General features: G+C 50.3%; 1 protein-coding gene across 11 annotated transcripts; it reads left to right on the plus strand.

Annotated features, from left to right (window-relative positions):
- The first annotated feature begins 104,819 nt into the window (after nt 1-104,819).
- ZNF618 (zinc finger protein 618) lies at nt 104,820-237,248 on the plus strand. 11 transcript variants are annotated; one of them, XM_082295143.1, is made up of 16 exons: nt 104,820-105,186; nt 156,802-156,845; nt 169,732-169,988; nt 174,092-174,187; nt 177,212-177,289; nt 184,034-184,072; nt 193,189-193,272; nt 198,343-198,432; nt 200,555-200,632; nt 201,631-201,720; nt 207,487-207,675; nt 210,331-210,414; nt 211,510-211,566; nt 222,293-222,370; nt 227,621-227,722; nt 228,494-237,248. In XM_082295143.1, the coding sequence occupies exons 1-16, from the start codon at nt 105,136-105,138 to the stop codon at nt 230,005-230,007; spliced, it is 2,931 nt and encodes a 976-aa protein (XP_082151269.1). In that variant the 5' UTR covers nt 104,820-105,135; the 3' UTR covers nt 230,008-237,248. The 11 variants fall into 11 exon arrangements, with proteins under 11 accessions (XP_082151269.1, XP_082151272.1, XP_082151273.1 ...); XM_082295146.1 differs by having other exon boundaries at nt 210,334-210,414; XM_082295147.1 differs by having other exon boundaries at nt 207,517-207,675.
- Nucleotides 237,249-243,793: the final 6,545 nt, after the last annotated feature.

A 243,793-nucleotide genomic window follows, 5' to 3' on the forward strand; every position in this document is an offset into this window, starting at 1 on the left:
TCAGCCCAGGAACCTAAATCCTGGAGGGATTGCTGGGGCCAGATGACAGCCAGGGGCTACTGAAAGTGTGCAATCCCTTAATGGGCAGTAATTAAACGCGGGATCATTAAAGGAGGAGAGGGATGAAGGCTCCCCAAAAATTCCCTCCCAGCGGGAATAGGCAGAGCTGCCTCTCCCAGACCCCAGGGCTCTGCTGGGTCGTGCTGCTCCCCACGGATGTGTCTCATCCTGGAGGAGCCATCCAGCCCCAAAGCCCCTCTCTGCCCCCAGGGATGGTGTTGGGGGGCTCTCATTTCCCCCCCAGTTCGTTTACTGAGCGCTTGGCCCTCCTTTGCTCACGACAGGAGGGGAAACCAAGGTGCAGAGCACTTGAATCCCTGACATTTTCTCCCTCTTCTTGCAGGGAATGACCTAATCCATGCTATTGTTTCCTGCTCCACTTGAATTTCCACTTAGCCACATTTCCATTCTTTCCACTGTTCTTAAAATATTTTTTGACCTTTTTCCCAGGAAAGAGCAGGGACCTGACCATGCCTTTCTTGTTCAGTTTGGGGAAAGGTCATTTCTCCAGGACATATTTTTGTTCTGTTTAGACAGAACTTAGCAAAGAGAAGAAAAATGTGGAGTTTATTCTTACTGAGGAAGGAGCAGATTTGCATTTTCCAGCCCTGGCTTGAGCAGGTTTTAGCCCTCGCTGCTGCCCTTAATCTGCGGGATTAGAACAATATGGGTCTGCCCACCCTGCTGGTAAATTTATTCCTAAAATAGTAAACAGACACAGCCTTGGAAAGAGGAGCAAATCACGGCTGTTTTGTCACATCGATACCTCTGCTGAGTTTGCTGCTGTTTTCAGCTGCAAAAATCAAAAGATTCTCTCTTCTTTTGGGACTTGTTTAAATCCTTTTATACACCCCACTGCTGGAAGCTCTTCCTTCAGTACAGCTCATCCTTTGAGCCAATCCATCCCAATTTATGGAGGTGTTTTTTTTGAGGAGCTCAGAAGCCTTGAAGAACACATCCAAGATCAACATTTCCTGGTGGCCTGGAGTTCTCTGCGTGTCCCTCTCCTTCCAGCCACCAAACAGGATGTGAGGGACCCCCTTCAAGGACTTCATGGAGCTTCTTAGGGCTGAGGGAGACAACTGGGTCTGTAGGACTGACATGAGGAATTGGGTTCACTGAAAATGGTGTAAAGAGCCATGGTGAGGACAGAAACCCTGGAGAGCTGAGCTGAACTCTCCTCTCCTCTCCTCTCCTCTCCTCTCCTCTCCTCTCCTCTCCTCTCCTCTCCTCTCCTCTCCTCTCCTCTCCTCTCCTCTCCTCTCCTCTCCTCTCCTCTCCTCTCCTCTCCTCTCCTCTCCTCTCCTCTCCTCTCCTCTCCTCTCCTCTCCTCTCCTCTCCTCTCCTCTCCTCTCCTCTCCTCTCCTCTCCTCTCCTCTCCTCTGTCCACGGGATCCTTCATTTTCTGATCTTCCTTTGATCCTCCACAGCTGATGGTGCAGAGTGACTGGAAAGCCCACGGAGAAAGCCAGACCAGGGATAATCCTTGTGGAATTGTGCATCTCATTTTTCCTGCTCTAAGTTCCTGTAGCGGCTTCCAAACCTCCTCATCCTTCGGTGTGATGGAGTTAAAGCATTTGGCTGGAAAGGAATCACAGCGTGGATACAGTATAAACCCAGACAGAGGTTATAAAAAGCCTGCTTCTAAATTTAAACCTCTGTTAAAAGCTAATTTAAGCAGCTAATTATACTAAAAATGCGTGAGCCCCAAATTTGCCAATTAAAAGTTAATTAAACGAAAACTCAGTGAGCTTCAATTTGTCAGTTAAATCCATCTGCTTCCTGCAGCTTCCTGCGATCCCACAGCTTCAAAGCTGTGCCTGCAGTGGGAACCATTCTCTGAGCCATCACAATCAGACAGCTGTCCAAAATCCCAGAAAAAGCCCCGAGCTTTACAAAACCCAGGAGCAATTAGCGGCCTCAGCCCTTGGGAGCGTGCCCAGACATCTCACACCCGGTGTGGCCCATCAGGGGAGGAAGGCTCTGGATGGTGCTGGGTCTTTCCCTGGCTGCCGGCAGGTGTGGACAGGGGACAGGGAGCTGTGCAGGGGACAGCGGGGCAGGGCTGCGAGCGGGCAGCGCAATTGTCAAAAATAGATTAGAAACTGTCATACTGTTAATAGTAATATTGTTAAATAGTTAATAATTGTTACGTTAAGAATGCGTGTACTGTTAAAAGGCTTGGTTATTATGTTATAAAAGGGGTACTGTGTTACTGCACCCCCACCAAGCAACGAGCCAGCCTGGCCGAAACCTTTAAGAACCAATCAGCGCCTTAATCTTCATGCAAATGAAGGATCCAAACAGAGACCGACCCAAAGGGACAAAAAACAGTATAAAAAGGGGGCATCCAGGTCGGTGAGGCGTGCCGCTCGACCTTGAACATCGGGAGCATCCCTACTCTGAAGAAGATCCGTCGCCTGCTCTGCAGCATCCACGCCGGTCGCTGGCCGGGAGCCCTCCCGCTCTGCTTCCCCGGACCATCGGCGTGCGCTCACCCGCGGACCCCAGTGCTTTAGGGCACATAATAAAAGCGGGAATCACTTCAGAACAGGGAGTGCGTTCCCGTTTTTAACACAATTAGCGCCACCACTCATTAAAAACGCTGATTTCCAGCAAGGATCTGCTCCACGCTCTGCCTGCAGACAGCGGAATATCCCCCGGATCCGCTTCAGTGCCTGATCGCTGCTCCCTCCATCCCGCGGGATGCCCGCGGCTGCGCTGCACCGGGATCAAAGCCCGGAGGGCCGGGGAGGAGGATGGAGGTGCTGCGATCAGGCTCAGCCCGGTGGCCTCGGCACGGGACAATGTTCTGGGGCTTTCGGGCTGTCCCTGGCAGCTGATAATGCTTCTCATCGGCCACATCTGCCGTCGGCTTTCTCATTGTGTGCGCTGAATAGAGCAGCGCTGGAAACGGAGAAGCGAATCCCGGTATCAGCACTTCCCTCGGAGCAGGGAAATCGGGAAGGGGGAGCTGCTCGGCTCCTGTCCTGCCTGATGGGCGCTAAAACAATGGGAACACAGCAGGACACGCGGGTTCTTTGCTGGTGGTAACCTTGATTCACAGGCCTGGCACGCTCAGCTGGACATCAAAGGAATTCGCTTCCAAAATAAATAAAAAGCCCCATCAACATTTCCATCCCTCCCTCTCCAACTCATGCTGCCCACACGCTTCAGAGCAGAAGAAGGATTTTCACTGATGTTGCCTGAGCTGGAACTTCAATTTCAAACGGATGCAGCTTCCCATTCCACAGCCCAGATTCTGCTTTGGTGCTTGGGGGTTCCCCCAGTTGTGAAGCCACCACCTCCAGCACACGAGCATCCAACCCAGCACTGAGGCCAAACTCATGAGAGGCAGCAGCTCTGCAGTTCTGGGCAGCTCAGGAGCTCCAGGGGCATGCCTGGAGCCAGGCAGGGCTCCCCTCACTGCAGCCACCCCGGTGACTGGGCTGGGACGTGGCTCCCTGATTTTCAGCGCCTGCATTTCTGCCACCCCCAGCAGCAGCAGCAGCAGCAAACCCAGGGCCTTGCTTTGATATCTCTTTGCCTCAGTTCTCTCATGTGTTTCCCAGCTGGGAATCTTCAGCTTTCTTTGTGATTTTCCCCGCTCACTTTCCCCCCTTTCTGGCTGTGTGAGGATTTTATCCCGGCCCCAGCTGCGTTTATCTTTAATGGGGCCGATTTGTCCTTTGTTTTCAAACAACACAGGCATGGCCTGTTGGCTCTGGGGGTCTGGGATGTGCTGTGGTGCTGACGGCAGGGAAGCAGCTCCTGGGGATGCCTGGATGCTGCAGGAATGAGCAAGTGCTGGCAGTGGTTCCTCCAAGTGTCAGAGCAAGCCTGCCCTGCCAGGCAGAGCCAGGGCTCTGCTCCCTGTGGCTTTTGTAGGGTTTCAGACACTGGACACCCAGAAACCTCCTGTGCAGCACTGCAGGAGCCCCCATGGAGCCCAGGAGGGTCCCAGTGCCTCTGTGATCATCGTGGCTGTGGAGAAGCCCAGAGCCAGTTATGAACTGGGAGCACAAAGGGGGGATTTGTGCCCCCCCTTGCTCCAGCCAGTGGAGAGCTGGGGCTGGGAATAGCACCTGGGGAACACCAGAAATCTCTCATGACTCCTCCAGGGCTCTTCTGTGCCTGCAGGAGAGGGATCATGCATGTCCATCCATCATCACCTCCAGTTCCCTGGTGGGGTTGGCTCCTGTAGCGGGTCCATGTGGCAGCCAGTGGCCCTCACATGGCACAAGGGAGGGGACAATGCACGGCTGGATCAGGTCCTCAGGATGGGGCAGGGCACACCCATGGCTGACCTTTCCTGGAGCCCGAGCCTGATGTGGGGCTGGCAACAGCCAGGAGCTCCTCCTGGACAGCTTTCCTGGGGCAGCAGCTCCTGCATATCAAAGAGAGATGAAAAACAGAGATGAAACCATCAGATGACACCACGGGCAGCCCAAGGCACAGGAGACACCGTCCCCTGATGTGGGGGTCCTGGGGAGGGGGATTCCCTCACAAGGGGACAAAGGACACCTTTACCTTCTGAGCTGCAGCCTGGCAAAGGCTGGGGAGGTCCAGAGGAACATTCCCTGTGGCACAGTTCCAGCAGCACAAAAGTGCTGGAGCTTTGCTCACCTGTGTTCAAAGCTCTGTGTGTTTTTTGGAGTCTCCTCTGCTTTGCCAGCCCAGATGTTGAGGGCAGCCCAGATGTTGCTCTTCTGCCTCCTGCTCATGTGGAGCATGAGGAGGTGTTTGGGAGGAGAATCCTTGTTGTTCCAACAAGTGCAGGCTTCTGCTCCAACGAGCATCAGGCTTTACTGACAGAATAAGTAAATATTGACCAGTGGAAAGCTAAAGCCAATATTTACTCTGAGTTTCCCTAAATCGGAGTGTTTACACAAAGTGAAATTCGGAGTGCTGACCCACAGGTTCCCATTTGTGACACCGCCTGGCCCCATCCAGGCCACGGATTCTCCAGACTGTTTGTCCCCTGATTCCCAGACATTTCCAAAGAAGTCACTGTCTATGACTCAGGCTCTGAGCATGGTGCTGACCCACACATTAAACAAACTCCTTCCCAGAGGAAATTACAGGTGCAGAAAACGGGAGATTTGGTAATCTCCAGTGTCAGAGTCAGGAATTTGATCAATACATGAGATAATTTCTCGGCAAAGAAACTTATGAGGGAGAGCAAATAGAGATTCATCTCCCCTGCATGGCTGGAAAGGAAATGTTGAAATCTCAGTGAACCACAGAAAGGTTTGGGTTGGAAGGGACATTTAAAAGCCATTGAGTCCAACCCCCCTGCAGTGAGCAGGGACATCTTCAGATGGATCAGGCTGCTCAGAGCCTCCATCCAACCTGGCCTTAAATATTTCCAGGGTTGGAGCATCCACCACCTCCCTGGGCAACCTGTGCCTGTGTTTCACCATCCTCAAAAAACCTTTCTCTTTTATATCTGGTCTGAATCCACCCTCTCTTAGTTTAAAAGCTTGTCCTGTCACTCCAGGCAGCCCCAGGATTCATCCCACCAAGTGTCAGGAATGGCAACGAGGTCACAGCTTCCGTCCAACTCCAATTAAAATATTTTATCTGCTCTAATTCCACCTGACCCTTTAGAGGTGGCATTCCCACCCTTTGAAAGTGCCCAGCCTTAACCCATCTCTATCCTTCACATTTCCATTAAATTCCTTAATTCCTTTTGGCTCCCAGTATTTCCCCCACAATCCCATCAGTCTCCCAAGCTTCCCCTCCCGCTGCTGTTTGGATTTCCACATGGCAGATGTTCTTTTTAACAGATATTTACAGCCCAGAGGAGTGGGAGTCCAGCTGTGCTGATGGGCACAAACAGAGCCACATTATCCCTGCTGCAGCCAGGCGTGAAATGCAGCCAAGCTTGCAGAGGAATAAATGTTTTGAAGGCAAGGCAAGGCATCCTGTTCAGTGCTGCGTTCAGGGTTTATTGTGAGGACAAACACTCACGTTTAGGGCTCCTCTTGAGGGCCCCCATTCAGTTTTTGGGAGTGTGAAAATGGCAAATCATCAGCAAAATATTCTGGGGTAAGAATATTGCCCTGAGGAGAAAAAAATACTCCCTCGGTAGTTTAATTACCCACTTTTCTATGGGTAATTACAATTTAACTAAACTACAAGTTCTAGAGCAGGGAGTAAGAAAATACTTGGAGCTCTAGATCCAGCTAGAGGACCTAGAGGATCTATCCTGAAGTAAGAGCACCCCTCTTTGGGATCAGAGCCAGGCTCCAGCCCTGTTTATCAGAGGTGCTGGAAGGCTGGGTCTCAGAGGGAATTTTGATTCATGTTCTATTTTCCTCCTTGGCCAATTTTTTTTTGCCATTTTAGGGCTCAGCCACAAAGCAAAGTTCAGTGACTTTGGGTAGATGGTGCGAAGCTCTTTGGGTGCCCAGGGTGTTCTTGCCAGGTTCCTGCACCCCTGTGGAGAACACCAGGAGCACTGGACACCCCAGAGGGAGCTGCCAGAGCTGCTCCCAGCACTGGGAAGTGATCTCAGATCCCTGGGGGGACCTTCCAGCAGGGTGGAAAAGTGACTCCTCCCAGCTGGGCTGGCAGCAGCTCCTGGTGCTCAGTGCTTGGGAGAGCTTCCCCCGGGCCTGGCAGAGGCACAGCAGCTCCGACCTTGTCCAGGGCTCGAGGTCACCAGGGACCCTCGGTGGTGCTGACAGGAGGCACCCAGGCCCTGCCAGTGCAGGGGATGAGGGACACCAGAGCCCAAAGTCCCCAGGCTGAGGCTTTTCTGAGCCTCTGTGTCCACACCCTCACTGCCAGCAGAGCTGGCACCGAGGAGCTCCTGGGGTTTGCTGCGGGGCCAGGCAGCCTCAGCTGCTTTATTCAGTCTGGGACTTTGCAACACGCACAGGGAGTTTCCACCTGCGAGTACCGAGATGTTTTCAGTGCTCCTTCCCAGGCCCTGCTCCCAAAGCAGGGCTGAGTCTTCCACTGCAGGGTGGAAAATCCCCTGACAGGCTCGAGTCAAAGCAAAACCAGACAGTTCCTTCTTCAGAGCTGCCGCTGCCCAGAACGGCCACTGACCTTAGGGAAGGCTTAGAAAACAAGAAAAAGAAAAAACAAAAATAAAATCAAGGTCAGAGTGGTTCTTTCCTGGTTCCCCCTGTTTCTGGCCAAAGTAAATCAGGGATGTCCTGACTTGGAAGCTGAAATTAAAAAATCTTCACTTTATTCAACTTTTCCTGACCCTGGCGGCCTCACACTGTTCCCCTTCCTTCCTCCCACTTCACCACCAGGCTTCTCCTACCCTGGCAGAATCCCTGCCTGCATCCATGCTGCCCTTGGTCCTCCAGAAGTGACAAGAAACATCTCCATGCTGCTCAGAACAGGTGCAGAAAGTAGGATTTGATGGGATATTGGGAAGGAATCCTCCCCTGTGAGGGTGGGCAGGCCCTGGCACAGGGTGCCCAGAGCAGCTGGGGCTGCCCCTGGATCCCTGGCAGTGCCCAAGGCCAGGCTGGACATTGGGGCTTGGAGCAGCCTGGGACAGTGGGAGGTGTCCCTGCCCATGGCAGGGGTGGCACTGGGTGATCTTTTAAGGTCCCTTCCAACCCAATCCAGTCTGGGATTCTGATTCTGGGATTCTCTATTCTAGGGAGGTGATACCCTTGGGTTTTCTGCTTTCTCTTGCCTTCCTGGGCCAGATGCCCACAGGAGGAATGAGCAACAAGACCCGTGGCAGGTCCACACGGACACTACGAGGTTGTTGCAGTAAGGGGTCCCTCTGGATTTTCCTGCTCTTGGCATTTTTATCCATGACTCCTCACAACTGGTCAGTGCAGGTCTGATCCTGGCAGAGCTACCTGGGGACCAGTTCTGGACAAATGCCAGCCCTTGTCTCCTGCTCTGGGAACACCAGAGCCCCACCCTCATTTCCCACCCAGGTCACCTCAATTTCAGGAGTGGCCTGCTTCGCCTTCGGAGAAGCCTGGGGAGAAGTGTCCTCTAAAAATTTCCAGGAGCCCTCTGAGACTGGTGACAAGAAAATCTGTTAGAGGAGAGGGGGGGAGAATAGAGGCCACACAGTTTGGGCACAGCTCTCCTGGGATGGGAAGCCCTGGCCAGTGGAAACAGAGCCAAAGAGCCCATTTCCCCAACTCCAGGTTATTATTTTCACCCTCACTGAGCTCTGCACAAGTCCTCGTTGGGCCAGGAGGGCAGAGAAGCCCTCAAATTGGTTTAAAAATCTTCAGCTGACTGTATAAAAAGTAGGATTCCTCCCCAAAGAGCTGCTGGGTAGTGATGTGTAAGTTCTCAAAAAACAGAGGGGCTTGGGGAAAGAAAACAGGGCTGGGGATTCGCTCGTGCTCCTGGGGAGGTGGCCCATCCCTGAAAAATGATGGCTTTTCACTCTGGATCTGAACTCCGTGGCAGGAATTGGCACCAGGATCAGGGCCACGGGGTAAAATCCACCTCACTGTGTCCCTCTCCCTCGCTCCTGTCTGTGTCTGCCCAGTGGAGGCACTGGATCAAATGGGAAACACTACCAAGAAGAAATGACAGAAATGACCCCATCCTGTTCCAGAGGGCTGTTTGGGAACAGCAAGAAAGGATGGCTTTTTGCATAAAATAAACATGATCTTGCCTTTCCCCCGTTCGGGAACGGATTCCACTTGGAGTAAAGAACATAAATAGAACCAGGAGAAACTGTGTGGCAACAAACCAGCCCGATGTTAACGATGCTCCCCCTGGGGCTGCTCTGGAAATTCTCCCCCGGCTTCATCACCAAGTTAAGGAAAAGTTGCATTAAGTCAGTATTTTTCTTTTGGAAAACTATTTCTGGAATGTCTCTTGTTCCAACAGATTACATCAAGTGACTCCAGAGGTTCTGTGGAGTCTCAAAGGCTCAGCTGGAAAAGACTCTTTAGATCATTCAGGCCAGAGTGAAGCTCCTCCTGAAGGGGTTTAGGGCAGGCTCAGGTCTGCCCACCTTTGTGTTCTACTTGGCTCAGCTCTACCCAACCCATTCCTGCCTTTCCCACTGATTCTGGGATTTTTCTGCTTTTCATCCATTTCTTACCAGGAGTTTCTGGCCCATCCCATCCCATCCCATCCCACTCCCTGGCCATCCATGTCACTGCTCAGCTGTTGCCCTATCTTCTTTTAAACATAAATAAATACATAAATACATAAACATATAAACATTAAAATATATATGTAAAATTTATTAAAAATATAAGTATACCTAAATATAAAAATATATTAAATATATAAATATAAACATATAAAAATAAAAATAAAAATAAATAGATAAATGAAAAAATAAATAAATGTATTTGCAGTTCAGGATCTGTAAAAACAGGAGCTGAGAAGGAAACAAAGAGCAGCCCAGCCGTGGTGCCAGCAGCAGTGGCCCGGGGATGATGGAATCTGTGACCACAATGGTTTTTTTGGTCACCCCAGCAGCTGTTTGGAGTAAATCCTCGATGCCACTGGTCAAAGCTGATAAAGAAAAGTGCAGCTGTTTGTGAATTTTACTGATATTGGACATTTTCTAATGTCAAAATGGCTTTGGTGCAATTCACTGGAGATCTGCTAATCCAGCCAGACAAAGAATAAACCCTGGGGGTGATTTCTGAGCATCTCCCCACGCTGCTGCCTCCTCCATCCCATTCCTGGGAGCCATCAGGAGATGCTAAGGCAGATGTCAGAAGCTGGGTTCCTACTGGGGTTTTCAACCTGGGAGTCCTGAAAATCCCAGTATGAGGACAGTCCCATAGGGGGACCCAAGTTCTACACTTGAGTACCTGAAGCAAGGGAAATTTGGATGCTTTTGGACTAAAGAGCTGATCCTGAAAAAAAAAGTGGAGAATTTGATGAAGTGCAATTATTCTGTGCAAGATGGAAACCCACGAACGAAGAGGAGCCAGGGCAGCAGCTCCAGCTGGGGAAAATTGGTCTGAATTAGAAAGAAAAAATGCAGCCATTGTTTTGGTACAATCATCTGCCAAAATTTCCTGAAGACCATGTAAATACATCCTTAGACCACAAATATTTTTAATCTATAAAAAGCATCTGTCAGACCAGCTCCAGCTTTATTGCAGCCCAAATATAGGCTGTGACGTCAATCCCAATCTACTTCTTTCTGAAAAATGTAAAATGCAGCAGTTGTTGAGGCTCTTCTAGAAAATATCAGAAGGAGAATTCATGGAGATCTTGAAAACCTTAATGAAGAGGGTTCCTTTATATGCTAAAGACAGGAAACCCTCGCAGAAGCAGGAACATAACAAATATTCCCAACATTCAATACAATGCAGAGGTGCCTTCAGCACTCAGCAAAGCTTTGGAAATCCTCCCCCAGAATCAGAATGTTGGATGGGATTTGCCCACATTCCTATGGAAAAAATCAAAATGCATAAAATATTAAAAATTTAATGGCAAAACCAGCTGAGTGGGCAACACTGGAATCTTGGTCCTGGGAATAAGGGTTGCAAAACTTTCGTCGTGAGATTGCAGCTCCCAGGGCTCATCCTGAGCTCAGAGGTGCCCACGTCGTGCCTGGTGTGCCCAGAAGAGGAGAGGAGGATCCAGCTTTCCCAATGGAATCCCCCAAGGGCTGTGTCCCTCGGCCCCACTGCCCCAGCTGTGCCCTGGGGTCACCTTTGCCAGGCGAGCCCTGGCTCTGGTTCCGGGTGGAAGCCACCCCAACATGGGCAACCTTCCCCTGGACACCTCCTGGGAGGAGTGGGATGGGAGGAGATGGGAACAGAGCCAAATTCCTGCTTCCCTGGTGCTTCAGGAGTCCCAGTCTGTGGGACAAACCAGGCAGGGTATGGAATGTGGGGTTGGAACAGCCCCCACTGAAGTGCAGCTCTTCCCTCCCCTGCATGTGCTCTGTCACTCTAATGGCAGCACCGTGTATTTTGATTTCTACTGGCTAATTGCTTCTTAACATTGTTATTCACTGAGAGTTTCTCTGCTTTGTTCTCGTTTCAATGAAACCGAGACAATAAAATGTCAAGAAATACCAAAACAAAAGCAAACCTCCTGTAAATGAAGCATTTAGGTGGCATAGCTGACAGAAGAAAGATGGGGAATGTGCCATTATGGATTTAGTGTTGCTGTGAAATCACCTTCATTTCAAGTTGTAGTTTCTGTGCTGTTTTCTGTTTGTTTGATTAATATTTTACAAATTCTGACAGAAAATGCATCCTGTAAAGTACAAAAAATAACATCCCTGGTAATAAACAGCTGACTGAGGCTCCTCTTCCCTGCTTTTACTGCAACTGAATAAAACAGCACTGACTAAACATCAAGAGGGTTTGTTGGTTTTTTTTTTTTCCCCAGATAAGTTGGATTTATATATGGAAGAGAGTTATTTCTAAATAAAAATCTTTGGTTTTATTCATAAAGGCTTAGGCAGAGAATGGAAAATAGATTTGAATGATCAGATCTTTCCCCTGCCTGGCTTTGAATGGCTGGAAGCCTGGGGAAGTGTCAACGTGCTATAAACAAAACCATGCTCTGTTTCTCCTTCCTGTGCCTCATAAAACAGAAATAGGGATTGCAAACAAAGCAATCTTACAGCCAGCACAGCTCCAGGCTGCTCCTGGTGGCATCAGGGATTTGGGATTTCCTGGGTCACGGAAATTCCTGCTGCCTCCTCTCATGGGGAGTCCCAAATCAGGGGCATCCACTGGAAATGCAGCTGCAGAGAGACCCTGATGTAAATTCTCCTCTGTCCCCTGATCAGGAATCACAGTGTCTATGCCAAATAACAGCCCTAATTATAATTAGATTCAAACTGAACTCCTAAATCAGTCTGAGATTCTATTTAACAGTAATCTACTATAATGCAATGGTTAATCATATCTAACCTTAATACCAGCCTAATCCTTCAAATTATTTCAAATTTAATTCCAGCCCAAAGGCAATTATCTCTTGAAATTTAAAATCTAAGTCCTTGAGTTTAATCATCCCCATAGATATAACCCTAAAACTTATCTAAACCTACAGACACAAAGAGAAATCTAATTGTATATTTTAACCTCCAAAGTAACCAATTTCTAATTAAAGCTCAGTCCTAAACTCATAGTTATCCTAACCAAGATTAACTCCAACTGTAATCCCTCATCCTGATCTGCAATTCTCTAAATAAAAGGAAAATAGCAAAGGAGAAATTCTTTTTTTTTTTTCCAGCTGGATGTTGCACACAGACAAGGGCAAGATGTGGAGAGCTCCACGTTGGCTTTGAGGCCCGAAATGCTCATGCCCACCTCGTGCCAGGGAGGGGAGGTGGAGGGGGACTCTCCACAGGCTGTGGGACCCAGGCCAGGGCTGGAGCTGCAGAAATATCTTGAGCTGGCAAAAGGGATCTGCTTTTGGAGCTTTTTATAGCTCCTGCAGCTGCAGCTCTTGGAGGGCTCGTCAGCCCCAGTGATGGTTAATTAGCGGTGGGCCTTGGCCAACCTCTGCTCAGCGAGGCTGAAGCCACCAGCAGAACCTCTGCCTGTCCCCAAGGGTCCCCTCATGTGCCTCACCCCCTCCAAGGGGGCTCCCAGCGGGATGGGAGCCCACCCCAGCAGGGAATGCATGGCCGGGGTTCCAGCCCAGGCCGGAGCTCTGGAAAGCAGAGAAATTCTGGTTTGGGTGCTGATTTTCTGTTGGTTTTGAAGGAGGTAAATTCCAGCCTGCCTGGCTCTCACTTTCCTGAACCCACAAGGTACAAATGTTGGGATCATCACCCTCAGCAGCTCCTTTGGGTCATACGTGGGGCCCTTCCAGTGCATGAATGTGCCACCTTTTGATAAAACTCCCTTCTCCCTCTCTCCTGCCTCTCCAGCACATGGACGCTGGCAGGGAGGCCCCAGGAGCTGGGCTGGGTCAGGTGGGTCCTGCTGCTCTTCATCCCCCCTGAGCTGCTGGGGATGTGACTACAAAGAGAAAAATTGGAGCTGTCATTTGCTGGTGACCTGATTTTTTTGAGAGGGGAAAAAAAAAGATGACATTCTACAATTAGTTGAAATCCCTTTTTTAGCTGCAGGTATAATTTATTTGGCTCGCTCTCATTTCTCATAAGAAGGGAGGATATAGAAAATTCCCCTCCCAGGCATTTTGGGGTTTTATTTAATGCAGTGATTATAAAATCATAGAGTTGCAGACTGGTTTGGGTTGGAAGGGAACTTAAAGCTCATCCACTGCCATGGGCAAGGACACCTCCCCCTAGACCAGGCTGCTCTAAGCTCTGGCCTTGGACACTTTTGAAGATACAAAAAATGAGAAAAAACTGAGCAAAAATCTGTTTGTTCCACAGGCTGAACTTGCAGATTAAAGTGTGGAGCTCCCAGGGGTGCTGGTGTGCACTGTGCCACCCATGATGTGGTTGAAACCCATGACACATTCACCCAGATCACAAATTTGGCTTTAACAGGGAAAGACCCTTCAGGGAACAGACCCTGGGGTTTTCTTTGCCTTCCCATTTCTGTGTTTTCGGGTCCTTGCTTATGTTTTATTTTTCTCTGAAAGGTTCTTTCTCCATTATGACAATATTTTTATTTAGCAGAAATGAGGGGTCTTATGTAATTCTTTGACTTCTGGAGCTAAAGGTCAAACATTGCAGGAAAACATCAGCCTTGGCAGCAGCTTTTGCTTGTTGAAGCTTTCCAGCTTCCAGCATTTCGGACACTTCCGTAACAAATGAGTCTAAATAGGGAAAGCTGGTCCAAGTCCATTTGCTCTTTTTGTGCCTCTGTCCCTCCTCTGGAATTGCTCAAAGCTCTTCCTCTCCCTCGCAGGTCCTGGAGTGCTGTGTCCAGCTCTGGGGTCCCCAGCACAGGAAGGACACGGAGCTGTTGGGACAAATCCAGGGGAGATCACGGACATGATCAAAGCCAAATGCAATGAATCACTGGAGAAATTCCCTCCCAGTGACATCCAGAGGGATCACACCTACCCGAGGCTTTCCAGGGAGATGGAAGCAGTGTCCCAGAGCAGCCAGGGGTGCCCAGGCACGGCTGGCACACGTGGCCCTACAAGGGAGGCTGAGCTGCAGGTGGATGGACACATGTTGTTCCATCTCCCCTGCTCCTTGGGGTTATTCCATCAAAGAGAAGCTGTTACCTGTGCTGGGATTGATGGGATCTGGAGCCCAGTGCCACAGGGAGGGCCAGGGCTGGCCCCCAGTGCAGGGAACAAAGCTGTTTTTATGGGTCCCCAAAAGCAGCAGCTGAAATGTCACCTGACACTGATCCTGCTTGTCACTGCTCGGGTGCTTGGGCTGTCCCTGAGCCCCGAGGTGTCCTCCCAGTGACCCGTCTGCAGCTGCTGGGTGCATTCCCTGGTGCCTGGCTGGGGATCCCTCAGGCTGTGCCATGGGGAAGGATCTGCTGGTGGAGCTGGAGCAGGGCCCTGCTGCTGCTGTCGGTCAGAGCTGGTGAAAAGCTGCTGCACTCTGCCTCTTCCACGGCAGCTGCTCCCTCGGCTGCAGGGAGGGAGACAGGAGAAAAAACCACCAAAAAAATAGAGGTGGAGGGGACAGGAGTGGTTACAGCCAAACCCTAGGAGCAGGAGCTGCTGAAGATGCTGTGGGATCCCAGGAGTGGAGTTTTGGAGTTCAGGGGAGGATGGGTGTGGAAGTGACCTGGTTCCAACATGAAAGAGAAAATGAAATGGGACGTGTGGGTGGTCTGTAGGGTGATTTAGTAACAACCCAGTGCTGTTTGAACACTGAAATCCTGGAGCAAATCCACCACATGTGGACAGTAGGTCACTGTCACAGCTCTGCAAACACAGCCCTGGGCAGAGGCTCTGCTCCAGGGACTCACAGCTCCTCTGAATGACCAGCTTTGGGAAGGGCCTCTGCAGGGCTCCAGTCCAACCTCAGGAATTCCAGCACTGCAGCCTTGCACAGACCTTTCCTTGGCCAAGCCTCAAGAGCAGCCACCTCTCAGCTGACATCCGAGTCCTGCTGCTGCTGAGCTCTCTCCAGAGGTGCTGCACATTCCATGGGACCAGGCCTGGCCGCCCCTGCCCGGCTCTGGCACTTCCTTGGCCTGCAGGATACACCTGGGAAATTCTTCCCCACGCATTATTCTGCCTTTGCCACTGCCCAGCAGCCTGGAAAAGGCCTGGAAGCCTCGTGGCATTTTCTTGCTAAGGAATTCTTGGCCAGTGACATCCTCCCTCCACTGCCCAGCACAATGTGGGGAAGGGAGGCAGGTGCTGCTTCAGCCTGAAGAGCTGAGCAACAGGAAACTCCCACGGGGCTTTCCAGGGTGCAATGCCAGGAAATGGGGCTGCCAGGCACCTGCCTCCTGCCTCCCAGCAGTGGGATCACCCAAAGCTGCCTCCCTCACTGCCCCCGAGCTCCTGCATCCCTCTCCTGGCTCCTTGAGGCCCTTTTCATTCACCTCCCACTTCCCTAACGAGGTTCCTGTGAGCTGCTCTGTGTGGCCACAAACTTCTAGGATTTCTCATTGTTTCATTCCTCCGTGCTCAGGGGAAGGGGCCAGCAATACCCACGAATAATTGGGAAAGATATGGGGCTGCTTTTCCCTGCTCCCACTGCACCCTGCACAGCCTCAGGCAGGATCCTCACTTGGATGCCTCTCACAGCCACCTACAGATTAGGTGGATCTTTCTCTGAAGACAGCTGAGCTTTTTGGGCAGGAATTCAGGATTTCTGAAAGGCTGAATGAATAATTATTTGAATTTTGACTTCAGTGTGGTCACTTGTGCCGCACATTCTGTGTTTTGTGGCAGCTGCAGCTCCCCCACCCCTCCTGCCACACACGGGTGCTCATCACTGGCAAAGCTTTGGGTTTGTTCAGTGAAACCCTTTTGCTTTTGGTTTTATTGCTCCACATCCTGAGTTATGCTCAGCCCACCCTGTGTTGTGAAGCCCCTGCTCCTGCTGTGTTTGTTTTCCCTGTGTTGCTCCTCACCCCCAGCATCCCAACGCTGCCCAGGGAGCTGTGGGGAAGTGCAGGTGCACAGCCCACTCCTCCCAGCCTGGAAACCCTGGGTGTTTTTAGCTCAGCCTGAGCTGTGATCCAGGAATATGGGGCGAGAGGTGAACTGCAGGGGAGGGAATGAAATCCCAAATCACTGAACTCCCTGTGGTCTGCAGAGGAAGGTGAGACCTTTCCAGCTGAACTGGTTCTGTGAGGACACTGCTCAGGAGCCACAGACCAAGAAAATGAAGAGGAAAAACCCTGCAGGTGCTGCAGGGCTCTTTGGCAGCAGTTTTCTTATGGAGTGCTCATAAATCTTTTCCAGTTGATGCTTGAGCTGAGTCAGCCCCAAAGCTGTACTTGCTGTTTGGTGCAGATTCACCTCCAAGACCCACACATGCTGTGGGGGCTGAAGGACATAACCCAGAGACCCCGGCAGGATTTTACAGCCTCAGGCATTTTACAAGCCTCTGAATCAGAACCTCAATTCCTAAATGCTTCTGGGAACCCAAATCTCAGTGTTGCCTCAGTTCCCCCTCAAAGCACCACTCTCAGGGGGTCAGAGATGTGGCCACAGTGCTCCTGGCTGGCAGTGCTCTGTCACGGCTGCTGGTGTCTGTCCTTGGTCCTCACTTGGACCATTCCCTGCCTTGCCTTCCCTGGTCCTGCCCTGGATCACTCCCTGTCTCCCCCGAGCTCAGGGTCTTCACTGCCAAGCTGCCCATCCGGCTCTGTCCAGGTGAGAAACACCCGGTGTTCTCCTGACCTAAATCTCCAGTCCGTGGGGCAGTGGTGGGTGCCAGCTGAGTGCCATTCGCCCCTCCAACACCTTGTGCACCCAAATCTGGCCCTTGCCTTTGATTTCCAGACACTTGGATGAGTATTTCTGCCTGAAGTCTCATGTAGTAAACGCTCCTGATCTTTGGGTTCGACACCAACACCTTCCCCTGTGAAATCTCAAGGAGATCCTGTTTGTACTCCAGGTGGGGAATGTGTAAAAGAGGCATTTCTAGTGTGAGTCACTACCTCAGTGTTTGATTAATTCTCTGTTTCTGAAGCCCTGATGACACTGATGGCTGGAAGCCCCAGAGGAGAGCTGTGGTACAGGAGAAAATAGAAGCTGCAGAACAGAATGCAGCTTAAATTAGAGGGATCAGAAGGAAAGGACTAAAAGCAGGGGTTGTCCTCAGAATAGATCAATGCTCTCTCACCTTGCAGGAAGGACATGGCCCAGTCCCAAAGGGAAAAGGCAAAAGAGAGTGTCCAGCAGGACAGGAGAAATTGTGCCTGAACCCCACCAGCAATGCTTCCATGGGAACATCTTCCCACAAGTTCAGAGGCCCAACAACACCAAACCCAACAGTGCATGGCACAGCTGGGCCTAAGGACCATGACAGTGTCCAGCAGGAAACATGTCCCTGCAATCAGGAATGGCTCCAGTGCAGAAGAGATTCTGGACAACATCCAGGGGCTGGACAAGGTCCAGGACTGGACTCAGGGCTATAATGAGGATAAAATTCACCTTGGGGCACAGGCTGAGGATACACAATGAGTGCACTCAGCCCAGGGAAGGGGCTGCAGCCTCTCAGGCTGTGCTGGCGGGTGCCAGCTGAGCCCCTGCCCCGGGGCTGCAAAAGGGGCTGAAAGGGAGCCAAGGCTGCATTTTGGCATCTGCTGCCTGGGGCCAGGGGGCTGAATTTGCCATTAGTGTTCCATGAAATATAAAACAAGAGTCGAGGTCGTCTCTGGACTTCATTAACACTTCTAAAAGCCAAGGGGAATATCACATTTGGCTGTGGGGCCAGCACAAGTCAGCAGAGACTCTAACATTTCAGTTCCCACTCCAAAAAGCCCAACAGCTTTGTTTCAGTTCTGACTGCCCATTCCAAAATCAACGGAGACAACCAGTTACTGTGAAAAAAAGGGCATTGCCAATGAAACCAGCTGAAAAGGTTCATTCTGTTCTCTTTGGGGATATTCACCCTCTTTTGTTTATGCTCGGTCTATGAATTTCATGGCAAAAAAGGAGCTCCTTGAAACTGATCCTTTCACTTCTCAATGCCCCACATTCACATGGTGTAGGCTGAAGTTCTGCTCTGAGCCTTGGGAAGGACATGGGATGGATCCTGAGCTGATGTGGCCAGATGAGTGTTAATAACAAAATAATTCCACTGCTTTCCCCCAGCAGCTGCACAGCCACAGCCAATTGTGTCTGAACCAGGAAGTTCCTGAATGGTTCCCAGGAAAATTCCCCTTGCAAACACAACCAGACTCATGCCTAGAAAGTGCTTTTCTTCCAGAGGGGATGTGCCACCCCCTGGCAGCGCTGGGAGCACTGTGATGGACACGATCATGTGTGGGGTCTCCTGCAGACCCCCAGGCACAGAGAGCAGCTGGTTTGTGCTCAGGGCTGGGGAAACCTTCCCTGCATACAGCTGAGCTGTGTCCTGCAAATTGGCTCCTGCTGCTTCCACTGCTGGGGAGGGGAAGGAGAGAAGCAAGGGGGAATAAAAGCAAACACACACCTTGAGCAGCTCGGCCTTCCTGAGAGAGGAAACACAAGGCTCACTTGAGAGGGGAAGCCAATTCCAGGCTCCTTAATCATCCTCTGGGTTCATTGTTCAGGCGTCATACTGGTGCTGAACTGGGGAATTACAGCTGTGGGTGTGCTGGAAACCCAACTGGAGACTGGGACTCAAAATTCCCCTCCAGTCCCCACAAACTCTTGAAAAGCTTTGGTTACAGCAGCTGACAAAACAAAAACAAAACAGAACAAAATGCGCTTCACCTCCGTCCTGTGCGGAAGCAGCAGAGTTCCCTGGCAATGGGAGATCCTTTTGTGAAACGGGCTCTGCAAGGAAGCAAACGGCCCCACTGTGAAGAGAGCTGTGGGAAGGTTTAGTTTGGACCCGTCCTCAGCCTGACTCTTGGATTCGAAGAAAAAGGATCCTCTGTAGGTTTGCTGAACGTTTTCCAGGGAGCCCGATGCATCTTTGCTGGGAGCTCCACTCTTCAGCAGCTCCAGGTGCTGCCCTCTCACGGCAACGGGAGCCCCGAGGTTGCTCCAGCGCGGGAGAGGCCGCTCCAGGCTCTCAACAACCAGCTTGGATGCTGGTGCTGATGCTCTGCCTCTCCGGGACTCTGGATAACCTGGAAGGCTTTGCCCAGAGGGGACAAGACTCGTGGAGCTGGGCAGCGGGGTGAGGCTTTCCCACCACCTGCTGCCTGGGAGGAGGAGTATTAGAGGACTAATAGAGGACTGATGCCTCCTGGTGGTCCCAGGCAATCCCACCCGCAGTGTGGGGATGGTCCGTGCGCCTTCCACAGCCAGCAAGGGCTCCTAGTGCTGGGATGCCTGGGGAGATCCCAGTGGGAACCTGGAAGATGCATGGGCACCACCTGGGAATGCTCAGCAAGGGGGAGTCCAAGCAAAGGGGCAGGAGGCAAAGGCTGGGAAATGGGGAAAGGCAGAGGTGGTGCCCAGGTAGGAACAACAGGAGTGCTGGGGGCAGCTTTGGGCACCACAGGGTAAGAACTAAAGCTGTTAGAAAGTGTTCAGAGAGGGGACACAGGGATGGGGAAGGATCTTGAGGGGAGCAGCTGAGGGCACTGGGATTGTTCAGCTGGAGCAGACTGAGGTCAGAGCTCCCCGGGGGCTGCAGCTCCTCCCGAGGGGCAGCTCCGATCTCTGCTCCTGGGCCAGGGACAGCAGCCAGGGAGCGGCTGGAGCTGGGCCAGGGCAGGCTCAGGCTGAGAGCAGGGAAAGGTTCTTCCCCCAGAGGGTGCTGGGCACTGCCCAGGCTCCCCAGGGAATGGGCACGGCCCCGAGGCTGCCAGAGCTCCAGGAGCGTTTGGACAGCGCTGCCAGGGATGCCCAGGGTGGGGCTGTTGGGGGGGTCTGTGCAAGGCCAGGGGTTGGGCTGGAGGATCCTGGTGGGTCCCTCCCAGCTCCAGGTATTCCATGATTCTCTTGGTTAACAAAACTGGAGCCCACTGGAGAATTGCTGAAAGCTTCAGCTCTGAAAAACCTCCAGACACAGCTGGGACCAGGTGAGAAGGGAAGAACCAAACCAGTGTGAACCTGACAGGGGACTAATGAAATCCCACAGCCCAGGGCTTGATAAGGGTTGGCAGAATGCAGGGGTGGGGCTGTGCCCTCAGGGCTCTGCTCTCCCCATCCTGTTTGCCCCCAGAAAGGTGTGGAGGGACTGAGAACTGGGAGCCCTGACACAGAGACAGTCAAGACAAGGACTTGTCCCTCTGCTCTGACATCCCCCAGCAGCACTGCAGGTGGGACAGGCCACCAGCACTGTCACCTGGAGATGCATGGGGACAAAAACTGTTCTTTGGGTTAGAAATGCTGTAGGAAATGGGGGAAACCTGGAGATGGTTCTTGTGGAGTGCCAATGATGCTGTTGTGCACTGCAGTTCATGATGGTGATCGAAGTGTGGCTGTGATGGTGCAGAGATTTCATCAGGGTAGTTGTGCCAATGCCAAAATATTATACAGCTGGCCCCAGAAATAATGAAATTGTCATTTCTGGTGAGAGATAGTTGTGGAATGAGCAAATCAAGCACATCCAGGGCCACCTCTAGGCTTTGCCCTTCTGCTTTTTGCAAAGTGTCACCCCCAGAGGCTCTGGGCTGAGCTCCTGTGCTGGCAATGGGCAGCAGCACTGAGAGCACTGTGCTCTGTGCCCCCTCTGCTCCTACAAGGCTTGGGCTAAGCCAGGCCCATCTGACACAGGAGACTGAAAAGAATTGAAGGCAAACAAAGAGGAATTCTAAGCTTTCCTCAGAAACCTATTAAAGTCTCTGTCATTTACTCGGAACACATGAAATAGCCTTTATTACCAGCATTTTGCTGAGCACAAAAGCCACTTTCAATAACACAGGAAAGGAAAAATCATTACAAAGTTGCAAAAATCAAGGACCATCTTGCAGAATCTCTTTGTCATGAAACAAATTATGAAAGGCTATAAATAGATGACCATTATTAGGACAAGGAGCTCTCTAACTGGGCTCTCTGCACAGGGAATGAGCTGCTTCCCTCCCAGCCGGGGGCAGCTGAGGCAATCAGCAGGTACGTCACAGGCTCTCCAGGGAGCAGGAGAAAGCAGAATTAAAGTCCTTGCCTCCTGCTCCTGAAAAGGGGAGAAGCATTTGGAGAAACAAGTTACTTCAAAGGCTGTTAAAAATACACAAAATACACACAGGTACTCACCCACCACAGCATGAGGCTGAACTTAGTCAAGGTCACACCCTGGAGGTGTCCAAGGCCAGGTTGGATGGGGTTGGAGCAACCTGGGATCATGGAAGGTGTCCCTGCCCATGGCAGGGGGTGGAATGAGAAGAGTTTAAGGTCCCTTCAACCCAACCCATCCCAGGATTCTGTGATTCCCTGGTGTCACTGCTGAACAGAACACAGGACAGGAGCTCTGGGCTCGTGGAGTCTGGCTGTGCTATCCAGCTCCTCCATAACCTCTTGGTTCCCTTTCTCACCTCTCGTGGGGTTTCCTCCTCCTCGCCTGCTTGAAAAAATGATTCCTCTGATTTTTAGATTTTTTTTTTTAAATTCCAGCCTATCATATTCATTCCTGCTCATCACGTAATTGAGTTTAAACAGTTCTTTCTCCTGGCTGTTTACTCCTGTGGTATTTCTGTGAGTTACTCATGTCTACTTTAAGCCTTCCTGTGGGCAGACTAAACACAATAAACTCCTTCCATCCACCCCTCTAAGGCAGACCTGCCATCCCTGTGCCATTCCTCCTGGCACATTCCTACCCTATCCTGGATCTGCCCTTCAGCTCCATTTCCATGGCAGCATGCCTGGGTGAAAGTGGGCATGGCTGGCTTTTTAAAGCTAGTTCAACTGGCAGTAATTTTTTATACTCTTTGTAGTTTGGTTAAATTTACAGTAACTACAACAATCCCACATTCTTTCCCAGGTTTCTCATGGAGTTATGGCCCACAGGAATGAGGATGTTTACTTATATTCCAACTGCCCTGAGCAGGTCAGTGGGATCTCCCTGGCTGAGTCCAGGAGAATCAGAATGCCACCATTACACCCTGAGGGCCCTGCCAAGGAAATTTTCCGAGGTATGGAAATTTCAAGGGTGAGCAGCACAGTCAGGGAGGGACTGGGACCTGCAGGATTCCCAGGACCAGGAGCTGTGCAAACCACGCTGGATGCTAAGGAAAAGCTGTCCCATTGCTCCGTGGCTTTGAGACATTTTTGCAGTGCTCTGTGACCTGTCCACGGGGTCTTTTATCCTTGCAGGAATTGCTGGTTTGGGGTTTTCCCCTCGAACAGGGCATAATCCTTTCCAAACACTCACGGAGCAATGTTTGGGATGTGGTGATAATGGAAAATCCTTCCATTCTGAGCTGCCGTGCCCAGCAGGGAGATGAGCTTTGCCGGCTGCCAGGGCTGCTGTGTTTGCAAGAGGCTCACACATTCCAAAGGAATGGGCAGTCAAACGGGCCACCAAGATCCCTCCCCACCTCCCTCCCTGCCACATTTACCTGGCTTCAGGATTTGGATATAAACCACTTTGCCCTCTTTGTTCCTCTTGTCAAGCTGTGTCTTCAGAAAGCAGAGAAGGAGAGGATGGGTGATGGATACAAAGGGATTTCAGGGCCAGGTCTCCTGGTAAAACTCATCTGTGCCCCAGGCCTGTGTTCAGCAAGCAGCACCAGAGAGTTTGGGCTCTGCATTGCAGCAGGGTCACGGGGAGAGGAGCCCTGGCATTAATATCAGTACTGCAGAGATTAGGAATTCAGCAAAACACATCCTGAACATTTGTCGCCTTTGCACAGAAAGGAAAGACATTAATTTTTCAGAGGATCATTTCCATCCCCACCAGGCTCAGCTCAGCTGAACCCACGAGCCTGATTGCAGAAGTGAACATTGAACCACAAGGATCTTTTTGGGTCTTGCTCTGTGGTCTCCTCTGAAAGCCAAATGCAGAGATAAAGCTGGAATGGGGGACAGGGGGAGGCCACGTGGAGCCACAGCAGCCTGGAAATAAATTCACTTTTAGTAAAACCCATCTGTCCATTTTCCTTGGGTTACAATAACAGTAACTTGTGCTTGTTTATTAATTGCAGATTAATGGGAACCCTGCTGGCTTCTGTTTCTTTATCCTTACTGGGATATATGCAGGGCAAAACAGGGAAATTCCTGCAGGTCACTCTTCCTGTGGAGAAAACACCAACTCTCCAAAGCTCACTTTTTTGGGACAACAGGGCTGGAAGGAACCAGCCTGAGGAGAGGCAAACAAAGCACCATGTCCCTCCTGCCACCCTGTGTCCCCCTCCACAAGACAAAAATCGTTCAGGCTTTTGAGCCGTCCTTCCCTCAGATGGAAAAGGCCCTTTTGAAATTCAGAAATGACCTTTTCCATCACTGGTTTGGCTCATTTGGACTCAATATAGGGAGTCTACTTGAAAATGAGCAGGGAAAAGAGATGGGCAAAGGCAGAGTAGGAAATCTCATAAATCTGGACAGCAATTCATGGAATTCAAGATGCAAAATAGGTTAATTCCTACCTATTTCCTTATTTTTAGAAATTATAACTGTCCAGCCCCCCCCAGCAGGGCTCTGGAGATGACGGATGCTGCTGCTCCTCCACAAACCACATTTATAATGTTTTCAGCCAGCTCTGCAATTACCGAGCTCTGGAGCTGTAATTTGATCGTCCTGCTGATGTCTGAAGAAATGAAGCAGCTCTGGCTGTAAATACCTGGCAGCCATTTCAGCTTTGTCCATCCATGACCCTCACAAAGTCTGCCGGGCCCAGAAGGCTCCAAATCCCATTACTGGGTGTTCCCCATCTCCCATTGCTGTCCATTAAAAATATCCCAAGGGTACAACTCTGACCATGGCTGGTTTCACTGCTTCTCATTGCCTGTTATTGGTGTAGGTGCTGTGGGATGTTTGTATTCCACATAGACTGGGGTGGATGCTCCAAAAAACATCAGGAGCACTTTGGGAATAAACAGGAAGATAAAGCAGCAAGGTCTTTGCAGGAGGTGCAGACCCTCCCCAGGCTCCAGTGAGATTTGAACTCACGACCCCTGGTTTACTAGACCAGTGCTCTAACCCCTGAGCTATGGAGCCTCTGAAATTTGGGTGGTTTTGCCTCTGCAAACATTTCATATCATAATTTTCTCTTCATTCCAGAGTGAAATGGCCCCAGCACTGCTGGAATGTGCTGCTCCAAGGACTTTTGATTCTCTTCCCAAACTGCACCAAAACCCATCAGAGTCACAAAACCACCACCACACCAGGTGAACCCAAACCTGGAATTTACTCTCCTTCAGCTCATCCCCTGTAAGATGGACGATTCCCTTTTCCCCTGCAAAGTGGGAAGTTTACAAAGAAATGATGATGTTTGAGCTGTTGCATTAATTTATCAGAGAAGGGAATAAACAGGGACCACAAAGATGCTCCAAAAGCTGGAGCCTCTCTCATATGAGGAAATGCTGAGAGAATTGGGATTATTCAGCCTGGAGAAGAGCAGGCTCCAAGGTGACCTTACTGTAGCCTTTCAGTACCTAAAGGGGCTCCCAGAGAACTGGAAAGGGATTTTCATAAGGACATGGAAGGACAGGACACAGGGAATGGCTTCCCACTGCCAGAGGGCAGGGCTGGATAGGATCTTGGGAAGGAATTGTTCCCTGGGAGGGTGGGCAGGCCCTGGCACAGGGTGCCCAGAGCAGCTGGGGCTGCCCCTGGATCCCTGGCAGTGCCCAAGGCCAGGCTGGACACTGGGGCTTGGAGCAGCCTGGCACAGTGGGAGGTGTCCCTGCCCATGGCAGGGGTGGCACTGGGTGAGCTTTAAGGTCCCTTCCAACCCAGACTGATCTGGGATTCTCTTATATCCCACTGCTCCCCACTGGAAACCAGCTGTGCATTTGTTTTTCCCTCTCAGCTCTTCACAGATGTCACTGCTTCCTTAGGAGCCCATGTTTTTTCCCTTCCCTGCTGTTTTATCCTCCCTTGGAGAGCCCTTCAGATGCCACCTCAAGGCTGAATCTGAGGGACTGTGGGACTGAGCACTCCCCAGGCTGAGCTTCCAGCTGGGGATGAAACTGTCACAAAAGTGGGGTGAATGTGGAGAAAGCAAGAACCACAGGGAACAGAACTTTGGATTTAGCATTTGGCCAACGAGAACCCCTGTGATGCCCAGGAATATTTGTGTAGGATTGTTCAATATGGGCAGTGCCAGATTGATTGGGAGACTCCTACAGATCCCCCACCGTGGTGCCCTGGGCTGGCCCTTGGGTGATCTCAGGGCACAGAAGGAGGAGCTCTGGCCCTGCACAGTCCTGTGGGCACCAGCTTCCTCACATCCCACAGGCAACTCCTGCAGGGCTGGAATAGAAAAGCCCCACCTGGAAGACCTCGAATTTGAGGGAAGTATTTGTGGAGGCTGTCAGCAAGTCCAGGAGAGGATGCTGGCTATGCATGAAACCCTCAGGCACAGAAATGCCTCATGGCAAGGGAAAATGTACAGCAGCTGCTGAAGGGCACTCTGAGTTTCAGGGAAGATGCACAAAGAGAAAATATAAGTACAAATGGTTAAAGGGTGACTCAGAATAAGCCACATTGTGTCTATTATTCCTGGTCTTTTTTGTGGAAGAAAATTGCTCTCTTTGAAAGAAACCAGAAATTAAGACCATCCATCCTCCCGAGCGTAGAAAAACACAAACCCTCATTAGGTGGGCTGAAAGGCAATTCTCAGGCCTTTATCTGACAGGCTAAGAGCAGGATTCTGTCTATAGCTTTTAAGGAGAAATGATGAATTACCTGGCATGGGTTCAGTGCCTGAGCCTGGCATTGGATAAACTCACAAGGAAGCCTGGAGCCAATCAAACAACTTTGTCCAAACCCTGCTGAAAGCAGCCCTTTGGGGGCACACAGGGAGGACGTGCACCAATAAAATGAAGCTGAAAATAATAACGAACATCCCATGCAGGAACATGTGCTTGGAGCGTGGTTTCCAAGAGCAGCTGGGCTTGGAGCCTGGGAACACATGGCTGAGCCATGAGAGGCTGCCTGGCAGAAGGAAATAATGGAGCAGTTTGATACAGGCTGTGTTCAGACCTTGACTTGAAAAATAATATGGTTTAAATGTGTGCTGATGCTGGGAGTACTTTGGTGAGAAATGAATGCTTCTGGTAATGGGAAGTGATGGAGTGGTGAATGTGAAAGGCTGGCTGGTGCTGGAAAGGCTGTGTCCTTGCTTTCCTGAGTGAAACCCTGCTGCCATTTCCCAATGTCAGGGCGTTAGAGAATACCTGGAGGTTTTAACCTCGGTGCCAGACCCTTGCAGTGCTGAGAGCTGGCCTGGAATGGAGCTGGTACTGCTGCAAGGCCTCTGGCACCAGTGAGCACCAGGAGAGCTTGTGCTGGGCCCTGGCAGCCCTGTGCCCTCTTGGCACTGTCCCCACAGCCTGGGCACGTCCCCAGGTTTCAGTCTCTGTTTGATCTCTGCCCCATCCCTGCCCGTTCCTGGAGTCTCTCCTGTTTTTCCCTCTTTCCTCAGGGGTGACTTTGTCCTGTGCCTGTCCCCCAGGCAGGACTGTACCTGCACCCTCAGATGAAGGACCTGGTGCCTGCAAGGCTGGCACTTGTTCTATTTTTACCCCTAAAATGCCTGCAAATGACTTTCTTCCCACTGCCTAGAAGGAAATCTGCCTCCTGCCCGTTTGCACTGAGATCTGGCCCAGCTGGACAAGGGCTGGGAGTCCATCCCAGGATTTCTGTGCTAATCCTCTGCCAGCTGCAGGTGGGACTTTGCCAGCTGCACTGGGGCCCTGCAGGATCAGCAGTGAAGCCTCCACAAACTCCTGTCTCACCCTGCAGACCATGAACCAAAGCACAGCTGTCTCCTGCAGTGCTGGGGGGCTCTTCTGAGCACCTCTGGTGGGAGAGCTACTGCGGAAAATGAGGAGAACAGGAAGGAATAACAATTGCTAGATGAGATGGGAATGGTGATCTGTTTGCTAGGTCCTGGCAGGGCAGCCTCAGCCACCAACAGGCTGGATAATGAAGGAACTTTCTCCTGGTGAAGTCTGAAGGAACTGGAACATTTTGCCCTCCCATACAGTGCCTTGGCCAGGGTCATTATGAAATGACTGCTAATGAAGGCATCATGAACTTTCTTGTTCAGTAGGAGCTGGGCTGATGAGAAACCAGGTTTTGATTTGTTTTTCATGTTTTGATTTGTTTTTCATTTTTGGATCTGTGTTTATAGCCAGGTGCTATGATTTGGCTTCTGCTCTAAGAACCACTTGGTTATCAGGAAGGTGGAAAGCTCTGCCCCTGAATCTCTACATGGGTTACTTCACCAGTTTAGTTAAAATTTACCTGTTTAGCTGCAATGAACTTCAATATTGTCTGCCCACTCGGGCAACACCTGTCTAGGGATAGATCCCAATGCTCTCTGCAGAGTCCAATCACCAGGAAAAAACTCTTTTAGATTTTATCTCCTACCAGATACTTCCTGGTTGCTTTTTGGATCCAGACTCCTTGAAAACACTGTGGAGTTGTCCCAGTTTTAGCTGTGAGATGAGGAGTCTGAAAAGCAGAACTCAACAGTTCCAATGCCTCTGGTTTTCATGGAAAAGAAGAGTTTCCGCTGTGTTCCTTGCTTTCACCCAGGGATCAGGAAAATTACTCCAAAGTGGAAATGTTTGTGTACAGCAAATTAAGCATTATGGGCATTCATGGGTAATCTTTGCAATCCTCAAGAATATTTTCTGAACAAAAGTCACATAAAGGGAGTCCCTGGACAGTGACCTCCCACTGCTCTGTGAAGGCAAAAGGCAGCAATGGGCAGCAATAAAGCAACAAACCAAAGCCCAGATGTTTGTTTTCCATGGATGGAAACATCCCTCCTGAAGGAACAGCGAGCTTTGCTGGTATTATTTACGGGGTATTTATCTCCAGCAAATGAAATTGTTACGTCATGTTGGATTTCTGACAAGCCCAGAGTCCCTGGAGCCCAGCTCTGATCCAAACTGGGGATGAGAGGCCACCTCAGCTCACACACAAAGGCTGGACAAGGTGATGGACTCTGTAAAATGCATGAGTAAACCCTGGTGATGATTCTACCAAGAGCTCAGAAGCTGCATCCTCTTCATTATAAGAAACCCCTGAAATCTCAGCAGCATTTTTGATCTGAAGCAAGGAGAAGGAAAAACTCATTTCACTCTTGTAGTGAAATGTATGTAGCCATACCTGAAGGATACTGTTTTATATCCTTCTAGAAGTGAAAAGATGAAATTAGAAGAGAAAATTGATGCAGTTACTACAGTGTTACAAGGTACAGGCTTCCTTCTGGCCTTAAAATGAACCTGGAAATTTGGATTGGCTTCCCCAGGCTCTCCTGGCCTGCTGGTGCCTGTGACAGCCCAGTGGCACCACTGCCTTAAAGTCCCTGCCTTCCTTTAAAGTACCCTTGTAACATTTTCTTGGAAGCCAGGAGGAGTTTCCTCAAGTCCTGGGAAACAAAATAAGGCTGGAGTGCTGTTTGGAATAAACACGTTGCTCCGAGGGTGCCCGTTTTGTTCCCCGTGCTGAGGGAACAGGAGTTATTTCTGGAATGCAGCTGCCTCTCTTTAAGCTGCTGTAACTTCTCCCTGGAGCCCTCCTCAGATACAAAATTGGTCAAAATTTTACCCTTGACCCGTTTCAGATTAGCAAAGAGCAAAATCCAGCTTGTTCTGAAAACCACGTGGAGCTGCCCGTGCTTTGTAGGCCTGAGGAGTTCTGCAGGCACCACTCAAGCTGCCTTTCTAGGAATTTTCAGGAACACTTGTGAAACATAAAGAAATTGGTATTTCTGAGTATCCCAGTGCCCAGAAGCAGAGGGATTGTGCACAGCTGGAAACCTGCATTTCACCGGCCCAGGTCCCCAGCCTGCCCTGCCACGGGCACCATGACCCTGCCACCAACCCAGGGCCACCACTCTGGGGAGGGTCTGAGGTCCTCTGGTGTCCAGGAGGGATTGGCAGAGCCTTTGGAACTCTTTGGGAGTAAAACCCAGCTAAAGGCAGCCCTCAGCACCTGCCAGCACAGCGGCCCTGAGAGAGGAGGATGTTTTATTGACAGATGCCCTTAATTACAGACGAGACCAGCAGCCAAAGCAGCATTTTCTGCTGTGCCCTGGGGAGGACGCACTCAGTGCTGCTTGGTGCCAAAGCTGATCACAAGGGTGGGAGATGGCACCTTCTCTGCAGCAGGAAAGTTAAATGAGCTGAGCAGGTTGAGCTCGACTCGATTTTGGGTCTGCCAGAGCTGAACAGTAAAGACAGGGTCGATGAATCACATGCCATGACTGAAGGGATAATTCACTGGCCCCATCATGGACCCCGTGGTAGTTATTGGACACCAAGCAGACATAAAGCCTCTGATTCCTGAACAAATGTTTCCACTCTGGCTTACATCAGCTGCTGGAGATACCATCTTTCCTAACTCCTCTCAGGCCAGCTGCAGGAACCTCTGTAGGAGTAAACAAGCTGTTGTTCATCCCAAATACCCAGGGCTGGAAGGAGGACTCTTTTCTGGGAGCCCTCAGGAAGCTCTTCCTGAAATCTGTTTCCCATCAGACCCTCTAATATCACACAGCCTCATTCAGGGTCTCATAATGAGCAAAACTCCCTTGGGGTCTCTTGCAAAAGCTGTTGTTCATTTTCTTTCAGGGCACTGCAGAGAACCACCAGGATTTTCCTCCTTTTCTTGGCTTGTGCTGTTTGAAAGGTTCTTCCCCCAGAGGGTGCTGGGCACTGCCCAGGCTCCCCAGGGAATGGGCACGGCCCCGAGGCTGCCAGAGCTCCAGGAGCGTTTGGACAGCGCTGCCAGGGATGCCCAGGGTGGGGTTGTTGAGGTGTCTGTGCAGGGCCAGGAGCTGTGCTGGATGGTCCCTGTGGATCCCTCCAGCTCAGGATATTATATGATTCCAGGTTTCTATTAAAACTAACCTGCAAAAGAAACTCCAGCACACCTGGTAGGAATGAAGAACCTAAAGTGGGGTTTGGTTTATCTCCATTAGTTCAGTTGGATGCTCAGAGTTCCATGGTTTCCAACTGAATCCATTGTTTATCCCATAATTCAGGAGGTTTCACACTGCCAGAATCCCCCCAGAGTTTCCATGGCCTTGCTCTGCGCTGTTCACACCACTCAGTCTTGCTTCAGGGGCTCTGGTTTGTTCTCATTTGGACAAGCAACATCTGGGGACAATAAAATTACATTGAAATCTACCCCCAGGTTTGAGGAAATGTCCTTCTGAGGGACACACCCACTGCTTTGCCCAGAGCTTATGAAACGTGCTGGCAGCACCCAAAATCCAGGGATTTCACTGCCACTCAGCCTGTGGTTTGGGGGACTGTCAGCGAGGAGCCACTGCAGCTGTTTTTCTTTTCTGCTATCCACTGTAAATAAATAAATTTAGTTAAGTAATCAAGTAATTTAGAAGAAGTATGTTAGTAAATAAAGTAATTCAGTGGAATTAATGAGCAAACAAGGACGGCAAATTAAACAGGCCTTGCTCATCGTCAGCAGGCTTAAATTGTGGGGGAAAACCAGTGCAGCTTCCATGTGAGAAGGCAAAGAGAAAATATTGCCCAGCAGTGCTCCTGGTGGGAGTTGGGTTATCCAGTGTGGGCTAAGAGTGAGGGTTTTCCTCTAAAGCAGGGATCCTGGGCTCTCTGTGGGTGCAGCTCTCAGCTTTAGAGTGAGTGACAGAGCTCACAAAGCAGCTACAAAATAAACACTGCTGGGTCTGCCCTGAAACCGATGGCTCTTCATGTAAGCATAGGAACAGATGGTGTCAGAATCAACAACCATGTGCTGGAGGTGTTTGCCCAATGTGTGAAGGGTGAAGTGATGGGATTGCAGAGGTCTCACTGTAACTGTTCAGGCAGACCTCTGGGCTTGGAGCAGCTGAGGGTCAGTGTGGAGTCACAGAAACTCCTCAGCTGGAAAAGGCCCACCAGGACCATCCAGTCCAACCCCTGGCCCTGCACAGACCCCCCAACAGCCCCACCCTGGGCATCCCTGGCAGCGCTGTCCAAACGCTCCTGGAGCTCTGGCAGCCTCGGGGCCGGGACCATTCCCTGGGGAGCCTGGGCAGTGCCCAGCACCCTCTGGGGAAAGAACCTTTCCCTGCTCTCAGCCTGAGCCTGCCCTGGCCCAGCTCCAGCCGCTCCCTGGGTGCTGTCCCTGTCCCAGGGAGCAGAGATCTGAGCTGCTCATCAGGAGGAGTTGTAGCCCCTGGAGAGGTCTCCCCTCAGTCTCCTCTTCTCCAGCTGACCAAACCCAGTGCCCTCAGCTGCTCCCCTCATGCAGCTTCCCCTCACAGCCCTTCACCATCTCCACAGGTCTCCTTTGGACACTCTCTAACAGCTTTAGATCTTTCTTATATCGTGGTGCCCAGCCTGTGCATCCCATTAGAGACCAGAACCAGCAACTCCCTGTCTGGGGAAAGGTCCCTGGAGCTCTTCTCCAGGGGTGTGAAAGGATGAGAAAGCCCAGAAACCAATGGGTTGGAGAAGCAGCTACTGGGAAGAAGGTAACAGGACTTGGGGGGCTGGGGCAGAAGAACCTGTCCTAGGGGGGCTGAGCTTTCAGCAAGGAAAAGTCCTGGTCAGAAGGGCAGAACTGTCACATCAGACAGAGGGTTCCACAGCCATGGGTTCCAGCTCTTGGGAATATCAACTGACACAATCTCTCCTCTCTCAGCAGCCTTTCCTATTAAATTCCTTATCAGTTGGTTTTGCCAGCACAGCACAAGCTGTGTCTGCACAGCCTGAGCTCCTCAGGAGGCAAGAGTTTCCAAACATCCAAGGGCAGAAATCAGCCATGGGAAGTGAGGTTTGGAGGTGGGGTTATTGAAAGCAACTTTTGCAGAAGCCCTGAAATCAGGTTTGCAGTCCCATCAGAGGTGGGCAATGCCTGAACTCCTTCAGGCTCGGGCTTAGAGGTGGGGGAACAACAGCAAGCACGGCCTTAAAATTCCCTGCAGTGAGAAACTTGGAAAAGCAAAATGTGATCCTCTTTACTTCTTTACTAAGGCAGCACAAGGGTTTATTATTCCATCCCTAAAGAAGGGGCAGGGCAGAGGTGATTAGAGCTGCATTTTCAGGCAGCAGCAGCAGATTCCAGCAGCTGCCCAGACGGATCGGCCGCCTCCATAAATAACCCGGCTGCAGACAGGGAAGTTGTTGTCTGAGGCCCAGCAGCCTCACACGGGAGATGTGATGTGGGGAGTGGATTTGCCACACACATTTCACATCATCTGAGCTCAGCCCCGAGAGCAAAATAAAAATAACACTGAGGAAGCTGATCCCTGTGGGATCAGGCCCCGCGTGTGTGGCAAGAGCTGCGGCTGTGGGGGCAGCCTGGGGGATTCCTGCTCCAGAGGGTTGATGTGGTGTCAGCTCCTGCTGGAGACGGCGTGGGAACTGCTGCTCCAGTGGCAGAGGCACTCGCATACTTCCATGGAATTGCCTCATTCCCAAGGGTGCTGCGGAGCCTGGGGCCCCCCGGGTTTGTCAGCAGCTGTCCCACTGTAAACTTCTCAACACCAGATTTGCTCTCCCATTTCATGGCCTGTTCACACGGATTTGTGACATCCTCCTGCAGCCAGGCACTGTTTGCTCTTCTCCCTCGTGCTTTGAGCAACTTTTCATCACCAGAGAATGCTGGGGTTTGCTGCTGGGGGCCTCTCCCAGCCCATGAGTGTGTGGAGCTGCCCAGGTCCCAGCACAGAGCCCACGGGGGCTGCTGGAGGTCTCGCCCCATCAGAGCTGACTGCTGCCTCTTCTCCTCCACCTGCTGTCAACCACAAGTCCATGCCAGGCCCTTTGTCCTCCATTCTCTCAATTTCCTTAAAACTTTTGATCAGGATTCTGTGAAAGGCCTTTAGAAATCCAGGTGGCTCCATCAGCTGGCTCATCCTTCAGCCACGTGGTGCCGCTTGGTTTTTGCCAAGCTCTCCAGAAGGCTGAGGAAACATCCTTTTCACTTGGGTCAGCCACGTTAACTCTCCTGGAGCAGCTCATGTCACCTGGTGCCCACTCACTTCCACCTGAGCAGTGCTTTGGCCCCTCCACAGTCCCCTGGCAGACCTGGGAGCTTCATCAGCCCAAGAAGTCTCGAGCCCTTACCCCTGTTTGAAGCCGCACCCCAAGCCAGGGCTGGCCCTTCACGGACAAACCCTTCAAGGATGGTGGGCCCTGCGTTCCAGAAGCTCCCACAGACTCCAGAAGGAGATTTTGGCAGGGAGTGGAGGGTGCTGGGGGGTTTGTCTCTTGCAGCCGCTCTCCCTCCGCACGGAACAGGGATGTCCCCCGTGTGCGCTGCTCCAGCTGCAGCCTTGGAAGGATCCTGCATCCTTCTGGAGCGCAGGTTCTGCATGGCAGGAGTGCCCTCTAGTGCGGACCCAGAGCTCTCCCTCACCCCGGCCTCTGCAAAAGGGACCCCAAATCCGACCCCCAGGCCTCGGACAAAGTCCCCTCTCCATGGACCATCTGCACTGACCGAGCTGGGGACACCTTTGGGAATAGCAAGAAGGAAGAGGGACAGGGAGCTGTTGTTTTAAAAGTTGTCCTTTGCTTGGAAAAAATTCCTGTTATTTGAATAGTTTTCCAATAGTTGTGAGATTCCAGCATTGCTGTGGAGAATTCCTTCCTTTGAGTGGTTTCCGATTTTGCACACTCGGTGTCCAGGAGGAAAACCGAGTGGGAAATGTCTCCCACCCAGTGGCCCTGAAAAGTCACAAGATGCCCAAACGTGTCACCTCCCTGGGATGTCACAGCAGACACCCAGATCATCTCCCGAAGGAGAAATTCCTGCTGAGAAGAGCCCAGCTCATGTGGGAAAGCTCCCTGAAAGGGAATGGATGGCTGTGCCCCCCTGGCAGGGCTGCAGGGAGGATTTTCCTCTCAGGACCTGTCTGGAGCTGTTTCCCTGTGTGCCCCAGAGCCCGGCCTCGGAGCTGTGCCAGCACAGGAGTTCAGGCAGGAGGAGGCAAAAGCAGCCTTTTCCCACAGAATATGGATGATTTGTCTACACTGATGTTTGACAATTCCTTCAAGCTCAGTCGGTTTTCAGGGCAAATGCTAATTTTCTTTCTATTTTTTTGTCTTTTTGGGGTTTTTTTTCCTCTCAAATCAGGGCAAATCCTACTCTGCTTTCTGTGTTCTGAGCTGTTTCTCTGTGGTTATTTCTAATTCCTGTCCTTATCCAGCTGGGACAGAGCAGAGGTTTGGTCCTGTAGCAGCAGAGGTTGTGTTTGTACCTGGCAGGTGCTGCTGTGGTCCCAGCCTGGGATGAGGGATGCTGCTGCAGCCCTGGGTGAGCCAATTTCTCTCTGCCTCATTTGCAAAGTGGGAGAGTGGCTCAGTCCAAAAATGGCCCAAAAGGGATTCTCTGCAGCACGAATCCATGGGCTTTAGCTAAATTCCCTTCAAAAATCCCAAAATGAAGCTGTCCTAAATTATACCACTTAGACTAATACGACGGCGTCCATGAAAATTGCATTTTCCCAGTTGTTGACTCCTCCCGAATTTGGAAGCACGTTAATTTTCTAGAGCAGCTAAATAGTTTCCTCCGATGATTAAAAAATGAATAATAATAGCAGTGCCCGCCTTCCCGAGGCTCATGTAGGACTTAGCAGCAAGAAATTAAACACAGTAGGAAATTCCTTGAAAGAGTTGGAAAACAAATGATTGATACAATCTCGCCCTCCCTCCCCTCTCTGTGATCTGCTTTTAGAATGATTATTAAACACAGGGAAATTCATTTGGTGCTGTAACATGAACAAGACAAATTACAGTCTCTGGAGCTCAGTTAATTGCTAAAGAACACTCTGACCCTCTGTGGGTTCATCAGTTATGGGAGGTAATGAAGGCAGCACTCGCCAGTCTGGGGGGCTGCAGGACCAGACAGGGCCCCCTCCCTGGGAGCTCCGGGGGAAATGATGGAAAACTCAGCACCTGCAGCCCCCTCACCGGGCAAAATCCAAGGATGGGGATGCCCAGGAGCCATGGAAGGGGTGAGAGGTTGGTGGTCAGATCCCACCCTTGGTTTGCTGTGGCTGCTCTGAAGGGTCTTGGTGAGTCAGTGAGTCCTCCAGGGTGGGATTCATCTCCCTGAATTTAGAGCTCTGGGGATAATCCAACCTGCCCAATCCAACACCCAGCAAACCCTGAGAGCATTTTCCATTTCCCTGCAGCCCATACCTTCCCCAGGGCTTGCCAGTGGGATCCCAAATCTCCTGGCAAGTTGGCTTGGAAAGGTCCTCAGACTGCTCTAAAACCCCCTGGGTATTATGGGTGGTGGTTGGGCCAAACTCAGGTGACAGTTTGGATTTTTTGGGTGCCATCACAGAGGTGGAAGTCGGAGATTTGCCTGTGGCCTCGGAATGCTCAGCACAGGCCCTTTGCAGCACTGGAGTCATGATAAATTCATGAGCTCTGGCAATGCTGTGTGTCACAAACAGAGCCATTGCTCTCTTCTCATCCAAACATGCCAAATTATTTTTTCCTCTTCTTCTTGTTCCCCATTCTATTGTATTAGACTGAGATGTAAAATTATTAATAGAATAGTCCATTAATTTTATGATATTTCATTATTCAATTATTTCCTCCATTATTCTTCCACATTAAATCTGAATAATTTATTCAGTGAATTTTGCAAGCAAAATGTTCAATGCATAATTTTCTCCTTTGTTAATATTCTCCCAGTTCTAATTGTCCATGAGAATTTGATCTAATGCTCTCCAGAAGAGCAACCCTAAGACAAAAGACCCAACAGAGAGTTGTGCTCAGCACAACGATGGTGTTGTTCCCCATTGAGGCTCTCAGTGCTCCCAGTGGGATGGGAAGCAGGAGGGAACAGGCTGTACCTGGCACGGGAGCCAGCAGCAGCTCCCACTCCGTGTGAGCACTGTCATTCCATTGGGGAAGGGAGGGCAAAGCCTTGGGAACAGCAGAGTAGGGAAGTGTCCATGTGCTCGACTCCCTTGTCCCAGCAAAGAGCTCTCAGCCCCTTGGGGGGGCACCAAAAAGGGACATAAGCAGCTTCTGTCCCACACTGTGTGTCAGAGCTGTGCTGGCTTCCACTGGGAACCCCAGGAGAAGGAGGCCCTGGGCTTGCCAGGCTCCCCTGGGACACGTTCCACACACGGACTGCAGCCCCAGCCACGCTGGGGTCCATCCCCTCCTCCCGTCACCGAGCCCACACGGTGCCTTTGGGACATGCTGGGTTTCCCCTTGCAGCAGGTTGGGCTTGCTGTGCCCAGCCTGGCCAGCCCCACCTGTCCCGTGGTCATGGAGCTGCTGGAATCTGCAGCTTGGGCTGTCCTATGGAACAGGAGATCATCACAGAATATCCTGGGCTGGAAGGGACCACCAGGACCATCCAGTGCAACCCCTGGCCCTGCCCAGACCCCCCAACAGCCCCACCCTGGGCATCCCTGGCAGCGCTGTCCAAACGCTCCTGGAGCTCTGGCAGCCTCGGGGCCGTGCCCATTCCCTGGGGAGCCTGGGCAGTGCCCAGCACCCTCTGGGGGAAGAACCTTTCCCTGCTCTCAGCCTGAGCCTGCCCTGAACGGGCACAGAGCCCTCGGAAGGGGATGAGATGTGCAGGAGCAGCTCAGGGCGTGCTGGGCTCCTCTCAGCTCCTGCAGTGCTCCCTTGGGCCGGGGAGCCCAGCCTGTGCCCACATCCTACCCCAGCCCTTTCCTGGGGGAAGAGGAAGTCCCAGCACTGGGCAGTGCTGAGGGAAGGGCAGGATTAACACCCTCTGGGTTTGGTTCCTGACAGCCTGGGGCTGCTCAGGGACACTTTGAGCCTGGGGCTGCTCAGGGACACTTTGAGCCAGGAGAGAGCAGCTCCTCGTGCTGGACATCCAGACCCTTTGGCTTGGACAACACTCCCAGGCACAGGGTGGGATTGTTGGGGTGTCTGTGCAGGGCTGGGGCTTGGGCTGGATGATCCTGGCAGATCCCTTCCAGTCAGGACATTCTGTGATTCCACAGCTCTGGTCAGGATGGACTCACAGCTCTCTACTGCCTTTCCTACACAAGGAGCCTGTGCAGGTGACAGAGACCTCACCAGGAAGGCAGAGCTGAGGTGATCAATCCCCTGCTCCATCATGAATAACATCAACAGCCCCTTTGCTAACAAGCAGCTGAAGTTTTACCTTCAGTCAAGGTTTGTTTCCAGATTTCTGCTGTGCATTTTCCAAAAATCCCCTCATTTTGCCTGGCATCTGGCACTCACCAGTGTGCTGGGAGAACTTCCAGTCTGGGAAGCTGGGCTGGGGAGCGTGGGAGACTGGCAGCACTCGAGCTCTCCCTGACACCAGTGAATGAAATGGAGGAAATAGTAAATAAGGAGCTTCTAAGTCAGAATTAACTCTCAAGCCAAAATTTTGGGGAACTTCAGGAATTCACCGTCCTTTCCATGGAAGCCACAGGCATTGCTGGGATGTTTTTAGCAAATTGGGCAACTCTCACAGTTTCCCAAATGAAAATTCAGGCAAACTGAGCCCTTTTGTTTTCATTGACCAGCCAGTCACCTTCCCTGTTCCCTCACCTCAGCTGCCTGTGCTGTTTCAGAGCTGAAATCCAGCTAAAATGGGACACAGCAATTCCATATTAAGAGCTGGAGCCACCATGAACTCTGTGTTGGCATCACAGCAGCTCCAATTCAGGGAACAACATTTTCCCTACCCATGTCAATAAATCAGGGGTAGGAACAGTGATAAGAGGGGTAAAAATAGAGTCCCCCAAATGTAAGTTTTCCGTGGTTAAAGCTAATAACAGCTGTTTTCTGAAATAACATCTTGGTGCCACCAGCTCAGCAGTAACATATGGGCTGTATCAGCCGTTGCAGCATTCCCAGCAACCCACACGGACAGAGATTTTCTGATTCACTTGAACAAAAATCTACAGAAATGGAGCTGCTTTGAGTCCCCTCGAGGTAGAGGCACTGGAGATACAAAAATAATGGGGCTGCAGCAAGACCCCAGTGCTCTGGCAGCCCAAGGAGCCCAGTCCCCAGCTCAAATCTCCCTGCAGGAGAGTGGAGGCTGCAGACCCTGCTCTGCAGGGAGGGGAATGGCACCTGGAGGCTCCACTGAGCCACAGCCACCCTGTCCTTGGGTGCAGTGGCCTTTTGGAGGGGACAAAGCCAGCCCTGTGTCCCTCCAGGGAGCTCTGCTTTCTGCCCAGGCTGTCTGAGCCCTGGCTGCTGCCTCTGGCTTGCTCCCCATGGGGGCTTCTCTCAGCAGATCTGAGCTCTGCAGGGCAGAGAAGCTCATTCACAAAGTGCTCAGGGAGGGGAGAATCCTCCCTGCTGGCAGCCGGCGCTGCCCCACCGCTGTTTGCAGCACCGGAGATCCTGGGCTGGGGGAAGGAGAGGGGCAGGAGGAGCAAGGGGAAGAGCTTCACACGCCCCGAGGGACTGCAGCACCTTCGCTTTACACTCCTGGGCAGGACCTGCCAGGGCAGCATTAAAGGTGTTGTCAGGTGCTTGGGCTTCCCCTTCCTCTGCCTTGCCCAAACAGATGCAAAAAATCAGCCAAGGAGAGAATGTTCATTTGAAGGCTTCACACGTTGTCCCTGCCAAAAACGAAGTGTGAGGATTGCAACCAAATTTAGCCCATATGCTCCAGGCAGCAGAGATTTGGAGCTGAATTCCCTCAGTAGGAAGCCCCCTGGTTTTAGGAACCATGAGGAAAATATGATGTGTAGATTGAAAATTGTATTTTCCACACAACACAGGAACCACCTGAATTCTGCCCTGGCTGCAGGGTCTGAGCAGGAACTGAGAGTAAGGGGTTTGCAGAGGGCTTTGGGTGGGGATGCCACCTGCATCGATCCAAAACATCACTCTAAAACTATCTAAAAATAGTTTTCCTACTCAGGTTTAGGTATGGAGCTCATAACAGGGAAAAAAACAAAAAAAAAAAAAAAAAAAAGGATACATTAATTTACTTTTTTAGTATAATTTCATGTGAGGAACAAATGAGATACTGCTGGAATGGTCGTGTCTGCTGAGCACTGACTGCAGACACAAGGACACTGAAAGGGAACATGAGCTTTTTTAATTGAAATTGAAAAGCAGAAAACAGACCTGCTACTTATTGTGCAGCGCAGAGAACTTGGGAATCCACCTCATACTTTGGAGCCATTAATTATTGCTTAATTAGAGCAAGGAGCATTTGCAGGATATGTGATAGCAGATAATGGCTGGTTCTCCAGAGAGACTCGGATCTGGGTACAGAAATAGCAATTCCTTGCACAAAGGGCAGCTGATTTTATTGGGAAAGGAGGAGAAGTGGCTGATCAAGTTCATGGACAGGGAACATCTTTGTGTGGCAGCACCAACAGCAATCCCAGGGGATTTAGAGAAATGAAGGGGGAGAGGAGGTGACCTGCAGAAGGTCTGGGGACAGGAGGTGACCCGCAGGTCTGGCCCATCCCTGTGGGGGATGCGGAACCCTCCCTTCTCATTAAGGCCATCCTTTAAGGAAGCTGCCACCAAGCACCCAGATTTCTGTGAGGTCACCTCGGTTTGGGGCTGGCCCTGGGCTGTGCAGGGCTGGGATGGGGTGAACCAAACATGAGCAGCTTGTTTGGTTTCAGACTCAGCAACAGAGCAAGGGCAAACCCTTCCCATAGGGTCATTTTGGGACAGTGGTGGATCTACGGTGGATCTACGGGTATGGGTCAGGCACAGAGGGCTGGAGTGGCCCCAATGCACAGAGACCATTTGATTGTGGCCCCCTCAAGGAGACAAAACAAAAATTCTTGATATTCATCAGAAAACATCCATCTAGAAGTGGCTATTGAGTCAGAGCTTTGAGTTGCAAAAGAGCCCTGATTTTCTTCCTTGCCCACACTTTTCGCAGTGTGTTTTAAAACAAAAAGGTGCAGCTCACTTTGTTGCCTCTCTCCTGTCTCCAGCCAGCCCTTTAACAGGCACCAAGTGTTTCCAGGTGTTTGGAAACCATCCTGTCCCCACAGCTCCTCTGACAGATTTGGGGGTTTCCCTCCTGCTGTTCAGGGCCCCATCCCAACCACCCCCTCCACCCCAGAGCTGCCTGTGGAGCTGTGTCTGTGCCACCACTGCTCTTTGGACATCCCTTCCTCCGCTAAAGTTTAATTTATAAAGATCAGCCACACCTGTCCCAGCCTGGCTCCACAGCCCAGGTCTCCATTCCCTGCTGCAGCACAGGCTCCCTGTGCACCTTCACTGCCCTCCCTGCAGTTTCTGTTCCCCGTTTCAGACCGCAGCTGATCCCCTCGAGGTTCCAGCAGCAGTGTGTGTGAACATGTGAAACCTCTGTGGAAACACTCCATCAGTCATTGCCTCCAACCTTTCACAGCTCTCGGTTCCGTCACAAAGGTGGCAGCACGATGGCTGCATTTCAGGATTTCTCCACCTCCCCTCCTTCCAGCTGGGAGCCCCATAACCCAGCAAAATCCTGGCCCACAAAAGCATGACCCAAAGCCTTACTTGGGAATTTCATTACATTTTTACATTTCATTACATTTTTCCATTTTGTTACAAATTTTGGGCACTTGCTTCAGTCCTCAAAGTCCCCCAGATGTTCAGATTCCCCACTGAACCACCCTCACCTGCCAGTTCTGTGGCAGCAGCAATTCTGTGAGCTCATTCCTGCCTCCTCAGCCAAGGTCACGGAGTAGAAGATCAGTGTGATCTACTCCAAGGTTGGGTCCTGAACCCCCCTGTGCCCTGCCCAAGCCCCACAGACCCCTCAGCACAGAGTGTGCCTGTTTTTCCTGGCTCAGGCTTATCTCCTTGCAATTCTTGCACTAATCCCCATCTTTCCCAGCTGAAATAATAATTTCCCAGGAGGAACTGTATCAGATCCTCTGCTGAAGTCCATGCAGAGGGACCTGCATTCCCTTTGCCCACAGGATCTGGTATTTAACTGAGAGAGGGGATGGGGTGAGTCTGTCCTGGATAAAGACATGTCCCTTTCCCTCTTACTCTCTACCTTCACTTCTTTCATCTTTCTCTGGAAATTTTGAACCCCCACCGGTTCAAACCCCGTTGTTCCTGCTGTTTGCACATCTCCCTTTGCAGATCACATGGAATTTCACTGTATTGAGTGCCCTGATTCAGGCTTTTGCCTTGAGCATGGGACTGTCCAGTTCCAAACCCTCCTTTGTCAGCCTTTTCTAAAGCTGATCTCTTATTGTGGAGCTGTTGCACCTCATTATTTTAAGCCTTGATCCCAAATGACTCTCTGGTAGCCCCACATCCATCCTCATCCCTCTTATCCATAAACCCAACTCCACCTTTTCCTTTAGGATCCCACAGCACGACAGGATCCTCCTCTGCTCTCCTCCCCTCTCCCACAGAGCCCCCTTTGTGGCTCAGCCCTTTGCTCCCACCCTCAGACCTCACCCTCACTGCTCTGATCCTTCCTGAGGTTGTTATTTGTGGAGCCACCTGGGAATTTTCCCCACCTGCTCTTCCCTTCACCCTCCACTGAGTTACAAATTCCATGGTTTGCCCCTTTGTCTTAAAAGCATCCCATCAGCTCCCCGGGCTTCTGTGGCCAGCTTACTTCACGAAATAATTTTATTAAATTTCTCCTAACTTGCCCTTTATGAAACCAACCCCCCACTCACAGGCTTAGTTGTCTGGGATTTTTTTCCCCCTTCCCTTTAATTCAAGCTGAACCAACCCCTGGCCACACAGTCCAAAGTTATTTTCTATAACCAGCTCCTCTATAGACTCTTCACCCCTTGCCAAAACCATGTCTAAAATAGCATCCACCTCTGATTGCTTCCATGACTAATTGATGCAGAAAGTGGTCATTTCCACCCAGAATTACCTGTCTTGTCCTATTAATAGGACCATTGATCCTCCAGCCTGCGCCCTGTAGGATGATGTTTCACTGCTGTGTTCTGGCCACCAGAGCTTCCAGGCCGAGCCCTGGAATTGTCTCTACGGAGAGTCCTGAATGGATTTTGTGCTGACTCTGACTGTGGGAACACAGATTTAGGGAGAGCTTCAAGGAGATCAATGTTCATAAAATCCCAGGCGGGTTTGGGGTTGGAAGGGACCTTAAAACTCATCCAGTGCCACCCCTGCCATGGAAAGGGACACCTCCTGCTGTCCCAGACTGCTCCAAGCCCCAATGTCCAGCCTGGCCTTGGGCACTGCCAGGGATCCAGGGGCAGCCACAGCTGCTCTGGGCACCCTGTGCCAGGGCCTGCCCACCCTCCCAGGGAACAATTCCTTCCCAATCTCCCATCCAGCCCTGCCCTCTGGCAGTGGGAAGCCATTCCCTGTGTCCTGCCACTCCAGTCCTTGTAGCAAGTCCCTCTCCAGTCTTCTTGCAATCCCTCTTTAGGCACTGAAAGGTTTCACACTAGAAAAGTACCAAAAGCCTTTCCAAATCCCCAGATCTCCCTAATGCAGCTTTGCCATGGGACGGGTGGTTACAGACGAGATTATCTGTGATCAAAACTCTCTCATGGATATCTTTGACAAGCCCATCACTTTACACTCAGAATGAGCAGTGATTTTCCAGTCCAGAGTTCAAACCAACCATTCCCGTGTTTAAATCCCTCACCCACATTTTCCCATGCTGGACACGACCTCCAGGAGCACACAGAGCACATGGGCAGAGGCAGGGCAGGAATCAGCCACTGGTTTTCTCTCCTGTTGTCCCTAAATATGACATTTATTAGCAGCAATTCTGGAGGAAGATAAAGTTCAGTTACAGTGACCGCAGCTGTGTAATTTTAACAAACTCTTAATTTTCCCACCTTAACAGCATTTAAATCACACTTTAACTTCCCAGTCAAGTGATTTCTACAACCAGAGTGCAAAGCAGAATGAGATTTTCCCACGTGTACTGAGCCTTGTGGTCCCAGAACTGCAGAAGGGACACAATTCAGCTCCAACACGGGACATCTCCTGCCTCATTCCATGTTTTCCAAGTGATATTTGAGGCAGCCAAAGGTGTGGCAGTGTCCCTGCGAAGGCCTCAGCAGCGCTGGGGCGGTACCTGAAGGATGGAGCTTTGTCACCCTCCCGTCACCTCTGCCTGTGGCACTCAGAGGGACCCTCGACACCTGCAAAACGCTCCCATTTTCGCAGCCCTCCGCTCGCCTTTGGGCCACTAGAGGGGGGTGCCTGTGCTGCTGTGAGCTCCGGAGCCCGGCGAGCGCTGCGACTTTAAAGCGTTTGTAGAGAACATGGAAACATCAAACGGGAGCTCGAAGCCGTGCTCCCCAGCTGACAAATGGCAAATGAAATATAAAATAAAATCTGCCAACTAACAAATGTGCTGCTGCCGAGGGTGTGGGGAGCTGGGGAAGGAGTGACACCGAGGGGAAGGCTCTGGGTGACGCTGAGGAAGGAGCTGGGGGTGACGCGGCACAGAAGGGAGGTGGGTTTTGAGCAGAAAAGGTGCCAAATCCCCAGAAACTGCCCGGAAAAATTCCACTCTTTGTCAAGTGTCTGGTTCCGAGCATCATGACTCCCTCAAAATCCCCCAATTTCCCTACCTGCATCCCCTAGGCCAGCTGAGCAAAGCTGTCCCCAGGGTTGCAGGGTGGGGGACAAGGGGCGCTACAAGGTGGCCACGGGGCACTGTCTGCTTGTGGGACCAAAGGGGCTCATCCACAGTGATCTTATCAATGTCCCTTGGGCTTATCAGTGTCTGTGTGCAGGGAGGGGTCAGGCACGGATCGAGCTCCGCGGGCCTGGCAGTAGCACCAGAGCCACGGGCAGGGACTGATCCCAGCAATTCCCCCTGCACAGGAGGCAGAACTGCTGCCCTGGGCAGTGCCCGGCCCTGGACAGACACGAGAGAGGGGCTGGAGTCTCCTCCCTGGGGATACTCCAAACCCCTCTGGACACACTCCTGAGTGACTGCTCAGGGGACCCGGCGGAGCTCTGGAGGTCCCTGTCAGCTGGAGCCGCTCTGAGGTTCTGTCTGTGGTGCCCAGCCCTGGGTTATTCTCGTTTGGGACAGAGGAGGAACCCCCCAGCAGCAGGTGAGGCTGGGAAAGAGGAGGGAGAGAGAGAACAAGGATGGAGACAGGGTCAGGGAGGACCTGTTTGTGTGGAGAACAAGTGCCAAATTCCAAAACAGAATGAATTTTCCTGTTTGTGGCACCTTCTGCCCAGTTTTATCAAACTGTGAGTCCACCTGTGGATGTCCCACTGTGGCACGGGACAGTGTCGCTGCCACCCTTCCCACGGGCAGGGAGCAGGCAGGGAGCAGGGAGCTGCTCTCAGGTGTTCCCTGCCACATCCATCCAGCCCTTCCCTGTCTGTCGCCGTGTCGTGGGGGATGTAGAGCACTTAACGCCTCACACTTGTGACTGTTTCCTGGTTTTTGCTTTTTCTTTCATATATTATTCATTTTTCCTACTTGTAGTCGATGTTTGCAAGTCTCCCGTCTTTGAGCTGTGAAGAGAGCACTGGGCTTGAAATGCTTGATGGAGGTGACGTCTGGGCTCCTTTGTGCTGCTGTTTGCCTGAGCAGGTTTGTGAGGGAAAGGAGAATTGATGAGCCAGGAGAGGGGTGGGATCTGGGATCCAAAGTGCATCCCTGCCCCTGGATCCCTCCCGAACCCAGCCCTGGGAGTGCCCCCCTCCCACTCCTGCCCAGCCCAGGTCTTCGTCAGAGATGCTGAGGGAGGCTGAGGCCTGGATGTTTTTAGATAGTGGATTATTTTATTCTTTCTGCAATTATCTGTCCTAAAAAGCCCCTTGTAATGCAAAATACCCAGGGTTTTTTCAGCCAAAATACAAAAATCTGAGCTCTGTGGCAGAGAATCACAGAATATCATGAGCTGGAAGGGACCCACCAGGATCACGGAGTCCAACTCCTGGCCCTGCTCAGGACACCCCAACAAGCCCACCCTGCATCCTGTGGCATTGATTTAATTTCTTAATTCAATTTGTCTCTCACCCCTGCAAATTCTTTTTACCTATTCTCGTAGGATCTATTAACAAAAATGGATAAATGATTTTAAAAATTTATCTCCCAAAAGCTTCATGTGAATGCACACTTCCATCAGCACCCAGAACAAGCCTTGAGGTGCTTGATTTCCTGGAGAAGATTGACCAGACCCCATTTCCAGCCCAAAGTGAAGGTGATATCAGAAGGAATATTAATGGCACAGACTCCAATATAAATTTTATTTGGAATCTGCCAGCAGAGATTTAAAAATGCAACATCTGAGAAGAAATTTTCCTTTCAGCATTTAACCAATGGTTTGAAATTCAGTTCACACATCACCAACGTCACTTGAACACAGGACCTGACATTTATTTCACCTGGAGCTGCTGAGCTCTGGTGAAAACAGGGGCTGGAGAGCAGAGCTGGCCACAATTGCATTAAAAAAATCCTGCTCCCAAATTTCAGAAACACATGACGTGAGATTTGAAGGGTCTGCCTTCAGTGTTAGACACACTCAATACTCCCTAAAATCTGATTATGGCTCCAGCATCGACATCCTGTTCATTCAAACAGAGATTGCCAGAGAACAGAAGGTTTGTCGGAAGATTTTAAGGACAGGAACATGGGCAGGGGTAATTCTTGCTTTTGTCAGAAAAATGAAACCCTGGATTTCAGCAGATTTTGGACAGGGGGAAGTCAGAGCTGGAAAATTTCTCTGATTTTTCAGGAGAACCAAACCAAAATGCTGCAAACCACCCTTGTTAATTTGATAGAAAAGGAAGAACACCCTCGCCAATTATTGTCCTTCAATAATGGTCTCGCTGTGCTCTTTCCTCTCCCACCCACCCCTGAACAGACGGGAAGTGCTGATTTTCCTCCTCTTTACGATTGCAGTGGCATTATCACATCAGAGGAGAGGAGGGGGATTGCCCATTCTTCCTGAATTTTGGTCAGTGTGTTCAGGGCTGGGGGATTCTGTTTTGATGTCCCCAAAGCCTCCCCCAGGAAGAGCTGATTCCCAAATCCAGGGATGGGGAAATGCCACAGGTCAGTCCCCACCCACTGGTCAGAGAACCCCCCGGGGGCATTGCTCTGGTCAGGCCTGTCCTGAAGGAATAGTTATGTCCAAGTGGATCAAATCCTGCCGTAGGGGATGGACTGGGATTTGTTTTGCCATTCCACAGGGATTCAGACCTGTGGGGACTGGACTGCAGCAGTCAGCTGGTGCCAGCAGGCAGGTCTGGCAGCAGCAAAATCAGGTTTTTTTGAAGGATATCAGTTTTATATCTGCATTTGATTCCAGGGGCTTTGCAGCTGTGGAGGAATTTTAAGCAGGATGGAGACTGGAAGGAGCTGGCAATGATAATTAATGTGGGAGCTGGGACTTGTCTGTGTGAGAAAACAATAACAAAGGTAAAGCACTCGGGCTCTGTCTGGAGCAGTCTGCAGGCTTGGGATAATTCTGTTAAAAGGCCTAAAAAGTCTTGAGCAGGAGATGCTCAGTGTCATTGTATCCACACAAGAACCAAGAAGGAAAAGCTGTCCTGAACAAAACACAAAAATCCCCAATAAAAATGAAAAACTTTGGCTTTTCTGATGGACAATTGTAACGAGACCGAGAAATGTGGGGAAGTTTAAAAGGATCCTGGGGTGAAAGGCAGAGGGGTGGAGCAGCCAGGATTTCTCTGGGTGTTTTACAACTCTGTGGTGTCACAGGTCTGGGCTTTGCTTGGCCAAACTGGAGATGGCTCCTGCCTTGTTTTACACAGGACCCGATCCTTGGTTTCACACAGGAGCCCTTGCACCTAATTCCCATCACCTGCGGGGCAAAATCCAGTGGGATGGGGAAGGCACTTGATGACTCTGACCTTAAAAGTCCTCAGAATGGAGCAGCAGCTCAGCACTGGAACCATTCAAAGGCCACTGTGCCATTGCTGGGAGAAGCCTGAAGGGGAAAGATCAGCCTTGACTTGGTTTGAGGCATGGCCCAGATCCTCAGGCTCCATCAAGGAAGGTGTGATGGCAGAAATGGATTCTCCTCTACTGGGGGAGCCAAATCATCTCCTATTAGTGATCACCAGGGTTTTATGCTCAGTGCAGACGTGCCTGGAACTACAGAAACAGCTCCGGGGAGTTGCAAGGTGTACAAAAAAATTACATTAGAAAGTGTCCAAATTGGAATAATTTAAAGAGAGTTAAAAAAGGGCATTCAAGAATAGACTTGTTCTAAATGTCTCCATGCTGATTTCTCTTCCTCCAAATGTGAGGTGCAGGTATTTGTGGAGTTAGAAGTAGGTCAGTTATTTTTGTCACTCATTATTACTTGTGAAAAATGTGTGTAGCAAACGTACCAATATTCTGTAGCAGCTGAATTTGGGACACTGGCATTTCTCTTACACGTTTGTAGGGTATAAATGACACCATTTCCTCCTCGCAGTGAAAAAGGCAGCGGTTTCCAGAGTCCAGCCCTGTGAAACCCCACTCTGCTGTCATGGAAGTGAATCCCTGGGTCAGTTTGCAACCTCAGGGGAGCTGGGGGCACCTTCCTGGAGCTCGGTGAGGTTTGGGTCTCACCTGGGCCACAGGATCGGGTTTTTGCTGGTCCTTACAGAAATGTGTTTGACCGCACGAAGCACACGGGGCTCCTGGCAGGGCAGGGGCTGTGTCCTGGCTGGAGTTGTCCTTGTGCTTCAAAGGAACTCTGGCTGCCACTGGAGTCAGCAGAGATTCTCCACAGGATCAGGAAATATCCTGAAGAAATATCCTTGGAAGGGACCCACCAGGACCATCCAGTCTCACCCCTGTCCCTGCACAGACCCCCCAACAGCCCCACCCTGGGCATCCCTGGCAGCGCTGTCCAAACGCTCCTGGAGCTCTGGCAGCCTCGGGGCCGTGCCCATTCCCTGGGGAGCCTGGGCAGTGCCCAGCAGCCTCTGGGGGAAGAACCTTTCCCTGCTCTCAGCCTGAGCCTGCCCTGAACGGGCACAGAGCCCTCGGAAGGGGATGAGATGTGCAGGAGCAGCTCAGGGCGTGCTGGGCTCCTCTCAGCTCCTGCAGTGCTCCCTTGGGCCGGGGAGCACAGCCTGTGCCCACATCCCTCAGGCTCTTTGGGGTGTGCAGGGGTGGGGAGGGAGGGTCTGTTCCTGCATCCAAATCTCATTTTTCAGTAGCAAGGTGGATGTTTTGTCACTCGCTGTCTCTGTGCTGGCAACTTTCACCACTGCTCAAGAGAAAATTTTAGCTATTTTTCACGTAAAACGAAGAATTTTTCCTCACTCCTCATTTCAAATAATTTCTTGGGACTTTGCTTCTTCCTTGGAGAAAAAGACAAAAAGGAAAAAAAACCCCAAATAAACGCGTTTTCTGCATCTTGCACTGCAGCCTGTGAAAATCCTGGCCCCGAGGCTAAATTGTGACGTTGAGTCCCTCTGAGTGATCATTTACTGCATTTTCTTTCGGCAGTTTTAAATTTCATGCCATTCAACTTCAGAGAATATTCTTTTGCTGTTCCAAATATGAAAATAATGAATCAGAAAATTATTTCTTTCCTCCAGACCATTCATTATTTCCCATTCCCTTCCCTGGTCCCCAGTTCTTTTTCTCTCCTTCCCAACTCAAAACCCCCCATCTTTGAAGTCTCTTCACAAGAGCCCCTTCTCTCTCTGCAATACCTGTTTTCGGAGGGAGTTCTGCTATTCAGAGGTGCCTAAGGCTGATCCTCAAAGAGGTTTAAACATCCAAATTCCACCGAAATTGAGGCGAATGAGCTTTCTAAATGCTTTTGAAAAGCCGGGGCTTGTACTGCTCCATTAGGTGCATTTGAAAGCCCAGAACTGAATGCAGCCGCGGGGATGTCACGCAGACAATCTGGGCAATGGTTTTAGGATGTCCTTTGGATTTTTTTTTCTTTCCCCCACTTTTTCCAAAAAAATATCAGTCAAAAGGCATTTAGAGAAAATTATGGAGTCCATTCGGACACGCTCTCAAAGTGAATCTGTGATTTCCCTCCAACGACTGCGTGTGAAAAATTCTTTGAAATATTCCCTCCCTTAACAAGCAGAAAAGTTGTCCAAAACCCGAGGAATTGCACACAAAATGAGAGATTTTTCTCACCAGGCAAACGCAGCATTTGCTCTTGAGCAAGTGAGAGCTTGTGAGCTCTTGCGAGCGCTGGTGCTCAGTGCCTTTATCACCCATGGGCTCGATTATCCCTCTGAAATCTCCCATTCCTGAACATTTTCCATCTCCCAACTTCCCCTTTCCTGCTTAGACCATTCCACTCATCTGATCTGGTATTAATGCACCTGAGAAGGAGAAGTTTAATTTATTTTTAAGACTTGGGCTCTGTCAAGGTCGGTGGTTGTACAACGCCAGCAAGAACTAAATTTGGCTGAGTATAAAATATATATTTTTATTTATTTCCAAGCTCAAGGTGAACCCTCGGTGTTCCAGTCAATGGTAACCAAACCTCAATTAAACCAACAGAGAATGAGAGCAAAAACAAAAGGACATTTACAGTGCTTCGGGTAAGGAAGTATTCCGAGAAAGCAGAAGGTGCAGGATTGAGGAGGGAACATCACCTGCATGAGAAAGGAAACCCGGAGTTCCTTTATCTGAGCAGGAAAGCAGCACTCCTCCTAATTATGTAGGAATTGGAGGAATCCTGCTTCCCTTGTGGCTTGCTCCCAGGAGACCCACACAAAAGGTGCAACCTTCCAAAAGCTTGGGCAAATCCCTGCTTCCACAGGCTTAAAGCTGGAAATCGCAGCTTGGAAAAAAAAAGAACAAAAAGGGAGGAATTGAGGAGGTGCAGGGGAATAGAGGAAAACTTTCTGGAATAAACCCCTCTTTTAGCATTTTTTCCCTGTTGTTTTCACTTTGCTGGCAAGCGACAAAATCTGTTCCCAGCAAGGCCAGGAGCTGTGGGCATGTGAGATGAGCTGGGGGCTGAGGAGGGCTCCAGGGAAAAGAACTCATCCCTTTCCCTGCCCCGGCAGGGCTGAGGCTCATCCCCTCCCCAGGAGAGGGGCTTGGGCACCTTCTGCGTGTCACACACGGCCACCACATCCCGGGGAAAGCGATGGGAGCAGCGGCATCAGGCAAGGGAAGGTTATTTGTGGATATTGGCAGCCGGAAAATGAACTCAGCAGCCGTTCCAGAGGGGAGCTGGGCACACTCGGGATTTTGGGTGGATCATTACCCCGATTTCCAGCCCTGCGTGGGTTGGAACACGTCACGTCCTTCTGTTGGGCTTGCAGGGAGGCAAAACCTGACTGGAATCTGTATTTCTGCCGTGGCTTTTAAAAATAAAAGCAGAGCAGGCTCATTCCAGCCATCAGCCCTCGTTTTCAGGCCGGGCTTTCCTCTGCTGCAGCTCCACAAACCATTTTTAATAACCGAGATGAAACATCAGACTGTGACCTATCACATCATATTGCATCAGTCAAATTGTGTTACATCCAATAATAAACTCCTGCCACTGATGTTACCCAACATGACAAGCCAAATATAAACCTAGAGCTGGAGAATTCAAAGAAAAGTGCAGTTTTGATAAGCCAAGATCTCAAAAATATCTGAGCTGCTTTTGAGGGGGATTCATAGATGTATTCTGAAGTCTAAAACCCTTGGAGAAATCGGACTGGCTGTGAGCAGGAATATTTTTCTAGACAGTTTGGAGGATATGTGTCCTATAATTGCTTTTAAAATAAACTTCAGCTACTGTTTCTACAAAAACAGCAATTCCTGCCATGGAGTGGGTTGTGAAAAAAACAAGAAGAAAAGCAGGACCTAAAACTCCCTCCTGAAATTTAGGCTGACATTATCTGGATTAAAAATCAACTAATAATTAATCCAAATATCTGGTTTCAGGGTGCTCCAGAGCGAATTCTGTCAAAAGAAGAATGGGTGAAAATGGATGGAAAAATCAGAGCAATTCTGATTTTTTTTTAGTAAAGGGAAGAAAAATCTCACCAATCAAACCAAACCAGCTCATTTTGGGTGAAACATTTTGGTTGTTTTGCATTTGGAGAACTTCCTTGGGTTAGGACACAGAAAATGTATTTCAGGCAGAGTCAGCTTTCGAGGGAGTGCAATGAAAATATCAAATCCTTCAACTTGGAACTGAAATAAAAACTCACTTATTGGCAATGTCATAATTCCTTCACAAGGACTGGCAGCATTTTATTTAGAATCATGGAATGGTTTGGGTGGGAAGGGACTTAAAGCCCATCCAGTGCCACCCCTGCCATGGGCAGGGACACCTCCCACTGTCCCAGGCTGCTCCAAGCCCCAATGTCCAGCCTGGCCTTGGGCACTGCCAGGGATCCAAGGGCAGCCACAGCTGCTCTGGGCATCCTGTGCCAGGGCCTGCCCACCCTCACAGGGAAGAATTTTTTCCACATATTTACCCTAAATTTCCCCTCTTTCAGTTTGAACCCACCACTCTTTTCCCACCACTGTTTTCCTACATTCCCTGTGTTTTAAGGAGGATGAATTTCGGGGTCGGAGCTGTGTGTGCTGGGCAGAGTCATCCTCAAAATGTGAATGTCTGGGCTTAAATGGTTCCAAAAGGAATCCTATGGCTTCAAATAATTCCATATCTCGTAGGTATCAAGGAGAACATTTCCAAAATCCCCACATTTATGTATAAACTCCTTTGCCGCTGCATTTGAGAGATGTTTGTGTATTCAGGTTGCAGATATTTCCTCAGAAATCCCTGCTGAAAGCTCCTGTCCAAGAGAATAAATCTCTCTGGCCACACTTTCTGGCCATTCTGACCAGGAGGTCCATCTAGATCACAAAATCATCAATATTTCAAACTGGGAAAAATTCCTGTTACCAGTTATTTTGGGAAGTGCTGTTTGGGGTCAAAACCACACGGCAGCAGCTGCTTCCCTGGAAATTCATTGAGAGCCCTGTTCCTGCTGTTCTGGGGTCCACATTCCCCACACCAGTGTTAAGCAGAACTGGTTTCTCACAGTTTTAAGGGATGAGGCCATAAGGATTTTATATCACAAGTCCTGAGTCATTCAAAGGAAAAAAATCACATTAAAGCTCCAAGTATTTTACTGCAAAAATGAAGCAAAAAATTGAAAATATCCAGAGTTTGGAGTTTTTGTTTACCGGATGCTTTGGCATCTACTCGGAGTTTTTCTGTGCTAATGAGGGGAAAAATCACACATAGTGCATCTATTGTTTCATACTCCTTTTCCTTTATTTCACATGAAAAAGAGAGAAGAGATTGATTGAGCTGAAATTTGAAGCCAATCTCAGGGGATTAGTTTCATATTCACTTAGTTTCCTGTAAAGCTTCTGCATTTATAGTTATTTTTAAAGAAAAACTAAACTGAAGGTTGAAAGCCATTAGCAATAACTCACTTGGATTTTAACTCATTCTGATGTTTACTTATTTTGATTTTAATGCACTCTGATATTCTTATGCCATTTGCTGGCACATTTCCATGTACTCAAGGAGCTGAATTGTTCTGATTTGCCAGTCTGGGAGCAGGAAGGAATTCAGAGCACCAGACCCACTGAGCATCCAAGTTCCTGAAGATTTAATTGCATTTAATACCTATTGATAAAGGTTTGGCTTAACCCCTTCAGGAGCATTGCTGGACAAAAATGCCTCCAAATTCATCCAAGAGTTTCTTGATGGCCATAAAATCTGAGGCATAATGAGCAGGGATATTTTTTAGTCTGGTGCAAGCCTGGAGGTGCAGAGCAGGTTCCAGCCCACAGGTGCTGATGCCCTGGGCTGTGTGTGACCATCTCTGCTTTTCCCGTGCCCAGGAGCTGCTTTCTAGAACCTGCACATCCATTTGGAGAGCAAATTTGGGAGGTGCTGCCTCGAGCAGGGATGCTCAGCACAAGGGAATAAATAAGAGTGTGGATAATTCAGGCTGTGGGAGCTCAGCAACTCCAGCAGGAGCAGGGAGGGGTGGGTTTTGTCCAGCACCACCACTTCAGAGCACACAGAGCCAGAGGGGACTCCTGAAAATGCAAACCCTGAGCACTGGGAAGCCATGGGGCTGAGTGAACAGCGAGGGGCTCTTCCCTGCCCTGCACAAAATGCACCAGGAAGCTCCTGGAGGATCCCACTCCAAAATCCCCTGATCGCCCTGACAGGGAGGGAGCAAACTCCAGCCTAAAGGCAGCCAGGCTTCCCCAGACAGATCCTCATTTTCTCCTTGCAATATCCTCACGCTCTCATCGAAAGGTGTGAGTGCTCTTCTGCTGGGAAGACCTTACTCAAAACTGCCTGGGCTTCCTCTCACAGGAATGGCATTGCCAGCAGATTTCCCAGGAGAAGAGCCAGGTTTGACCCTCAGCACCATTTTTCTCATAATTCACAGGGTGGCATTGGGGGTGTTCTTGTGACAGCCCCTCTGTGCATGAGGCTGGGACAGGTCGTGAGCACCTCATGAGTCACAGATCGTGAGATGCCAGAGTAGGAGTGTCACCATCTGCGAGAATCCAGAAAGGAACAGCAGAAACGATGAGAGGTTGGAAATCATGACATCTGAAGAGATGGTAAAAGAATTGGGTTCCTCTAGTCTAAAAAAGCAGCATAAACTTAACAAAACCCATAAAAACGCTGCCTTTTGTGGCAGGGTCAAGTCAGGATAAGACAAACCCCACTGAGAACAGAGGCTAAGCTGTGCTGGGGCACACACAGGGTGCTTTACCTCGGAGGTGGGAGCTTCATTCACCTGGAACAACACCAGGTGTGCTCTGCTGCAGCTTCCTGCTGGGACAGAGGGCTCTGCCTCAGAACCATCCTGCTCCTGCCCTAAACACAAAATAGCTGACACTGCCACTTCACAGGGGAAACCTGAGCAATCTGGAATAGCTCCAGTTTGGAACACAAACATCCAACCTCAAACCAGCTGGGAATTCTGGCCAGCTGGGAGGGAGAGCTCCTGGGGGTTCTGTCCGGCCTGAGAGCAGAACCATGGAGTGGTGCCAGGGAAGACAAAATCAGTGAGAATATTTCATCTTTTGGGGACACTGAGGGTGTCCCCTGCTGCATGTGGGGAGGATGCCTGCCACCAAACAGCACAGCTGTGGGCCAGTGTCTGGCTACAAGGCTGAGCAGGTCAGAAAAGGGAAATTCCTGCCCTGCCCCATGACCAGCCCCATGTGTCACCTTTTAATTCAAGGCAGTTTTGTCCTTCAGACCCTGAAACTGCAAACCAAACAAATCCAAAGAGATGAATCCAACCTAGTTTCAACCTTGCCTTCCCTGACTGCCCTCTGATCCAGAGCAGTGGGAAGGGGCAGTAAGGGATTTGCTGCTCCTGGGAGCACACTCGCCTGGGGTTCCTATAAAATCCATGGAAAATGTGCAGTGATTAATGATCAGAAACTTTCTCCAACGGGTTTGTGTCAATTGCTTAAAGAACTGCACCTGATGAGCTGGCAACTTCATGGATGGGTATTTTGGATGGACCTTGGTCTAACCCATTTGTGTTTGGAATTATCCATCCTCACCTTTTCCTTGCTGCCATCCAATGTTGTGCCTGTGATGGGCCCTCAGTCCCTAAGATCCCTCTCAGGGCTGCTGCAATGAGGAATCATCAGCATGTGTTTTGCTATTTCTATCTAGAAATTCCCTTTTAGAGATGATCACCTTCATCATAATTGCAGCAGGGCCTAATGCCAAGCGAAATGTAATGGAGTTGGAAGCACCTCTGTTGCCTCTGAGCAGCAGGAGCTGTGGAAAGCGAGGTCACAGTGGCCTTCAGGTGGAGCAGAGGCACCAGAAGGGCCTTTTGGAGCATCTCCAGTCCATATGAACAATTCCTGTGTTTGAGCCCAGCTCTGCCCTGGCTGACCCTGCTTTAGGAGCAGCCGGACAACCTGGAGAAGGTAAATCCTCTACCTTTCCACCAAAATGTTCAGCAGCAGCCCCTGCAGAGCTCTGAGCTGGCCCAGGACACGGGGATGGCTCAGACTGCTCTGAGCTTTGCTGGGGAGCTTTGGCCCAGCAGGATCCCTGCTGGCAGGGGCAGCGTTAATGCCCTGTCACAGGGTGTGGATAATCCAGCGGGAATGTGCTCAGCGGCACGCCTGATCCCGGCCCCGGGAGCTGGCACTGCACACACAGCCCAGGGAGCGCTGCTCACCTTGAAACTCACTGAGAGCAAAGCTCTCCTTTTACTGCATTGGCAGCGTTAGGGAAAACCCCCAAATATTTCATTAACCCTCACGGGCAAGGACTGAGAATAAACCATAAATATCCTGCAGCTGCACCCCATCACCTTCAACCCTCCCTCACCCTGGGCCGTGGTCCTGAGCCAGCGCTGCCAGGGCAAGGTTTGATCACATCATGGGCACTGTGGCTCATCATTATCAGCATCACAAACCCCATCTTACCACTGATCCCGTGTGAGCAGATCCTGCCCTGCTCCCTGCATGCCCCAAAGTGCAACACAGCCAAATTTGTTCCCAACCCAGCGGAACTGAAGTGTGCAGAATAAACTGCAAGCTGCGGAGCCAGGCAGAGTCTGTGGCTGCAAGGACGGCTGAGTGCTTTGCTTCTCCTGTGAAGTGCTGTCAGTTCAAATCCGGGCTGGAATCTCAAATGAAATGAACGTGTTTTTCCTGGCTGGAAACTTCCCAGGACTTCCAAGTAATCTGGTGTCCCATTGCCAGCAGAATTGGGCAAATGAGTTATCCCATGATTTTTGTCTCTTTTTTTTTTTTTTTTTTCCCTCTTGCCACATCTGTGGGTAGTTCAGGATATTGCTTGATCAGATTTCTTTGATGAGACGATGGCAGGGCTTTTTTCCACTTCATGGTGGCTATGCCAGGAAAATTAGACTTTTCCTTGCTGGGAGCTGTGGTGCAGTTTCTATTCCTGTGCAGTTTCTTGTCACCCTTCCAGGCTGCACGAGGAGCCTCCAGAAGTTACCCCAGGTACATCTGGGCAGTGAAAGATGTGCAGAACTCCAGGTGCTCAAAGCAAAAGGAGCAGTTGTGTGGCTGAGCCAGTTCCATCCCATTTTTCCTGTGGGATGCATGGATGGTGTGTCCCTAACCCGAAGGAGAGGGCTGGTGGATGTGTGTAATGGTGTGATGTCCAGTCCTGGAGGGATGTCCAGAGAAGTGGTGTTTGCACAGTCTGGAGGGTCAGAACCCCCAGCTCAAGGTGCCCCAAGAGCCAACCCCAGTGTGAAAAATCAGGGCTGAAATGTTCTCATGCTCCAGATTTGTACATTCCTCCTGAAATATCTCTCAGAATCCCAGAAAGATTCATGCCTTGGGTTGGGAGGAACCTTAAAGATCATCCAGTTCCTTAAAATTCATCCAGGACACCTTCCAAAAGAAGGTTTGAGGAACTGAGATTGGCTTGACAGCCTTGGCCAGCCACCCGTTCCAGAGACCTGGGAGTGACCACAACTCCAGAAAAGCTGATGTATGAAATCAAAAGGCCCCTGAGGACTTTTAGTGCACATGAACATCAAATTCACCTGCAAGGAGGGGGGAAACAGTGGAGCAGCTGGAGATTGAGTCCTGCTCAGAAAGGGTTAGGCCTTAGAACAGACCAGACAGAAAGAAATATTAAAGGTGTGGTGGAAAACAGGATTCTGTGCAATAAGGAAATCGCCTTACAAGTAATTCAATCTGCTCTTTAAATGCTCAGTGTATCAGGCAGCAAGATGCAGTAGAATGTTTTAGAAATAGATTTCATTGAGGAAAAAATCCTATAGTGCTGATAAGTGGCAGACAGCTCAAGAAAATTCACTAAACAAAGCCAGGCGAGTGGGCCAGCAATAAATGTAACCCAGGTGAGCAGGCTGGAGGGAGAAAGCAACAATAACTGCAGGCAGTGATGCCTAAATGTGCTGACAGTTCCCATTATGGGACTCAGCTCTCACTTTTTGATAACTTTGCTACTTTAATTCACTTGGGCTGCAGCTCTCCCAGATGAGGTCTGCTCCAGACTGGGTTTGAAAAATTGCTGCTGTGGACCAGTGCTGGGAGTAAGGTCTCTGGGAATTTATTAGACGAGAACGACTCCACATCCTTTTCCTCCAAAATGCTCTAAAAATCAGGAAATTCATCCAAATGCTACGTTAAAAGGGAAGTGAGGCTCTGAAGGGAAGCACCAGAGCACATGGAAGTGGCAGCAGGGAGGTTGCCCTGCTCTGTTGGGGCTTTGGCTGGAGAACCCCGGCGCTCCTGCCAGGCAGAGCCCTCCTGTGATGTCACTGCCAGGAGCAGAGGCTCCAGAATGCCACACAGCACCAGATTTTCCATTTTAGCCTGGGAGACAGAAGATCTGTAAAAATGTTCCTCTCCCGTTACAGCTCCATTTGCTATTTGTATTTGCTGCTGTTTGTGCAGAGCCTCAGCACCAGGGATGATCTCCTGTGCCAGGTTTGATACGGCCCTTTCAGTTGCATCCACAGATGGGTTTTGGTGCCTAAATCTCTCTTGAGTTGTTTAAATCAAACCCACAGACTCCCCTGACATTTCCTAATGCTCCATTTAGAGTCATCTTCTCCTGGAGGGACCTGGACCTCCTGTGCTTTATGGGCTGACCCTTCCCAAGCCTTGGCACTACAGGGCTCTTCCCACCTCTGCTCCCAGCCCTGACTGGGATCTGCTTCTGCCCCAAACCAGAGTTAAACTCTCTGGGTCTGATCCTGAGGTTAAGAGCTTTCCCAGCTCTGCCAAGAGATGACCAGGAGGCCCTGGACCCAACAGCAGAGATAAACAGAGTTTTCTGTGCCTGGAAGGTGCCCTCATGAGAACAGGACCATGTGGACTGGACAAGACACTCATTGAGCAGCAAGAAAAGAGCCTGAGATGCTTTTGCTCCAGCTCCATGGCTTTGGCCTCTGCCAGGGATCAGGGATAGCCCAGGCAGGATGGGGAGGCTCCCTTCCTGCTCTAGCAGGACTGGGTGATCTGCAGAGCTCCTTTCAGCCTCAGGGATTGAGGCACCTCACAGTTCTCTCATGCTCTTGTTCCCTGGGGACCCCTTGTTCTCTGCTCCCACCCAGGAGTGAATGATGAGATCCTGCATTTTACACAGACTCCATGAATCCTCAAAATCTGACTTTCTATGAAAAGCATGTGCTGGTGTTATATGATACGATTCTGGCATAATATCAGCCAAATTTGGTCTTGGGTGAGTCCTTGGAGCAGAGCTCTGTGATGCTCAGAAAGCTTTAAACCCCAGGCTGCTCTCGCTGGGATTTCCAGCTTCTCCTTTTCACACATGGTCCCAAAGTGCAAGGCTGGGTGGGGGTAATGGGGCACACTTTAATTTCCCTCAGTTTGTGCAGTATTTGGGCATCATTTGTGGCAGGATGTGACCCTTTCTAATCCCGTTGAGCTGCCTGCCAGTGCTCTCAGCTCAGCAAAGCTCCAGCCCTGCTGTTCCACGGACATCCCCTTTAACTGGTGTGTATTCTTAGCTGAAGTTTCCGTGCACATCCCACTTTTCTCAAACATGTTCCACCTGTTTTTCTGAAGGCTCCTGACCTCCAAAGGCTGCTGAGGCACTTCTCAAGTTGTCATATCCAGAGGAAAAGCACAAACTGGTCCCTGGCGTTGGAGGTGGGCTCCAAAGCAGCCCCCAGTAACACCAGCAGTGGCTGAGAGCTGCTTCTCCCTCCCAGGGACGCCTGCTCTCAGCACCACGAAGTCAGAAGGAACCTCAGCACTGCTGCTGAAAATTCCCAAGGAATTCAGGGATGCATGTGGATGCAGGCACATGGCTTTAGTCTGCTTGCAGAGGGAAATCAGCATCTTAATTCTAGCAGGGCAATTATCCTCCTCCAGGCAACACCCCTCACATGAGCACTTGTTTGCAGCACAGTTTCTGTTTTATCTCCCATTGCATTCCTGGAAAAGCAGGGACACTAAAAAGCATCCGTAGGCAGAGATGTGAGTGGGAGATGTACTGGTAAAATTATAACGGTGGTATAATTATCCTGATCAATTTTCCATATAAAAGAGACTTCAGAAGAACTCATTTGTTTAACTATGTAAGCCTCGGCCTTTACTCCAGTGGCATCTCTGTTCGCCAATCAACATAATGAACATAGGCAATTAAGGTGCACCAGAAACCTGGTTACATTTCCTAAAGGCATTTCCCAATGTCCAAATGCTTGATTTGCAAAATTAATGAGCTGCTGAAGTCCCTCGGTATAAATCAGCACATCTCAACTGACTTCAGATGAGATCCCCTCATCCAGCTGCAGGTTGGGTCCTTTGTTAGCCATGGGCTGCTCTGGGAAGCAGAATGATGGTTATTTCCAATATTTACAGTTCGATCCTGGACGTTCGTTTGGACAGTGTACCCAGTGATGGAATTAGACAGCAGCCTGGGCACAAGCACCCATGCAAAGGGGGAAAAAAGGCTTTTACCTGTAGGCTGAGCTGTGCCTCGTGAGGTGCCCCACTGTGATGGGCAGACTTGCAGCCCCTCATTTCATGCAGACAAATTTCTTCCCAGAAAGGTGGGTACAAAGTGCAGGCTGCGGCCCCCCAGGCGCCGGGGAGCAGCAGTGCCCCTCGTTAGCAGCGGGGTATAACGGTGGCTGGGGTCCATTTGCCACTTGCTGGGTGAATCCATGGAAATGGAGCAAAGGTTCTGGTCCTCGGTCGCTCAGCAGCAGAAAGCAAAGGGATGTCAGGTCCTCTGCTCACAACTGTGTTGGCTGATGCTGCCCTCAGGGGGTGAGACTCCTCCTAAAACCTCTGAAGTGTTTGTGGCTGATTTGAGTGAAAGTGATTTGCTCTAAACCCTCCCTGTGTTTAGTGGGTTCGGACCTAAAGGACCGTCCCCGCTCCTGCAAAGGACCTGATTTCCATTCTCCTACCAGCCTTTGGGGCCAGAAAAGTGTCAGGAGGAGAAACAGTGCAAGAGGCAGTGTCAGGGACATCCTGAGCCCCCACAGCTCCATCACCCGCCCTCGGGGACCCGTCCTTACCCCACACTCAGATCTGGGAGCAGCAGGAATTTGTAGGGAAAGGGAGGAGTTTGGAATCTGAATCTGTCCACAGCTGCTGGCTGCATCCTCCCCAGGGCTGTGGCATCCCTCAGACTCGTGCCGAGGCCAGGGAAGGTTTATGTTGGATATTAGGAAATATTTATCATGGAAAGGATGGTCAGGCTGCCAAGGGAAGGGTGGAGTCACCATCCCTGGAGGGATTTAAAAGAGGTGGATGTGGCACTTGGGGACATGTGGCAGCCTTGGCAGTGCTGGGGGAATGGTTGGATCTTTGAGGCCTTTTCCAGCCTAAATGATTCCACGATTCCATGATTCCATGATTCTGTGATTATTGGGCTGCCTTCTCTGCTCTTTCCTTGCTTGCTTATCCTCATGGACAAGGCTCCAGGTTACCCTGCCCTGATCAAACATGAAAAGCAGGGCCTGTGCATCCTGAGACAAAACCCCCTGAATTTTTGGGGCAGGAGTTTTGGCCAGTTAAAGCAGCTGTACAGAAATCCTAAAGGAGATGTGTAATTTTAAATGGATGAGGAATTCTGGCCTTGCCATGGCCCTGACCCTGGGTTGCTGCTGAGGGGTTGGGCTTGGGGATATCAGAAAGGGGATTCCAGCTCTGCACCCGAGCTTCTGCCATGGAATAGAACAGAATGGAATAGAATTAAACAGAATGGAATGGAGTGGAACAGAACAGAACAGAACAGAACAGAATAGAATAGAATAGAATAGAATAGAATAGAATAGAATAGAATAGAATGGATCAAACAGATCACCTGCTGGATGTGGACCAACAACCCTGAAGTTCTTCCTAGAGCTGGATCCACGCAGGCTTGGGGTCTGCACTTCAGGAAAAACATGGCACAGTTGGCAGTGAGCACTGGAGGTGAGTGCAGGCTGAGAGAGCTGTGGGTTGTTTAAGCTACAGTAGAGAAGGAGGTGCTGAGAGCATCTTCAGAGAGGTCTTGTGCAGTCTTAGGGCAGGCAGGATGAGAAATGGGGCTGGATTTGCCTCAGGGGTGTTTGGAGTGGGTGCTGGGAAAGCATCCCTAAGGATCACCAAGCACACCAGCTGCTTGTGTTGGAAGCTGATCAGCACCTTTGTCTTACAGGAATTAAAAACATCTCTGAGTTTCACACAGACCTGGCCAGAGGAGAGAGATGGACCAGGTGGGTCCATGAGGACACCTGAGTACCTCCATGAGGACCTTCTGGCTGGAACTGGGAAGCTCTTGGTTGTTTGCCACAGCACCCCGACAGGAATTCTGTGCTGCCTTCTCTGTGCATAATCAGAATCACAGACACATTTTCATGTCTCGACATGATGAGAGTAAATGGCCGCAAGTTGTGCCGGGGGAGGTTTAGATTGGATTTTAGGAAAAATTTCTTCATGGAAAGAGTTGCAAAGTGTTGGCATAGGCTGCTAGGGCAGTGGAGGAGTCACCATCCCAGCAAGTGATAAAGAATGTGGGGATGTGGCACTTGAGGACGTGGTTAGTGGTGAACATGGTGGCACTGATGGTTGGACTCGATAACCCTGAAGGTCTTTTCCAACCTTAAGGATTCTGTGTGGCTCAAGTTCAGCTCCATGTGGTCTCCACCGTAGAAAAGTCTGGGAGATCAGCTCAGAGCTCTGTCCAGCAGCAGAAAGTGAAATGAGAGCCCAGAAAGCTGTCAGCCCTTTCACAGCAGGGACTGTGAAGGAGGGCAGGGATGGTGTGAGGAGCAAGAGCAGAGCTGTTGGCCCACAGTGAAAATGCATCTGAGTGACTCCAGGAGACACCGAGCCACAGCTTGGCAGAAACACAGAGATTTTTGTAGATTTCCACACATTTCCAAAGAAAGTTGTGTTTTTTGCAGTGCACAGTCAGGTCAAGCTGAGCATCCTTCACAGCACAAGGACACGGGAGTATTTCAGATGCAGAATCTGAAGCATTTTTGATGACCCATTCTTTACTCACATTCATTATTTAGGTCTGACTGCCTCAGAAACCTGACAGTTTCTCCTTATTCTTAAAGACAGATGCTGATGCTGAGTTGGAAGTTTTTCATCTGCTCTTTACATTGAGTTGACCTCTGTCTCTCCTCCTAACGGGAGCTCTGAAATACAGGGAGACAAATCCAGAGCCCCCGTTCTGTTCCGAGGGCTGCAGAGGCAAAGGGATCTCCTGTCACTGATAAACTGGTGCGACAATGCCATGTCTTTCTCTCAGTGGGCATCTGAACCAGGCTTATCTTTGTATCACCAGTGTTCTGAGCACAGCCAGTGGAACAGGGAGCTGCTGCAATGACCCATCTCAGGCACTGGATAACCCAAAAACTGAGCTGGTGCTGTCCTGCTGGGAGGGGGTCACTGCCCATCTCGGGGGGGTTCCAGCTGCTGCTGTCCCTGTGCCCATCCTGTGCCCATCCTGTGCAGGGCAGGCTGGAAACAGCTCGGAGAGGTGCCTCCCTCTGCCCCCACCCTGCTCCCTCTCTGCAGAGCCAGCACCATCCTCTCTCCTCAAACTGCACCATCAGATGTCCTGAGTATGAAATGCCATCTGTCTGACATCACACATTCCTCACATTCCTGGCTTCTCCTTGCTTGAATTTCCCTTTGTAGCTTTGGTGCCCATATAAAACACACTGGAATTGATGCTGGTTCTAATTAACTTTTAAATATTTCCAGCCCATCCCATCTATCTGTGTCCCTGAATCCCTGAATCCTTCAATCCTACTTGCAGTGCTTGCCCTGGGCTGCCAAAATGCCCTTTTGTAGCTCAAAGGCAGAGGGAAGAGAGGGACATTGGGTTTTGGGGCCACTTCCCTGCCAGTTCCAGCAAGTCAGAGTAAAACAGAGGAAGAGAGCAGCCACTGAAGAAAAAAGCCTTTGATCTGATTTTATCAGAAATATTTGTGCCAATGAGGAGAGGAACGGGCCAGAAGCTTCAAGGTGAGAGTCAGGATCAGCAGGGTCTGAATTTCCTTTGAGGCCTTTCCATTTGCCACATGAAAGCTTCTCCCTCTCCTTGTCTTCCTTCCTGGGCTCCCTGGAGCATTTCAGTCAGGCTGCAGGTGATGGTTTTAGAGCAAAGTTTCACTTTCTGGAGAGGCTGTTGTTGAAATCTCCTTAACTCACTCCTCTGCCCACTCCGTGCCCTTCAATTCCGCTTCAAAAGTCATTTCCCTCCCCGGCTTTTTTCCTTATATATAGAAATGTTTACCCAAAGGTTAAAAATCCATTTATTGTGACTCAGGAGATGTGCCTGGCACTGAGGGCTCTCTGGACAAAGACACTGTAATGAGGACCTAATTAAGTGAAAGCTGCCACAGGAAATCAGGGTGGACAGGAATTTTCTGCTGGATGTCAGACTCCAGTAGCTCCGAGGGAATTGGGCAGGAGGGCAGAGCTGGAGGAAAAGGTGGCACTCCAGAAAAAAAGGAATTTGTGATCACCCATAACTAGAAATTCTGAGAACCCTGCAGAGCAGGGGGTGTTGAAGAGGAATCTTCTCCTGGTGTGAGGCAAACACAACCAAGAAGGCCTAAAGCTGGAGCCACAACAACCCTCACCAAACCTGGCCCAGGGCTGTGGAGCTTTGCCCAGATTCGTTGTTTCCTTCTGTGACACGTTGTGCTTGGACTCCACATCTGCTCCTTCCCTGGGAGTGGGGATCTCTGGTCTTTGGGGAGCAGGAGATCATTGGACTCCACCAAATGAGGTCACAGCCCCAGTCCCAGAGAGGCCCCATCTGGCCCATCCCAGGTTCCTGGGGTGTTGATCCACATGTGGAGGTGGCTCCACTGGAGCTCTCACACAGCTCAGACACATTGTCCCACCCATTCCCACACCTTTCAATTTCCAAAGAGACAGAGAGACGAGTTGTGGAGAAAGAAGAGCTGATTTTTTCCTTTTTGCTAAAATAATGTTTCCTCTTGTTCCATCTGAAGGTTTAGTGCCCAGTTTAGTTTATTTGTACACACAGAACAACATTTGCAGCATTGCTTTCTCTTCGTGAGCACTCCATTTCCATTCCCCAGGCTGTCTCACTTATTGAGCTGTTTCCAAATGCCCCAGAGGATATTTGTGCTTACACAGGACTTGACTTTTTAATATAAAATTGAAATAGAGGCGGCAGACCAAGCAAAACCAAAGCACCACCAAAAAAATTCGACAAATTTATTTCAGCAGATTTATTTCCCTTTGCTCCTTCGAATGGCCAAGGAGCTGTGGTGTGAATGGCACCCTACAGGGTAAGTCCCTATTTTCCATTGGGGTTTTCACGAATACAACCACAGGAATACCCCTGGAGCTAGACTGTGCCTCAGAAACAGGAATATATATATTTTTCTTAATATTTTCTCCTGACTGGGTAACAGCAATTCTGAACATTTTGAATTGAAGTGAGGCAGAGCCTGTCAGCTTCCCAGAAGAAACACGAGTATTTCTAAAGAGCTTCTAAAGGAGGTTGCAGGATGTTAATTGCCTATGGATACTGTAAAACGAGAACTCAAATACCAAAGGTTGCCAGGTCCCCTTCAGTCATTTTTCCCCCAGAATTCAGGCTGCAGCTCAGACTTGTTCTAAAGGTAAAAGGCTTTTTCTTCCGTACCTGCAGATGCAGGATGAGACTTGTCCCTGTCTTTTGCTCGCAGACAGGTCAGCAAACACCATCTCCTTCTCCAGAATCTGGGCTAGATTGACATTCTTCTGCTCTCATTTCTGACGTGCAACCTTTACAGGCTTTAGCAAGGCAAGAAATTAGAATGAACACATTAAAACCTGTAAAATAAGAAGCATGAGCTAAACCTGTGGAAATCTCAGTGTTCCCCTCATCTACCTACTCCAGCCAGCATCTGAGAGACCAAATTCTGCCCCACTAAAATCACTCCATCCCCCGGGAAGCAGAGGAATAATTCATCCCTGCCTGTTGAGCTTTTGCTGCAGGAAATTTGGAGATCAATGGTGATTATTTGCTTTCAGCACTGGGATGGTCACAGTAACCACGGCACAACGATGTCCCCGGCTGGGCTGGGTCCCTCCATTCATCCCTCACCCTGAACCATCTTGGAGAATCCAAATCATCAGCCTTTGATGGTCCTGAGCTGTGCAGCCCTGTAGGAGCTGCTCCCAGCACCTCTGCCCCTTCTGGATTTGGCTCCTCCAGAGCTTTGGTCTGCCCTGAGTTTCTCCAAGAGCTGGGGCCACGTGTGACTCTTGGGGTGCTCACTGAGGGACAGCACATGATAATTTAGGGCTGATCTTGCTTTACCAGAAGTAGCTGGGTGTGAGATGGGCTCTAAGGGTGCCACAGGGCAGGAGCAGAGTGAGCTCTGAGGGGTGGAATGAGATTGAAGGTCCATCCCATCCCAACCCAAACCAGTCTGGAATTCTGTGAACCCCCAAAGCAGGGGCTGTCACCCCATGGCCACCTTCCCTCTGCTGCTGGCACAGCTGAAGTTGCCTGAAGCAGCCCAGATTTTGTCATTAATTGTGGCCCCACAGTAACCAGCCGTGGTTGGCCTGTCCTGCAAACCCCAAATGCTGTTTGCACTCCTGTTTGCCTCTTTCCCATCTGAGTCCTCAGCAGCTGCGCTGTCTAATTCCTACCACTTTTAGAAAATAGATTAATACACAAAATAACACCACGAGCAGCAGGGATCTGATAAACTCAATTGGCTCAATGACTGCTGGCAGCGTTTTCCCTAAATCAGAAACCATTCTGTGAGGGACAGGATGAAAGGAAGAGCGAGGCTCAGTGTGTGAGGTCTGTGTGTGCAAATGTGTGTGTGTGTGTATAAGCACTTGCGGGTGTTTTTTTAAATCAGCTCAGCATGCAAATATATATTTCTGCTGAAATGATGTTCAAACAGTCAAAGCAGAAACAGATGTATTGAAAATATAAATACAGGGCTTAATAAATATTTTATCATCAAATATTTCAAAAATGTCATCTTTAAAAACATGAAAATTCAGCCTCAGGAGGACCAAAATATTTAATCACTCTCAAGAAATTCTTAAAAGGGAATCTCTTTCCATCAGACTCCTTCTAAAGAGAAGAATGAATTTCCAGGTGCTGTGAGCTATATTTATTTTAATCAAAATCACTCACTGAGTTAAAGGAGATAAAATAATCAGTGAGGTCATTATTAAGTGAGATAACAACTTCTGAATGAACGCTCTCATTAATCTAATTATAAAATGGAATGGTATCTTGCTAATCAGGCTGTTAACTGAACCCCTGGAAGTGTTAGGCTGTAATCACAGTTGTGTGAGCCAGGACAGGGCTGTGGGAAATGAGGGGGAATCTCATCCCAGACCCTGCTGGCACAGGTGAGGCAGGGACCTGACGGGGAATGTGACCTGCAGCTCATCCCCACGGAGATGAGGGACATTAAAAATGGATGGGTCACTCTGCTTCCCCTCTGCTGTTCCCCTGGCCTTTGACATGGAGCAACACCCCATGAGTGTTCCCAAACAGCTCCAGGGAGGCCTGTTCGGCTCTGCACAGCAGGGTTTAGGGCTGGGGCGTTGGGAAAGGCGCCGTGTTTGGGAGGAAGGGTGTTCAGCTGGGCACAGGGCTGAGGAGGGTTTGCATGGCCTCTTTCAAAACCCACTGTGGGATTCACAGCCAGGGCTCCTGTGAGCCCAGCTGAACCTGGACGCACCTCTACAGTCAGAAATACCTGGGCTGACATAAGGAATTCAAGCACACTGAGCCCAGGGGAGGGCATGGAGCTGCTCCAAGGGCTGGAGCCCTTTGCTCTGTAGCCAGGCTGGGAGAGCTGGGGGTGCTCACCTGGAGAAGAGACAATGCCAGACGGATCTTAGAGCCCCTTGCAGGGCCTAAAGGGGCTCCAGGAGAGCTGGAGACGGACTGGGGACAAGGACTGGAGGGACAGGACACAGGGAATGGCTTCCCACTGCCAGAGGGCAGGGCTGGATGGGAGATTGGGAAGGAATCTGGGAGGGTGGGCAGGCCCTGGCACAGGGTGCCCAGAGCAGCTGGGGCTGCCCCTGGATCCCTGGCAGTGCCCAAGGCCAGGCTGGACAATGGGGCTTGGAGCAGCCTGGGACAGTGGAAGGTGTCCCTGCCATGGCTGGGGTGGCACTGGATGGGCTTTAAGTCCCTTCCAACCCGAACCTGTCTGGGATTCTGTGAACACCCTGGGCCTGGTCAGATCCTCCAACTCTACCCCAGCACCCCCTGATTTCATTTTATGGCATCTTCCCGCTCTCTGTGCATGTTCTGCATTTGATTTCTCTTTGGGGGGGTTTCCATTATCCAGGTGATCTCTCCCCTTGATCTGCCCTCACCAAACCCATCCTCATCTGTATGATCAAGATCCTCCCTGTCTGTCACTGAGAGCAAACAGCCCGAGGGGCCTGGGCACGTCCTGGCAGCAGCAGCTTCCTCAGCTGCTCTGAGCTGTGTCCTGCAGGTCGCACCCCTTTTCCTGCACCATTTCTTCCCCTCAGTTGGTGGTTGCTGGTGATTTACCAGTGTCAGTGTTCCTGGTCCGTGGAACACCAGGAGAGGATGGGTCATGAACCACAGTGCCTCTCTGAGATTGCTCTGAGGGAAAGAATTCTCCTTCTCTCAGTGATGCCAGGTGAACAAGGAATGCTTGCCTGGTTTAAAATGTGTACTAACAAATCCATGCATGGCAGCTTGATGAAAAGCTAAAATGACACATCCCTGAGTGAGCTTTCCGAACAGTGTCACGGGATTTTAAATATTTGAGAAGAAAGATAACGTTGTACAAATTGTATAAAATGTGGCTGTACCACTGCACCAGCTCTTCAAGGGGGAGCAAAGGTTTATTTCATGCCCAGGTGTTTTCATAAATCCCACCCAAACCTCTGTGCATTTTTAGTTCCTAAATTCCTCTACATTCTGACATAATAATTTATTTCCTTGGAGGGGGAGAAATAAAAGAGAAAAGATTTTTCTCCTACTTATTAACGCCTCGTAAGAATTTTCACAGTTATTAATAAACCCAGAGTACTTTATTTCACTTCAGCAGATCCACGAGCCAAGTGATGTCCTACCAGACATGTTTTGAAATTTCCAGTAAACGCACTAAAAATATTTTGCCACAAATAATATGGAAAGTGCCGTTCATTGCAACACTCAGTTTCCTGTTGTCTGTATAAATGTTCTACAGCCAGGAGCATTCAGATTTTGAAATATGGAATAAATTTAGGTTTAAATGAAGTAAGAAAGGTTACTGCTGCAGAAAAAGCCTTCCTTCCCCAAAATTTCAGGCCAGCTCACCTGAATTATGGAAAGAAGGTGCTCAGAAAAGTGAAGTGTCCTTTGGTGTTTATTTTAAGGTAAACTTCTCTAAAGGGTGGTACAATGAAGGATGGATTTGCTGAGTTACTCGGAGAATTTTCCTGAGCATTTGCAAGTCCCATGGTTGACAGAACAAGCAGTCACTGTCACCCTTGGTGGCACTGCCCTGGTGCACACCTCTCTCTGATATTGGAGTCACTGTCCCCCAGGCAGTTTCAGAGACATCAAAGCTACAGTTCAGGAACACTGGGTGCCGTTTGGGAACATTGAAATTTAAGATACAACACTCTGGAATGGGAGCACTGGCCAAGGTATAAACCTGATTGCCCAAATCAGTGCTGATACAGAGAGAATGCTAAGTGCAGGTTCATCTCGCCAAAATGCGGCCCAGACCTTGCTGAAAGCTTGCATGGAGAGCCTCCAGAGCTCCAAAATCCAGTCTGATTTCATCTGGCCCCAGTGCAGAGCCTCATCTTCCACCCTGGTTTGTCCCCCTTCACCACGTCCCTGTCCTGCCCCAAATCATCTCCTCTGATGGATCCCAACCTGCTCAGTGCTCCTGGACTTCCCTATCCCCTCATCTCCAGCGCAGCCCCCTTGCCCCAGGCTCCCAGGGAGATGTCCCCTGCCTGCCCTGCCCACCCAGAGCACTTGCAGCAGTCCCTGGGATCTGGATCATCCTCATCCCGTCCCAGCTTTGGCCCCTGCTCTGTGGAGAGAATTGGGCTGCACTGCAGGGACTGGGGGACACCGGGATGGGGCTGGGGGGCACGGATGCTCCATCTGCAATGGGCAAGCACTGGAATAGCCCACATGGAAGGAATTCCGCACTGGAAAGGCACTGAGGGCAAGTCCTGGGGGTGTGTGCTGCCCTCAGCTCGGCTGCAGTGGGGGTGTGGCTGCTACATGAAGGGGGAAGCACTTAAGATAAAGAAGCAAATCCACCATTATTAAACATTCCTTTCCACCCTTTACCAAATCACATAACACTGATACTTCCCCTATTTCGCCTCGGGAAACGCACGGTGGGTTAAAATTAACAGCAATCCTAAATTCATTGCAAGCTCTTAATTAACCAGGCTGGGCTGTGCTGCTCCAGCCAGATAATTCCCCAATATTTAGCCATTAGTTCTCTCCAATTTGGCCTGCTGCTGCTGCTGCTGGCGAGCTGTGTCTCATAAACAATTACGCTGAATGCCAGCTGTCCCCACAGAGCCGCCGCCTCATCCCGAGCTGGGAGACAGTTTGACATTTGACATCGAGTGTGGATAAAGGGGAGGGTCAGCTACAATCCCAGAGAGGACTTTTAATTGCAGCAGCCTCGTGGGCTGAGCACACATGCAGCCCCAGCACAGCTTTTCCCTGACAAGCCGGTGTTTCCTGCTCCGAGGAGGCCCATCCAGGCCCTGCCAGGCTCTGCTTCAGCCGGAGTTGGATTTGGACAGGAGGAGCCTGTGGAGGCTGTGCTCTGGATAGGGGACAGGGCGGTATATCAGTGTAAAGTTGATATTTTACTCTGTGGAGAAAAAGATAAAATGAAAATGCCGAAAGCAGAGGCCTGGGTGGCCTTTCCAGCAAGAGCTCTGGAGGAGCTGCAGGTGTTTTTTCTGCAGGACCATCAGAGGGGCATTTCATGGGTGGGATTTACACCCCCGTGTGGGATTTACACCCCCGTGTGGGATGTCCCCAGTCCAGCTCCACGGGCAGTAGGGCTGAAAGCAGAGTCTGGAGCCCCCTGTGTGGGCCCTGCAGTGAGGCAGGATAGGGATGGACGATCCCTTCCCAATCCCATGACAGCACCGCAGACAGGTGGATTTTGCTGAGAACGTGGGACTCGTCCCATGGCCAGCTCAGCCCAGAGCAGGGTGCAAAGAGGTGCTGGGCTGGGTGTGATCCTCCCCTGGGCCCTCCCTCCCTTGGGCTGCTCCTGGGATTGGGAATCTCCATCAGCTCAGCATGCTGTGCTCAGGCACATTCCCTGGACCTGCCTGGGTGTGCAGTTGCAGATGCTGGAGCTGGTGGGCCCAGGAACTGCTTTACTGTTTATTTTAAGGCAAACTTCACTCAAGGGTTGTGTATTACAAGAAGAAACTTTTCTAGTTGAAAAGGTTTGATTCACATTAATGCGGAAGAAAGCAGTTGCAAGCTGAAATTCCCTGGAAGAGAGTCTCATGGGATTCAGAAAAGAAGCAAAGAAATGTGCATGTTAATATAATATTCTTTCAGATTCCCACATAAAGTGTTGCATGTTTTTATGCTTAGCATGGCAGCTTACTTTTATTTTAAAATAAACAAGTGCAGGTTTAATGGAAGGGCACTTGTTGACAGACACATTAATTTCTCACTGGAGAAACAGAGGAAAAGCACAGGTACATTCCTGAGACAAGTGGATTTCCAGATAAAAGTCTAATGATGCTCTGTGTTCCTCAGTTGCTGGTGTAAGGAGCTGAGAGGCATCAGCTGAGGTGGAATAGTTCAAGCTGGCTCCAGGGTGAGCAGTGAGGTGGCACCGATGGGCTCCAGCTGTGGGGACACAGGGGGGCACATGGGAAAAACCAACTCTGCCAGGTGGGGTTTGGCTGGGACACTTTGCTGGGATTTTTGAGCATGTTGAGAAGCAGAGGAGCTTTCCTCTCTGTTATCACTGCTGAAATACTCACCTGCTGTCTACCCAGGCCATCCTCCCAGCAAACACAAGTCAGGAACACTTGCCCCTAATCATGAGCATCTCACAATTTAGAGTCATTGTCACCAGGAAAAGTTGATAAAATTATTTATTGCAGGTCTCCATGTGAAAAGTCCCATTGCTGCAGAAGTTGGAGCTGAGGAATCACCTGGGATGGAAAATAAAACCCCCCAGACAATTCTATTTCCGAATCTGTCAGGTTCAGCCTCTGGGTATCAGTGTTGCAAATATTTTGACTTCTAAATATCTCCCTGGGTAGCTGAGCTGGCTGCAGGGCTGCTCCACAACCCCCTCCCTTGATAAAATCTGGGGTTTTGGGGTTTTTGAGCTGGGCAGATTCTCCCCAGTGTTCATTGACCATCACTTGGTGCCATGGCCCTGAGGTCCTGCTGGTGGAATTCCTGAGGAACACCTCACCCAAAATGCTGCTCTGGAGCATTAATTTCTGCAAAGGGGTGAGTTAATAGAACCCCCAGACAACCTTGTGCCCAATACTTCAATGTTTTTACCAGGAGCCCTGAGTGCTTGCAGGACTTTGAAAAACAATCAGAAAGAAACAATCCAAATGTTATATTTTTTACCCTGGGATTGTTTTCTCCCAAACTTTCAGACAGTGCTGGCCCTCTGACACCTCTCACCCAGTTCAGGAGCACTCTCATAGCTCAAAAGCAGTTCCTTCAGGCAGCAGGAGGATCAAGGAGAAGGACCCTGGAGAAAAGCCTCAGATTCCAAGGGCAGCTCCTGGCAATGAGGAGCAGCACCGCAGTGGTGAACCAGCCACAGATCTATCTGTGCCCCTGTTTGTCTCTGTGAATATTATCTTCTTATTAAAAGAAGGAAAAATAATTAATTAACCAATTAATTAAACTTTCCTTGCTTTTTATTCCAGTTCAGCTTGCAATTTAAAACTGGCCTAGTAGTTAAGATAACAGTAATTAGGAAGGCAGCCAGGTATACACTGGGATTTCCAGATGAACTTTGTGACTTAGAGAGGGAAAACATTAAACCAGAGACGCTGGTCTGCTTTATCTGAGCCATTCCATTCTCCTCAGGGCTCAAGCAACTTTAAAGTACCTGGATCACTGCGGGAGGAGAATAGAGAGGGGCCCACATCTGCTGCCTGCAGGGATTCAGCAGAGCAGGAAACTGAGCCCAACAATCCCCAGGTTCCAGGCGTGTCCCTCAATCCCTGTGAGGGAATTCCTGGGAGATTCGTGCATCACCTGCACCCTCTTAGCCACGACTGAGGTTCCCCTTCATCTCAGCTACACGAGGGTGAATTTGACCCTGGAAACTTTTTTCCTACACCTTGTCCTTGGTCTGTAGCTGGAAAAATGAAGGATTCCTCTCCCCTCTCCCTCCCTGCCCCCTGACAGTTCCACGGTAGGTGAGAGCTCCGGCCGTGTCTGGTGATAATGATCCTGTGTCTGTCACATCTCCCTGTCCTCAGAGCCTCCTCACTGATTAATGTCAAAATAACAATTTCTGGGCTTTTTGCATGCTTGGAAACTTTTCAGCATCTCACTACCATCAGGAGTTATTTTTTTACCCTTATATTTATGCACCATATTACGGTGAGTTTAAAATTTAAATGAAGATGGAGTTTAGGACATCGGACATTGCATAATATATTCACTCATCTGCATATTGGAATTCAGAAAGCAACAAATGATCATTTATTTTTATTACAGGAGGAGTTGACAGAACTGCTTTACGCTTCAGGTTCCTGACAGCTCCGTTTTAAAACATTGCTCTGAATCACTTAAAACCTTGCCAGGTCTTGAGCATTTTGTCAGAAACTTTCTGAGTTTAGTTCCTGCTTCAGATGGATGCTTTTATATCAAATTCTTGGGAAACTGACTCTCAAATAGGCCTATCATTTCTTTGGATGCAATTAAGGGAGATATATTGCTAAGCTAATGCTGAAAAGCTCTTAAAGTTGTTTTTGTTGAGTAGCTCTGATACCTTCCCGGTTGGGAGCAGCATCAGAAGGTTGGGAGGGCTGGAAGTGATGTGGGATATTGTCCCTGTGGACAACAGCCAGGTTTAAACGTCCTGTGGACCACAGGAACGCCCAATTCTGATTTTGTTTGGAAGTTCATGAAGATGCAGCTGAACTGTGTCACAGGGTTGGGGTGGGGTCCTGTCCCCAAGATAAACCCTGTCCCCAAGGGCAGGGAATGGTGTGGGGGTGAGGATGGGCACCATTCCCCACATCCCATCAGAGGCTGGGACCAGCAGGAGCAGGGGAGCAGGGACACAGCTGGGCTGGGATTTTTCAGGGAGGATGAGTGTGGGGCTCTGCCGTGCAGGCTCGGCGTTCCCGGGCCACCTAGAGCAGGAAAGCCAGAAGTTTTCACTTGTGCTGCTTCCAAACACCCTTTCCCAGGGATGTTGGAATAGGGACACCATTCACAGTCCCTGGTATCACCAGGGCTCTGATCCTGGCAGAAAGCAGAGGTTGAAGATGTCCCTGCTCACTGCAGGGCTTAGGCCAGATGCCCTTTAAGGGTCCCTTCCAACCCAAACTCTCCTATGATTCCGTGATTTCTGTGGGAAGCTGCTGGTTCTGCTCCTGCAGCTCCATTTTGTTCTTCTCCTGCTCTCATCAGGCGATACCTGAGTCTTCCCTGGTGGGGCTGGAATTGGGCTGGGCCATCCCAGCTCTCCCTCCAGCTTTGGCAATGAGGAAGGAGAAGCAAACCCAAGCTGGAGGGTGCAGCTGGTGGCTTGTCACCATTGCTGTGCTGTCACCTTCCTGTGCAATGCCAAGGTGATGGAAGCAGCAAAGGGCTCCCTCAGAGTGAGGACACCCAAGAGGGGATGGCCTCGCCGGATGCTTGGGTGCTGTGGAAGGTGTGGGAATCAGTGGGACCACTGCTAAAAGATGTAGTTTCCTCCTCCCAGGATCTCTGGGAGTCAGGGAGCCGCTGGCAGGGCGGGGATGGGGACAGTGCTGGGATGGTGGCTGGACACCCAGACTGTGCCTGCTCAGCTCTGCTGGGGGTGCAATGCCAGTGTTTCCTGCAGCCACGTACCTTTTTATTTAAAAATGACAAAACCACTAATTAGAATTTTCTCTCTGCATTTGGCTGTGGAAGAAAAAATTAAAAATGTATAAGGCCCTGTGTAGTGCGTATGTATATTTTATTGCTGCATAATTGGGATCTTCATTAGTTCCCTGGGTGGTGGAGTGACAGGCTTTTCATGTGCTGCAGACACTAATGCAGGGTGATACAGCTCTCTTTTCCTTTCCATTCCGAGATGCTCCATCCTAAACGCACTCCAGGCTCCCTCAGAAGGACTCATGTACCTTTTTGGGGAACACTCTCGGCTGCAGCGTCACCGAAAGCAGAGGCTCTGATTGCAGCAGGAGCGAGGGCAGGGGGGGCCGTTTGGAGATTGAGAAAGTATTAATTATGTTAATCCCGAACCCCAGGGTATAATTGCTGCTGCTCTCAAACAAAATGTTACTTTTATCTAAATGACTAAAGTGGGAGACGCACAATCCAGTTTAATTTAGCACCGGAGCAACCGAGTGGGGCCGGGCGGGGCCAGAGGTGGCACCAGCATACATTTTAAAACGTGCATTTTTAATTCTAAAAAATTGTTGACAAATACGTGTCCCACTTTTTCAAAAGGCTGATCATATTTTTAGTTCTCTGAACAGAATAAAGATCAACTTTTCCCTTTGCTGTCAGAAATCTTAATCCACCACTGTCCACTGCTGCAACTGGTGCTTCTGTGAAACACCCAGCTGAGAATCCATGCACTGGGAGAGTCACCAAACTCTCATCAGGATGTGATAAGAATGGAAGAAGGGACCTCCTGAGCCAGATCCATCCCTCTCATCACCTGTCCCTGCCCATGGTCACTGTGGGATGCCCAGAAGAAACAGAATGACCCTGGAGTGGCTTTTCCTTGGGTTGTCCCCCTGGCTCAAGCATTTTGTTCTGCAAACATCTTTTCTACATCGCTGTGTTTCACACAACATCCTTCTCTTACAGAAAGTGGTTTCCCAGCTTCTGGAACCTGTTTGTCCCTCTGGGCTCCATCCCCTGTGTTACTAAGGGTAATTGTGCATTCTCAGGGATCTTCCCTTCGCTGGCTTTAAAATTCTTGCTCGATGATTTGAGATGTTCATTGCAGCAGTTTGTGTTTGGGACAATAGGGAATGACTGCTCTCTACTCACTCCTCTGTCACTCATGATTTTGTAGCTCTTTGTCCACCACAATCTTTCTCTTCCCTGTGCAACCATCCAAGCTGAGGTGTTGAAGTTATTCCAAAGTTGTTCTAAATCTTCAGTTAACCTTCTTGCCCATCTCTGAAGCTCTTCTAGTTTGCTGAAGGTTTTTTTTTTTTGTGGCAGTCTCAATAGGAGTACATGTCAGGAATGTGCATAATATCCAAAATATTTATGCACCATACAAGGTTCTTTCTTGTTATCTCATTACTGGAAAAACTTTATTTGAAAGCTTTTTAGGAAATTTAAATACTCAAGGCTACATCTGTTCTTCCCTCCAGGATGTGGAATTGCTCTGTTGGTCAATTTTGGATGAGATAACAGCTTGTTCTGCCTTCTCCCTACTGAGTTTGTTCTTTATTATGGTGTCTCTCAGATTTCCTTGTAAAAAATCAGGGTTCCCATTTCACAGCTTTCTGTATTTCTCCTTCAATTCTTTTTAATAAATTGGCAAGAAATTCTCAACCTTCTAATTCCTCATGCATAGGTGAAGTGACAGATTTCCCAGTACAGTTAATAGACTGGAATTTCATTTTTTCATTCCTTTGCCGCTCTTTGGAAAATACCATCTGGTCTTGATGAATTTTTATTATTCAATTTTTAATTTCAAGCCTAAAATATAAAACAGTTCCTCATACTTATCCCTGGTAATGAAAATTCCCCATGTGGGAACATGACTAAATTCCTCTGTTTATTTAAATTTCCTGCCGTGCCCTTTCACAGTTCTCCCACTGAATCCTGATCTTCCATGAGCTGTACCATGGCAAAGGGTTACCTTCTAGTGCTTGAAAGAAAAAAGGTTATCATTACTTTTAATAGTCTTTAGCAAGTTCTTTCTCAAGCACAATTTTGGCCCTTGTTAATATGGGTTTACATTAACTTGCCAGAGTTATCCTTTGAGTTTGAGTTGCTTCTTTTATGTTGCTTTATAACCATGGCCAGAATGACTTCTGCCCATTTTAAGTTTTCTAATAATGTTCCAGAAGTTCTAATACAGTTTATTTCAAAAGTATCCCAACCACTTTCAATCATTTTACCCTTCTAGCCATTCCCTTTCAATTCCCTTTTAACTAGTCTCCTCTTTTTTTTTTTTTTGTAGTTTCCCTTTAAACTTTATCAGACTGGTTTCTGCTTTTCTCCCCCCTCTCCTGTCGAGTATTGAACTTCAGTCTATTACGGTCACTCTTCTGTGGGGATGGGTTTTGATGGCTCCCCTTGAACCAGGGCTCCTGGACTGCTCCACACTAAATCAAAGGTTGCTTCTCCTCTTCCCTGCACTCGGAAGCAGCAGCACTTTTGCTGCCTGAAAATGGAGTCTCAGCCCCTCAGCCCTTTGTAGCAGTCACCAATCACCACGGGGGGAATTGGAGTCTACTTTTATTTTTGTGTTTTCAGTCCTGAGGGACCAACTAACACTGCTGAGGCCTTGCTGCTTCTGTCACTGTCGTGGGGTTGTCTCTACCCATGGAGTACAACACGGTCACCAGGCCTTTTCTTCCCACACATCCATGAAATTTCCATCCAGGGGAATTGGAGCCTGGAGAGGAGCCCCAGCTGAGAGGGGCCCTCAGCCCTGGGTGTCCCGGGGTGTCCCTGGCTGCAGGGAGGGCTCCGAGCAGGGCCCAGGCTCTGCTCCGGGGCCCAGCAATGGCACCAGAGCAATGGGCAGGGACTGATCCCAGCAATTCCCCTGCACAGGAGGCAGAACTGCTGCCCTGGGCTGTGGGGTATGCCCAGCCCCTGCCCTGGAGGGATCTCTGCTGAGATAAGAGATTTCCTAATCGCCCAGCAGGGCTCCCTGGAAAGGCAACCACTTTGGTCACGGCGAGAAAAGACAGACCCACAATCCTTTAAGAGACCCTATGCAGATCCTTTGTAACCCATTGGCCTTCACCCATCCCCTGTATCCCTATAAAAGCTAAGGCCTCTGCCCCTGTGGGGAGAGCTCTCATCCCTGGCTTTCCCCTTCGCCGGAGGGGACCAACAATAAAGCTCCTCGTGCGGAACCAGCCACACGAGCCTCTCGTCTCTCTCTCTGGTCTGGTCTGGCCTGGAGGCTGCCCTGCAGAGCTGAGCTGGAATCACGAGCTGATAATCACTAAAGAGCTGACAGTCTCTGCAAGGGCCCTCCTGGCCAGCAGCTGAGGGAAGACACCGGGCCTCGGGAAGGCGATTCCTTTCGGGACCATCTCTCCAGACCGGTCACCTCTTCCTCGGTCAGAGCTACTGACCCCATCACCAGCTGTAATACTGAGCAGTGCCTGGCCCTGAGCAGAGCCCAGAGAGGCTCTGGGGTCTCCTCGCTGGGGATATTGCAGAGCTGTGTGCACACAATGCTGTGCCTGTGCTCTGGGATGGCCCTGCTGGAGCAGGGAGGTGGCACCAGTGTCTCTGTGGGCCTTTCCAACACAAACCCTCCTGTGACTCTGTGATTCTGTGATTCTATGAAGTGATTCTGTGACTGATTCTGTGATTCTGTGACTGTAATTCTCTGCTTTTGTGACTGTGATTCTGTGACTGGTTTTGTGACTCTGCAACTCTGTGGTTCCTCACTCTGAGAAAGGGCTTTACCCCTGCAAAAGGCAAATCTCGGATGTTTGGTGTCCTCCAAAAGACAAGCCTGGCCTGAACAGAAGCTCTCAGGAGACAGAGGACACTCACTTCCCTCAGGACTTTGTGCCAGGGTTTCATCACCTCCATTGTTAAAATCTTGGGGGTCATTTACTCTGAATTTCTCCAGCTTCAGCTCCCAGCCATTAGTTCTTATTATGTCTTTCTCCATTACATCAAAGAGCCCTTTAGCACCTGGTATTTTCTCCCTGTGCAGGTACTTACAGGCTACTCAAGCCGCCTCTCACTCTTCCCTTCCACAATCTAAACAGATTGTGCTTTTCAAAATCATTCACTTCAGGGCAATTTCTCCTCACCTCAAATTATTTTTGCGGCTCTTTTCTGAACCTTCTCCTGTTCCTGTTCCATTTTACAAACATAAACCAGGCTTGATGTGAGCATTTCTATGTGGAGGGAAGAAATCTTCCCCTGCCCATCCCTGTGTTAACAGAGCATTATTAACTCTTGGTGCGCTGGCAGCTCACATTGATTCGCTTGTCCACAGTGGTCTTTAATCCATTTTAGGCCCCACTGTTTTCCAGGAGGTCCTTTTTGCCTTTGGATGGATCAGCTTCACTTGGCTTCACATCCATACCTGTGATCCCAGTCATTCAATTTGCTGCCTGGTCAGGGGCATTGCAAACATCTGCTGCTTCCTAAACCCACTGCCAGTTCCAGCACAAAGGGAAATCAGAATTGTTTGACAGCATCTGATTGCTATGAAACCACATGGACCAACATTTGTTGATTTTCTAGGTGTTCAGTCTGTGGTGGAACCCTTGCTTTGCACAGGACTATGCCAGGCTCACTCAGAAATAACTGATGTTAGCCCAGAATCCCAGCTTGAATATCAACAGGGATTAAAAGTTCACATCAGAATATAAGAAACCTCCTCAGCCTTGTTTTGGGATGCTGAAATATGATGTTAAAATGTTTGGATCTAATAGATGTTGCTAATCGTTATAAATAAAGTATGTAATTCGTGCTATTATATATAAAACTGGAATGTAATCAGACCCTACAAAGTTTCAAAATCCCTGCACCAGCCTGGCTGAGAGAAAAATTTCACAACACTAAAAGTATTTCTTTCACAATAAGTGAGGATTCCACCTAGGTGGGATTGGATCTTATCACTGGGACATTTGCACCATGACGACTTGATCACCACACTCTGATATCTACATCACATCTGATAAGGAATTGACATCTTGGGAACTAAAAATAACTGTTCCAGGAACCAGAGATGGCCCATCCATCAGCAGAAATGCCCCACTCATCACCCAGGATGGACAATTCATCAGACCCAGGAAAGGCTTTGCGCAGCCCAACTCCGGGACAAGAAAACATCATGAATACGAGAAGAATAGAATTAATTCAGACTCTGCCCAAAAACTGTATAAGAAGGGACCAGCCAAAGCAGCATCCGTGAACTTGGGAGGTCTGGTGTGATAGAGATCAGATCTGTGTGTGTTCACCCAGCTCCGAGCCCGGGCTCCGAGCTGCTTTCCTCGATCGTGGCTTTTGAAACCGATATTTCGGTCGCATAATAAATGTCATTTCTTTATACAATTTGATTGGGCAATTTTGTTTATAATACTTAATATTATCCTGCCATACTTAAGGACAGGAGAAAGTAAATCTGCATGCCTTGCCAAGCACTGGCGCTGAGGGGCTCAGTGCCCACTCGTGCTCTCCAAGTGCCATTTTGCCATTCAAATGCACATTTGGTTTGGGTGTCTGCAAAGGAGAGCAGCCAACTGGAGACTTTCTGTGTGTATTTTGTTAATTCCTTATTTACAAACCATGGCTGACAGAGCTGAGTGTGTGACAGAGTGATGGTCAGACAGGCTCATGTGCAGGTGGTGGGGCTGAAACTATGAAATGTTTTGCTGGTTTTATTCAATATTATAACAAATAGACCAGGCTGGACGGGGCTGGGAGCAACCTGGGACAGTGGAAGGTGTCCCTGACCATGGCAAGGGGTGGGATGGGATGAGCCTTAAGGTCCCTTCCCTCCCAAACCAGTCTGGGATTCCTGATTCTCAGCCCCTGGAGCAGAAGGTTTTCGTGCAGTGCTGCCAGCTCAGAATCTTTTCAGGCTTCTCTCTCTCTCTCTTAAAAAAAGAAGTGTCTGTATGAAAAGCATTTGTAATTATCATAGAGTGCAGAGCATTAGCACAGCTACAGCTACGGTTGTGTCACTTTGTAGTGCTAATGGCGCATTGTTGGGCTTGTGTTTCCCTACAGTGACAGCACTCAGGAGCTCTGATACCTGGCAGCCCAGGTGCCAAGACCCAGGATTATTTTACTACAAATATGGGGGAAATGGAACAGATTTATGGCGTGTAAATGTACCCTGGTGGATGGGAGCACAACACAGGCCTTCCTCCTCATGTCAGGAGTTGGGCTGTGGGAGGAAACGGTGATTCCACAGAGGATGGATCCAAATCACTGCAGAATAACACAGCAGAGTGAGAGGTGGATTGACCACACACAGGAAGGTGTCAATCGAAGATTCAAGTGAAAAGAGGTGGCCTGGCACCCTCTCCATCCTGCTGGAAAGGTGGTATTTTTCAGTAGCAAATTAGGGAGACTGATTGATCTAATTCTTGTGGCATTTTCCAGCTGCTTTGTCACACAAGGTCACTTCTTTGGCACTCTCATGCTAAGCCTTTCTGAGATACTGCTGCCAGGAAATTCATTATTTAACGAGGGAGTTTCAAAGCAAGGGCCATGGTTCCCTGTGCCATGGCCTCTGGAGGGTTTTCCAGCCAGCTGGTGACATTTTCCTCCTGCAGCTCCTGGGAAGAGCTGCAAAGGGAAGAACACCAGGCAGCTCTGCTGGGGTGGGCTGCCTGAACTGCCACAACCTGCTCTGGGTTCCCAGATCTGGGGAGGACTGAAGAACTGGAGGTGCCCCATGGCAGCCTGGCAGATACCATCCTCACACTGGCACAGCCCAGCAGCTCCTTGGAGCTCTCAGCTGGAGCCTGGTGGCCTCTGAATATGTTAAAGACAAACATTAAGCACAGAAGGCTCAAATGTATCTTCTGAGAGGTCTAGAGAGGCTTGACCTTGCTCCAGGTACCAGGGCAGGAGGAGGGGATGTAGCACCATGAACACAATTTCCTGGGGGTGGGCACGTTGTCACATCTGAGGGCTGTGCCAGGCCCACCAATGTCCCCCCTTGCTGATGCAATGTTTCAGGGTGCAATAGTTCAGGGGGCACCCCCGACTCGTTTGGCCTGCCTGTGGTCACACAGGTGACACCAGCACATCGTGTGGGAGCTGTGAAGTTGGCCAAGCTCCCCAGGCCACCCTGACCCACAGCCTGGTAGTGTCCCTGCAGCTTTTCCAAGCTTGCTGACCCCCGTGTTCCATGACTCCCACATCTTTTCCAGGGCACAGTGCAGCTGTGGCCAACACACCCCTCTCCTTTCTCCCTGATCAGCCACGGTATCATGGTTCTGGGGGGCTGAGGAGACCTTGTCCCAGTTTAACACCTGGATCACAATGGCAGCTGTAATTTTTCCAGAGGGATGAGGCTGTTGGAGCTGAGCTGTTCCAGGCAGCTTTCCTTGGCCCTGCACTGCTGTCTGGGTGTCACTGGACCCACACAATGTCTGGGTGTTGTGTCTCTGTGGGGTTGGTCAATGGGGGAGCACAGCCTCCTGAGGTCAGGCCCTCACCCCCAGATCCCCTGTGGAATTGGGGGAGGCAGAACACTGAAATCTGTGGAATGCACTTCCTCCCACCACAGACCTGGGCTTCAGCACAGGAGATGCCCTTGGCTGCTCTGTTCTGCTCTCCATGGAGTGGGAGGAGAATGTCCCCTTTGGGGTTTCCGTGTGCTTGGGCTCGTGCCCATTTAAGGTGCCACACTGATGTGACTCGGTTCCACCTGAGAAAGGAGCAATTCTCCCTTTTGCCTCTCAGTCAGGCCTCTGCCAGGTTGCCCGAGATAAGCAGGAAGAAGCTTAAGCCCGTCACTGCAACCATACTAAAAACGCCTTTGCCTTGGTTGCATTGATTCCACGGGACCAGTTCAGCTCCCCATGGTGGCACCCAGCTGAATCCTCCTAAGTGGGAATTTCTGTTCCTACAAATCCCAGAATGCCAGGCTGGTTCGGGTTGGAAGGGTCCTTAAAGCCCATCTCATCCCACCCACTGCCATGGGACCTTAAAGCCCATCTCATCCCAGCCACTATCCCAGGTTGCTCCAAGCCCCGTCCAGCCTGGCCTTGGACACTTCATGGGAAGTCCAGTGCTCCAGAGCAGAGGGAAATAAGGAAGGGGACAGCCTCAGTGACCTTGAGGCAGCTGAGTATCCTGTAAGTGCTCTGTAATCGAAGACACTTACACTGAGCACAGAATGCTGGTGTCACATGTTGTGCTCTATAATGACAGGGTTTCCATTGCAGACTCAATTTTTAGGGGTTTATAACTTTTCTTAAGAGAATGAGCAGCAATGACCTGTTTCTGCATTCGAAGCAGGTTTTGAGGTCGTTATGTGAGTGTTAACTTTCTGCTACATTGTGTTGTAATGGAACGAGTCTTGCAGAGGAAAAGCATTCCACAGGATTGGCAAAAATGAGCATATTCGTCTTAATTTTTGCATCTACTTAATTTCAGAAGCTTTTATAATTAAATGTCTGGTTGCACTGGCAAATAGAAGAAGTAAATCCTCGCCATCATGAAAACAATCCCATTCCATCTGTGTGCTGTGGAGGAATGAAAATAGCTTTATGTGGAACTTCTCCTTAAAAAGCCAAAGGATGATTTTTCCATGCTGGAAGAGCAGATGGGTGTTATTTTCTCCATGTTCTTTCTCACAGGCGTTGGCTCCTGCTCTCCAGCTGGTATCCAGGGATCACCTGCTTGGGAACGTGCCCTTCCCAAGGGAATTGCACATTTTCCTGCACTGCTGAATTGAGTCCTGCCAGAATTCCTTTTCCTTTAGGGAACCACCACTCTGGAGGAGGAAAAGTGGATTCTTCCCAGAGTGGGAAAAGTGGATCGTTCCCAGAGCTATGGGTCTTGCAAAAATGGTCATCAGCCTGCAACTGGTGACCCCCCACCTGGAAATCATTTCCTATTGGGAACGTTTGCTATTCCTCTATCAAAAATTTGCTGACATGTTGGACAGGTGGGACAGAATGAGAATCATTCAAAGGCTGGGAAACAGCATTAAAATCCAAAGTAGCCACTCAGCCTCTTCTATCAGCTCAAAAGACGTAACTCATAGATTTCAAGTTCTTCCATGGGCAGGGGAGCTGGAATGGTGCATGAGTCTTGGACAGGTGCTTGTTTGTGTGCACAGTGCACTGAGGTCACAGCGAGGATTTGCAGGATGTGGGTTAGAGAGTGGCTGGTGAGAATTAGGATTTTTTCCATGGAAAGTGAGAGCAAAGATATTTGTGAGCCCTCCGACCCACTGCCTCCCAGGCTTCATCCCTTGAGCACCTCTGCCTGTAGCAGTGGGACCTTGAGTGTTACTGAACCGGGTGAGAAATGATCTCCCCCTGGGGAAGGGATCTCCTCACTCCTTGGGCAAAGGGAAAGAAGGAAAGAACAGACTCACAGCTGTGTCAGGCTGTGCTTTTGTAGAAGCTCCCTGGCAGCAGGGCAGAGCATAGCCCCTCTTCAGACCTTTATCAGAGTTCACAGAGTTAACTGAAATACTCCTGCTCCTACAGCTTTAATTCATTCAGTCTCTTTCAGAAGCTTCTGATAATAAGACCTAATTTATAATTAGGCTTTATCAGTAATCAGTTAATTTATAGAACCTTAATTCTCATGAAGGTATTTCAGAGGCTTTGCTTATTACATTGTGGAGTATGCCCACAGACAACCAAATCACAGTGAGTGGATGGAAACAAATTTCAGGGTAATCCTGCTCCGTTGACTTATTTACTTGGGATTTCATGCAGTGGGTAGAGCAGGGTGTAGCATTTCAGCCAGCAGCCAGGGACAAGGGGACTTCCTCCCCTCAGCCATGTCAGGGGTGGGGTATCAGATGCCGGTAGCCTTCTCTGTGCACTGAGCCAGCTGTAATCTGCCAGGGATTCCCAGAGCTCAGAGATGTGCTGGGAAATGAGTCCCACACGAGGGAAGGGGAGATGCTGATAGAGAGGGAGGGAGCCAGGGCTGCATGGTGAGGCATCACCTCCAACGCTGAATCCACAGCCCACAGAGAGCCACAGAATGCTCCTCATCAGCCTCAGGTCTGATGGCTCCAATGCTGCCAGTCTGGACCAGTTAGAGTTGCCAAAAATTCCCAAATAGTGGGATATTTCTGGTGGAATGGAGTCCCTAAATGAATGATCACTGCGCTCTTGTGTCTCTTTGGGATGCAAGCTAAATTTGTTCCCCCTTTCCTGCAACCATGTAATCCTGAAAACCCATCTCCACCTTCCCATCCCCTCTCTCCCTGCTTTCAGACTATTCCACAGCTCTGACTCCTGGTTTCTCACCTAGGCAGCACTTTGCTCTCCCATCATTCCCTCCAAAGCACAGAGGAAAAATCCAGACAACTCCTCTCTCCCCTTCTCTTCAAATCCCATCGCTGCCCATTGCTTGTTTCTCTTCCAAAAGAAGCACAATCCACAAACATCCTTGCTGTGCCTGCTTTCAGAGAACTGGTAACTATTTTAAACCCAAGCCCAGGCCCTGGTGAGCCTGGATTGCTGCCTTGCAGTGCAGAGCTCTCCTCAGTGGACTGTCATTCCCCCAGTCCTTAAGCCCTCGGAGAGCTCCCAGTCAAGCAGTTTCAATTAAATTTCAATTAACAGATCTGAGCAAAGTGCTCTCTGCCACGGCATCACCAGGAGGGCTGGATCAAAGCATGCAGACGAGCAGCTCACCCTGAGGCCGCTCACTCTGGGACTGTGTGGCCACGTGCAAACCTCCCAAAATGGGGCTGCTCTGGTGGCGGCTGGGTCCGTGTCTGGCTCGAGGGCAGGGCTGTGGGGACGGGAAGGAGCCCCCATCGCAGCAGGGCCCCCTGGCCCGCAGGAGCCCTGGGCCAGCAGCCGGGTCACACTGTCCATAGGGCATCGCTGCACCACGGCACAGCCCTGCCGAGCCCTGGGGGATGCAGAGCCTTGGGGCACATGCTCCAATCCATCCCTTCAGCTCCTGACTTCCCTTTGGTGTTGGATTGGGAGTGTCTCATTCACCATTTCTATTTGCTTTACTGAAACTTTGTGAAGGGAGATTTGTTAAGTCCTTCCAGGTCTCAGCTGCAGCAGCTGAGAGTCACCACCCATTTCACATCCCTTCCACAAGCACCACTTTCCCCAATGTTCTCCCACCCCATCATCCCAAGGGATATTTCTGTTCTCTACACGTGCAGCAGCAGCTCAGCTCATGCCTTTCCCTTGGAATTCCACCATTCCTCGCTCCGATCCCTCCCACTCCCCCGTCCACTCCTAGGACAGGTTTTCTTTGTCCCCAAATCTCTGAGCCACCTTCTCCTGATGCCACATCAGCCAGTTCTCCTTCCCTGTGCTTGCAGAGGAGCTGCAGCCTGTTGTGCTTTAATTAAGGTGTATTAACAGTGGCGTGTTATTGATTTACTGTACATTTGCATTAGCTGAGTACCTCATGCCCTTATCTGATGGGCAGAGCATGGATACAGTGCATGGAGCCTCCCTGATGAAACTCGAGCAGGAGAAGGAGCAGGCCCACCTGGGTGGATCTGCAGAGCTCTGGCTGCTTGGCAGTGGCTCCTGGAATTGCCAGATGAAAATCCAGGTGATAAGGCATGAAACCTGAAATCCAGTTTTATTCAGACTGGCAGAACTTCCCAGTCCAAGTCTTTCACCTTTCGTGCTCTGTCTGTAATTCCTGGCTCGCAGCACAGAAGGGGTTGTGGCTTGTGCCCCTTCTTGCAGGGTGGGAACCGCCCAGCTCAGTAAAACACACAGAAAATGGTGAGTTCATCCTGACAGAGCAGGCCCACGGTGAGGGAAGTCACACCTGATGGTTCTGTGACCAGGGGAACCCCCTCGAGGTGTGCAGGGAAGACAAAAAGGCAGTTCCAGTGCTCCAGCAGGTCCCTCCAGCAGCCCAAACCCAAAACTCAGCCCACATCTGCAGGAGCCCACAGCCCAGGGGCAGGGCTGAAGCCCATGGCAGCTGAATGATATCCCGTGCTCTGGTCCCAGCTGACCATGCCAGTGAGGACAATGACCCTCCATGAAGCTCCTTACCCACGGCCATGATCCACACGTGCCTCAGCACAGGGAACTGGAGCTCAAAACTGGCCTGGGAACAGCCTCAGCTTGTCCAGGTTGAAGGCGTGGAGGGTTTATGGCAGACAGAGCCTGGGTAGATCCCTCTGTGCACAGGTACTGCCCAAGATTTGGGCCAGCTTGGGCTGAGCACATCATCCCCCCAAGGGAGAACTCGAACGTCTGACAGCCTGAAATCTCCAGGGTTTCACATGCACCCTCTGCCTTGGGGGAACAATTTATCAGCAGAAGTGAACCCCACCCTGCTGGAAAACCCCAGCACACATTGGGAAGTCCCAAAAACCAGGTTACCTGCAGCAAACCTGGTGGATCTGCCCGTTCACTGGCACCATGGAGAGTCTGCTCTGCTCCCTCAGCCTGCAGCTCCTGCCCACACACAGCCAGGGCTACACACAAGAGTGGCCTCAAGCAGCATCCTGAGCTGCTGAGTGGTCCTGGAGACATGACTGAGGTCCTGGCCAGCTCTGCGTTCCCAGCAGGAAGGAGATGGAATGTGGTGTCCAGCCAATACTGCTCCACAGAGTGCCCAGAGAAGCTGTGGCTGCCCCATCCCTGGAAGTGTCCAAGGCCAGGTTGGACAGGGCTTGGAGCAGCCTGGGATAGGGGAAGGTGTCCCTGCCCATGGCAGGGGGTGGAAAAAGATGAGATTTAAGGTCCCTTCCAGCCCAAACCACAGCCCCTCCTGCCACACAAACTTTGGGGCTAAACAAGCAGCAATCAGGCACCTTCCTGCCACCTCCAAAGATGCTCTGCTGCCCTTGGGCAGACCTTTGGGAACTGGAGTATCTCCTGCTTGCCAGCCACGGCTTTCTCACAGCTTGGGCATCCCATGCCTGGGGTCCCCTCTCAGTTCTCCTGCTCTCAGTTTTCGGTCTGTCAGTGCCGTGTCCAACCCTGTGGTGTTTGCAAAGACACCAAATGACTGCATTCAAACGCTCAGGCAGCCGTAAATAAACAGATCTTCAGGGTAATTCAAAAGAAAACTGAAATGAGACAGAGCTGGCCTATATTAATCTCAACGAGTTCTCAGCACAAACGAATGCAAAGAGCACATTTCCATACGGGGGCAGTTCCACCAACTGACACAGATGAGCTGAGTAACTCAGTCTGTTCTTCACTATGTGGCAGCTACTTTAAATACTTGGGAGTTCAGAGTTACCTGCTCCTGCACCATTCTTTAAATTGATTTGCAATGGTTCTCTATTGACCTTGCTGCAGAAAGCTCAAAGAAAATAAAAATGTCAGACCCTCATTAGGAGATCTGGAACAACATCAGCCAGTCATGAGCATCACCCACCCCAGCACCTGGAGCAAACCTGGGGCTGCATCTACCCTAAATCATCACTTCTCCTGTGTTCATTATTGGGGGCTTGGGGACATCACCATTCCCACACTGGAGTCAAGACTGCAGCACTTGGCCTTGCAGTGGACACAAACCCAGGACAAACAGCCAGTGTGGAGCCCTGCTGGGACCCTGGCTCTCCCCCTGCAGCCCTCACTCATCATTCTCTTTGTCACCATGCTGTGAGGTCTCCCCGCTGTGCTGCACTATGCAGAGCTGATCTGCCCATGAATCCCCTGCCTCCATTGCCGTCCTCCTTCCTCTGGGATTCCATCCAGAGATGTTCCCTACCCCAATTTCAAACCCTGCCTTTGTGGCCATGTGCCATGAATGTTCCAGCTAAAGTGACTATTTCAGCCTCCACGAGAACACTCTGTCTTCACAAACTTGTACTTTTTCCCAAAATTCTCCTCTTGGAATGAATCTGCTCTATGGAAAGCTGGAGGGAAATCAATCTGGCCACATCTGCATTAGGAGAGAGGAGGAAAATCATACTATTTTCCTACCTTGGAAAAGCCCCCAAGCCCCTACATTAGAGGTCCTTTCCAAGCTCTGGTTCTGTGACTCTTCCCCCAATGCAAAGAGCTCCTCAATCCTGACACTCTGCATCCCACCCAAACCACTGCACAGGAGCAGGAAAGGGGCAGGGATGGAGAGGAGGGAGAGCAAACATGGGCTGAGTGCAGTGTTTGGTGGCCACCAAGGTGATCCATCAGGAGAAGAAAGGAAACTGTTGAGCAGACAAACAAACCTTTACAAGCCCAGGTGGAGCAGGTTCCTTCCAGTTCCATATTCCTACAGCTGGGCCATCAGTGAACTCACTTATCCTGGAATAGTCCATAGGATTTAAAGGATTGGAGGTTCTGCCTGGACGCACGTTAAGCATTCTCCCAGCAAACCAGATATAAACACAACAACCCCAAAGGTCAGAGGGCAGAAGGCAGAGAGGGATACAGAGCAGCTTCCAGTGATGGGCTGTGGTGTGTGGAGGTGGAGAGGGATTCACAGGAACCCCCAAGGGAACAAAGCTCCAGCTGTCCCCCCTCATGGGATATAAACTAACGAGTGTGCCCACACAGCAAAGCTCATCTCTGAGCCTGTCACAAAAAGACACAACTTTGCTTCAGCTAAAACCAGTTTCTAATTGGCTAAACCAAGGAAACTTGGTCCCCTGTTTAATGAAAGGATCTGTCCACAGACTTTCATCACTCAGAGTGTTTTTGAGCCATGCTATGGTTTATGTGACTGGGTTTCATCAGCTCAACACAGTTCAAAACCTTCTGGGTTGGAAAAAAATGGTTCACAAAATGTGATGCTCCAGCAGAAGTAAACACAGACCTGCCAAATTACTGCAGCTTAATGAGCTCCCTCTCGTCAGCTGAGCTGGCCTTGTGTGTACCCTCTTTGAAGTCAAATGTACTCATGTAAGCACCCTAAGAGGCTTTAGGAAGGGATTCCTGTTTGGGCAAAGCTTCACAATGGCTGGTGCTGGCATTGTCAAGAATTAGGTGGTTGCTTTGCTAATATTCTCCTCCTGTCCTTGCCTCCAGTTGAGTCTCTGCTTCATAGCCTGGCTCTAAACAACATCCCTGAGCTTTTATCTGCAGGTGACAAACAGAGGCATACAAACTGGATTGGCAGGAACACAAAGAAAGCTTTCATCTCATCACTGCACGAGGCACTTACAGGAACTTCTCAAGGAAAAAAGAGATTATGCATCAACATTGTGAGCATAAAGACAATTTAAAAGGGATGTTAAGAAACTTCATGTCAGGAAAATATAGAACATCTGCAAACAGACGAGTATTCAGTAATAAGCTACGTCAACGATCTGGGAGGAAAGAGGCTGTTTTCCTGCAGTGACAAGCCCAGAGAACATCCCAAAGGGGGTTTGAACAGGCTGAAGTGCTGCTTGTGGTCAGAAAACTCGGCTGGCTGCGTGCTGTACTTGGGCTTGTTGGGCTCAGCTCGTTTCACCTGTTCCAAGCTCTTTGCTCCTGTCTCTGCCACATCTCACACCTGAGGCAGGTGTGGAGGTCCAGCACAAGGCTGGGACAAGGAACTGTCCTGGAAGATTCCTGGACTTCACACACACACACCCCAACACCCAGTTTTGTGGCAGGTGACAGTATTTTGCCACCAGATTTGGCAGGACTGGGGTGACAGAAGCAGCAGGACAGTTGCAGGCCGTCCTATGGTCCCTTCTGGGTGAGTGACTCTGCAGGAACACACAGAGTGACTGTGATTATTATAATAATCCAGGATGACAGGAAAGACTCACCTACTAAAGAACAAGCTGGCTTAGCTGGTTATTAGTCCACTAATTACTGGATAACTAATGGTAATGCATGTTTATTCCCAGCTGCCAGCAAACACTGCCTACACTTGTGCACTGATGTCTTGGAGGTGCTGCATCCACCCAGGAATCATCGAGCTGAATCCATGTGCCAGCACAAACACTGCCAGAGCTGCCAGGGTGACAGGGGGCCTGGGTTTCCCTGGCTGGCTTCACCTTTCCAGGGCTCTGTGCTCCTGCCTCTGCCAGCTGGATGCAGCCTGGGAGCCAGCTGGAAGCAGCACGGTGCCAGCTGGTGGGGCTGCCGACTTCTCTGGGATGTGTCTCCATCTGAGCTCGCTGCCTTCTGCTGCATGAACAGTTGGCAAGGAGATGGCTCGGAGGGTCACTGTGGTCAGGGTGTCATCTCCTGGGACATCCTGACACGAGCCATCCCCATTGCCCAAAGCATTTTGCTGGTATCTTCACTGAGCAAGTCCAAAGTGGCCTCCCTGGGGGACTCAGCCAACTTGGCTGCTGCTTTTGCCATGTCATTTGTGATACACTTGTTCAAACACCTCCCTGCTCCTGCCTTGTGCCTGGACGTCAGCCTGGACAGGCTGTCCTGACCTTCTCCAGCTGCCCTTTTAACTCAGGGCAGCATCGGTGTCCTGAGAAATGAGAACCTGGGCAAGCTGGATTTGGGCCTGTGCTGTGTGCAGTGTTCTACCTCTCGAGCTCGGTGCCAGAGGTTGGTACTGTCACTGCTCCTCTGGGTTTAAGATGAAACCATGCAAGATTTAGTCCTCATCACAGTCTGGAGCCTGTCCCACCAAATGTCCCTCTGCACTCCCAAGGAAGGCAGTGAAGTCCAAGAAATATCCTGCTCTTTGAGAGTCTCATTGGAAGAGGCAGCCCGGGGCTGCACCATCCTGTCAGGGAGTTGTGCAGAGCCAGAAGTTCCCCCTGAGCCTCCTTTTCTCCAGGCTGAGCCCCCCCGGCTCCCTCAGCTGCTCCTCATCACACTTAAGTACATGGTCCTTCCTGCCATCAACTGCCTTTGCCAAGTTTTGACTGAATTTCTCCTTAATGACTCCAGCTTTGTCATTTCGGGGATGTTCCGGCAATAAGATATGACAAGGTGTGAATTATAGGACAGTAATTCATGCCTGGAGCAGTGTCAGGCACAAGGCTGGGAGCTGAGGGCCGTCCATGCAGCTCAGTGTGAATTATTGCACCATAATTCACACCATGAGGACACACTGAGGGACTAACCAGAGACTACCCACACAAAAAAAATGGGTTAAAACTCTTCATTTTATTTAGCTTGCTGGATTAGAGGGGACATTATACTCTCGCAACATTCCTTTTGGTCCATCCCTGTGTTGTCTTTGCTGGAGCCAAATGAAAAAGAAAAGGCCCAGCTGGATGTGGAAGGCATGAGAAGCGTGGGGGCTCCTCGAAGTCAGAGCCACCAGTGCAGGCAGAGCTGTCGGCACCCACCTGCTCCTCTTCCCCCTTGCCTGCTCTAAACATCCAACACCTGATCCTAAAGCACTCCAGGAACTCACCACAAGCAGGAGTAGGGCTGGTGGCACCTGGAGCTGTCCCAGCTGGGAGCTGTGGGGAGCTGTGTCTGCTCTGAGCCTGCTCTGAGCCTGAGCACAGCCTCCCCTTCCCACAGGCAGGAGCTCCCGAGAGACCGAGCAAAGTGGAAAAGGAGTTTCAGCAGCACAAGGGACGTCCCAACACCGCCCCTGCCCGAGGTTGCTGGGCTGCTTCTGCCTTTTCACTGCTTTTAGTGGTCAGTCAGGCACAGGGGAGAGTTTTGGAAAAGACTTTGCTGAGCATTTTAAAGGCTGGGGTTGCAGTTTTCACGCAGGCAGTACACAGTCGCACTTGTGAAATCTTTAATTTTGTTTTTTTAATCTGAGAAAACAGCCTGCAGTGATATTCATCCCTTCCTAGAAAGCTGCTACAGTTCAAAAATAAACCAGCTGCTTCTCCAGGGCTCTGTGGGAAGTGATCTGCCTCCAGGAGCCCCCCAAACAGCTCTGTTTTGCAGTAAACATGATCCAGCCTGCCCCTGTTTTGGGGCTTCAAACACAAATGCCCTAAAATCTCTTTCCAGGGTTTGTTTTGTTGAACAAGGAGGCAAAACCTCACCTTGCAGTATGGGCTTCTCTCCATGTAGGGGTGTCTCCAATCCCTTGTGTACAGTGGCAGACCTGGGACAGCCCTGAGGAAGAGGAAGCTCCCTTCATCCCAGAGCTGGCCACCTCAGGGCCCAGGGCTGTGGGTGATTCAGGGGTGGCTGCTGACTGCAGTGGACCTAAGGCAAAAAATAATTTAAGATTATCCAGGGCAAATTCCAAGTCATTATTCGGGCTTCAGTTGCCCAGTCAGTACAGATCTCATTTTGAAATGTCTCCAGGTTAATTGATTGCTGTTTCAGACAGTTATTGATTTTCAAATAATTATTCTAATTATTTGCCATCCAGCTAGCTTTCTCTCCCTCTCCTCAGGCAGTCTTAAAACATTTCCTTGCAGAGCCCCACACAAGAGGCTGGTTTTTAGTGTTTCCAGTGGAAGGTGGGGCACTGGGGCAGCACAAGGCTCGAGGAGACCCTCTGCCCCTGGGAGGGACATGGGACCCACCACAATGTCCAGCCAGAGAGGACCCCTGCCCCAGGGCTGCCAGGGCACTCTGCAGATAGTCAGGGGTGCAAGGGGGTGACAGTTCATGACAGCTCTGCAGGTTGGTCTCCACCAGCTTTGGGAGGAACCTTCTGGAATCTGGAGAGCCCAAATGAGCTCAGCTGCTCCTCAGGGTTCCTGTGTCCTTGTCCACACAGGACACAGGGAATGGCTTCCCACTGCCAGAGGGCAGGGTTAGATGGGATATTGGGAAGGAATTGCTCCCGGTGAGGGTGGGCAGGCCCTGGCACAGGGTGCCCAGAGAAGCTGTGGCTGCCCCTGGATCCCTGGCAGTGTCCAAGGCCAGGCTGGACATTGGGGCTTGGAGCAGCCTGGGACAGTGGGAGGTGTCCCTGCCCATGGGATGAGTTTTCAGGTCCCTTCCATCCCCAGCCATCCCATGAACAGAGATGAAATGACAATTCTCTCTATTTCCTGCATTTCTTTACTGCAGGGTGGCAGCTGATGGGTGGGGAGAGGCTCTTTGTGCCACCACACCCCGAGCTGGGGGCACTGCCCCTGGGGTGCCCAAAGAAACTCCTTTTCTGCAGGACATTGCCGTGGGAGGTGAACGCTGGAGACCTCCTGCAGGCAGCAATAAAACATCAGTGGCATCTCTACAAATTATCTATGATAATTTTCTAACACAAAAGAGATGGCACCTAACGTGAGGTAATTCTATTTTAGATCTTATTATGATGGATAAAGATGAATTGATCACTGAACTAGAAATCGGTGGTTGCCTGGAGACCGGTGATCATGACCTGATTACATTAATTATGGGATAATAAAAGACAGTCCCAACCAGTAATACATACCTGGTGCTTCTCCCTGGCTCTGTGAGGCTAAATAAAGAGGTGAGGGAAACTTGCTGGGAAGAAAAATAAACATGTACGTAAATGAGTGAAAAATTAAAAGTTCCCACTAAGAGTTCCCAGCCTGGCTAAAAAGTTCTATTTGTGCCATAATTTTTAAAGAATGGTGTTTGATTTTGAGATCTCTCTAGGTGAAAATGAAAGCAGCAATTAGAAAAAGAAGCAGTGTATAAAGAATAGGGGGGAAAAAGGGAAAAACTAGTAATCAAGATAATTAAACATTTCTGAGTGGAGGGAAATTGATAAGGGAAGCCAAATGCATTAAAGAAAAATCTGGCTGATGAGTTATAGGTACTAAGAGCTGTTATTATCAACAAGAAAAAGAACCCTAATTGTGGTCCCTACTGCTACTTGAAAAAGATTATAAAAATGATAAAATTAGATGGCAAAATTAATAACAGTGTCACCGAGAGGATCCAAAAATGTCAGAGTGTCATTATCTTGGTCAAGCAGCTCATAAACTCCTCGGGGCATTGGAGGAAGCTTAAATTTAGAGAGTGTACAAGAGACTTTTTGCTCTGAGGGCTTCAGGGCACTGCAGCAAATGATCCATTGCATATTGCGAGGGCTTCCTGAAATCCAGCATTTCCCCCCCTTTGGGAAGGGGGCTGACCCAGGCCACAGAGCTCTTGTTCCTGAGCCTCTCCTCTGTCACTGTGCTCACAGTGTTTAAAAATACTGTCTTTAAAAATGATGGCCAATTGCCCTCCCTTACTCTGTGTAGATCTTATCTGGGGACAGCTGCTGGCTCACAGCCCTGCTGCTGCAGAACACTGGGGGAAAAGCAGTCAAAACCATGATTATTTTTAATTTAAACCTGAGATTATTTGTATAACCACCACTATGAGAAGAGCTGGACCCCTGGCAGCCTCTGACACATTTATCCTTGCAAGCAGCAATGAAGGAGAGAATGGGATCAGCTCTCAAGGGTGGAATGCAGGGTTTGTCTCCAAGTAGGAGGGTCCCACTCCCAGTGATGCCACAGCTGTGTTCCACCATCTCTGTGGCCATGTCCCAGTGTCACCTGAGCTTGGGAGAAGGTTTTCCACCCTGCATTCACCCCCAGGATGCTGCAGCCATGGACAGCAGCCTCATCCCTGAATTCCAAGCCCCAAGAGAGGACAGGTCAGCACCCAGGTGGGACAGTGACAGGGCACAGAGCCCTTCCAGGGGATGGGATGGTGTTCCTACACAGACCTGGAATGGCACAGCAGCCGCTGGAGCTTGCAAAGTTCTTGGAACTGTATTGTAAGCCCACAACTGTGTCACCGTCCCACCACGGTGCTGCAAAATGAGTGAAGGTGGATCCTGCACCCACAGCCAGCCACAAAACTCCTTTTGAGTTAAAACTTTACTCCTGTCTTACTTATTTATTTGCATTTCCGCAGTATCAGGAGGTCCCCTTGGGAGCAAGGTTTCCTTGCCAGCCTTGGCACAAACAGCAAACAAGATGCTCAGGGTCTCAAAGGGCTTCCAGTCTTTCTAATAAGTGGAAAAGGAGGAAGAGCCCCTGTGGCGCAGCCTGGAGCCTTGCACTGGGGTTGTTGTGATCCAGGTGCAGAACCCAGCACGTTGCTTTGTTGAACCCCCTACCCCCTATGGTCTCATCCCATCGATCCAGCCTGTCCAGATCCTTCACCATGCTGCAGAGGTGGGAAAGGCCCCATCGCTCAGGTGCCCCAGCCCAGAGCCAAGGGGTGCCAAACTCAGCATCCAGAAGATCAGAGAATCATAGAGTCAGAGAATCATGGAATGGTTTCGGTGGGAAGGGACCTGAAAGACATCTCATCCCACCCCCTGCCATGGGCAGGGACACCTTCCACTGTCCCAGGCTGCTCCAAGCCCCAATGTCCAGCCTGGCCTTGGGCACTGCCAGGGATCCAGGGGCAGCCCCAGCTGCTCTGGGCACCCTGTGCCAGGGCCTGCCCACCCTCCCAGGGAACAATTCCTTCCCAATCTCCCATCCAGCCCTGCCCTCTGGCAGTGGGAAGCCATTCCCTGTGTCCTGTCCCTGTGTGTCCTTGTCCCCAGTCCCTCTGCAGCTCTCCTGGAGCCCCTTTAGGCCTGCAAGGGGCTCTGAGCTCTCCCTGGAGCCTTCTCCTCTCCGAGCTGAGCAGCCCCAGAAGGGTGAGCGGCTGGAGCCGAGCCGCAGCCCTCGATTCGTGCTGCAGCCCCTAGAGGGGGCCGGGAGCCGCTCGGCGCTCGGGGGCTGCGGGCCCGACCCCGGCCCGGCCCGGCCCGGCTGGAGCGCCGCGGGAGCGGGGAAGCGGGGCCGGGGCAGCGGGAGCGGGAGCGGGGAGTGGGGCCGGGGAGCGGGGCCGGGGAAGTGGGGCCAGGGCAGCGGGAGCGGGGAGCGGGGAGCGGGGCCCGGGGAGCGGGGAGCGGGTCCGGGGCAGCGGGAGCGGGGAGCGGGTCCGGGGGAGCGGGGCCGGGCAAGCGGGGCCGGGGAAGCGGGAGCGGGAGCGGGGAGCAGGGCCGGGCAGCGGGGCCGGGGAGCGGGGCCGGGGAGCGGGAGCGGGGAGCGGGGCCGGGCAGCGGGGAGCGGGGCCGGGGAGCGGGGAGCGGGGAGCGGGGCCGGGGAGCGGGGAGCGGGAGCGGGGCCGGGGAGCGGGGCCGGGGAGCGGGGAGCGGGAGCGGGGCCGGGGAGCGGGGCCGGGGAGCGGGGAGCGGGGCCGGGGAGCGGGGAGCGGGGAGCGGGGAGCGGGGCCGGGGAGCGGGGCCGGGGAGCGGGGAGCGGGGAGCGGGGAGCGGGGCCGGGGAGCGGGGAGCGGGAGCGGGGCCGGGGAGCGGGGCCGGGGAGCGGGGAGCGGGGAGCGGGAGCGGGGCCGGGGAGCGGGGCCGGGGAGCGGGGAGCGGGGCCGGGGAGCGGGGAGCGGGGAGCGGGGAGCGGGAGCGGGCAGCGGGGCCGGGGCTCCGCGCTCCGCCCCGGGGAGGGATCGCCTGGCTCTACAGTGTAAAATACAGCTTTCCAGAATGCCAGAAAGGTAATTTAAATGTTAAAACATTTGTGATTGCATAAATTGCATGTATTATTCCAATTGAATTGTAGTGGGATTAATCTGACCTTAATAGAATACTACTAATAATTTATATTATTATCTTTAATAATATTAATTCTACTTAATTTTTTTCCCATTTACTTTGTTCATTTAAGGGCAGCTCCACTGAGCTCTGGAGCATTTAGCTCGTGGTGTGCGGCAGTCACTTATCATTTACACAAGTGGGGATTCCACCAGGCAATTTTCAGAGAAATAAAGATCATCTTTCAGTGAAAGGAACTTAAAAAAAATTACAGTATTAAATGAGTAGATATTAATGTGTCATATTTAGAATATAAAACAACCCATAATCTGTTCTGAAGTCTCTTCCACCTAAACATATACTTTTTTTTTTTCCTTCTAGAGGGATCTTTTATTCTGCTGTTTAACTTATTAGGCACAACCATTCCAACTGTTAAAATAAAATTGTTAAGATCATAATGTCAGGGAAATAAAACCCTTGGCAGTATGATAGTGCTTTGTGAGCAGAGCATCACAGTTTGTTGGGAATGAATTGGAATTGCGCATTTCATTAGAATTTATATCACAAGCCAAGGGATGAAGCATTATTTCATTAAGTATCTTGAAATTTCACCAACCTAATGAAGCTGTCAAAATTCTATTAATAAAGCACTGGAAATATTTATTTGTTTGTTTGTAAGGATGCATTTGCTATTATTTAATGTTGTATTTGCAATTTGTTAATTTATGAGCAGAGGCTCAGCGGCGCAGCGGGAGGAGAGCGCCGGGGGCTGCGAGAGGGGCTGGCAGCGAGGGGCTCCCGGGTGCCAAGGAGCTGCTCTGTCCTGTGCCAGGATGGGCCACCAGATCTGCTCCATGGAGAGTGAATGGGACACTCTCTACAGGAGCTGGTGTTGGGGAAGCCAGCACAGAACAGCTCCTCCCCACCACTTCAGCTTTAAAATGCATTTTTAAATGTGCCCCTTCCTGACTTACTCAGTTTTACCTTTTTTTATTCTCAGTTCCTCTCTGAGGGGGAGCAAAGCTTAGTGAGAGCTGTGCTCTGCTGATATTGAGTGAGAGCTGTGGTAGCTACTGTTTGTAATTACCACTGCCAAAGAAATCCCCAGTCTTACTGAGTGCCATTCCGTGAGGATCCGTGATTTCCTGCCAGTTGCACAACTGGATTGGGCACAGCTCAGACTTACCCGAGGTGGGTCAGCAGCTGTGGCAGGATTACAAATGAGAGCGTGTTACATTTTGGTCAGGCTCTTTGTCTTGCCTGAGCCCAGGGAAGTTTCTGGGGTGTTTTTCGGGTGATGCTGTCTGCGGTGGGGTGGCTGAAAGGGCTTTACTGGCGTGTGTCTGGCAGGGACACATTACTCACACGCAGGGAAGCTGGGAGTGCATGGTTTGGAGCACCTCACATGAGTGCAAGTAAAATGAATCACACCACTCAGTCATGTATTATTTAGTATATTCTGTTGTGACGGTAACAAACAGCCAGGAAATCTTTCTCTTCTTCAACCTCCCGCCCCACGGCCCACATGGGATGAACTAAACGGGTTATAATGAATTTAAAGGATAGTTTATGCTCATTAGTCAACCCATGGCTTGTGGTCTGACTCTCCCATGTGCTTGGCTGCTTCCTGTTGCTCCAGAGCAGCCACAACCCTCCCGAGCTCCCTGCTCCGTGAAGCTTCACCCCAGCAGAGCAGCAACGAGTGCCCCCGTGACACGGGACCGTGAGGGCTGGAAGGGAGGCAAATCCTTATGGGAAACTGAAGGAAAACCCTGCAAACGAGCCTTGCTTAATAAACTTTCAGTTATGAAGTGTAATCTCGTAAGAGACCATTGTCAAATAAATTCTGCCAGTGAAATTTATCCACAAGATTTCCGTGAGTATTAATTACACAGGAAGGTTGCAGGGTCTGTGTTACTCCGCTAATAGGATCTTCAGGAAAAAAAGAGACAGGTCTGCCACAATGTATTAGATTTGTTAAAGAACCAATTTTTAATTAGTTTTAACTGATAAGTTAATTAATGAATTTGCAAATACATACTCAGGACATGTATTCCGTACTCCACACTGGATGCTGGGATTTTGCAGGGAATACTCTTTAACGAAGGGATTGTGTGCCTGCCTCGAGTGCAGAATTCAGCAGAGCTGTAGCTATGGATCCCTAAATAGTGATTTCCATAATTACACAATTAAGGCAGAAAGACTCAATTTAAGGCATGCAAATATTCTTAATTCTGCTCTGCCATGCCACTGTAAAGAAGAGACAGATGAATCTGATTATGGGTCCAGAAAGCTACAATTCCTCCCTGGTACTGAGCCGACAGTTGCCTGTTAAGGCAGAGCCGAGTCAGGACTTCCTCAGCAAACTGCCTGCACTTCTCCTAAGTACAACTTCAACTTCCCATTTCTCCCGTTTATACTGCTTAGCATGGGGATAACTGCAAATCACTTTAATCTAATTTACCCCAAAATAGTGATGATACATCTTGCAGTATAAACTACTTCTTAACACAACATCTCTCTAGGAATATCAAAACCACATATGATTTTTCAATTAAAGCAGAAACTCAACCTTTTCTGTCTGAGGAATGCTTTGTTATCTTTTTCTAAGCTTACAGCACCTGATGTGTGGATAAAAAATCCGTCTTCTGGGGATTTTCAGCTAAATCTATTATTTAAATCCCATTTATTAAGGTTCTTTGCTTCTGTGTCTGAATTTTCTTGGACACCTTTTTCCTGGCAAACACAATCCTGGGCATGATGCACAGCCTGAGCTGTCCCAGGCACACATCCCTGCCTCATGTGCAGCTGCTGCCCACGTGCCAGCCCCAAACATCCCTGTGGGTTCTCTGCCAGTCTGGGACAGCACCCAGAGACTTCTTCCCAGCAATGTTCTCCCTCAGTCCAGCACATATTTCTCAGATAAATGAAAGAAGATGCCCAAGCTCTGATGGCAGCTCCAGCATTCCAATACTGCCTCCAGTGCGGCCCCTGGAAGGGCAGGGGAGCTCCAAGCACCCTGCTCCCATAAAAGCAGATGGCCAAACAATTGCAGCTGCAGTCCCACCTGGTGGATGCACAAGTGGGGATCTGCTGCCTTGCACCTCCAGGTAGAATCCCAGAATGGTTTGGCTTGGAAAGGACCTGAAAGCCCATCCAGTGCCACCCCTGCCATGGGCAGGGACACCTCCCACTGTCCCAGGCTGCTCCAAGCCCCAGTGTCCAGCCTGGCCTTGGGCACTGCCAGGGATCCAGGGGCAGTCCCAGCTGCTCTGGGCACCCTGTGCCAGGGCCTGCCCACCCTCCCAGGGAACAATTCCTTCCCCATATCCCATCCAGCCCTGCCCTCTGGCAGTGGGAAGCCATTCCCTGTGTCCTGTCCCTGTGCCCTTGTCCCCAGTCCGTCTCCAGCTCTCCTGGAGCCGCTTCAGGCCCTGCAAGGGGTTCTAAGGCAAAGGAAGGGTAGATTCCAACACTGGGAGGTGGCCATTTCATTATTGTTGGAGGTAAAAGGAAGCTCTTTGTTGTAGCAATAAACCTCTCCCCGTCAGCAGAAATGTGTTGTGTGGTCATTAAGGAGTGGGTAAGAGGTGTCCCATGGTTTGGGATTTTATTGCTTTGCAGTTTGCTCTGGAGAGTGTCATGTTTATTCAATCCTAATGCTTTTAAAACCTAAGGTTTCTTGTTTTATATAGGTAAAATACACGCTCCCATGCTTGTTAATGCTCCCACCCCCTGGCGTTTGCTCCTGAAATTCGGCTGCATCCTGAGCCGTGCTCGGCCCCAGCCTCCTCACCAGCCACCCAGAGCAGGAGGAGCAGAGCACCGCCTGCATCCCAGCTCACACCATCAGCTCCACAGCCAGAGGCACTGGCTCTCACTGGAATTTCCCCAGGACATGGCGTTATTGGCATCGCCCAAACAGAGCCCATCCCAACGACTCAGCCGCTGAGATTTCTGCCAAGGCTTTGATGCAAATGAAGGACTCGTCAATTGTTGTGCAGGGAAAAGCTTTGTACCTGAATCCAGACCTTTTTGGAGCTCCAGTTGTCCACAGCTGGTGTCGAGTGCATTCAGTGCATTGTGGAGGTCCCCAGTCTGTGCTGCAACTCACAGCAGTGCAGATCCTTCCGAGTGCTCAGGGCACACACGGTCCTGCCACAGGAGGGGACGAAAGGGACCACAGGTGGAAAAGGAAGGAGTGGCTCAGGGCTGACAAGAACAAATACAATCCAACACTTCCTTTCTGTACAACCGTTGGCAAACATTTCTGGTGAGCTTTAATGCCTCACAGCGAAGCAAACAGACGGCGCCAGGGTCAGGAAGAGTGAAGTGGGGATTTATTTTTTTCTGCCGGTCTCACAAATATCTTTGCAGATAGCAGTGATTATAAATAGTCCTTTGGCCATTTCCTGACTGTGGTTTGCCGACTCTTCCTTGTTTATGGCAGTGATGAGAAGTGTTCGGCATCTTGCCCCAGCACGGGGCTCAACCTCAGTGTTTGGGCACAGATTCCAAACTTCAGAGTGGGCACTGGAACAGAGGGAACCCCGCATCCCACAGGGATAACCTTTGGCCCAGATGAGTGAATGCTGTGATGGGATTAAGGGGATCATGAGCTCTAGATTTACTTAGGCAGACTGCTATCAATAATTTCCTTCTCCGGACTATTGAGCACATGTCCCACAGAGAGGCTCCTCGCTGGAAACAGCACAAGTGCCTTATGCAGAATCCTCATCACCTTGCTGGGCCTCACCTCCACTGTGTTGTATCTTCACCCTCAGGTGAGGTGAGCTTTCATAGCATCACAGGATCTCCTGAGCTGGAAGGGACCAAGGATGATTGAGTCCACCTCCCATCCCTGCACAGACCCCCCAAGAGCCCCACCCTGGGCATCCCTGGCAGCGCTGTCCAAACGCTCCTGGAGCTCTGGCAGCCTCGGGGCCGTGCCCATTCCCTGGGGAGCCTGGGCAGTGCCCAGCAGCCTCTGGGGGAAGAACCTTTCCCTGATCTCAACCTAAACCTCCCCACTTTTCCAAAATGGAGTTAGCTGTGCACTGTAACCCCTTCCAGGGCTAAGTGACATCTCCCCCTGAGTCGTTCGCCCAACAGCCTGTCCCTGTTACCAACATCCCTGACCCCACAGCTCAAGCAGAAGTCCTTGCTGCAGCAAGCAAACTCCCAGGGCACTCCATCCCCTGCTGATGGATGCTGTGCAGGCTTTGACACTCACACAGAATAGCAGCTGTTAGTGCAGCCTGCCTTGGAAACAACCTATGGGGAATACACGAGAATACAGCACAGCAAAAGACTATCAAGCCTGCAGAAGCAGCCCTCGCATGTATGTGCATTGTCACGATCTTTAATCATATTATCACTTCAGATTATTGCAGCCAGGACACCCTTAGCAGCTCATGGGAGGTGGGTTTCCTACCAGGAACCTGCTCCTGGTTCCTACTAGGATGGAATTCCCCATCTGAGATGATTACAGAGCTTCCCTGGGAAAATGAAAGCACTGCTGCTGCTTCATCTTAAGGGTAGGAAAGGAGGGAGCAGCCACTGAGTTACCTTTGGCAAGCCCAGTGCAATGCAGATGCTGATGTCCCAGGAGGAATTCAAACCCTTCAGGCTGGGAATCCCACAGAGGTGTGAGAACCACTGTCCTCTCTGCCCACAGACACCAGAAAATGGAATAAGTAGAGAAAAGTGATTGACCTTTATTGGAAAGTCAGTTTTGAAATGTGGTGTGGAGAGCTCCTGGCTGGAACGGGCCTGTCAGTAGTTGTTACCCAGGGAAGGTCTGAGGGCACTTCAAAATGAGGATGTGGGTTTTCAGGCTTTGGTCATGAGGAATGATCATGAGGAAGTTTTGAGAGACAAAGCCGAAATTTGGTACCAATCAGGACAGAAAAGTCCATTGGATGCTATCGGAGTGGCAAGGCTGGCATGGCTAAAACATCCGCCCCGAAAAGGTCACCTCATCAAAAGGGACTTCAGCCTGAGTGACCTGATGGGTATCTCACTCTAAAACATGCTTGGAATTTCCTAGACCTAATCCATAGAAATTTCCTAATCGAGGATGTCTTGACTTGTAGAATTTCTGCATTAGACCTCACCCCATCAGAGGAGAAGGGGCTGTCCCTCAGGCAGGAGGGGTCACCAGTGATGGTGTTTGTTGTGTGTAAACAGCACGAAATTGGCAGCAGAAACACAGGCAGGTTTTGAGGGATGGTTTCACAAAGCCAAGACCAACCAGCAGCCAAATCCCTTGGGAGGGAGTCTTCAGGCTCCAAGATCTGAGTCAGAACTAGGAACTCTCCCCTGTGGGGCCCCAACCCCTGCAGCCAGAGCAACGTCTGTGCTCGCTGGGCAGCCAAAGCAGGCTGCAAAGCCATTGCAAAAACACACATGACAGAGAAGATCTGGTTTGGTGTCTGGGAGTTTCCTGGTTGCCATTCCTTTTCTGCATCTGTTCTGTGTCCATGACCTGAAGAAATGGGAGGTTTGGGCTGAGGAGGCTTGGAGAGCTTAAAGATTGTCCTTCCAGAGGGAAGAGAGTCCCCAAAAGAAGGTGAAGGTATGATTTATCCACATGGTTCATGGACACAGGAGGCAGGGGGCCCTTTCACATTACAAATGGATAAAATGGAAGTAAAACAGGATCAGGCTCGAAGTGAGGAGGTGATGAATTGTTGGCCACGTCACCATGAGCTGTGGTGGGTTCTCCAGTGCTGAAGATGCTTCAAAGCACACAGGGATGGCTTGAAATGTGCCCTCAGAGATCACAGGACACAAGGGTGGGCATCTTTTATCTCCAGGCTTTGGTTTTTGGAGGGCAATGAGCAGGTTTCCAAAGACAAAGGGATGTTGAGGGTATCTCCATGCTCCTCCTCATCCTGCAAACTGTGCCAAAATGGCATTTTCCCCCAAAATCCTCCTCAAACATTATTTGTTAAACACCAAATTTTGCTTTAGTCTGGTCCATGGGGGATTCCTTCTGGCTACACTTCATGCCAGGGCTGGGGCTGAAAGCCTCGTGAGTGGTTTCTGCTTCTTGACTTCCCACATCCCTTCTCAGCTCATTCGGAAAACATCTTCCCTTGCCCAATGTCCCCACCAATTCCCCTGCCCCTTTGTTTTTATTTAGCTCTGTAATTACATTATCTGACCGTACAGCAATTTGGAATGAAATCTGCATAAAAGATATTAAGGAAAATAAATCTGTGTTTTGCAATATCTTTGAAGTTATCTTTAGGCTGGGCAACAAAAGCAAAATCAGCGTTTGGCTCTCCAGAAATCCTTGGTTTTGCAGAGCTCTTGGGTAAGAGGGTTTCATGGGCTGGGGCAGGAAAATTCACAAGTTCAGATTATTTTATTAATACTATTAATAACTATCTTTGGCACTGCTTCACAAGGGAGAAAACACCAGGTATGCATGAGATGTAATTATGTTTATAGTTAATGCTCTGTGCTTTGCAGGGGAAGAAAAGCACTGATTTTCTTCCCTTTCTTTTTGGAGGAAATTAACAAAGTTTGCTGACAAAAATAACAAAGTTTCCTGAGCAGCAATGCGTGTTGTGAGCACGTGGTGAGGAAAAGCTCTCTGTGGAGGGACAGGGTATTGGGATGAGTTTTGTGCAAGGGTGTAGAGAAAGGCTTTTCCCCGTTTTGTGTTGTGGCAAAACAGCTCTCAGACATGGGGGGACCGAGAGCTGGGACCTGCACAGCTCAAAGGGCAGGGGGTGATTTCAGCCATGGGTGTGCTGTGGGGGGAAGAAAGAGTCGGGGGAGAGTAGGCAAGGGGTGATGCTGCCCAAGCAATCCGGAGAATCATGGAATCACAGAATATCCTGAGATGGAAGGAACCCACAAGGACCATCCAGTCCCACCCCTGGCCCTGCACAGACCCCCCAACAGCCCCACCCTGGGCATCCCTGGCAGCTCTGTCCAAACGCTCCTGGAGCTCTGGCAGCCTCGGGGCCGTGCCCATTCCCTGGGGAGCCTGGGCAGTGCCCAGCACCCTCTGGGGGAAAAACCTTTCCCTGCTCTCAGCCTGAGCCTGCCCTGACACAGCTCCAGCCGTTCCCTCGTGTCCGTTCTGGCGGGCCATCTGTCCCCTCTCACCCTGGGTCCCCTCGTGTCCCGCTTCGTCTCTAGACACTTCCCTCGTGCTCAATGAGGTTTATGCGGTGTACGAGGCCTGGGGAAGCCGTGCTGGACCCGGGCTCTCCCCGCAGCTCCCACCCGCCGGGCTCGCCCCCTGCCCGGGCCGGGGATCACCGCGCCGCCCTCGGGGGCCCTCCCCGCGCCGTCCCGGGGCTGCGGGGTCCGGGGCGGGCCGGGGTCCGCACCCCCGCACCCCGACACACACCCACCCACCGCGGGACACCCCACCGGGGGCGCCGCGGCGCGGAGCGGCCCCACGGCGCCGAGCGGCCCCGCGCCCGCCGGGCGGCGGCCGGGCCGGGCCGGGCCGGGCTGCGCGGTGCCCGGCGCGGGGGCGGAGGGCAGCGCGGGGCCGGCCGGGCGGGCGGCGGGGCTCCCGCGCCGGGCCAGACTCAGCCCCTTTCTCCCGGCGCCGCCGGCTGCGAGCGCGCTGCGGCTGGAGCTGCCCCCAGAGCGGCTCGTGATGGCGGCGGCGCGGGCTCGGCAGCGGGAGGCGCCCGCCCAGCCCTGCGCGCCGCGCCGCTAGCGGCAGCGCCCGTGCCCGCGGCGGCCGCCCCGGCCCATGCCCCGGGGGGAAGGGGGGCTGCAGCAGCCCGGCGAGCCGCCCACCCGCGCAGCGGGGGCATCGCCCCCACTCGCCGCTCCTGGGAGGGCGGAAAGGAGGCAGCGGCGGCGGCGCCGGCTTTGTGCGCGGCGGGCGGATCGCAGGCCGCGGCGGCGCGGGGCTCGCCTGCTCCCGCCCCAGCCCCATGAACCAGCCGGACGGCTCCGCTCCGGCGGCGGCGGCGGCGGCAGCGCAGGTACGCGGCGGCCGGGCGGCGTGTCCCCGGGGGGAGGCGGAGGGAGCGGGGAGGAAGGGAACGGAAGGGAAGGGAAGGAGGGAGGGCGGCAGCCGCAGCCGCCCCGTCGCGGAGCCCCGGCGGCGCTTTGGCGCAGTGCGCGGGGGGCAGCGCCGGCAGCGGCTCCCCGGAGCCCGCGGCTGCCGGAGCCCGCGGCCGCTCGGACCGGGCGGAAAACAAAGCGGAGCTCAGCAGCCATGTCGGGGACGAGCCGCCCCTCGGCCCGGGCCGGCCCCGCAGCCCGGCCCCGGCCCGGGCCGCGCCGGCCCCGCCGCGCCCCGCGCCCCTTCCCGCGGCTTTTGCTTTCTTTTCCTTCTTCTTTTTTTTTTTTTTTTTTTTTTTTTTTTTTTCCCTCTCCCTCCTTCTCTTAATTTTTCCTCCGGAACGTTTTTTTTTTTTTCCCCCCCATTTTTTTTTCCATTAAAACGACGCCACCTAGAGGAGACTATTTCGTAAATAAAAAAAATAAAAAAAAAAAAAAAGAAATTAAAATTGAAAAAAAAAAAAAAGGAAGGAAATATTCTGCTATTTCTAATTTTTTCCCAGAAAGTTGGGGCCGGATCCCCCAAGTTGGGGTTCCTCCGGCAGCTCCCGCAGCGCCCCGCAAATTTCGTGTGTGTCCCTTTGGAGCCAAAGCTCAGCTTATGGAAATGAAAATTAAACAGGAATTTGAATGAATTCAGGTTTTTCTCCCCTCCACCCCCATTTCTGGAGAAAAACGGAGCCTGCTAGCAGCAAAGTGCTGGGAAAGGAAAGTGATTCAAGTTTTTGGTGGGCCCCCCCGGGTGAGCTGCAGGGAGGGATTAGTTTGGGAAAGTGGGAGAATTGCTGTTCCGGAGCAATTAGGAATTGGGCTTCATTGTAATTTTGAACTTGTGCAGCAAGCTCTGCCAAAACTCAGGGTTTATTTTTTTTCCCTTTTTGCTGCAGTGCTTAAAGTTATTTTGTTTGAAATTAGGAGTTTTGCAGGAAAATTAAGAACCCAGAAATTTTGCTGTGGACACACCCAAATTTTTTTTTTTTTTTTTTTTTTTTTTTTGGTGATTTTGGATTTCATGCAAAACTGCTCTTAAACAATGAGGTTCTAAACACAGTCCAGGAAAACACGAGGACAAGCAAAATTAAGAGCCAAATGTCAGTTTTATTTTAGAATTTCTTGGCTTTTTGGATGGTTTCTCCTGGCATAATTAAAACATAGTTTCCAGCATTTAATTTCCTACTTCTTTTGTAAAGAAAAAAATTTCCATACTATGGTTTTTAGGTTTTTTTTCCCCTTCTTTTTTTAAACACACTGTAATAACTCCAGGTTCTGTGGCTCACATAAATCTAATATTTACACAGGTTTATTATAAGGTCCGCCATGATATTATGAATATGCATAATTAACAATATTGTGAAAAAATAATTGCAGATTTAGTGATTTTCATTTTTTTTCAAACTGAAGTGTCTTTAAAGGGCTCAGCCATGATATTTTTCACAAATTCAAAATCCTTTTTCTCCTTGACTGTTAAAGCCTTGCTGGAGTTTGAATTGAAAATATTTTTTTTTCATAATTATTTTTGGTGGTGTTTTTTTTCTAATTGTTTTTTTTTCTGTTTGTTTGTTTTAAATGCTGTTCTGTCCCTATTATTTTGCTGTTACAGAGTGCCTGTGAGTTCTGGACTGTGCACACACTGGTTTATTATTGTAGGGTTGCCCTTGAATACTGGGGTCTTGGTATTGATCTTTTTAAAAATAAATAACAAAAGAGCACTGAAACATGCATTGTTTCAAGAAAAAAGCAATCTAGGAGAGCTACATGGCCTTTCCACCCAAAAGTGGGGGAGGGAGAGGAAGGGAAAGATTAGGTCAACATTGAGTTTTACCAACCTTGACACAGTATCCTCTCTAAAATGGGGACAAAATAGCAAGATGGCTGGCTCCACAGCTGCAGCAGTTTGGTTCTTGTTGGTTTTTTGGGCTTTTTTTGGTTTTCTTTTTTTTTCCTTTTTGGAAAAAAGCATTTTTAAATTTGAAACTCCAAAGTGAGTTTCTGGAGCTGCCGGGCACCCACCAGCAAATGCTGAAATCCGGGCGCTGCACAAAATAAAATTAAATTTCAAGCCGGAATGAATTTTTAATTTGGAATCTCAAACCCCTGAAAAGTTTTTTTTGGATTTTTTTTGGTGGTTTTTGTTTTTGGTGGTTTTGGTTTTTTTTTTTTTGGTTTTGATTTTCCGTTCCCTGTAACTTGATATTTGCTGAAAATCAGAAAGGAGTGGCTGGTGAATTCAGGGTTTGGGGGGCTGTTTTCACTTTTCTTCCCTTTATTTGTTTCATCTTTTGAGTTTTTCAAAGGTGGGGGGAGGGGGGGAAATGGAAAAAATTTGCAAAGCAGGATAACTCTTGGGTGGAGGAACAAATACTCCAAAATGTCAACTCCATATTTTTATTTTTGCATTTATTTGCCCCCGGCCCCCCCGAAAGGGACCCACCCTCTTCCTGAATCCCTTTTTTAGCAAATAATGGAGCGAGAGGCCGGTGCCAGCCCGGCAGTGGTGCAGTTAGAGCCGGGTGGCACATCTGGGGAAAAATTACACACAATGCTCGAAATTGGATTAAACAATCCTGGAGAATATTTTATTCATGGTTCCATCCAGGAAGCTGTAGTGTGGTGGCTTTTCCATATTCTTACCCTCCAAGAATTCCCTTCCTCGAGCTGCACCCCAGAACTTTCACTGCCTTATGATTATACCCGAAGAAACTGTTTAGCTGTAATTTTAATTTTATTTTAAGGTTTCATCCATTTTTTTTTTTCTCTCGTGTGAATCAAATCTTTTGGTGCTGCTTTTCCTTTGCCCAACCACACACCCGGAGATGTGGATTTGGGATTTGGGGGGCACACACCGATGGTGCTGCATTTTAATTAGGAATAATGGCCAAGCCTCGGTTCTGGGGCCACAGTGCCAACATTTGGCAATGACACCTTTGAAGTTTCTGCTGAAGTGCGGCGGGGGAGGCCCTGCTTTGGAGCAGTTCTGGCTGCTGTGGGGGTTCGGAGCGGCTGCTGGAGGAGCTGTGCGCGTCCTCTGCGGCGCTGGGGGCGATGCCGTGTCCTCCCTGCGCTGGGGGATGCTGTGGTGCCGGAGGTGCGGGAGCTGCAACCTTTCCCATCCTTAACTCCCTGTGATCAGCAGCTTTCCAGCACCAGCTCCCGCTGCTGGGGGTTGCGATGGGTCTGAATCTCACCTTTCTGCCCGTCCTTCCAGCACAAACCTGCTCCTGCCTGGAAAAGATTTCATAATTTTTCATTGCAGTCTGCCTTCAGGGGGATTTTTTTCTTTTCTTTCCCTTTTTTTTTTTTTTTTCTCTCTTCTGGAAAGTTGATCAATATTTTATCCTTTTCAAAATTCCTGTTGGCAGCCTGGAAGGGGAAGGGGAGGGAGGGGGCTCAGCTGAGTGATACCAACAGATTTCTTGTGACATAACTGAAATGTATTTTTTAAAAAAGAAAAATTTCCAGGACCTCATTTTCAGTGACATATTTTCATCCCAGAATGAAAACAGACATAATATTATTAAAGGAGTAGATAATATTTATACAAATGCCATATAAAACCTTGGGAGGTTATTGCACGACTCCAGGATAATTTAAATATATATCACTGCCATAATGCAACGCTGGGAATAGTTCAGTTCACGGGTGCAGTCACGTGGCCCCGGTGATGCACAGTCAAGTTTGCAATTATGCAAGTGCAGGAGTGAAATTAGAGCGGAATTAGTGTTCTAAAAATTAGATTAATTTAATTTTTTTTGGGGGGGGAGGGGTAGGGTGGAGAGGGTTGAAAACTGCTCCAAGGGTCATGCTGATACAGAGTCAGGATTTGTGCCCACGGTGCCAGGGAGGCTCAGGCTGAGAGCAGGGAAAGGTTCTTCCCCCAGAGGGTGCTGGGCACTGCCCAGGCTCCCCAGGGAATGGTCCCGGCCCTGAGGCTGCCAGAGCTCCAGGAGCGTTTGGACAGCGCTGCCAGGGATGCCCAGGGTGGGGCTGTTGGGGGGTCTGTGCAGGGCCAGGGGTTGGGCTGGATGGTCCTGGTGGGTCCTTCCAGCTCAGGATGTTCTGTGGGTCAATAATTCTTTGGATGCTGTGCCTGTTAAAGGATTTTGACCTTCCCACCATGGCATGGCAGGACTTGGTACGAGGTCCTGGATGCTGCTCCTGTGCTGCCTATGGCACAGGTCCCCGTGAGGCCACGCTGGCTCTGGGCAGGTGGCACTGCCGGGTCCCTGGCACTGCCCATGGAGCCACTGCTGGCCTCTGCTTGGGCATCCTCAGCTTGAGCACCTTGGGCATGGCTCAAATTTGGGGAATGGCCCAGGGGAGTGTGCCAGCCAGCCCAGGGGCTGCTGTGGGATAAGGGTGTGCAGGAATAGTGTGGCACATCCCATGGGCTTGCTCATCCCCCATAACCTGGGGGTGCTACACTGGGCGCTGTGGTTGCTCCAGTTCATGCTTGGCTCCATGCAGGGGATTATTGGTGAGCTGGGAGCTGTAAAACAGACAAGGGTGGTGCTGCAGTCATGGGGAGCCACCCCAAAACGTGAATTTTGTCAGAGGTTTGCCAGATCAGGCACTACTTGTACAAAATGTACCAAGTGGGGTGAGGGGAAGAGGCGCCTGGGCAGGAGCTGCCAGTGCTGCTGGAGGCTGTGGGTGTATTTGGTAAGGGACATGGGGAAGTGGCCCCAGGAGATATTTATTTCTTGCAATTTCTACATTTCTGTGCATCCAGCATTGTGCATATTTGGATTTTCACATTCCACATTTTTGGCCACACCGTGTTTTCTGGGGAAGAAGTTTCTAATTTTTAAAGGTCTTTTATGGATTAATTGCTAGTCATCTGCCTCCTTTTTGCTTTTGTTTGGTTCCTTGAATGTCTCTTGATTATTTTGTACTGTGTGATGCCAATTTAGTGGTTAACTAGTATGCAAACTACATCTGGACGTGTTGACTTTGCATTAACAATCATTGATTTGTCTGGAGCAAGGGAATAGAAATGAATGCTGCTGTTTACCATGGATAGTATATGAAAAATAACCATTTGCAATGTGTCTTTCATCAGGGGCACGGGGCTCTGGTGCAACTTGTCACAGTGGCTCTGCCTCGTCACATGAGAGCTGAATTTTTAAACCATGGCACCAGGAGTGGGAAAAGGGACCGGGGAAGGCAGTGGCACATGATGTGTGGGGAAGGGGCTCTGTGTAGGAGTAGCTCCTGATGACCTTGGTTAGCTCTGGTGACAGTGGGAGTGGGGTAAAGTCGTAACAGAAAGAAAGTGGAGAAACATTAATCTGTGTAATACATAATATATAACATATACTATGCAACACATGTATAGGGAGAGCTTTTCGCTTGGGAGCGTAACCAGGAGGATGCAAAACTTAATAATCAGAAGTGATAAGCAGCAGGTTGAGTAGATGGTGGCTTCAGCACCAGCTGTTTGTCCCCAAAGCCCGTGGCTGCAGCTGCACGGGGGGCTCTGGATGGAGCAGGGTTTGGTGCCTGCTGTCCCTGCGTGGCCATGGGGAAGCTGGGCTGTGACCGTGGCTGCTGCGTGTTCAGGTGACCCGTGGGATGTGGGAGGCATCGCTGCCCACCTGTGTCTCCTCTGCAAGAGGGGAAAGGCTGAGGAGATGCCCTTTCTGCAGAGGAGATCTCTTCCCATGGCATGAGCGTGCTGGAGACACCAAAGCTGCCATGCAGCTGCTGCTTGGTGTTTGTAGTCACAGTCAGAGTGGTCCCTTGGTTGACATTTGATATTCAGACCTTGAGTCCACTGGATCCACTCATCCCTGGACCTTTTCTGCCGTGTCCTGCTGAGGGCTCTCATTGCTGGTGGTGGGGTGTGATGCTCAGTGTCAGTGTTGGTCATCCTTTGGGCTGGGCTCAGCAGTGAAGGCTCTTCCCACACTGAAATTGCTGTGCTGACGCTGCATGGTGGCTCTCTGAGTTTCTTGGGTTTCACTTGTTGGAGTCTCCCAAAGCGAGCAGTGGCAGAAAAAAGAGATTAAATAAAGAAAACTCTCCCCGGTGCTCATTGAAAGTGCAACTGCAGAGAAGCTTCGTATTCCGAGCGGTGCATTTGGGGAAGGACCCAGCACGGAGGGCACGGGCAGTGTGGCAGTGACACAGGTGGATTAGAATCCATCCCCTTCATTAACCCTCCTCTGTACCCATGGAGAAGAGTTCTTGTGGTGTGTGTTTTCCAGTTTTTTGGCAGCTAAATGGCAGTTAGCTCTGGTTCACCGACCGGGCTGCGGGGGCTTGTGCCAGCACGCCGGGAGCTCTTGCTCCAGCTGGGACACTGCCTGGGGCAGCCCGGGGGGCAGGGCCGGGGGAGGGCCACAGGGCACCTTCTGCCTCCCCTTGATGGGGTCAAAGCAGCTGGACCCCCTGCTTGTGCCTCCGTGGGTGTGCCCGAGGGACTCTTGGCCGAGGTCAGGGCAGAGTTTCAGGCTCCTGCCAGGTGATGGGACTCGTGGTTGATGGAGTTGTGCTGCCTCTGGAGAAGCTGGAGGCCATGTGGCTCTTTTGGGGTGAAATTGCAGAGTTCTGGGTCAGTCTGGCCCATGGGGAGGGCTGAGGGTGGCCATGCCTTGTGCTTTTTTGTGGTGGGACCAGTGTCACCGCACCAATTCCTCTGCTGGAACAGCTTTCCTTGGGAATCTCTCCTCTCCCTTTATTTCCCTCACCTGTACTACCAAGCCACTCTAGTGTGTGCTGAGAAGGGTTCAGTGCTGTACTGTACCTGCAGAGATTTAATTATATAGGCAAGGCTTTCCTTGCTTGTGACTTCCAGCACTCCTGCTTGTTTCGCATCTATATTTGGCCCGTTTAATGTGGAAAATAAGGCTGGAAGGGGAGAAGTGGAGACTGGAGAATTTGCCTGCGCTGATAAGGGGCTGACAAAGGGAAACATGAATGTCAGAGTGGAGCAGAGACGAGCTGTCGAGGAGTTGCCGCCTGTATTTGAGGGATCAGTCCCTGTGCCTACGTGTTTGTGCATATGGACGTGCCTGAGACACTCGTGGGTGCAGAGTGAGGGCGGGGATGCTGGGCGGGCTGTTGGGTCCGTGCTGTGCTAGGGCCAGGAACACAGGAGCTCCGTGGTGTTATCTGCCCTGGTTTAGAAATCAGGGATGTTATCACACAAGGTTTGGTATCTCAGCAGTTGATAGAAGTGAGACTGGCCCTGTTTGTCAGACCTTTCCACTGGCAGTGAGTTGAGCCAGGCTGGATGGGCCAAATGTGGTCACATCCCGATGGCACCACTGTGTCTCCAGGCTCTCCAGGACTTAATATTTGTTGTGATTTCATTTTACTAGATACACACAGGCAGCAGTAATTTTATGGAAGTTAATTTTTTACTCTGCGTGGGTGTAGGTATCCTTTCCTGCCTGAAAATAGCAGCAGAAGTCACTTTTCAGAAGTTGGGTGTGCTTGCATTGAAGGGCCGTCATTTACTGCTTCCAGTATGTTGAGAACAATTTTAGTGCAAGTATTTAATTGCTTTAGACCTATTTTTAGAAGTATTAAACCTCAGTTTTCAAAACTGCAACCAAAGCCAGCAGCTCTGCTGGTGTGGGAGAGCCGGGAGGGGAACCTGGAGGAAAACCTGGGGCGACGTGGGTTGGCCCCGCTGGGAGCAGAGCGTGCTCAGGGGCCTTGGCAGGGCTCGGGGTGCTGCAGAGCCTTTGGGGTGCACGCCTGAAACCGAGCTGTCTGTATTCTGGTGAGAGTTTTTTGGTTTTACTACTATTCTATTTACTTGGCTGCACGAGGAGAGGGCGGATGAATGAAAGCCGATTTGAGCAGGTGTGTACAATTTCTGATGTTAAGTCTGCAGGCTGGTGGATGTAGTTTGGAGGCTGAGCTGGGAGCATCCCAGAGAACAGTGTGCAGGCAGCCCCAGCAGGGCTCTGGCTCCAAACCCAAGAATAGCTCTTGCTTTTCTGGGTGTAAATCTGTCACTTGAGGTCTGATGTGCCTTAGTCTGTGGGCTGCAAATCCTGAGCTTTCACTGGCGTTTGTGAGATATTTGTGATTTTGAGGGTGGGAAGAGAGAGTTGTAAGAATGCAGGATAATTATTGGCTGGGAATAAAATATCTTTTTGAATTTGTGTATGCATTTTGGAAGCCTCTGTAGGGAGGGATGGCTGGATTTGGATAAGGCTGGTGGCAGAGGGGATCTGAAAATCCCCCTGGGAATTAGCAGGATTTCTCTTTGCAGTCAGGAGATGCTGTTGAAGATGTCGAGGGGCAATGGCAGTGACACCACGGGACAGGCTGGGACCCGGCAGTCGGTGGCCCTGGGGTTACTGGTGGGGCGGGCAGGGCTGGAGATGGACTTCACCAGGGAAGGAATTAATAATTGACCACCAGGAAGGTTGCCCTGGGGTGTGTTTTGACTTGGCTTCAGGGCATCCATCTGTTTATGGTTAATACCTCTGGGGTTACTGCATATTAACTCCAAGGGAGGGATATTTTTACCATCTTATGTGTCTTTATTTTAGAGGCCTTTAAATTTGGCTGGTCGGTGATAACTGCAGCTGGAATTGGCAATTCTGCTCCATGGGGTTTGTTGGGACATGCCAGAGAGACAGCCTGGCAGGGGACCTGCTGTGCCACTGGGCGAGGAACAAAAACCGTAAATGTATCCAGAGAGGGCATTCAGGTGGAGATACATCCCGAGCCAGATCCACACTGTATCCCACGTGCTCCTGGTGCCTGCTCTCGGGAGTGCTGGCAGATGCCAGAGGGATGAAGGCAGAGTCCGTGGAGCATTTATTGGAGAGCAGGGAAAGGTTCTTCCCCCAGAGGCTGCTGGGCACTGCCCAGGCTCCCCAGGGAATGGGCACGGCCCTGAGGCTGCCAGAGCTCCAGGAGCGTTTGGACAGCGCTGCCAGGGATGCCCAGGGTGGGGCTGTTGGGGGTCTGTGCAGCTGGGGCTGCACTGGATGGTCCCTGTGGATCCCTTCCATCTCAGGATATGCTCCATGATCCTCAGTGGGAACAGTGGTGCCCTTCCTAAATGAGAAAAAAACCTCAAAATCAAGGTCCTTTTTCTGAAATCTTGCACGTATTTAAATTTTTAGGGTTTTTTTTTGCTATGTAATCTGATTTGGTTTAGTTGCCAAAAAGTGGATTTGCTGAGAATGCTGCGTTTGCTTTCGGTTCCTGATAAGGTGGAGGAGATAAGTCCCACGTGGTGGCTGTTTGTTTGTGTGAGTGGGAAATGTTTGTGCTTCCCTCCTTTGACAGGGAGCTCCTTGGCCGTCCTCCTGCAGCATAAACACTGCTTGTGATTGGAGTTCATTATGTGAGATTTAAAATGTATAAAATGAAATGTTCCTGTCTGCTTTAAGCAGACATATGTCTACGGTTTGCAAATTAACCTAATTAAATATATATGTAGAAATTTATGATATTCAGCTCCTAGCACAAGGTATGCAATTAGCATCCTTGCCAGCAAGGAATTTTCCATTTCTGTCTTGACTTTTCCTCATAGGAGATGTGGTTGGGGTTTTTTTTAATTTTTTTTTTTTCATTTTTAATCTTCAATCTTTAATTTTTGTTCTGCTTTGGAATTCACTTAGGGACGAGTCCTGTGGGGATTTAGGCTTGTGGTTAAATTTCCCTATAAGTAGCTTTGACTGAAGTCAGTGAAACATTCCCTAATTCCTGGGCTCCAGCCTGTCCCTTCACCTCTGCAGGACAGGACGAGTTCGTTTTGTTAGGAGAATATCAGGAGCAAAATAGCATTCTGGAGGAGAAATTGCATTTGAATATTTACATTTTTCGAGGCTCTTCCTTCCTCCCACCCAAAAATAGCAAAAAATATTATCTGTCTCCTCTGGATTGATGTAATTTTCAAGTGTTTGGCCAATGTTGTTTCCAAAACACCTCAGCTCTACCTGAGCTGTCTCTATGGCAGGAGGGCCCTCACACAAGAAGCACAAAACCATTAATACAACCTCTCATTTAGCAGTGTTCTGGCACCAGGAATACTACTTTTAGTTCCTTTTCTGCCAAAGTGTTGGGTTGGGGTTTTTTTAATATTTAAAGTTTGATCACGTTAGAATAGTTCGTTATGTAAATAATCACTGGTCATTTTGCATATCAATAGTTGACTCCATTTTCTTCACAAAAAGCCTTTTTTCCCCCATAAACATCCCCACTGTTCCAGCCCAGAAGGTACTCTTTATTAGCCAAACCAACCAAGTCATGACGTTCCCAGCTCAGCTATTTTAATGATCCCACAAACCCAGAAAAGCAGTAGGAAATTTTTCAGAAGCAAACTGCAGAAACTTTTTTTTTTTTTTTGGGACATCATAAGTTTTCAACTTTTTGTCCAATTATTTTTGTTATGTTTTTCCAAGCTTCAGGCTGTAAACTCGAAGAATTTGGGACTGTTGTTTCTTCCTGGAGATTATTTAGGGGCGTCAAAGGTGACCCAATGCTGGATGGAAGAGCTGAGGGCTCGGCAAGCACGCGGGCTCCATTCCTAATTTCTGTGCAGGAACTATTAATAATTCTTCATGGGCAAGGTGAGATGTTGGATCAGAACCCCTCGGACACCCCTACAAGTCTGCCCTCCTGTATTTTCCTGTGACTTTGCTGCGCTGCTGTGTTTCCCCGTCTCTGCATTTCAGTTTTGCTCTCATCTCAGTCCCTTTGCAGGAGCTCTCTGCTCTCCCAGGTTGAGGTCCTTGGTGTCTCCTGCCCTCCCTGGGTGTTTCTGTGCCCTCTCCATTACAGGGGCTGCCTTTTCAGAGACCATCAGCAGCTCTGATTCCCAGTTCTCCATCACCACGTGTTGTGGGGTGACCAACTCCATAGATCAGAAGAAGAAAATGATGGTGCAGGCTGGTTTCGGGGTCTCCTTGTGAGCCTGCAGCCTTGCCAGCTGTCCCATACCTGGCTCCTGTGTAGCTCAGCTATGGGACACATGATTTACTGTAATAGCTCCATCTTCCACTGGTTCAGGTGTTTCTTTCTCACCCCAGTGCTGTGCCCACCCTTCGGAGGCTCCTCGGATCCTGTCCCAGGATGTGCTGCAGCCCCTTGGGATGTGGATTTTCCGTAGGCTGGCATTACCCACCGCCAGGGCAATCATTTGGATAATTGCACTGTCTGCAATTTATTTAGGCGAATAGGGGACTGAAAAATATTTGCTTTTGCTTGCTTGTGGGGTTTATTTTTAGGGTTTAGCTTTGTGCTTAGGGAAGCAAATCCTGTGTGTCCCTTCTGCTGAGGTGCTGCTCTTTGGGGCTGTTCTGGACACCCTGTCCATGCCATAGGAGTTTGCCTGGCTGGATCACCCTTCTTGCCCTTCTCTGCTTCCTTGTTTAGTTCTGCAGTCTCTCTCCAGGGGGATCACCGGGGGCTGTGGGTGCGGCTTTTATGCACGGGCACATTTCTGTCCCCGCACCCGTAATGAGTCTCTGGTTGCAGCAGAGGCACTCAGCTGCTGGGGAGGTGTTCCTGTGCCTCCTGGCTTGCCTCGGTGAATGCTAATGGCCCGTTTAGGCACCTCGGTGTGGTGCACGGGGCTGCTTTCCCTGCGCTGTGCTCCCGTCCCCGGACCCCGCCCGGCGCTCGGAGCAGATGGCTGCGGGACCCCACTGTGATAACGAACTATTCCTGCCCTTTATTTTCCGTCTCTTAATCAGTGGTTAATCAATGAGGTGACTTCTCACTTCATCCTGTGCATATGAAAGTGCTGTGAGTGCTCTTGCCACAAGAGCCTTGGCAGAGCAAACTCTTCGGGAAGCTTTGGGAAGTCCAGGTGCACCACGCCCTGTTCTACCTGCAGCTGGCTCTTGCCAGCAGTGCTCAGAGCCCGGTGACTGATGGCTGCCGAGACCTGAGGGACTCCTGGTGTTCCTTTTTAATCCGTGGGAACACTGACTTTTAATTGTTCTGGGCTGTTTTGTTTGGTTTTTTTTTTTCAATTACTGTTTATAGTAATTTTTCTGCCACCAAAATGAAGTTCTGCAGTTCCTTGGAGCTCTTTTGAAACAGTGGGGTCCCATTCAGCGCTGGCTGGCTCACAGGTGGATAGCAGTGATTTTGGGGGTGCTGGGTGGTTTGAATAGCTTGATGCCTTTCAGGCTTTTGGGTGGATGCTCTTTGGCCCTGGAGATTTTCAGGTTTTTGCTGTCAATTTTGCTAGGCAGGTCTGCAGCTTTTCCTGGCGACCCCACAGTTTGAGGTGGATGCTCAGCTCATTCCTCATGAAGGAAGAGTCCAGGAAAGGAATTGCTGAGCCCTATCACAAATGAGCACTGGTGCAAAGAAGTTGAATTTTTGTCCTGTGGTTTTATCTTTCTTCAGCGCTTGATTTATGCCAGAATCTGGAAGATTCCTGGTGCTTGTATTGTATTGTATGCCTGGTTTGATTATTTTTTTTTTTTCCTTCAGTGACCTGTTTCTCAAAATCTTTTTCTGGATTGGCTTTTTTATGGCTTAAAGAGTAGCTTCCTTGAGTTTATATTCTCCTAATTTGGATTTGTTTCTGAGGATGTCTTTTTATTCCTAATGGCCTCCTTCACTCTGCTGTTAGTCTGTGATTATTTGTTTAACAAACCCCCTTTGGTAGGTGATAATCATCTCCAAGTTTTCCACCTCACCTGCAAGGCCTTTTAGCTGCTCCATTAACACTCTTCACAAATTTATAGAATCATAGAATGGTTCCTTCTGTGAGGAGAAGCTGAGAGAGTTGGGATTGTTCAGCCTGGAAAGGAGAAGGCTTTGGGGTGACCTCATTGTGGCCTTCCAGGGAGCCTGCAAGAAACATGGAGAGAGACTGCTTACAAGGGCTGGAGGGACAGGACACAGGGAATGGCTTCCCACTGCCAGAGGCAGGGCTGGATGGGAGATTGGGAAGGAATTGTTCCCTGGGAGGGTGGGCAGGCCCTGGCACAGGGTGCCCAGAGCAGCTGTGGCTGCCCCTGGATCCCTGGCAGTGCCCAAGGCCAGGCTGGACATTGGGGCTTGGAGCAGCCTGGGACAGTGGGAGGTGTCCCTGCCCATGGCAGGGGTGGCACTGGGTGGGATTTAAGGTCCCTCCCGACACAAAGCAGTCTGGGATTCTCTGATGTGCCGTGTCTGGGGACACAGTGTGGGGACAGAAGTCCTGTGTGGGACGTTGAGTGTCATTTCTGCATCGAGCTGGCTTTCACATTTGCAAGTCTCTGTGGGATTATCTGAATTCTCCTGTGCCTGAAATTGTGTTCCTGCCTTGGCAGAGACCTGTAGCCTCTCTGGTGTTCACTGGCATTGTGAGCATCTATCTGTGCTCTGCCTCTCTGGGATGGGCTTCCAGCCCATTGGGGTTCTCTGCTACCTCCTGGCATGATAATCTTGTTTCATTTGTTGGACTGCACTTTGCTTCTCTGTCAGCACAGCTCCATCCTTCCTATGTAATTTGGATATGGATTGCAGTGCTCTGAGTCCTTTGTTTCCTACCTGAAATTTTATGCAGCTTTTCAGGGATACAGTACATTTATGACCTCATCAATGGAAAATGCTTCACTTACACTGGATGTTCCTGTAACTTTGATTTTCTCAGGCTTTAGTTTAAATAGGTTTTTATATGCTGGCATCTGTTTTCACTTTGGGTTTGATGGTGTCTGGCTTTCTCAGAGGGGCTCCCTTTGGCTCAAGCCCTCCTCAGCTCCCACCTTGCAGCCTGGTTACGGGTGGGGCCTGGTGGGATTTCACAAAAATGTCCTGAGTTTCACTTTCTCAGGCTCTGTTGTCCTCTGTGTCATTTGCAGGCACTTTTTAGCAAAGTGTGGTCTCTGCCATGAAGGGAGAACCATAGTCTGGGCTTAAAATTGGTCTCCATGTAGGGTGCAGCTGGTGCAGGGCAGGACCCTGAGCTCCCTGTCCTGCCTCCCCTCCCTCCCAAGCAGGCTGAGCTCCTGTGAGCAGGGCAGTGCCATGCTGGTGAGAATTAAAACAGAATAAAAGGAAAAAAGGAATATTAAGAGGAAGAGATGACAGTTATCCTTGAGTTAGAAGTTATCAAGTGCAGAAAATGGATAAAGGAAGTTAAAAACACATGGGGAAAAAAAAAATCTGTGACTGTCAGTGCAAGGAACAGTAAGAAAGTATTTGTATTAGGAACAAAAGAAATTCTAATAATGGTTTGTGTAGACTTATCACGGCTGAGGAGAGGTAAAATGCATAATAAAGCAGAAAACCTAGACATGTTTAATAAATATTGCTGTTCCCTATTTGTAAGGAGGAGGAATGATCCACACTGAGCCCATGTGCACAGGAGCTGCCAGGGCCAGCCTTAGGCAGAGGCTGAGCAGGGCAGGGGTTTCCAGCTGGTCCTCGGGATGGTGTTCCCTGGGCACTCCTGCCGGCTCTGCCCCTTGGGCTTCTGTCTGTCTTTCCTTCCTCCTGTGAGATTTGGATAAAGTGGGAACATTCCAGAGGGTTTGGTGGGTGCTGCTGTGGCACTGTCTGAGCCTGACCAGTGTGGGAGGGGTGGATGGGAATGTCAGACTGGAGTTGTTCTCCAGCAGAAGGGATGGAGGGAGTGTCGTGTCCTGAGCTGGCAAAATGTCTGATTTGGTGCCATGCCCCAGAAGGCCCTGTGGCAGCACAAGCTGCTGTGAACCAGGCTGCAGACAGCGTCTGGCATGACCACAGGCGTTGGCAGTGGTGGTGGGGAGGGAAGGAGGGGCTGCAGCTGCCCACAGGGATTTGGGTTATGGAGTGGTCCCCATTGGGTGAGTTTTGGGATTGTGCATCTGGAGGGATGGGGCTGCATCTGCTTTTGGGATGGGGAGACCAGAGGGGAGCAGAAATGCCAAACCAGACTTTGGGGTGGGAAGGGGACAAATGCTGCAGGGTGAGCAGTGACACTGGGTCTGTGGGAGTGGGGGCATGCAAACCATGGCTGTGTGAGAACAGCTCTGCTGTTGCTCATGCATTAATACATTGTCCCCATTTTCAGTTCCCTCAGTTCCTTAAGAGATGTTGAAAAGTTGGAGAAGACACAGAACATGTGAATGGAGTGAAGCAATTTGAGGAGTCGAAGGAAATACTCATTAGTGTTTGTTCTTAAACATTTGGGGACGTGAACCATATTTTGGGAAACTCTCTGCCAAAAAAAAGTCTCACTTGTTGATTTTTATCTTCACGGAGCCAGTTCTCCATGGGCTTAAAAAGCAGAAAATTAAAAAAGCAGGTAGCAGAGCCCTTGGTTTTAGCAAAGTGCGTAGCAAGAAACAATACCTGGAAGCCGGATCCAAACACTGACATGACAAAATGAAGACGCAAAAATATTTTTAAGAGTAGGAGGTGGAAATTTTGAGCAGCAGAGCAGATTGGCTGTTAGAACAAACTACCAAGGGGAGCTGTGGGTGCAGCATGCTGGGTGCTGTTGCTTGTTCTCTGTGTCTGTGCAATAAATGTTTCAGGGTTTTTGAGCAGTTAGCCGGAGCAGAGCTGTGTTCTGGTGTAAAGAATGGCCATTCTGTGGCTCCACAAAAGATCCCACTTTCTGTCTCTGTTTTGGTGTCCTGGTTCCCAGTGTCTGAGAGCAGATGGTTGGGGAAGGATTATAGGAACAGAGGAAATATTGAGTCAGCTTCCCTTTAATTTACTCTCTAGCTCCCACCAAATGGACCCTAAATTATTCTCACTTCCAAACTCTATGGGATGTTCCAAACCCTCCAGGCCATCACCCTCACCCCGGTGTAAGCCCTTGCATGAAGCCAAAGTACTTCCAGCTGGCTTTTTCCTCCCCTAGCAGAGATATAACTAAAGAAATTCATAGATAATCTCCTGTAACATTGAGCACAAAAGGATATTTGTTTACTTTTTGGGGCAGGAAATGATAATGAATAAGGTAGTTAGGGAGCACATGGGATTCAGTCATTAAATAATCTGCTTTATATTCCTAATGCAAAAGCAATAGGCAGAGCAGCAGAGAGAAGAGTGCTTAGAGCAATATAGAAGAATATGGATTTTTATGGAAGCACTTGTGGTCTAGAGGAGAATCCGTTCCCTCTCCCAAGAGGAACCTGTTGTGGAAAAGGGAACCTATTGTAGAAAACCTTTTGCAGACAAAATGGGGGGTATTTACAAACTGCTGCAGAGATCAGAGAGGAAATTTCCCCTGGTTGACTCTGAAATCGGGCACAAAAAGCAGCAACTGAGCTGAGGTGGCTGAGTGAAGATGTAAACAGTATTAGGAGCAGTAAGCAGTAGGCTTTTAAAAAGTATAAACAGTCTGGTAAGCAGGAGGATAGGAAGATCTATTAAAATAAGCAGAAGGCAGTAAAAAGGATAATTAGAAGGCAAAAAGAAATAGAGAAGATCTAATTGCTAAGACTATTTTGACTTCAAAGAGTTCTTTAGATATATTCAGAGCAGACAGAAGCTAGCAGAGGAAACTTGTCCACTGAAGACAATGCCAGGGGTTGGAGCAGGAGATCTGGGAACAACGTGTTTGTAAATCAGTTGTTGGATGCCTCTGGCTGTGGCTGTGCCTCCAGTGGGTGCTTGGCACCCCTGTGTCCAGGACCCAGCTTGTGTCCCCTGCTGGGAGCTCTGTGATCAGCGAAGGGAGCTGCAGGACACTCGGGCACCTTCATGTTGGGGTGCTGTTTTTAAACCAAGGTTTGTGCAGCTCGCCAGGAACCTTGAAGTCTTCGTGTTGCATGACAAAAATGCCCTGTTGTTGCACTCACCTGTGAAGTGTGGGGGTGACCCTGAGCCACAGCCAGGCCTGAAGCTTTTTCTGATGACCTTCATGACTGTCATGTTGCAGAAGACCTCTCAGATGAAGTCCAACCTTTGACCAGTCACCACTTTGCCAACCAGAGCAGAGCACTGAGTGCCACGTCCAGTCATTTCTTGAACACCTTGAGGGATAGGGACCCTACCATCTCCCTGGGCTGCCCATTCCTATGCTTGACACCCCTTTCCCTGGAAAAATTCCTCCTGATGTCCAGCCTGACTCTCCCATGGCACAGCCTGAGGCCGTTTCCTCTCATCCCACCCCTCTTCTCTGGCAGCAGAGCCCGACCCCCCCGGCTGCCCCCTCCTGTCAGGGACTTGTGCAGAGCCACAAGGTCCCCCCTGAGCCTCCTTTGCTCCAGGCTCAGCCCCTTTCCCAGCTCCCTCAGCCACTCCTGGGGCTCCAGCCCCTTCCCCAGCTCCATTCCCCTCCCTGGACATGCTCCAGCCCCTCAGTGTCCTTGAGGAGCCCAGAACTGGACACAGGACTTGAAGTGTGGCTTCATGAGTGCTGAACACAGAGGGACAAATCACTCCCTCTCGAAGTTCAGCAGGCACTGAATCAGAAGGAAAGATAATGCCACAACTGAACCACATTCTGGCTGGAAGTTCATGAGTCTTGTGCATAAAAACCTGGGGACAATTTATGCAGTTTCTTGCTAAGCTCACCCGATTTAGATTTTCCTGCTTTGATCAGAGTTGCTTTTCTCAGCAAGCTGCCTTTGCAGAGAGCTGGAGTGTTACGGGCTCCTTTGTATATGTAATTAAAAGCAGTCTTGTATCTTGATACCCCACTGTGGTTAACGTTTCCTTTAGAAAAAGGGGTTGACTTTAACAGGCCAGGAAAATTGGGGATTCTTCTGGTGGCTGATGCAGGGGCAGATGGGCTCCTCCCCGCCTGCTTACCCTGGTTTGGAGAGCAGGATCAGCAATGCCAGGAGATCTTGTTTTGCTCTGGTTTTTGTGTTTGTAAGGATGGATTCCGTGTATTCCCACGCTCGATCAGTTGTCACAGCCTGGGGCAGGGAGGTTTTCCCAGCAGTGGACACTTCCTCTCGGTTCCACCAGCGTGCCTCATCGCTGTCTGGTCGCGGTCATTTCTGGAGTTTGAATCTCTACTCTTCACCCAGCCACCACCGTAGTGTGGATTTCAAGAAGTTCGGGAGGAAATGAGCGGCGATGGGGCGGCTGCAGCGGGCGGCTGCAGGGCTGCTCCCGGGGAGCTGTGGTTGCACGGGCAGTGCCTCGCCAATGGACCGGGTTTCCGTGTCAGCGAGCGCCGCGTGCCTGGTGTCACATCCTCACTGGAGGCTGGAATGCGCCTGGTCGGGAATGTGACCAGATCCATTGTTCCTAGATTAGGACTTGTTCCTTGAAGCATCGCACCAGTTGCACAGAGTGTTTCAGACCCGCAGCCCTGCCTGTGTGTTTAGCTGGGGGCTGCCAACTCCATCGGCTCCAATGAGGTGTCCAGCTGTGCCCAGCGCTGGTGCCGCTCTCTGCACAGCCCACGCTCCATGTCCTCATCCCAGAGAGAGCCTCCTGGTCCTTGCACAACCCTTCCTTTTTTTGCAGGAAGTGAAGTAGCAAGACCCTTCCTTGGCCTAAATGAGCTCGTAGGGTGGGAGAGCAGCAGCCCCTGGATTCACAGCTTGGGGCTCAGCAGACCTGGTTAGCTTGTTCCTCCATGAATTGTTCTGTCACTCCTCTGTTTTGTTGGAGAGAGATTTTTCAACATTTGCTGTTCCACGGTGGCAGCAGGATGGTCTTCTTTAAGCTGTTTGTTTCTGATGGAGTGGAGAAATGTCCTAATTATTGAATACTTAAGTTTTCAAATGGGATTTGAGAGGCTTCACATTGAATGTTATTAGCCCAGATAAGGAGTTACAGTCTTAGGAGTGAAAAAGCTCCTTGTATAGAGAAAGAGCTTGGGAGTGATATTGGGCAAGTTCCAACAGGTCCAGGTGGATGTTTTCCATGTGCCCATGCTGTTTTAATATGAAACCCCTTTATTTTCACCTGCATTAAGTGCTAATGAGAGCAGGGTGTCTGTGGGGCTGAATGGGAAATAAAGCAGGACGAGCACACCACGTCTGTTGCGTGCTCTGCTTTCCTCTCCCCTCTAATCTGATATCCTCCAACTTTATATTTCATCCGACCAAATTATGATCAGAGGAAAATGGTAATTTGATTCAAGGGGAGAAAAGTTAAATTAAAGTCCAAAACCAATATGTGGGAGATATTTGTGCAAAAGTAATGTAGATCTTGAGGAGACGCTTTTGTCCACCAGCGGATGTAATTGGCAGCAAAGGAAGTTGCATCTTGTACTGGAAAAGAAAAGGAGGGCTCTGGCGTCCTGGAGCCACCAGCCCAGACAAAGAGGAGATGAAAGCAAGAAATCCTGGTGGAGGGAAGGGTTTGCTGATGAGATGTTACTGCACTGAGCCACGCTTGTGCTGGAGCTGCTCTCAAATCCCAGCTTCTCTCTCCCCGCACACTGTGGTCAGGTGGCATCAGCCCAAATGTCAGTGAAGGAGGAAGGAAAGGGGTGGCTGAAAGGAGTCTCTTAATGAGCCTTTGGGATCCTGGCAGGTGGGAATGGGATGCAGGACACTGTTGGGACTCACTGCACTCAGGAGCTGTTGCTCTGGGAAGATGTGTCCCTGGAGCTCAGGTCCTGGCAGAGAGGTAGTTGTGTAGACCTGCTGCCTGTAGGAGTAGTGGTGGATGAGACCAAGATGTTCCCTAAGCTGCCCTCCATGAATTGTTCTGTCACTCCTCTTTGTTGTTGGAGAGAGATTTTCCAACAGTCCTGTCCTTCAGATTTAGTTTGTGGTGTTGCTGGTTTTGATCTTTCTCGGTTGCAGGATTTGTAGTGAAACGTTATTTCCAAAAATAAATTCTGTCCTTTGAACTTCGAGAAATTAATCCTTTTTCTTCACTGGTTCTTCCTTGAAAAGATCGTTTGGAGCCTTTAAAGGCTAAGTAATGCAATTTTCAGTAAAATTCTCACTCCAGTGAGCTTTCACTGGTTGACCTGGTTGCATCAACTCTGACGAAAGCAAGTGCAAGACCAACACCCCTACCCAGAAGCGCTGCTGGACGTGACGCGCGCGGGGCTGTAACAGCCGCCAGCGCCATGCTGTGCCTGGCAGGGAGTGCTGACCGCCACCAGCAGCTGCTGCATCCCCTGAGATCCTCCTGCCATGCTCCTGGCCACGCTCGTGTGTCTTTTGGCACCCAGTGGCAGCACCGTGGCTTTGGCCGGCGCTGCTGCCTCGTTCCCCGCTTGGCTGTGGCCGCCGGAGCGCTGCAGATGTGGTGTCAGACTACCAGAGCCAGCCCAGGGACTCCTTGGCTTGGCGTACCTTTGTGGCTGCCTGCTGCCTTCGCCTTCAGAGGCATCCAGGATTTCCTTTAAAAATAGCTGTGAGCTTTTTATGAGGAGGATTTTCCGAGCGCAGTCTGGAGGCAGAGCAGCACGTTACAGTCTCGAGTTTGCCGGCAGCATTACTGAATAACTGGAGGTGTGAACTCCCTCAGCCCTCGTTTGTTGGATGTTAACGACACTGCGAGTCATCCTGGGGAAGGGAGGAGTGGGTGGCAAGCAGAGCCTGAAAGATGGGAAAGGGAGCTTGGCCAAGAACATGCTGTTGCCAAAAGACCGAAGTGCTGGTCCTCTGCCTTCTGTCTGTGGTCATCTGCTGCTGATCTCACAGGCTAGTGTTTGCTGGAGCCTTCTGGGGGTTGATTTATGTCCATAACCTTGGAAAAGTGCATAAAAAAAAAAAAAAGCAGGGCTTGGTGCCAGGTTGGTGAGTAACTTGAGTTGTGGAGGGGAGCAGGAAACAGAGGAGCAGGATGGGTGTGAGGAGAACGCAGCACACGGTGCCACCAGACCACTCAGGGGCTCACCTCTGTTTTGGTGTAAGGGGATGAGGATTGTGGCATTAAAACCAGAGGATTGGAAGTTCAGCAATGGTGTGGATGTGAAGGGAGAATCCTTCAGCAGCTCACGGATGTGGTGGAACCTGCAGTAGAGTGGCCTGTGGGGCTGCTGTGACCTGGCTGGGGGTGTTGCTGCAGAGTCAGCTCCGTTCGGGGCTCAGCTCTGTTCCTCCTGTGCTTTAAGGCATGGCCTGATTCAAGCTCAGCACCAAATCTGGAGCTGCCATCCCTTTGTGGTCACATGGGGGTCTGACCTCGCTTTCTGGCATGACTCGATAGCGGTGGCTCTGTGGCTCGTGTAGCATCAGCTCCTCAGCACTGCTGGCTGAGGTCAGCTCTGGTGGAGCTGAGCTCTGTCAAGTCACAGTGTCCAGCCTGGTTACAAGTAGTTGAAGAATAAGCCATTCCCAGGGTTGCCAGAGCCGTGGACAGGGGCAGGAGCTGGGTTTTGAGCCCTGGAGCAGTGCCATGGCCCCCCTGCCGTGCCCTACCTCCATTGGGCTGCGACCAGACCCCACGGCAGCTCCTGTCATGGCTCTGAGCCCTGGGACAAAAACACCCCCGAGCAGTGCACTCACCCTTCCAGCTGCTGCCAGGCCTCCCCTGAATTTTTATCTCAATAATTGTATTTTATGCCTGGGAGCTTCTGCCTTGCAGCTGGAACCATGCAGTGGCCACTGGAGTCCTTGCTTTCCAAGAAGCAGGTGGACCTTCCTCTTAGGATGAAGCCAAATGGAGAATTCTGGTTTAGGACCAGAATGGTGCTATATAAAAATATTTGTGTTCAACCCCTTCCTGTTGCATGGATCTGTTGGATCTTTTTTATAATTCTACTCTGATTTGAGTGGTTTGCTTGATTTTAGTGAATCTGGTGGACTGATAGTCCTTGGTGCTGCACATCTGCCCCTGCAGAGCTGTGAGAAGGTCCCTGGAAGGGGTTGCACCTCCCAGCCCCTCCTCAGAGTGTGGGCAGCTCAGGGGATCCTCACCCGTTCCATCTTTGCTTTCTCTGGGAGGTTTTCTTCAGTCCCAGCTGGTCTTGGCAGTTCTTTACTGCTCCGTTTCTCCAGTTCTCTCTGAAACTCGGCTGTGTTGTGAAGATCTTTGCTGATGTTTTCATGGGCAGATGTGGTTGATGTGTGTGGGTGTGAGGGGGCAGAGGAGGGATGAGCATAAGCCCCCAAGAGCCTCAGACCATCACTTCCCGGGGTGGTTTGGAGCTGCTGTAGTTCTGCCAAGGAGAGGCTTGGCTCACAGCCGCTGAAGATGGCCAAGTGTGTGTGGGAAGGAGGCGTTTCACACCTTTTAATGCAGTAATGAGAAATGTCTTTGGGGGGCTGAGGTCTCCGTGCACGGTGTCACGGCACGGGAGCTGCTCGGTACCCACTGGGTGCCCCAAGTCACTGCCAGCTGGGACAGCACCAACTCTGTGCGTGTCTGGGGTGGTGCTGGAGGTCCTGCAGCTGTGTCTGGGCTCAGGGAAGGTCGGGTGAGGAGTTGGAGCCCGTCCCACCACTGAGCTCTTGGTGGTTTCTGAGCTGGCCATGTCCAGTTCTCGATCAGGCAGCACGTGTGGCTGCACATGCTGCAGGTACTTCATCAGCTGAAGTGTTTTTGGGGGGACAGTGAAAGTCCTCCTGCAGTGCCAGGAGTCTGGAGAAGCCCCCTGCCCGTATCTTTGCTCCTGCTCAACCCTGCATACACCAACGAGCTCCAGTTGGCCTTCAGATCTGGTCACTCTGCTTGAAGATGGGGATCCTGTGTGATCACATCAGGCCTGGGGGGACCTGGTGAGATTTTCTGTGGACAAAAAGACCATCAGCTTGTTGAAAACAGTGTGGGTCCTGGAGTTCTTATTTGGATTTTTTAATAATAATAATAAGTGTTTCTCTCTGGGCAAGCAGGAGGTGGTGTTGGTGTCCTGCTGCCTGAGCACCTGTTCCATGGGTGCAGCTCCACAGGTGTTCCCTGCTTGGCTTTTCCCATCTTTGGCACCACTTGAGGGGGTTTTGGGGCAGTGTCTCCCACAGGGCAGGGAATGCAACCTGGCTCCCGTCCTCAGTGCATGCACTTTGTAGTGCATCCTTTATCATGCAGACGGATTTTCCCCATCTCCTCCTTGTGCCCAGGGGTGATAAATGAGAAGCTGGAAAAGGAAGTTGGTCTGGTTGACAAGGTGGAGATCAATCAAAGGTTGGACTTGATCTTGGGGATCTACTCCAACCTAAATTGTTCTGTGATTCTGTGCAGGGTGTGGTGGCTGTCCATGGGAACTGGCCTGGATAGCAGCTGAACAGGGCCCAGTGGGGCAGGGGATGCAGGCAGGGGATGCAGGCAGGACAGGAGGCATCCAGCTCCGTTTATCCAGCTGCTGTTTATTTGGGAAGGGAAATCCTCCAGCTCGGGTCGTGCTCTTTAGGAGCGTGTCCCTGTATGGCTGAAGGAAAATGATGGAGAGGTTGGGCTTTTGTGGACTGTGCCGTGAGTGGTTTGAAGCTGCACTTGAAGTTTTATTTGACTGGAAAGCATTTAGGAAGTGATTTTGAATCCATTTGGTTGATTCACTGCTATTCCTGCAGTAGGATGCAGAGCAGTGATTCTGTAATTAATTTAATTACATGCTTATTCAATCTTTCCTAAACTAGTAAAATTTCAGAATGCTTTTGAATTCAATGAAATGTGATTTTTCAGGGGCAGGAGGAAGGGGAGGCGGGGAAATTTCAAGTTCTGTTTTCTCTCTTGGTTGGTGTTCCAGCACTCCCTCCCCGGCACTGCGGCGTTGGCGTTGGGCACCCCCAGCCTTATTTTGGTTATTGACCAAATTCCTGCCTCTGCTCGGTGCTTCCCTGCTGAAATGGAACCTTTGAAAGAAGCTTCACGAATAAAATCATAAAAAGCCTTTTCTTGTTCTTTCCCCCACCTCCTCCATCTTTGCTGGTACCTAATGTTCATTTCTCTCGCTGCTTTTATTGCCTTTGAATTTGGCCAAAACAATCTATTATGTAATTGGGCTAATGAGTTCCAACCCACTCTCCATCTTTCCCTCACAGCACAGCAAGCAGCTAATCTCTTCCCAGTTTACCTTTCTCTCCTTTTCGGTTGTTAATTTTAAAGTGTCATTTCCAAATCTGCCACTCCTCCTCGCTAAGGCTCATTTTTATTTATTTTTAAACTCTGTAGAAGGCCTTGAATGAGTAACCAAATATCTCCTGGGCTCTGGAATTTAACAGTCTTTGCCCTTTGTTCAGCTGGGTCAATGCATGAATTCACAAGTTACTAAATTAAAAAGGAGAAAAAAGAGGCAAATGTCTGATTGAGGATTGGATTTAGATTTTTTTCCCTGAAGAAATGAAATACAAAGAAGAACCAGTATTTGCAAATAGTTTAGAAAGTAGCAATTTATTTTAAAATCTTGTACCAAGGCCAATTTTTAAGACAGAGCTAAACACTGAACTGCTTTTTTTCCGAAGGGAAAGTGGTCAAATCCAACTTTCTGTGTTTAAGAAGCTCGAAACTGCAAATCTCCTTACAGCATAAACATGGGTAGAGTGGACAAAGGTTTGATGGGCAGGGGTTACCGCTGGAGCACAAAATTACCACAATGTCAAGATGGTTTCCTTAATTTTTTGTGCCTGAAGAAGAAGATCCTGTCAGGCTGCTGCGTGAGAAGTCAGTGTGAAGCAGCAGAGCCTGATGCACACAGGTCCTGCTTGTGACAGCCGGAGCACCCTCCTTTCTGAGCAGACCTCCTTTCAATATGTTCTGAGTTTGTCTTTGTAAAAAAATTTTTTAAAAGGGTGAAGTTTCCATTAAAAAAAGAATGGAGGGCAGCAGTGCAGACTGGTGGGAACGGGGCTGGTTTAGAGCAGCTGAGGGTTTGGCTGGAGCTTTATCCCCAGCCTGGGAGCCGTTCCCTGGCCAGGACGGCTCCCGATGAGGGAGGGGGCTGTGCTGGTGATCAGGGCAGGCACACAGGCATTGGGATTGCCCTGTCTCCTTGCTGCTCCTTACAAACACTGGGATGCTTTTCCATGCCTTGGGATGCAGAGCTGCTGAGCAGAACTTCCTGCGAGGCACAGAAACAGCTTCAAGCCTTCCCTAGGGCCCTGCCATTGGGCTCTGCAGTGCTGTGAATCTCCCCAGTGACTTACTCACAAATAGCAGCACTCCTCAAGCTCAGCGAGGGGCTCACAGTGTTTGGGATTTTTGGGAGGGGCCTCTTGACCTCGGCTTTTCTTCTGGTTCTGCTGTGGCAGTGCTGGGTGGCTGAGCTTTGGGCCGGGGCTGTCCCAAGGGTGGGGGAGCCCCAGCAGGGCCTTCCCGGGCTGGATCCCGCTCTGAAGCTCGGCAAGATTTTCCAAATTCATGGGAGACACCTCCCACCCTCCTCCCCATGACTTTTGAGTCACTTCTGAAACATTGCTTCCTCTGCTCCTGCTGCTCGAGATGACTTCCATGCTGCTGCCTCCTCCTCCTCCTCTTCTTCCTCCTTCTCCTCATCCTCATCTCTCAGTGTTTTTAAGCTCCCAGTGGAGGATTTCCAGGATGTGAGCTGCCTGGTGGTGGCAAGGGGACCTGGTGGCCTTAGTGCCTGGTGACAGTGTGAGCCCAGACGAGCCCAGTGTGACCTGAAGACAGATGGATTTGCCATGAGAGATGGTTCCACCCCAAGTTTTGGGTTGTTTCTGTCTTATGAAGCAATGGCAGTTGGTGCTTGGCAATACGTGGCAAGAAGAGACTTAAAACCTGGGTTCTTTTTAAACTGAAATGCATTTTAGTGTTTCAAAATGGGCAGCTGTTCCAAATTTGGGTGACTTTGGCCGTTGTCTCCCTCAGCTTTGCCTTTGCATTTGATAACTTTTTGCATTCTAAATGATAAATGCAACTGGAGACCTTAAATGACCTTAATTTCTCCAAATTGGATGCTTCATGCCCAATGTGACAGACTCAGAGTTAAAATTAATATAAATTTTGTAAATCAGTAGACTGACCTTTTGGTGAACTGGAAAGAAATGTCAAATTTCTGTTTCTTCCCCCCCCCCCTTCCTGTAATCAGCAGTCTGTAATGAATGAATTATTCCTAATTTCAAGATTGTAGCTCAAAAGGGCACTCAAATGGCTGAAATCCCATAAGAAAGGCTGACCTTTTGGTTGTCTCTGATGAAAATTCAAGATTTTCCCTGAATTTAGCAGTCTGTAATGGACTGCATGAGATGTTACTGCAGCTCGCAGGAGTAGCTCCTCATTTATTTTCTTAATATATTTATATTAATGCTGCATGATCCCCCAGAGCACCTTCAGTGCCTCGTAGGAGCATTCAAGGTGTAGTTAAGATGCGGTGCCAAGACTTCTCTTCAGGTACAAAGCAACTGTGAAATGAATGATTCCCCTCCTGCTCCAGGAAGAATTGATTATTTGTCATCCCCTGTGCTTCCCTGGCTGCTCCAAGTCCCTGCTGCAGGTCTGGTGATGCTGGGACGTGCAGGAAGGTCCACAGGACTTTGAGGTGTACAAGGAGCAGTAAATCTGTGTTCCCCACAAGACACTGCCCATGATTGTGGATCTGATTTTGCTCAGGAGCTGCTGGAGAGAGTTCTGGCTTTGGAAAAGGTGTTTATCCAATGTGGATTAGCACAGGTGCCTACACATGAGGGTTTAAATGCTTCTTGCTATGGGTTTTTTTCACAGAATCATAGAATGATTCTGCCTCCACCTCTGGGGTTCTCAGCACAAGACCAGGAGCTGCTGGAGCAGGTCCAGAGGAGGCCACAGAGATGCTCCAAGGGCTGCAGCCCCTCTGCTCTGGAGCCAGGCTGGGACAGCTGGGGGTGTTCACCTGCACAAGAGAGGGCTCCAGGGAGAGCTCAGAGCCCCTTGCAGGGCCTAAAGGGGGCTTGTGAAAAGGAGGGAGAGGGACTTTTCATGTGGGCAGACAGTGACAGAACACAGGGGAACATTTTTAAACTGCCAGAGGGCAGGGCTGGATGGGAGATTGGGAAGGAATTGTTCCCTGGGAGGGTGGGCAGGCCCTGGCACAGGGTGCCCAGAGCAGCTGGGGCTGCCCCTGGATCCCTGGCAGTGGCCAAGGCCAGGCTGGACATTGGGGCTTGGAGCAGCCTGGGACAGTGGGAGGTGTCCCTGCCCATGGCAGGGGTGGCACTGGATGAGCTTTAAGGTCCCTCCCAACCCAGACCAGTCTGGGAGTCCCTGGCGAACAGACAAGGAATCACACATGCTTGGCCTCCACAGCTTTTCCTACTGTTTCCATCCCTAAAGGGGCTTCCCTTTAGATGCAGAAACACATTTTGTAATAGATAATGAGTGGACATAAATTCTGGAGAGAAGAAGTTTCATAAAACTCCCTGGCATTGTGAAAGGCTCAGCCCTGCTGGAACCGGGGCCCTGCATTTCAACACCGGTGGCCACCAAGCCCCGCTGGGCCGAGCCCGGGCAGCGCTTGGTGCCTCTGAGCTGCCGGACCTTGGGCCCTTCCCGGGCACTCGGAGCAGTCATGGCTGGCCATTACTGACCCTTTAAAAGCAGAGATGCAGATTTATTTGGGGAAAAGCCAACACTAAAGTGCTCTGGACTCCTTCCTTACCTTGCTGGCAGAGACAGAGGTTCCTAAAACCAAATGATGCAACACATCCCTCCCATAAACCTCTCATTTGTGTCTCTTTCACAAATGAAACCAGGGTGAGATCACTTCTACTTTTAATTTTCTGGTTCTCCTCCACACTGCAGCACAGTAAAATTTTGGAGGCTGCAATGTGGAAGCAATACTTAAACTTATACCCAGTTTTCCTTTTAATTTTATTAAATCATGAAAATATTTCTGGGAGAAACAGATTTTGAAATAGATTTTGCAAATCGCACCGCCAACTACTTTAAAATAATAAATGTCCAGTGTTAAATTCTTTGGCACTGTTTCTGAAGTGCCCAAATGCTGGATAATGGGTTCAACCCTGCTCTCCTGTTGGCCTGTTCAGCTCTTCTCTCAGATAATCAGGCCATGAGCTGTTGAGCAAATGTTTTGCTCGGTGCAGTGCTATCAAATTGGGCCTTAAGAAATAATAGTAAATAAATAAAGGGCAGAAAGTTTCATGTCGTTAAGTTTGTGTTGATAATTTAAGACTCAAAAAGAAATGAAGAAATCCTAATTTTTGGTTTTTGGAGCCTACTGTAAGTTGTGGTTCTTAATAGCACTTAACAGCCTCCAGGGCTGAGGCTGCTCCACGCCTTGGCCTGTGCTGGTGGCTCCCAGCCAGCTGGGAATAGCGTCTGGGAGTTGAACATCTGCTTCAGAAGCTTTGTTCAGCCCACCTTCCCACACGTCCCGAGGTTTTGGGAACAGTCAAGGGCGCAACAAAGTTTTGGGTTTGTTTCTCAAAATACGCGCCCCTCTTAGGGGCAAACCCCAAAACTGAGAAATCCCCCAGCCAGGGGCCTGGGTTTGGGTGTTGGGCTGGAATTAGCACTGGTGTGCTCAGAAGTGTGTTTTGCTGGCTCTGCTCCGTGATCCGCTTCGTGATAGGGTTTCGTGGGAATGGTGGGGTTTGGTTGAAGGTTGGACTTGATGATCTTGGAGGTCTTTCCCGACCTGAATGATTCTGTGACTCTATGAATCTGGTTCTGTGCTCTCTCCGAGCGGCCTCCCAGTAGCTCCTCTGTTTTTGTGTGTGGTGTGTGACACATCAGCATTTGGAATGGGTTTGCTGGGAATGGTTCGAGTGTCTTCCTCCCTGCCTGGTTTTGAGAGCCTGGTCTTATGATTTATATTTGTAAAATAGTAAAAAAGCAGGAACTGGATAAATTCATGGAAGAAATTTCCACCAACAGCAGCCAAACACAAAGACTGCATCTCTCTCCTGTGAAGCCCCTCAGTGGCTCAGTGGAGGATGGGAGATTATCCTGGAGATGTTGCACTTAGGCTTTTCCTGGTTTTATACACTTTGCTAAGCCTGCTACGGACCCATGGTCTGAGCCTGCTCAGCATTCCTCATGTGGCCACTCAGACAGGAGTGGACCAGCTGCTTTTCTTTTCTGCAAGGGCTCTGGGTGGTTGGCAAAGAGAGGCCAGAAGAGGCTTTTGGGTCTTGGGAGTTCGTATATTTTTGCCAAATCCCCTTTGGCAGAAGCAGGCAGCTGTGGCAGCTTTCTGAGGGAGGGTTTGTTGTTGCGTTTGCGTTTCTGCTCACAGTGGATCAGTGTCCCACCGTGCCCCTGCCCATGGGAACTCTGCCGGGCGCTGCAGCGTGTTCTGGGACAAAGCCCTCAACAGACCCCAAGGAGCAGTCCCTGGTTATTTGTTGCAGTCCCAAGTGTGTCACTGTGTATAAATACTCTCTGGATAGTGGGAGCTCACCACCTGCATCCCTCCATCCTGGAGTAACCTTCTTAGCTTTGAAAAGCAGTCAAGTGACCCTGTTTTCCTTTAATCATAATTGCAATGGCAATAAGTGGTTTGGAGAGCCCTTAACATTGTTCCTTTCACTGGCCAGGTTGTGTCTATCTGCTTTTTGATGTTTTGACTATCCAGAGGAGTCTGGGGATGACCCTTGGCCCTCAGATATCCTCTCCAAAACAAAGGAGTGATTCTGTGAATAAAACGCAAGACTGAAATTCAAGAGATAAGTGTCTGATTCTCACAAAATCTTCTTCTGTGGCTCTGGGCAGGTTATATGATCTGTCTTAGATTTTCCAGCTCAAGAAATGAAGTTACTTCATCAGCTCTCACCGCAATTGTCAGTACTAGCTGGTGTTTGGGAGACAGCAGGATGTTTTACACATTTTGGTTGGTGTTTCTCAGAGCTTTGAGTGGTTACAGCGACTGAGGGAGGTTTACTTGAGCCTCTGGAGCCCCCCTGCCATAGAAGCTCTCATCCTTTGCCTTGTCCTCTTTAGAGACAGAAAAACATCACCACGTCAGCTTCAGGATGGCTTTGTCCTGGTGGACCTGAGCGGGTTTCTGTGTGCTGAGATAAGCAGTGGAGCATCAGCCAGTGGCCTTAGTAGAGTACCAGGGGTTCTGGTGTGCCAGGAGATCAAGTGCTGTGTCATTATAAAGGTGGATATTTCCAGGTCAGAGCTCAGGTACCCCACAATAAACTCACAACACCTCGAGTATTTTACCCTCAGTCTGTGGGTAAACTCCTCCTTTAGTGCTGCCAGGCTGCCATCTTTCACAGATGGTGAATTCTCTTCCAAACTAACAATAAATAATACTAACAATAATAATAAAAAGTTGCTTCTATTTTATGTTTTTAGCACTGACAATAGCCTTTGGAAAAGTCCAGTGTTCCTTGCTGAGGAGGTCGCCATGGCTACTGTCCATGCTGGGTTTAACAGCCGTGCTGGCTAATGCAGCACAAACAGATTTGGCTTTTCCTTCTGGCTGTAATGAATAGCAAACTGCTGTGTATTCATTAAGGGAAGCAACTTGCAGAGGTTAAGTGTTTGATTTCTGGAGCTGCCGTCGAGGGCAGTCATCAAAAATAAATTGGGCAGCCAAGGAGGAAAAGGGGTTTATACGACACAAAGTGGGAAGAAAATAATTGCTACCTCACTCCTTGTTTCTTTCCTCAGGTTTTGCAGCTGTAAGTCAGATCTCTGGGTCCCAGCTATGCAGATTTGTGTTAGATTTGATCAGCTGGAGAATGAGCTTTGTTTCTGACAGGAACCCATCTGACTAATTCAGCAAAGATAAGCAGGCTCTTGGACTGCAGTCATCCAGGCCAGGCAGGACAGAGGAACACGGGGCTGCCTTCAGAGTCTGAGCAGCACCAGGGAGTCCAGACAACGCTCCTGGCTGGGCTGGAAAGTCTCCTCATCACCCAGGCCCTGCTGCAGCCTGCGAGGAGGGATGGACACATTTCACATGCCTGCTGTGATGCTGACATGAGGAGCCTCTTCCTTTCCCGTCTTGGTTGAGTTTGTTGCACATAAAATGGAAACAGCACAAAATGAAGATGTCACTGGTGGTGTCAGCACAGTGAACAGCCTCGTCATCCTCAGAGAGCACCCCTGGCCTCCTCCATGGCCTCTCAGGGGCAGCAGGGCTCCCTTTGGTCTCCAAACAGGTGTCTTCCAGCCCTTTTTCCAGGTTAATGTCCTGCTGCTGCTCCTTGGTTTGGGCTTTGGTTATTTCCTACTTGCAGAGTTTGGCTGCTTAAAAATGCATCTTGTTTAAATGAATCCAGCACACCCATCGATCCAGATGGCATTGTATTAGTGACCTGTCCTCTTTAATTATGTGCAACTAATTTTTAATTTTATGTTCTCTGCAAACATGACTGGGAATGATTCTCTGGCTGCTTGTAAATCAGTGATAGATATTGAATCCTTTCAGGGACTGCTTTCTCTTGGAAGAAATGAGGATTCTCTCATTACAGTTGGTTTTCAAAATTTATCAGATAGCTGTTTTTTAATCCACTTAGTATGTGTTTACATTGATTTCTGTTTTAGGGCTGTTTGGGTTTTTTTTTTCTAATTTTTTTTTTGACTCATCATCTTGTGCAATAGTAAGCCATGCAAAAATCTTAAGTCTCTTATGCTAAAGCAGTTATCTTTCTCAACCAAACCCATAAATCTTATCAGGAAGTAACTCAAAGTCTGTTTAACAAAGCTGGTTTTCTTTCTTCTTTCCCATATAAAGACATCCAGGCTGAATTTCTTGCTGCACCATTTTCCTCCAGGTTTGCATAGGTGTTCACACCTGCAGAAAAATTCATTTGAAACCTTTCCCCACGTTTCTCTGTGTGAGGTGGGTGGTTGTATCTGCCGTGGGCATGGGAGCCAGTGTGTGTGAGGGTCTGTGAATAAGCATTTGTTTTCCATGCACTGGGCTGAAATCCTTTGTTGCCTTTATGGGTAAAATGAAACTTGGTGGTGAATCAGCCCCTTTAAAATCACACAGTGCTGTAGATCTGGAGCCTGCTGCTAGAGATCAGTGATGGTAAGAGCACCAGAAATTTAAAACATCTTTATTTGGATGCTGAAAGCCTCTGTGGTTAATAGAGCTCGGGTATAAGGTTCTTATTAGAGAGAAACCCCTGTAGTTTAGGGGAAAAGCCAGGCCCCAGCTGATCAAATTAAGCAGAAGCATCCTCACGCACGGGATGGGCTCTAATTGCTCACTTCAGAATTTCTCTGCCTCTCTCTGCCTTTCAGCTGAGGACGGCACTGCCACAGTCAGGGCATCGCCTCTGCTGCTGCCAGGTGTCCTCAAGTCTCAGGAGTGGATTCTGGTGATGCTTTAAAGGAGAAGATCGTTTACTCCTGGGCTGGAGAGACAGAACCAAAGGGGAATGTGTGGGGCTGCAGAGCAAAAGCAGTGCTTGGTTTGAGGAGAGGCACTTCAGGCACCCAGAGGGAGCAAACACAAAATCCTCACTGGGCAAAACCTGGGTGTGGCTCTCCAGGAGCAGCAGGTCAGAGCTCAGATCCCTGTCCAGCAGCACAGTCTGTGTGGGAGTTACTGTCGGGCTCCTTGGGACATTGCCAGGGAGATGGGATAGGTGATGAGGAGCTTGGAGAAGGCTTTAAAACCAAGCTTTGAGCATCTTTTGGATGAATCAGAGGGAGAAATGCAAAAGAATTCAGGAAAAGGAGAGTTGCAACATCAGTGTGGTGCGGTGTGACGCAGGAGAGGAGTGGGGGCCTCTCGTGGGAGGTGCTCAGGAAGGTGCTGGTGCTCAGGGATTCCCAGACTCTGGAAGGAACTCAACACGAGTGAGGAAGGAGCCCAGCAGGGGTCTGAGCTGGCCCATCCCCTCCAGCCGTGATGGAGATCAGTGCAGATGCTGGCACTGGTGCTCTTACCCGAGTCGTGAACAATGCTTTGCCCTATTCAATTTTTACTTTACTAAAATGAATATCATGGACTTCTTAATAGTCATAGGAGCATAAAAACCTCAGTGTATCACAATTCATCATCCTTTAAAAATTGAATTTCTGTTGAATTATGCCTTGCTGCTGTAGTGCTGGGGAAAAGCTCTTATTATTCATAACTATAAATACAGCGATGTTGAGATTTAACTGGTGCCTGAAGGCTTTATGCTGCACTTTCATATTGACAAAGCAAACACTCGTATGGATCGCTTTGAGTTTATGGGGCCGGAGGCAGCCGAGCCCTTCCCCACAGCTGGGAGCAGAATGCAGCAATCCCCCTCTCCAGTCCCCATCTCTCAGCAGGCAGGAGGGGTTCGGGTCACTTTGGCCCCTCAGGAAGGAGATAAAAGAGCACCAAGAAAAGGAAATTAAAGACATGAGTACCCAGTCGGGGGGTGAGGAACCTCTTGGGGAGGGTGCTGGAGGACACGTTTGAGGAGCAACACCAGCTTGGAGGGAGTGCTTGGGTTTGGAGAGCAGCTTCCATGGGCTGAAGGACAAGGGGGAAGAGGTGGGGAATGAGACAGCTCCTCCAGAAACTGCCTGAGTGACCTGGGCCTGCAACTGGAACTGAATTAAAGAGACTTTATTTGCTTTTTGTAGGAAGGTTCTCACATCCTCTTCTTTGTGGGCATTAATGAACACGTTAATGTTCCTCCTTGTCCCAGCTGAACATTTAAAAAGACATTGGCTCCATCATGCGATGGCTGATGGGGACAGCCTTGGCTGGGTAGGAGTTTGCTCAAGTTTATTTTTTTGCTTTCTGAGCATCTATTTTGGGCCTGAAACACGGAAAAGTCCCATAATTTGGTGCTCAGCTGAGGCTGAACTTGAGGCCTTCACATGAATTTTACTGTAACACAAAAGAGAAGGGAGTTAATCTTTTACAGGAAATAATTAACATATGGAAACAATTCTTAAAAATGGGATTGGGTAAATTTGGTCTCTAGGGACAAGGTGGGAAAGATTCTGACTGGATTTGGAAGGAATTTTTTTGTATGTGGTTATAATTAGAAATTTACACATAGCAAAAGAAGTCTTGCTGTTGGATATTGGTTATCATGGCCCGTAGGTTGTTTGGAGTTTTGTTTGGTTTATGAACTCTTTCCTTAATATAGCTCTTGGGCCTTGCAGAAGTTTGGCAGTGGCATGTTTAACTTTTGACTTAGTTTGTATGTTCAATATTTTTGTTACAAAATAACTCTGATGCATTTTAATTTTTAATAACAAAAATGAATAATCTTTTGGGAACTGAAATTCCGTATTTGAGAAATTGCAAATCCTCCATTTTGGGCTTTGTTCCACTGAAAGTGAGACAACAAAATTGCTGATTTCATGGTGATTGTATTTTCTACTGCATTTCAAAACTGATTTCTGCGGAGGCGTGCAGAGTGATGATGGAAAGTTCTGAAAATGAGATACCTGAGTCCAGGGCTGGAGCCTCTGCTCTGGAGCCAGGCTGGGAGAGCTGGGGGTGTTCACCTGGAGAAGGCTCCAGGGAGAGCTCAGAGCCCCTTGCAGGGCCTAAAGGGGCTCCAGGAGAGCTGCAGAGGGACTGGGGACAAGGACACAGGGACAGGACACAGGGAATGGCTTCCCACTGCCAGAGGGCAGGGCTGGATGGGAGATTGGGCAGGAATTGTTCCCTGGGAGGGTGGGCAGGCCCTGGCACAGGGTGCCCAGAGCAGCTGGGGCTGCCCCTGGATCCCTGGCAGTGTCCAAGGCCAGGCTGGACATTGGGGCTTGGAGCAGCCTGGGACAGTGGGAGGTGTCCCTGCCCATGGCAGGGGTGGAATGGGATGATCTTTAATGTCCCTTCCAAACCAAAGCACTCTGGGATTCCGTGATTGTTTTTTTAGTAAAAGACAAGGGGTTTCTGACCTTCCAGTCCTGGAGCTGTGGGGTGCAAATGCCAATGCAGAGGCAGGATGAATTGACCAGTGAATCCCTAACAAACGGGGAGATGCAGCTTGGTGCTCTGTGAGCTGGGCTGGTGCCCAGGAAACCATGGATGGGGAATGCTCTGGTCCCTGCGGGTGAGCCCAGGGACAGTCACCAGGGCAGGGTGACGGCTGTGGCAGCGCTCACCTTGTGCCTCCAGCACATCTTTGACACTCAGGAGCAGGCAGTGTTTGTGCTTGGGTTTTTCCATGGGAATGGGCCCTTTATCACTCCATCAGAGCCTCTCTGGGCTGCTGAGCGGTGCAGGTTCCTTAAGGCTGTTCTTTCACCTGATTTTGGCAAGGCAGGTGGGTGCTGGTTAATGATTGCCTGGGACTGCTCCTGGCTGGGCTCAGTAAATGCCTGACTGAGCACGGAGCAGAACCTGGGTGAGGGACCATGTCCTGGGGCTCATCCCAGCACAGGGAGCAGCACTTGGGCAGAACCAGCGCCTTGGGTCTGACCCACCTTCCTCCCAAATCTAGCAGAGTGGGCCCTGGTCCTCAATGCAGACTCACAGAGTCTGAACCTGACAGGAATTGGAGAAATTGGAGAGCTGAGCCTCCAGTGGTGGCAGCTGGGGTGGCACAGCAGCAGGTGGATGGAGGGGAAGGCCTGGATGCTTTAACTGGTAGGATTTCACCAAGGGAAATTTAGGTTGGATTTAGATTGGATGTTAGGAAAAAGTTTTTTACTGAAAGAGTGATAAAGTTCTGCAATCATCTGCCTGGGGAGGTGGTGGAGTCACTGTCCCTGGATGTGTTTAAAAAGAGATTGGATGTGGCACTCAGTGCCATGGTTCAGTTGAGGTGGTGTTAAGGCATGGGTTGGACTGGGTGACCTTGAAGGTCTCTTCCAACCTGGAGATTCTGTGATGTCATTTAAAGCCAGGCTTTGCTCCTTGCACATGTGCTTCTCGCAAGGGAGAGAAACCCCAGCTCAGACACCCAGGCCTTCAAGCAGATGGTTTTTTTAATTTATTAAATAAATTGGTTGTTGCTAGAAGACGCTTATAATTATTTATTTCTTATATATCTATATCCTCTTGATGCTCTTGGAGGGTGCAGGGACCTGAGGCGGGGACCCAGAGCAGCTCAGCCACCTTCCCATGCAGGACATTTCGCGTTGCTGGGCTGGCCCCAAGCCCTGGGGCACCCACCCAGCAGTGCCTTCAGGTGACACCCGCAAAGGCCCTTTTGTTTTTATCATTTGCCAACATCCCAGTTATTCCAGCAATGCCTGGCTGCTGCTCCTGGCCGTTCCTGGCTGCCCAGCCGGCTCCGTGTCGCGTGGTTTAATGATTGCAGACTTTAGTGCTGGTTAAATAGTGCTCAACAAGGAAACAGGGGAAAAACCACACTGGGATAATCTAAGAAAAACAAGGATTATAAAAATGGCTCGGAGGTGCTGGCTGCTGGAAGCAAAACCTATTTTGTGGGTTTGTTGCTGCACCTTTGCTTGGGAAAAAAAAAAATCGGAGCAGTTGTTGCGCTCGTTTTCTCAGCAGATGGGCTGCTCCATCGGCGGCTCGTTCACCCGCCTGGAAAGCAATTACTTGGCCCAGTCTTGATTTGCACTTCTATTAGCACGGGCTTAACTATTGCTGCCTTGGGAGGGAGGCTCCATGGATTCCTTCCCCTTGAAAACAAAAAAACCCGAAACAAAATCAAGCCCACGATGCGCCACGGAAATGTTTCTTGGGAAAAAAAAAAAAGGAAAAAAATTTGGATGCTGTTTTGGTACTATTTTGATTCAAAATGTTTTGAAAATTGCTGGAAGGTCACCTTAAAATTCAGGTTATTGGTGCCAATGCGAGAGGAAATTTAACATAATAGAATGGTGAGTGGTGCTGGCTCCACAGCCTTTTTTACAGCATTGTCTGCCATGGGGAGTTCTCCTTGTGTAGGTCAAGAAACTCACTGATAATGTTTTGTGTTTAATTCTCTCGTTGTAAGGAAGGACACGACTCGTGACACTGGCATTCCTGTGGTGCTGGCAAGGGCTGTTGGAAAAAGATCCACTTTTGGCATGCTCAGGGGTCCCCAAAGCTGGCCTGGACCAGGATGGGGACACAGGCAGGGATGGGGACACGGGCAGGGCCAGGGCCCTCTTCTCCCCCATCAGGCAGAGCAGGATTTCTCCCTCAAGCAGCCCTGCACTTCTGTCTCGGGTGTCAGGCAGGGACCCTGCATGTGGGTGGCTCAATACATGGATATTCCCCGGGGCTGAAGCTCCTGGTCACTTATTTTAGTATATTTGCTAAAACTTTAATAGGAGCTACCCAAAAAAGCCCTAAAAGGGTTCCTAAGTGTTTTCTTTAACTTTTTTTTTTTTTTTTTTTTTTGAGTGCAAGTCTTTATGAGCTTGAGGTATTAAAAGCTTTCCCAAAATTCAAATGTGCTGGCCCTGGGATGGGATTTGGGCAGCACCTGCGTGGTGGCTGCCTGGGAGTGGAGCCTGCTGGGGCGTGGGTTTGACTGGCGCTGCTTGTTAAAATTCTTCCCAACTTCCTCATTGCCCCAAAGCCTTTGCTTTCTATCCAGTGCTGAGGAGGACATGGCTTAGTGATGCTTTATATTTATTTCCTGGCTCAGTTTGAAAAGCAAATGAGTGGGAGTTGCTGTGACTCCACAAGGCCACCAGGCATGGGATATGGCCATGATTCATTGATGCTGTTTCTTCTTAATTTCATAAAAAAAAGGATAAAAATTTCTATGAACAGCAGTGTAAAGGCCCATTTGGAGTTGGTTTGTGCCATCCTCAGCACCTCAGCTGGGGTTAACCACTCACCTGTGCAGCCCCAGTTTGGCTCTGGCTGCATGTGCCGGGCTGGAGATGGGTGCAGGGGTCTGGCCCCGTGCTGGGAGCTGCTCTGGCACTGGGTGCCCACTCTGGGGGCTGGGTGCTGCTCCAGTGCTCAGGGATCCTGCCCCAAGCTCTGGGTTCCTGCTCCAGTGCTCAGAGATTTTCTAGCTCTGGGTTCCCGTTCCAGCTCGGGGTTCCCATTCCAGCTCTGGGTTCCCGCCCCAGCTCGGGGTTCCCACCCCAGCTCTGGGTTCCTGTTCCAGCTCTGGGTTCCTGCCCTGGCTCTGGGTTCCCGCCCCAGCTCGGGGTTCCCACCCCAGCTCTGGGTTCCTGTTCCAGCTCTGGGTTCCTGCCCTGGCTCTGGGTTCCTGTTCCAGCTCTGGGTTCCTGTTCCAGCTCTGGGTTCCTGCTCAGGGAGGCTGCAGAGGGCCCCGGGCTGCCTGTGGTGGGAGGCCCCGCTGTATTTTTGTGTATAATTCACCTCCCGGTGCGTTCCCGCCCCGGAGCAGGGCAGGAGCTCACAGCCATTTTGCTCGTCATTAATAGCGTGACCTAATCTCCCAACAAGAGTTTTCCTGTGATATTCCTGTAAAACAAAGCAAAACAGAACAGCCTTTCTTCCTTCAGTATCTCCATTGCACCACCCCCTCCCAAACAAACACAAAAAATCCTGATTCCTCCTCTCCTCTGACGAACAATGACTCATTCAGATTTTTTTTTCCTATTTTTTTTTACTGTTTTTTAAATTTATTTTCATTTTGGCCTGTGCCTCTGTGGGGCGGAGCTGGCAGTGGCACCACCGGTGAGGATTGCCCAACTCCAACCAGCCCCTGCCTCCGACTCTTTCTAACTCTGCCAAAACTTTTTTAAGTGTTTGGACTGAAATTTTCCAAGCCAGGTGTCTGCCTAAGGGGGGAATTTGTTTGGAGAAGCCACAGCAAAAACTCCCACTGCCCTGGCTGATGAAGGGAAGGAGGGTTTGCCCATGGTGAGCCCAAAAATTGATGGGGATGGGCGGAACCCGGCTTTTCTGAGCACTTAGAGGGGATTTTCTACCTCCTAATCTAAAGATTTTCCTGATCTTTAGGAACTGATGTGAGTTTAAGTCCTTCCCTCCTAAATGTGCTTAAATGTCCCATGGGTTTGGGGCTGGCACCATCACCGAGCCCTTTGCTTCAGGGAAGGAGGAAAACCCCAGCTGGGTGTCAAACGGGAAACTGGGAGAACTTTTTATATTTCAGGGATGTGGCACTGAGGAAAAACGCCCTGATCCAGCTGAGTTATTCACCTCAGGAAGGACCTGAGGTGTGAATGCTCTGCTGAGCCTCAGGAGGTGTTGGCTGAGGGGCTGAGCAGAGCATCCCTGCCCAAACCCAGGGAGGAAGGGAAGTACAAATATGGGAGGGGAAAAAACCCAACCAGAAACAAGCAGAAAATAATAATAATTTCTAGAAAATATTCTAAAAATTCTGATTCTGAGTGGAAAAAGTCTGGGGGCCTGACGGAGCCCAGCCAAGTCAGTCTGGATGCTGGAAATTTTATTTCTTTTCCCCCTTATTTTAATTTTTATCTAAATCAGATGGAATGCTGGAAGTGTTGAGGGTCCTCTGGAAGGAGTGATGAGTGTTCACCACCTCAGGGGTGTGTCAGAGCAGGGGCAGGCTGGTGGCACCTCAGGTTGGTGGCATGTCACACAGGGTACATTCCACCCAAATTTTTGGGCAGTTTCTGATCTTCTGATTTTGCAGCAGTGTTATTTTTTCAGTGTGGTTTTAATGTGAGCCCTGCATAAGGTTCTGTTTCCAGGAAGGGCTTTTAATCCTGGAATTATCTGGTGGTGCTGACCATGGTCCCTCAGACTCCCTGGGATTTATGAGCTCTCGGTTGACACCTCCCCTTGTTTACTTTCTCTCACTTTATCTGCTAATTTCCAGATTCTTTCACGTTTTTCCTTTCAACCTAATGCCTTAATTCTGGTGCTTTATTAATCTATCTAATTATGTTGAGTTCAAGTTGTTTGAAATCCACTTATGCTGGTATAGGAAGTACTTACTGTATTAATCAAACGATCCAAGGTGGCTTCTCCTCTGAAGTCCTTAATTTGTGCTATACATATTCCTGCTAATAACATCCAACTTTGTAACAATGCAGATTTCCTCTATGTTTCCAAGGAGACCCTGAAATACATTTGTTCTCTGATTTTTTTCAAGTACACCAATAATTTATCTGGAATTGTGAGATGTTCCCTTGTGTGGACACATCAAACACCAGCAGCCTCCAAAATCCCAGCAATGGTCTCTGTGCAGGGTTGGCAAAGGGCTGGAGGGAAGCAGCTGCTTATCCTAGGACCTCGTTCTCTTAAAGATTTCAAATATATGTATTTAATATCAGTATTTCTATTATCTGTGTTATATATAATATATTTGAAATAGCACACTGGATTAATATTTGTATAATATAATAAATACAGAAAAAGTTTTCTTGGAGATTTCAAAATTTTATTTAAATCAGCTTTTAGGAGGCAGGTAAGGGAGAGGACCCTGGGAGGGCTCTGGTTTTGAGGGGGAAGCATCTCTTTTGTGATGAGCATTTCGTTTCTCCTCCCGGAGAAACAGGACCCTGGTGGTGCTGGGTTTTGCTCCGTAGGTGTCTCTGGGCAAACGCTGTGGATGAAGCTTTGCTCCATTTCTGCAGGAGCAGAACAGTGTTTCCCACCTGTATTTATTGGGTTTTTGTGTTTTCCCTTGCTGGCTCATACAGGAAACCTTGTAAAGGGGTAAGAGTGGGGGTTTCCCCCAAATTTTATGTCACTGCACACCCCAGCTCCGTGGTGAGCACTGGGCAAGGGGAAGGTCATCAAAAACCTGCAGAAGCCAAGTTTGTGAGTGACACTGGAAGTTCTGAGGGTGGGATGTAGCTCTGGTTGGAGCTGTACCTGCTACACAGCAGCAGAACCAGGGAAGGGAAGGTGGCATTGGGTTAATTCGAGGTCTGACAAGCCCTGGTGCTGCTGAGGTTAAATCTCCGGGGTTCAGGCAGAGAAGAGCAAAGGTGCTCAAGGAGCAGCACCTCACTTGCTGGGATATCAGAGACAGCACCAGCCACGGGGATTCTCTGGGAAAATGGGAGAAGTTATGGGAATTGGAGGCATTTAGGGCACTGAACAGACTTTGGCTGATGCCTTCAGTCTCTCCACATCCAGAGCCACGCGGTGCCGTTGGGAACAGCAGGGAGGTGGTGGGAACACTGACAGCATGGGGCTGGCACTCCAGCCTCTGCAAGTGCCCTGCTCTGCCCTGTCTGCTCTGCAGGCTTTGCCCTGTGCTTGTTTTCTGGCATAAAAGTCGTTGTTTCTGAACAATCCCGAATCCAGGAGCCGCGGCACGGGGCTGGCTCGCAGGGAGGATGAGCATCCCTGGGCCTCAGCATACGGACACCAGTGGCTTTTCCAGGCAGCAGCTACCAGGATAAAGGTTGGGCACCAAATGTTTTCTGCCCTCCTGTGCTCCTCTGCCTGGGGAATGGTTGTTTGGCTGCTGGGTGATTTGGGAGCAGGAGTTCTCCCAGCTGGACTGGTCCTTCAGTGTCAGGCATGTTCCAGATGCCAGCCCCTATCCTGGCCTTAAGTGTGTCACTCCAGGAATAGCATGAAGGTTTCAAACTGAAGGAGGGGTACTTTTTTTTTTGTGTGGTGGTTAATGATGAATTAGGTCAAATTCTCCAAAATTAGACTGCTGGAGAAGGAATGGGCCAACAATTTGCATTTTGACAAAACCTTATGACAGAAACCGATGGGGGCTGGCTCCACCTCCTCCCCCCTCATGCTCCATCCCATGCCCCAAACTCACTTTTCCCCAGAAGAGGTTCATTTTAAAAACTATATCCATTAATATCCCAATTTCCTTTTTCCCCCCCTTTTCAAATCTTGCATTAAACCCCTGTAGATTCTGCTTTAAGTAGGCAATTAAGCTAACAACATAATTATATCCCTTAATGCTCATTTTAACCGGTTTAGAGAAGAAACAAAAGGGGAAAGGAGCTTCAAATATATGGAAATAAAAGCTCTGTTGTAAAGATATTTTTGATACTCGTGATAATTTGTGCAGAGCACAGAGTTGGCCCATTAGAGGCTGTGGGGAAGCCTGGAGGTCACATTTAAGAGCCTTGCGGGCGCTGTGGGGTTTTACCTTCTGAATGGCCTTTTTCTGAACCCTACAAATTTCAGGGCATCCCAGGAGACTCCCGAGTGTGTCCACTTCATATTGCAGCGCAGTGGCTGCGTGGCTGCAGCCCGATAGGCTTTTCTCTCTTTTATTACCTCTGCAATTACTCACCAGAGACCAATGGCGGGGCTGCGCGCTGCTGCTCCCGCGCGTGCGAGCGGAACAGCGAGCGCTGGGAAGGAGCATGGATGGGGAATTACTGCAGTGAGGCTGTGCCAGGGCTGGGAGGCTCCTGTGCTGCCCAGGCACAGCCCAAGGGTGGCCATGCCCTCGTGGCAGCGAGCAGGAAAACGGCTCTGGGGCTGGAAAACTGTGGGGATGGAGAACTGCTGTGGGGCTGGAAAACTGTGGGGATTGGATAACTGCTGTGGGGATGGAAAACTGTGGAGATGGAGAACTGCTGTGGAGATGGAGAACTGCTGTGGTTTTGTGCAGAGCACACAGCATCCACAAAAATCTGTCTGCGAGGCACAAAGTTTTGTGAAGCCCCTCGGAGCCTGGAGCCAAGGAGCTGCTTTGGCATCTTGCTGGGGAAGCCAAGTGCTTGGCTGGAGCCTGGTGTTCTGAGGTGAACTGGTGAGAGGCTGAGGGTGCAGCACAGGCCCAGAGAACTGGACTCTGCTGTCCTTTGTGGAATGGAATGGAATGGAATGGAATGGAATGGAATGGAATGGAATAGTTTGGGAAGGGACCTTTAAAGCCCATCTCGTTCCAACCCCCCTAAAGTGAGCAGGGACACCTTCCACTATCCCAGGCTGCTCCCAGCCCTGTCCAACCTGGCCTTGGGCACTGCCAGGGATCCAGGGGCAGCCACAGCTGCTCTGGGCACCCTGTGCCAGTGTTTTATCACCCTCATTGTAAAAAACATCTCCCTTATATCTAATCTGAATCACCACTCTTTTCGTTTAAAACGATCTCCCCTTGTCCTGGGGAAAATAACGCACCCAAGGTGCAAAGGTCTGTAAGAAGTGCAGGTGAGCATCAGCTTTTTCTGATGGAAGATTCCACATTCTGTGGAATGTGGTACAGATCTATCTTTTGCCAGCCCAGCATCACCTGCAGTTGGTGCCCCCAGGGCCCTGGAGTAGGCTGGTGTCCAGAGGCTCTCTGGGTGCATCTGGAGGAGGAAACAGCCCTTGGTCTGGTGTTTGTTCATCCAAAGGATCACAAATCCGTGGGTCTAATGCTCCTTTCTCAACTTGGAAACCCAACCAGCCCTGTCCAGCTCTGGCAGCAGCAGCCTGTGCTGCCTAACCCCAGATTCCACTTGGGAATTGGGTGTAAATAGTGGGCTTGGGGACTCCTCTCTCATCCTTCCACATGACCCTGGGCTGCACCAGAATTTTGGGTAGCCAACTGCACTTTCTGGCTTTTCTTCCTCAGGGTTTGCAGCAGCTGTTGGCCCCTCAGATGGGCAGAGGGCTCATGGTGCTGCCTGCAAAATTCAACCCAAAAAGGATCCTGTAAGAACATTTGTACCTTTTTTGAGTCACATTGGAGGTTTTCCAAGACAAATCCGTCCACTCTGCAGGGCTGTGCAAATAATTGATATTTTTGGTTTTCTTGAAGCTCTGAAAAATTGAAAAATTCCTTTTCAGGCTGAGCCAGAAGAAAAATAGATTGATTTGAATTTTTGTTGTTGCCCAGGAAATAAGGAATATCTTTTTGGGTTGCACAGGCTCAAGTCAAACAGAATCTGAGGCTTATAAGTGCTTCGTTTAGATTTTGAGCACATCTTACAGTTCTTGCTTTAAAAAATAAATCGGATGCATTTTGCCTGTATGAATCAGAAAATTTTCAATGTCAGGGACTGTGTCACTTCCAGTTTTTGAAAATGAGTGTCACACTCTGCTGAGTGAGTGGTGCAGCAGAAATGGCACCAATCCATGCCATGGTCTTGCTGTAGCTCCACTTTGGGCTGGAAAGAATTTGCCTGCAGCTCTGGGCCCTCATTTGTTTCAGCTCCAGGAACGATGGGGAGTTGAAGGTCACCCTGGTTGGTCCTGGTGATGTTTGTCCCCCACAAACTGCTTGAAAAACCATTCCTTTCGCTCAAACAGTTGCTCAAAGATGGAGATTTGGGAGTGAGGAAGTGCAGGCCGATGGTCCCTGGTGATGTCCTGCTCTTCCCAGCGCCGTGCCCGGCTGAGGGCTCTGGGGGAGGGCTGAGGGTCCCCTCCCTCTGCCCTGGGCAGTGCTTGGGTTGTCTGGGCAGGGGGAGGTGATGCTGCAGCTTTCACAGCTCCAATGGGCCAGGAAACGCTGTTTTCCCTCTGACTTTCCAAACCACCATCGTTCTTGGGAAGCCAGCAAAGCCACCCCCCTTGGGGACGCCAGCTTGGCCTTTCTGGGGTTTTTGGTCTTTTTTTATTTAGGTTTCTATTTTTTTTTTTCTTTTACTTTTTTTAAATCTTGGAGGTTTGTTTGTTTATTTGTTGATTTAGATCTGCTGAAGTCGATCTGGTGATATTTATAGGATCTGTGGTTGGCTGATGGGAGTTATTTTGCAAGCAGAATTTCTAAGAATTCTCCTTTCAGCCTGCTTTTTCTCCAACTTCATTTCCTCCCCTTCCCTCTTTTTTTTCTCATTTTACTATTTTTTCCTTGCTTTTTTCTTATTTTTTTGGTTTTTGAGGGAGCCAGGCAGACTAAACTCCTTCTGAATTTCCCCCTGTAATTACTGCTCTTTTTTAAGTTTGAAGAAATTACCCAGCTTTGTGTGCCTTCCCCCCTTCTTACTTTTAGACCGTTGTGGTTTGACTTTTTTTTTTTTTCCTTTCCAAAGTAAAATTACCACCGTTTCATGCTATTTAAACAAGCCAGTCATACAAAACTGGGAGAGAAGGTGAAGTCCCACAATTACCCTCCCAATGGAGAATGTTTTAGTTTCAACCTCACAGCCTGTCTATAAATGCTACATGGGATTTTTTTTAATAAGAATAAAATTTATATTTTACAAGGATGAAATTTATATTTTGCAAATACAAAGCCTTTCCCACGAGCGCTGGGAGGAGATCTTGTGTGCCAGCCTTGGAGGGGATCCTTGGCTGAGGCCAGACCTCCTCATGGTGCTGTTCTAACCCCATCTCACCCCAATATTTATCAAATTATGCATTTTTTCCCCCTGTTCTAGATCTAATTTTCTGCCTTGAGTTCTATTTTTCAAGTGTTTAAATTTTTATTGCTGATCTCAGATTGAAGCTGAACATTTGCAGCACGTCACATCTCTGCAGTGCTCTTTGTTATGGAGGGACCCAAAGCGTTCTTCAAAATTTCTCAAAAATGAGATAAAACCAACCCCAAAATGTACAGTTCTGCCCAGGGATCCCATGACTCCCAGTGACACCCAAATGCTGAGCTGTGAGCTGGAGCAGCTCCCTGGGGGACACTCCACAGCCTCTGCAGCTTTGAAAGGCAAAGGTTCTGCCTTATCCAAGCTGCTTCCAAGAAGTGCTTCAGCACAGCATCTTCCAACCTCCTGCAGGGCCACCTCCCACTGTCCCAGGCTGCTCCAAGCCCCAATGTCCAGCCTGGCCTTGGGCACTGCCAGGGATCCAGGGGCAGCCCCAGCTGCTCTGGGCACCCTGTGCCAGGGCCTGCCCACCCTCCCAGGGAACAATTCCTGCCCAATCTCCCATCCAGCCCTGCCCTCTGGCAGTGGGAAGCCATTCCCTGTGTCCTGTTCCTCTGTGTCCTTGTCCCCAGTCCCTCTGCAGCTCTCCTGGAGCCCCTTTAGGCCCTGCAAGGGGCTCTGAGCTCTCCCTGGAGCCTTCTCCTCTCCAGATGAGCACCCCCAGCTCTCCCAGCCTGGCTCCATGGCAGAGGCTCCAGCTCTTGGAGCAGCTCCGTGCCCTCCCCTGGACTGGCTGCAGCAGCTCCAGGACTTTCCTGTGCTGGGACCCCAGAGCTGCACGCAGTGCTCCAGGTGGGGTCTCAGCAGGTGGAATGAAAGAGGAGAATCCCTGCCTTGCCCACGTTGCTTGGATGAGCCCAGGACACCAGAGCCTGGGCCTGTGCTCCCAGCCCGCTCCGCTCGGGATGTGGCTCCCCCAAAACCCAACCTCCAAGTCTTTCCCACCCATCCCATCAACCTGGAGCTGGGAGAGGCTGGAGCTGCTCAGGGGGAAGGTTCCTGGCAGTCCCTGCGTGCAGTGGGGCCGTCACAGCCCCGTCAGATGTTCCAGGCAGAGGCAGGAGGTGCCGAACTCCCAAACAGAACGTGTTGAACACGACTGGGATTCCCTGGATAAATAACTCCTATTTTAATTTTTTTTCCCCCATGTGCACTCGTAGCTTGTTAGAGATGTTTGTTTTATCAACTTGGAAAAGTGCCTGTAATAGGATTTTTTAAAAAATTGATTTCCTGAGAGTTTCCTGCGAAATTGGAAGCCTGGAATCACGGGTGGATTTCTGAAATGCTATCGCAGGGCTCCTTTGCCCCTTTTTTCTCCCCCCAAGTAAAAAATAACAGTACCTTCCTCCCCCCCAAGGTTTCATTCCATATACATTTATTCTTTAAAAATATTTCCAGCTGTTTCTTTTGCTGGGAAACTCATACCATCTGTAAACAACTGCTCGATGCACATAATTCTGTTGTTTTGCCCGGTCACTCTTATTTTCCAGCTTTTATAATATGAGAGTTCAGAGTAATCAGTAATGCCTTTTCTCCTCTTCACCCTCAATTTGATTATTTTTCTCATAAAGAACAGAGTAAGGAGAGCACTGAGCAACAGGAGATGGAAAAAATATTTTGATTACTTTTCAGTTGCTTATAATCAAGGAGTAACTCTTTAAATCCAGACCAATTTGCTGCATTGATTTATTCATAATTTTAATTTCATGACTGTTTCAGGGAAAAACAAAAATACATGAGGTTGAAGCTTTTTAATACTGGTTTGAACATTTGTAGTTTTAGGTTAAAATTTATTTAATGTTCCTGTTCTTCGGTTACTTCTCTGGCACGTGCTGCTTGAGTCTCCCTGGGCTGCCAGGGGAGAAAAATTGAAATTCAAAGCACAAATTCTGCCAGTACTTTCAGCAAGTTCATAAAATTACTCATATGAATATTGCCTTGACTCAGAGGCAACTGCTCACAGCCCTTAAACCTGTCTGGGACTGCCTGGAGTGTGGGAGCTGGGAATGGGTGACAGGGACACCTGGGTCCTTCAGGGCAGGATTGTGCCGTTTCCTGGGGCTCAGCACCCGCCCAGGCCGGGGGGCGTCGTGGTGAGCTCCCATTTCCTCCTTGAAAATATTTTTTTTATTATTATTATTTTGGTTGTTTCTTGAGGGGAAGCTGCAGCTGAGGAAATTGGCAGCGCATTCCTCCGGCCCAGGAAGTGACTCGTTCCCGAGTGGAGAATTCGTCCCTTTTGGAGGCTGCCCTGGTGGATAGGCAGAGGCAGAGGATGAGGAGGGGATGAGCCACAGCAGCCTAAAGCACTGGAGATCTTTGTCCTTCATGCAGGGGGTGCCCTGGCTCTGGGAACCAGAGGAAACGGTCTCAAGTTGTGCCAGGGAAGGTGTGGGTTGGATATTAGGACAAATTTCTTCATGAAAAGGGTGGTCAGGCGTTGGCACGGCTGCCCAGGGCAGGGGTGGAATCGCCATCCCTGGAAATGTTCCCGTGTGGATGTGGACACTCGGGGACAGGGGTCAGTGGTGGCCTTGGCAGTGCTGGGGGAAGGTTGGACTCGATGATCTCAGAGGGCTTTCCCAACCTCAGTGATTCCATGGTTCTGTGGAGCACAGCTCTGCCTGGATCACCCGTGGGCTCTGCATTGCTTCCTTCTCTTTATCCCCTCCAGGGGATGGTGCTGAGGCTGGAGAGTGACGGGGACACCACGGGGCTGACTCGGGGCACTGTGGTGCCCCCGAAATCCAGGCCTTGGGGCTCCTCAGCATCCGCCGTGCTGGCAGGAGGAAGCAAAAACCCAGATTAAAAAGGGGCACGGGCACATTTATGGGTCCTTGTGCTCTGCAGATGTTTTGGTGTGATGTGGAGCTGCTCTGCTGTTTTCCCCCTCCTAGTTAATAAAAATTAAATAGGAAACTGCCAGTGTCTTGCCCTTTGTTTAAAGAAAAGAAAAAAGGAAAAAAAAAAAAAGCACTTCCTGCATTTTCTGTGGCTCTGAAGTTAATAACCCCAGACAGCGCAGGTAGCAGGCCTGCAGTTGTTTTTATGGCACATTCCTGTGTCAGACCTGTTTTCAGTTGCTTCTCCCTTTGCCAAATTTTAATTATTTGGGGTGAAATTTTCCATGCTGGGTGCTGCTGGCTCCTTCTGAAACCGAACGTGTGGTTTGTGTTTGGACAAAAATTATTCTGCTGTCTCTGGGGAGGTGTCTGGGGGGAGTAGGGTGGGGGGTTGGGGTTCTTTTCCTTTTTTTCCCTCAGGTAAACAAACAACTCAGCCCTTCTACCTCTGGAGGGGGAAGGTGCTGTGGGAGAGGGGCTGGGGTGAGCGGGGTCTGCTCCTCCTGCACCCCCCTGGCAGAATTAGGGCCCTCTCCCTTTGGGATGGGGTTCAGAGGCAGATCACAGGGGGTGACTGTGCATGAACAAATCAAGGAATGGATTTAACCCCTTTTCCCCCTGGGGAGGGCTGTGGCAGTGCTTTGGGGGTCCCAGTGCCCCCATCCCGTCCATGGGAGCTGATCCCAGCGGGGCGTCCGTGGATGCAAATCCAAGTGATTTGAATAATTGTTTCTAATCATAATTTAAGTGATCAGGCAGAAAGCCCTTGCTTAAATCGTCTGAAATCTCATCTCACATTTTTATTGATTTTAGTTATTTTTTTGTTTTGCTGTAACTGTTAAAATGTTGGGGTTTTTTTCCCAATGCAGTGTAACCCTCTTGATAAACATGGATTTCTCAGGTCAGTTCTACATCTGCTTGGACTCCTATTTTTTGACACGTTACCCTGTTAGGAGATGTTGACTGATACATTTCTTATTTATCACATGATTTACTTCTTGCTTACAACTCGAGTCGAGGAGCATATGGCCGGAAACCACATTCTGCTTGTGTGCATTTTAATTTAAAGGATATTTATTAGCATTAGTTAAACAAAACTACCCTAAATACACCCAATATGAAGAAAAGCAACTTTAGGGAATCACAGTTTGAAATGTAAATGATTTTATGGGGCAGACTGTGTGACATTCTCCAGCCTGTTCCAGCACCCCACACCCGGCCTCCCAGCTTGTCAGCAAATGCAAATTCTGCTCCTCTCCTTTTCCAATTAGAAATTAGGAAATCACCAAAATAAATTATTTGGGTAGATGGGAGTGCAGGGGATTCCAAATGGGAGCACAGGAGGTTTCGGTTCCCCCTCCCCAAAGATGTTACTTTGTTGGGAGCTGCTCTGAGCCATTTTGGCACATTCTGGTTAAATGATAATCTCCAGCTTTTCACCCCTTCGACTTCCTTGTGGTATTTCAGTCCTCAAATGCCACTTTTTAGAATTTAGATGGAAAGTTTTCTCTTAAATGGATTTTATTTTTGAATGAACAGGCTGAGAGCTGGGGGTGCTCACCTGGAGAGGAGAAGGCTCCAGGGAGAGCTCAGAGCCCCTTGCAGGGCCTGAATGGGCTCCAGGAGAGCTGCAGAGGGACTGGGGACAAGGCCTGGAGGGACAGGACACAGGGAATGGATCCCAGTGCCAGAGGGCAGGGCTGGATGGGAGATTGGGAAGGAATTGTTCCCTGGGAGGGTGGGCAGGCCCTGGCACAGGGTGCCCAGAGCAGCTGGGGCTGCCCCTGGATCCCTGGCAGTGCCCAAGGCCAGGCTGGACATTGGGGCTTGGAGCAGTCTGGGACAGTGGAAGGTGTCCCTGCCCATGGCAGGGGTGGCACTGGATGGGCTTTAAGATCCCTTCCAACCCAGACCAGTCTGGGATTCTGTGGATTTGTTTATTTCAGCATCCAGAAACCTTTAAGGCAGCTTGATCTGATCTCATTCAGGCTGAGCTTGGTGGTTTTGTCTAATGGATCATCTCCAAGAGCACCTTGCTGTGTGGAACCATCGAGATGAGAGCTCTTCCTCATTTTATCCGCATTTTTTCTTTCAAAATAAGGAAACTCCCCAGCACTAGGGATTGTTGGAGTGTCTGTGCAGCACCGGGGGCTGGATTCCATCATCCTTGTGGGTCAGAATATCCTTCCAGCTCAGGATATTCCATGGTTCCGTGATTCAGCAGGCAGTTTTCCTGTGGAATTCTCCTGGCAGGAGCCTGCACATGGTCCTTGCGATCCAAGGTGTGGCTCTTGGGTTGTGTGAGCTTGGGTTTGGGTTGTGCACAAAACTCTTTGAACAGACAGGAATTGTCAGGTTCCCATCTCTGGGGCATTTCGGGCCTCAGCGACCCCCAGCACCCCACAAGGTTTCTGCCCTGGCTCTATATTAAATCTCCTTTTCCCCTTTTTTTTGTACACACAGATCTAATCTTCTAGAAAATGCCCTGAAGGTTTGAGCAATCTACCAGTTGCAGGAACCCATAAAGCTTTTTTTTTTTTTTGCTTTTTTTTTTTCCATTGTGTAAGCATGACAAATCATTAATTTTTGATTGATTGCTTTGAATTATGGGTGCTCTGACATCCTTTCTGTAGCTGAACAGCTGTATAACAAATGAACATATCAGTGCTCACAAAAGATTGGAGATCTAACAGAAGCAATTACATCCTCAGCTCCTCCCTTCTGGCTTTTCCCAGGCAATGGAAAGAAATTTTTTAACAGAAATTCCTCAAGTGGCTCACAATAATAATAATCATCATCATCATCGTAATAAAAAAATACTTTTTTGTAATTGAATTAGATTTTTATCTCTTCATTTCCAGTGGATTTCATATCCCGTCAGAAGCCAGGTTGTGTTTCTGCTTTGTGTAACTTGGAGAATCCCTTTGAAGAAAATTTTACATGAAGAATTAAAAAAAATAAAATCAAATTGCAATTTTTTTTTTGGTTCCTATTCCTTTAAGATTTCAGAATTGCACCAGTGCACTAAATGTGACCTCCATAACTTTTAAATTAAGAATTTATGCTGGCTTGAAATTTATGAAATATTTCAGCATGAAAGAAAGCCTTTTTCCCTCAGGAAAATTGAGCAATAAATCACAGCACTCTCGATTTACTGCCCTACAGCCAGCCAAAGATAGGATTTTTTTCCTTCCCCCCTTCGTTCTGAAAAAAAAAAAAAATATAAAAAAAATGTAATCATATAAGACAGCTTAGCTGCTATCCTCCCACTCTCTAGAATTTTTAATTTCAGCTGTTTCTGCTTGGATTTATTTCCAATATTCCTGCTCGGCTTTTCAATTTCCTCAGTTATTAAATTTTAATTCAGTGCATTAGCATTTAAATTAAAAAAGGGTTTATTTTATCGAAATCGTTGGCTGGCCCCCATCCTGCTGCACATGAATTGCCTGTTTCTGCCATTTGCACAAAATGTGAAATGCAGCTAATATCTTTTAACTTGTATTTGCACAAATTCAGAAATAAAATTTCTGGGATTGGAATAATATTGTCTTTCCAAGGAAGGCTCTCATCAGCGAGCCGGGGAAGGAGGCGACAGGAGATGCTGGGCCCTCCCTGCTCAGCCCTCCTGGGGCCTGGAGGGGCTAATTAGGGCATGGGGCTAATGAGGGGAGGTACTGGGCTTGCCCTCCAGCCCGGAGCGGGGCCATTCCCGCTTGGACACCTCCTGGAATTTGGCCATTCCTCATTTCCCACCTGCCAGTCGCGTGGTTTTGCATCTCAGGGATCATTGCTGGAGACTTGGGTTGCACGAGAGCGACCAGAGGGGATCGGCTCGGGAAGAGCCCCCGTGGTGGGGCTGGGGCTCAAAGCCTGCCCCAGCCCCGGGGTTCAGAGCCCCACAGGAGCCCCTGGGTGCAGCTGGGGCAGGCAGGGCTGCAGAGCACCCTCGTCTTTCTGAACCTAAACAGCGTTTTTGTTTTGGTCTCTTAGGCCGACGAGAGCAACAGCAGCGGGCGGAGGAGCTCTTCCAGCAGGTAGGGCTGGGGTTGCGCCGTGTGGGACGGGGTGGCCAAGGGTGGCCAAGGGTGGCTGCACAGGAGGGATGGGTGGGAGCTGTCAGGGCCCAGCGTCCATGCAGCCCTTTTGGGATTTAGCTGGAAAGATGGATGGAGGAGTCTGACCTCGTCCTGGCCTCGGGGGCTGAAAGCAGAAGCTGTTTGCACATGGTGTGAGGTGTTCCAGCTGAGTGCCCCCAGCGTGAGGCTCTTGGATGGAGACCTTAGACTGTGCAGAGCCTTCTGCTCCCACACAGGAGGAGAGGACAGAGGTGTCCACCTCACCTTTGGGGTGTCCACCTCACCTTTGGGGTGTCCCTGGGGCTGAACATCCTCCCAGGAGTGAGCAAAGGCCCTTCCCAGGGCAGGGCTGGCGCTCCCAGTGGGGTGGGAGAACTTCCCTCTGTTTTTCCGATTCCTTTGTACATCCAGAGGAGTGTGAGGTTGGTCATTGCTTTTTTCCTTGTAGAAAAGTGGAAATGAAACCCACTTTATCATCTACCTGACTGAACAAAAGGTGCTCAAAGAAAGGAGAATGGCCAAGTCCATTTAAAAATAATAAAACAGAATCAAAATGTGATATTTCAAGAAAGCTCTGTCAGTGATTGAAGGTGGAAATGTGGCTCAGACTGAATCCGTGTGGTCATCATTGGATGGAGACACAAGATGGATGTTTCTCAAAGTCATTGCTGCTTGAAACCCTCACTAATTGCAAACTATCGAGGAAGCTTTTAACAATTAATTTGTATCAGTTAAAAATATAAGCAAAAATAATATAGTATAATATAATATAGTATAATGCAATTAATATAATATAATCAAACTAAAGTTGCCTGGATTTTACCTTCCTGCAATTTTTTTTTCACAATAGCAGGCTTGGTCTAAGGTGATGACTGTGGTATTGGCTCAATGCTATTTTTATTTTTTTACTGCAGTGAATTGATTTTATTCTGTTTCAAGCAAACAATGGAAGCTCTGAAGGCCCAGGGGTTTGTGATCCCACCACCCCCAGCTCCGTGGGCCTGGTGCTGCCTTTGGAAGAACAAGGTTCAGGGTGGGCAGCTGCCAGCTCGCGGTGGCAGAGAGCCCTTGCTGTTCTCCTCCCCCATTAACTCCTGGGTGGTTCCTGCCCCTCAGTGAGTGCTCAGTAATGGGAAATTTTAAAAGGTGAAGAGAATTCTTGGGAGCACAGCAAAGCCCCCTTCCTTGAAGGCAGCCAGGAGAGAGATGGCTGCTTGCCTTGGGGAAGATGACAACTAAGAGACAACCTGACAAAGCTGTGCGTGTTTTTGAACACTCCAGAAAAGGTAGATCAGAGGCTTCTTTCTTCCTTTTGCAAGGAAAAAAGAGACAGTCAACAAAATTAAAAAGCAGCAAATTAAAAGCCAATAAAAGGCAGGATGTTTTCCTGCATGATGGGCAGCGACGTGATGGGAGATGCCAAGAGCTGGGTGCTCTGAGGGGCTGGGAGGGGACTCAGCTGGAGCACAGTGCCAGGGGGTGACAAGGACTCCAGGGTTCACAGGATCACACACTGCCTTGGGTTGGGAGGGTCCTTAAAGCCCATCCAGTGCCACCCCTGCCATGGGCAGGGACACCTCCCACTGTCCCAGACTGCTCCAAGCCCCAATGTCCAGCCTGGCCTTGGGCACTGCCAGGGATCCAGGGGCAGCCCCAGCTGCTCTGGGCACCCTGTGCCAGGGCCTGCCCACCCTCCCAGGGAACAATTCCTGCCCAATCTCCCATCCAGCCCTGCCCTCTGGCAGTGGGAAGCCATTCCCTGTGTCCTGTCCCTCCAGCCCTTGTCCCCAGTCCCTCTGCAGCTCTCCTGGAGCCCCTTTAGGCCCTGCAAGGGGCTCTGAGCTCTCCCTGGAGCCTTCTCCTCTCCAGGTGAGCACCCCCAGCTCTCCCAGCCTGGCTCCATGGCAGAGAGGCTCCAGCTCTTGGAGCAACTCTGTGGCCTCCTCTGGACTCATTCCAACAGGTCCATGACTTGTGTTGGGGGCCACAGTGCTGGACATAGTGTGACCCCATCCTGTGGGTGAGCACCTGACAGGGATCAGTTCCTTGCTGATGTCCACTGGAGACTTGCTTGAAGCTTCTTCTGAAGCCCCTTCTGCACATGGTGGTCCAGGCTGGGTGTCCCTGTGTGGTGTGAGGGTGCCAGTCCCAGAGGGTTGGTGGGACAGGAGGGCACTGTGCGAGCAGCACTGGGAGCTGTGGACCTTGGGGTGAGCACTGGGAGTCTCCATAAGACTATTGGAGCACTAACTACTTCCCAATAATTAATGTCAGCATTCAGATGGTGGGCTCTGGATCCTGACAAGAAATAATTGAAAAACCAAATGTGCAATTATGTCTGACAAGCAGCGTGTGCTTTTCTTGGTCACCAGAGCCTTGTGTAGTCATGTGTTAGACACGGTTTTATATAATTATTATTGTTTATATGGCGGGTGTCAGAGGAAGTAGGAATTTCAGTTTCAAGTCCTCTGTTGGCTATTTATTTTAAAGTCATTAGATTTGTTTTCAGACTTAACTACACTTAATGTGCGAGACTCCTGCTGAATAAATCAGCCCCTGATATAGGAGCTGCATCTGTTTGCGGAGGGAACGGAGCCAGCTGGAAGCTCAGCCCCGTCTGCACCAGGGCTGTCACCAGCCAGGAGCCCGCTCGCAGCACAGATGTAGCTGTGGAAAAGCTCTGCTCCCACAACGGGGGAATCCAGGCCTTCGGGGGCTGCCGGCCGGGCAGGGAGGGCTCTCGTTGAGTGCAGCCTTAACAGCATTGGGCTGCAACTCCCAGAAGGGGCTCGGGGAGGTGCAGGTCCAGCAGGAGGGCTCTGGGTGCTGGCCTGAGTGGGAGCAGAGCAGGAGTTCCCAGGGGTGCTCTGGGCTGGGCCTGGAGGTTTCCCAGCTCTGACACGATGCGGTTTTCCCGGGTACTCCAGACCAAGCTGTGCTGCCTCAGGGATCTGAGTGTTTCGGTCTGTGCCACGGAAGATGAGACTTTCATGGAATCACAGAATCCCCTGAGCTGGAAAGGACCCACCAGGACCATCCAGCCCAGCCCCTGGCCCTGCACAGACCCCCCAACAGCCCCACCCTGGGCATCCCTGGCAGCGCTGTCCAAACGCTCCTGGAGCTCTGGCAGCCTCGGGGCTGTGCCCATTCCCTGGGGAGCCCTGGGAGGAGAAGCTGTGGAGAAGTGGTTGCACCCACTTCGCTCCTTCTCAGTTCACCTTTCTCCAGCCTCCCTCTCCTTCCCCTCTCCTCCTCACATTCCTTGCTCTGTCCTCTGTGGACATGTACTCCCCAGCAGCTCCTGTCACCCAAGGGAGGGTCTGCTATGGGATGGCACCAGCTCTTCTTCAGGCTCCTCTTCCAGCTCACCAGGTCCCCAGCACTGGGGAACGACAATTTCTGAGGTTGTCGTCCTCTGAAGCTCAGGAGAGGTCTCTACGCCCTGTGGAGGGACAGGCCCAGGACTGGGTATTTCCGGGAGGCAAAATTATTTGAATTGTCTCCCCTTTCTATAAGAGCTAACCTGTGGGATTTTCAGTCCCAGAGCGTGAAGAAGCTTCCGACTCCTCCTGCATCAGGAAAAGAGAAAACTCTTACTAATTAGGCAAGGAATTTAATAAGCCTTGGTGCTTGCTGAAGGACTCTCACCAGTCATCTTCAAAAAGAAACAAACCAACCAACCAACCAGCACAAACCCCCCCAGAAGTGCCCTCTGGCCAGTTTTAAGAGCAGTGGACAGTTCAGTTCTGTACCACAATCAGCACGGGAGCTGTGGGGAACCCAGGCAGGTTACCTTGAAACCCAAAGGAAGGTCAAATGCCCACGTACAAGGAGACGACAGCGCTCAGACACATCCCACCTCCGAGGGTTTCTGTGTAAACCACACCAGTTTGCCAAATGCCAGAGTCCTGGAGAGCTTTGGATGGTGTGAGGTGGAGAAATGTCCCTTTCTAGAGCCATGAAGTACCGAGACGTGGCAGCTCTAAAGCCTTCAGGAAAGCTGAGCTACCAGGAAATCCTTGGGTCACCCCTTACTCCTCGTGGCTTGTTGAGGACCTGTGGCCACTTCAGTTCTCACCCCCTCAGTCATTTCTTAGTCAAGCAACACAGAGCTCTTTCACTGATATAAATAAACCCTTAATCTATTCCCTTTGTTTTTCCCTGAATTTCTTTGTCTCTGTTGACATTTCCACGCTTGAAAATTTAAAGACGCTGGCAGCTATTCCATTATCATCTTAAATTCAGTTTTTAACCTGCATCATTTGTGTGTCGCATTTTTTATCTGACTGAATTCTTTTGCTTTTGGCAAAGAGTGCGCGGTTGTTTTTTGTTGGATAAGCCAAATTTTTTTTATATTTGGTTAGACTTTCCTCTTCAAACCATCCTCAAGATATTCCTAATAAGGACTGAAGGGAATTTGTTTTGCTAATACCTTAGGAATTCTTTGTGGCTCTTGACTATTGTTCTGGTTTGTATTTTAATTTTAATTTCCAGAGGAGAGGCAGCCTGATTTGGTCCTGGAGTTTACCTTCTCTGAAGGATTCGGAGCTGCCGAGTGTCCCTTGAGGAATGAACGCATGATTAAATTCCTCTTGGACTTCCTGAAGCAGAGTTTGCTGTCAGGAAAGGTTGTGTGTTTTACTAGACCCAGATAGCTGGAAAAATTAAGTATTCTGCTTTGTTTGTTTGTTTTCCCTAGATTTTAGCAGTGACACCACACACACCAGCGCATGCTGCATTATGTATTTTGGGGTTTTTGAAAGCTGTTACCTCTGTTTTTAAGTGCTGGCTGCCCTCAGAGGCAGGGGGTGAACTTCCCTGAGGCATCTCTCTTCTACAAAACCTTCACATCCTTTAAATTTATGAAGTCCTTAATAATATTGGTATTTATTGAGCAAATTTCTTCCAGGAAAACCTGAATGGCAGCTACTGTCACACTTCTGCTCTCCTGCTGATGGAGGAGGGAGTTCCCATTCCCCATAATAATGTCAGGACATCAGTGAACAGGTTTTTCCTGTAACCTTTCAGAAGTTAAATGCAACTTTGGGAATTCACAGTGGCATCATGGAAAATTGTGAAGAGAACTGAGACCTTCTGGTGGAACACGGATGACCATGAACCCCTCTGTGACCAAGTGAAAATTTAGGGTTCAGGCACGTGCACCAGCACGTGCTGCCATCGTGTGTGTCACCAAGAGTGCTGGTGGCACACTTGGTATCCTGCTTGGGTATCCGTGCTCTGGGATGTGGACAGGCTCCCAAATGGAAAGAGTCAAGGGTCAGAAGGGCTTTTTAGCGTGCACACAGTGTGCATTCAGGAAGTGTTTGCTTTGCTTCATTCAAGAGACAGGAGAGGGAGTTTTCTCCTGCGGAGGGGAGATTCCCAGTAAGAGCCAGCAAATGCCCAGTGACCAGAGGCAGCACTGGAAGTACAGTGCCTGTTCCAGAAAATAATCCCTCAGAGGAGGAACCCAAGATAGGGTGGTTCCCACCACTGGTGGTTGCAGCACTTCACACATGAGCACCAGGATGTCCTCTCTGAAGGCTGCAGGCTCAGGCTGCAGAGGGGCTTGGGCAGAGGCTCTGTGAGCTGTGGCAGGGAGAGGGATTGAGTCCCTTGGAGAGGAGCAGCTCTGGATGCTGTGACACAGGAGATTGGGGTGGTATCTCTGCCTTTCAGGTGTTAGGGAACATCTGAAGCTGGGGCTGGAGCCTGGAGCTGAGGAGCAAAGAGCTCAGCTGTAACACTGGGAAAACAGCTCCAGCTTTTCTCTCTTTTAACCCTGCACTTGAAAATCTTCTTGTCTGGTGATGTCTGCAGGAGATGTCCCCAGTGAAAGACACCAGGCAGTTCCTCTGCTTCATGATCTTCTCCACCTCCTCCTGGTGTAACGCATGGAGCCCACACCCCTGGGCTGCCCCAGGGAGCAGATGAGAGCCGTGGGGAGGGTGGGAAGGCCACCACCACTAATTTATCAGACAAGCAGATTTGCAATTTACATCCTTCTTTTTCTTGTATCTGCTTTCATCATCTCCATGTAAAATGCGAGTTCATTTACATCTGTTCTGTCTATTCCACTTCCCATAGCTCCAGTCCTGACAGGAACCTTCTGGTTCTTGTAAAACCATGGCAGACATCTGTAAATTGAGCCCAGTTTCAGCCTCCCCCATCTTTTGCTTCCTTTGCTTTCTGACAGCTGAGGCCTTTTGATTTAGCCTGGGATGAGCCAACTGCACGCTGGTTTCCAGAAGATGAATTGGACATCCCACTGATGCTGGTGTCCTGCTGGGCTCTGCAAAGCTGCCCATTGCTTGGTCCCCATGAGAGTTTGTGAGTCCTCACTGAACCTGTTTGATGCTGCAGACCAGAAGAGCCTTCCAAGGACTGCCCAAAGTGTGTTTCAGTTTTACTCTGACTGGGCACACCCCATCCTCTGCCAAGGGGTGTCACCAGGAATCACAGAATGGGTTGGGAGGACCTTGAAGACCCATGCTACTCCACCCCCTACCATGAGAAGGGACACCTTCCACCAGACCAGGCTGTGCAGAGCCCTGTGCTCTTGGCCATCACTGATATCATCAAGGCACTAATGATCTCTTGTTTTCCAGCTTGAGTATTGTTTAGAAAAAGCCAAAAGATGCTCCACATTCGCTGCTGGGGCAGGAGAGCTGTTTGTAGGTGTTGGTTCAGAGTGGTACATCCTCCTCCACATGTGTTTCCTTTTCCTCTCCTTTTGAGGAGCTGATGTTGGAGACTGATACTTCACTGATCTCACTCTGCCCCTCCCCAAAAACTCAGCAGGATGCGTGCTGTAAAAATAGCCTCATTAGAAGCCATCTGAGTACATGTGCAATCACAGATGACTCAAAGAGAGCACGGAGCATGCATGTTTCTGTTGCTGTCTTCAGAGAATTACATGACAAATTATTCCTAGCTGGAAGAAATGTCCTTTTATAATTGGTTTTTTTTCCTCATTCTTTCAGAAGGGAGGAGTGTGTGTTTTTTAAGTAGCTTTTAGTCACTTTCATTATTTATGAGGATGCTACTCCAGATCAGAAACAGCAAACTGCCAGTGCGAGTTTCTCGTGGCTGCAGCAGCTGACGGGCCCCGTTTGCTTGCACTCATTGCTGTTCTGCTCATCACAGCCAGGGAGACCCTGCAGAGACCAGAACAGCTCCACACTGCAGCCTCCAGCCTTCAGCCCTTCTCCTCCCCTGCTGCCACAGGATATCAGCTGGAAGGAGCTGCTGGATCTCTGGGTGGTGTTACCGTGCAGAGGGGACTGTGAGCACCCAGCCTTTCCCTTCTGTCCTTTCCTTGGGAAGAGCTCCTGGCATTGCCCTTGTGTTGCTCCTTTGCACTGGTGCTGCTGGGGCTTCTCACCCAGAGCTGTCCTGGCACATGCTGTGCTGCATCATTGAGCTCTGCTAAAGCCTTCACAGGTGTAGGGCCAAGGAAGCTGTACCCAAATGGGTCCAGGATCCCGCTTCTACCCCTGCCTTTCCAGTTCCCCATGCTGAGGCTTCATTAAGGCCTTCTGAAATCTCTTTTGCCTTCACGCACTTGTGTCTGACATGAAAGTGGCCGTAACGTCATTGGAAGATGAAAGTCTGATGATCAAAGCAGGCAGCAATGTTGAAATGAGCATTGTGAGATGGCAGAGCTGGTATTTACAGTAATTGGCTGTGTGGCCTACTTAGTGAGAGCAGTGATACATGCAAGTGCAATGTTTGTTTGCCTCTTTCATGTTGGAAATCACAGAGTCTGTTCTGGAAAGTGAAACAGGACCTCACCTGTAGGAGCAACCAGGCACCGAGTGAGCACTGTGAGATCCCAAGGCTTCTGCCTCATTTCCTCGGTAAGGAAGAGCCTCTTGGATTGCCAGGGCCCACAGTTCAGTAAAGACAAGACATGAAGCAGTGGAGGAGGTTGGTATTTCCCAGGAAGGGTCGCAGCCATGGAGAAGAAGTTAGATCCCCCTGTGGAAGGAGGTAGGGTTTAAGCCAGCTGTGCCTGTGCACTCTGCTCCTCTCTGGTCTGATGGCTCTGAGCAGTTTTTGTCCTGTGCAAGCAGTGCTGTGTTTGGAGAATAGGAATCTCCTCTTGCCAGGGAACATCAGCCCATGGAGGGTTAAATGCAGGTTGGGCCTGCAGAGGGAGGTGCAGCTGAGCCCTGGAAGGCCACACCAGAACACTAAACCTGCACTGTTCATGCAGGAGGGTGGTGGATGAGGCTGGGGACCGAGCTCAGAGCCACCAGGAGAGGGTGGCCGGGGGACCCGGAGGTGACTCTGGCAGGTTCTCCCCCGGCTCCTGTGCGCTGCTGTCTCCACCAAGTGGAGGCTCTGACCATCACTGGTCCCAGTGTGTCCCCAGCAGGGCCCCAGCAGGGCCCCAGCAGTGCCTGCAGGGGCCTGGAAGCTGGGGCAGATCTCTGTGTGGGCACCTGCAGACGTGGTCACTGCCTGGGTCACGCTGGGGAGTCCTTCTGCTCCCAGCCCCAGGACTGCTACTGAACTTACCTGACATCCCAGGAGCTTTGAGTCCTTTTCGCTCTGTGCCCTCACCCAAACCCATGAGACCTGCTTGGAGCCTTGGGGACTGCAGAACTGAAAATTCACTCCTTTCCATACTCATCCTCTTTCTGAGCCTTTCCAGCAGTTGTGCCTCAGCTCCAGAAGTGCTGCCACAGGACAGGAGGGGCAGAACCAGGCCTGGACACGGCTGAGGCCTGATGTCTTCCCTCCCCCAGGCAGGATGTTCCCCTGTGTCTCTCAGGGAATTTTTGGAGAACAAGAATGTTCCGGATCTCCTGCTGCTTCATCTTCATCTCCAAGTGGAGGCTCTTTGTGCTGCAGTTCAGCACAACACTGAGCAAGTGCAGCATCATGGGCTTGCAAGGGCTGATCCAAGGACCAAAGGACTGGGGATGCAGTGATGCTTTACTCGCTCACCTCCCCTGTGCGTGGTGGAGGCTGTGGTGACTCCTGTCTTCCAAGGAAAACTCATTCTGCTGGGGCTGTGCATGTACCCCTTTCCATCCTGCCTGAAGTTTGCCAGTGTCAGTAGTTTCCTTTTCCTTCCTGTTTTGCTCTGAGATGTTGGTACTCTTTCCCCAGCCAAACCAGGAGGCTTCAAACTCTGCTGTCCCATGAGGATCATTCCCTGAGCCCAGCTCTCCGCTGCACCCTTGGGAATATTTATATCCCAATCAGCTACTGAGCTTTGGAAAAGCCTGGGCTGATCCTGGTTCTGCTCTAGCCACGGAAGCACTACCTGGATTTCACAGGGGACCACAAGAAAGTGATGCTCGTTCCTGCTGGGAGAGCTGGATTGTGGAATTGGAGGCACTGCTGCCTCCTCCTCCTCTCCAGAGCTGTGCAGCCCCAGCTGAGGCACCAAGAGGCTTTTGGAGAGCTCAGCCCTGTTCCCAAGAGTGTCAGTGCTGCTGTTTGTATGGTTTTACTTGTTTTTGAGGGGAACAGCAGGCTCCCTTCAGGGCTTGTGAGCCATGAAATCATGTGGAAGAAAGTTGCTGAAGTATTTGGGGCTGTGTCCTTCTGCACATCAGGTACCTGCTCAGGGTTAGAACATATGGGGCAATGAATTGCTCTCAGTTAATATTTGCAGGGTTAGGTCCCACCCAGGAGCAGACATTCCAGCTGGGAAGTTACTTTCTTGGCAGAGCTGGATCCACAAAGTCAGTGTGCATGAAGAGCAAAGGTTCTGAGGGTCCTTTGGTCTGGTCTAATAATTTATCTATTCCTGCAGCTCCAGGCCACCAAGTGTGGCCACTGCACGTCTGTATTGGGGACCTGGGGCCAGCCAGACACACAGCTCTGGTTTTGGGAACTCAGGGGGATCTGTTCTCCCTGAGCACATCCTTTGGAAAAGGGCTGTTCCAGTGGACCATCTGTGCTAATGTTTGATGCCTCATTTCAGCTGGTTCCAGCTTCCAGCAATGAGCTCGCACTCGACTCTCCCCAGCCAAGTCAAGGCAAGACAGTATTTTCTCCCCATGAAGATGATATGCTGCAATCAAATCATCTTCCAGTCTTCTTTTGGCATGAGAAACAGATTGGAGAGTTTGGTCTCACAGAGTCATAAAGTGTCTTTTCCCAGTCTTGAACCATTTCAGTGCTGTGTTTTGGAACCATCTTCAGCTTTTCTGATCACCTCTGAAACCTGAGGCTGCTCACTGTGTCTGCAGCATGTGGGGAGTGGCTTCACCACAGCTTCAGACAGGGAGGAAACAACCTCCTTGTTCCATCTCAGGCACCTGAACTGAAAATTTGGTCAGTTCTTCAGCTCAGAGCGTGGCTCTGTGTGGTTGCAGCACCACGTGGGTGCATCCACAGTCCTGGACTTGTCTGACTGTGCTGCAGCCACTGGTGTTGGGCAGAGCCAGCTACAGAGAGAGGGAGCCACTGGTGCTGTGTCCCTTTCACAGCCTTTGCTCTCCACCCTTCCATGGCTCCACCCATAATTTTTAGCAACAGTGGTGTTAAATTTAATTCCAGAGCATGAATAAATCTGTCCCATGTCAACCATTCCAGGAGTCCTGTGGAAATGCCTCTCTCTATTCAGGGGCAATGCGCAGGGAGAACAGCTTTGCCTCGCAGCACGGGGCCCGTTGCTCATTTGGTTTGTGTTTGTGACCCATGCAATGCTGGGCATCATCAGAAAGTCTTTGTATTCTTGCCCCTTTTATAACCTCCTCAGAAGGCTGTAGCCTCAGTCTCACTGCCACTTGTATCAGCTTCTAATCCCAAATCACTTGGCTCATGCCTGGATTTTCCTGGTTTTGCCCAGGACTGGCAGGTCCCGGTTGCTGTGGCATCGATAACTGAGCTCACACTGCCTGCTCCCACCTTTCATCCTCCCAGTGGGAATTGCACTGGCTGGCTTTGATCTTCCTCCACAGTCCTCGCCGAGGAAGGGAAGATTTTCCTATCTACCCTGCCACTGCCTTTATCAGTGTTTTGCATTCCACACCTTCCGGGTTTGATTGATTTGTGATCAGTCCCACTCTTTTCTGATCCCTGAGTGTTCTCTACTCACTGCCTTCCCCTTGGAAGGGTGCTGAGCCATGCCGTGGTGGCTGAGATTGATGGGCCTGTGGCACACCCAATAATATTACCGTAAAGACTGCCCAGTTTTCAACCACATCTTCTCTGTCTCAGTCCATCTTTCTCACTTGTAAGAGCCCTGTATGATTTTGGGAACACAGCGGAGGGAGTATGTGTGAGGAGGCAGGAAATGAGTGGGAAGGCAGGTCAAGGCTAATTCTCTCTGTTTAGGCACTATTAATTGTACATTTCATCCCATAATGAGAATGAAGGGATGAATAATAAAATCTCTGGCAATAGGATGTGCCTGACCCAGTTTGAAATAGCGACTCCATGTCCGTGTGGGAGGTTGGGCAGTAATTACTGGGGGATTGTTCTCTCTGTTCCTCTGCTCCCCTCATCCCTGTCCTCCCAGGAGCTCCACACTTCCACCTCCAGTTGCACCATCCTGGCTCCTCCGCGAGCTCCATAACCTGTGGCAGAACCCACTGCAGGTTCTGGTTCTCTAACACTGCAATTCATACTTTGTCCTGATGAACTTTATGATGTTCCAAGCCATGGGATTTTTTCTCTGTCACATGATCTGATGATCATCCACAAGATCAGCCTAGTTTTCACTTTATTTTGTTACTTCTGCCTAAAATGTTTTCAAACACCTTTGGCTGTTCCCAGTGTTTACATGACTCTAAATATGTCCCTGTGGTTTCTGTTTCTGGGTAGTCTGAGCCATTATATATTTAGTTCTGATTTCTGCACAAACTGAACCAGCAATTGTTTTATCTTTGTATTGCATGTTGGAGTGTATTAATAACCAGTATAAAAAACTGGAAGTCCATAAAGAGTGGTGCTAAAGGAGCTCCACTGCCATATTCCCACATCCTTGTCTGGTGGGCTCACACCCCCTTTGTCACCACAGCACCTGTTGATGTTGTTTTACAGCTTTGAGTTGTCCAGATTCCTTTTCTTAATGGGTTTTGAATAGTTGTTTAGATTGTTTTCTCCCAAAACCCCCAGCTTTCTCTTTCCCAGATGAAAACACGTGCTATTTCCCAACGGGTTTCTGAGCACAGTGGACCCCTCCGCCTTTCCCCCATCATCAGGCTTTCCCTGTCATCCCCAATAGCTGTATCTGTCCATAATGTGGTAGTCTCCCTAAATATCCTCATCCTGCAGATGATCCCCTTTGATCAGCACTGTGTATATTCAATAAAGCCTCTGAATACCATGGGATGTCAGGTTGCTTGAAGGGATAAAAGAGAAGATGCGATGCAGGGTGGAGATAGCTCCAAATTAAAAATGTCAGGGAATCATAGAATCATTTAGGTTGGAAAAGACCTTGAAGATCATCAAGTCAAACTTAATCCAGCAGTGCCAGGTCCACCAGTGACCCACGTCCCCAGGTGCCACAGGAGAATATGGCTTTGCGTGTATGGACTGGTGTTGGCAAATACCTGCAGTCAGAGCTGCTGGAGCTGTGCCTGTGGCCTGCTGGCAACCAGGGCAAGTTCTGTGCTCTTCTTTAGGGGTCCAGTGTGTTTATGAGCACCACTGTTGTTTGTGATGATTAAGGTTATTTTCATTACTAGCAAATCATTTTACTGCTTTTGTCTGATTAAATTTTAATTACTTACCATGTATGGCAGACACACATACTTATTAATATGCTTCTTTTCAATTACCTGCATAAACCAGAGTACCTTGAATTAGGTCCTGGTGATGAGAAAACGAGCACTGGGCATTGAGGATTCATGTTCTCTCCTCTTTTCCCCCTCAGGGAGTGTTTGAAGAGGAGCCCGCGGAGCCCAAAAGCCGAGGGCTCCGACTCGGTGACATCTCAGTCCTCCCCCAGTGAAGAGGCTGGAATGATGACTGAGGTGAAAGTGAAGACAGAGGTACCAGATGACTACATCGAGGAGGTGATCTGGCAGGACGACACCAAAGATTCCAAGAAGAACATCAAGGACGGGCCGGGGGATGTGCCTGCGGAGATCTGCGTGGTCATCGGCGGCGTGCGCAACCAGCAGACGCTCGGTAAGACACGGCACGAGGCACCATTCCCTGAGGGCTGTGGGGACAGGATGAGCCTCTGGAGAGCTGGGCCTGGACACCCAGCTCTGCTGGAGGGCCCGGAGCCAGGGTGAACATCAATCTCAGGGTCCTGGCTCAGGATTATTGACCTTCTATGTCTGTTTGCATCTGGTCGCCCCTAAAGGCTCAGCCAAGATCAGAAAGAAAAAGCTCCTTATCTTCTTTTGGCATGTTCAGGGACCTGCCCATCAGTCACCTGCAGCTCCTGGTGAGCCCAGGGCTGGGGGTGTGTTTGACATAGAGGAGGAACTTGGAAAGGAAAGTCTGAGAAACAGCTGGGGTGTTTTGAGGAAAGCTGCTCTGAGGAATGTGGATGCTTTCTGTAAATGAGACTGAGCTCAGGAGCAGGTTTTACAGGTTGCTGTTTGTTTGTTTTTCTGATCACTCCTCAGTTGTGGGAATACTTTTGACTCTGGGCTGGCTGTGGTGTGCCCTGTTCCAAACAGTGCTTCCTGTCCCCACCCCACCTCCTGCTGTGATGAGAAGAAGCTTTTTCTTTTTTTCTGTGAACATCAAACTGTCCTCTCCTCCTGCTCCAGAGAAAGGGGTTTCCTGTGGGAACCTGCCAAGCCACCGCTCTTGCACTGCCTCTGTTGTCCCCAGCCTGGAGCAGGTCCCTGCAGTGTCTCTGAGATCCAAAGGCAGTTGCTAATAAAAAGAAGGAAGAGCAGTTGGACCAGGTTTCCTTTAAGGGACTCAGAAGGAAGCTAATTTGAGCTGCCCAGCATTGCAGTTGGGGTTGGTTTGTCTTGCAGGGGGAGAGAAAAAGAGGAATTGATGTTGGATTTTCTCCTGGGTTTTGTTCATCATTGTCCACACTGCTGGAGAGAAACCTGGCAGGTGTCCTCAGCTGGTGATTGTCTCAGAAGCATCGTTGTTCTTCCTGTCCTCCTTTCCACCACAGGGCAGCCACTAAGAACAGCAGGGTGGGAGGTCAGTGCTGTCTGTGCAGGTCTAGGGAAAGCCTAAGAAGTCCATAAATACTTCTGACATAAAGATTTTACAGTTTGGAAGAAATACTCTGTATTTTCAGAGTTTTTGTGCCTCTGCAGCTCTTGAGTGGTTGATCAGTACATGGGCAAAGCTGAAAAGCATCCCTGGTGTCCTGGGAGGGAGAGGTGGAGCTACCACTGATGGGCAGCAGTGGGAGCTTCTCCTCCAGCCACGGCCACCAGCCCTCGGTGAAAGCATCTGCAGGTTGGGTGTTTGCCCTGTAGGAGCCTCTTCTCCCCTCAGCTCCTGGCTGTGCTCCGCAGTCGGTGTCCCCTGGCAATGGTGGTTTCCAGCTGAGCGTGGCTGTGCTGCTGTGCAGTGGGGAGGGGCTTTTGCTCTTGGCTGATGTGGGTGGACTGGAGGGGAAGGCAGGGAGGAGCTGCTGAGGGCACTGAGTTTGTTCAGCTGCAGCAGAGGAGACTGAGGGGAGACCTCACCAGGGGCTGCAGCTCCTCCCGAGGGGCAGCTCCCATCTCTGCTCTGTGGTGAACAGGGACAGCAGCCAGGGAGCGGCTGGAGCTGGGCCAGGGCAGGCTCAGGCTGAGAGCAGGGAAAGGTTCTTCCCCCAGAGGGTGCTGGGCACTGCCCAGGCTCCCCAGGGAATGGGCACGGCCCCGAGGCTGCCAGAGCTCCAGGAGCGTTTGGACAGCGCTGCCAGGGATGCCCAGGGTGGGGCTGTTGGGGGGTCTGGGCAGGGCCAGGGGTTGGACTCCTGGATGATCCTGGTGGATCCTTTCAGTTTAGGCTATCCCATGGTTCTGTGATTCTATGGATAGCACTGGGGACAGACTGGTGTGAGGGGGGCACTCTCAAAGTGTGGGCACTGTGGGGAGAGGGACAGATTGATTGACCAATTACAAGTGGTGGTTGAAAGCTCTATAAACTGGAGAGCTTCTGTCTGGAAGGGCCTTTTCCAATGAAACACATTGCATTGGTTATTGTAAAGCCTGGGCTTCTGTAAAGGCAGCTCGGTCTGGAGGTGATGGGAGTTGGTGCCAGTTCCTTTGTGAACAGAGCCCTGGAGGTGCCCTGCTTGTCTGCCATTCACATGACCCTCGTTTTTGGGTAGGTGGCTCTGAGTATCTCCTGTTTGGCCACCAGGTCGTGTGCTCTGTGTGCACAGCCCATGGTGCCTGGAGAGCAGCTCCTTGTGTTTGCTGAGCTCTGGCACCCGGTCCCCTCCATGCCCCCACACAAATCACACACGGGCACCGTGCCCATCTCTGCAGACACCAGGGTACCTCACACCAGGAATGTGCCCCGTGTGCCACTGCTCCACTGGCCATTCCAGCTGCTCCACTGGCCATAACAGCTGCTGCACTGGAGCAGCCTGAAGGTGTGACCCGCTGATGGTGCTGGTGCCTCCTGCCTCTGGACAAAAGGCTTTGTGACTTTGCTGCTGCTCCCCAGTACTTCCAGGAGTTTTCCTTGCCCTGGGATCTGGGAGCCTGTATCTGAATCACTTCCTCCATGCAGACAGGCGAGGCTTTGGTAGGATTTTATTCACCTTCATTGGGGAAGCTGAGACTGGAGGTGTCGAAAATGGTTATTTTTACAGCAATTGCTGACAAAGTGGTGAATCAGGAGAGAATGAATCCCCCTCCTCTGTGTGGAATTCCTGACCCCCAGCCAGGGGGTGCTGGGACAGTGGGTTAAACGGGGGATGTGTCTGAGCCGGGACCACGGTGCTGAAGGCTCAGGGCACACGTGGCTCCAAGTGACAGCTTTCCTGCAGGGCTCAGCCTCAGGGCTTGGCTGAAATGCACACTGCAAGATTTACGTCTCTTTTCTGAGTCATGCATCTGCTCTATTTGTATTTTTAGTTGTTACTTGGAGCAATTTATAACAGGGATTCCCAGCTCAGTTGTTGCTATTCCCTTGCAGTGTTTACATCAAACCAGGCCTTGCGTCTTTTGCCTCCTGTTTACTTGCACAAGCTCCTGTCTCTCCCGCCACTTTGGACTACTCCAGACTCTGCCTCCATCCGTGTGGAGCATCCCAAACCCTGTGGGGGCTGTACTGGGTGGGATGGTTGGGGACAGTGGCCGCAGGGCCCCAGCTGAAGAGCCGGTGCTGTTTGTGGGTTTGGACCATTTTCCTTTCAGCTGCTTTTCCACAAAAGTCTTGCAACCCTGGGGGATCCCCCCTTGGCATCCCAAGCAGAGGAAGCCATTGGAGAGGTTGGCTCTAACCTGGCTCCTCCCAGCTGCAGCTGCTGTGGAGCCCCTACTCCCCCTGCACCCACCTGGCCCCCCATGGTACCCCAGATGCCCTGGCCCCAGGGCAGGGGTTCCTGCCCTGCACAGCTCAGAGATGCCACATTTCCTGCTCTTCTTTTCTTCCTTCTGGCAAGATTCACATGCTGACCTCAGGCCAGGGTCACCTGAAGAGCCCCAGCACATGGACACTTCTCAGGGCAGGGAGGTCAGGGCAGAGAGACACAGAAGTCCCACCATGGAGCTGTCTGGAGAGGAGAGGAAAAGCAAAGAGCACTTGTGTTTAATTGTGTTGTAAGGAGAAAGAGGGGGAGATTTTCAGATGTGGATCATTTCCTCTTGTTGGGAATAGCATCAGGTCAGTATTTGTGTTCTGGAGGACTGAGTTATCTGCGAGCTGATCGGGAGAAGTTTGGTACAAGACTCCTTAACCTCTCAATCTGCTCTCCCAATCTGTTCCTTTACAAGGAACATTTTGGAGAGGACTTTTCAAGTAATGCATTAGATCAGAAATGTTTCTGAGACAGAGTGAAGAGAGAATCCTTCTGCTCTGAGCCTCTCTGTCCATCTCCCTTGCACACACAGGGTTCATGCCATGATGCTGATGTCTCAGTGTCTGAGTTGCTCAGCATAGGAAATTCAAGAGCACTTTGGATTCTCCCTGGTGAAGTAAAATAATACTGCAGAAGCCTTAAGAAATTCTGTGAGACCTCTGACATCTTGTCAGGAAGCCACAGGGACAGATGGGTCTTGGAAATTTTTAATAGGCTTCAGCCTATTCCTTGGAAATGCATCCGCTTTAAGGGCTTTTTTCTGATTTCTTTTTGCACAATTTAGATGGAAAAGCAGTGGAACGTGGCTCTCCCGTTGGATATACACGAAATCGATATTCAGGGACCTGGATTTTTGACCATGCATTGAGATACACGTCCGGTATGTGATGGAAGGGTGTGCAAGTCTAACCAGGGCTCAGGGAGCACAGAAGGCTCTGGAAGCAACGGGTGCATTGCCCAGATTCCAGCTGCGAGGCTCAGGAAAAGCCTGGCCCAACTGAGTGCACCAACTAACCCCAAACCTTCCCCATCTCCCCTCCTGCCACCACCAGCTGTACCCTGCATGACGTGCCCTGAGTGGACGATGACCTCGCTGCTGGTGTCCAAGGCCACGTGGGCGCGTTCTCTGCAAGGCCTTAACACACAGCAATGTCCTCCTTCCTGCACTTCACCTTCCCCCCACTCTAACAGCACATTTTTTGTGGCAAGCCACCCCTCCTTTCTCTAGTGTGAGGGCCTGTGGTGAGCCGAGCACACAGCTGTGGCCGCTGGGTTGTGTCTCTGCCTCAGGTCTGTAACACACCTCCCTCACACCCTCCCCAACTCCCTGTGCTCCCAGGGCACTGCTCTACCCTCCGTGGGCAGGGGGTGAGTGCAGGTGCCCCCGTCAAAATTGGCTCCAACCTTCCCTGGGTTCCACTTGAGACCTGGGAGTTTCAGGGCACCTGCACAAAAGCCCTGGCCTGGGACACGTGGTCCCTCTCCTGCCTCAGCTCCTGCCCTTGATGTCCAGCACAGCCCCTGCTCGGGTTCACAGTGCAGACAGAAGGCACTGCACAGTTACCTGGACAGGTGACCCTCTTGGAGAACTCCTGCACAGCCAGTGCATTTCTGTGCTGTAGATTATCTCCAGAGGAAGTAGGAAATGCAACAAAAATGGGGAAAAATATTCAGCCTAGAGCCCCTTGCTGTGTTTGACCTGTTTGCACCAACCCATAGAACCACAGAATGCTTTGGGTTGGAAGGGACCTGCCATGGGCAGGGACACCTCCCACTGTCCCAGGCTGCTCCAAGCCCCAATGTCCAGCCTGGCCTTGGGCACTGCCAGGGATCCAGGGGCAGCCCCAGCTGCTCTGGGCACCCTGTGCCAGGGCCTGCCCACCCTCCCAGGGAACAATTCCTTCCCAAGATCCCATCCAGCCCTGCCCTCTGGCAGTGGGAAGCCATTCCCTGTGTCCTGTCCCTGTGTGTCCTTGTCCCCAGTCCCCTCCAGTTCTCCTGGAGCCCCTTTAGGCCCTGCAAGGGGCTCTGAGCTCTTCCTGGAGCCTTCTCCTCTCCAGGTGAGCACCCCCAACTCAATGGCCTCCTCTGGCCTCATTCCAACTCTTCCCCCTGCTCCGTGAGCAGCCAGCACCGTTGGGCTGTGGGTAGGCATCAGTCACATCGTGCTGTTGGTTCAGCTGAACCTCAGCTGTGCTCAGGGCTCCTGTTTATAGGGCCCAGGTGATGCTGAGTGCACTCATCTGCTGCTTTGGGGTCCAGCTGGAAGAGTTTTCAGAAAAGAATTTTGGAGGCTGGTGGTGAAAATAACCAGTCCTTGAACAGGGGAAATGAGGGCTGGCAAACACTGCCGACTTGCTGATATCCAGGATTTCACTCAGGCAGCCTCTGTGGAGTGACCACAGGTGGTGGCTGTCCCACAGATGTGTATCTATATAAAATACAGTGAGCTATGAAAATAAAAATGCTCTGGAGCAGATCAGACATAGCCAAGAGCCTGAGCTATCAGAATATGTGAGTATTTTCTCAGATGGGTACTCTGGTGTATCAGACTGTGGCGAATGGACTCTTTCAGCATCAGTGACAGAGGAGCCTCCCCAGCTCAGAGGACAGCCCCAAGTGGTGCTTTCAGTGATGGACAGGGAATTCAGGGCTCTGACACTCTGAAAGGGGGGTGTTTTCTTCCTAGGCTGTAAGAATGGGCTATGGGAAGGGGAAAAAGGACTGTGGGCATAGTGTGTTCAGACAGCACCCTGGGTTTGTTCCTGCAAGAGCTCACTTTGAGTAGCTCCAGGTGAGTATTGCTGTGAATGCTGTTTGGGAAGGTTTATCTGGATGTGTGTCAATGTTTTTGTTCTCGTTTGTGGCTCCTCCCTGAGTTTTGCTGTTTGGCATGGTCAGGAAAAGATTGTTTCAAGGTTGTGTGAGGTAGGGTCCATGGAAATGGAATTCTGCATTTACACCAAATTAACTCAGCCCTTTTTTCTCCCACCTGCTCTTCAGCCAAGTGCTGCTCTCACCCTCCCAAAGAGCATCAAGGGGATCCCAGTTCCACAGCTCTGGTGGACAGCTAAGAAATGCAGTGCATGCTGCAAATCAGAGCCTGGAAAGTGAATTCATAGCCTATGCAACAAAGTGAAGTGGGGAAAAAATGAGATTGAATCAACTCAAATAACAAATCTAAGGAAATTTCTGTCTGCCTGTTCAATAACAGAAGAGTCTAAATTCATGGCATAACTTCATCATTACAAATGGTTCTCCCAGCTCTGTTCCTCTGGTTTCATTTCAAATGACTGTTTGCAGATGTGTGTTTTCTGGAATTAGAGACACAAACTGAGAAGAGAGACTACTGTGGTCATGTGCTTTTCCTTAAAAAGGGCAAAAGTTCTATTTGTATCTATTTGGTTTCCTCTGGGTGGATATTTACCAAATCTCTGTGGGTTTCTTGGGAAATTTGTACATTGTGCATTTCTTGAGAAATTTTGAAAACTCCTGGCCTCAAGATAACATATTGCCTTCTTTTTTCAGTTGAAAAGGATTTTTTCCCAGCTACTAGGAACTTACTGAAAAGTAATTCAAGGTTATTTCTGTCCATAGGAAACATTAGTCATTATTATAAAATTATAAGTCAGGCTATTTTGAGCGTGGCCCTTTCACGTTAGCAAAGTTAAAAAGTTACACTGAAAATGTAAGTTCAGGGTAATATGCCAAGGAATCTTAAATAAGGCTGAAAGGAAGAATAGTGTCTGGGATAGTGATTTCCTGCATTTATCTCCATGAACCTTCCAAAAATTACTTTGCTGCAATGTGCACTCTTCTGCCCGCAGTTCATGGAGCAGTGTGCAGGGAGGCTGTTTTTCCTGATCTCCTATGGTGATGTGTGCTTCTCTCTCTTGTTTTCCAGGGTCTTACGAGTGTGGAATATGCGGGAAGAAATACAAGTATTACAACTGTTTCCAGACCCATGTGCGAGCACACAGAGGTATCTCACTCCTGCTGAAATCCTGGGAATCCTGGGTAGCACAGGGCCAGGGCAGGCTCAGGCTGAGAGCAGGGAAAGGTTCTTCCCCCAGAGGGTGCTGGGCACTGCCCAGGCTCCCCAGGGAATGGGCACGGCCCCGAGGCTGCCAGAGCTCCAGGAGCGTTTGGACAGCGCTGCCAGGGATGCCCAGGGTGGGGCTGTTGGGGGGTCTGTGCAGGGCCAGGGGCTGGACTCTTGGATGGTCCCTGTGGGTCCCTTCCAGCTCAGGATATTCTGTGATTTTATGTCTATTTTTAGGAAGGTTTTGAAGGTTGCTCTGCTGCTTCCCTGGTCACCAGTAATTCTTCTCTGGGGTAGCCCATTGAGAGGGGCCCACTGATAAACTTTGGGGCTGTCTCAGCTTTGTGGTCTTTACTGCAGCAACATTTTTCCCCAGATCAGGAGCAGCTCCTGTGTTCGGGGTCAGTATTTACTGCCCAGGGCTCTTGAGGGCCTCACTGTGTGCAGGGGGAGCTGCAAATCACAGAGTTTCTCCTGGCAGGTCCCAGTGGCAGCAGTGTGGTGGCATCTCCTCGAGGTGCTCCGTGCTCCTGCCCAGCTGGGAGTTCCATCCCTCCCTGAGAAGTCAGTGTGGGAGGATATAAATCAGATATGGGCATTGTGACTGCTGTATTTTTATGTTCAAATCAAAATGCTCCTTGAGCTGCCCCTGTACCCCTGCTGCCAGCTGAGGTCACTTCCCAAATGCACTGTGTGGATGAAAGGTCTCCTGCTTGGTCAGGAGTGGCTTGAGCTGAGTTTTCTGTAAGACTGAACAATCCAATATTGTGTAATTGCAGAAATGTGAAAGTTTGAGGTGGTTTGTTCAATCAAAGTGTAGTTTGCAGGGTTTGGAGCTCTGAAATACCAGAACAGCAGGGACTGGAAACCAGCTCCTCCTGTGCCTTTCTCTGGGTTTGTTTCCTGTCACTGAGGTGACACTGGAGTCACTGTGCCAGGCTGGCAGGAGCATCTGCTTAACTCCTCAGGTGTAACCAGTGGTTGAAAATCCAGGAATAATGGAGGCTAATATTAAGTTTTAAATGCTCAAACTCTCAAAAGTCAGCACATGCACGGCCAAGAAGTGAAGGTGCATCCTTAACTGCTCAGAGTTTGTCACAGTCTCATCCCTTAAGTGCATGGTTGCATATTCCTTATGTTCTGTTTAATATCACAGAGCTGCTTCTGTACCCCTGGATACACACAGAATTGTTTTTCCATGCTGGTATTTCTTTTCTAAATACCAACAGAATTCCTTAAAGTCCTTTAAATGTAGCTGCAAGTAGCTTCACTCTGCATCTTGAGGAAAAAAAATCCCAAAAATAATAGGGATTTGCTTTACCATTACATCACAGCATTGCAATAGTTTTGCAATAATAATTGCATTTAAATCTGGGTATTTAAATCTGGGACAAGAATTGCTTTTATTTTTCTTCTCTTCCCCAAGCACTATGGGATGTTTAATTCTGCTGGAATTTAGGAACTCTGTTAGTATGAGGTCACCTCCTAGTGTGTGATCTAATTGATTTGTATTTATTTCTATTTTGATAATGAAATTAAGCTATATATTAAATTATATATATATAGACCTGTACATTTGATACCCATAGTTTTGACATGAACTCAGTGGAGGCACGACTTTACCTTTTGCTTCCAAGGTCTTTGTCATGTGTAGTTGTAGAATATGGAAATTTTCAAAATTCTGAATGTGGAAATTTATCAGTAATTCTCACATGAATGCTGGAGAAGCAGAATTTATATCTGTGATACTTAGAAAGTGTTGGTTTATGTTACTGTAAATGGATGCATGTAGTAGTAGCATTTAAAGTGCATTTGAATTGCCTTAAGACAATAAAAATACAAATGAGGTATTTATTCATCTACACTCTTCAGCAAGAAATGAAACTGCAAAGGTGATGCAGCTCTGGCAGTGGGATTCTCCCAGGGAGCTGAGGCACTGAGCAGAGTGTGCAGGTCTGCAGAGGAAGAACCTGCCAGGGAAAGGTTAAGGATGGGTAGGAAAAAGAAGGAAGAGTTCTTTGGAGGAAAGCCCTGTGTGGTATTATCCATGAGCTGTGCATGGACTGGACCAGGAACAGTGTTGGGATGGCAGAAGACTGCAGGAGTGAAGGGAATTTTTGTGAAGGATACTTTTATTGCCCTAAGGCTTCATAGAGGAGAAGGGGCTGGGGCTGCCCCATGGTGGCAAACGTGGGGTAACGTGGTGGGATCATGGCACTGAAGGGGTCACTCTGCACGTTCCTGTTCTCCCTGTGATCTCCAGTCCATGTCTCAGACACAGTGCCAGGGCACTGGCAGCCAGCTCTCCCAGGGCTGCTTTCCTCGAAGCACTGGAATGTGAGCTCTCTTGGCCCATTCCGTGCAACTCTCAGCTGCCAGAAACTCCAATCCTGAGCCCTTCAGTTGTTTCTTTCTGGCTGGGCCAGGGAGGAGCCGGACTGCAATGGCAGGACCTGGATTCCCTCTTTGCAGGATGGATTTTCTGGGTGCCAGCCATGGCTTTCCCAAGGTCTGGCCACCCATCAGTCGTTCCCAAAGTTAGACTAATCCTGGGAGACTCACCAGCTCAGCATCAGAGGAGCTAGAACAAAGTGAGGCCCCTTTCTTCTCTTTAGGTTTTTTGGCCATTCCAGCAGGAATAGCTGCTGTTTGTGATTTGCTGACGGATACACCCTGTCCCAGGCCTCTGCTCTCTGCTTGTTTGTGTGGTTCCTGTGTCGCTAACGGGCTGTGGCCAAGCCCTGGGATCATCCTGCAGATGGACAGAGCAGGGGATAGAAAAGGCTCAGCCCAGGGGAGAGCAGAGAAACTGGTGTTGATCTGCTTTGGACCTTTGGGGCAGAACAAAACATCTGTGTCACCAGCTCTTCTGTCACCGCTCAGTGACACAAAATGCAAGTTTTGGGGGCCTCCAGTTGTTCTTGCTTTGACCTGGGTTATTTCTGAGCTGGTTTTTGCGTCCAGGGCCCACTTTGGAGCTGTGGCAGGGGAGCCTGGGCCTTACAGCAGGGGGAAGGTCTGTCACCCTCTCTGCTCGTGCAGTCAAGCCATCCTTATCCACTGCTTGTTTTTCCCTGTGCAGAACTTAATGTCTTCTCAACATTTGAGCTGTGCAGTTCCACATGAAGAGTTTTGCCCTGGCAACATCACATTTTTATTTGCAATGAGCATTTTTTTGAGAAATTTTCTGGATTTTTTTATAGCTGCACCTGCCTCCACTCCAGCTCTCTGTGGCAGACAAGCTGCGTTAGAGGTGACCTGTGTTCTTGAGGCTGATTTCTTTTCTCGTCTGCCTTCAGCAGCACGGGAGTTTATATCATAAAACGGGGCATTTTCTTAGTTTATTGAGTGTTCCCTGTGGCGCTGAGCATTGGCTGGAGAATTTCAGGGAGTGACTGCTCTGGCAGTTTGCAGAAGAGCTGAGACAGCTCTGCTTCAGGACATGCTGCCTCACAGGGACAAGTTCCCATTCTGCTTTCCCCTGAAAGCCGAGATCCAGGCACGGAAATCCCCATGTAAGGGCTCTGCAAAGAACCAGAAACGTAGGTAAGAAATTTCCCCACTATGTTTCATCGAGGAAGAAAGGAAAAGGTTGAGTTCCTTCCCCTTCACCTCCCCGAAACACACAAATAAAATAAAAAAGAAACCCAACAAAAAAGTTATGTTGCAGAGCTGAAAGGCTCCTTTGTGAGCTGCTGTGCAGCCCTGCAGGATCACAGCTCCTTCCTCCTGCTGGAGTTCAGCTGGAGCAGAGGGGCTGCGCATTCCTGGTGCCGATGGAAGGCTCTGTCCCAAATGTTACCGCTTCGCCTACACGCAACCCAGGGCTTAAAAATGTTTTGCTTACGGTGCTTTTATTTCAGCTGTGTTAAAAGGTTTGGATTGCCTTCAGGAGTTAGTCAGCTAGAAAGTTCTGCTTTGTACGGTTGGGTCGTGTTTAAGCAACATGAGCAGCAAAACATCTGCATGTTTTGAGTCAGGAAAATTATTTCACTTTTAGATAACTCCAAAAAAAAAAAAAAAAAAAAAGGCTGAAATTGCTTTATTAGACTTTCAAACAGCAAATTTATAAACCTCTGGGCTGAGGCCAAGCAAGGGAGATTTGTACCCAAAGGAGAATTCTTCCAAAAGCAAAGAAAAAAAATAGCAAGGCTCAAGTTTAACCCTCGCAGGATATATCGCCTCTAGCCCAAGAATTGGTGGAAGTTCTCTGTTTCCAGATAAGCTTTTCTGGGCTGAATGATGATTTTGCTCAAGTTGTTTTTCATTATTATTTATTTACATTATAAGTTGTTGCATTGCCTCCCTCCAAGCTCTCCATATCCTCCCCACAGGGCTCTGCCAGCCGAGGGCTGAGCTGCTCCCACCAGAACAGATGCTGGATGCTCTGAGGGGGACTGGATTCTTCAGGCCAAGTTTCGAGTTTCACCAATTGTTAAAAAACTTCTCAAAGCTTCTAAAGTTTCAGATTTATGTTTTCCAAGAATGGGTTCTGCTCAATTCAAAAAAATATGAAAAGGAAGATGACTCATTCAAATGGTGAATATGGAAAAATGCTTTTTTCCAAAGTGCACATTTTTTGGAGTCTGAGTTAAAGCGCTTCTGTCACTGAAAGGATTTTGAGGTGAGGAGTAGAAAACTAATAGAGAAATAACCATCCCTGAGGAGAGATGGTGTTCCTGAGCCATAGAAAGTTGGGGTTCATTCGTTTATTTGTTACTGAAAATATCAGATGATTTTGGGGACGTCCATTGCCCTCTGCCCTGCATCCAAAGATCCATTTTTCCTGTGCACATTTCCCAGTCTGCAGCAGATACTCATATGAGATGTGGGAAGTTTCTTGGGACACAGGAGTTAACTGGCTGATTTTCCAGCTTCCTTGCCCACCTCCCTATTCTTAGTGACTTTTGCAACTTTCTCAGAAATTTGTCTTTTGTTTCACAGCTGTAATTACTTGGTCTGAGCTCAAAGGTGATGTGGAGTGGGCTGTTAGGGGATTTTTAGTTGGTCATTTTTTAATTCATGAATAGTTTAGTGGGTCTTATGACTAAGAGTAACAACATTTCTTGACGCAGTTCAGAAATGGCTGTTCCTTAAACCTTTGTGTGTTGCCTGATTCTTGTTAAAGTTGACTGAAGTACTTTTTAAAGCTGTTTAAATAGTGCGTGTCTTTTATGGTTTATTTATGCCATTGCTTGTGAGGACAGCATTTTGTATAAATCCATTGTGCCATAGCTGCTTTTCCTTGAATGATGGGTGGGAATTCAAACAAGTAGCAGCTGTGGAAAAATCCTGGGCTTTGCTGTTGAGGTTCTGCACCTGATACTGAGGGTTTCTGATCTGGCCCGAGTTTATGAAGCTGTGCCAAATTAATACTGTTGCCTAGAAAAATGATCTAATCAGGCAGGTTAATCAAGTAGAAATGTACAAATTCACAAACCCACAATCATTTGTTTTTATTATTTTTAAGAAATAAGGAAATTAAATGCAAACAGTGCTCATTACTTAAGGTTGCGAATTTTAAATTCAAAAACTCTGTGCCATTCTGCAGCTGTGGTTTCCAGCGCAGCGCAAGCATCATTCCAACAGACATATGGAATATTTTGCAACACGGTTACATTATTAGATAATGTGACATACAGTATATGTAATTCAGGATGAATATGAAACACTTCAAACTGACTTGGAAATCCTAATCGTATATGATCCTTGACTTGTAACTTTGGGGTTTGTTTTCCAGCTTGCAGCTTTGCCTGTTGCATTCAGTTAAGGCTTGAACGTGATCTCTGCTCTGTGCTTCTTGCACACGACAGTGGAGGGAGCTTTTTCTCCCTTCTTTTCACATCTGCCGTCAATAAGACCAGGATAAAATCACCCTGGAGGAATCTGTGTGGCCCATCTCTTGTGGAGGCTTTGCCATCATTGCCTGTGGAGGGAGGGCACGGTGGTGGAGCCGGCTGTGCCAAATGCCATGGGAGCTGAGCCGGGTGCACTGGTCACTGCTCGCTTTCCTGGGCTCACAGCGCTTGCCCGGGAACTGCCTGTTCAAATGAGTCCAGAGGAGGCCACGGAGCTGCTCCGAGGGCTGGAGCCTCTGCTCTGGAGCCTGGCTGGGAGAGCTGGGGGTGCTCACCTGGAGAGGAGAAGGCTCCAGGGAGAGCTCAGAGCCCTTTGCAGGGCCTAAAGGGGCTCCAGGAGAGCTGCAGAGGGACTGGGGACAAGGACACAGAGGAACAGGACACAGGGAATGGCTTCCCACTGCCAGAGGGCAGGGCTGGATGGGAGATTGGGAAGGAATTGTTCCCTGGGAGGGTGGGCAGGCCCTGGCACAGGGGGCCCAGAGCAGCTGGGGCTGCCCCTGGATCCCTGGCAGTGCCCAAGGCTGGACACTGGGGCTTGGAGCAGCCTGGGACAGTGGAAGGTGTCCCTGCCCATGGCAGTGGTGGAACGAGATGGGCTCTAACATCCCTTCCAGCCCAGACCATTCTATAACCGCGGGCAGCTGCGCTTTAACCACGAGTCCTTGTTGGCCGTGTCGGCCTCGCAGCCCCGGGGAGCCCCTCACGGCCCGCTCCGTCCCGCAGTGCCGGGCAGAGCCGCGGAAAGGAGAGCGAGCGAGGCGGCGGTGGTGGGGGCCGGGGCAGCGCGGCCGGCGGATCTAAGCGCAGCTCTTTCTCTTTGCAGACACCGAAGCTGCCTCAGGGGAAGGAGCCTCACAAGGCAGTAAGTACAGCGGGGCGCCCCGGGCAGGGTGTGGCGGGGCGGGTCGGGCGGGGGTCCCGCTCCCCGAGGCGGTCCCGCGGGGCTGTGGCGGGGCCGTCGCGCAGGCGGCCGGCAGGGGGCGGCCCCGCCGCGGAGATGGCGGCGGCGGGGCAGAGCGGGCGGGCACGGCGGGGCAGAGCCGCTCCTCACGGCTCAGGGGGGTCTCTCAGGGCACGCCGCCCCTCACGGCCCGGCAGCTCAGGCGGTTTTCGCTGTCCCCCCGCCGTGAAGGGAGCGCGGTGCCCCGGGAGCTGCCCGGTAAGCGCTGTGAGGGCACCACGAACGGAGCTCCCCCTGCCTCCTTGGCCGGGAAGGGACAGGGCACTGCCGGGCTCCCTAGCGGCGTCAAGTCTTGTAGGACCTTTAAACCCTAAACCTTCAGCCTGGGGTGTGTGCCCCCGCCCCGGGGAGGGACAGACGGAGCCGGCCCAGGGCTGAGGAGAGCGGGTCGGGGCAGCAGTGGGAAAGGTGGCACCGGAGGGAGCTGGGGACAGACTCGTGGCCCGTGTGAGGGGTGAGTGGGAAGATGGAGCCAGGCAGTTCCCGGTGACAGGAGAATTGATAGATAATGGGCATAAAGTGGAGAGAAAAGAGGCTGGGGCTGTGTTGAAAGAAAAGTGCTCCCTCGTGCTGTGGAGCAGGCTGTCCAGAGAGGTGTGTCCTCCATCCTTGGGGGTTTACGAGACCAGCCTGGATAAAGTCCCAAGTAACCAGGACTGAGCTCGGAGCAGACCCAGCTTTGAGCAGGAGGTCAGACCAGAGATCTCCTGAGGGCTCTGCACACCTGGGTTTTGCTATGTGTTAGGTGAGAGCCATGATTCCCACTGGAAAGGTAAGTTCCCAACACTGGTGGTTGCAGATGGCAGCTTGGAAGCACCAAACTTACCCTGGGTGGGTATAGAAATGTTAAATAGTACAGAAAAATAAAAAGTACAACCACACCACCTTTTCTGAGCTCTTCCTTTACCCCGTTCAGGGATAGGTGAACAATTGGCATTAGCATAGGGGGGGTCTTGGCTTTCTGTCTGCAAAAGGAAGCAGGACTGACTTCACTGCAGGTGGGGAATGAAGATCCTCAGCCCTGAGCCAAAACATCTCAGTAGCAACCAACCATCACACACCAGTGTGTGTGCACAGTGTGCTGCTCACAGGGGCAGCTGGGCTCTGCGGCTGAGCCCTTCTCTTCTCCTTGACAGAGTCTAGCTCTGTGCAGGGCATGGAAACTCCTTCCCAGGCTCCTGTCACCTCCCTTGGTGTCTCTCTTTCAGTCATTGCTCAGCTGCCCGTTGGTGTTTTACTCATCCTGAGGCTTTCCAGGCTCATCTCCTGGCTCCCTTGCTCTGAATTTTGCTGGCAGGCACTGCTGTGTTCTGGGCTAGGCTGTGTGCTTCCTGAGCTTGCTGTTTGGGTATTGGGTACTTTGCCAGAGCTTGGGAACCACCTTGTGCAAAGGGGGTTTTTTTTGTAAGTCAGCTTCTCCCCTTCCCACCTGTTGTAGGAACTTTTTTGGCTGGAAAAGATAGGGCAGAGTGAGGTGTGAAGAGAGAAAAAGACATGAGGGCTCACACTTTTGGTGTGTGGGCAGATTCGATGTTGTTGGATCTATAGAAGGATTCCTGTGGATGTAAATGCCTCTTCTGTGGTGTCTGGGTCGTGGAGATAGGGGGACAATGGAACATCATGGGCAGAGGTATGGAAGAGAACAGCGAGAAGCCTGCTCCCCACATCAGGCTTCTGAGGAGCTGCTGTGGTGGCACTGGAGATGGGGCAGGGAGCAGTAGGAGGGGCAGGAGCTGCTTCCATCTCTGTGCAGGGTCTGGCCCCATCCCCAGTGCAGGAATTACTGACCCCCTTTGGACCTGCTGCACTCATATCCCGAAATAGTCTCATCTAGCTGAAAAAGATGGAGGCAAAAGCAAGCTGCCAGAACAGGGAGATGGTGAGTGGTGGGGTAGGAAAAGGAGAAGAAGGATCCACCATGGCCATGCCCTGCTGGAGGGACAGCCTGGACATGTCACCTGTCCTACAGAGTGGATGTGAGACTGCTTGGCCGGTGCTGCTGTGCCTAAGTGCCCTTGGCTGTGATTTCCTGACAGAGTCATCTTCCTCTTCCCTCCTTGTGCTCCAGTGAAACAACTCAGCTCTCTTCTTTCCTCCCTCTGCCTTCCCCTCTGAGGCTGGATTAAAACCCTGGCCTACCCTGGTCACTTCTGCACATCTCTTCTGCTTTTTCACTCAATGGCTCTCTTGTTCCCTTGTCAGTCTGTTTGCTCCTCATATATTTTAGGAATCTTTTGTTTATCTTTCCTTTCCTGCTATTTTTGCTTTGCCCGCTGCTGCACTGCTATTCCTCTGTGACCCGATCTGGCTGTTTGCACCCTCTCTTTTACAGATGTCTGCATTGTTCCAATCTTCCTCTGCTATTTCTATCTCATTGGGAACCTCTGCATTCATGGTCTCTGCAGGCATGGTTTGCTGCCCTCTCCCAAAATTTCTCAGTATTTAAGGGATACAGGAAGGTGTTGTTTTCTCTCCTGTGCTTCTCTGTGGGGCATGGATTGCATGCATCCTGAACCTGTGGGTGTGGAGTCCCTTGACCAGCGATGGGGCCCTGGATTAGTTCACATAACTACATTATAGTGCATCAGTTCGCATCCTAAACTGCAGGGTTTGAAAAGCTGATCAGGTTTTCTGCATGGTTGCTTGCTGGAGCCAGCTGTTACTCACAGCCACCAGTGGTCACCCAAGAAGTGTTGGTGAAGGCAGTGCTGTGTGTGAGGTGACATCTCAGCCGCTGCCTGTGCTGTGTTCCCTGGGCTGCCCTGGAGCAACCAGCTCTGATTTAGGAGGCAGAGTCTGGCTGTGAGAGTGAGCCTGGGCTGTGGGGAGGATGAGGGACTGAGCTGGTGGGTGAGGCTGTGCTGGAATGTGCCCTTGCCTTCAGGTCTGGGGGGCTGTGGTAAGAAGGGGCTATCGGGGGAAGGCCCATCCTGGCCTTTTTTCTTCCTGGGAAGAGGGGAGCCATGGTGCAAACTGGGACTCAGCTGAGATCTGTTGTTTGTTCGCTGCCTGCCTAAAGAGGAGACAGTGGTGTTTAGACTTTCCAGCTGGGAAAGCACTTTGAAGACTCCCTTGAGGAAAAACTGCTGCATTTAGTTAGTTATTTTCAGCCTTTGGGGGTTATAGTCTATTGATGATGTCTCTGGGACTCCCTTTATTTTTTTGGACCCATTCTTGAAGAGACACAGCTCTGTGGTGGTGAGGGGGGGATGTGCTCATGGGGACACAGCTGCATGGCTTTGGGAGCTCCTTTTCAAGTCTTGGCTCAGGGTCCAAGACCAGAATTCCCACATGAGAGAGAAGAAAACAATGCAACCCACAGTGCTAATGTGTTAAAGAGACTTGTCCGACTGCTACCAGCTTTAACTGGCAGGGAGGAGGAAGAGAAGAGGGTGATTTTGAATAAAACAGTCTATTTGATATGTTTTCCTAGACAGGTGTGGCTAGTTTGACATCTGGGTCAGCTGGGTCACTCACTGCTCCTGTAGACGAGTCTTTTCTGAGATTCTCATATGCCTGTGTGGTTTGCTCCAGACTTTGGGAAGTCCTCAAGGAAGATGTTTGGGCTAGGCCTGTGCTCTCATTCTCCATGGAAATTCCAGTCATGTTTAGGGGACTTACAAACTTTGCACAGTCTCCCTCCTGCTGCTCACATTCTACAGGACATTCTTGGCAACCGGTCACTGAATAAACCCAGGGGCAAGAGGGGGTCCAGGGCCCTGCGGGGGTAGGGACACGGCTGAGGAGCAGCTCCTCTCACCTGAGCAGGTGTTTGCACTGTGCCAGGGCATGGGGCAGGGCGTGTTCACAGTGGGCTGTGTTCAGTGCACATGTCCCAGGCTGGGGACACAGGTACACAGTCACAGAGGGCAGGGCTGGATGGGATATTGGGAAGGAACTGTTCCCTGGGAGGGTGGGCAGGCCCTGGCACAGGGTGCCCAGAGCAGCTGGGGCTGCCCCTGGATCCCTGGCAGTGTCCAAGGCCAGGCTGGACATTGGGGCTTGGAGCAGCCTGGGACAGTGGGAGGTGTCCCTGCCATGGCAGGGGGTGGAACAAGGTGATCTTTAAGGTCCCTTCCAACCCCAGCCAGTCTGGGATTCTGGTTCTGTGACGGCAGTAGTCAGCCTGTTGGAGTTTGGTACCATTCTTTTCTGGAGCAAAGAGGAGCGTACATACAAGAACATCTCTAGAGCAGCCATAACTGGTTTGCAGAGCTTGAAGGTGAGCTGAGTTTTACAGCTGCCCATGAAGTTCACCTGAGAGTGTGTGGGCACCTGGGCTTTGCTCTGCCTGCTCGCTGCTGCTCTTTCTTACAGTGCTCTGCCTTTTCAGACTGGCCCAGGGCAGAATTTGGGTTGCTCTGGCAAATGTTAATATGACACTTTCCTCATTTCACTTTAGCAATGGCCTTTCAATACCAAAATACCATACAATACCACTACAATACCACTACATTTGCTGGAGGCTGGAAGACCACAGATATAGCAGGTTGTGCTCCCAGTCCATAGCAGTTGTAAGCCCTTTGCCTGGCTGAGCCTCGGATCACTTCCCAGAGGAATATGGAATTCTGCAGGCAGGCAGGAAGCAGCAGGATGGAAAAAAAGTGTCTTGCCAGAGGCAACCAACGGATGAGTGGCACTGGAATAAAGTGCAGGTCCCTGGGCTGGCAGCCCAGTCCTTGAATGCTGGGCACAACCCCTGAATTGCAGTTCTGTGCCCTGGGAAAGAAACCAGAAACAAATGCACAGGGAAATGGGCAGGGAAGGATTGCCAAAAGCTGAAGGTGTCTCCAAGTACAGCTGATGAAGTGATTTCAGGTGTGTCTGGTTAGTGATCTGGGACTTCATGAGTGTTCCTCTTCCCAGGGGAGAAGCCCTGAGTCTGGGGGAGCAATGCTGATTGGTATTGTAGGGGAGAGTCCAACCATTCCTGGGTGCTTTAAATAAAGCACTGTTGAAAGTGGGAAGAATCAGGATGTGGTGCTTTCGGGAGCCTTGATCTCCAGTGTGTCAGTCAGGCTGGCTGAACCAGGACAGCTTGCTGACAGTGGGGTTTGCTTTGTCATTTTTCCCTGGTGACATCTTTTTTGAGGACCGTCACAGGCAAGTTGCAGTTTGAAGCAGGCTGTGCTCCCAGGCTGTACTGTGACACCAGCCAGGGGGATGGGCAGGAAAACAACATGGAAAACCAGCTCCACTACAACAAGCCAGTTCTACTGCTCCACTTGCTTCCATTCCTGGGGTGCTGCAGTTTGTTACTATGGCAATGCAGGGCCATTTGCTGGAGGCTGGAAGACCACTAATGGTTGTTTGCTGGGAGATCCCGTCCTCTCTCTCTCCATTTCCTGCTCCTGTGTGCAGGAAGTTCTGTCCAAGAGGCACAGCTGGGTTTTGTGCTGTTCCTCAAAAGCTGAGATCCCAGTGCTCAGCCTGCCAGTAGGTTAATCCTGCACAGCTCTCCAGTGACCTCCACATTTTGGGAGATGTTTGAGAGCCCAGCATGCAGATCCTGTCTGTAAGGCCAGACCATCCCTGACAGCCTCCTTCTCTCATGCCTTAAATCCTGGCATAAACAGGAGCAGCTGTCAGAGAACATTGATGCTCACTGTGACCAGCCCCACAGACTGCCAACTCCTGGGCCACATCCCAACTGATCCCAAGTAACACAACCTGATTTTTGTTTGTGTCTCTTGGCCATTCTGTTGTTTTGAGCCCCTTTTCCTTGCTTGCAAGTAATTTTTGAAAATCACAAATACCATCTCACAGATGAGGATGTATCCGGGTGTTTCAGAGCACCCGCAGGCTGCAGGAGAAGCAAAATGTGGTCATTGGAATTTGTCAGACAATGTCAGCTCCACACAGCCTGATGAGCAGCTCAGGAGCAAATCCCAAGGAAGGCAGGGATGCACAGCACCTGCTGCAGTGTCACAGGGTTACAAATAACTGCTTTTAAGGATAAATATAATGCAAGAGGTGCCAAAATGATCTCCAGAAGAGGTACTTTTGAAAATTTGGTATAATATATATACATTTAATATAAATACATCCTGAATTTACTTTCTTCTTCCCCATTTGTAGGTGCTCATATTTGCTTATTGTGTGTTCCTGGGTGCTGGGCTAGGACAGGACAGTTGGTGGAAGGGGGGTCACTAATGTTCACCGGGGCTGAGGGTGTTGTAGGCAGCAAACAGAACATTTTCCTTTCCAGTTTCTCAGCCAGATGCACTCAAACCCATTGCCTGGGCACAGGTGTACATCCATGTGTGTGTGTCTCCACTGCAGTTACAGAGAGGGGAAAAAAGAAAATGGCTTTTTTTTCCCCCCCCAAATGGAATACGCAGTAAATATTTCAGAACCCCATAAATAAAAATGATTGATTTGATCTTTTTAAAACATATTCCCCTTTGGGCTCTGACTAAGTGTGAGAAAGTTCAGCCTGAGAAGGAATTTATTTGGAAAAGCAGTGAAAGGTTAGAAGCAGGGATGTGGGCTGGAATATGCCTTGCAAATGTTAACTGTGGAGGCACAGTGCTAACGCCTTGCATGTGCAAAAACATTTGGAGGGTTGTGAATTTAAACCATGAAATTAATATAGTCAAAATTAAGGTTTTCTTGCCCACACCTTACTCATACAGGATATGGTGTTTGTAATGTTCTGACAGGGATGGGAAGATGTGGAGGTGGTTTGCTGGTGTTAATTTATGGTTAAGGAAGAACCTTTAACATCTCTGTTTCTTGATTAATTTAAATGTTCAGATTTGCAACCTAAATGTTTCCTTAAAGTAAACTTAACTTTTGATTTCTTTTACTTTTCTGGGGGTACCAGAGCAAAGCCTGGGACGTGGCATTGTTGTGCTTACTGACGCCTTCCCCAGTGAGAAGTGTGATGTGGATGCTGTGTGTGCAAACCCACGTGCAGCCACCATGCTGACCCATGAATCATTTACAACTGCCTGATTCATTGTCCCAGTGCTCTTATTTGATAATTCTCCTGCTCCTTGGGGAGAGCTGTAAAAATGGATTTTATTTTCCTAAAGTGTTTGCATTTTAGGTAGGTAAAGTCTCTTTAGATTCCCCTTTGCCAAACAAGGAGGTGAGTGTGTTCATCTTCACATGGAAGTGACCAATGGGCTGAGACCAAGAATGATAAATTTCAGTGCAGAAGGAGGAATTAAGAAAATAATGAGAAATCTGAATAGCAAACCAACCCGTGCACCTTCAATGTTTTAAATATTTAAATCTCAGTAGTTTTGCTCCTAAGGATCTTCATAACCAGAAAGGCAGAGGAATGAGTACAGGGATCAGCTTCCTGACACCTTTTCCTTTCAGCCTAAGCAGAAGGGTTGGCGTTCTTGATTACCTCGGGTGATTGTGGAGAGGAGGGTCCTGCATCCCCCTGGCTTAATTTAATTTCATTTTGTTTGTTAAGAGGTTTTATGGAGTCAAGATCTCTTCTTCAGTGCTGCTCAGTCGTTTCACTAGCACTTCTTCTTTCCACTTTGGAAACCAGGCAGTGATAATCCATGTGAATTCCCATCTGGAAATCACAGTAAGAACAGAATTTCTAGTCCTGGACAAATGAGTAGGAAAAAGTCAGGATGAGGTTTGCTTTTCTTTTATGAAACTCTCAGTGCCACATCATTTAATCCAACCAGTTGTGAGACAGATGAGCTGTGTGTTCCCAGCCAAACCCTTTTGATTCCAGAAGGAGCTTTAAAAGAAAATGGTCTTTATTGTGTGTTATGCAGAACTCCACAGTGTGGGCTGAATGGAGTTTTTCACTTGAGATGGAGATTGAGATCCTTATTCATAGAAAAGATAAATCTTCCCTCATTTCCAGGTTATGTAGGTTCAAGTGCACCCATTTTCTTAATTGTGCAAGGTGAGGTAGTTCATTGTCAGATTGCTGGGAGGAGCACCCTAATGGTCATGAGACCATTCTTTATCTTACTCCTATTTACACTTTGAATTCACAAAAAAAGGATCCAACCCTGTGCTGAAGTGACACCAGAATGAGGCAGGATGAGACATGATCTGCTCGTGTTGTTACATTGTGTGATGCATCTGAATTTTGTCATGGCACCTCAATATCCTGCTTCGTGATGCTGATCTGGGGGATAATTGTAAAATATTAATATTTTTGCTTTAAATGGCTGATATTTGCTGGCTGCACCTGTAGCAGCTCTTCTCAGGAGCTGGAAAGGCTCTGGAATCCTTCACAGAGAAGCCGAGCAGGAGCCTGTGGCTCCATGCCTTCTCACCGTCATTTGGCCCCTTGCCAGCTGGAAGGTGAGCCAGCACCTTGCATCAATTTCTGTGTCATTTCAGGGGATTTGACCCCTCTGTGTGAGGGTTTGGGATGATTCCCTGCCTGGCAGTTGGCAGGAACACAGGTTCCCCCTGTGTGAAGCATGGAAGCACTGTGTTGATCCAGTGTGTTCCTCAATGTCTCCTGTGTTCCTGACAGAGGCCAAATATTTGTGGGAAGGAAGTAAATTATTGTGAAATGAGTGATCTTGGAATAGTTTGCCCACAGGGAAAATTTTTTCCTTACCTCCACTTTGGATCTGGCTTGTGCCTTTGTGTGTGAGGGTTTCTGTCCTTTCCAGAATTCTGGATTTTATTATTTAATCCTTACTAATGTAACTCTGGGTACTTTAATCCTCTTGAGGGTTTGCTGCTGACTTTGGGCTCAGTCCTGCTCCCTTTTCAAGGAATTTTGCCATTAGACACCTTTAAGTTGAGTTCTGATGTAAACTGAAGCTGATTTTACTGGCAACTCTGTCCCTGGCTCTGAAATGCAGCTGTAAAGCTGTAACCTGTGTGCAAGGCATAGTTCCAGTGGGGAGGAGAGGGATTTCTGTGGTCCTGTCTGCAGCCCTAATTCTGCCTCTCCTCACTGCCAGTCTGGAAGGAATCCTCAAAAGAAAGGCTCAGGTCAAAGGAATTGTCCGTGAGCCTGCGCGGGGAATGTCCTGCCAGCTTAGGAAGCCATAAATGTGTTCCTTTCCATCTAGGTGCCCCTCTGGCTGCGGAAAGGGAGAAGAAGCCTCTCTCCAGAGCTGTCTTTGTGCTGCCCTGGGTGGAATCCACAGAAACAAGTGAGGGTCCCAGATGTTTTGTTTTTTTCCCTGACGTGTTGTAAGGAAGCAGTAGCTGCACTCTGGGTCTTCTGGGGAGGCTGCTCAGGTAGAGTGTGCCCTGGACACAGCTTGGAAAGGTGTTTCCCGGTGGGAAGCATGCAGCATGTTCCTCAGAAAATGCCATACTTTCCTGTTTTTTTGCATCAGGTGGATTAGTCCTGGTGACTGGCTCTTCCTGAAGAGTGTCGGTGTTGCTCACCGTTCCTTTCAGTGAGGCAGATATCCCAGGAAAGCTGATGCTTTTTCCAGGTACTGCCACACAGCCGTTCCCCAGCTCCAGCCCTCTGGCTTTGTCACCAGCAGGACTTCAGCATCTGCCAGCAGATTTTCAGGAAAAGGAGTGTGAAACTGCAGATCAGAGCATGTCATGGACTGTCCCTTTTTGGGGGCAGAAACATCACAGCCTCAAAGAGTAAGGTGACATAAATGTACTGCAGCTGTAAGAAATTCAGCCCCTGCCCTTTAAGAACTGCTGCTGGACTTTATGTTTGGGAAACCTTCTGTGCCAAGGTGAAGAGGAATGTGAAATTATCATAGAATGTATGATTTAGAATAGAATTCCTGATGTTGGGTGCTTCCTCTGCCATTCCCAAACCTGCTGGTGCAAAGGAGCCGTGCTGACCATGGAACAGGACAAGCAGTGCTGTCCAGACTGCCCTCTTCTCATTGGCCTGCTTTTATCTTGACTGGGACCTGCAGCACTTCTGGATGTTAGGAATAATTCAGCAGGCTGTTGTAATCTCTTTACATTCAGCAGTTTGCCCTTCCACGTGGAGGCTGTCCCTGCTAGACAGCTGTTCCTGCAGTGCTCTGCAAGAGTGGGATCAATAGGATTCAAGGGTATCTGCAGAGTGCCAATTGCTGTGAGAGCTCCTCTATCAAGTACCTTTTGTTGCTTCTGCCATTTGAAAGCTCAGTGTGAATTCTGGGCCAGGGGAAAATTGTTCTTCACCTTGGATAATCCTTGAGGAGCTCCTGCAGCTGCTGTGGGGAGAGCCCATCGTTTGGGACCCTTCATGGGCTGTGCTGTCAGCACTGCAGAGATGTCAGCTGCATTGTTTCCAGTCTGGGTTTCTGGGATGCTCTTGGAGCCCAGTGGAAACCAGTTTGTACACAGCTGTTGTGGTATTCCTGCACTTAGGAGGGTGGGTTGAGTGATCTGTATTTTTAGTGATACAGAGCTCCTGACCTATCAACACATTTCTGATTGCTCTTGTTCCCTTCCTGAGTTTCTAAAGTAAAATCCACCGAGGCCAAGTGCCCTAAGGAAAGAAGTGTCTTGTTCTGGCTGTCACTGCTGGGCATGTGTTCTCTGCCCCCTCTTTCCTGCCAAAATGAAATATGTGCTTCCTTCTCTGTGAAATATTTGAAGCAAACCAACAGAATTTTTCCAAATCTTGAATGCAGGCTCTGGGAAGAGAGCTGAGCACAGCCCTGGGGCAGGGGTTTCAGCAGGTCCCAGTGAGGGCTGGACACACTACGGGAGCGGTCCCTGGAGATGGGAGAGAAGAGCAGCACATTCTCTCTCTTTTATTGGGGTCCATTTGCAACCAGAGGGATCAACACTGCTTTCAGGCCCCTTGGAGTTATTTCTTGGGGTACTTGAAAAACCTGCCCATTTGGCATCTGAGTGTGTCAGCCCTTTATAGCTGAGGAGCTGCCTTGTGACGAGGCTGTGCCTACCTTTTCTACTACTAGCAACATGAGGTGCTCTGTTTTTGGCCTGTGTGTTAAAGATTAATTGTGAGCTGACTAAATAAGTACAGCTGTTACTCACTAGACCTCTCTCTGGAATCTCTGCTCCCATTGGAAAGGCTCCTGAGCATGAAGGAGAATGATCCTTGCTGGAGTCTGGGGTTTGACCAGATGTCTTTGGAGCATTTTGAAGGTCTGTGTGTGCAGCAGGGTGATTGCTCAGCTGGCAGCAAGGATGTGAATACCAGTAAGGAACAGCACTGAACCCCTGTGCTGCTGGGCTGAGGAGTGGCTTTCCCTGCCCTAATGGTGCCTGTTGGTGTGGTGGTGCTTTGGGTCGAGCCTTAGTGTCTCCCTGATGACAGCAGAGAGTTTGAACCTGAGCAAACTTGCCTAGGTAGTGTTGGTTTGGCTGTGTCTGCATCCATCTCTCCAGAGGTTTAGGGATGGGTTCAACCTGAGCACTGGAGTCCCTTGCAGCTGTTCCCATGGCAGGCTGTGCTGTGCCATGTGTTGGATATCGTGCCCCAGCTGGGTACCCTGGGGTAGGAATTATAACCCACAGCAGGAAAACTGCACTGGAACAGGTTCCCTGTGGTCACAGCCTGACAGAGCTCAAGAAGTGTTTGGACAGTGCTCTGAGATGGTTGTGGTGTCTGATCCTTGTGGGTCCCTTGCAGCCCAGGAGATTCTGTGGTTCTAAGTGGTACTGCAGGGCTGGTTCTGCTCAGGGAGTTTCTTGCTAAGAAAGCTGTTGCTGCTGGGGTCAGCACTGGCTGTGTTCAGAGGCTGTCAGCAGAGATGGCTTTATTGGGTGATGAGGAGGAGCTCTGGCTCTTGGGAGCAGCCTGAAGAGGGACTGTTGCTCAGAGAGGTAAAGCTTGGCTGCACATGGGCAGCTCTCGGTACTTTGTGAATTCTCTGTAAAACTCCTGTCTCTGAGGCTGGGCACTGTGCTGGGTGTTCTCTCCTACAGAGCCCAGGAGATCAGAGCCAAGCTGGACCAGCTGGAACAAATTCTTCTCTGTAATCCCTGGAGATCCTTCTGCCTGCAGGAAGACAGTCCCCATACAACACAAGCAACCCCTGCTCTCTTGGGCTGTGCTGTTGCACTTGTTATGTGTTCCCATTTTCCCTACACTGCCCAGGGAAGAAGTGCCCACACCCAGCATGGGCTCTGCTGGGGACAGTGAGGTCCCTGCTGTGTGACAGGGACCACAGGTAGCCATGCCTGGCCCTGTGAAATGGTGTGTGAGTTCGTTTTCTTCTGTTCTAACAAGTCTCCATATTTACTGAGCTCTTTCCTTCCAAACTAAGGCCATAATAGTTTTTGTTCTCCAAATGTGAAAGTGCCTGGTCTTTGGGATTCCTTTGAAGAGTTAATCTTCAGTTGGTCCTGCACAGCTCATTGCACTTCAAAAAGGAGGTTGGTTCCTTGGTTTAGGAACACCCAGCGACGTGGGACTGATTGCTGATGCCACATTATGAGTTTTCTCTGCTACTTGACTTGTTAATTGGCTGTGCTAATTGACTGGGGGGTTTTTGCAACAGCTACACAGATACTCAGCGGCAATCATTAGATCCTGTTCATTGTGGGGAAGGGCCCAGGGCAGAGGGAGACCCTCAGCACCACGTTGTGACCACAGAAGGAGCCTGCACAAGATCCCATAATGAAACAAACAGTTAAATGTGACTCACCAGTGCTTTTCCCACTGGTGTGTTCTCACTGGTGTGTTCTCACTGGTGTGTTCTCACTGGTGTGTCCTGCTGCTCCTCCTTCTCTCCCTTGAGCCATGCACTGTCTGTGCAGCGAGTCCCTTTCTCCTTGCTTGTCCAGCCTAGACTTCTAAAAACCCCTTAACTCCAGTTTAACATTGCTGTGCTCTGATTAAGATACAAATATTTTTTAGTCACAGAGGTAAAGTTTCAGTGCCCAGATGTTTAACACTTTTTAGATTTGGCATTTTTCTCTGCTAGATCATCATAGCTTCTACAGTCACCCTGCCAAGCAGAATAAAGGGGGACAGTGATCCTTTATTTAGTGCTGAACCCCATGTGCTGCTGGACTGAGTGGTGAACCCAAGTGAGTGATTACACCGTACCAATATAACCTAGTTGAAAGTATGGAGTAATTTTAAGAGTAAAGTGATGGAGCAGTAAAAGAAAAGCTTACTTAATGTGCACTGTGGTGTGTTTGAGCACAGCATGGAAGAGGTCAAAGGCTTTAACTTGGCTGATAGTAGGGATCCATGGATACAGCTGCACTTCTGCAGGGGAGCTTACGGAGTGGCAGGTCCTCTGTGGAGCCCTGGTACTGCTGCCTGCACTCCTTGCTCCTGCTGGTCAGGAAAACACTTTGGTTTGGAGATCCTTTGTGGCTGTGCAAACTGATGTGTTTCACTGTGCTTGCCGTGGGCTTTGTTGTGTTTGCCACTTTGCTGTGGGCTCATGGCACCAACCATGCTGGGGCTGCCTGACGGGTGGGGTGGCTGCTCAGGGAGGTCAGTCTGTACCCCAGGCTGTGGCAGGCAGCAGAGGGGGGAAATGCCCCACCAAACTGACCAAAAATCAAGAGGAGGAAATCCTCCTCTTACACTGATGTCATAGCTGAGCTAAAGACACTGATCTCCATTCAGAACAAGCCAGGCTCATAAACATCTGGAACTGTTTTGCATCTGTCTGCCCCACACAGGTGTGGTGAAGGGTTGGTTGTTGCTGGGATGAAGTGATGGGGTGTAGGGAACAAATGTATATGAAACCAAGCTTTATCAGTCTCCCTTCACTGAGCGCCTTACTGTCCTGCGTGCCTTGGATCATTTGGTCTCTTGGTTTTGTTGGCTGTACCAGGATCCTGGGTGCAGTTAGGAATCAGGAAACAGCAGCAGGAAGAACCAGGTGTGTGCTCACATCTAGTCCATGTTAGAGTTGCTGTATTAAGGCTTTGGTTTCTAACAGCTCATGCATTGACTCTGTGTTTAGTTCTGCCCCTTTGTCCCCATCCTGACCTGTATCTGCTTACTGAGCCCTGACCTTCCAGAGGAGATGTCAGCAGGGCCTGCTGCCCTGCATCCTCATTGCTGTGAGGTCTGTGGAGTCTGCCCCAGAGAGCAGAGCTGTCTGAAAAGGAAATAAATCAGAATATGCTCCAAGCCATATAGTGTGGGGCACATGGGGGACAGTGTGGGGCAGTGGTTGTCTGTGTGCCTCAGAGACCTGACAGAGCACGTGGGATGTGTCAGTGCATGGGGGTGTCTGACTCTGATTGAGCAGTGTGGTTGCAGTGCTTGCCTTTCACCACAGAGTTTCTAAAGTGATGTTTTCTTCTTCCTACAGACAATTTTAGGTACACGTGTGACATTTGTGGGAAAAAATATAAATACTATAGCTGCTTCCAAGAGCACAGAGACCTACATGCCGTGGATGGTGAGTAATATTTTGACACTCAGACACCTGAACTAGGCTGAGAAGTCTTCAAGGAAGCACAATGTGGTTCTGCAGGAGCGTGTGGCCTGTGGTGTGCAGGACACAGCCCTGCACGGATGGCCTGGCTTTGCCATGGAGGCACAGTCTACAGGCACTGCAAGAAGGAGTTTGCTGTGCCTGATTCTCTCTGTGTGCATCAAAACAGCCCCCTGTGCTGGGCCCTGGGGACCTTGCAGTCCTGTCTACAGTGAGGTTCATGGTTAGGATGGAGATCCTGGGACTGAGTGCCTCAAGGTAAATGGTCAGCCTGATTATTTGCTGGGAAGGAGTTTGGGGTTTTTTTGTTTCTGAATTTACAGGTTTGTTCCCAACATACTTCTGTGTGCAGTATTTCATATTTCAGAGTTGGGAAATGTTGTTTCATTCTTGTTAATCATTGTGATAGTGAACTGATGAAGTTGTCAGTGGCCCTTACAGGCCAATTTTTCCTCTGTGACTGTAGATGTGGCCTAGGCTGGTGGCACTTGGGCAGAAGCAGACATCCCCTGCCAGAAGCAGTGTTTCTTTATTCTGCATTGGGGGAGGTGAAGTATCAACATGCTGGCTTTCCCCCTGCTCACTGAACATCTAAAGCTCCTCACCTCAGAGCCCACAGATACTCCAGACCTCCCCTGTGTGTGCCTGTCAGTACTGCTTCTCACTTGGCCAAGGAGAGTTCTAGAAAGAGGCTGTTTGGCGAGCAGCAGGTTTGACTGGCTGGGCTGTCTCAGAAAAGCGAGTGGTTTTTCACAGTACATGGTTGTCCAAAAAAAATGGCTGCGCTTACCTGGAACATGTGGACATCTGAACGTGCTCTAAGGACAGCTGGTGTTCTCCTGCAGGGCACTACTGCCAGCTCCCTTCCTCCTGTGGGGAGCCAGAAGGAAATTAGTGGCACTGAGAGTCACTGTGAGGGGAGCGTGACTGCTTCAGTCAGAAATGTCTCAGGGAGCTCTGCCAAGGGCCATGAGAGGGCTTGGAAATGGCTCCATGTGTGTGCAAGGACTGTCCCAGCTCCTCCCTGGGGCTGCTGTGTCCCAGTGCACCCAGGGGTGAGGCCGTGTCAGGGTCAGAACAAAGGCCTTGAGCATCTGTGTGTATTAGGGCTGGGCATGCTCAACCAGGTCCTGTGAGGATGCTGCTGGGAAGAGGAGGGACTGGGGCACAAAGCCTGGTTTATTCAGTGGGGCTGAAATGTGCTGAAGCAGTATGTGAAATGCAGGAGGAAAACAAGACCATTTAAGAGGATTTAATTTCTGTTTTGTTTCTTCCCCTCCTTCTTCTATTCTGTGTTAGTTTTTAGTGTGGAAGGGGCCCCAGAAAACCGGGCAGGTAAGCCGAGCTCCTTTGTGTGCTTTATTTCACAAACCTTTTCAAGCATTCAGTAGTTCAGACACGGCAGGTCGATTCTGAACTTGTAAGAGTCAAAGGAGTTTTGTCAGGGATTGCAGTGGGACAGGGAGCATCCTCTCTCCCTCCCCAGTGTCTACAGCCAGGAGGTTGATGCCCAGCCCTAGCAGATACCAGGCTTTTGTTGCACATACACTTGGTCAGGCTTCAGAAAATCAAAGAAGCAGGTGTTTCATGTCTTTGGTGATCTTGTAAATTGCTCAAGGCATAAAACAAGTTCTTCTCCAAAGTGGGTTGGGTTGTGATTGTTGCTAGCTGTGCTGTTAGCTGGTAGGAGTCCCAGGTCAGTATTTGTTAGGTGACTTGCCTGCAGACTGCATTGCCGTGCCCACTGTCAGCCAGTACAGCAGCATTAGAGGGGAGACTCCCTGGAAGAAAATCAGGAAATATGGATCAGTCTTCGCAATGTGCTCATTCAGTTCTTCTCTGTGTTTTTTAACCATTAATACCCACAAGGCCTGTTAGTGGGCTGGGAGCAGGGTGATCCTGGGGCACCTGAGGAGGAGGAGGAGGGACAAGTCAGACAGAGGGGTCACTGGTTTGTAATTGCTGTCTTCCAATCCCGTTACAGATGGAAATGTGATTACAGGTGCAGGAGCATTCAGTGCCCGTGCAGCTGTAGAAGGCAAAGCTGAGGTGTTGTCAGCTGTCCTCTGGCTCTGTTCTCTTGCAGACCCCTACGACCAGGCCGTCATCGCCGCCGACGAGGTGAAGGAGGAGGAGCCCGAACCCTTCCAGAAGATTGGGCCAAGTAAGAGTTATTATAGTTTCAAATAAAAGAGAAAGCACAGGCGGTCACAGCTGCCTTTAGCTGGAGTACCTCTAGGAAAAGCAGGAAGCACTGCATTACACAGAGGGGTTGGAATTTGGGTGCTCACAGATATGTTCAGGCTCAAAGGAGCATCAAACACCAACAGCCCTGGCCCTGAGAACTTCAGCTTTGTGATGTGCTCTGCTCAAGAGCTCTGCAAGGAGAAGGGGAAGGAGTTCACGGGAAAAGCAATCTGTCAGGGATAAGAGAGGGCTTGAAGGTGCACTGAGAGCTGGCAGGTGATTCATTCACACTGCCTTTGTGGTGGGTCTTCAAACAGAGCAGAAGGAAACACAGTCAGCACCAGATTTTGCCAAAGCATTTCTCTGAATTGTCCATTTTGGAAACAATTGATTACCCGTGGATTTTCCTTTGGGTTGCAGCTTGCTGCCAGTTCTGCACTCCCAGCACTGGCAAGAGGAGGTGGTGTCAGTGCGTGGTTATACTCCACTATTTCCAGGATCCCCAAGGCAGGGATGAGCACAGTTACTCCAGAAAAGCCCCTTTTCCTCCAAGAGAACTCCACAATCCCAATATGAAAGTTCTCTAATACTTGAACTTGGCTGCTTTTTTCCTGGTTTGACTGTTCCTGTTGCCCACACATCCCAGACTTCCTGTAGCCAGAGGACAGAACTGTGTCATCCATAACAGACTTTAGAACTGGATTCTCTCCCTTGTTTTGCATTACTTGCTGTAATTTTGGGGTAATCTTCTGCAGCTTGTTCAGTTCTGCTGGACTTTTTATGCATGGTCCATCCCTTTGTCTTGAACTGTTTCCTTTCTTGGGAAAAGGATGTGTGGATTACAGGGCAGGCGAGTTCCACATGCATGAGGAATGTTTGTGTCACCTGGCCGGTTTCTCTGTAAAAAGTCAAGAAACTGGCATTGTGTGAGAGGGCTGCCCTCCTTGCTGACCTTTGTCTTTGTTCATTTGACAGAAACTGGCAATTACACCTGTGAGTTCTGTGGCAAGCAGTACAAGTACTACACTCCCTACCAAGAGCACGTGGCTCTGCACGCCCCCATCAGTGAGTATCTGCTGCAGGGCTGGCCCGGTGCACACTGGCACCTCCAGGGGCTGTGGGGAGCACCAGGCTGGCAGGAGAGACTTCACTCTTGGGGATCCTTGCACTGGAGCTGTGGGATTGCAGCAGCAGGACATGGATCGTGTGCACCAGGGCACTGTAAAGCTGAGCTGGGATCCCCTCTCACAGGGACACTGTTAGGTCTGGAATGTCACTGAGCTCCTACCCCAGCCCATGGAATTCTACACATGTTCCTTGTGGGCTTGATGGTTTAGGCTCTTGTTTAGCTGAAATGATGCACAACTTTTTTATACTCCCCTAAATAATAACTGAACATACATGTCAGGGAAAAAGCATCTTTCTTAAGAACTTCTGGGGAATTATTTCAAGCAATGAGTTAAAACTGAGTTTCAAAATCATGTAAATGACCTCAACAGCTTGCTACTAAATCACAGTCAATAAACAATTTATTTCAGGGAGCTCAGGACAAGGCATTTGTCAGCAAACTGCACAGCACTGTGCTATGCACTCCCCAGACAGAGGGGAGGTTTTAACGAGCACTTCAGTGTAACTCAGTGCAAAATCTGACTGAACTAGTTGAGAGAAATTTTTACTACCTGCTGGATTTGAATACTTTCGAAGTGTGCAGAGAAGTTCTTTACAGCTGGACTTCCTGCTCCTTTTCTTGGGCTGAGGGACAGGAGGGATGAGCTGAGCTCATCAGCCTGCAGCTGCAGCCGGCAGGGGGCGCGTCCACCCCAAAATCCCCTGGAATTGGGTTTTCAAGGATTATATTGAGGCACCCTTGGGTGTATGGGAACATGGTCCACCAGACTGTCACTTTTAAGGTTTGGTGGCTCTTGACAGCTGCCATGCAGGTTCTCTGAAGCTTGGATGTGGACCAGGATGATGGCAGAAGATGCAGGGCATAAAATACAAGTCCAACACCATCATCACAATGTTAATCTTGCTATCTGCCATCTGCTGAAGGAACTGCCCCAGTGCTTATGATTGCACACATAACAGTTATTCCTAGGGTCCCCTGCCCCTGGAAGCTCCACCTCTTCACTGAGGTGTTTTCAGCCCTCAGCAAAGCCATTGGTGACCAGCAGTGGATCCATCTCCTGCCACAGAGGGGCCCTTGGACACCAGGGCTCTGGGGTCAGTGCTCCCCCTGCAGAGAGCTCAGGAGCAGTGTTCTGTGAGCACTGGGGCTTTGCTCAGCTGGACCTAATTCTGACCTTCCCAGTGCTTCCCATTTCAAGGGGATTTATTGCCACTGATGTCTTTCCACCTTCCCAACCATTTGTAGCAATAGCTGAGCTGCTGGTTCCAGCCCAGGCTGTCCAGCAGAAAAGAAACCCCAGCTGTGTTTCTCTGGGAGTCATGTGCCTGCAGCGAGCCCTGCAGTTCCAGTGGCCCCCACAGGCCCTGCCCCTCTCCTGGCAGGGGCAGCTCAGGCTCCTGCCTGGTGCTGTGTGGCCCCTGGGAGCCAGCTCTAGAGGAGGAGGCGTGTTCTGAGTGCTGGGCTTGAAGCCATTCTTGCACCATGGTTTCTGCAGCAAAAAAAAAGCTGCCCCTGCTTCAGACTGGATCAGCAGTCCCTGAGCTGTGCAGATGGGTTTCCAGTCCTTTCAAGTATCTTTAACTATGAGGACAGTTAAGATCAGGTCAAGATAGTATTTTCATAAGGTTTAACCCCCTCCCCATAAACTTTTCTTTTTCCTTTTTTTTTTTAACCTTTTTTTCCCCTCTCCTAGTTCCCATGACCAGTAAGATTTATGATTTACAGTGACAAGCCACTAACCCTGATGAGGATACAGGAGAGGGTATGATGAGCTCCCAAGGCAGGCTGGCCAGTACATCCTCCTACCTTTCTACTGCTCAGACTCTGCTCTTCCCAAAATCCAAGGTCCTGTGAGGCAGCTGTTAACACCTGACTTTTGAAAAGCACAGCTGGCTTTTCTTGGGTCTTTGCAGTCAGAAGAAGTAAAGCTGAGACTGTGTTTTTACCCTGGTCTCATTCTTCTGGTTATAAGGCAAATGCTGAAAATTTAGTCACGATGGGAATGGGTGAGGAAACCCCTTCTGCATCACCAGTTCCGCTTTCTGGGTCTCTGCTTGAGTGCAAGCTTCCCTCCCAGAGCCTGTGTTTCTGGTTCTCTGTCATAATGGCTAAAAATTCATTGGAAATGGGCTAAAACAAGGAATGATATCCTGCAGCTTCAGTAGGATCTTGCAGGATAATTTCTGGTCAGTGCTGCTGGATAGCTGCTGTCTGGCAAAGAGCTCTGCTGTGGGGTTCCCTGGAGTTGTTAATGCCAAATGTCTCCCTCCAAAGTTCCCTTTTTTGAGTGAGGAGTAGGGGCTTTTTCATAAGATTAGAACTGGGCTATGACTCTTTAAAAATAATATTCTTATGCTGTTTCTGTCAACGTATTCACTCTTTCGAAGAAGGCTGTCAGAGGCAGTTTCCAAAAAAAAAAGTGGATTGTAGGCACATTCATTGTCCCAGTTTTAGAAACATTTCTGAATGGAGGTTCATGGGGGAAGGTTCAGAGATGTTCCTCTCCTCCTTCAGGCTCTGGCTGCTCTGTAAGGTGGAACTGATTGAACCACGTTTGCTGGGGCTGGGCTGTTGGGATTGCTCAGAAGGATGGAGAGAGACTGTTCAGGGCATCAAGTGGCAGAACAGGGGGAGTGGCTTCACAGTGTTAGAGGATGGGGTCAGATGAGATTTTGGGAAGAAATTCCTGATATCCACTTAGGAATTGGGTGGTGAGGCCCTGGCACAGGGTGCCCAGAGAAGCTGTGGCTGCCCCTGGATCCCTGGCAGTGCCCAAGGCCAGGCTGGACACTGGGGCTTGGAGCAGCCTGGGACAGTGGGAGGTGTCCCTGCCCATGGCAGGGGGTTTAACAAGATGATCTTTAAGGTCTCTTCCAACCCCAGCCAGTCTGGGATTCTGTGACTCTGTGAGTTTGCACCACTGTCATCTCTGGACTTCCTGGAGAAACACCTTCTGTAGGACTGCCTTGATTGAAATGCACACAGATATGCTTCAGAGAGACATCTAACCTTGCTTTTGAGTGACAGCAAATACAGCAATCTCACAAGGTAATTATTTTGATGATTTATTGCCTCCACTAAATTAAGACTAAATTAAGCCAGCTGTAGCTTTCAGACACTGGATCCTATTTATAACCTTGTCTGCACAGTGAAGGAGAACTAAGTTACCAAGTTTCTGTCCTTCCCAGACCTGGCAGAGCCTGCTCTCCAGTCCCTGGTTAAATCAAAGAAGTGACTTGTGTTTCCATGGTAAGCTCTGCTGTTCTCAGGCCCTGGTTATCCTCTTGTCTCCTCCTCCGAGCGTTCTCCAGTCTGTTCTCCACCCTCAGCCAGGGCAGGCACCAGCACTGGGTCAGGAAGGAGCTGAGAGGTGGCACTGCCTTCCTGATCCCCTTGGAAATGCCTGATTTCCACCCAAGGAGTGCCTTTGAGGCACAGTGTCACCCTGGGAGCTCCTCTGCAGCCGTGCTGCCCAAGCACAGCAGTGCCTGAGCTTTTCCTGCTGCCAGGCTGGAGCCCCCGCTGTTCTCAGCATCTCCTGCAGCTTGTGTGTCCTTCAGCCCAGCCTGGGCCATTCCCAGGGCTGCAGCACGGAGCCCTGAGCCGACTGACTGCAGAGCATGCAGTGAGAATCACCCTCCACACACTGCAGCCCCACTGGGACGTGTCTGCGCTGCCTTCTGACAGGGCTTGAGAAGCTCCACAGCAGCAGTTACGAGGTCAGCTGCCCACAATGCTGTCTCCAGTCTTGCTGCAGATTTTGAGGGAGGAGGTTTTTGTGGCCATTCAGCAACTCAGGATTTTCATTTTTAGAAACTTCTTAGCCTTTTCATCAGCCTGAGGCCATGAGTTCCACAGGGAAGGTGACTTTTCCAGAGTAGAGCAGAGGAGCTGTGTGATGGTCTCTACCTGTGCTGCTCAGCCTTCAGAGGGAATTTGGCATCTGATGAGCTACAGACTGAACATTTTTTTTCCCAATGAGCTATTAGCTTCTCCAGACTGCTGGAGCTGATATTCCTTTGTCTGTCTTGCACTGCTGGCTCAGACTCTCTGCCTAGTGTCAAATGGAGCAGCCTTCTCTGTGGGGTCCCAATTTGAAGACACACTGTTTGTTTAATTTGGGAGGAAGAAGAAGAAGTTTTGGAGGTCATCATAGCATTGAGACTTTGGTCTTCAGGTCCCAGAGCAATATCTGGGCTGCAGAGGATGTGCAGTGATGCTCTTTGTGTCTGGCACTGAAGAGTTGCTGATGGCTGTTCTCATGGCACTGATGGGGAATAAAGCAGCCATTGGTGGGAATGGCCCTCATGGGAAGCAGATGATCCACAAGCAGGAAATTTTCATATCTGACTACATTTTTGCTGGCAGTCTGGCAGCAGCTGGAGGAGGATTATCCATGGAGATTGAAAGGGAGCACAGAGAGCAAAACAAGCCTCCTGCCTATTTATCTGGCCAGAGCCCAAGCAGAGGAGAAGTATCCTGACCTAAACTGTGAGAAAACCAGCGCATCATCTCCTGCAGAACTGTGCTGGCATGTGAGGAAATGTCAGCTTGGGCTGTGTGTCAGAGCAAGTGATTCAAAACCCCTGGAATTACAACCCCCTCTGAATGTGCACACCCCCAGTCCCCAGCGCTGCTGATGAAGGTGAGAGCCACTCACAGTCAAGGTCTGTAAGGTCTCCTGGCGTTTTGGAAAAGAGCATCCAGTCCCAGCCTGGGGGACTTCTCGCCTATTTCAGAGTCAGGCTGGGGTGCTGCCATGGCATTCCCCCGAGAGCTGCTCAGGGTGGATGAGTATTTCTCAGTTACTCTGTGTGGGATGGGCAGGTGCTGCTGTTGTCCCTCCATCTTTGGGCATCCCACAGTAGAAATCACTGGTAGGGAGGTAGGGCTGTGGGTTATGTGAACCTCCTTTGTTAGTGATTCTTCATGGCAGCTGGTTGGAGTGGGACTGGGGCTTCAGGACCCATATCCAAATTTCCATAGAAGAGGCCCCTTGGGAATGAAGGGGGTTCTTAGACAGTTTCTCCATTTTTGTAAAGGTTTATTTAATCCATGTGGTCCAGACAAAGGACTGTCCTCCTGAAGGTGTTTCAGATGACTTTTGGCATTGAAAATTCCTGGTGATCCTCACTGTGTGTTGCAGAGACCAAAATATAGATGCATTCAAAGAGCACATCCCAGTAATACTCAGAATTTATCCGCATGTCACCACTCTGGAGATGGGACCAAAGGCCTTTACTCACTCTGCCTCCTAATTCCATTCCACTCCAAACAGTGCCCTTTCCTTTGTATTTGGTTGAAGAGACAGGGAATGTAGCTGGAGATCACTAGGATTTATTCAAGGCTCAAGAAACAAAGATGCTCTGAGTAGTTTAGAAACTGCTCCCCAAGTTCAGTCCATAGAAATGGAGGCCAGAGCTGCAGGTGCCCCCAGCCAGGCCGTGGCAATCACACAGTGCTCCTGGATGGATGGGCTGATTCCTGCTGCAGGAGGAGTGGGTTGGTCACGTGGCAGTTAAAGGTGTGGAAGGGAACTAACCAGCTTCCCCAGTGTCCCCGCGGGTGAGGGGGGAGCCCGGCTGTGTCCTGCGGGCTCGGTGCAGGGATGGTGAGCGTGGCTGTCAGACAGCAGCTCCAGCAGGCCCCGCTCTGGGAGCTCCCTGGCTGCGCAGGCACTAGTTCTGAGTGTTCATATCCAGAGTTCTCTCGATCTCCACTCTTCGTGGCAGTGAAGACACAGGCGAGCCAGTCCAGCAAAAAATCTCCGGCGTCCATAAACCGCTGTTCCACCCTCCTGCACCGCACCCCCTCCGGGGTCCCACCCGCGTCCCAGTCCCAGATGTTCCGCGCTCCAAATTCCGGATCCCCAGGAAGCAAGGCCATCACAGGTACCAACTGCCTTTCTACCATCAGCTTGCTGAACTGCTTAGTGTCCAGTCCTGCCCTGGGTAGGCTTCTGACCCTTCCTGGCTGCAGTCTGCTCCATCCGTGACTGTCCCAGAAAAGCTGCTCCCAGAAGCAGTTGAGGGGAAAAGATCCTTTATAACCCCATGCCAGTGACAGGTTGGTTTTGTTAAACATGGTAACCACAAGGTATAAAAGACCCTCTTTCAAATCCTGGTGTCACAAACTGAGGAGAGCTTCCTGACAAGGATTGGTGTAGTGGCTTGTCAGGAATGGGGATTTTTGCTTGGTTTTTAGCACTGTTTGGCATTTAGTGTTTGTTTCCCTCGAGGTGATGTTTTCAGGGCTAGGCCTGTGCCTTTGGAAGTGAAGTGGAGTACAGGTGTTTTCACAGTGCTCCATTCCCCACAGGAACCTCTGAGAGATAAATAGCAAAATCAGTATTACAGAACCATTACTGAGGAGTTAAAAAATGCAGGTTAGGATTGATCCTCCCATTGTCCCAGTTTCCTCCTTCCAAACAAGATCAAACCTAAAAAAAAAATAAAATAAAAAAAAAAAAGAAGGCCAAGAATACTGAAAAATAACAGTTAATAAATAGGGTGTGAGACACAATGAGCCATGTGCAGTCAGCTGGGAAGCACAGTCTGTGGCATTGGTAGATAGATATCCCATCTGGGTGCAGAAGAAGGGCTGGTCAATCAGTTGGTGTTTAAACACCCCCAGAATGTCTGGCATGGACAGATCCTGAGTACAAGAGGTGGCTGTGGTCGGAGAGGCCGTGGATGCTGAACAAGGATGGGTTTTGTTGGATAACACACATCCACAGCTGCCAAGGACTTGGTCCATACAGATAATTTTACTTCACATTCAAAAGGTTCCAATACAAGGAGAGAGAGAGCAGAGTGAGCTGTATTCTCAGTGTGGGAAGGGCACAGTAAGACCAAGCAGATGCATTAAACCAGATTTTTCTTACTGCCAGACTTGGGGGAGTTTTTTGGGGGGGAAGCTAAGGGATGAAGGCAAAACCACCATGCAAATTCTTTACAAATGTCTTTGGAGACCTCCAACTCACTTCCACTTGTGACATAAGCCAGGACTTGAATCTGGGTCTCTTGGGAGGGGTGGGTTGACCCAAACCATTTTGTCACCATCTGATTTTTTCCTGATATTTAATGCCTCTCATTCCTATTATTTATCTGTCAAGTGGCATGGATAGATAACGTCTCCAGTTCCTTTTCAGCCCTGTTTTATGTGTTTCTGTTTCAGTTGATTTGGTTACCAAGTTTGCTTGTTCTTCTGAATTTTAGGAGTCAGGAGTGTAGTTGATTGAGAGTTTGAGAAGCCTGCTCAGAACTTGGAAGGGTCCACTGAGGACAGGCTGGGCCAAAATCCGTGGGCTGGGCTGTTCCTGCAGTTCAGGTCTCTGGTAGCCTCAAAGCCCACGTGAGCCACACTGGAACCCTGGGAGCCTGCAGGGACCAGGGGCCTCTGCCAAGTCCTGACAGCAGTGTGACCACTCCAGTGGTCTGCAGGAATGAAATCATTATCTGACACCAGTTTTCAGGAGTCCCCATCACTCCTGAATGAAAGACTTGTGCTCCAAGCCCTGCCCAGTCTGCAGGCTGAGCCCAGCAGGGCCAGGCCAGGCCATGTCCATGTGAGCCCCTCGGGTGACAATGGGCTCCAGAAGGAGCAGGCAGGGCAGGGCTCTGGCCAGCATAGGCCACACACATTGCTTTGGCCAGTTCATATTTTTAATCTCTAGTTTGTCCTTTGAGTCACTGCAGTAAATCCATTTGCCCAGATATTGCAAACCCGGTGAAGTGAGACAGGAGCTCATTGCACTGTTGAGCTTGTGCTGAGGGACACCAGCTTGAGCAGGGTGGGAGGCCCCTGAGCTGCGCTGGGCAGTGATGGCTCAGGACACTGTGGCCACTGCCAGGGTCAGGAGCCACCTGTGCCCACTGGAGGAGGCGTCCCAGTACAGTTACTGGGAAGCTGCCCAGTGCCAGGAGCAGGGCCTGCCTGCCTGGCCCTGGGGAGGCCTCTGGGAACAGGGGCACTGTTGGGAAGCACAGAGCCACAGGATCTTCCACAGCTTTTCCAGACATGGTGGGCAGGCCCCGAGACAACCCTTCAGCCCTCTGCTTCAACATTTGCAGGAGGGTGTTTAGGAAGGGAATGCAGGTGACTGGGAAGCACAAGGAAAGCTGGCACCTACAGTGCTTCTGTAGGTGACACCTTGGTGTGGTGATGAGGCCCCAGCTCAGTCTGAGACTGGTCACCTGTGCTCACAGGCTTTAAGGGCTGCTTGTTGCCTTAAGGAAGAGTAAGATAAGGGTTGGGTTTTTTTGCAGGGGAGGAAGCCATGACCTTTCTGGTTCAGTCAGGACTGGTGTTCATGGGCTCCCTAAGAGCCAATCCAGGCCACCTCAGCCAGAAGGCATTCGAGAAAAATACCCACCTGTTATCCCTTCACTGAATCTGGCCCATTTGCCTCCAAAATGAGGTATTTGACCTTTCTGCTGTATTCAGGCTCTGTGATTATGTGGCACAGGAGCAGGTCTTGCCTCCTGTCTGCCTGGTTCTGCATCCAGTGTTGACCAGTCACCATCCCTGCTTTGTTCTCCACCCAGCAGAAAGTGCTTTCAGCAGAAGAGTGGAGGGCAAAGCGCAGAACAACTTTGAAGAAACAAACAGCAATTCCCAGAACTCCAGTGGTAAGTGTGACCACCCCTTCCTGCTGCTTCCATGTTCCTCTCCAAGCAGGATTCAGCTGTGCTCAGGGAATGCTGATGTATTATGGGATACCTTGTTTAAGCTCACAGGCAGGCAGCCCTCCTGGGGTAGTGCCTTATTCTCCCTCCTCCCCAGGTTCCTGGCACTCCAGCCCTGTCAGACAGGTGATGTGAGAATCCTGCTGCCAAGGACCAGGTACTTGAGCATAGATTTTTCAGAGGGGAGCCAAGATGTGGAGAAATGATGGATGGAGATCCAGCAGGTCTTGTGCTGTGTCTATGTCTCAGTGCAGTCCTGGTGGAGCAAAGACATTTGCAACCAGCAGAAGTTTGAGGACTGTGGCTAAAGCAGCAGTCCACAGGTCACAGTGATGCTGAGTGTGACAGTTTATTTAAAGGTCACTGTAGCCAATGTCCAGCTGTTTGTGGACTGACTGCCTGGAGGTCACAGTGAACCAGCTGTGTGAATGTGAGACCAAAATACATGTTCTAGAAGGAATGAAAATCCCCTCCACTTGTGCAGTTTCCTTGCAGTGTTAGGTCCAAGTGTAACTGAACATAACCACTGGCCTGGGCAATTTTGTTCAGGTCCACCCCTTTAAAGTTTTCTGTGCAAGGCTTTTATCCTGCCTGTTTATTGCCCAGCCTTCCAGTGGGCCACTACCATTCCTTATGCTCCCTAATTGGAGCAAAAGTGACAGGCCAGATGAAAAGTATTTTTAGCATCTTGCTGCAGAGATAAATAACGTGCCAGCAGAAAGGCCTGGCCTCCTTCCATTCCCCATCCAAGAGAAGCAGAGTATATGGTGTTGGCAGTGCCTCTGGCTGGAATGGACGGGTAAGGGCTGGGATATCCCCCTGGAGCAGGTTACACAGTGTCTGTTGGGAGTTTTATCTGCCTCAGAAGCAAGTAAGGGGCTTTTGGAACCCTATTGAAAAGCAGTGATGTGGAAAACCCACGTGTGGTAGCAAAGTGGGTGATGGGGAATGGAAAAAAATGTTGTTTGTTGCTAAAATACTGCATGTTGTGTTTTGGGGAACAACCCTGTACTAACCCATCGTTCACCACAATTGCAGCTGGTCATTCGGGGACAGAAAAACCTAAAGAAAAGAGGTGTAAGCAGAACCCATCAGGTGAGCTTGTCTCCGTGTTTCAGGCCCTTGTACTCCTTAGTCCTGTTCCTGCTGGGCAGTCAGGAGTCCCTGGGGCTGCCCAGGCCCTGGTCAGTCAGCCCAGCCTGGCTTGCAGCCCTGGACGTGGCTCTTGCCTCTCAGCAGCTCATGTCTTGTCTTCTGTGGGTACTGTCAGTGTCGTGAAGGGTTTCAAAGCCTTGAAGTGCACATCTGTAAATGCCAATGCACCACTTGGGGCCCTGACTCCTCTGGAGCCCTTGGAAAGCAGCAGCCTGAGATTGTACCTTTTTTATTCCTGTCAAACCCTGTACAGCCAACAAAGGAAGGGCAGAAATGTCTTCCTTCCTGTCAGACAGCTCCTTCCTGAAGCCAAGAAAGCTGCATTGTAAAACCTGCTGGCTGCTCTTGTCAGGTTTTGCAGGAGGGGAGATGAACCTGTAGCATGGGAGGGGGTCCAGGAAGCACTGACAGGAAACACAGGGTGGCTGTACTGAACGGTCCAAGACTTCGGTTCTCTCTGAACTGTTAAATACTGACCCACAGTTGCTGTGACACATCTCCCAGACTCTCCCTGCCATCTCCTTGTACCAGCTCACATCACACTCATCCTCCTCAACCTGTTTCTATCTGGACTGTAACATTTAAACCACGAGTGAAAGCTCACAGCAAAAACCAAAACAAAGCCAGAAATTCTCACAAGCTGGGTAGCAAGTTTCATGTGATTTGCTCATCTCGTTTCCCTGTAAGGAGGGTTTCTGTCTGCACCATGTGTTGTGTCAGTTTATTTTAGTGGCTCAGTTGAGGGCCTGGCAGGCTGCAGGGGAGTTGCAAGGTACTCACCTAAACCTTTGTGTGAGCCAGGAAACCTGAGGAACTCAAGTGAGCTGCCCAGGACTGGTTTGAGGGGAGTTGGGCTCTGGTTGGAAGCCGTTCTTTTCTGCATTAAGCAGCTGAAATGCTCCTTAAATCCACGCTGGTGCATGGGGATGTATAAACTTCTTCCCTTTTTCCTTCCTTTATCTATCCTGCATCCTCTTTTCTTCCCCAGCCCTGTTTTCCCCCTTTGGCTCCATTTTTGTGCTGCTTCCTACGTGTCCCATTCAGTGCTGTTTTCCAGCCCTTGCACCAAGCCATTTCTCCTTTTATTCCTTCCAGTTCTCAGGAGTCCCAATGACCTCATTGACAGCAGCCTGGGTGAGCATCACCAGTCACTGTGAGTGTCACTGGTGGTCAGAGAGGCCGTGGAGAGCTCTGTGTGCTCAGGTGTCCAGCAGAGCTCTCTGTAGCTGCCTTTTGGAAGAGCTGACACGTCCTTGCCTCCCCATGTTCCTTGTTCCCATGGCTGTGTCTCAGTGGGTGGGGCAAACACCATGTGGCTCAGTGTCACGTGTGGGATGGGAACTCTTGGGTGATTCTGGCGCTGTTGGCTTGTCCTCTCTTGTGTTCCAGCCAGCAGATCTCTCCCAGGCAGGGAAGCAGGTGGTGATAATGTGGTGGGGAATGACAGAAGGACGGACACTTCCGTCCTCCCACTCCCATCTGCTGTTTGCTTGTCACCAAACTGCTGCTGTGAGGAACAGTCACCAGCTTTGGGAGGTAAATGTAGGTCCCAGCTGAGCAGCCAAGAGCTGTGGGGCTTGGCCTTGTTAAATGCTGGATGGCTCTTGCTCTCTGTGGATGTGAGTTTTGTGTCACAGGCTCAGATACAGAGATGCCAAAGAGAGCAGCAGGAGTTTTTTAGGCCACCCAGCTGGGGACATTCTCCTTTTTCCCTGTGTCAGTGTCCTGATTGCAGTGGCACAGACCCCTGGGTGCTGGAGTGAGGGGCTGGATGGGCAGAGCAGGGAGGTCAGCAACCAAAGCCACCTGAAATCCACTGGGGTGCAGTGCTGGAGGGAGTCCTGAGTGGGAATAAGAATGGACCCAGAATGGGAAATGTTGGATTTCAGATGTCTCTTCCCTGTGCACAACCCCAGTCCCTGTCACAGTGAATGCAGGTACCTGGCATCCTTATCTGTGTCACTTGCCCATAAAACAGCAGCTCTGTGCTGCAGGGCAAGCACTGCTTTGGGGCTGATTGGAGTCCCAGGCGTGTCTCCTCCCAGCAGGGTGGGATGGAGACGGGGAGTGGCTGAAGGACTCAAGCTGTCTTCCGTGTTATGATTGGAGAGTGTCCTTTGTACTCATGGAAAGGGTCTCCACAGCCACTTGAATTTGCTTTTTGATGAAACCTGGAAGTTTCACAGTGCTTTAAAAATAGCATCCTGCTAAAATGTCCCAGTTGCCCTCTTGTGCTGCCTCGGGAGCACAGGCAGCAGAGGTCCCAAGTCACATGGAGCTTCTGCTCAGCTAAGGCAGGTCCAGCAGGCAATGCCACGGCCTGATCCTGAAGCATGGAACTGGCTCACTGGGATGAACAGCAGAAGCTGTTATTCCTGAGGGTGCCAGAAAGCTGCTTCCAAGGGAACCCTCTCTGGTGGGGGTCATTCTGCCGAGTCTCGACGCGTGCTGGGGTTTTCTGGCCTAAATTCTCAAGAGGCCAAACAGTATTTCCAGGCCGGCTTGTGCAGTGTAAGAGGCAGTGATGATCAGCCTGAGCATGGGCAGGGAAATCCCCAGAAAGGGGCTGAGCTGAGTGTTGTGTTCCACAGTGGAGGTTGCTGCTTTCCTCTTCCTCCATGCATGGCTGGAGCAGGAGAGGAGCCTCTGGTGGGGGCTGGGCCCTGTGCTGGTGCCCTCGGTAACCACAGGGCTCCCAGGCTTTGGGATCTCCCCGGGGTCTCCCTTCCTCTGACTCCAGACAGGGACAATGACCTTCCTGAGGAGCAGTAACCATCTCTAACTCAAGTGTTTGCAGCCTAATGCAGCTCGAGCCGTTGTTCTGGGCACTATGGATGACTCCTTTGTGAAATGAAGGCTGAGAGGGATTAAGGAAATTGTGAGAATCCAGGAAGAAAACTAAAAGCAAAAAAGGAGAAAAAAAGCTCTTTGGTTTCGACACCTTCAAATACAGCCATCAAAGGGGAAATCTAATTGGAATTGCCAGTGTTTGTTGAAGTCTGAACTTGCTCAATGTTATGAGTGTGAAAGAGAACAGTTTAAATTATGTAGGGAATTGGGAAATATTTTGAACTTTTGAGGTTGATTTAAGCTGTATAAATACATCTCAATTTCATCTGCTGCTTTAGGGAACTATTACTGTCAGAACTTCCAGTGCAACAAATTTTAGCATTTACAGTTTTAAAATGTCAACGCTTTTCATTCCTGTTTACACAGGGAAGCTTTGCTTTCCAGCACTGTTTATTCCAGACTGGGGAGAGGGTCAATGGAAATGTCTTCTTTTTTTTGAATCAGTTCGTGCCGAGTTGCGATGAGATTGAGACCAAAAAAAATTGATTTCCTACATTTGATTTAGAGTAAAAATTCTTGGAAAAGCCTGAGAATCTCCACTTGTCAGGATTTAAAGGACACAGGACTAGATTTTAAACATGGATAGGTGGATTTTCAGAAATGGCAGGCTTTCTTCCCTGGTGTGGCCGTACATCCCCTTCTGCTCATCCCCTGTAGTCCAGTCATTCTATAACCCATCTGGGGGGATTTCTGCTGGAAAGACAGGACTTTTAGGATAGCATTTTTGGTGGGTGAGTGCAGCTTTAGTGTTTGGGGCATAATAATTCTTGATTAGTGACTGCAGTGTGACATTAGCACAGCCAGCCCCCCTGCCTCTGCCTCCTGAGGTGCACCCAGCTGCCTGGCAGGCTCTGTCAGCACAAACACAGCTCCCATTAACATTCATCTGGCAATTCTCATCTGTGGTTGGTTTGTGACTGCTACAAGTCTCCGTGGAGCTGCGAGAGCCAATGGCCAAGTTTGAGGAGTGAGGAAAAGGGGAAGGGGGAGTTGTTCTGTGAGCTCCCTCTTCGTGCACAGCACTGGGAGTGCTGATGGTGGGGCAACACAATTGCACAAATAGACAGAGCTGCATTTTCCAAGCTGCCTGAAGTTCTGTGCTCAGAAGAAGGGTCAGCAGCTGAGGGCAGTTCTCACCAGGAGAGTGAGAGTCACACAGGGAGAGGTTCAGTTAAGAAAGTGTCACTTTGCTTGGTTGCATAAATAAGTCACTGTGTCCACTGGGCATTTGTGTGCAATTGAGGTTTCTAGGAATGAACTGTTTATTTCTGGTGCCACATTCATTTAAGCTGTTCCAGACTTCTCATGTTGAACAGGCAACTTGTAGACAGGAAGAAATATATCTGAGTTAAAACAACCACTCAGCAGCCAGTCCCTGTGGGTGATGTCCTGCCAATTGCTCCAGAGTGCTGGGATACCAGGGAAGAATTGAGGCAATCCATATGAAAGCACTGAGGCAAGGAGCACTCAGCAGAACTGGGACACACAGCCAGGGATAGGACTGGGGACTGCAGGCTGCAAGCACAGACACTGCGCTGGGGCTGGGCAGGGCATGGCCAGAAGGGTCCCTGAGAGAACAGAATGTGGGCAGAAAAACCTGAACTCTCATTTTGCCTGGAGAGTCTGTGGGGGGAAAGATTACAAATTCCCAGTGCAAGGTGATTTAGCGTTAATCATTCAAACTCTGGCATTTCTATCATTGTTGCCTGGATAGGTGGCTTTAGTGGAAGTGACTGTGCTGTAGCAGGGACATGACAGTGCATGGAGGAAAAATTGTCCCATTATAAGTATGAAGACCAGAAAAATCCTAAGAGTCTTCCTTCACATAAACTAGTGTTGTACTGAGTACCCAAACTGCTGTTTCAGACTGACAGTGGCTTCCATGTGAGTAGGAAGCCAAGCATAACGAGGACACTGTGTCAGCACTTTTGGCTGGAGAGCAGCCAGAGGTGGTGCTGAGAATTCCTTGGGCTGTTTGAAGTGCTCTGTGCTGCTGCTGGGCTCTGTGCCTGCTCCACATCAGGTTCTCTTCTGGGGGGGACAATCAAGTTGGGGTTTGCCCCTCAAAAGCTCCCGTGCAGCTGGGCTGCTGCAAGAGCCCTGGAGTGCTTGGAGCCACGGACGGTGCCGTGGGCACCCACTGAGTGAGCTTTGGCAGGGCACTTCCCAGAGCAGGGGCCAAGGACACACAGAATGGTGCCTGGAGGAGCCTGCCCTGTTCAGCTGCTCAGCAGGGCCAGGTGAGGGACTTGTTTTAGTGAAGATCTTGCCCCAGGTACCGAGCTCAGCAGCTGCAGGAGCACCCGGAGCACTGCTGGGTGATCACAGCGTGTTAAGAGATCAGCAGCATTCCGTATCCAGCTGGTGCCTCCCATGCATCCCCTCTCCTCAGCACTGTCCGGTCATGTCTTTGCCAAGCATCATCCATGCCTTCATCTCCATTCCTTACTGGCTGGCCCTGCCACCTGGAGCCCTGTTCAGCAGCTCAGGTTCTCAGCATGGTGGGGTGTCCAGCAGGAAGGCTCACTGTGCTTGACCCATGCAGTTCACGAGGGCAGTTTTCCTTCCAAGGAAACCAAGCCAGGTCTGTCAGAGAGCCTCAGCCAAGGATGTGCCAGCTCACAGCCTTGGACCTGGGGCCCTTCTGGAAATGCTCTGAGTTCATGACTGAATATTTAACACTAATGATTTCTGCCCCTCTGCAGGGGTCTGACCCTAAAGGACCTCACCTGGGAGCTGTAGGAAACCACACATGGTCTGAGGTGCTGGGGATCGCTGGTTCTGTCCCAGGGCACTGGGGACTGGATGCAGACAGCTCCTGGGTGCCCAAGGGGCAGCCAGCATCCAGTTTTCAGGAACACCTTACAGAGAGGCAAGGCAAGGTGTGCTGCGTAGGAAATGTGCATTCTCAGCCTGCAGTAACTATGCTGCTTAGGAACTCTCTCCTTTGGCATCCAGGGAGGCTGGAACACCCTGGTTTTCCTTCCCAGCTTCAGTTTAAAGAAGCTGCATGGTGGAACTGGGAATTTGCATCTGCAGCACCAAAGAGAGCTTTTGTAAAGGGTTTCTTGCCTCCGTGGCTTTTCTTTGCTGGCCTCCCCCCTTTTTTCCATTGCTGTAGCACTGGGTGTGTGTTAAAGTCTCTGGACGTTTTAAATTGGACAGGAAAGATGCAGAACCCTGGCCATGAGAAACTGAGCAAGGGAGAGAAAATTCACAGCTGGACACGTTGGATTTTGTGGTAAATGCAGCTCCCATCCTGCCCTGGATAACTCTGGAAGTGTGGAGTAGGGATAAGGAGCAGGGAGCAGATAGGCAGAGCTGTGTAGAATGCAGCGAGGTCTCTGCCAGTCTCAATATTTAAATCTCTTTCTTTTTTGCAGAAACCGCAAGTCCCCTGATTTCAAATCCTTTCCCGCTTTTACAAAGTAAGTGTGATGGATGTCTGTGGTGCAAAAGGCAGGGACTGCCCTCCTGCAGCCCTGCAGCCCTGCCCTCTGAGCAATTTTCATCAATAAATGGTATTTTTATTAGGAGTCCAGGTGTCAAAGGATAAAATGCCTCACTTCTGCGGCTCTGGTGTCAGATTTAAATGCAACACAAATCCTCCAGGGTGTTTCCATGCAGTCTGGGGCTGCCAAATCGCTTCGTGTTCGCTCTTCAGGGAGTTTGTTGTGAATGTGTTCTGAAACCAAGATTTGAAAATGAACCCATATTTAAGTTACATTTACACACAGAAAAACTTGTCATCGTGGCTCAGCTCAGTAAACACCTGCACAGAGCCAGGTCCCTGGGGCCTGGGAGCACGGGTGAGAAACAGGCAGCGAGCAGGAGGGGAGGGAGAGCAGGTCTGGGATGGGTGCACAGGTGGTCTCTGCTGGAGGTTCTGCCCTTTGGCTTTGATGCTTTCAGCAGGTGGAGCTTCTTCCTTTGCCTTCCAGGGTGTTTGGTTTCTGCTCGGCTTGCGTTGGGATTTGAGGGGGATTTTCAGTCTGTGCCAGCCTGGTGATGCAGGGCAGCCCTGAATGCTGCACCCTGAGCAGGGCCACAGGAAGGGAGGACAGGTGTTCTTCCTCCTCTTACAAAGCTGAGAGGGAAGCAAGGGCTTTATTGAGAACACAAGTTCATGTGGGAAGAGAAATCCAGTTAATGCCAAGCCTTTTGACAAGGGTGGTGAATTTGGGACTCCCTTTTCCAAATATGCTCCAGAGCACCTTGTTGTCTCTTCCTGTCTGAGCTGGCTGGAAGTGACAGAAGTTCCGTTTTCAAGAAACTTCCACTGATTTTGGGGTGTGCTGGTGTTTTTGTAGGAGCCTGCTGCTGGTTCTCCTGCCTTGTTTCAAGGGTTTGTGTCAAAGGGAAGGTGCAGTTACGCTGTTAGTGAAGCTAATGCCAGTGGAAACATTGGGTGGAAATGCTGAGGAGTTTTCCTCACAGTTGTTGTGCATTTGTTTTTCACCAAGATGTGGACAGAAGTGTTGAAATGTGGGGCTTTTCTGCTGAGGAAAGAGCAGCCGGGGGGGGCTGTCCCTGCTGAGCCACGGTGACACCCTGCTGGGTGTCTGTCACTCTGCACAAGCACCTCAGGGCACTTGCTGTTGGAACTTTCTGTTAAAGCTCTCAACTCCTGTTCACTCCTGGCTTCAGACCAGGCTCTGCTATTTTCCCTGGCTTAGATGTGGCAATGAGAGTTAACATGGGAATTAGAGTGATTTATTTAACCTAAGCACAGGCACTGGTTTTCCTCTGCCTTGGCTCACACAGCTGCTGCCTTGCTCTGGGGCCTTGCTCACTGGGTAAAGCACTAATAAAAGTGTCTAATTATAGCCTTGGGGAAAGATGTTTTAAATTGTGCAACCAGATGTGAGCATTAGTTCTGTGTGGCTCAGGACACTGAAGAGGTTTCAACAGCTGCTGGTTGAAACCTTCTCTCAGAGGACACCTCCACGAGCACAAGGGGCTTGTGTGGGCAGCACAGAGGGGCCCCAGCTGCTCTGGTACCATCACCAGCTGGGAGCAGAAGGACAGGTTTGCTGGGGGAAGCACCCAAGGGGGGACCTGGGGGCCCTTTACCAAGCTCAGCCCACCTGAAGGCAACAGAGTGGATGCATAAACCTAAGCCTGAGTAAGGAAGAGCTGAAATTCCCCATGGGAAGGACAAGCAGAGGTCCTGCAGTGGCAGGGGGGCTGTGCTCCCAGGAAGGAGAATGGGGCACAGGTGGGGCTCACATGGGTGTGCAGAGCACTTTTGACAACTTTTCCAGTTTAAGTTGCAGAAGAAATCAAAGGGAGGAGGGTTTACCAGCTCAGGTGAGCAGTTCTTTTCCAGCAGTGACTTTTCCCTGGTTTGGGATACAGATTGCCTCTTTCTCCTCTCCACCTTGCAGATTCCTCTTCCTCTTCTAGCTCTGGCACATCCCACCCTCCTTCCAGCCAGCCTGACTGTTCCCAGCTCTGCACTGTGGAGCATGAGGGGCTCAGGAGCCGAAAGCTCGGCAGTGTGAGGGTTGAGAGAGCCCTGGGAAGAAAAGTGAGCTCATTCATTCCCACAGGGATTCTGCACATCCTCCCAAGCATCCCTTCCCTTGGTCCTGGGAAAGACTTTGGAATTGTTGGGTGAATTTAAATTTTATGCTTAGTTTTAATGTGAACTCATTTTCATTTGTGGTGAACTTAGACTTCCGTGTGTCTTTGTCTCAGAATTATTTAGAAAATGCTTTGGCATTTTCAGAACGTGAAATCAGCTTTTGGAAGTAGGTGGTGATTTTGTTTCCAAAGTTAGACATTTCTGGAGCAGAACAGAAGGGGCAGCTTTCAGAATTGAGATGAAGTTCAAATGGCACACGAGAGCTGCCGTTGTCCAGGGGACTGCAGGGTGACGCGTGCAGCCTTGCTGCAGCACTGGGAGTACAGCAGGGGCTGTCCTCCCCTCTGGTGGAGGGGCAGGGGCTCCAGCAGAGCAGAGGGGCAGAGAGAGGGGCTCACACAGCTCCTCTGACCTGCCAGGGGCCTGTCAGCAGCAGGCAGCAGGCTCTTGGAAGTGTGACTGCTTTCAATAGATGAATCACACGTTAATTTTGACGCTGGGAGGGGCAGTCAGGCCCCTTGGTTTGAGACGTTTCCATCTGAGCAGAGGTGTGTCTGTAACACAGGTCACTGACATTGATGTACGAACCCAAGAGGGATGGTTTGCACCCACAGGGAGCCTTCTCCTCTCTGACAACTAAAAATAAGCCTGAACAATTAGATTGCATTGTACCTCTTGTGGCATTTTACCACATGTACTTCACTGCTGATGGTTTCAGCAGAGACAGCCAGTCCCTGTTAATTCCCAAGGCCTGAAATCCCTGTGTGCCACTCAGCTGCCCAAGTCTTCTCTCTTTTTCACAAGCACAGTTACTTAGGTACTGTGTTCCCAACCTTCCATGCCACGGCAAAGCCCAGGAGCAGCATCACAAGCAAACAGTGAGTGAAAGCATTGAGCACAACTCTGGGCAGAGCTGGCTCCATCATTTCAGAGGCTGTAGGCTCTGTGGGAAAGGTTTAACCTCACAGCATGAAAGTACAGCTTATACAGACTGTTCATGCTCTCTTTTATGTTTTTCCTCACAGATTCCCGTAGCCTTGAGGTGGATTCTGGGGTTTGCTACCTCAGATAGATTTCTCACAGGGTATAGGCAGGCTTGTGCTTCCCTGGGTTTTGGTTCTTCCATCCTGTGTGCTGGTGCTTCTGCTTATTCATTGATACAGAGTATGTTTTTTGCTTTGAACTTAGATCTAGACTTCTGAAATATTGTAGCAACAGCCCTTGCTCCGTGTGTGTGCCAGGCATCTGTATCCGAAATTGTTAATGTGCGAAATGTGTTTGTCCGTTCTGCTGCCCCAGCGTGAGAGGGGGCAGTGCTGGTGTGGCTGCAGGGCCAGAGGCAAACTGCAATATTGCCATATCTCAGCACCATAGTTCAAGATCACATCTGTCAGCCACTGCACTCTACTGATACTGTTTAAACAGACAACTGCAAACATTTGCTGTTAGGTTAATTCAGTGGAAAAAATGCACTTTCAACATAGAAAAGGGCTAAATGTATCTTGCAGCTCATGAGGGGGCTCTGCACCCAGCTCTTTCCTCACTCCAGCTCATCCACATTGCTCTGGCACATGGCTCTCCTGCTCTGCTCTCAGCCTTCAGGCACAGCCCTGGTTCCTGTGCTTCCTGCCCTCCACCTCTGCTTCCCTGGCGTCCTGCTGCCACCCAGCCCCGTGACACTCACCAGTCCCTGGTCTCACTGCACTTGGTGACAGCCACAAAGCCTCAGCTGAGTTCCCCCATGGCACTGCTCCACCCCCAGCTTCTGACTACAGCACTTGTCACAAGCCAGTGCTCCTTGTCTCACTCAGGAAAGGCAGCAGAGACTGGAATTTGACAGAACTGGATGTAAAATAAATTCACCAGGCTTTGCTCACAGGCTCTAAAATAGCAGGGATGTGCTCAAGGCAGGCTGCACAGAGCAGGCCCCGGCCCGTGGGCAGCCTCCCGAAGAAATCCTTGTGCAGATCCCTGAGATGCACACACAGGGCAGCAGGTGCTTCCCCTTGTGCTCTGCCTGTGCCCCCGGCCGTGGAGTGCAGCAGGAGGAGGCTGCCCAGCCCAGCCCAGCCCAGCCCAGGAGGCAGAGCCGTGCCCGGCCCTATCCCGCTCCCTGCGGAGCTGCTGTGCCAGGGGCACGGCCCCACGGCTGTACACACTGAGGTATGCACCTGTGCTGCTTCCCTGCAGACTCTGTGTAATTCTTCTGAACTGATTTCTCCCAAACAGAGCCTTACACCTGTGGAGCTTGTGGAATCCAGTTCCAGTTTTATAACAATCTCCTGGAGCACATGCAGTCCCACGCAGGTAAGCTGGGCACTTCGACTCGCTGCAAGCAGAGAATTAAATTCTGTGCTGCTGCCTGGTGCTGACCCCGATGTGTGTCCATAGGGTCCTCAGTGCTCCCCATTCCCACAGCCCCAGTCATTTCACCTGCAACAAACAAAGTCACCCCTCAAAGGCTGGAGCACATAGGCTCAGGCTGTATTGTGAATATCGCTCCTTTCCGTAGGGAGAGAGGGAATGTGCCATGCTAGCTCAGAGCCCATCACACTCCTCATTGGCTTTGTCCAGAGAATCCTCATTGCATAAACTCCTACAGCAGGTTAAATCCCGCCTTGTGCCAAAGGGGTGGCTCTCATGGAAGCAAACAAACCAAAAACATTCGCAGGGCAGCAGAGCCTTTGCCCACACGAGTCCTGTCCTGTGCTTGTGTCTCCTGGAGTTCTGCAGAGGACTGAAATGTGTTCTTGGAAGAAGAATTTGCCATTTCAGCAGTTCCCTCTCAGCTACCTACAAATGAGAATTCTTAGGAATCATTCCAGTGCTTTGTTTCTAAGTCATTGGTTTTGTTTCCTGTCTTGATACATAAGAGACGGTTTTAAAATTTCAAAGCCAAAGCTGTTTCAAAGACAGCATTCAATATATTCAAAAATGCAGAAACAGAATTAATTTTATATTGGCAGATTTTTTTTTTCATTTTTTTTCTCCTCTTGAATAAAAATTCAAGTGAACTAACACAGTTTTAAGAACAATTAAATCCCCTTTGACAGACCTGTGTTCTCCAAAAGACAGCTGCTCTGTTGAGATGCAGATGCAGTGCAGGCCCTGAGGAGAGTGGCACAGGAGGACAAGAGGCTTGAGGAAAAGCATATTTTCCATTCTGTAACAATAATGTTAATCAAAGTTCTTACCTTGCTCTCTATTTTAGTTTCAGTCCTAATTTTAATAGTGTCACCTGAGTTCTTCATCCATGAGGTTCCTCTATTCCATTTCAGTTCCTGTTGGCAAATCTTAGTGCAGGCTCTGTGTGTTGTTCAGCAGCTACTTTATTTATCATCTCTGTAATGTTACAAAGAGGCTTTTGGAGCACTTTGTGAGCAGAAGGTGTGAGTTTGTGTTTCTGTTAGAGCACGGGGCATTCCTGTGGAGTAATGGGACTGTGTTACCCCGAGGATCAGTGGAGCTCTGCTCTGTCAGGGCTGCCCTCACTCCCTGGCCTTGGGTCTGTCCTTTCTGGTTGTCTATGGCAGTTCCTGCTGCCTCCACACTGTGTCCTGAGCATCCTGTTCTTGCTCTGGGCTCTGGTGCTGAAATGCAGCATTTTGAGTTGCAGCTCTGGGTGACACTGAGTATAGGGGCTGAGGTGTCCAAGGGGACAAGGGCAGCTCACTGGCAGGGTTGAGCTGTTGCAAGTTTTAAGCAAGTGCTGCTTGCAGCTTCTTCCTTCTCTCTTCTTTACAAGTGACCCACAGGGGTGGTGCTGAGGGCTACCTGTGAGGGGGGGCAGGCCCTGGCACAGGGTGCCCAGAGATGCTGGGGCTGTCCCTGGATCCCTGGCAGTGTCCAAGGCCAGGCTGGACATTGGGGCTTGGAGCAGCCTGGGACAGTGGGAGGCGTCCCTGCCCATGGCAGGGGTGGCACTGGATGGGCTTTAAGGTCCCTTCCAACCCAAACCAGTCTGTGGTCCTGTGATGTTTCACCTGGGTTACTCTGGCCACAGAACAGGGCTGGAGGGAGCAGTGTCTGCAGTCTGGCTCCTGTCACGTCAGCAGAGCTCTGTGAATGGGTAATTCCCCTCTGCCCAGCTCTGGATTACTCTTGGTAAACTCTGTTTTCTCATTGCTCCCTGCTGTGTTTGCAAGTCCCTTCCTCTGCCTGGCTGCCTCCTCCTGAAGTCTCACTGGTGCAGTGACAGTGAGTGTGTCCCTGTCTTCTTCAGCTGCTTTCTGCAGGTGCCACCAAGGCTGTGCCCTGTGAAAGCCACTGTCCCCTCCCATGGCATCTCTGGGTGTGCTGCTTGGCAGCCCTGTGCTCACCCCTCTCCCCTTCCTCCACGTGTGCAGCCGGAGCGAGCGGGCGGCGTTTGCTGCTATGGGATGAGGGCAAAGCCAAAGGAGAGGCAGGAGGACTGCGGCCAGCATTGGTGGGTGTCGAGCTCTGGGTGTTCTGTGTCAGCAGACAGCAGGGAAGGCACACAGGGCCTGCAGTTGCCCTGGCAGCACTTTGTTCCTGCAGTCTGACAGGAGGTGAGGTGAGGGTCGGTCTCTTCTTGCAAGGAACAACTGACGAGGACAGGAGGGAAACAGCCTTAAGTTGTGCCAGGGGAGCTTTAGATTAGAAGGGTTCTCAAGCACCCCGAGCCCAGGGCAGGGGTGGAGTCACCATGCCTGGAAGTGCTCAAAGAGCATGTGGATGTGGCACCTGGGGACATGGGTCAGTGGCGAATGTGGTGCTGGGCTGGGCTGATGGTTGGACTGAAGGATCTTGGAGGTCTTTTCCAACCCAAACAAGTCTATGATTCTGGGCTTTCCATATCCAAGCAACAGCATTGCCTCAGCATCTCTGGGAGTGCAGGGACTCGGCAGTGTCAGCAGAGCTGGTGGCACAGGAGGCACAGACTGGGGACAAGGCATGGCAGTGCTTTATCCCTGGCTCAGGGAATGTTTCACTGTGGGGATGCAGAGAGCCAAGGAGCTGTATGGGTCAAATGCTCCCTCAGTTCATGTGTTCAGGAGCCCAGTTTGGTTTGTCCTGTCAAATGCAAAGGGCTGATCTCTTCCAGTGGCTCTGCTGCCTCCCCTGGACCCCTCTCACAAGGGACAGAAGCCAGGGAACGTGCTGCTGGCCTCCAGGAGCAAAATCAGGGACATACTGGCTCTTGAGTCATTCAGAGGGCTGAGCCTGGAGGCTGGAAGGTAATAAGAGAGATTATAGCTTCATAAAGCAGCTACACAGTGAGAAGAAGCAATTAGAATGTAAATTGGATGCTGAAAGGCAGAAATAGAACAGCAGAACACCAGGCAGAGGAATTTGTTCTGTAATTACACTGAACAATATACAGCTTTGACTCCCTTTAGAGTATTTTGTTCAGGTCAAGTGCTGCTATATAATGCCCTTCCTACAATCTAGGCCTAAAAAAACAAAAGGAGGACTAGGCTGAACCTGGATTAAAGGATTGGAGGCATGAAGAAAAATTAAAGAGCCATGATCTGTGTAGTTCACAGACTGCCTGATAAGGAAGATGAGGCTGAAATGTACAAATCTCATTAATGCCACACTGAATGCCAGCAGGTATTTGTATATAATAAATCCCCTATTATCAGGAAAGAGATAAAAGAGTTACGGTGAGGAAATACAGAGGGTTTCTCCCCTACCCATCCCTCACCAAGACAAGGAAGGCCTGAACTGTGAGCAAAGTTAGCAGGCAACATCCAACATTTTCCTTTGCCCACCCAAGGTGCTTGGAGTTGAGGACACTGGTGACATTGGCTCAAGAGCAATTAGTCTGGCAGGTGCTGGGGGACAGCTGCTGTGTCACACCTGGTCACTGGTGCTCTCTGGGGCACCTCATGCTCTTCACAGCTCTGCAAAGCCCAACCTGTGGCTGCAGCCTGAGCATGGCAGTGCTCCCTGGGCACCCAGCGTGGCCAGGGAGCTCCCTGGGCACACACAGGCCCCAGGCAGGCCCGAAGGCTGCCCTGGGTCTCTCATGTCCCAGGTTGCTCTGAAGTGTTGACCGAGCCTGTGCCAGTGCAGTGCCCACAGATAACTGAGCAGCCTGTGCCTGTCGATGGGCAGGGAAGGGCAGAGCTGCTCACACTGGAGAGGCCTTGTAAGGAGGAGAGCACTGGAGCTCCATCACACCCCTGCTGGTCTCCCTGCTCTGCCAGGGCACTGGCACACATGGAAGAGAGCAGCTCTCCCCTCTCGTGTATGTCCTGGCCCCCCAGAGCAGCCTGGCAGAGCTGTGGGTGCCTCAAGGCACTGCTCCAACCCATGTTCCTGTGCTCACAGCACAGGGCAGGGCCACTGCACTCTGTGCTGGTGTCCCCAGGCTGCAGGGGCTGTCCCCTGAGCTGGGCAGCCTCCACTCCCCATAAAATCAGTGGAGAGTCAGTGACTCCAGGTGAGTTCAGACCACGGTGATTCTTACTCCGCAAGAGGATCCAGTTCTGCCTGAGTGGATGGGTGGCACCCCCGAGTGTAAAAGGAGCCCTAATGGGCCACCTCAAAGAGAGGTGTGTCTGACAGAGGTCCAGAATTAGGTGAGATGCGTCCAACTGTGATGAGCAAATGACCTGTTCTGTTTTCTTTGATTTCCATCCTTCTGCTCAGCCTGGTCATCAGTCTCTCCATCTTTCTGCTTCCTCTTCCAGCCCATTTCATTGTGCACTGTAATGTTCCTTCACAGCCTGTTTCACAGCACCATTTCATACTGAAGCATCCTAAGAACTAGAAAATTTCCTCTGGAGGGTGGGGAGAGGGTCTTGGGGCACAGGAGAGGAAAGAACACGGATACAATACAGAATTTACTGACCTTGCCTGCATTTCCTTACAAGATCCCATCAGACTGGCAGCCAAAGTGGTCGGCCCAGGTCCACACACAGAAATGGGAGCACGAACACAAAGACTTTGGGGGCACTTGGTGTCTGCAGCCTCAGGGCAGGGTGGTCTTTGGTCACACTCCAGAGACTTTGGCTTTGTGTTTGCAGTCTGAGGCAGCAATGAGAGCCCCAGAGGAGCTGGGCCCTGGCTTTTCACGGAGAAGAAACCAGATCTGAAGATTGCAATGAGACCCTTAGATCCAGAGGAGCTGAGCACAGCTTGAAAACCAAAGTGCTTCCCGGAGAGAACAGGGCAGCCACCTGCAGAGCAGGAAGAGGCAGTGAGGGAACAGAAGGACTAGTGTCCTTTCCACCTCATTTTGGAAGCAAATGAATGGCCCAAGTCAGGCTGAGCTTCCATTCCTGCGGGTGTGCAGCTGCAGCTCCTCAGGAGACGTTCTTCAGGGTGCGCTGGTGGCATCCACATCCTGGTGCACAGAAAGACACGTGGCACATTTCAGGCACATTTTGGGAAGTGACAGGTTGTGAGTCCAAAGACAGTTTCAGGGTCCCTGAGGGTGCTGTGCCAGCTCACTGAAAGCCACAGAGTGTGGTAGGTAATCGTCCCCTTAGTTAAAGGAACCCTACGTAAATGCTGAGCAGTTTCCCTTTCTTTGTGCTTTAAGCATTATTTTGTGCTTTTAACCCCTCCCTGTCTCTTGCCTCACAGCTGACAATGAGAACAACATTGCCTCCAGCCAGCCCAGGTCACCTCTCCCCGTGGTTGAAGAGAAGTGGAAACCACAGCTCCAAAGAAATAATGCCAACAACAGTACGTAGCAGCTCCTCAGTCTGTCCCTGTGCAACAGGTGCCGCAGGGTGCAGCAGTGATGGGCACTGCACAAGGCCCTTGTCTTCACCAAATTGTGTTTGATTTCATCCTTAATTCGTGTCCTGCCCGGCAGAACAGAGCACCCCTTCCCACTACAGGAGTGCAACAAAGAACCCCGGGGTGGTTGGAAAGGTTTGTGAGGAGGATGCATTTGGTAATTCCTGAAAGAAGGTAACTTCTGATCCAAGGTCAGACTTCCTGGCCTGGAGTTAAAAAACTAATCCAAGCATCGTGCTGTGACATAGGCACAGGGTGCCCAGAGCAGCTGTGACTGCTCCTGGATCCCTGGCAGTGCCCAAGGCCAGGTTGGACGGGGCTTGGAGCAGCCTGGGACACGGAAGGTGCCCCTGCCCATGGCAGGGGTGGAACTGGATGGGTTTTAAGGTCCCTTCCAACCCAAACCATTCCATGATTCTGTGATTTGATGTCCATCTTTCCACCTGGGCTGAGCTGTGACCATCCCCACACCAGGGACAGGATGCAGATCAGCTCCCTGCTGCTCTGAGCAAGAGCAGGGCCTGTCTCTGGAGGTTCCTCTGTCCGGAAACCTTGGGGGAACAACTCCAAGGTTGGGGTTGTCTCTTCCATCATCTGGGCTTGTTCTGCCTCTTTGGGGGTCTCTGAGAATTGTTTTGTGCCTTGCCCCCAGCTCTCTCCTGCTGCAGAGGTGCTGATCTGGTCCTTTCTGTGCCCGCTTGTGTTTCCCTGCAGCGTCGGCCAGCGGCTCCGTGGGGAACAGCGCGATCCCGGAGAAGGAGCGGCAGAACATCGCCGAGAGGCTGCTGCGGGTGATGTGCACCGACCTCGGGGCGCTCAGCGTGGTCAGCGGCAAGGAGTTCATCAAGCTGGCGCAGACGCTGGTGGACAGCGGTGCTCGCTACGGTGCCTTCTCCGTCACCGAGATCCTGGGCAACTTCAACACCCTGGCTCTGAAGCACCTGCCTCGGATGTACAACCAGGTGAAGGTGAAAGTCACCTGCGCCCTGGGCAGCAACGCCTGCCTCGGCATCGGGGTCACCTGCCACTCGCAGAGCGTCGGCCCCGACTCCTGCTACATCCTCACCGCCTACCAGGTGGAAGGCAACCACATCAAGAGCTACGTCCTGGGCATTAAGGGTGTAGACCTTCGAGACAATGGTGATTTTATCCACCACTGGGTGCAGAACGTGCTGTCGGAGTTTGTGATGTCGGAGATCAGGACGGTGTACGTGACAGACTGCAAGGTCAACTCCTCGGCGTTCTCCAAGGCGGGCATGTGCCTGCGCTGCTCGGCCTGTGCCTTGAACTCGGTGGTGCAGAGCGTGCTCAACAAGAGAACACTACAGGCTCGCAACATGCACGAGGTGATCGAGCTCCTGAATGTCTGTGAAGACCTGGCAGGGTCCACGGGCCTCTCGAAGGAGACCTTTGGCTCCCTGGAAGAGACCTCCCCGCCGCCCTGCTGGAACTCGGTCACCGACTCCCTGCTGCTCGTCCACGAGCGCTACGAGCAGATCTGCGAGTTCTACAGCAGGGCCAAGAAGATGAACCTCATCCAAAACCTGAACAAACACCTGCTCAGCAACCTGGCAGCCATCCTGGCGCCGGTGAAACAGGCCGTGATCGAGCTGAGCAACGAGAGCCGGCCCACGCTGCAGCTGGTGCTGCCCACCTACGTCAAACTGGAGAAACTGTTCACTTCCAAAGCCAACGATGCTGGCGTGGTCAGCAAACTCTGTCACCTCTTCTTGGAGGCGCTGAAGGAGAACTTCAAAGTTCACTCGGCACACAAGGTAGCCATGATCTTGGACCCTCAGCAGAAGCTGCGGCCCGTCCCACCCTACCAGCACGAAGAGATCATTGGCAAGGTCTGCGAGCTGATCAATGAGGTGAAAGAGTCCTGGGCAGAAGAAACAGAATTTGAACCTTCAACCAAGAAGCCTCGTGCAGCAGGGGAGGCCACAGCAGCTCAGGAAGAAGATTGGTTCGGGAAAAATGAAGTCTATGATTATTTGCAAGAACCTCTCTTCCAGGCCACCCCTGACCTGTTTCAGTACTGGTCGTGTGTTACCCAAAAGCATACAAAACTAGCCAAGCTGGCCTTTTGGCTCTTAGCAGTGCCTGCTGTGGGTGCCAGGAGCGAATGTGTAAATATGTGTGAGCAGGCGCTCTTGATCAAAAGGAGGCGGCTACTCAGTCCAGAAGACATGAACAAACTCATGTTTTTGAAGTCCAACATGCTTTAAGACTGTCTTTAATTAAAACAAAACTTTAAAACACTGTTCCAAACAAAGAAAAAGAAATTTAAGTTCTAAACACTGTGGACCTCATTATGAATGCCCCTGGAAACCAAGTGCTTTTTTATATATATATAAAAATATAAATATATATAAAATTAAGTTTGAAAGGAAAGCTGAGCACGGGAGAGAGACAGCCCTCTGCCAGGAACGTGCTGCTTTCCATAGATAGTGTGTGGACTTGACAGACTTTCTAATGTTTTCAAGTGGGCAGACGAATGGGAGGCTGATGTTCTAAAGTCTTCAGGCAGCTGAGATCTAAAGTGACTTGAAGTTTCTTTTGTTTCTCCTCCACCCCACCTTTCCTCTTGTCCCCTGGGCCATCTTGCCATGGATAATCAGACTCCATTGACCAGTTCTGCACTGGACTTTGCTCCTTTGAATAACTGTACACCTTGAGGGCACTTGGCTGCAGCCTTCTTGGCACAGTGCACGAATCAGGGCAGCTGTGTTCCATCAACACCGGTATCTTTAGAAATCAGGAAGGGAGCATTTAAGGTTTTTGATTTTTAATTTTATTTTTAATCTTTACATATCCTTTTTTATCCAAAAACCAAAAGTTACTCCTTTGTCTCTACTCCCAGTTTTGAGTTTGACATGGCAGCAAGTGATTATAAGTTTGATTTCAAACTGAGAGAAATGGTTCATGGCAGAAGCTGTCAGTAGTTGTTACGTTTCTTGGCTTTGTATTTTTTTACAGCAGAACTTCTTTTCTGAACTCCCGGTGTTAATTAGCTTTTCTGTGAATTTTGTACATCAGGTGTTCTCAAACTTGTTCTAGAGTAGCCTATTTGCAGTTAAGTAATATTCTTATGGGAACCACAGCAGTTGTTTATGTGGCAAAGCCTAGAAACCAGGAAAAGCAAATGGTGACAGCACAGGTGGCTATGGGCCACCAGTGAGCTCACCAGGTCTGCCAGAGAACCCTCATACCTAAAGTTTTTTGTTAAAAAGTGTCTCAGTGACACACAAACCACCCTTCCCAAGGCCAAGGGCAAACCAAGGTGTATGATTTTTCAGGGGAACAAAGCTCACCAGTTTTGTCAAACTGGGGTTTGAAGGAAGCTTAGAGAAGTGCATGGGCTCAAAGATCCTTCTGAATGTAAGTGCTCCTGACTGAGTGCAAAGAATATCTTCCCATTTTTGTTTGGAATGGTTTCCTCTAGTGGCACGAATGTCTTTTTGATACCTACAGTGCATTACACTACTTGTTCTGTTGCTGACCTGTTCTGGCCAGGAAGGCCACGGGCCCCGAAACGTTCACACGTAACTGGCTCACCCCAAATGCAATTCGAGATCCCCATAACCCCAAACCATCTCAGTCACTCTGCTGTCCCCAAGGCCAGAGCTCCTGCAGGCACAGCTCCTGGGCTGCTGGACAGGCTCTGTCAGGTTTGGTGCCTCTTGGACAATTCCCAGCCTCTGGTGCCAAACTGTGCATTTTTCACCCCTGGGACTTGTCTCCTGGAGGAACACTGCAGCAAATTCTCGTTTTTTTCAGCCGTCTCTCCTGCTTCCAGGAGCTCTGGAGCTGCAGTCCCAGTGGCATGGGAGGGTCAGGAGGAGGGACTGGCCTGCTGGGAGCACTGGAGCCCCTCAGCAGCACTGAAGGGGAGTTTGCTGCTGGCTGAAAGTGCAGGGGGAGACTGGGGGCCCTCTCTGAAGTGCTGCTGCTGACCAGATGTTAAACCAGGATCCCACCTGCCCAGCTCTGCTGTAGGAGAAGGTGCAAGTTCCAAGACATGAGAGATAGCAAACCCAATCTCTCAGGCTTTGTGTGCAGATGCCTTGAACCTCAGGGGCACTCCCGGACGCCTGCACTGCCACGGGACTCAGGGGCACAGTTTGCACGCTGGACCCTTCCCCACGCCAGGCTCATGAGGACAGACCTTGGCACCAGCTCTCTTGCCCTTTCCAGCCACTTCAGCCTTCCATTGCCTTGAGGCTGGTGTTTGGGTTGACCTCTCAGCACTGTTACTGCCACCAGGCCAAAACCATTGTCTCCCCAAATGTTCAGTTTTTGCCTAAAGCACACAGCCTGCCACATGAACAGGAGCTGCCAAGGCAGAGGCTCTTGGACACCTGATTTCCCTGGCAGTGGCTGCTGGAGGGGTTGGTTGTGAGGCCAGCTTTCCTTCTTGCTGGTTTTGTTTTCTCCTGTACAAATCCTGCTTGCCCAGCCACCAGCTGGGCCCATGGCAGCACAGCAGTTTGCAGGGCAGGAGAAACACGTGACAAACAAAAATGAACCCTAAGTGAGATGTGTGCCCAACAGCAGGAAAACTTGGCTGGTGCATGTCCCCAAAGCAGGATTAGCTGTGGGCACAGAGGGCACCACACAGCTCAGCTGATGGCGCAGGGATCAGGATTGGCAGTTCCTTCTCCTACTGGCACATCACACCTTTTTGTGTGGTTCACCTGAGAGCTCTGTGATGCTCAGGGGAACGTGCAAAGCCCTTGCATTCCTTTGGAAAGACAGCTCCAACCCCCAGCCCTCCTTTGCTAAGGGACACGTAGATGATTTCTGTGGGGTTTGCAAACTCGGGCTCGTCTTGTCTGTGCGAGGCATTGAGGGTGGGAAGTGGGCAAGGTAGAGTTAGCCCAGCTGTAAATCCCTGGAACTGAGCATGGGGTAAACTGCAGGGAACTGTGCCCAGCAGTGAGCAGGACTGTGGTGCAGAGTCAGGACATGCAGGCAGGAAGGGCGCAGCACCCCTACCTCCCATCCCACCTCCCCTTTTCCTTCTCACACTGTGGGTTTGGCACCAGACTTGGGGTTTTCTTGTGGTGCTGACCAAAGAGAGGGATGGACTGGCCCTCTCCCCCATCCCAAAAACTGCCCCTCCAAGGCAACTTCGGTTGTAGTTGCACTAATGATGGATGTTAAGCAGTGATGTCGGGTAGATGAGATTCTCCCAAAGACTTAAAAACTCAACAGCTGGAAAAGCAAGAGAAAACCTAAAGACCTAAAATGGAGCATTCTCAGAAGTGGGTGAGGAGAGGAGCTGCTTGGGCAGCCCCTTCTCCAGAGACTCGGTGGAAGAAGGTGCAGCTTTTCCTGACTCTGGAACACGGCTGCAGGTGCTCAGCTCAGAGGAGCTGTTCCTGCTGGGTCTGCTCTCTTTCTCTGGTCACTTAGGCTTCAGTAAAAGCAGAGAAGCACATCCATAGCACATTTATTTACCTTAAATGCCAAGCTTTTGCTCCTCTTCCTCCTTCCTTCTTCAAGGCTTGAATTCACATTCTAAGGAGCAAAAATACTTGACCAAGGTCTGAAATTGGGAAGTTCTTGTTTGCCAGGTTGCTCCAACCCCAGCTGCTGTGTTCCTGCTCTGTGGAGCAGCAGGGCTGTTGTAGGGGCACTGCTGGTCCTGGGGTGGGAGTCTGCACAGGAGAGGCTCTGAGTTTGGCCAGGGCTGTTGTGAGGTTCTGCTCTCTTCCAGCTGGGGGGAGAAGTCCTCAGAACTGGGATCACCCTCTGGTGGGTCATGTTGGGAATTTGCCTTCTGCTTGTTGTTTTCCTTTAATCTCCCATGTGAAATGCGCCAGGATGCAGAAATGGTGTGTGGCCTCCAGGCATTTACCTGTTCCTGCCGCTGACTTTGCAGACTTCTCTGACTCCACAATTTGCTTTGGGAGTGTTCTGACCTGCAGGTGGGGAACAAGCACCACCAGGTGAACTCTAAGAGGGAAGGGCCTGTCTGAATGTCCTTGTTGCTGAAGAGAGTGGGATAGAGGCAGAGCTCTTCAGGAGGTTGTTTCTGTGTGGGTGCAGCAGCCAGGTCAGGAAGGATTTGTCTCCTGTGTCTCTCAGTAGGCAGTGGTTGTGGTTGTGTTTGGCTTGCAGGATGGACTTGGTGTCTCACACCTGGGCCGAGTTGAGGTGGAGGTGAACTTCCCTTTCTGTCCAAGCTCTCTGTCTGTGCTAAGGAAACTGCTTTGGCTGGATTTGAACTGGTGCAATCTGCAAAACTTTCTGTGAAAGCTGACTGTGGGCTCAGGTTTTGTCTAACTCAGTTGTTCATTCATTGCTGGTTAAGCCAGTTTAACCTTGAGCTGAACTGGTTTAAGCGTCCACACAAACCACCTGCACTGGTTTATCTGTGCTTGCTGGGCAGAGGTGATGTCCAGCAGCAGCTCAGGGAGTCATGGCCCTCATGTGAATTTAGCAAATGAATTTGCAGCAGATGCTCTCAAAGCTTGGGAATGACTGAAAATAGAGGGGAGACACTTCTAGAAATGGCTTGAGCTCTAAATGGTGGCGTTGGAGTGTTCAGTGAGATGGCTCAGGTGAGTTGGGTGGTTTTTCTCCAACTGGCTGCAATAACCCAGAAAGTTTAGCATGGGAAGGAATTACCAAAAATGTTTGTGCTGGTGGCCGAGTCTGCTCAGAGGGGCCAGTTCCACTGTGGCCATGGTGAGCACAGGACAGGGGACTGGACCCTCCTGCTGCTCCCACAGTGTCCTGGGCATTTCTAGGCAGCAACATGTTACCAATGAACCAAAAGGCATTAAAAGAGCAGCCAGGAAGGTGTTGCAAGGCTGGGAGTGCTGCTCTGTGCTGAGGAAAGGCTTGGATCTCTGCACCTCTCTGGCTGAGGGAGAGGCAGGAGCTCCTGTGAGCATTCACACAGGAAGGGACGAGTTGTTCCCTATGGAGTAGTGAGGAGTAATGGGGGGAAAATAAAAAAGATACTAAAGGCAGATTCTTGGAAACCTCTTTGAGGGGAGAACTCTGTTCCTGTGGGAGGAGGGGAATGTGTTTTGAGCCCTGTCACTGAAGACGAGGCTGCAGAGTGGAGCTCATTCCATGAGACATGAGGCTGGGCCTTGCCAAGAGAACAGGAACTGGGTGTAGAGGTGGGAAGTGCCAGGTTCCTGCCCAGAACCCTCCAGGCGGGTTCACAGAACCTTTTCCTCCCCATCCTCCCACCCCTCACCAGCACCAAGCCCTTCCCAGCTCTCAGCATATCCATTAGCTGGGTTCCATCCCGGAGGGAGGCAGCACGGGGGAACCGCCAGTCGAGGAGCAAATGTCCTGCCAGGCCTTACCCTGCCGAGGTGGGGGAGAGTGTTCAATGTTTTGCTGCTTCTGCTGAGCTTTTGCTGTGCTACACCGTGATCTCGGGTCCGTGGGATCCCTTGGGAATGCCCAGAACCGCTGGCCGTGCCCCGTGTCAGATGTGAAGCTGTCACTGTAGCAATAAGAACTCCCTGTTCCCGTGTGTGGGGCCTGTCCCCGTGCCACGGCTCCGTCACCTCCCTGGGGCTCCGGGAAGCGTCCCTGAGCAAAGCGCGGGGCCCAGCTCAGCCCTGTGTGGGACAGGCCTGGGGACAGTCTGCTTACGCTAGGCCAGAAATGGTGAACCAATGACAGTGGGTTGCCCTGAAATTTAATTTTATCTCTTGAATGTTTGTGGGATTTCTGTTTAATTTCGGGTTTAGTTTGGCTGCTTAGTTAAGGTTTGTTTCCTGTTAAGAGTCCTTTGTTTGTAACTCGACGGGAGAGTTTTGCTCACATAGACAACGGTGTATCCATAGACCCTGAGGGATTCCTCATCCTTAGGCAGCTGAGTTGGAATTTTTAGCTCCTGAAATAAGGAATGATGACTGGCAGGTTTTTCTGTAGCATCCCTGACAGCAGGACCTGGGTGAGCAGCTCAGCCTTAACGATGGGAATATTGTAGGGTGGAGCTGATGAGCACAGACGTGTCCAACCCTTGCTTTTTACAACCAAAGTCCCTTAAAAAGACACTTCCAGCCTCACTGGCCTTGAATCCTTGTTCTCACCTCACGGGGCTTCTCGTGGAGTCTCCGCAGTGTCTGTGGATAGGCTGGGGTTGTTTTTTGCAGCAAGCTGCAGGGTGGGAGAGGGAATAACTTTTCCCCTTGCTGTGTAGAAGGATCTTCCCACTCAAGGAGGGAGAAGTGTTCTGGAAGGAGCAACAGTCTTAGGAGCTGTTTTCCATGGTCCCTTGAAACTTACTGGTACTTTAATACTCCTTTTTTTGAATCCTTTAAAGGCAAGCTGGTAGTGGATGAGCTGCACAGTGGTGACAGGTGACAGCCCAGGCTGTCAGTGGGGGGAACGCTCTGCCCAGGCCGTGAGGATTGTGGTCCACGCCGTAGCCAGACAGTGTCATGGTGACAACCAAACATCGGGAGGTCCTTGTTGGCAGCCAGTCTGAAAAGAGAAGCTGTTCCTCGCTCGTACGTTCCATTTCTCAAACCTCCTCCTGGGAGCTGAATTCTTGTTTCATCAGGCAAAGGATTTAATGTTCTCCTGGCCCTCCTGGCCCTCCCTGCCCTCAGTAACTCGTGTGCATTTCCTTCCTTTCTGTAGATGCAGATGTTCTAGGCAATACCACAGAGCACCCGCGCTGCGAGTGCGACCATGTCATCTTAAAAAATACAAAAAAAATATACAAAAAATATACAAAAAATATCTTTTTTAGGCCAGAGTTTTCTACAGGTATTAATGAATATTTTTCTTAATCCTTATAAGTTTTATGTGTTTAATATTTCTTAATACCGGTAGCATTAATTTATACTTTTGTAGCAACACAATATTTTTATAAACCGCCACCGCTGGCTTTGTCTTCATAACGGGAAACGTGCGGGCAGCTGGCCCCGCGCTGTACCATGTACTGTATTTAAAAGGTTATCTAATGTCACACTTGCTGTGTTAATAAACAAAACAAAACCTGTTTGAAGTCTCATGTATTGTTGGTGTGGATCAAATGACTCACTAGAGAGCAATATTGCACGGGGTTGAGTTGCTGATTTTCATTGTGATATGCGAACGCTTGAGGCCAACTCAAGTTCTGAGGTTTTTGGTTTTGTTTTTTTTTTTCTTTTTAGGATTTTGTTTTGGTTTTGTTTTGGGTTTTTTTTTTCAGCTAAATAAATTCAGTGCTGTTTGAAACTTAGACTGACGTCAAATTAAAAGGATTATTAAAGAAAAAAAAATCAAGGTGTTTAAATGTTGCTGTTTTTACAAGTCTGTTGCTGTCTGAATGGAAATATTCCACGAGAGAGGAGGAATAGTTCCACTTAGCTTCCAAAGGGGCCGAGCGCTCCAGGCCAGAGCTCGGTTATTTGGAAATACCTTAGAGACATGTTTCTGCAACATTCTTTTCAGAATTGATGCCAAGGCAGAAGACAAACTGTAACTGTAAGAAAGCATCCGTTGCTTGAGGATTTTCATGTCAGTGTTGTATTTATGGTTTTACAATAAAACAACCTTTAGGAAAAAAAGTGTCTGGGGTTTTCTATATTTTCTGTATTTCAAGCTTGTGACTGGGACAGTGCTGATGTGCTGTCCCACAGGAGGGAAAACATCCATGGAAGTGACCTGGATCCCAGCAGTGGTGTCTGATGGATCCCACAGAATCACAGAATGGGTTGGGTTGGGAGGGACCTTAAAGCCCATCCAGTGCCACCCCTGCCATGGGCAGGGACACCTCCCACTGTCCCAGGCTGCTCCAAGCCCCAATGTCCAGCCTGGCCTTGGGCACTGCCAGGGATCCAGGGGCAGCCCCAGCTGCTCTGGGCACCCTGTGCCAGGGCCTGCCCACCCTCCCAGGGAACAATTCCTTCCCAAGATCCCATCCAGCCCTGCCCTCTGGCAGTTCACAGCCCTATGAACTCAGCAGCAGGAGAACACCACAGCCCTTGGACACCCAGAGCTCCCCAGAGCATTTCCCAGAGCATCCTGTGTCCCACACTCAGCTGCTGGGGCCGTGAGCTGCTCCTGTCTCTCTGGGGGATGTTTGTGTGCAGCAAAAAGGCCCCGAACCCCTCGGTTTGGGGCTGTCCCTTGGGTTTGGGGTCACCCCACCAGGAGGTTCTGCCCAACTGGGTGTTTGTGCTGGGCAGCCTGAACACCAGTGCCAGGCTCTGCTCAGGGATTCCACCTGTACCAGCAGATCCAGCTGGGATTGGTTTCACCCAGGGGAACAGAGGATTTAGGGCGCTGGGTGGGCACTGGGCTCCTCCCCAGGACAAGGCCCTTGGCAGCTGCTCGTGGTGAGAGCCCAAGGGGGCACAGGGATCTGGGCTCAGAAGCCTGACTGCACCAGGCACGGGGGGTCACAGGGACGTGCTGGTCAGGGGGCACTGGGAATTAGGACTGGGACTTGCTGATGCTCTCTGGAGCTCCAGGACCCACCTCCAAATGAACCAGAAACCACCAAAGAGGTGATGGAGGCAGCAGCTGTTGGTTCTCCATGGCACATTTGCCAGCCTGTGAGGGTGATTATGAAGATTAACAGCAGAGTAACTGTGCGTTCCCACTCGGGTGGTCGATGAGCTGCGACGCCTCCTGACGCTGAGTGCTGCAGTGCTGGGGGAATCTTTTTTTAAATTGCATCAGTTGTAAGTCACAGCAAATTAACAGATTCTATTTAAGTACCCAGAACATCTGTTCTCCACTCAAGGAGCTGACTTGGGAAACACGTGCTGTGTGCTCGATGTGCGACACAGGGGGTGTTCCTGGGTCAGAGCTGTGCCAGCAGCAGTGGGGACCCTGCCCTGGGCATGGTTAACTGGGGGAGATGTCCCTGAGTGAGTTAACTGGGAGGAGATACCCCTGAACTGGGCTCCAGGAGAGCACCCAGGTGTGGGAGTGCCCCAGCGAGGAGGGAGCTCCCAACCTGCAGGTGCACTGTCTGCCCAGGGGACACCCACTCCTGGTGGTCTGGCACTGCCTGGGCACTGCCCATGCGGGGAGGGACTGACCCCCTGGCAGTGGTACCAGGGCAGAGCATCCTGGTCACCTCCAGGCACCCAAGGGCAGACAGAAACTGGTTACAAGAGGCGGCTCCAAGGCTGATGTTGGCACGAAGGGTCAGCTCATCCTGAGGGGTCACCTCATCCTGAACCGTCTTTGTGGGACAGATTCCTGTGGCACAGACCCGTGGTAGCGCTTTTCCAGCTTTCAGGGTGCTGAAGGAGGACAGCAGCTACAAAGGGCACAGCAGAGAGTTTGCTTCAATCAGATTTATTTCAATTGGGTGCTTTGCATAAGTTTTTAAAGGAACAAACCTGGCTTGGCTGCTCTGCTGCCTTTTAACCTTCAAACAACTGAATGGATCTATCAATGGATCCTCCTCCAGGTTCACTGAGCTAAAAGGAGCTGATTTTAGTTCTAGATGAGAGAGTAAGAGCCATCACTGCCTCTCAAGTTCAAGTAATTCTCTGTTATAACATTGTAGGATCGTGTGTTGCTCATTCTTTCCAGAGAAATTAATTTTGGCATTTATATTTACCCGATGTCAGAAAATGCAGCTTCTGCAGGATTGGGAGGCTGTTGCCTTCATTTTTTTTTTTTTTTTCCTAATGTGGAAACGAGCACCAAGGAGAGCCATTGGTTCTTGCTCAGCCTCACACTGACGTGTGGGAGGTGGAATGAGGGGAGAAGTGAAGTTTCTCCTTCAGTCAGTGAACATCAGAGGGGACAGGAGGAGCCCATCACTGCCATTCCTGAGTGACAGAACCTGGGGTTTCGGCGGGGATGAATCCCACTGAATCTTAAAGAGGGTTTCAAGTGCCCCCACGCAGACAGGGAATGTCAGAATCATTCAGGTAGGAACAGACATTTAATGCCATCGAGTCCAACCAGCACCACCCAGGCACCACTGCCCTACGTCCCCAGGTGCCACATCCACAGGGCTTTTAAAGCCCTCTGGGGATGGGGACTCCACCCCTGGCCTGGGCAGCTGTGCCAGGCCCTGGTCACCCTCTCAGTGAAGAAATTTCCCCAATATCCACCCTGAGCCTCCCCTGGCCCAGCCTGAGGCCGTTCCCTCTCTCCTGTCCCTGTTCCCTGGGAGCAGAGCCCGACCCCCCGGCTGCCCCCTCCTGTCAGGGACTTGTGCAGAGCCACAAGGTCCCCCCTGAGCCTCCTTTGCTCCAGGCTCAGCCCCTTTCCCAGCTCCCTCAGCCTCTCCTGGGACTCCTTCCCCGGCTCCCCCCAGCCCCACGCTGGGCTCTGGGGCTCTGCCTGGCTCTGGGTCCCTGCAAACCCCGTGCTGGAGGTGCTGCTTATCCCAGCTCCCCAAAATCCCTCTCCAACAAAGTGCCCTCGGTGAGCACAGAAAGATTTTGAATCCCCCTGACCCCTTTGGGTGGGTGGGAGCAGGGCAGGTGGCTGCAGTTCCGTTCCTTCGATACCCCTGGATAATGAGGACTCCAAATTCAGCCATTTCAGATGAAATCACACATCTTGGCAATGCTTGCATATGTCCAGAATATTCTCTCTCATTTTCTGGTGAAACACATCATTGCTCTGTACTCAGAACCAAATTTTCATTTGAATGCAGCTCCTGACCGAGTATGGGAATCAAGTACAGCAATAATATTTTTTTTCTGAAAATAACACACAGAGAGAAAAAGAAATTGCTGTTTGGTGAGATCTAAAAATTGTTCTTCTTACCCACAGAGATGGAATGTTTCTTTCACTTGGGGAGAAACATGTGTTTAGTACAAAGTCTGACGTGTGCTGCCAATCAATGAATGCTTCATTGCTGTCCCATTGATCCAAACGCACTGAAGTTGAACCTCCCAGGACAATAACTGAGAAACACAAGCCAAAGCAAAACTCAAGGTAAATGGGTTGGTCATTTAAGCTAATTAGTGCAGCCAGATCAAGTCATTGCTCCATGTGAACTTTAGGATATTTTTCCTACACAGTCAATGCAAACCCTCTCTAAACAGTGCAGGGATGTGAGGAGCTTTCCTGAATCCCAACCAAAAGTTCCCTTCCAGCCTTAAAAGGAGAATAAAATTCCCATTGAGAAACTGTTCTGTTAAAGAGACTCATTTCAGCAGTGATGTGGTGTCAGCTGTCACTGCACAGAATCATTCCTGGAACCCAGCAGCTTCTCAGGATCCACCCCTGAGGGATGCAATGGATGGCTCAGAGTTAAAAATCTGCTTTTTTCACCCTGCCTGCAGAGTGCAGGGGGTGAGGGACTGTCAGAATTGAGAGGCATTAACACAGCAGAACAGGTTCCCAGTGGGAATTGTTTTCTCCTTTTAAGGCTTGAAGGGAACTTTTGGCTGGGATTCAGGAAAGCTCCTCACATTCACATACAGCGACTATTCAGGTAATTACAGTCCCAGTTCCCGTCTGACCCAGCAAAGGGCACTGGACCCTGTGCTCCAGTTCCTGTGGAACGCTGGTACCTGGACAGCCCAGGAGGGCAATCGGGGCTCTGCACGGAACAGGGGAGTGGGGGGAGGGGGAATTATTACAGAGACAACTTTCCCTCAATGAAGTCGCTTTTAACGTGGACACACAGGGCCCTCCCCTTTCTGTGGATGCTCTCTGTGGATCTCGGGGATGTTCACCTTTTCCACGGAATGCTGCTGCATTTTCCATCTTCTCCCCGGAGCTGCCCTGGAAGGCGGGGTTGGCCCGGGGTGAGGGCAGGAGGGTCCAGCCCGGCCATCCTGGGAGCAAAAAAGCACAGCGAGAGGCTCTCCTGTGGGAACGGGGCATGGTGGAGGTGTAAAGGCAGCACCCCCGGGGCAGAAGGGGCGGGAGGGGCACTCAGGGCTCGGCCCCTTCTGAACCTCACCCTGCCACAGGCTGGGAAAGGACACGGGGAAAGCCGGGAAAAACCAGTCTCGGAGGGGTTTGTGCCTTTCTAGGGGAAGATCGGAAGCAGGACTGAAACAGGGATGCTCCGAAGGAGGGACTGAACCACGAGATGGCACCAGGCAGCTGCCAGAGCCGGCAGGGACCGCGGCGGAGGGACAGCGGGGACAGGATGGACAGCGGGGACAGGACGGACAGCGGGGACAGCGGGGACAGCGGGGACAGGATGGACAGCGGGGACAGGATGGACAGGAGGGACAGGACGGACAGCGGGGACAGCGGGGACAGGAGGGACAGGGCGGACAGCGGGGACAGCGGGGACAGGAGGGACAGGACGGACAGCGGGGACAGCGGGCAGCAGTTCCCTGGCAGGCTGTGGGCAGGAGGTGCTTGCTGACTGCAGAAAGGTCCGAAGAGTGCCGGCACTGCTGAAGCAGATGTCCGGGCTATGGTGGCCACCGAATCACTGCCCCGGGTTTAGAAACCACCCCAGAGCAGAGCCGGCCCGTCACAGCCCGTGTGTCACCCCCGAGAGCTCGGAAGTGCCCCGCAGAGGCTGCTGGAGCACAGAAACATCCGTGATGAGAGGCATCACCTCGGTCCAGGCAGGGGGAGAAAAATTTCTCGTGGTCATCTTCAAACCATTGTGGCTTTGACCCTCAGCCCCGGGTTTTGAGCTCCTGGATCCTGTTTTGGCCGCAGGGTAAAAGGCACCTTCACAAAAACGTTTAAAGATTTAGGATGCTTCCCCTGCTTAGGGAGAGAAGAGCATTTAGGGAAATCTCCATTCCTTCCCCGTGCCTGGAGGGGTGGAGGAGAGCCACGGGCTCACACAGCCCAGGAATCTCTGGGAAGGGGAGCCAGAAGCAGAAGCCCTTTATCCCTTTGCTCTTGAACCCTAAGAGCCACCCATGCTGTAGCTCAGCAGCAAATCCCTGCCTCGGGCAGGACCAGCCAGGGGCTGTGAGCCAGAGCAGTGACACTCCTGGGCAACAAGGAATTTTCTGGTGAGGTGAAGGGAAGCCCCAGCTCCAGACTGGATTGCTTTTCTCCATTGCTGGGCCCGATTCCCTGTGCTCCCTGGAGGAATGGGAGGTTTGCCCCACTGGGATGTGTCCCTGCTCGGTGCTGGGATCCACCTCTTCCTCCCCAGCCCAGGGCAGCACCATCAGCTGAGCACTGACCCGGTAAAAGAGGACCATGGGAGTGCAGGGCTCTGCTCCCGCCAGCTGTGCTCCCACCACATCTGGATGGCTGCCACAGCCTCATCCCAACCGGTGCTCCTCCCGAGGGGCTGGGTCGGTGCCAGGTGCAGCTCCTGGGGGCTGCTCACCAGGTGTGGCCACTGAAGGAAAGGCCAGGCCTCCCCTTCATGCTTCAGGCGATGCAGGTTTGTGTTCAGAGCTCATTCCTGGTGAGCTCTGGTTGTACTGAGTCACTTGAAGCCCAGGCAGTGAGAAATGGGTGACACTGAGCTTTGGGAGCTGGGCTCAGCACATGTTTTCCAGGCAGCCACCCCGATGACAAGTGACACAGTGTGAGCTCTGCCTCCCAAAACCACTTTCCTTGATTGGAGTGGTCTGGGCCAAGAAAAGGAACCCCTGGAAGCTTTCCCAGCCTTCAAGCCCAGGAAGGTTTATTTCTGATGTCTGGCAGAAATGAGTGGTTGTACCCCAGTGCCTGCGGGTCCCTCCTTTCCCAGAACTCTGGCACTGGTGTCCCTCAGCCTTTCTGGAAGGCTCTCCCACATCTGCTGGCAGGGCACTAGGAGGCGCCAGGGATGACCTTCCCCAGCCCCAGGGGACAGGGATTCATTTCTTCTGTCTCTGACACACCTCTGCACCTGAGCTGGGTTTCAGGCCAAGAGGGGGAAGGCGGGGAAAGTGTTTCTGCCTGTGGGAGGTGTTGTGGGCTCAGCAGGACCAGCCCTGGATAGGTGCTTCTGTGATCCCATGACCCTTTACAGCAGGCAGCCCCACCCGTGTGTTTGCCTTTCTAGGAAGCCCCTGTGAGTCTGTGCTTTCCAGAGGCGCTGACTTGTGAGTACATGGCAGGAACCTTCAGGGAAGGAGATGAGATAAAAGCAGTGTTTTCTCCAAAACTGGTGTTGTCTCATCATGGTTGGGGTTTTTT

This window comes from Coloeus monedula, assembly GCF_965178545.1.
Source record: "Coloeus monedula genome assembly, chromosome: 21".
Lineage (NCBI taxonomy): Eukaryota > Metazoa > Chordata > Aves > Passeriformes > Corvidae > Coloeus > Coloeus monedula.

What these genes read in the sequence shown, in the direction of transcription:
- ZNF618 (XM_082295143.1), top strand. Translation starts at nt 105,136, where the DNA reads ATGAACCAGCCGGACGGCTCCGCTCCGGCGGCGGCGGCGGCGGCAGCG. An exon ending in GCGCAACCAGCAGACGCTCG is followed by an intron (nt 169,989 to 174,091) that starts GTAAGACACGGC and finishes TGCACAATTTAG; the next exon opens with ATGGAAAAGCAGTGGAACGT. An exon ending in GCACATGCAGTCCCACGCAG is followed by an intron (nt 222,371 to 227,620) that starts GTAAGCTGGGCA and finishes CTTGCCTCACAG; the next exon opens with CTGACAATGAGAACAACATT.